The sequence below is a fragment of the Amblyomma maculatum genome, chromosome 4 (genome assembly GCF_055883805.1).
Source record: "Amblyomma maculatum isolate TAMU_Amacu chromosome 4, ASM5588380v1, whole genome shotgun sequence".
Classification (NCBI taxonomy): domain Eukaryota; kingdom Metazoa; phylum Arthropoda; class Arachnida; order Ixodida; family Ixodidae; genus Amblyomma; species Amblyomma maculatum.
In genome coordinates, this window is record NC_139347.1 from 89,685,999 (window position 1) to 89,974,356 (window position 288,358).

The 288,358-nt window shown below is 46.0% G+C and overlaps 5 protein-coding genes and 1 pseudogene across 6 annotated transcripts in view; 3 read left to right on the forward strand and 3 right to left on the reverse strand.

The window, feature by feature from the left end:
* Positions 1-37,310: 37,310 nt before the first annotated feature.
* On the reverse strand, positions 37,311-165,163 carry Nup98-96 (nuclear pore complex protein Nup98-96). 2 transcript variants are annotated; one of them, XM_084602149.1, is made up of 36 exons: positions 164,774-165,163; positions 163,878-163,919; positions 156,606-156,761; positions 154,451-154,681; positions 151,471-151,625; positions 147,939-148,116; positions 146,384-146,556; positions 123,165-123,278; positions 119,678-119,855; positions 115,656-115,760; positions 111,511-111,574; positions 109,936-110,050; positions 108,000-108,137; positions 104,962-105,179; positions 92,361-92,441; positions 90,832-91,157; positions 89,892-90,031; positions 88,541-88,654; positions 87,795-87,953; positions 81,137-81,293; positions 79,701-79,847; positions 73,850-73,966; positions 72,619-73,071; positions 68,428-68,561; positions 67,696-67,840; positions 64,345-64,446; positions 61,373-61,485; positions 60,363-60,542; positions 57,400-57,542; positions 56,677-56,740; positions 53,606-53,814; positions 49,628-49,928; positions 48,106-48,229; positions 43,830-43,963; positions 40,536-40,633; positions 37,311-38,367 (listed from the first exon to the last, which is right to left on the reverse strand). In XM_084602149.1, exons 1-36 carry the CDS (start codon positions 164,820-164,822, stop codon positions 38,160-38,162), a joined length of 5,565 nt encoding a protein of 1,854 aa, XP_084458275.1. In that variant the 5' UTR covers positions 164,823-165,163; the 3' UTR covers positions 37,311-38,159. The 2 variants fall into 2 exon arrangements, with proteins under 2 accessions (XP_084458275.1, XP_084458274.1); XM_084602148.1 differs by having other exon boundaries at positions 115,656-115,895.
* LOC146191621 (uncharacterized) lies at positions 95,190-96,622 on the forward strand. The gene is made up of 2 exons (XM_084602150.1): positions 95,190-95,328; positions 96,310-96,622. The coding sequence occupies exons 1-2, from the start codon at positions 95,190-95,192 to the stop codon at positions 96,483-96,485; spliced, it is 315 nt and encodes a 104-aa protein (XP_084458276.1). The 3' UTR covers positions 96,486-96,622.
* Positions 165,164-165,644: 481 nt separating the features above from the next.
* On the forward strand, positions 165,645-171,787 carry LOC146191622 (uncharacterized; annotated as a pseudogene).
* Positions 171,788-186,817: 15,030 nt separating this feature from the next.
* LOC146191623 (uncharacterized) lies at positions 186,818-200,871 on the forward strand. Its single transcript, XM_084599973.1, has 5 exons — positions 186,818-187,480; positions 190,402-190,463; positions 193,283-193,387; positions 197,756-197,830; positions 200,611-200,871. The coding sequence occupies exons 1-5, from the start codon at positions 187,195-187,197 to the stop codon at positions 200,638-200,640; spliced, it is 558 nt and encodes a 185-aa protein (XP_084456099.1). The 5' UTR covers positions 186,818-187,194; the 3' UTR covers positions 200,641-200,871.
* A 3,204-nt stretch (positions 200,872-204,075) lies between these two features.
* Positions 204,076-210,555, reverse strand: LOC146191624 (FRAS1-related extracellular matrix protein 2-like). Its single transcript, XM_084602147.1, has 7 exons — positions 210,376-210,555; positions 210,144-210,248; positions 209,862-209,989; positions 208,765-209,029; positions 207,647-207,834; positions 207,311-207,463; positions 204,076-206,024 (listed from the first exon to the last, which is right to left on the reverse strand). Exons 1-7 carry the CDS (start codon positions 210,536-210,538, stop codon positions 205,533-205,535), a joined length of 1,494 nt encoding a protein of 497 aa, XP_084458273.1. The 5' UTR covers positions 210,539-210,555; the 3' UTR covers positions 204,076-205,532.
* A 5,677-nt stretch (positions 210,556-216,232) lies between these two features.
* The window catches only part of LOC146191625 (FRAS1-related extracellular matrix protein 2-like), a 166,131-nt gene continuing 94,005 nt past the window's right edge, over positions 216,233-288,358 (reverse strand). The window contains exons 3-19 of the mRNA XM_084600354.1: positions 248,663-248,809; positions 247,252-247,482; positions 246,412-246,537; positions 244,613-244,861; positions 242,318-242,467; positions 240,747-240,956; positions 239,868-240,065; positions 238,570-238,734; positions 237,748-237,930; positions 235,247-235,377; positions 234,131-234,283; positions 233,029-233,224; positions 229,542-229,706; positions 221,589-221,877; positions 218,116-218,224; positions 216,497-216,668; positions 216,233-216,390 (exon numbers count right to left, since the gene is read on the reverse strand). Coding sequence (XP_084456480.1) covers positions 216,233-216,390; positions 216,497-216,668; positions 218,116-218,224; positions 221,589-221,877; positions 229,542-229,706; positions 233,029-233,224; positions 234,131-234,283; positions 235,247-235,377; positions 237,748-237,930; positions 238,570-238,734; positions 239,868-240,065; positions 240,747-240,956; positions 242,318-242,467; positions 244,613-244,861; positions 246,412-246,537; positions 247,252-247,482; positions 248,663-248,809 — 3,032 coding nt within the window. The remainder of the gene's footprint in view (positions 216,391-216,496; positions 216,669-218,115; positions 218,225-221,588; positions 221,878-229,541; positions 229,707-233,028; positions 233,225-234,130; positions 234,284-235,246; positions 235,378-237,747; positions 237,931-238,569; positions 238,735-239,867; positions 240,066-240,746; positions 240,957-242,317; positions 242,468-244,612; positions 244,862-246,411; positions 246,538-247,251; positions 247,483-248,662; positions 248,810-288,358) is intronic.

Consider the following 288,358-nt stretch of genomic DNA (forward strand, 5'->3'; position numbering starts at 1 on the left):
GAGTGACATTCGCGGACCTCTTCAGCCGCGCGCTAAGAGTAGCGGGTCGTGATCCCCTCCTGATCGTGGGCGACTTTAACGCTCCCAGTCAGCTGTGGGGGTATCGCAAGGAGGAGTCGCGCGCACGTAAGTTGGCGGAACTTGCGTCCACGTTGGGCCTCACCCTCCACACTGACCCGGTCTGCTCAACACGGTTAGGAAACTCCGTGACACGGGATACGTGTCCGGACTTAACCTTCACTCGCAACATAAGACACACAGACTGGCTCACAACCGAGGAAACCCTCGATAGTGACCACTGCATCCTTAACATTACAATACACACACGCCCGCTCAAACGTCCCACAACACAAGCCCGTATCCCAGATTGGACGAAATTCAGGCAAAATTTTGACTCACTCGATAACACACCTATTTCCGAGCAGGACTACTCAGCATGGTCCCAACAGCTGCTGACACACATTCGCTCGCATGAAACACAGATCCAGCTCTCAGAGGCGGTTACGGACGTGGATAACCACCTCCTACGCCTCTGGGAAGCCTGTCGCAGCCTCGTCAGCCGTTGGTGACGCCAGAAACACAACAGAAAGCTTAAAGCTCGAATTGCCGAGCTCACCCAGTAAGCGGCTGAGTACGCGGTCCATCTCGCCGACTCCAACTGGGTGGATAGATGCAACACGGCCGCGCGACAAATGTCTAGCCGCAACACATGGCGCCTCTTTCGAGCCCTCATCGACCCAACCCAAACACAAACCGAAACACAGAAACATTTGCAGAGAGCCATGCATGCTTTCTCTGGCAACACGACTCAACTGGCACAGAAACTCCGGGACCAGTATCTGTGTACAGCCCAAGACCCTCGTGGATCATCATACTCTTATGCAGGCAGAGAGAACACAGAGCTGGATCAACTTTTACAGCTCCATGATCTGCGGGCGGCTCTTGCAAAAATGAAATGGAGCACTGCCCCGGGAAGGGATAAGGTCACCGTCAAGCTTTTGACGAACCTGCCCGACTCGGCATACTACATCAATGCGATTTGGCGCGGAAACACCCCCCTGCCAAGCGACTGGAAAATGGCTCTGGTAACCTTTATTCCTAAATCAGGGAAACCAATTGACACAGATAACCTCGGTCCCATCTCTCTCACCTCCTGTGTGGGCAAACTAATGGAGACAATGGTGCGGGACCGGCTATCTGAATATCTTGAACAAAAACATGTATTCGCAGGCACCATGTTCGGATTCCGCCCACACAGATCCGCTCAAGATGTCCTCCTGCAACTCAATCGGGAAGTCCTTGACCCACTCGAATGCCCCCATAATGACCGGGTAGTACTCGCCTTAGATCTCAAAGGGGCATTTGATAATGTAACACACGAGATTATACTCACCCACCTAAGCCAGACCGACTGTGGTCTCAACACATTCCAATACATCAAGCAATTTCTCACGGATCGTCAATCCTACATTCGCATCCAAGATAATGAGCATGGTCCTTACCTACTCGGCACGCGGGGAACCCCCAAGGCGCAGTACTTTCCCCGCTCCTCTTCAATTTGGCTATGATGAACCTGCCTGCCCAGCTCGATGGTGTCACTGATGTGCAGCACGCCCTGTATGCCGATGACATCACCCTGTGGGCCACGCATGGCAGTATCGGGGACATTGAAACCAGCCTGCAAACAGCGGCGACGATAGTAGACCGCTACGCCCGCCGCTGTGGTCTTCAGTGTTCCCCACAAAAATCAGAATTTGTGCACTTCCGCCCCTCGCGAAAGTGCCCAACTCAAATCACTCTTTCTTTAGACAGTGGTCCCATACACGAAGCTGACGAGATACGGGTACTCGGACTCTACATACACAAACACAGACGGTCAGACACTACATTGGCCAAACTCCGTAAGGTGGGGGACCAGGTGGGCCGCATGATCCGCCGGGTTTCAAACAAACGCGGGGGGTTGCGAAGTAAGGATGCCTTGCGGCTGGCAAACGCCTTCGTGACCAGTCGGATTCTATATTCGACATCTTATCTCCACCTACGGAAACAAGAGGAGGATGCCCTTGAGGTTATCCTTCGCAAAATTGTCAAGCGTGCCCTGGACCTCCCCATCACTACTTCAAACAGCCGTCTTATGGCCCTTGGGGTGGTGAATACTTTCCGAGAGCTCCGGGAGGCCCACCTTACAAATCAGTACACGCGTTTGTCGCAAACGGAGTCGGGTCGCCGCCTTCTTGCTCGACTCCATATCCAACACACCACACTCATGGAAGACAGGTTTCGCATCCCAGAATTGTGGAGACGCGCCCTCTGCGTGCGACCTCTGCCAGCGAATATCTCACACGAAGATCATAATGGTCGGCGCCTGGCACGAGCGGAAGCCCTAGCCCGACATTATGGCAACAAAACAGGTGTATACTACGTGGACGCCTCCGGCCCTCACCACGGGGGATGGTACACGGCCGCTGTAGTTCACAACAGCAAAACGGTTAACGGTTTCACCTTCAGAGCCCACAGTACAACACACGAGGAAGAGGTGGCGATTGCTCTCGCGGCCTCTCATTCCGACTCAAAATACATAATTAGCGACTCGCGAGGAGCCTGTCGGAACGTCAGACAAGGCTGGACTCCCTTACTAGCCTATAAAATTTACTTAAATTGCATACGGGATACGGACCCCGCACACCGTTACCTTATATGGGCCCCTGCTCATCAGGGTTTGGCAGGAAACGAGGCAGCAGACGCAGCCGCCCGCGCGCTCTCTCACCGGGCTGTTTTCTCCTCCCTACCTGATCAGGAACCCGGTTTTAATCCGGCCTACACCTTCAAAGATATCACAACGTACTATCAAAATTGTCATCGCCTTTACCCCAGCCCATGTAAAGGTCTCAAAAAGGCGGATGAGCGGCTCCTTCTCCCCTTTTTCACCAATACATTGCTGTGCCCGGCAGCCCTAAAACATTTTGACCCCTCCTTTAGTGGCAGCTGCCCACACTGTGGAGCGGTGTCTTCTGACATCTATCACATGGTGTGGGCCTGCCCCTCCAACCCGGCTATTCCCCCCATCCCCAACCCAACCCGGGAGAACTGGGAGGCGGTCCTGCTCGGCTGCCACGACTTACAGGCCCAACAAGCCTTAGTCGAACGCGCCCGAGCGGCGGCAACCGCCACTGCGGTCCCCAACTAGGGACCTCCACCTAGTGCTTGTAAGGACCGGTCCCTTATGGGCCGATCCAAACATCCTTGTGTAAATAAATGTTCTTACCACCACCACCCAGCTTGTCGGTGGTTCTGATTGCCACATTGTGGCCGGCCTCGCATTGAAGTTGAGGATAACCGCGTTGTACACATCGATAATCCCTCGGTGCTTTCGCCTGATGGCAGTCAGCAAAGATGATCGTGGGACGACAACTGTCGCCATTGATGATTGCCACTTGTGGCATGAGATCCAGCAGGAGTGGTTCTAGCGCAAAATCAAAACCCGTAAAAAGCTGGGCTCAAATTTTGCATTACAGAGTATCGTAATCGTCGATGCACATTTTGGCACACAAATACGCCGGAAAAAGTAAGTATATTTCCGTTGCCAATAATACGCTCTGACTGCATCTTGAAGCCTAGTTGCTGAATATTAGGCAAAGCCAAAACAAAAAACAATAACTTTCTACCCTTAGCTTCCTCTATCTTCATCCGTCTCACTCAACTCCCAAGTTGCCGTTAAATATGTGTTGGTGCAATTAAAGAATTGAGTGCTTAAAAGTATATGAAGACATGCACCAGAATGAAACGTTGATACTGCTCCTTTTTTTTTAATGCAAAAATAGAAATAGATCGTTCCGGCATAGCGTTCACCAAAGACCTACGCGTCACCAGCGAGATCGTTCCGGCATCGCGTTCACCAAGGACCTACGCGTCACCAGCGTGCTGCTCCGAATTCAGTGCTTCAAAGGACATGAAGTCGTGCGCCAAAATGAGGCATTGATACTGCGCCTATTTTTGCTGCTGTAATGAAAATAGATCGCTTCGGCATAGGAACTACGCTTCACCATCGTCTTCTCCACCTCTTTCATCATATTTTTGCGAGATTACGGACCTTTAACGACGCATTATGCATACGCGGAAATCAAGGTGTGGCACCCTAATTTCCTCGGGTGCGGTTGGGTTCAGATTCAAGCCTATCGGGTTCGGCTCCGGGTTCGGCTTGGAAACGACATTCAGTTCTTCTTCAAACCGGTTCGAGTCCTTCTCCAAAGGGGACTGGCCATCCATGCCCAGCGAGCAACAAAACTCAGCAGTGCCCTGGAATAGGGACGCCAACCCTGTGATACGGAGCCACGCCATCGACGCAAAGGAGATGGAGGAACTCTGTCGGCAATATCTCTAAAGTACAGCAATAAAGTTTATCCTATCCTATCCTATCCTATCCTATCCTATCCTATCCTATCCTATCCTATCCTATCCTGTCGAACAGGTTCGAACGGGTTCGGGACAAAATATTTGAACCAGGATTACTTCTATGGTTAATCCCTTTGGTTATCCTTCTATTTCGCGCATTGTCTACATACAAACTAAAAATGAAAAAAAAAAAGTCGCTTTATGCAAGATTATAAATTTAGCACGTGTGCCGAAGCTTCAAAGACAATTTTTTTTTTCTTACATGTATGCAGGGGTGGAAGCAGGCTCGAGAATAAGCCGCTCAGCTAGCAGTAATAAGGCCATTCTAACTTTGGAACAGCTTTCGAGCAATAAAACCAGAATTTTGAAGCACTCGAATTATGTTTCGGAGCATGTTTGTAGGCTCACAGGCTTTTAATAGTGGCAATTTTCGCTTCCTGACATACAGAAAACCCAATATGATCACTTTTTATAACACATTCATGATTTGCTGAATAGGTATACGCATCTTAACTGAACAACGATTCGAAACATACAAGCAACAAATTGAATGCTTGCTTCTGCTGTTCATAACTGAACATCAACTTTAGCTTAAAAACTTTTGACTATCTCGACTTGATAGATTCAGAGGTGGAGTATGCCACTGTGATGCACTCAAACACAGCCACTAGTTTGGAGTTAACATCGATGAGCAGCCCATTTTTAGTCTCTACCTTGTACATATTCTATCCAATCTGATGCCTGTGCTAACAAATTCCTGGGCACTGAGCAGTGATGCCTTCAGAAAGGCTTGGTAGCCCTCAAGTGTAGCCTTCTCCTTCCTCAGTTTTTTTTACGTCACAGCCTTTTGCCAGCGGCTCGAACGTTTTCACTTGAGTGACGCTTGAACTTCCTATGAACACGTTAACGATAGTGGTACATAAATGGCATCGCCTTCATCGCCGTTCAAGCAAGCTTTTGTCTGCAATACGCAGGTAACTGGCATAGGCATGACAGCCTCGGTGGTGAAGTATCTGCTTGATTTCACAGCATAACCATTAGAACAACTCGCGTAGTTCTTTACAGCCGGACAAGTTTTTAACGGCTCGTGGTAGCTTGCGGTGCCTGCTTCGCTCGCTACTCTCGATTCCCTTACCCCAAAATATTCAGGCGAAAGTCTTTAATGGCTCCTGCTGTCGTGGACAAAATGTGTCCCGCTTTTGCGACGGCTCTGATTGGCCGAGGCGGGATTACGTCATAAAGGTCTTGGCCAATCACAGAGCACCACCAGATGGAGATGGCAAAGATGGAGGAACTCTGTCGGCAATATCTCTAAAGTACAGCAATAAAGGTTATCCTATCCTAACCTATCCCATCCTATCCTATCCTATCCTATCCTATCCTATCCTATCCTATCCTATCCTGTCGAACAGGTTCAAACGGGTTCGGGACAAAATATTTGAACCAGGATGACTTTGGAGGTCAACAGCACTTCTGCAAATAGCTGCCCCTGGATGAGACCCGTATCATGCTATTAAATTGGTAATCTAAAGCTGGAACGTCAAAGCGACGTGATCCGCGCCAGCCGGAAACTCCAAGGTGCCAACCAGGTGCACTTTTTCTCTGCTCAAGGCCAGGTGTTGCAAAGTAATGAGTTTGAGAGGGTCTTTTTTAGGCACCTATTGTGTCGATCAGCATAAATAATCTTATCACACAGAGAAGGTGCCTTGTAAATAATAAAAAAATTTTAAACATACCTAAATGATTTATAAGAGTTCGAACCGAAACTCGCAGGACCAAAGAGTAGTAGACGCAAAATAGACTGTTGAATTGGGTTGAATTCTCTTTGGCCAGCGTTCCATTTCTTGGGGTCAATAAAGACGAAAAGCTGATTGTGCACGCATATATACACAAACTCTGCGTTTTTGAAGCACTGTCACGCGTGCAACTGGCATTCCACTTAATGGGATTTTATTCACCATCATCATCATCATCATCAGTTTGATTATACCCACTGCAGGGCGAAGGCCTCTCCCATATTTCTCCACTTAACCCGGTTCTGTGCTAGCTGCATCCACTTGACCCCTGCGAACTTAATCTCATCCGCCCACCTAACTTTCTGCCGCCCCCTGCTACGCTTTCCTTCCCTTGGAATCCAGTTTGTTACCCTCAGCGACCATCCGTTATCCTCTCTTCGCACTACATGTCCTGCCCATGCCCATTTCTTCTTTTTAATTTCCACTAGAATGTCGGTAACTTGAGTTATCTCTCTGACCCACTCTGCACGCTTCCTATCTCTTAATGTTACCCCTACCATTTTTCGTTCCATAGCCCTCTGGGTTGTCCTCAACTGAAGTAGAACTCTTGGTTAGCCTCCATGTTTCAGCCCCATAGGTCAATACACGCAAGATGCAACTGTTGTATACTTTCCTCTTGAGTGATACCGGTAAGCTGCTAGTCATAATCTGCGAGTGTTTGCCAAATGCGCTCCATCCCAATCTTATTCTTCTTGTTATTTCCTTTTTATGGTCCGGATCTGCGGTTACTACCTGTCCTAAGTAGACATATTCGCCTACTACTTCCAGTATTTCGCTACCTAATGTAAACTGCTGTTTCTTCCCGAGGCTGTTGAACATTACCTTAGTCTTCTGCATATTGATTTTCAGGCCTACCTTTCTACTTTTCCTGTCTAGGTCATCAATCATTATTTGCAGTTCATCCCCCGAGTTGCTTAGCAAGGCAATGTCATCAGCAAATCGCCGATTACTGAGGTATTCTCCATCTACCCTTATCCCTAACTGCTCCCATTCCAAGTCTCTGAATACTTCATCTAAACAAGCTGTGAATAGTACTGGGGAGATTGTGCCTCCTTGCCTAACACCTTTCTTTATGGGAATTTTGTTACTTTCTTTTTGCAGAACTATGGTTGCTGTGCAGCCACTATGTATATCTTCCAGCACTTTCACGTACGGCTCGTCTACCCCCTGATTTCTCAATGCCTGCATCACCGCCGAGGTTTCAATTGAGTCAAATGCTTTTTCGTAATCAATGAATGCCATGTATAAGGGCTGGTTATATTCCGAGCATTTTTCCATCACCTGATTGATGGTATGGATATGATCGATAGTAGAGTACCGTTTCCGAAACTCTGCTTGATCCTTTGCTTGATTGCAGTCTAAGGTTGTCCTGATTCTATTAGCGATTACCTTAATAAATACCTTATACGTAACAGACAGTAAGCTGATTGGTCCGTAACTTTTAAGGTCCTTAGAGTCCCCTTTTTTATGAATGAGGATAATGTTTGCATTCTTCCATGGTTCCGGTACCGTCGATGACACCAGGCACTGCGTATACAGGGTGGCCAGTTTTTCTAGCACGATATCCCCCCCGTCCTTCAGCAAATCTGTAGTTATCTGATCCTCTCCAGCTGATTTCCCCCTTTTCATTGTTTCTAATGCTTTCTTGACCTCGTCCTTCATCACTGGTGGAATGTCTGACTGTTTTTCCTACCGCCAATCTCATTACGGTCTTGACTACTTTGGCTACTGTAGAGATCTGTATAGAACTCCTCGGCTACTTTGACTATCTTGTCCATATTAGTGGTGACGTTGCCCGCCTTGTCCCTTATCGCATACATCTGGTTTTTGCCTATGCCGAATTTCTTCTTTACCGCTTTAAGGCTTCCCCCGTTCTTTACAGCATGCTCAATTTTCTCCATGTTATACTTCCTTATATCGGCCACCTTGCTCTTATTGATTAGCTTTGATATCTCGGCCAATTCGATCTGGTCTGTTGGATTGGAAGCTTTCATAATCTGGCGTTTCTTAATCAAATATTTCGTCTCCTTACACAGCTTACCGGTATTCTCTTTAACTATCCTACCGCCTACTTCTACCGCGCACTCCGTAATGATATCTCTGAAATTATTGTTCCTTGCCTCTAGGGTAATGTCGCCATCCTCAGTTAGAGCTGAATACCTATTCTGTAGCGAGATCCTGAACACTTCTGCCCTCCCCCTCACCGCTAAATCGTTGATGGGTTTCTTTCTTACTAATCTGTTGCGTTCCTTCTTCAGATTTAGGCTAATTTGGGACCTCACCATCCTGTGGTCACTGCATCGCACTTTCCCGATTACCTCTACATCTTTCATAATGGCGGGGGTTGAACATATTATGAAGTCGATTTCATTTTTAGTCTCTCCGTTAGGACTTTTCCATGTCCATTTCCGGTTCTTCCGTTTGCTGAAGAAGGTATTCATGATTCGTAAGTTATTGCGCTCTGCAAACTCAACTAGTAACTCCCCCTTGCTATTCCTAGAACCAATGCCATGGTCACCTACTGCCTTGTCTCCTGCCTGCTTTTTCCCTACCTTGGCATTGAAGTCGCCCATTAGTACAGTATACTGCGTTTTTACTTTTCGCATTGCCGATTCTACATCTTCATAGAAGCTTTCAACTGCCTGGTCATCAGAACTACATGTAGGTTCATAGGCATGTACAACCTTCAGTTTATACCGCTTATTAAGCCTAATTACGATGCCTGCAACCCTCTCATTAATACTGTAGAATTCATCTATATTGCCCGCTATATACTTATTGACAAGGAAACCTACTCCTAGTTGTCGCCTCTCTGGTAAACCTCGATAACACAGTACATGCCCATCCTTCAGTACAGTATATGCCTCATTCGGCCTCCGAACCTCACTAAGCCCTATGACATCCCATTTCATGCCCTCTAGTTCCTCTAACAGCACTGCTAAACTAGCTTCACTAGCTAGGGTTCTAGCATTAAACGTTGCCAGGGTTTTATTAGCATCACTTAACCTTTCGTAATGCTGCGTAAATCTTTTTAAATGTAAGGTGATACTGCGTAAAGTGAAATAATGAAGTGCTAGAGCAATTTCAAATTTCTTCCGTGTGACTGAAAGGACATCACAGGTGTAAACAAATAATTATGCGAATTTCAGGGAGTGACGGTGGCGACATGCTAGAGGAACTGATTGCCAAGCTGTATAGGGCGCGATTTATGATTCCCAGCACAGCGGAGACACTAAAAATGCTAAAACGGCGCTATTTAATAACAGAAGAGTATACTAAAGATCCCAGAGTTGTTGGCAAGTGAGTTCCGATCGTAACAAATCCTCAGTGAGCTGATTAGGAAATGTTCAAAATATAAGCAGTCCCTTACTCATCCTACCGCACTTCTCACACCGCACCCTCTTCAAACTTCCGGTGGGAGAGGGGAGAGGGAGTTGCTCTTCGGAGCTAAGACCTTATTAAACCACTGCCAATGAATGCGTTGCAGACGAAGACCAGCCCACTCCTAAAATGTTGGCTATTGAACTGATGTTCTCCCTCAAAGGTCCTCCACTTATACTTTGTCTTTTAACTATGAAGTATATCCCATTTCCCTGCCAATTCTATTTAACATGGATGACAGTACTATCACAGTACTAAATTGAGGGAGTAATTTTAAGCGCCCACCCAAGCGCAGCCGTGCGGTTACGAAGGAAAGCTATACAGTTCACACACACACACACACACACACACGCACACACACACAAAATGCGCGTCAAGGAATGTGGGTTAGATAAGTTCAAATGACTGACACAGACACGTGGCGGAATGTGGGTTAGATAAGTTCAAATGACTGACACAGACAGGACTATCACAGTACTAAATTGAGGGAGTAATTTTAAGCGCCCACCCAAGCGCAGCCGAGCGGTTACGAAGGAAAGCTATGCAGTTCACACACACACACACACACACACACACACACACACACACACACAAAAAAAAAATTTGGAGGACGCTTAAGCTTCGCCTTCAAGAGTGGAACGCGATAGCGTTATTGCACCTCGTTCGCACCGCCCACTCATTCGCTCGGTATGCTCTTGAGTCCCGAAGGGGAGAAGCGGGTGAGCGAAGATAGCGATCTAAAGAAAGGAAAGACGCTTGATTCTACAATCCGTGAGGGTGCACGGTGAAACGTCAGGGGCGAGTGGCGCGCCACGTGTCGGGGCAGCGCCGCACATTGCGAGGAGGGGTTCTTCTGTTTGCCGCAAGATGGCTCTGCATGTGCGCAGAGCGCAGAAGAAATGTAGCGGGAACGTACTTCGCTACTCGTGTAACTGCGACTTCTGTAAGTAACATGCTCATAATTACCGATATACACGGCAGTATAACGTTCTACGGCACGTTTCTAAGGCAACACCGCATTCACTAGAAGCGCTTTTGTACCGCTTTCAAGCATCGAACTCGTGGCTGAGTGGTAGCGTCTCCGTCTCACATTCCGGAGACCCTGGTTCGATTCCATCCCAGCCCATCTTGGGAAGTTGCTTTTTATTTGTGAAGTGCATGCCGGGATTTATCGCTCACGGCCAACGACGCCGACGACACCGGCTTTTCTGCGACACGAGCTCCTTAACGCTACCGCGTTAAAATGCGCGTCAAGGAATGTGGGTTAGATAAGTTCAAATGACTGACACAGACACGTGGCGGAATGTGGGTTAGATAAGTTCAAATGACTGACACAGACAGGCGGTGGTCCGTGAAGTATAGACCTGGATATTTCTTATCGGAGCTTGAACCCGGGACGACCACCTGTCCGCTTGAGTGCAGGATGGACGCCATCCAGGGAAGCCTAAAGACGGTGGAATCCGCTCACCCGTATTAGCCTGGTTTTCCTTGGCCTGCTGTATATGACCTTAGCTGAACATGACCCTCCTCCATATGCCTGCTTATGTTATGCGAGCTAACGCGCAAGGTTGCTTTCGCGACTCCAATAGCTTCCATATCTCTTCTAATAGACCGTACTCTAGCAAAAGCGTCCGAGTGCTATGCGATGTCAGTGCACGCCAAAGATCCGCAGGTGGTCGAATGTATTCCGGATCCCTCCGCTAAGTCACATAATCTTTGACTTCCACCTTCCTCCCTTCACTCACGGCGCGGTACAGGTGTCCACAAAAAAGTGTGAAAATTACTGCGCCTTTTCTTTCCTATAAACCAATTTAAATTTTATATCGAAATTTGTGCGCACTTCTGCAGGTGTTTTAGCTGAGGTAAAGAACTTGAGAGACACGCTTTCATGCATATATGTTGAATTTGTGTCTACACTGACCCTCATAACCATCCTTCAATTGGCGCTAAACCTTCTCCCAGTTCTTGACTGCTACAATGAAGGCGTTTTCATGACAGCCCCGCCGGGGTGGTGCAGTGGTAAGACGCCCGACTACTGTGCCGGACTACCCGGGTTCGAACCCGACCTCGGCGGCTGCGTTTCGATGGAGGCGAAACGAAGAGGCGTCCGTGCGCTGTGCGATGTCAGCGCACGTTTGATCCCCAGGTGGTCGAAATTACTCCGTAGCCCTCCACTACGGATCCTCTTTCTCTCTTTCCAACTTCACTCCCACCTTCCTCCCTTCCCTTACGGCGCGGTTGAGGTGTCCACAGAAAACAAGTGAGACAGTTACCACGCCTTTCCCTTCCTATAAATCAATCAATCATGACACCTGCGAGCGGCGCATGGGTGACTTGGCGCGTTTCTCTTCCGTGCAAACCTAATTAGCCGCGGACAATTTGTGCACTCTCTACTCGGCTTAGTAGGCATTTGGAGGTTTCAAACTCGCTCCCTCATACCTTCATTGATTTTCGTTCCCGCGTATCTGCACAGGACCTTTTCCTCATACTTCAGCACACTTTGTTCGCCTGTGGTAGCTCTCAGCTTCCCGCCCTGCTCACAGTCGATGTCCGCAAGGCATTCGATTGCGTCTCCCATGATATATATTCTTGCCTGCCTTACCAGCACCGGCTGCGGCTCCCGCATGTAAACTACATTCGAGCTTTTCTTTCTAATCGCGAGGCCCGTTTCCGAGAATTGAACTTCACTTCTACACCCCATCGTCTCACCCGCGCTACCCCGCAGGGTGCCGTTCTTTCACCCACCCTTTTTAATATCGCCATGGCTCATCTCGCGGTTGTTATCGTCCATTCCCGATCTTCAGCACTTTTGTTTACGTCGACGACATCGCACTGTGGTGCTCGCGCTGATCTCCTGGTCACGTTCATGACATCATTCAGCAGGGATTATCATTTCTTGGTTTCTTGACCATGCATGCCTGTCTCCCGCGCCCAAGAAGTCAGAACTCCTACTTTTGACTCACTCTGCTTATGAACGAGCTCACAACTCACTGATCTTCCTTGCCTTGGGTGGCTCCCCAATCCCCCAAGTTTCTCAATGTCGCGTTCTTGGCATGCCTTTGCATGCCACCAAAAATGTCCGGGCTCTCCGTGCGGCTGTTGCTACCTGTCAGTCTGTCACCCATTTACTTCGTCGAGTTTTGAGACGGTCCTCTGGCCTGAGGGAAGCTCACGCCTGTCGACTGGCTCACACACTGGCTTTTAACAAATTCCTTTACTTTGTACCATATCTTTCATTCACCCAGAGCCAGCTAGACACACTTGCAACAGCTCTTCACGGCCTTTATAAGCTGCTCTTTGTCTTCCCATAACCACTTCCACCGATAAGCTTTATGCCACCGGGCTTTTTCGCAGCCTCCTTCCCCTTCACCGTGACAGACAGATAGCTCACCTCTCCGACACAGTTCATGGACGCTGGCTTCTCAACCAGGCTAACATTTCCCTCATCCAGTCAGTCCCTCTGCCAACACCTTCCCCTCCAGAGGCCACTAACCTCCGTATACTTCCTCTTCCAGCCAATATGTCGCCGGTCCTGTATGCTGGCCGCCGACATGCTGCTGCCTCTCCTCATAGTCCACCTTTTCGCTTACACGGATGCCTCTTATGTGGCTCCTCGCAGGTTCGGAAGCCAGGTCCTCTTTCATCCTCGTCTATCTACCCTTGTCACACACACTAGCGGCCCATTTCTCCACCCTCCGGATATTATCTCGCTTGAGATCCTCTCCATCATTCATGCAATTCAGTTTCCATTGTCTCCCACTTGTGCCTCGGAACATTATATACACTGACTCCCAGGCTGCTATCCGTGCCATCAAATCTAAAGGTCTAACACATCATCTGTCCACGGAGCTCAAGGCAGCACTTGTTGCGCTGCAGCCCTGCCCTGTCTTCCTCCGATGGATCCCTGGACACTCGGGGATTGACGGCAATGAACTGGCGAACCAACTCGCCCCGTGAAACTCGTGTCCTATGTACCACCTCCACCTGGAATGCACCACCTTCAGGCCTGCAATCCATGTGACCTGCCAACTCCCGCATACCAGAGGCGCGCTCGTGATTCTTCGCTGACAACGCCTACCCTCCTCCTCCGCTTTCCAGAGGAGCTATGGTCGAACGGGCTCGGCACTGCGAAGTCACATGGCGGGATCCCGACCGACGGATGTGTGGAATTATTCGAAGCGAAGTGAGCTATGTGTCTTGATGAAAGCATTGAAAACTTGCGTCAACTATGTGGGTACGTCTCGGTTCGCTGCACTGCACAAAGAAATGTGACTTTCGGACGAAAGTATTTTTTTCGTGAAGTTAAGGCTTATGTCATACGAAATTGTTGCGGAAGCACGTAGGCCTACCTGTTTCGTGCCTGCAGTGTATTATCCCATTGGGCTAGAGTGCTGGCAAATGCGATGCATTTGACGACTAACGTGTGGGCGTAGAGCGGTGTGCAAGACACTCCGTCCCGTTCAGCATTGGCCATGCTTACTCATCTAGCTTCGCTCATCGAAATGTATACGTACCTATACAAGCAGAAATTCAAATGCTGTAGTTATGGGCAGCGGGGCAGCCCTGCGTCAGCCTTCAAAATCCTCTTTAAACGGCAGACTTGCGGCCAGGATCGAGTCGTGCATGAAGTCCTTGCTTTTGATATGAGCTGAACAATCTGTGCGGTGCTTCATTGGCTTATCGCGTTTTTTTGCCAACACCCACGCTTCCTGAGCCTCCTGTTCTTGGGAAACTAATGCAGCCTTACTCCGGGTACGGCGCGGGTGTTTGGGCACCCGACGACTGCAGAGCGGCTCGGCATGGTTCTCGCATTTAGGTATACTCAGTATCAATGCAAACAGACGAAATCCGGACAGCCACAGAGTCAAATTTCCTTTCTTTTACTTGCCGCCTGCATTCACTGATTGCGATCGGCGTACCATCGTTGTCTGCTAGTCAGTTCTCCGCGCCCGGTTCTACGTCATACGCGCTCTGCTACATAGCTCTTAAAAGGGTCACTCTATGCGAAACGTCCCAGGCCCCAAAAGCGGCCATCATGTAAGCGAGTCGACTTTCGAAGTTTTCGCGAACACACAAAAGCTGCTTGCAGTTAAATATTTTTAAATCAGGTGTGGAAGCAGATACAATGACAAACAAATTATATTTTATATCATCGCATATGGGTGGTCAATTTAACTTAATAACTGCCCATATAAGGCTTTTCAGCATTTTCTTGGTTCAATAAAGAAGCAAAAAATTGTGCGTTTTCAGTATTTTTGATCGCGAAATTCTTTCAAGTTTCAGTAACAAAACATTTTTTCCTGGTTCACCGGTTGGTGGATTTGACGTCAAAAATAATCTAAGCTTTCTTTAAGAAGTACTTTGTGGAAAAATCAGACCCGAATTTGGCAAAAAGCGATACTTTTGTTAAATTGAGATTTAAACATAAAGGCCCCCGAGAGAAAAATGCATGGCATAGCTCATTAAACACACAAGTTTATCAGCACACAATCCAGAACTTTTTGCTACAGAATATTTTTTGTCCGACGCGAGAAAAAAAAAAGTTTTCAAGCTCGCAATCGTGTCCCTGCTCGGCACTGCCGAACTGCGCTTTCACTACCTACGCGCCACAGATCAGTTTGGGAGTGCCTATAAACTCTCGATCCAATATATATGGGTGATTGATATTTTCTGAGCGAAATATGGCAGTAAAATGACCATCTACGCCATTTCCGTGTCTTTTATTATTTTTTTTACAGTGTAATAACATTTTAATAATATACATTTGTGTGAAGAAAGCAGACCGTGAACATTTTAGATCTCCGCCCAGACGGGAGATTTATCCGACACGAGGACATCCTGCATGGCGCTGATTCATTGTTTTGTGCATGAAACAGCTGAGCTTGTTCAAAAACACCTAGACTAGGTACTACAAGGCCTGTGCAAGCTTATGTGACGTCATCGTAGTGAGATCATACTGAAAGTCGGCTTCACCCTACGCGGTTGCGTTTTTTTTTATTATTATTCAATGCTGCTCTTGAGCTACCTCTTGAACTTTTAGTGCTAGCGATGAAGAGGGTTGTACTTGTGTTACCTGCGTTATCTAATATTGCCAGTCTTTTGAAGTATATGAGAAGTTTGACAAAATCCACCGGGCATTTATTTCAATGGCAGAAATGAAGTTGCGAGGAAATTTTCACCTTCATTCAGAGTTACTTGAATAAACATTAAGACAGGCACAAAATTCATCTGAGAGCACATTTACTGTTAGATGGATAGATAAAGCTAAGAATGGAAGGCAGAGATATTACTCAGAACGGTGACCTTGACGACACTCGGTGTAGCTTGTCGTGAATACGAGGTAGCTTTCACGGAAGTGCTGGTCACAAAGCTGTAACGTAAATATAAAGGAAAGCTGCTTAAGCTGGGAGCAGCGATTGCCATGTGTATATTAGCGCAGCGAGCAGCTAACTCGGCTTTAAACCAGTCATTTACTACGGCAACTACGATCACTTGGCCACTAGCGAAATAAAATTGTTTCCATAAAAAAATATTTTAGGTTGCAAAACAATTTTGTTCCGCACTCAAAACAGGCCGAATGCTACTCGATTATCAGTAGCAGTGCTGTCCAAATTGTGTGCTCGATATGGGCACGCATACGCTTCAATATACTGTGCTAAATCAAATAGTGGTGAATAGTAACACGAGTATTAGGAAGCAAACAAGAACGCTTTCTTACCACAGTGCACTTCATCGGTAACACGTTTTTCCACTTGTCCACGCTGCATTCTGAGCCGAGTCGGACGGAAGCTTGTACACAATTGCGCTTTGGATCCATCGGCATGTTAGAGCGAAAGTTTAGCGCACAAAACCATCCAGACATTGTATACCTTGCTCGCAAGCGCCTATGCAGCACAGATTAGGAACACAGCAAACACAGGCTGAAAACACCAACACAGGCCGAGTCGTTTCAGGTCGCTAGCTTGCGTAAGCTTGCGCTCGGCGCTGCCGATCTATCTATAGATCTCACCGTCGTGACGTAGGACTAATGTAAAGGGGGACTTGCGCTGACCTTCTCTTAGTCTAGGGGGTGTTGGCTCGTTACGGGTCACATACAAGAGTCTGAATCTCGCCACTAATCGTCAACCGTAGCACACCTTTTCGAGGCGAACTATGCTCACGTCATGCTCCATCAGCATCAGCTTTACTCTGGCACGCACATCATCAGTATAACCCATGGAGCAAGAAACTATTTAGGAGGTGAAACTCCCGTCAGCGCGAGCGAGCGCGGGCGACCAGATAAGGTCACAATTATAGCGCCGACAGCACGGAGCATGACGCGGCCGTATGCGGTGGCGGCGGCATGCGGCGCGTCGTAGAAGCCGCTGCGACAAAAAAAAAATGGCGGTGGCTTAGCTTGGTTAAGCCTGGTAATTGCGAAAGCAATAGCTATGGATACGCCTATAGGTTCAGCTGGTGGTGTAGCTGGTTGTGGTGCTTGTGGTTATGCTTATGGTTATGCAGTGGTTCACTTTGGCCACGGCATATGGTTCAACTATTGTTTATTGCTGGGTGCTACCTGGTTATTCTATGTATAACTAGTAGCGAGGCAAGGAGTGCCGTAGCTGCAATGGTTGTGGGTGAGGTTAAGGCAGAATGTACAACTGCCGCTCCGGCACCGGCTGCAACGACATTCTTTACGCCAGCAGAAATGAAAGCATCCCTGGAGACTGCGTTGGTTCCACCTGCCGCTAGGCCACCTTCTATAGTATCCAACGTTGCACCCCCGGCGGTAGCTGCGGTAGGAGCGGGAGTTAGACCATAGAGAAAGAGATTGGTAAAGAGCGGACACTCCCATAGGGCCCAGCGGCCCATTTGACTGTAGTGCACCAAGCGGCCGGCGGCAACTACTTCCGGTCTTGCTGAAAGGCGCGCGATTTGAATGCTAGCTATGCGCTGCGCCCTTCCCAGCCCTTTTGGCGCATTATTTTGGTTTTAAATGTTCTGCTAGTGTTTCTATTTATTTTCAGCATGCATAACAGGAAAAATAGATTCCCAGTTCTCCAAACTGGCCATCAACGCAGCTGCGCCACAGCCTTTGCAAAACAGTATTGCAGAAAAGATGCCAATTGCTTTGTGAAATTAATTTATTTTGCTGCATACAAAACACAAGAGATGCAACAGATGTAGACGGATGCATATACAATACTTGACACACATTAGGCGATGTGCACAATACAGAAAAATAAAAATACACCAGATGAGAAACAGCACTTACGTAGTGACAAAAAATAGCATAACTGATTTCCGAATCATTGCAGTGATATGTAACAAAACAGGCATTATACATAAACTACACAGTCCCAGTCGCGGCTACCTTAGCAAGGGTAACTTGTATTGTCCAGGGCAGAGAGGAGTACTGACGCTTGAGGGAAGGCCACACCATTCACTCGTCGCATCTGCCGTGCTTCGGCTGCAGTCCGTGGGGCCATGCAGTGCTGTTGGAAAAGGAATGAACATCATGCAGAAGGTTGCAATGAAATGGAAGGCCATTGCACCGCGCAAACATCTGCGCATGTGGTTGGGTACTGAAAACTTGGTGAGCAGCAGTTATGGCCCAGAACAGAAAAGCTGTCATTCGTAAAATTGAAAAAAAAAAAAAAAAAAGCTACTCTTGCAACGTAGAGGTGAGGAAATGCAGGCTAACCGAACCTATCTGAAAATGCATTTCTACAGAGCGTGAAATAACAGCCACTAAACTAGCAATATTCCTCAAGAGCACTGAACAGCTGAAGCCAGCATGCCGCATAAGAAAACATTTTTCACTTTAACTTTGTCCCGTTAAATGTACGCGACACCACGCAAAACTAGCCGTTCGCAAAACCTCACGCCATGTCGCACGTCATCGCGGCAGGCGAGCCATATTGGCGAGCGCCTTGTCATGCCTGTTGGCTGCCCTTCACGTGCGACTTTGTGAAGCGCAGACCGCCGTACTAAGCTAAACTGCCTGAAATACTGCGTAGTTTGACAAGAAAGTCAAGAATGAAACGTTTCTCACTTTACCGTTGCTCTGCTAAACGCGACACTTAGCAAAACTAGCCGTTCGGCAAACTGCGTCAGCATGGCCGCACCGGCCGGCGAACACGCCATTTTGGCGCAACGGCGTGCCTTGGTGCCTTCACATGCCACTTTGTCAGGCGTGACGAGCTAAACTGTTCGAAATGAAGCTGCTTCCCGGGAACACAACATATTGCACCTCGCCGTGGTTGGGAACCGCCAGAGTTACGGCGTAACGAACTGCGCCTGAACAGCCGGCGCGCCTGTTGACGAGCTGCGAAACTTATTGGCACCCGGCCGGCATGGTCAGCGTAAACTGCTTGATATGCAGCGTAGTTAAGCAAAAAATGTTGCTCACCTTGCCGTTGTTTCCAACCGCTGTCGTTCCGCGAAGCAGCCCACGAGAGGTCTGTGCCGCACAAGCGCGGCGAGGCACGAGCACAAACCACTCCCTTCGACAACTTGACGTCTGCTCCGGCGGGCTACCGCTGCAGCGAGTGCCCGTCGCGCGCGCGTCCGCGCATGCGCACGTTGGTGCCGCCATCCATCAATCGGCGGCAGCGCAAAAAGTCGCGCGTCATTTCCTGGGGCCAGTTTTCGCCGAGTGACCGCTCTTTACCAATCTCTTTCTCTATGGTTAGACCGCGGTTGATAGCTACCGCCTCGCGAGTTGACGGCACGAGTTGGGACTGGGGGCCTTGTTTTTGCGGCAGATGGGATGACGTCACTCCGGCTGTAGTGCTCCCTCACGGAGGGAGCGGGAATTAGGCCGCGTTTGGCACGGCCGGTCTCGTATGCGGGGGAGAGCGCGCGCGCTCTCTCCCTCGAGACCGGCCGTGCGTTTGGTAGCTACCGCCTCGCGAGTTGAGGGCGCGAGTTGGGGCCCCTGTTTTTGCGCAGCTGTGCTTGGCGGCGCGCCAAAGGTCACGCTAAAGGTCAATGGTAGCTACCGCCTCGCTACGCGAAGGGCCGAAAAGTGAAAGTAGTGTTGCTTTCGCAATAAAAGAAACCTAGACTGGTTGCTTTGCCAACCAAAACGGCGGTAATTTCTTTCCACGCCGACAGGCGCTCGCTGCCAGCACGATAGTGGCGCCGCGGGCTTGTGACCTTTTCTGGTCGCCGCAAACAGCGTAGTTTCCACTCCTGAATGTTTCTTGCTCCGTGGTCTAACCACACTTAGCAGTTTTCGCAAGTAATCATGCACGAAACGGAAAATTCAAATGTTGAACAGATGAGGGGATGTGGAAATAAAAAGCAGAGAAGACGAATGTAGAGAAATTTCCTGTTTGCAAGTTAACCCGGTAATCCTTCTATACGTGTCCGTGGGCCCGTTCAAGTATTCATTTCCCTCTGCTGTGAGACAGGAGAAACGAAATGATCACATGATTCTCCTGCCTCTGCAAAGTTGACTAATTGACACAGAATAGGCGTCAAACCGAAGTTTTTTGGTTTTTTTTCGCATTCCTGACCACCCCGAGACCAAAAATGAGTGTCAAACTGTGGAAGTGCATCGTTCAAGATGGATTTTTGTTGGCCTCAACTGATTGAGAAAATGTTGCCTTGGGAAAGAGCTGAAGTAAACATACGTCCCAAGAGAAGGTCGGCGCTACACAGGTGTTATGCAGTGAAAGCACAGTTCGGAAGTGCCGACCAGTGACACTGGTTACGTACTTCAAAAATATATTTCTCGCGTAAGACAAAATTTACTCAAACAAAAAATGTGGATTGCGGGCTAAAATGTGTATGTGCTTAATGAGCTATTTCATGTATTTTTGTCTCGAGGGATATATGCTTAATTTAGGTCTCAATTTAATAAAAACATCAATTTTTGCAAACATTGGGAGCGATTATCCTAAAAAGCACTTTAAAAAAAGTTTAATTTAGGCGTAAACTTTACCGACAGATGAACGGTGAAAACATTTATTGGGATTAAACCATGAACGACATTTATGATAAAAGTGCTGAAAACGCACAATTATTTGCTTCTTATTGAACCAAGAAAACGCAGGAAGTGCTTATATGTATTATATAGGCGCTAATAAAGTTAAATGAAAGACCAACCCATCTGTGATAATATAAAACAGAATCTGGTATGTTATCTGCTTTCGCAGTTGATTTAAAAATATTTAAATGCAAGCACTTTTTGCGTCTTCGCGAAAAATTCGAAAGACGCTTACATGAGAATCTTTTTTTTTTCTTTTTTGCAAAATTAATTTGGCAAAACAGTATTCCCACAATCGACAGTTACCCCAATTTTTCTCGAGAGAATCGCTGATGGTTGCTTTGGGAGCATGGGACATTTCGCGTGAAAGACCCAGACCTCCGATATCTCTGCTACATCTTTTCATACAAGACAGAAATTAGTCACGACAGCTTTCATAATGTATCGAAAAGGTTTTCAGCCATTCTGAGTGAGGTAAAATTTCGTTTCAGCTGGCCTTTAAGTAAAACCTTATTCATTAGTCTTTACGTTTCAGCCCCATAGGTGCATGAGTACAGATTCAACTCTTATGTACCTTCCTCTCGAGCGATAAAGGTAAGCTGCTAGTCATAGTCAGCGAGTGCTTGCCAAATGCGCTCCATTCCAATCTAATTCTCCTAGCTATTTCAATTTCATGGCCCGGCTCTGTGGTTAGTACCTGTCCTAACTGTAAGTAGATATGTTCGCCTACGACTTACAGTGCTTCACTACCAATTGTAAGCTGCTGTTCCTATCCAAGGCTTTTGAGCATTACCATAGTCTTGTGTATATTAATTTTAGACCTACCTTTCTGATTTTCCTGTCGGAGCCATTAAATCATTCTATGCAATTCGTCACCTCAGTTACTTAGCAAGACAATGGCATCAGCGAATCGTAGACTACGAGGATATCCTCCATCAACCCTGATCCCTAACTGCTCCCATTCCATGTCTGTGAATACTTCTACTAATCAAGCTCTGAACAGCACTGGGGAGGTGTCTCCTTGCCTAACACCTTTCTTTATTGGAATTTTATTACTGTCTTTATGCAGAACTGTGGTTGCTGAGCAGCAACTATAGATATCTTCCAGTATTTTCACATATGGCTCACCTACATTCTGATTTCGCAATTCCTGAATGACTGATGATATTTCGGTTGAGTCAATGAATGCTATATTCCGAGCATTTTTATATCAATTGGTTGGTAGTATAGATATGATCGATGGTGGAGTGCCCTTTCCGAAAACGTGTTTGATCCTTTGGTTGATTTAAGCCCAGGTTGCCCTGATCCTAATAGCGATTACCTTAGCAAACACCTCGTACGTAACGAATAGTAAGCTAGATTGGTCGGCAATTTTTTAACTCCTTAGCGGGCGCTCATGAATTAATATAATGTTAGCGTTCTTCCAAGCTTCCGGCACCGTCGATGTCATGAGGCATTGCGAATACAGGGTGGCCAGCTTTTTCAACACAGTATCCCCACCATACTTCAACAAATATGTTGTCACTTGATCTTCCCCAGCTTATTCTCCCTTTTTCATAGCTTCTAAAGCTTTCTTAACCTCGCCCTTTGTTAGTGGTGAATCGTCTGATACCTAGCTCTTCACTACTGCCAATCTTATATTTGTCCTTACTACTCGACTACTGTATAGACCAGTATTGAACTCCTGAGCTACTTTGATTACCATGTAGATATTCGTAATGACATTGCCCGCCTTATTCCTCAGTGCACACCTGATTTTTGCCTATGCCCAATTTCCTCTTCACCGCTTTCAAGCTGAGACCGTTAGAGTATGCTTGATTTTTTTCACGGTAAACTTCCTTATGTCGAACCCTTTGCACCTATTGATTAGCTTTGATATCTCTGCCAGCTTTATCCTGTTGTTGGGTTGGAGACTTACAATTTGGTGTTCCTTGTCGAAATCTTTCGTCTCTGATAGTTTACCAATATGTTAACTATCCTACCGCCTACTTTTACCGCGCACTCAGTAATGATGTCCCTGAAATTATTGTTCGTTGCTTTTACACTAAGGTAGGATTCCTTGGTTAGCTACATCTATTCTGCAGCGAGTTGCTGAATTCTTCTACGTGCTCGATCCCTTACCGCTATATAGTTCTTTGACGTACTTCTTCCTAATTAATTTGTTCCGTTCTGTCTTCAAATTTATAATTAATTCGAGACCTTACCATCGTATAGTAACTGCATCGAACTTTTCCGTTTGCCTCTACATCCTGCATAATTCCAAGGTTAGAATAACGTATGCAGTAATTTCATTCTTAGTCTCCCTTTAGGCTTTTATTGCCTACTTCCGGTTCTTCCGCTTGCCGAGGAAGGCATATGATTCGTAAATTATTGCATTTTGAGGACTAATAACTTCGTTTCTATTCCTAGAGTCAATGCCACAGTCACCTAGTGCCTGGTCTCCAGCCTGCTTGTTGCCTGCCTTGGCATTGAAGTCACACATCAGTACAGTATAGTGGGTTTTTACTTTCCCCATTGCTGATTCTAAATTAGTAGATGCTTTCGACTGTCACCATAAACGTACATGTAGGCCCGCCTCTAGAACCTTCAGTTTATACAGCTTAATAAGCTTAATTATGATGCCCGCCACTCCCTCATTAATGCTATAGAATTCATCGGTTATGAGCTATATGCTTATTGACAAGGAGCCTTACTCCTGGTTCTCGTATCTCCGGTAAATATAGAAAACATACATCATGCCAGCCCTTTAGTACAGTATGTGCCTCATTTGACCTCCTAACCTCATACGCCCTATGATATCCCATTTCATGACCGCTAGTTCCTGGAACAGCACCGATAAACTAGCCTCGCTATAGCTACGCTTAAACGTTGCCAGGGTCAATTTCATATGGCGTCCTGTCCGGAGCCAGAGGTTCTTAAAATCCTCCACAGCGTCGGTATGATCGTAGCCGTGGTCAGTTGCTTCGCAGCCGGTGGGAACCGAGAGTCGGAGGTTTTAATGCGTAAGTATTGTATGGCTATGTTTGCGGTTTCGTGTAATCACGAGCTTGTCCGCATGATTACGTTCGAACGAATGAGTCTATAAGAAAAAGAATAGTTGCATCGGAGCAACGTAAAATCTCGTATGGAAAATCAGAAGGTGCATGTGGGTTAATCAGTTAATTAATCAGAGCCGATTAAGTCAGTCAGACGTCGAAATAGCAGCGAGGTGTAATGTCGACGTCCAAAGGGGGTCACGTACGTGGTAATCGACTTCCGGTAACGTAAGCATAACTCCGGTGTCGGGAAATTTGAAATGTTTGAACGTGATCGAACGAGCGGGAAAAGGCATGATTCGCGTGCACAAATGGGCGGGAGAAGGACAACAGAACATCGTTATTTTATTCAAGTCCGCGGGGGGGACTCTCAGTCCAGGACCCCGTACAAATGGGTGGGGAATGGTTTGAAGGTGTGTAAAGAGAGGTAATCAACCAACTGCAGTCTGAAAAAAAAAAATGGCAGTGGCTTAGCTTGGTTAAGCCTGGTGATTGCGAAAGCAATAGCTATGGCTACGCCTGGGTTCAGCTGGTGGTGTAGCTGGTTGTGGTGCTTGTGGTTATGCTTATGGTTATGCAGTGATTCACTCTGGCCACGGCATATGGTTCAACTATTGTTTATTGCGGGGTGCTACCTGGTTGTTCTATGTATAACTAGTAGCGAGGCAAGGAGTGCCGTGGCTGCAACGATATATTTGGTTGTGGGGTACAACTGCTGCTCCGGCACCGGCTGCAACGGCATTCTTTACGCCAGCAGAAATGAAAGCATCCCTGGAGACTGCGTTGGTTCCACCTGCCGCTAGGCTACCTCCTATAGTATCCAACGTTGCACCCCCGGCGGTAGCTGCGGTAGGAGCGGAAGTTAGGCCACGGTTATTAGCCACCGCCTCGCGAGTTGACGGCGCGAGTTGGGGGCCTTGTTTTTGCGGCAGATGGGATGACGTCACTTCGGCTGTAGCGCTCCCTCACGAAGGGAGCGGGAGTTAGGCCGCGTTTGGTAGTTACCGCTTCGCGAGTTGACGGCGCGAGTTGGGGCCCGTTTTTGCGCAGCTGTGCTTGGCGGCGCGCCAAAAGTCACGCTAAAGGTCAATGGTAGCTACCGCCTCGCTACGCGAAGGGCCGAAAAGTGAAAGTAGTGTTGCTTTCGCAATAACATTCCGAGAGCAGTGCACAAATGCGAAAGCCTGAGCGTTGCTGCTGCACACAGTACACCACGGGCCCCTTGTCGAACATAACCAGCGTTTCGTTGAACGCATCAAAATTCACCGCCGTTCTACAAATGGTTTACAGGAAAGGAAAGGCGCAGTACCTATCACTCGCGGACAACACAGCAACGCTCGATCAGGCTAACGCATTCTCCAGCGCAGATTCTGCAGTGATCTCGGAAAATTTATTGAGTATTTATAGGAGGTTGTGGCTAATTACTGCACCAGGGTGGCAAAATCCTGTTCTGGAGATGCATCAATACCAGCTAGGTCGCAATCCCATCAACAAGCGAATTTTTTTTAACCTGTGAATAATTGCGCGGCCCCGAAATTTTTTTTTTATTTCGCTAACTTGTCATAAGGCATACTGTAGAAAACCTTGTAAATCGTTTTCTGTCAGAAACTGGAGAAGGCTTTTCCTGTTTGCCGCTTGGAGAAATCCTCCTTCCTCGTCGCCGAGAGTCCCACTTCCTGGAAAAACCGTGTCTTTGACGCCCTCGTCCCTGCACAAGTCCACAGCAGATGGCGAACGTCCACCTCTGCAGCCGGTGTAGAACATTTCGGGCATGTGATCGGTAATATGCCTTGAGAGTCCCATCGGCATGTGACCGACGGGGTAAGGGCCGCCCCAGCTCTTATGCTTCTAAGGGACACCTCCCCCAGTCTAGTTAAGTTATGAGGGAGGGGGTAAGTGCACGGCGGGATGAGGGCACTTGTACTTTTCCGCAAAGGATGATAGGATGGAGACAATGGAGCGGGCATCAAGAGGTAGCTAGGTGGAGGGTGCATTAGTGTTTGGAATTTGGTGTGTAAGGCACCGGAATTTGAACCACGATCCTGTTACATACAAGGCGGATGTCCTATCTTCACGTACGCGTGTCCCTTCACACACGTGTGCCGTTTATGTACGCGTGTCGTCTGTTTTCAAAACATGTAATGGATCTACGTTTCTTCCCGCTGCTTTTTGAGATGGTGTTGTCATCAACGGTCTACGTGATTATTTCGATTCGTTCATGATCACAAAGCAGAACGCGGGCGCACACGGAAAGAGTTCTTCAGCACGTTTTTCGAATAAAACAAATTCGCGGTGCACAGTTTCCGCCTCCAAAAACAGTACAGTAACTGAATAACAAACGCAAGTTGATATGGCTGTCCAACACGACGATCACTGCAGACATACGAGCGATCCTCACAAAGCGTGCTCAGCCGCGGTCGTCCGATTGGTTGGTTGGTTGCACAACTTTTATTTCCATCGGAAATGGGCGTCCTCTTCCCCGCCCCCGGCACGCGTGCCGGGGAAGACGGGGAGTCATGCGCCCGCGAATTAGAGGCTGGCAGGTAGCCCTTGGCTTGTTGCGGCCTCTTCCGCCAGATGGTCAGTGCGGTGCTGGATCGCAGGGTCCGCACTTCGCAGCAGGGTATCCCAGGCTTCTCTACTTGTTATATTTTTTCCTATCCCTGGATATTGTGGGCACTCCCAAATTGTGTGGTCGAGGGTCCCTCTTACTCCACAGTGTTTGCACAGATCATCATTGTCTCTAAGGTCTGGTAGCGCTTGAAACGCCCAGACCGGGTTCATGAAGGTATTAGTTTGTAGCCGCCTCGACGCGACAGCTTCTCTGTTATTTAGTCTAACATATGGCGGGGTACCAGTCAACGTCCCAATTTATAATGGTCGACCATTTCTCCGTAATTTTGCAGACGCTCGTCGTATGCCCAGTGCTCGGGGGGCTCGACGGCTACCCGGAAGTGAAGAGCTCGGGCTAGCTCGTGAGCCGCCTCGTTACCAGGGACGGCAGCGTGAGCGGGTGTCCAAATTAACCGAATTTTTCTATTAAGCGTTCTTTGGGTGAGGATTTTGGCTACCTCCGGCTACCTCGAGGTCGGAGAGATATCGACATTTTCGATAACGACGCAAACTCGGAATACGGGCCCTGCTCCTTTTTAAGCACATAATGCTGTAGAAAAAGTAGGCACTTGTTGAAGTCTTGAAATGCGCAAAAGGGACGTTTCTTGGCATCTGCCGTGCATCCTGCACATACATGACGTTAGATAAAGGCGCCGTATCTTCTTTCATTGCATGCGCGTAGCAGATCTGGTGCTCATTTGTTTTTATACTTACCTCTGCAGCGAATATGTTACGGACTGGGTGTCTTCGGCGAAATCTAAGATAAGCAGCAGCCATTTCGTGGGAAATTCAAAATCGAACGAAGAAGGGCACCCATCCTACGACACAAGTATTTTCCCCTCAGTCTACAAAAGAGTGCAATTCCTCCAAAGCATGGAATAGCACAAGGCGGACATCGTACAAACGAGCAGAGACCGCAGCGCGGTGTCGTACACTGCGAGACATTCCAACGCAAAAATGGTTTGGAAAAAAAAAAAAAAAAACGTGCTAGACATAGAGCCGCGTTCACACACGAAACTCTTGCTGGAATCACAATAATGAAACAAACTTGTACCCAGGATCACTCCCACCCCCCCCCCCCCCATCTTTACATCCACGGGCTACGTTCGGTGGCCCGGCGGATGACTGACTAATCGCGGGATTAAAAAAAGAAGGTAATAGTAGTAGTAGTAGTAGTAGTAGCAGTTGAAGACTTTATTGAGGCGCAACACTTAGGCGCCTAATACATCGATGGCCTGCTGAATGAGCAGAGAGAGAGAGAGAGAACTTTATTTCAAAAAGAAAACGAAAAGAAAAAAAAAGGGGGGGGGGGGGGCGGCAGTGAGTGGAGTCTTCATTTCAAGACCCCAGTGGCCTGGGCTGCCGCTCTTGCCTGAGTTGCCAGCCTACGCTGGATCTCTAGATCAGAGCATTGCAGAGTGGCCTCCCACTGCGCCTCCGAATGGTGCATGTTTATGTGTGGAGGTTTGGGGCCTGTGCACCCCCATGTGACATGGTAGGCGGTGGGCTGGTCATTGCACCAAGGGCATATGTCTGTGTAGTGTTCTGGGAACATTATGCTGTATTGATGTAGGTTGAGGTAAGTGTTGGTTTGAAGCTGTCTCCATTCCCGCATTTCTTGTGCATTTAGACCCTTGTGTGGAGGGGGATAAATCCTACGTTGTTCCCGTAGGTACTTAAGTCGCGCGCCGTAAATTGCTGGGACAGGAATGCTGGTTGTGAGATCGGGATTAGTGGCCGCTCGGTTTGTGTGACCTCGAGCTAGCCTATCCGCGACCTCATTACCTTCCAATCCAGAGTGCCCCGGAACCCAAGTAATCTGATGTTTGAGCTGTGAGGTTGTAGCCAATGGGTCAGTTGTGAAGCGAGATAATTTTTTAGGTATTCTGCCTGCAAGGAGGAGCCGACACGCCGCTTGTGAGTCGGTGATTACGTGTAGCTCTCGATTGGTCGCGTCTCCGTAGGTAATGGCCAGTACGATCGCCGCCACTTCCGCTTCTGTGATAGTACAGTGCGGGACGGACATGCTGGAGACTTCTGTGTACGAAGAGCCCACCACCACGGCTGCTGCTGCGTTCGGTGTATGCTCGTATAGAGCGGCATCCACATAGACAGTTTTCGGACTGCGTTCCACTGCACGTTTAAGATAATTCACTCGGGCGTGTCTTCTGCCTTCGTTGTGGACTGGAGACATGTTCTTTGGGAGCAAGGACACATATACTCTTGCCCGGTACGGAACAGGAATGTTAGTCGTTGCCTGTATAGCTTGTACGTCCGAAGGATGGCCAACGCGCTCGAGAATGAGCCGGCTGCAGTCTCAGTTGACAGAAGGCGTTCCCTTTGGGACAGGAGGTCAGCCTCTTGAATTTCTTCAAATGTGTTGTGCAGTCCAAGAGCTTCCAATTTGACGTTGGAGGTGCATGGTGGGAGGCCTAACGCGTTCCTGTAAGCTGCACGTATAATTGCGTTTACTTTGTTGAGATCTCTTCGGAGCAGGGTGAGGTAGGGTAGTCCACAGGAGAGGCGACTGATGACCAGCGCCTGCACCAGACGGATCGTGTCTTCTTCCCGCATGCCTTTTCTGTTTCTGGCCACCCGGCGGATCATTTTAGAGATCTGCTGTGTTGTATTCTTGAGGAGGTGGAGCACGTGGTCTACTTTTCTATCGCTTTGGAGCCAGAGACCCAGGATTCGTATGAGTGGCACTTCCCGGATTGGGACCCCAAGCAGGAGGATGCTAAGATTGCCTGGTGATGTATAGTGGTACCCACATATATACAGATGACTTCAGATTTATCTGGGGAGCATTGGAGCCCGCATCGAAAGGCCTCTGTTTCCACGCAGGTTGCGGCTGCTTGAAGTGTTCCTTCTTTCTGGCCTAGAGAGCCGGTGGTTGTCCAGATCGTAATGTCATCAGCATACATGGGTGTATCCAATGTTCGGAACCTGTTGCAGAGCCCTTGCAATTCTAATCATGGCGATGTTGAAGAGGAGCGGGGAGATGACCGATCCCTGTGGCGTGCCCTTGTTTGGCATGTCGTGAAGATCCGATCTGATGTCACCCATTCCTATCGTTGCCGTTCGATAGGACAAAAAATTCTTGACATATCGGAAGGTGCGTTCTCCGCAGTTTAGGTTACTGAGCTCGGATAGGATTGCCTCGTGAGACACGTTATCAAACGCGCCTTTTAGATCTAGCGCCATAATGAGGTGCTCGCCTCCTCTCGGAATGTTAGAAAGTACCTCCTCCTTGAGGAGAAGAAAAGCGTCTTGAGTGGACAGGCCCGATCTGAAGCCGATCATGGAGGGATGGAAGAGGCCGTTATCTTCTATGTAGTGTTGAAGTCGCGTCTGGATGACTCGCTCGTAGAGCTTGCCCAGGCACGAGGTGAGTGATATGGGTCGTAGCGTTTCGACCGCCGGCTTCTTGCCCGGTTTTGGAATTACGATTATCTCCGAGCGCTTCCACTCAGAGGGAGTTTCATTCTTCTCCCACAGCGAGTCGTTCAAATACTTGGTGAGGTCGCTGATTTGTGCCTTGCTGAAATTGCGGATCATGGCGTTGCTGATCTTGTCCGTTCCCGCCGCCGTGTTGCGGGTGCATGATCGAACTGCAGCATGCACCTCGGCTTCAGAAATGGGAGCATCGAGTGCCGGATTTTCCTCGCCCTGGTAGGTCAAAGAGCAAGGAGGAGCTGGGCTGGTGCCGATATATTTGTCCTTAAGAGCTTGAAGCAGCGTGGCGTCGTCCCCTGAAAAAAGGTGAGCAATACGCTTCAGGGTCCGTGTAGATGCGGATTTTGATTTAGAGGGGTCAATCAGGTTCCGCAGGATTGTCCAAGTACGGGACGTTCCCAGCGTTCCTCTCAATGACTCGCAAAATTGTTGCCAATTTTGTTGTGCTAGGTTGGTGGCGTATGTCTGGGCTTCCTCCGTGAGCTGCGCAATCCGCAGACGGAGAAGTCTATTTAGGCGCTGTCTTTTCCATCGCCTCACAAGGCGGCTGCGCTTCTGCCATAGCTTGAGAAGATGGAGGTCTACCTCTGGGGCTTCCAGTGTGCGCTGTATTATTTCGGTGGCTTGCTTGTGTGCTTGTGTGCTTGTCTGATGTCTTCGCTCCAGTCCTGTATGGACTGAATTGGACCTGATGGGACGTATGCGTTGCGGAATTTGGGCCAATCGGTGATGTGGGCAGCGCCCAAATCCCTCCGGATTTTGGTAGATGATACGGATACGCTTAGTATGCAGTGGTCACTTCCCAGGGTTTCTTCTAGGTTCGTCCATGTAGCCTCAGCAACGTTCTTGATCAGGGTGAGGTCCGGGCAGGAGTCACGGGAGACGCTGTTCTTCACCCTCAGCACCAAGCCAGGGAGGGGGTGGGAAAGAATACCGATTGCAATGCAACCGGACATAAAAATAGGCAGTGGGAAAGGTTAGCATAAGGGGAAGGACAGTTGGGGCATGATGGACCACGACGGAATTTATAGAGATATAGCCGCGTGCAGGGGTTATGAGTGTATTCAGCTGTATGTGCCGAAGAATATGAGCTCCCCGAACAGAGAGATTAGGATGAGGGTTGGGGTAGAGCTTGCGGTCTAAGCACTGATGGCGGCGCGAAGAGGCAGTCTCGACCCGCCCTTCAAGGATCTTGGCCGGGGGAAGAACGGTGCCCGGTTACGAGTTTCACGGGCGAACTGCTTCGCCACTCATTGCCGTCAATCCCCGAGTGTCCAGGGATCCATCGGAAGAAGACGGGGCAGGGCTGCAGCGCACCAAGTGCAGCCTCGAGCTCCGTGGACAGATGATGTGTTAGAAAAAAGGTAAGCTGCAACTCTCCTGCATCCTGTCCCTTTTCTATCCGCCGTCCGCAGCTCGAGTGCTTAAGATTAGATAACAATTGCCTCGACCGGTAACATTACTTTACTTCCTCTTTGATTATTTTTAACCAACCACCACCACTAAGAACTCGCTTCAGTTACATAATGATGAAGGAACCGAGTATGTTCCGAAACGTCGTATGTTTTTCTTCCTTTTTTTGCCGTTCCTATCACACTGTAGAATGTAGCGATAACCAGGGCCGGTTGTTAGATTGCATAAAGCTAGCAGCGCAACAGTCAGCATGCTAAAAGCCGGCAGATAAATATATTTCTTACCTTTAATTTGATGGTTTTTCGATGACGCACTGATGCTTGCCTGCGCAACGCACCGGGCTGTTACTTGGACCTTATCACACGAAATTATCTCCTTCACATTGTGTACACGGCCTGTTTCAAAAAGCTTCCTTTCGCACCTCGAATTTTTCAACCCCATTAACAGCTCCGAATCCAGCCTCTACAATCAGCGGCACACTGCTAGCAGATGACATCCCTGCGGAGACGCGCATGGAGCTTTCATGTCAGGTACGAAGAACCAGCCGCGGGGGGGGGGGGGGGGGGGGGGGGGAAGGGAAGGGGGCGCTGAACGCAGCCTCTACGCTGGCAGCGCCTAGTGGGTGCGGGGTGCCTATAAAGATCCGTGACTGGAGCAGACGAATCTGCGCATTCCACAGTTACATGCGTGCGTAAAAATGCTTCTGAATCCTTGCAGCCCAAATTTCACATACTAATGGCATTTTGATTTGTTATACCAAACTTGTTTGGGGTAGTTGCCCGATTCGATTAGAAGTAGAATGTTAGCATCTTATGTGGCGGCAACGAAGCAAAAGCTGCTGTTACAGCGATGACACCGGTATAGTGCTCTAGAATAACACCGGTGTCGCCCCATCGCTGCATTGCGGGCTCAACATTATTTTTTGAGATAAAGAACTCTTCAAATTCACTGCAGTTTTGGCCAAACTAAGTTTCGTTTGTTCTTATTGATAAAGAAGTTTATAAAGCTCTTCAAACCTTACCCAAAACAATTCTGCCGTCTACATTTCTTCACCAAATCTGTATGTTCTATTTCCTCTAAACAGCATGAAATGGCGCCACAGGTGCCATCGCTGAAACAGCGGCCTTTGCTTCACAGCCGAGACGGATGATGCGAACATCCGATTCTTCTGAAAGAATAAGGCAAGCATCCCAAAGAAATTTGGTATAAAAAATGTTCTGACCACCAGATGCTGTTTCAGCGCAAAATTTGAGCTACAAGGATTGGCGGTTTTGCTGAGAGAAGCACAACACGCTGTATTTATGGGTCTCTGCTAAGTAACTTTATTGCAAACGCAAGTCAATCACCCTGAAGTGTTTGTCAAGCCCTCCTTTCAAAGCTTTGACTGCCGCAAACATGACGGCTGCGCACTGCATGTGTATGGCTGGAAACGGTGAAGCATTGCCAGGTACGTTGCCGCGCTGCCCTTTTACATGGAGCATGGAGTGCAAATACGTGAAGGATAGTCGTGCGTGGATTGTGGCAACATGCAGCTGGCTGCCAGGGCACATCCGGAAGATTTCAACCCAGCCGATTGTTGACACAGATTTGCAATCTTCCGTGATACCCGCACTGTCGAGCCGCGTCAGACACGCGATGTTGCATCTCGGAGAGTTGTTTCGTTCGGCCGGGGTCGTTCGTGTCTACTTTCGGAACCTTAAAAAGACCACAGGTCCTTTGCGCAGCTATTCAGCTTCCGCTGCTTGCCCTGTGTATGGCTATATTAAAGTCTACGACAACGCAATAACTTATAGCTGAGGATTCCTCTGCTTGTGGAACCGCACGACAGCACTTGATACGTACGTTCGCCCTGTTCTTTCGGTGAACACAAAAATGGCTGACTGTCCCATAATTATCTATAATGCACCACACACGGCACGTCAGTGAATACCCCCTATACTTCACAGTGTTAGTTGCGGCCCGTTTTGCAGGTGCAGTATAACAAGTTCTAGTATTGGTCAATGCCAAAAGTTCTAAGGGAGTAATTACTGACATCCACCCAAGCGGATCATGAGTAATTTTCCTTTAACTACGAAGTCTCCGAGAAAGCTGTATAGCTTTCCTTTGTAGCCGTATGGCTGCGCTTGGGTGGATGTCACTGAGTAATTGCTCCCTTATTAGAAATCTACTCCACCTTGGGGGATTCCGCTAAATATTTGACCAACACCATTCCCACTTCGAGTTATAGATCAATTCGTTCTCGCCCTACAATCTGATGAACTAGCCGTCCTGGTTAGCTCAGTCGGTAGTGCGACTTCCCCGGAAAGGCGGTGGTGCCGGGTGCGATCCCCGGATCAGGACGAATTTTTCTTTAACCACAAAGTTTCCGAGAGAGCTGTATAGACAAGCGTCATGTTTGTAAACAAAGGTGGCGCTGCGATCGGTAGCGACATGGGGTGTAGGCAAAAACGCAGCGTGCCTACACAGAGCCAAGCGACGCTGCCTTCGAAACCAGTTCGCGCGTGCGAATATTCTGAAGCGTAAGCTTCGCTTGTGCGTAGAAATAGTTTTGTTTATGCCTGGAGAGTAGTTCAGCACTTTATCAGCCGATTACTTCCGGAATTACCTGGCGAAGAGCGCTGAATTGGCTTTCTTCTCCATGGCTTCAGCAGCGCGCGGCTACGGTGGGCGACTGTAGTGATTAAGTTAAATGAAAACTAGAAAGCGCAATGTAGTATATGAAAAACTAACAGCCAACATTGTTCAAATCCTGTGCCTACTCCTAGCGCATGCAAAGACGACGAATGAATGACTGGAGTGTGTTTTTCATATGACAACTCTTAATTGGCTTTCTGATGCTCACCTTCGCTCTAAAGAACAATATATTACCGACAACTATAGTGAACTAGAAATCATATTTCTAGCTCACTGTACCGGCAACTTAAGTCAGAATTTCACTAAATAAGAACTCAATCTTTAAGTTCTTTGTAACATATTCGCCTTTAGTGCGCGCTGCCAATGTTTTATCCTGCTCGATAAAAAGACGTTTGACGTCTGTTTCATCGTACATACGTAGCCCCGGTCATTCAAAGGTTAATATATACATGAAGGCCCGTAAGAATGTTCTATTTTTTATTTTTACGGGGGGGTCTTTAGGAGAGGTGCACGAACGGAAATGCAACATTCTCCACGATCGCTTGCAGCGAACTTTGCAAGATCTATTAAGCTTCTTTTTTTAATATACTTTGAAACTGTTTATTCAAAAGTGCGTCCTCTTATCTGCTTATTTTGCACCCCACATTGCCGATTACTCTCTGGGACATTAAATTGCATGTACCATATATTCCATACATAAATATATCCTGCTTGATCAGAGCTACATTGTACGTGGATATTTAATTCGTTCGTCAAAATCTTAATGACCTTAAGAAAGCAAGTTTTGAGAAATGACGCTGCGTGACTTTGCCCGGATCCTAACAATGTTTACTTGCTTTCTATAGGGTCGATGATGAAGTCACATCGTTGAAATGCGCGAAAGTGATATAAGAGAAAAGCTGCTTCACAAGTTCAGGTCTGTTTCGGCAATATCGCGCTGGAGTGACCGGTCAAACTAACAGCAGTTACCTTCGCAGCAACTTCTGTGTCCTATTCTGTACGAATATGGGCACAAGTGAATGGAACTCACAGGGCGGGCGGCGTCTTAACTTGATATATTATATAGAACAAAACGTGCACGAGCTGCAGTCATTTGCTATTGCGCTATTCATCGTGCGGCCGAAAAGCAGTAACGACAATTGAGAGTTGCAAACGAACTGATGGAGTTTCAGTGCAGAATTGTGCAACGCACGTTAGCCGCGAAGGTAATCAGTCTACTTGTCGCGCTCAACGCTGCTGCCCATAGCTCTCATATTTGTCCGACCGCAAGAACATGTGAAAACAGGTTCTATTTTCCTTTTTGTGCCTCGTGGCGAAACCACCTACACCACAGCTTGCAGGAATATTGGGAATTATGCCCGAAAACACAGCAAGCGCCGCGCATCCAATGCAGACAACCCGAGCTTTTGCCTACACCACGAAAGTCACTGCTGTCGCCAGCGCCGCCGCATCTCCACTGACGTCATGGGCTGACGCTTGTCTATAGCTTTCCTTTGTAGCCGTATGGCTGCACTTGGGTGGATGTCACCGAGTAATTGCTCCCTTTTTAGAAATCTACTCCACCTTGGGGGATTCCGCTAAATATTTGACCAACACCATTCCCACTTCGAGTTATAGATCAATTCGTTCTCGCCCTACAATCTGATGAACTAGCCGTCCTGGTTAACTCAGTCGGTAGAGCGACTTCCCCGGAAAGGCGGTGGTGCTGGGTTCGATCCCCGGATCAGGACAAATTTTTCTTTAACCACAAAGTTTTTGAGAAAGCTGTATAGCTTTCCTTTGTAGCCGTATGGCTGCACTACGGTGGATGGCTGTGGTTGGCTATGGTGGATGTCACTCAGTAATTACTCCCTCATTAGAAATTTACTCCACCTTGGGGGATTCCCCTAAATATTTGACCATGCCAAAAGTTCTGTGCATTTGCCTTAGCACCGAACATCGAAAACGCCGTTTGCCATCTTTGGCAGAACAGGGATGAATGCCCCTTTCCGAAGATGAACACATACCACTTTGCAGGTTAGCTGCAGCCATTTCAGACCTTGGAGGAACTGCAAGCTCAGCCACATGTGTGCAGCAGGTGTAAAAAAGATTTGTATGTCCCGCGGCCGGGCTTTCGCGAAAAAGACAATAGCCAATGGCGCGAAGTCAACAACATAAAGCGGAAAACTGATACCCAACAGCTTGGATTAGCTTCACATGGCATATTGAAAGCCAAATTTTGTGTATTGCAGGCAACACTGGCAACAACCTTCACAGGTAGGGGAGCCGTGCTCGAACTTAAATAAAGAAACAGTAAAAATTTATTAAATGTATGTGAAACAATATTTTCACCATATTTAGTGCAAAATGGTTGTACAAGTTCTGGTTTGGCTATTGTAGTTTAATGTCCCAAAACATTTCTGGCCATGAAGGATGCCGTAGTGGAGGGTTTCGGGAATTCAGACCACCTGGGGTTTCTTAATGTGCGCTCACATGCCACGCCTTGCTGTTCGCTTCCATCGAAAAGTGGTTGCTGTGTCCCAAGATTTGATCCCGCACCTGCATTCAGTGCTCTAACTCCTCAGCCAATAGCATTGATGGCATTGTGGTGTCGTGCCTTAAGGCCGCCACTCCCGAGTCCTGTCACCACCTAGTGGCGAAAAGTGTTTCAGAGCAAAACTCCCGGTTAACCACATCACCTCCGAGGCAGGCGATAAAGTCCTCAGGTGGGTAAAAGCAGGGGCCAACAGAGGAGGCCGAGGTGACAATGAGCGCTGTAGGCCGGCTGTCATCCCTTACACTCACAAGCTCTCTTGTTATCAAGAGCCTGGCTAAGCGGTATGACATTAGGGTTGTGTTTTCAGCACCGAACAAACTGGGCCCAATTTGCCCTAAAGAGCTGTTGGGCTAGCGCAAGAAAACATGAGGCACCCTTCACCGCTTGCAAGAAAGTTGTTGTGTACAAACTGCCGCTGTCATGCGGTAAGATGCACATCCGCCAAACAGGGCGCTGTTTAAATGCGAGGCTCTTGGAGCATTGTAATTTAACCAGAAGTGATTCGGGAGAGAATCCACCTGCACACTGCCGTGTGTAATTGCTTGCTCGTTTTCAAGAACCAATGTTCTTTTCTGGAATCACGACAGTGTCGCCCGAGAAACTATGGAAGCTTTTTTATATTAGAAAATATGCTGACTGGTGCGTTAGGGCTCCTTCTTATTTCTCTGGTAGATAGGGGTTCTATTACTTGGACTCCACTCCTGACTAGCTATCTTTGCCATGCACGTGCTTGCTTTCACATAGATGTGACCTATGCAGATGGCTACCTTATTTGTTCATTTTCTGCATTAAACTCCAGTTGCGAGTCAGCGCCCGTAACATGTCCTTCTTGTTCTATTGTCTGTGCCTCAGTGTGTGCTGTTTTTTCACCATGAAGCTTCCCAGTTTTTCTAGAAGGATCCCCGAGTTGCCGACCATTCAGTGGCTGAAGTGTAGCATTCTTCCATGCATTTTTCAGAAAATTCTCAGTTAACAAATTTTGGTTTTATCATATTATAATTTCTTTCCTGCTCACTATATTAAAGCACTCTACCTAACAACCATTCAGTGCTCCAACACCTTTCAAACAGTCACCATTTGTTCTGAACGCTGTTTTTATTAAAATTCTTGCACAAGCTTTGTACACAACAGAGAGTCATTGCAACCAGCATGCTAAAACACAATGCATTTCGAATTGATGCAGTCTGTTGCCTAAACGCGCTCTCAAGTGTCTCAGAAATATGGTTTTAAATATGTTCTCAATGTAACAATCCTCATTCCGCTATCTTACACTCTTAGCCTAACAGCCCACAAATGTGAATCTGTAAAGATGGCATCTCCCTCAAAAAGTTGATGCATTGAATTAAATGAGCAAGCACTTACATGTAACATGGTATTAAAATCCCCACTCAGACCAAGTAAATCTGTAAAAAAATATCACAAACTGAACAATTCTCATGCACACTTTTAAAAAAATATGGTCAAGAAAAAGGGTAAGATATCGAAAGCATGAACAAACACTACGCTCTTGGACAGGAAAAGCAATGAAAATGATACAGCTTCCCCTCTGTTTCTCAACAAATTGTGAAATATGACACTGGCCCAGAATAAAGCCTAAACATTTACAAAAACGCCAAGTCCTTGCATGCCATCCAAAAGGCTTCAGGTTAACATGGCTTGATCAGGCTAACACGATTTGGTACATGTATTTCTCATGTTGCTGGGGAAGCACAATGGTACAATAAAACTTGGATAACACAAAGCTACAGAACTTACAAAAGAAGTCTTGCTGGAGACAATCAGCTGGTAAGATCAGTCAGCAATATATCTGACAGTCTGGCAAGTTACATGGTACTGAAACACAGCATCATCTTGCCAGACAAAATACAGATGCATTACAAAATATAATTCAGCATATTCATGCAAAATTGGTGGTAGGTTGAGACTCAGCTTGAAGCATCGCCCAGAATGGAATTTTGCATGAATGTGCGAGCAAGCAACTCAAAATCTCCAATCGAGTAGTCGTCAGGCATCGACAGCAGTTCAATGTTGCGGCACGCCGAATGTGCTACGCTGTCTAGGGCACCTGACTCAGCACTAGTGATGAGCTGTAGGACCAAAGATGTCTTCTTGGCTATCTCAGCCTGGCAAAGCCTGCATATTCAATACCAACAAGATGTATCACTTTTATGTCACATGTTCCTTGGTTCAGGACCCATAAATGCTCTCTAATTAAGCAAAAGATGCACAATAATCGTTAGTATGTAAAAAGTGACATTCAAATTTCGAACTTTAGTTTTTAAACACTACAGATAATGTCACTTGTTATAATTTCAATGCCTATAAATTCTCAAGAGGAAAAAACAGCTACAGCATGTACTGTTTCATCATGGTGATTGTGGACAAACCCTCTGCAGGGGGCTGCTGCAGCAACCAATGTAACCATCTCTCTCCCTCCCTCTCATAAAAAAAAACAACGCACAATAGAAAAAATTGAGGACTATTATAGTTCTGCCCTTAAGGGTACAACGTTAATGGCCACCATCTGCAGCTCTTCTTGCAGATCCTCGTTCGCGTACATGCCCTTTGCTAACAGTTTATATACTGATTAGTGTAATGGATATGTGCTTCTCTTATCTCACACATATTCATTACTGATACACACGCTCATTAGTACGCTGCCGCAAGTACCACATTACCTGAAAGACCGCCCGACACGGATTAAAGCCTCAATTTAAAAGGCCCATGAAAAGCTATTTTAATAAAATTATAAAACGTGCACAAGCTATAGGCATCCCATTAGTACTCTCCAGAACGAAAAATTTTTTACTCTAGCTTCATTGGCGGTGAACATATGGAACAAATCGCGACGCCATGCCCTGCTCCGCCCAACAGCCCCGCTCACGTCAGTGGGGAGGTTTGCGCATGGATATGTGCCGCCCTAATCGACTGCAAGCGGTCACCGGCAGCACTTTTAAAAATCATTTGTATATTATCGGCTCCATGCAAAGCTTTCAAATTTGACTCGATTACTCACAAAAACCACCTCTATGGATTGCATGCATTATGATTTTACCTTAATCAGGGGCCCTTTAACCAAGCAGTGTGAACATTCCTGCGTGGCCTAGGAGAAGCATGTCTGACTTGGCATCTGAGGACCCCGACACTCACTCCACCATCTCACCTCAAGGTGCCTCCCAGAGGCATGCTCCTCTTTTCGCTCGTGATATTGATGAAAACAGTGACGTTGAATCTCATTAAATCAAGATTTTTTTGCATATAGATGGCATGCTCTATCGTGAAGCTGGGGCAAAGTGCTTCCTTGTGTTGGATGGCCATGCTATTTTATCCACAACATAGAGGTGGAAGCAGGTTTCAAAATCTTGGTGCAGCTCATGCAGCAGAAATAATGCCAATTTGGAGTTGCTTTCGAGCAATAAAACGAGAACTTTGGAAATGTCAAATGCCATATTGGTGGCTTTCCGCCAGCAGGGGAAGGCCACACGCCATGCAACACGTAACAAATATCAGCAGGGATACACAAAAGGGCTTCATGCAGTGCTGGTCGAAGGTTTCAAAAAACCCTGCTATGACACAAATAATAGATGGGATGGTGCAAAGAATAAGGAAGGCTGCCATCATATGGTAGCAAGTGGAGTCCGGTTGCTGCCCACATGTTGCAAGTACAGTTAAACCTAGATGTAACAAATTCAAATGCAGTGAATTCTTGAATGTTACATACATGTTCTCGATTCCCTAATGTCATTCACAATAAAATGTGTGCATTTGTGGATTCCATGAAACGAAGGTATTGTGGCATTTCATCTTCATACTATGATGGACTAAAAGATTGAGCTGACAGTGACGCAGGGCAGAGCAACTTCTCGATCATTTTGAGAAAACTCATTTTCGGAAAGTTTGTACCTTCAAGCACCTGTCATGAAGTTAACGCTGCATTTGATTGGGAAATGTGATAAAATCGGTTTTCAAAACATCATGAAAGCCACAAAATGTCCCGAAGGCCAAAACTTTTTCGAACTTCCCACGCACACCACGCACACCACGAGTAAACCAGCTGCCGCCATCACCGGCATCTTGGGCCCGTTTTGAAGCCAGTTTCTTTGTGCATATCTCATAATAGCATTGCTCCATTAGAACTGTCGCCCTTGCTGGCTTTCCAAGGGAAACTACCGGGTTGCTAATTGGGTCGCAGGGCACGCGTTTCAAGCCCTAAATGTCAACTGAACTAGACATCTGCTATCACTGCATAAATTACACTCGGGAGGGAAAAAAATTATGCAAATGAAACGTAAGGGTCTGACCTGTCTCTCGGTGTCTTGCAGGTGAGGCAGGATACTGTGCCACAGAGAGAGAGAACGGCTGGTCGGATGACTTCCAGGTCATATGCACTAAGGTCTCCCTGCAAAAGAAGTGCACATTAGTCCACCTAGTCCAGCACTAGAGCTGGTGAAGCTGCAAGGAAGTCTCGCAATAGAAAAGTGCAGTTCTGTGAGGTTCCCCTCCTTGCAAGCTGGACTATTGCCTTGGTTTTCCATTGCCAGATGTGGTCAACATGCAACTGACTCCAAGCCATTGGAAGCATGCACACTAGTGGCATTTACATGGACTCTAAAGGAGCAGGTTGAGTTGTCAGGTCAAAAACCGGCTACAGGGTTCATGTAAACACTTTCGGGTCAGGTCGAGTCAAGTCAACTCCAACGCAGGGGTGGGTTGACTCGACCCTGCCGCAGGAAGCATGTAACAAGGCCGAGTTGAGTCGGGACACAGTGGTAGAGGGGAAGAGTACGGAAAATGCTAGCGATGCGTGAGGGGAAAAAAAGTGGAACCCGGTGCCGTCTGCTAGTTCTCTGCCTTGATGCGAGGCGCCTCCGTAATCAATGTTTGTTGGGCCGGGTTCATGCAAACTCAGTAGGTAGAATCCACTCAACTAGAACCCCTTTAGAGTAAAGTCACTTGGACTGGCGAAACTATTTACTACATCAGGGTCTTTGCTACATCAGTTGTTCATGATGACATGGCCACTTACAAAACATGCCTTGTTGCTTTATGAAAAAAAAAAAAAAAAAAAAAACAACACTGAAATACCTTCTATCCCTCTCTCGTCACCTCTGTGCAGTCTTTTTTCGTCGTCACATTTCTTTGTTTACACCTTGTGGAAGTACCATTTTAGCATGAATGCAACATGGCTACGAATACAGCTGAGTTTGACTTGATGCCCTGCATGAATACTAATGCCTTGCATGAACACAGCATTGTCTTCCACTGCATTCGTCATTTAAGAGGCAATAAATGAGAAATGCGCGTGATAGTCAAGCGTTATCAAGCGCTATTGGAAGTTGACACACACACACACGCACACACACACACACACACACGCACACACACACACACACACACACACACACACACATATATAATTGTAACATTTATTCTAAATTAGTGGGACAGGGATCAAGACACTGGTCTTGATCAAAGGGGATCACGAAATAGTTTGATATATTGATAATTCGATATACAGAAATCGGCTTGAGATGCCGCTTGTGATTGTGAAAAATGATACCGCATTATTCACGTAATCAACCCATTTGCATAATGAACTCACCCTCTACTTTTGTCCCCGAGAATTTGAAAAAAAAAAAAAAAAGGGTTAAAGCCGGTTCACATGTAAGCGATTGAACCAACAGAGCAAACAATTTCCAACTTGTTGGAACTACGTGGCTCGAGCCACCCCAACAGCTCAAAACAGGTTTTTGCGTCGCCGTGGCAAAAATCGTGAGCGTTTCCATTTGCGTATGAAGCAGCCAGTCGGTAGCGCAACCCTCTGTTTTGGCCGCTGCATCCACAGCTCATTTATTGGTAACAGACTGTGCCGACCGCTCTGCACAGTGTGCCGGCTCTGCCGTAGTACAGCCGTATAGTAGTACGTGCCGGCGGCATCAACGTGGTGTACTGTCATCCAGGATGCTATTCGCACTGTAATTTGAACCCGCAGTGTCGTCATCGGGCAGCGTGGTTGAAGTTCCTTGCATATCTAACAAGTCTGGCACTAGCTGTACTGCAGGTCCTGACGGCACGCCCTGATTTTTTTTTCCATGCTCGTTTCTTATGGCTTCTAAAGGCTCGCTCGTTGCGTGTTCGATTACATCTACTGTTTTCCGGTATCTCAATCGCAAAAGAAAAATTCTCACAAAGTGGTGCGTCAAGGAACACGAGTGCAAAGATGCGCACGAAGCGGCGGCCACGGCTGCGAATATGTAAAACAAAAAGCAAAAATAACACGCCGGTCACAGCAGCCAATGGCAGACACCAAGTGAGAGCCAATCAGAGACCATAAACAGCCTATGGAAAACCGGTGCGAGCAGCCACTCCATTTCAGCAACGCCATTTTGAGATAGCGCAAATTGTGTACAAAGAAAACAGCTTCAAATCAAGCCCAAGATGGTGGGATAGCCGGCTGCAATGCACGTGGCGTGCGCGGGAATTTCGAACGAATTTCCTCTTTTTGAAGGGTATTTCATGGCTGCCGTGTTGATTTGAAAGCAGATTTTATCGCATTTCCTGACCGAATTCAGCGTTAATAATTTGAGTGCAGGTGCTCGAAAGTATAAACGGTCCGAAAATGAGTTTCTCTCAAAATCGATTTTATGACCATTTTCGATCTTCTAAGAGCAGTGTCTCCTCTTAACGTCGAAACCAAAGCATAGCATCGCTAATAAAGACGAGGCAAACAAGATAAGGAATGCTATGACTTGGTTATAAGTTATGTTCGGTCTCCCATACCCCCTGTAGCATTTGGCTATTTCACATGTTTTCGGAATGATCCGTCAAGTTTTTACTGCCCACATGGCACCCACAGCAGGTGTGATGGTTGACGGAAGGGGTGCTGCTCCCATCATAACATTAGTGGTGCTAGTTGGAATGACAGTGCTTTCAGGAGTATCGATAGTTGATGGGAAAACAGACACCACTTGCGCATTTCTAAGCTTTGCTTGACCAGCTACTAGCATGACCAGTGCTTTAACACATTTGGCGCTCGTTCACAGCAACGTTCAAGAGGGCCTGTCATTCTTCACGCTGAAGAAATAGACAACAGCAAGGCAGGCCACAAGTTCAATGTTTCGGAACGAGTGAGGCAAAATTTTCAGCTGTGACGGTAAGCGAAGAGGTTTCCGCAGGCTGAAGTTGGGACATTTTCCAGACCTGGAGACAAAGCATGCGGTGTATATCACTGAACCACTGTACGAAGTGACAGTCCCTGCCAGTGATGTGTGCCGTGGTCATGGAACAAGCGTGTCTTTGCTGCAGAAGCTGGTATACCTAGGACAGTGGTGGCAACCAATGGCAGCACTAGTGAACGCGATGGCACAAGCATGAATGAGTAGTCCAGCGGCCAATAAATTTTGTTGTGAAATGTGCATTGAGGCGTGCCCTTGTTTGTTTTCCTGCCATGCTATATTGGGGCAGGGGCCGGGGGGAAAGGGAGGTCGATTTAAAATTGTGTTAATACGGTATGCGTCTTTTCAAAACAAGATAAACACTTCCAAAAACACCAAAACCTTATGCTAAGACACGAATGTTGAGGCAGTAATACTGACCTGTGTGGCCTTCCTGATGGTGTCGCATACACCGAGGAAGTCATGAAACACCTTTCCACCGATGTTCCAATTCTGGACATCCCCACAGTTTTTAGCAAGGGGTTGCAAAAGTTTTGCCAGTTCATCGAGCTTATCTGCAGATAGAAACAAAGCAACAGCAAGCAGCGGAATCCATCAATCTGAGCCCATAGCCTCCTGTAACAAGCAGCAAGCATATGAATACAACTCAACAACTCACGAGAAAACAACTCAACAAGGGATGTGCATACCATATGTATCAAATGTTTGGTTGCGAAGCAAATGCGAATAATATTGCCACTTCGTTTTAATTTTAAATGTATGAACAGCCATGTTTCAGGTGTTCATTAGATAAAATTAATGCAATGATAACAGCTTTCATCACAGTCATTGCAAGCTTTGCTGTAGACAGTGATGCTGCAGCTTTTTCTTCAATGCCCTACAAAGAAAAGCTGAAACTTGTTTAATTCTTAAGTTAGCTTAAATTAAGAGGGGTCACTGTGCAAGTAAATATGGTACATATTCACACACCCTTAACCTCAACACATGCAGCAATAAAATACATACCATGACTATCTATAGCAATGACTAGAATATAAAATTGTTTTGCTGCAGTAAGGAGTGCAAGGGGGCAGTCAGCAAGATTTTTGTGAAAATCCACACAGTTACATTTCTTGAATGTACAGAGTGAATCAATTGAATCAAGAAATGTCGTGTTATAGAAAGAAGTAGTCCCAGAGCTGCTATTGTCGACCGGCTTGAGAGAAAACTTGTAGATCAGAATCAATCAAAGATGCTCTACATGTGGTGATGAATGGTGCAGTTGTTTGAAATCATGCCCCTTATGCGCATGGTTTGCTCTTAAATGAACCCTGAAATGATTTTGGGTAGCTTGGTTAATGGGGTTCAACATCCCAAAGTGACTTGGGCTACAGAGGGCTCCAGAAATTTAGACCACTTGAGGTTCTTTTAAGTGCGCTGACATCACCTCTTGCCTCTTCCATTGCCTCTAGTATCACAATGCAGCCATGACTAGGATAGAACTTGGGATCCTCAGCTCAGTAGTCGAGCACCCTAACCCTTCAGCCAGCCAGTGGGGGCTGAAATGATTCTTGCTGTCATCTCTTAAAGCAACAGTTCTGTACATGTAATCTTTGTGAGAATCTAAGCCAAATTTACAAGTTCTGTGTGGAATCTTCAATTTACAAAAGTTTTCAAGACTGCTGCTCACAACTGATTACAGTCGACGACAGATTTTTCAGACTCTCAACGAACCACGAAAATGTCCAAAAAGTCGGGCAGCCCGAAAAAACAAATGTGCACCAAAAGAGCTCAATTTATTGCCTATTATTCACTTTGAGGCCGAAAAAAGTCATGAATGTTTTTCTGCACCACGCTCCGTTTCCGTGCTAACAGGTCCACCTGAATTTCGCTTGCATCAGCTCAGCTTGCATCGGCTGCGCTGCTGCAGGTGAGTCATCATCGTCCTCGCTCTCAGACTCCACAAGCACTTGGCGAATAATTCCTGTATCTATGAGCCCAGAGCACAGTTCCAACTGGTGGTCCACGTCTGCGAACTTTGAAAACGAAACGGCCGATGGAATTTCGACACCAGCAGTGCGAAGGTCGTGAATGAACTGCTCACTGCCTGACAACTGCTCGACGACGCTCTCCTCATCCAAGGCAGCCGACTCGTCATTCAGCACAAATCCCGCGTCGCGGAAGCAATTGCACAGTGTTGTGGGTGCTACAGACTTCTACGCATCGGCGATGGTACTAAGTGCTCCAAGCAAATCGACAGAGTAGGTTTTCCCACTGTCGAGGCACACCACAACCACCAAACACTGAATCACAACACAGACTCCGTTGAGTGCCTTCGCGCTGTCGCGTTGCACGAAAAAAAAACAACAAATCTTATAAAATCCGGAAACAGAACTGAAGCCGATCCAATAAAATGCGAGCCACAGTAGCGACAGAACGTATTCTCGCATCAGCATGACCACGGCTAGGCCAACAAGGCAAACACACAGAGGCACAGGCAGTAGAAACGATCAAAAAAAAAAAAAAAAAAAAAAAAGCACTTCGGCAGCGACCTTGTCCCGGAAACGGAAGCTGCTAGGCAAATATTATAGCCTCGATCCAGCGTGTTTAGCTAAGGAGCGGCACGCAAGGCTGGCACCGGTTTCGAGGCTATCGAAGGAAAAAGTAAACAAACAAGATGGCGGCGACACCGCTCAAAATGTGTGGCAGTTGGCCCGGCCGACGCTTGGAATGTCCGAAAAATCGAATAGCCCTCCTTAGAGTGTCCGAAATTTTGAGCAGCGTAATACATTGACTTTATAAGGTATGTCCTGGAGCCGGGAAAAAGTCCAAATAATAAAGCATGTCCGAAAAATTGGGTGCCCGAAAAACCGGTCGTCGACTGTAAGGTGAAACCTCATTGGGCTTCGCCAGCTGCTCTTCTCTCACTTCCAGAAAGCGAGCCTTCCAACTGGGCGACCTGCTTCTATTTTCTTGCTTTTTCCTGGAACGCGGGTGTGTATGAGCTGAGAGGAGAAAGGAGGAGAGCCATTTCTAACGCTGATATGTTAATGTTAAAAAGTGAACTTAAAAGTTTTGTGCTGTAGTGACCAGTGATAAAGTGCAGACAGCTCGTGCACTTTTCCTAACCTCAGTGCTAAATATTGTATCATGGTCCTAACGCATCCTGGAGACTTCTGTCCCCAATAAAGGGCGAAGCCCTTGCACTCGCGTCATTTCTCTTCAGAGTTGCCCACAAATCTTCCCCCGGCTTTAGTGTCATATTAAGCCGCACAATATGCTCAGTACTTCCACAATGTTAACACGGATGTTGTGATATTACCCCTAAAGCTCAGTACTCGTGAATGGTACTACAGTCAAACCTGGATATATCAACTCGAACGGGATATCAAAATAGTTCGATATATTGATAATTTGATATACAGAAATCAGCTTGAGATGTCGCTTGTGGTCATGAAAACTGATACCGTATTTGTCGCGTAATCAACCCCCTCACATAATGAACCCACCCTCCACTTTTGTTCCCAAGAATCTTAAAAAAAAAAAAAAAAAAAAAAAAAAAAAAAAAAAAAAAAACATTGGTGGCACATCCCTCGTTTCTGGCGTCTCGTCCACAGCTCATTTATTGGCAACGCGTCATGACGCTGCACGGCGATAACATCACAGCGTGTTTATCGTTTGACTATACTTTTGATAGCTCCTACAGTGGCGGGGAGCGAACTTGGCAGAGTGCCCGTGATGGCTTCATTGCACAAGCCTGGTCGCCATGCTTGGGGCGGGCGTAGTCCACTGCCCCAAAATCACTAAAAAGCGTGATAGCTGCAAATGCCGTTAGAAGCGAACAGTGCTAAAAGCCGGTGGCATATCGCAGCTGACTGTGTGCGTTCGTTGATTCATAGATGCAAGAATGGACAACTCACAAAAAAAAAAACCCAGCGTGCAGCGTCCGCAGTTGCCGTATCTTACGAACGTTCAGTACGACACAAGACGCCGCCGCGCGCAGAGGGTTCACCACACACACTGGAGGAAGCGTCGGACGTTATGTCTGCCACGGGCTGAGCTGGCTAGTCTGCGCATGCGTAGTGCGTGCTGCTGCGAGCGAAGAGAGCGGAAGGAGAGAGAAAGCTCGGCGGAAGAATGGGCCACCTTTGCGCTTTGCTCTATCGCATTTTCCCCTTTCCCGAACCCTACGGCTGCATTTACTGGTTCCCTCTCGTTCCTTTACGCATATGGCTTGCAAATGTCACATGCTGGCGTGCGGCAAACGATCACCACACATGAGTGCGCCTTTGGGGAAAGGCCGTGGCGCTGCCCTGTTCCCTCTCATTCCTTCTGCGCGTGGCTTGAAGCCGCCGTGCGGCAAACGACCGAGGGTGATGCGATCGTCTATGGGGAAGGCGCTTCGAGTGGGTGGTGCGGAGTTTGATATATAGAACGACCGGTGAAATTGAGTTCGATATACAACGCAGCTTTTCTATACTTTTCCCTGGGATTTTCAAGGAGATATTTCGCGAGTTCAATATAACCGAAATTCGAATTATCCGGGTTCAATATATCCGGATTCGACTATAAGAAGTGACAAGCTGACAGGTGGACTCCAGCACAAGGCCAGAAACGGAGCATCCTAGCACTGCTCAGTACATTGCAGAATTCGTCTTAGCTAAGTCTGCATCAATGACACTCAACTGTAATCCAAGGAAAAAAGCGTGCATCATACCGTCAATAATGGCGTCGGTGGCGAGGTGATGGACAATGGTGTCATGAGCTTCGTTCCACAGCTCGCCCTTCAAAAGGAAGTCTGCTCTGTCACTGAAGTTCCCCTCTGCACTAGCACGAATGGCCTGCATTAAGTGATAGAAAGACTGATCACTGCATGTTACTGCAATAAGCGTATCACACAGCTACTATGAGATGAAGCAATAACCACCAAGGTGAGATCTAAATGCAAAAGTTGTCCTTCCATCCGTAACGTGGACGCTTGGGAGAGCAATGTACATGTAGCACAACTTCATGTCTCTTTGCTTAAAACCTGAGTTAATAATTTCCTCAGTACTAGTGAGTAATGCTTAGCCGGTCATCATTTACTCGTGCAAAGTAGAAATTTGGCCAAAACAAGTGTCTCTGGCAAAACTGCAGAATGCCACATGGCTCTTGTTTTCCACAAAAACTAGCAATAACAAGAACTCCTGCAGCTCGTTGAGGCATATTGGCACATCTTGGGACAAAAGAATGCAATTGTATCAAAAGGCACAAGTGGCATACTTAAGGGTAAAAACAACTTACGACAGTCCAGATGGAAAAAGTGGACATTTTTTTGAAGTGTAGTGTATGTTATAGAACTGAGTCGCACGGCTGATGTTACAGGTCTGCATCACAAGACTACTATTTTTTGTAACCCAAGAACTTTTAACACAGAAAAGTGCACATTACATGCAAAGTGTTCTCATAACAGCAAGGCATTACTACCAACCTGAAGCCATAAATGTATTTTTGTGTTTACTTGTGTTATTTGCTTGTAAAATACTCACAGTATACATACATTTTCCCATACAGAAGAAAAGAACCACATCAACTTTTTATGTTCATGAAAAGAGGCGCGCCTCTGTGCCAACAATGACAAATTTAATTGTGAAGCATATCTGTACATCACACTCAACACTTATCCACTTCTGCTTCTGTGCTGTTTTGTGGTAGCCAACACAATATTCCTCACCTATCAGAACCTAAAAATTGCATTCTTAAGCTGCAAGTAAGAAAAAAAAAATTGCAGGTTAGACAAATATGCCTTGAAGCCAGCCCGCACAACTGTACCTCGTACAGCGCAGCCCACATGAGGATTACTGTGGCATAAATTCGCTTTCGCGCCTTTAGCTGTTTGCTAATAAGTGTGCTCAGCGTCAGCAAGGCTGCAATACTTTAGAAGGCATCGAACACAGCAGCGGCCAAGTGGCAATGGAGTTTAGATTCCTGCTTTGGCCAGTGTGCTGTCGCTGTTCTACACATGCTGAGTGTAGCCTGTCAAACGCCAGCATGGGGTAAGACCGCGAAATGACATTCGTAATGTAGCATTGTGGAAGCTACTATAGTTCCAACCTATAACAGTCGTTTGTACTGCATTAAACAAAAATGGCTCGTGAAATAGTAGAAGCTGGGAAAACACAGCACCTGGGAGCATAATCAGGGTTCTACTGTATTCAATCGACCGAGACAAAGAGTGGGGAAACAAATAAAACCCTGACCTTGGCCTTGTAGACCCAGGCTCGGGGCACATGTAACCGGTTGCAGACAAAGCTCTCGTCCTCTGTCAGAGCTGTCTCGGGGTCGGAGCCCTCACGTGAACCTGAGGCATGTCGTGTGAGCAGCTCGGTCACAGCCTTGCGACGACCCTCCGTGTCTTCCAGGTGTAGCAGCGCGAACACTGCCCAGGGCCAGAGGCCCCATGACTCAAGTTGCGCAGCAAAGCCTGTGTGGAGGGTCTCGGCTGCCGTCTGTGACAGGTGTCCAAAGCCAAAGGCCTGCACAAGCTTGTGAAGAAGCCAGCTGGAAAAAAGAATTGCCTATGTCTAAACTGCTGTCCAGGGTATCTACCAAGTTTATGCTTACAAATTCTCTGAGTTTTTTAGGTTTTCCCTGTGTGCATTTGTAAAGTTCCCCGAGTGACACAGTATTTTTTTGTGCTAAAACGGGCTGACACAATGACGTCTGATGTCATCACTCTCAACTAAGCATGTTAAAAAATAACAATATAATCTGTTTTGAATGGTAAGGAGTAGCGTTTATTTCATTTAAAAGCAAAACAGAAGGCAGACGCATTAAATAGCAAATCGACTACCTAAAAAAAAAAAAATACTATAACCAACTGCAAATCAAATCGAGCATTTTCCAATACAGTAGCCGATCAATTTTTCGGAGTCTAATAATTTGCACTTGAGTGATATTTCATTTCATTCATTCAGGACTTCATTCAGGAACCGACACGTACCCTTTGGAACATGTACATTTTCTCAACCGATATTTTGAACTCTAGTGTCCAAAAGCTAGAATTTTCGAACCAAATTTGGCACCGGAGATACTGTGAAGATCATTTTTTTGGCCGAAGTCTCGTTTTTGCGGCATAATGCAGACGCGAGTGGGCATCATCATCGTAAACAACCGCAGCCGTGAAAGCTAGGCGAAGCAGTTATTCGGATGGACTAGCTTGGCTCTCTGTTCATCGTTGCCATTTGAGGTGGTGCCAATAAAGGAACGCTTGTCGTCGTCATCGCGGCAGCTTACAACGAGCATGCAGTTGGACTGAAAATGGAAGCACCAAGCTTCGACGCTGCTGTCGCTGGTCGTGGGAAAAACGATTTCGTTCCGCTTGCTTTTTTTTTCCCGCGAGATTCACTACCCTTAGCCATGGAATAGCATGGCGCGGCATCTGCATTCGTTCGAGGCATGAGCATGACCTGCAGCTGCGTCACAATATGTCGTGAAACGGCACGGACATGACGAATGCATGACTGGCCAAGATATTCTAACTGGAGTGTTATAATGGTTAGAGCCTAGCACTTTGGCACAATCCGCTTCTGCGGGGCGCTGCTGCGCATGCGGTGACTACCTTGAGTGTGAGTTGCATGCTTCCTGACGACCGCTTCCTCGTATCGGATTATGCAGCAATGCCAGCGCGAGAGCATGGACGGCACGCTGAAACTGATTACAGTAGCATATCATGAGCTATAACTTCCTCTTATCGACATATAGACGAAACATGGGGAGCAGCGAAGTTGGTGATTGATAAAGCTGTTTTTTTTAAGAAAAGTGATCTTATTTTTTTCAAGTTCACGATAAAGCGCGAAACTATATCCCCTTTCCCCAAAGCTGCACCGTCTGCATCGCGTACGTACACCCCCGGCGGCAGAAATGAACGCTTCCATCAAAGCGATGAGCAAGGAGGAAGAGTTCATTTGGGACTTGTAGTGCTCCCATTGCAAATCGGAAACGTCGCAAATTCTCGTAACGTGTCCTGCCCCCTTGTGGGAGCTGTGTACTGCAGAAAACGAGAAAACAAGGAGAAGTGGTGGCCGCTGAACAGCCCATATGCGATCCATAGGGAGCGTGTGCTCTGCTGCTGGCCAAAGGGCCGGAGAAGTGTCCGCCAGCAGCACAGCGCATTTCGCTGTCTTGCTGGGATGGTACACTTGACAGCACAACATGAGGGTCAGCACTCGGTGAGGAGAGCAAGTATAATGCCGTACTGTACAACCCGTGTAATGCAAGTTCATTTTTATCGAGAGTTTAGCTGCTTTCAAATAGAACTGCAACAAATTTTACCTGATATAAGCACAAATTCCAGAGTTCTCAGAGTTTTTCCAGATTATCCTAATTTCCTGAGAATTCCGTTTTCCCTGTTTTCCCTGTTGGTGACACCCTGGCTGTCCCAAGACTGCCTCAAAGAATGCAGGCTGCTTGGCTTTTCATAGCTAGCTGATCACTGCGATCTGGTGCGATGCAAGTGAAACTAAGAAGCACCGATTTCAACAGCAGTGCTGTATTCCAATTGGTAGCGAAACACCTTGACCTCCTCGTAGCCTTGATGAGGTTGAGAATACTGTGAAGGCCCATTAATAACTTCAATAACCTAAATTTCCGGATGACTATGACTGTGTAGGCAACTTGCAGATACAACGCCACACCGAAAAGAGCGCCGCTTGTAGAGGCACGAGCATCCCGCCAGCGACGCCCGTAGGCAACTCGAACACTGTTTTCAGTGTACCTCACAATTTTTCTCATGTGCTTTGGTCATTATAGGTCTGCGTTCAAATAACGAAAACTGGTGTGTAGTGTTGCACAACATCCAGCACGGGAACACTTCAGGAACTAAAATTTATTCTTTTTTATTCAGTCTTGTCACAATGCACCCTGATTATGTCGTGGATAGATAGATAGATGGATTTATTGACAGGAAAAGCAGAGAGGTTGGCCGGAATAATTCAAATCTGGCCTGCTACTCTGCAGTGGGGAAGGGGAGAAGAAAGAAGATCATGATGGGTGACGATGTGGGAGAAGGCATATGAAATATATATATAGGCACAGTAGCTTGCCTCACAAGCGTGAGTCAAGCATATTCCCAAGGGGAGCAAGGGTAGTAAAACCTTGTTGATACGTTTTTTAAAAAATGCAGGAAAAAAAATGGAATATCTGCAAAAACGTACGATCTAAACCGCCTGATTTTAATAAAATTTACTGCTAAATGAGGTACAAAGGCATAAAAAAAATGAGACTTCCGCTCCATAAAAGTGCAGATTAGAGATTACAGACAGCTCCTTCCTTACCTCTTGCAGAATTCAGTCCGTATTTGCGTTGTCTTAACGCAGAAGAGATTTTGTGACAAATCCAGTTCATAGAAGGAAATGATGAGCTGGGATTGCTTCCGTGATTGTTTCCGAGTGCTTTACCCCCTTATACCAAGGACATGTGAAGACGTCCCAGTGGCTTACAGCCGCCGCATTTTTGCGCAAGCTGCGTCCACCAAACCTGGCCCATGCAAGCAAATAGCTGTAGTTATCAAATGGTTTACCCTTATGCCCCTAAGGCACTGCAAGGAAGCCACCAGGTTTCTCCTCATCAAGCCATGCTTCCGCAAAAACGTGCACCCTGTTGGCTTTCTTTGATGCTTCGCCCCTTTGCACTTAGGCACTGCAGGAAACTGTGGCGGGTGAGCGCCATTGATAAACTTTTCATGTCACGAGCGCTCGTTACTACATGTTCGGTCGATCACTAAACGTATTATAAGACCACAATTCGTTGAAATTTAGAACATAGTAACTGAGAAATCGTGTTATCCGGGAACGTATTAACCATTGGGACTGCGGTGGCATTGTGTGTTTCCCTAACTTCCATCCACGTGGTTCTTCCACTGTGACGTGACTGTGCACTTGTCCAGCGCTGTTCGCATGTTGTGCGGTGAAGCCTCCTTACACACAACACAGGCTAGCACTTGTGAGGAGGCATCGCTACCACTGCGTTACATCTCTTTATGCTACATCTATCATTTTCTTTTTCACAGCTCGCTGCATCGCCGACAGATCAATCACGAGCCTCTTCATCATCTTCCAAATTTTTGCCCCATAGACGAACATTGGTAAACTGCTAATCGCGAGCACGAAGCTGTGTGTATGAAACACTCCTGATGCACAAGTCAGCAGCCAGGCAGCATTTGCAAAGGAGGGGGTTACCTGATCCTGAAGTCCAGCTGGGAAGGCACGGAGGAAACTGGAGCCAGCAGCCTGTCCAGCCGCTGAGACCGATCACAGTACAGCCTAAGCAGCAGGTAGCACGTGTCCAAGGGGGTCTCGGGGTCCAGTGCATATGGATCATCACCTCCGTCGTCCTCATAGCAGGGCGGGTATGGCGGTCGGGCATAGGGACGCAGAGGCCTGTCACTCTGCCCATACGTGGCCAATAGGAAAGAATGAGGAAATGGGAAGCACCAGGTGGATTTATCTCAGCTGTTACGTGTCGTGCTCAATGGAAACAATACAAGCAATGTTGCATGCTGATTCATGGTGCTACATTTCTCCCTGAACACATGAGAAATGGTAAGAAGATTTTCATCAATGCACAGTCGGCTCAAAATTGGTTAGAGAAATTAAATTTTCGATCTCTTCTTTTTCGCAATCCTGAGATCTTTCCGCAGCTTGGCTCCAAATTTTGGTTAAACAATGCCACCTAATCAGTGCGTTATAGTGCTGCAAAGAGGCGAATCAGCACGCGTGGCTCTTCAAATTGAGATCAAATCGTGCTGAACTTTGATCACCTGCAGTTAAAGATACACGCTCCGCAGGCATAGTATATGTCTAGTTAAAAAAATATAATAGTTATTCCCATATTTTAGTTGGTGACCATGGACAAGCCCATGGTACGAAAAACAAGTAAACAAACCATGCAAAATATGTACAGTAAAAGCTCGTTAATTCAAATTCCACGGGGCCGCTAGGCCAGTTCGAATTAACCATAATTCGAACTAATGAAAGTGAGCAAAAATGAAGGCGTTTGATGCCCGGAGGGCACGAAAAACATTTATTTAGCAAAAAAAGTCTGTTATCATCTTCTGCTTCTTCTCTCTGAGGGCTACCGTACTCACTCGGTCTTCTAGCATGCGAATGCGACGCAGGGAGTCTTCTTCCCCCTCTGATTATGTCTGTCTCTAAAGCGGTGAAACCATCCTTCGGAGGCGACAAAATCTTCCACATTCAAGCGCAGGGCGAAATCGGCCGCCTTCGCCATGATAATTGGGCCGCTCAGTGGAATGTCAGCGCTTCTCATTTCTTTCACCCACGTGATCACAGCGGTCTCAATTTCCGGATACTTGGCTAACCGAAGCCTTTTTCTGTTGCTGGCGAAATCTTCGGCTTCATAGGCATCCTCGATGGCCTTCCTATTTCGGACGTACGTCGACAACGTGCTTGGTGGAATCCCGTGCTTTTTCGCGATTTCCACTTTGCTGGCCTTCCGTTCATCCACCTCGCGTAAAATAGCCACTTTCTCCTTCATCGTCTTGGCACAGTATTTCCCACGCGAACACATCTCGCGGACACAAGCTCACAACAAGCGGCGTGCAAAACGAGGGCTCACGAAATGCAACACGAAACCGTGGTCGATAACACTAAAACGTCGTTCCTCGAAGAAGTCGCGGCAGGAAAGACTGTTTAGTACTTGTTCCAGCACCCTAGCGGCGCCCCGATGGTTGTGTCATCTATCTTTCTGCCGTGAAAGCTTCCAACGATGGTTTTTAACAGCGCCGCTTGGCGGCGCGCAGTTCGAATTATGGGTGGCGGCGCCAATTTTTGAGTGAATTAACGAGCTGTTACGCGCATAGACTTCTATGCACTGCGGACCGGACCACGATGACTATTTCGAATTATCCAAAATTTCGAATTAACGAGTTGTGAATTAACGAGCTTTCACTGTATTGCTATTGGTCTCCCAATGCACGTGGTCAAAGTGACAACTTTGGGTGGCCGGCGGAGTCAACTACTTCAGGCCTGACATCATTTTGAGGTCTTGCTATTAGGCCTAGTCGGCCTGGGGCAGTTCCCTCAACACAGTTATTAGCAAAAAAGAAAGTGAAAGGCAGAGCAAAAAAGAAGTGAAAGGTAGGTGCAGCAAGAATGCTGCATCACCACATCCTGTTATGAGTGATGAAGCGTGAGCGTCATAGTCTAATGTATATATTGACGGTCGCACTGGACTTGTTCGTGATAAGCGAGTGTTCGTCTTAAGTGGGCTCGACTGTACCTGAATAAATTTTTGAGGGCAAGGCAAGCCCATGTATTCAAAATATTATGTCTGAAATTTGTCATAATTTGATTAATCAACATAGGTCTAATTGATAACAAAAAATCCAGTGCTATGCTATTTTTCAGCAAGAAAATTAAGAAAACAGGCTTTGTCTTGCCCTGAGGAACCTATCTAGGAATCAGCATGACAAATTGCACAATGCCAGTGCCTTTCGCAATTTTTCCAGGCCTGATATAAAGGACCTATTCGAACCAATGTGATATGCTTCTGTAACTTGAGAACTAGCATGCACAATTCTATGAAACCTGGTGGTTTTTCATTTGTTAATGTCATGAGCCTGTCCTGAGAATTTCATCATGATAACTTGAGAAACAAAAAAGTTATTGTTCTCTCAACCTTTGAGAGCAGTTTTCTCAGAATCAATTTTTTGCATGGTGTGGCTGCTAAGGAAAGTCATATCTCAAGAACCGCTTATTCATGAGGTTTTTTTTGTTACATCTTTAAGTAAATTTCTGAGGGCAAGACAATTCGGGTTTTTTTCAAAATATTTCATGTGTAATTAGGGGCAGTCAATTAAAATATTGTCAGGTGTAAATTTTAACACTAAATTTGGGGCTGTACTAAAATTTTTCAGAGAGAAAATTTGGAAAAGGAAATTGTCTTGCCCTGGGGAAACTATCTAGGAATGACCATAAAAAATTTCACACTGCTAGCACATTTTGCGAATTCTCCAGGCCTGCCCCTAGGGACCTATGTAAACTACCTCGATATACTCCTCTAACTTGAAAACCGCCATGAAACTTGGTAGTTTTTCAAATGTGTGTACTATGAGCATACCCTAAAAATTTCATTCATTTCATTTCTCAAGAAATAAAAAAGTTTATGCTCAAGGGTAGCCTCCCCCCTTAAGCAGCCCAAGGATCCAAGTTTTCCTATTCGCGTGGCACTGCAAACAAACTTCTAAGCATGGGCCTGCAAAACACAATCCTTTTCAAATTATCCTTACCTCAAAAGCAGCTTTATATGCAACCACAGCGTCAGTGATGCTGCCAGTTGGCGAACAGTGGTACCTGCAACAAAGAAGTCCGAGAACAACAAAATGACCTCAAACATGAGGAAGCAGACTGGAAGACAAAGATGTTTTATTTGCACTTTGAAGTAGGGTCTCATTTTAAAACTTCTTTTATTATTGTTATTTTTCTTGCTTTGCTATGAAAGCAATCTGCTAAGTGCAAGTTCGAAAGGAGCAAGGTCACAGCCAACGCAGTACATCCATCCTGAGGAAACCATATTTCTTTCCGATTCTTCATGCACTATTACCGGGAGCAGCTCGTTGGCAGAGCAGGAAATAAGGATGAAGTTTGTGGGAGAGAAAAAGAAAAAAGAAGAAGAAAGAAAAAAGAAGTTGCAACATCATACAGGGAATACCTGTCAACCATATTGGAAAAGTTGTGTGCACAGCTAAACTGGGCCTACAGTAACCATGGTAACAGCATACACAGCAAGCTTTCTTCTTCACAGAGAAGACATGAACCCAAAATAGATAATGTCATGGTTTCCGAACTGTGTAAAAATGCATAATCAAAGGCCAGAGCAAGGGTAAAGTTAAATGGCACTTACGAGACGGAATAATCTCTGTCGTTTTCACTGCACTCCGCTGGGCTAACTTTATACATTTGTCAGTGCAAGTGTGCAAGGTGGTACACAAGCAAAAGTGTGTGGCACTCACCAGAGGTGCAGCGCCAGTGCCCTCTTCCAGTCGAGGCCAGCACAGCAATTAACAGTCAGGTTATGGTCGGACGTGGGCCACACCATTAGTCCAGACAGCAAGGCGTACACCCGAATCCTTTCTGGCTTCATGTACCGGTCATGCTGCGTTGAACAATACAACAAATTGCACTATATTCTCCAAGAAGCCCCACAGCTATCACAGTCTATCCTTCACCCAAGGGGAGGAAAGTACGGTTGTACAACTACCCGAATGTTTCAAATACTGAAGTAAATAATGATATGCACAAAACTTTAGTATCTTTAAAAACTGTTAAAGTTTGAGCATGTGGAAAAATAAGAAAAACGATCCCTTTGTGAAGAAGGCCTGCCCAACAGTGTGCGCAAAGTGAAGCACTGAAGGAAATCAGGAAAAAACGTCGCTCCTACTTCAGTTTCACCTCAGATCCAGACATCCATAGTGCAGCTGTTCATCAGATAAAATTACTGTGATGCAAACAGTTTCTGAAAGTTTTTCAGCCCTATCAATAAGCTGAGCTTTCAGCTCATTCAAATTTTTTCTAGTTCCATGACGGCTGAATTAACGAGAGTTTACTGTATTCAGCAGCAATAAGACAGCTCCACCTGGTTTCATGCAGGTCCTTCCTGTAACAAAAAACTGGTATAAGAAATTCTGTATAATATTTATATTGGATTTTTCAGCGCAGTATACACTTCTGTTAAATTCTAGTTTAATTTTATTTGCAAATATCATGTCAACTGTGAAATAAACAAGATGGACAGTGTTTGCTATTTTTCAATTTTTGATTTCTTTTTTTACTCTTCAGGTATTCGATTAGATATTTGAAGGCATATTTTTTCCCATATTCTTATGTGATTTGTATATTGGCCCCATGCTAATTAGGAGGCAAAGCCAAAATGTGAAAAAGCGAACTGCACTGCACCTTTCGTAGGAGGGCTCGACTAAGAAGATAAAAAATATAAGAATACAGAACCACAATCCTGGCCTAGGCAAGCACTTGTAGGCAGTGGCTGCAAAGTTAACGATATGATACGATTGACACTCTTTAACAACTTAAATTAAATGATTACTGTTGGTTACTGCAGGCATCTGTATGAGAAAGTTGGGACCCTGGAGTGCTCCGCTACGAGCACATAGGCTTTTCATCAAAGAGAACCGCCATTATATTGCCACAGCGGCCCACCTTCGTGTGCTTCACTGCTACCATTTCACATGTCAGAATGACACACTTTGCTTCGTCAGCAACTCATGTATTACTGGCTTGAGAGTTACAGACAAAAAACTGACAAAAGCAAACTTTAAAGCAATTTCTACCTTGCCCTTTTTTTCAATAGATTCAATGAATTCTGCAAACCAACTTTTTGCTTTTGAACTTAATTCAACTGGTCATTTCCATTTCTGCTTTTGCGGCTGTAAACTATCTGCTTCATTTCGAAAGCATTCACACAAAATATCTACTTGGTTCGTATACACTTTTCACTAAATGTAGGCATATTCCTGGGAGTTTCTTCTTGCCGTCCCAAGCATAAAACAGCTGATGCAAGCGTGCAATTTGAGTACAAACATGCATCATTAAACTACAGTATAATTTTGTCAATTCAAAATGCCTGTGACTAAGAAATATTCAAAATGGCGATATATGGTGTTTAACTTTACTGTCTGCGCCTATTCACATCGATAACCCGCTATCGATTATTTCATTATTAGAATTTTCCCGCTATCGAAGTGCTCCTTGACAAGCGGCGGCATCCAGTGAGAAATACAAAAACCCTTTTTCCAATTTCGCTTTTGGTTTTGTTTTTTCCGTTGTGCCGCGCCCCTGCAGCTGGTCTCCGGATTCAGGTGATTAGAGCTCCTTGTTTACATCATGATGTTGCCACCAAGCTGCCGCTGCTCGGAAACGGTGCATTTCCACGGAAATCGACGCATCTAAGAGCTCATTTTTGGACGTGGACATCAGTAGTGATGATTCTGAAGATGACATCAGCTCTTCAGACTTCAGCACCGACATCAAAACTCCGCCAAACCAACCCGGGTCGTCAACAGCCATGCTCCGATAAGTTTCGCTTCCGCCCCCCGAAAAGTTCCCCTTTTGCTGCGTGTTGATCGGAAGAGATCAGTGTTTTGAAGGTCACAACTATTACCTGCAGGGTGTCGAGATCTTTCGGGTGGGATTACTTGCTGCCGCCAGCGCACAGAATCGTGTTTTCCACTAGAAGAAAGCCAGGGGTCGACCTCAACGTAGTCACCCTCGACTACTGTTTTCTTTTCCAACTCTCCAAATATGTACTGTATACAGAAAGCTAGAATTTGCTAGAATGTTACACTGGACTGTTTTAAAAGGGTTCATGTTGAAATTTTTTATTGTTTTAATTGTGTGAAGAACCTGATGTTCTTGTGCGTTTTTTTTTTTACCTAAAAATTTTTCTGATAAAGGTTTTTTTTTTATTTACTAACGCAATAAAAATGTTATTTGTGACTAATACCATTGTGAAGTTGGGAATTGAAGAGAATTTCCTCTTCTACAATGATACCATACACACCTGTACCAAGCAAGTTTAAAAAAAAAAGTTTTGATGACACCACCCAAAAACCACTACTTTTCCCATGGACAGGAAAGTGTCAAGGTCTCGAAGAAACTTGGCTGTGAGGGATGCCATAATAAAGGGCTTTAGATTAATTTTGACTCCCCCGGAATCCTTAACATGCACCAATATCATATAACACCGTGCTTCACTTTCATTGAAATTCTTTTGCTGCAGCCAGGTTTGAACCCGGGTACTACATACAGCTCAGTGGTCGACTGCAACCTAACAACCAATCACCATAGCGGGTCGCAAATTACAAGTTTATTAGCTGGGAGAAAAAATAACAGGCAAAAATATAAAAAGAAACAGAAAAAAAAACTTTAATCTTGCAGTTGCGTTCATCATCTCACAAACCTTGAACTTCTTCCAGTGGTCGAGCTGCTTCTGCAGCATGGCCCTGGAGACTGGGTTAGAGCCCCCTTGAGAAAGCAGCAGGCCTAAACGGAAGTCACGTGACCGCTGGGCCACAGCACACGCCCTGGCAATATCGTGGCCACTCAGGTAAGCCAGCATCACCTGCAGCTCCTTGTCATTCTGTCCAAAGAGCACAGCTTGATTACTCGCAAGGAAGTGACCACCTCTTTCCCTTCACAAACATAAAGTGCCTCCAGCACTCGGAGGCTTAACCATGCAAGGCGCTTTCTCAAGCTTTTCCAGTTTACGGGTGTATTGTGTTTCTAGGACCTCCCTTGATATGTACTGTTAGAAATTTAAAAAAAATGACTCTGAAATAATTTTAAAGCCGCACAAAAACCGAATTCTTAAACCGTAAAATTGTAACTGCTGAGGCTCCTTGGAGTGACGTCATCTGTGACATCACGGGTTGGTTCGCCATGCTGCGCAGGTCCCTCGATGTCAGAAGAGTTTGCCGAAATGACTGAAAGAGCACAGAGCAGTTTTCCAGAGACCAGTGAGCCTTCAGGAAATGATTCCTTAAACAATTCTGAGCGGATGAGCCGCCCCCTACATGCACAACTCACAGATGCAACAGCCAGCGAGGTTGCATGATGAGCCATGTTGCCTGAAAGCTAGATGCAATGTGTTCAACTCAGAGATGTATGTATTCATCATTTCGTGTAAATGTATTTTTTATATGACCGTAGCAACAAAAGATAAAGGGGTACTCATGCTTACAGCTGCTACTGCTGCCTTCAAGCAGTTGCAGAAGCCATAACTGATGCACCTGCTACACTATCTGACAACGGTAACGCAAGCCTATCGACGAGACGGCATCAGCTGCTCTACCTTTCTTGTAGCCTATATGGGCGGGAAAAAAGAACAGTGGCAACCATGCAGCATCAAAGCACACCGCCACTGCCTTCATCCTCAGGTGGTTCGTACTGGGTAATTTGACGCCAGCTCACCTCCCTTTGAAGCTCTGCAATCTCTTCCTCGATGATTGGCTTTGTAGTGTCAACGAGCCAGTCTGACAGCGCTTCTTTGCGAGCCTTTGCATAGGCGTAACTGTTGATGTCATCTGCCAAAAACAGGACCCCAGCATAAGTGTTAAGGAATGCGACAGAAAGAAAGAGTATAAGCTGTGGCTTGTGAAAAGAATAAAGAAGATGGCAGTTTAGTATTTTATCACGTCCTACAGGGATCGAAATTATTAGTTTTGGTGCTTATCGAGGGTGTACAAATATCCAAAACTGTAGGCGGAACTTAAAATTCTACATAATGATCTAGTGGCCAAGAATAAGAGTGTTTCACTTTTAGAAACAGCAGCACCACTTTTCCCACTTAAGGGGGGACGAGGGTCTTAAAACTAACTTTTTTAGTTATGGCTAGAATCTCACGAAACTTTGCACACAGATGTGGTTTTCTCTCCTGATTTCAAAAATGTAATTATAATTGAGCTGGTGGTATTAGATCAAAAGTTATCTAACAAAGTCCAGAGCATAATTAGTTAATTTCTTACGCAGCTTTAATGAACTTTCTCATTGCATTTCGTTGATTTTAATTACATAGATTGATAGCCAAAGTCTTCCCATACCCGATGACATCCTTCGTTTTCCTCAAAAAGGCATGTCATTCTCACATACTATGGTGAGAGTAAAAGGCTGCATTATTTGAAACGAACTCATTAAGCTAATCTCAAATTGACATTTATCCATTGCCTAAACTAAAAAACTAAAAATGTCATCGGGTACTTCATTTCTCTCTGAAGAAAACGGTACCAAAGTTATTTGTGTGAACTAAAAAGAAGTTATCAAAACCCTGCGTAAGACTGTAGAGATCGACCAAAAATATGAAACTGAGAAAACGGCATTTGAAGTTTGACCACATATTATAACTTGAACAATCAGTAGCCTCACTGTGATATTTCTCACCAAAAATGTCATGCTCTTCCCATTTCCAAAACTGTCTTTGGATTTTGATTATGTCAAATAAAACTAAAACTATCACCATTACCCATGGCCAAGGTAGTGTATGCCATTAGGAAATCAGCAAAATTTTTTGACATGCAATAATATTTTAATGGCAATTTGAAAAAATATCGATAGAGTGATGTAAGTGTTGGATCACTCCCTGATCTTTTCAATATGACTGCAGTGGTGCTAAATTTGTCATTGTCACTCAGCGACAATGTACAGAAAAAGCACAGTAAGGCTGAGTGCAGTGTCCAGAAACAGCACTGAGAAAAACGTATTTGCATTTTGAGACAACCTTTAACTTTTGCTACACTGCAGCTATGGTAATATAAATGGAATCGTTGTGAGGCTTTGTTCTTTATGAGGAAGGCTATACACTAAACATATAACAGTACCCTCCCCAAATACTGGTAAAAGCTTGCCACAAAGTCTAAATATACCGCCACTAGAACCAGCGGGAGAAGCATTATTTACAACTTCATATGCCTGTGGCAGTGCCCTTCAAGGCAAACAGATACTCAAAATTACGATAAAACGGTCTTGCAATATTAATAAACCTGCACAAAGTTTAAGGCTAAAGCACCAGCGGCATACTGGAATGACCTAATAAATTGGCTAATGTTGCAGAATGAAACTTTGCTACTTTGCTGTACAGCGCATGCAGGGCCGCACGCGGAGTCCCTTGCTGGAGCTAAAGCTCGAACTTTCACACCCCTTGAGCGCAGCGACGCAATTACTTAGACAATCTGGAAAAAAAAAAAGAAAAAAAAAAAAAAAGAAACCGTCCGCGGAAAATGAACGCGGGCAACGGCGCGATGTCAGGCTCGCCTGTCGTCTGAAGCGACGCGATAAAAAAGCAACGAAGTGGTAGCGTCGGTGAGGACCATGAGTATCAGCTGAACAGTTCAATCTATCGATGCTATCTATCGATGCCTCTGAACCGCTCGCAAACGATTATACGCCGTCGGACGTGCTGCAGCTAGGTCGAGAACACGCCGCGCGACCCTGGCAGCGCGCCGCCGCAGTCGTTCTTCGACGCGCACTCGCTAGGCGCTTCCGTTTTCAATACACTCCTGATACGGCTAAGTCTACCGAGCTACGTTTAAAGACCAGCACCGGCTGCTGGAACGACTGATAACGATCGCGAAAGCGCATCATAAACGAGCGAAGCAGCAGCCGCGACAAAGAACGTTACAAAAAAAAAAAAAAAAAAATGGCGTCAGTCGCGCTGGCCAATGGGAAGCGCGAGACGAGGGGCTCGCTTCGCGAGCGCGCGCTCCAGCCAATCAGCGGACCGGAAACGGCTTTCGGAAAACCCGTGACGGTGGTCGTTCTGTTTGAACGACGTCATTTGGAGATGTCGCAAAATGCGCACAAAGAAACAAGCTTCAAAACAAGTCCAAGAGGGCGGCGGCCAGACGGCTGCTTCACCCGCGGCGCGCGCGGGAAGTTCGAACAATTTTCACCCCTTTTTTGGCCATTTCGAGGCTCCCGTGGCGTTTTAAAAGTCGATTTTACCGTATTTCCCGATCGAATTCAGTGTTGATATTTTGAAGGCTAGTGCTCAAAGGTACAGACATTCCGAAAATGCATTTTTCTCAAAATCAATTTTTCGGCCCTTTTTGACCAGTTTAAGACCCGCGTCCCCCCTTAATGGTAAAACTTCCTCCACCTCTGCTCCCTTTGCAACAGATTGCCGTGTATGGCAGAGTGTGGGAGTGGAGGGCCAAAGAAAGCAGTCCTTGCTTCCATTGAGCATGACACTGTAAAATATGGGAGAATGAAACGAGACTAATCGATCGCAACTAGAAACCAAACTCATAGAGGACACTGCTACACTTCTTCCACCACAACTGCACCAATTTTCGGCCAAGCTTAATACTATCGAAAATGCTTTACACAATGAATTCATCATTACACACCAGCGCCCGACACGGAATACCCAGTGTGGTGTTGACACTCACCATTATCAGGGTCGCAGCCGGGCGCACGGCCCCACAGCGCAATGCAAAGACCCAGGATGACATGAAACTGCCGCATCATTGCCCAGTCAACATGGCCTGGTCCTGAACAGCAAAGGAAAAAAATTATGATCTGAACTGCCCGATTCTGACGAATGTAACTGTCAGATGAGCTCCGAAGGCACTCTCAACATTTTTTCTCACAAAATTATAGTCCACCTTTGCGTTGCCTTTCGTGCAGAAGTGATTTAGTAACACATCTAGTACACTGACAACAATGGCGAACCAAGATCACTTCCTCATTGCTTCTTGATGCTTCACCTCTTTACACTGTTGCACTGTGGAAAAGCCATCGCAATAGCCGACTGTCACCCCTACCTTGCAGCAATGCTCTTCACGCTGCGTTCCCCAGGACCAGCAAGTTCGTCAGCAATGAGAAGCATGATTGTCAGCAATGAAATTAAGCGCATGGTTTTAGTTATCAACTGTTTCACCCCCATGCCCCTAAGGCACAGCGAAAAAGCTGGTGCATTCCACTTCATGTCGTGACTGTCATTGGTGCTTCGCCCCTTTGCACCGATGCATTGCAGAGAAGTCAGCAGAGAGGGTGAGCGCCGCTGCTGTTTAGCACTTCATGTTTGCACGCGCCCAGGTTTGTCCCACTTGAATTTCGAATGTAGTAGGCAGGAAACCGCGTTATCGGGAACATATCGGGAGAAAAGCAGTGTAACTAAAGGGGACATTTTTGCTGCCATGGTTCTGAGTGTATGAACTAGAAATGTGACAAGGTTCTACAGTATATACCAATTTACAGGCAGGTGTAAGTTTATCACCTCATAAAAGAGGTGTAAATACAGTCAAACCCGGTTATAACGAACAGCGTGACTTTCCGAGATTTGTTCGATATATCAAATATTTCTTTATAGCCGAACCCGCTTTTAGCGAATTTCAGCACCTAGTTCGCTATACAGGATATCGCGAAGTCGGCAAAAACGTGCTAATAAAAGTAATGCCACGGCACTCACCATGCATAATCTGCTCCAAAAGCAATTTATTCAGCAATCTGCATTCACTTGCAAAAGGCGGTTATTTTAGATTGCACAGAGCGCCTAGCAACATCAACTTGAATTGCATTTTCAAGACGTGATAAAATGTCAACCAACTCAAGTCCGTTTCCTTTTATGTCGGCACAGTAGCGGCCACAGCACATCTGTTGCAGAAAGTGCTTCAGCAAAAGTAGGGCGAGGGCGGTCGTCTTCCGGCGGTGGCTCATCGTCTTCCATGTTTTCGGGCGCCAGCACATCAGCAACGATTTCTGAATCCAGCGGGCTTGCCGTCACGGCTACCTCATTATCCACCGCCACAAAATCTTCCAAGCAGACTTCTTTTGGCACCGCGTCATGAACGCGGGCAAGTTCTTCCCAAAGAGTGGCCAACTCTTCATCGTCTTCAGCTGCACTCGCGGCGCTGGTAGCTTCGGCATCCGTCTGGCAGAGTCCGGCATGCCGAAAACAGTTCTTGACTGTGTCGCGTGTGACGTCTTGCCAGGCGCGGTTCATCATCTGGATTGTGCCTAACAGGTTTATCTGCACATCTTCATTCATCCGCAGTTTCACGAGGAGTCGTTCAACTATGCGCTTTCTGTATCCTTGCTTGAATGCACGTATAATCCCCTGATCTAGAGGCTGCAACACTGCAGTCGCGTTTGGCGGCAGAAAACAGAGTTCAATGTTCCTGAGTGAGATGCCACAATGGTGGGCCGAACAGTTGTCCAGCAGCAAGCAAATCTTGCGTCCGCTCAGCGCAAGCTCATCGTCCCAGTCACGCAGCCACAACTCGAACAATGCCCTGGTCATCCAGGCTTTGCTGTTGGAGAGGTACGTGACCGGCAGCGAAGCACATCCCCGAAGGCACATTTGCGACTTGAACTTCCCAATGACAAGTGGGCCCAACTTAGATAAGCCGTCCATGTTCGCCATAAGAAGTACAGTCACACGTGCTTTGTTAAGTTTGCCGCCATGGCACTTCTCATTTTTAAGTGCCAGGGTTCTACTAGGCAGCATCTGCCAGAACAAGGCGGTCTCATCCGTGTTAAATATGTCGCACGGCTTGTACTTCTTTTTTACTTCATTCCAAACGTCATCTATCCATTTGTTGGCACTGTCCATGTCAACTGCCTGCCTCTCTCCAGCAACCACCTTTCCTGTTATGGCATAGCGGTCCTTAAATCTCTGCAGCCATCCACTGCCCCCCACAAATCCTTCAACATTCAAAACGCAGGCGAAATCTCTTGTCTTTTGTTGCAGCATGGGGCCACTGACAGGAAGATTCCGTGCACGCACATCCACGAACCATGCATACAAGGATTTTAGTTCGTCGTAGGCTGGCTTCCGGATGCGTCGGCCGTCAGCATTCAGTCGTACGCGAGCATTTTCCCGAATGGCAGCTTTGTTTTTGAGTATCGTGCTCAGCGTGCTCTTCACGATCCCGTAGTGCGCAGCGACATCCGATTTTTTTTCTCCACGCTCGACACGGAGAAGAATCTCCACTTTGTCGCAAAGCGGCAGACCTTGCCGCTTCTTCGTCGTCATTCTGAAGCACCGAACGCACGAACACCGCAGGTACTACGCTTGTTCGGATTCTTGAGCGCACTTGTACACCACAGCAACACACGACGCGACGACAAAGAAAGTATGGAAGAGATCGTAGAGCACACATGCACAGCAACACACGCGACGACAAAGAAAGTATGGAGGATAAAAAAAAGGAGGAGTGCGGTTGATAGGCTCTCCTCTCCCGCGTCCTGAAACCAGCTCTGTCCGGTTTCTCTTCGTTCACGATTGGCCTGGAGCAGCAAGCACGTAGCTTGATCATGTGGTAAGCAGTTGCCGATAGGAGCACACCCTCAAAAAACTTGGCATTGAGGAGAAAGAGATCGGGGGAGGCTGCGCCGAGGCAGCAGAGAAGGGCTGAGGGGCTGCTCGGCGTAGCTCGGCTGGTACGGCGCTTGCCCTTTCTCAATTCGTGCTCTCCAAAGCAATCCCTCGCCCCTGAGGAGACAGTTGAATGCGCTGAATACCCCTTTCCTCCCATTTCCAACAAGAATCGCTTCTCTCTCCAGAGCAATTCATCGCGGTGACGCTGGCCGGCCAGCCGGCCAGCCTGGCTTCCGGTGCGCCCGCGCACGTGGGTGTTCATCAGTCACATGCACTCAAGTTCGCTATAACCAATGTACAGTTCGTTATAGAAATTACATTTGTCATGAATAATTCTAAGACAGCTTCGAGTGTTCGATATAAAGGATAATTCGCTCTAGCCGGGTTCTTTATAAACGGGTTTGACTGTAGAGCTCACCCATTTCGGACAGCAGTCTTGTAACCAGGGCATCCTGGCTGTGAAGGCAGTCGACACCAGGACTTGGAACAAAGATGGGGCTGCCTCCTTCCAGCGTGCGGTGTGAATGCTTGAGCTGCACTTCCAGCATGGCTGCCACATTCTTCTGTAAGAGGCATTAGCGGGAGCACCATCTCAGTACATTTAGAGCAAAAGTCCCCAGAAAAACTACAGAGATGACATTGATGGGCACAATTATGAGAGCAGGAACAACCTCCAAGCCTATGGGGTATTTTCAAGTCAGCATCCACATTTAGAAATGTCGGGATGTAAAAAAAACTTGTCTATTTCTTTAGCCAGGTGAAAATTGAGGTCAAGAAATATTTTGTTGTTTTCTTCTCGCATTCAAGCGAATCCCAGCACATCTAAATATCAATCAATGACTGTACTCCTACATCTGAGACATATTCCATTGACAGTTTTTGAACACAGTGACCGAACCTCCCAACCACTTCAGTCATTGCTTGATTGAGCTCCACTCTGCCAAATGCTACAGATGCTCAGTTTATAGAAGAACCACTTAATTAATGAGCTAGTGGCCCCAGGTACAGGGCCTAGGTTAAGAAGACAGTTTCCTCAAAACACAGATTTGATGAAGTTGATAAAGGTGTACAGCTTCAATTCATAGCAGTTTGGCTATGCTTGGATGAGTGTTAACTGGCAAGCAATAGTTTTTTTTTAAATCGCAATCACCTTTTGAACGTCGTCTGGCTTGAGCAGTTCAGGACCAACGGCCACCCTTTCCACAGAGACAGCAAACGTAGCTGACGCCTTTGGATAACGCTGACCGGCGAACAGGCCCAGCTGACCGACTGGCTCCATTGGTTCTGTGAAATTTGACAAAATAAAGCACCTGCAGCTGAAAAATACAAAACCTTGTGGCAAATGAGTAACCAATGTTAATTGCTTGGAACAAGAACAGCGCTCGGGAAGACTCTCCTGGGCGAGCCTCGGAAAAGGCACTGGCAGGACTAAGACACACTAGTGATGGCACATGAAAATGACTGTACCTCGAAGCATGACAGACAAGCTTACACAGCTTCCAATGCATTACAGGAGGCAACAGTAGCCTCGGCAAGACTGAGAACATTAACAACCACAGGTTTAATACATCTTCATCACATGGACAACCAAAGGCACACGGACAAAATAATGTCCTAATAAACAGCTGCACGTCGAGACTAAAAATAATAGCGCTAAGAACTGACAAACACGAGAGAGAACGATGAAGTATGAACAGTCTCAAACAGTATGCCCCGTCTAGCCCAAATTAAGCTGCACGTCGCAAGTGCGGTAATTTTGCTGTCAAATGCGTTGGAGGTGAAGGTGGCCATACAAAACTTTTAATGCCCAAGGAGACAACCTTTAAACCCTACAAGAAAGTCATGATCACAGATGAAAGCAAATGACAAAAAAAAGAAAACCTAAACAGGTGACAATGCTGAAGAACATTTAAATTACAGTGAATCCTTGTTATGGCATGTTTGTTTTGATACAGTTAAAATTCACAATATTAAATTTCGTCAGGAACATGCACGAGAGCAGTGCACTTTAGTCCAGGAAGGAACGGGCACACGGGCAATTCTTCCTAAAGAAGAGGGGGCAGCTTTTCCAAAGCTTAAGCTCTCTGTCTTGAAGGCACTTGTGGCAATTCGACAAATTGCAAAAAAAAAAAAAAAAAAAAAAAAAGTAGATTGCATGCCAAGCGTTAGCTAGGGTGGTTTACCTGCATCGCAGCTAGGTAGTGCAAAAGATGCTACATCACAGCAAAAGCTATTGCCATTTTCACCACCCCCATGTCAGCCAACGTAACTTGTGTGCACGGCGGTTGCCACAACAAGGATACAACCACCTGCGCCGCTGCTTTCCAGACACCATCGACTGGTGCAAGAGGCACAAAATTTCACTGGGCTTTGATCCGCAAAAGAAATCAGGATGTTAGCTTATATCATTTTTTCGCAGCAACTACAAATTATAGACTTTAGCTTATAACTTACCCCACACATTAAATAAATTTCAAAACACCACTGACTATAAAAGAAGGGAACTACGAAATTACTTATGTACTGTAATATCATTCTCATTAGTTATCTGTTTGTTTGCTTTCTTTGTTTACCTTTGCATCCAACTTTAAAGTGTCCATTTCATTTTAAAAATATAGTTGCTTGCATACGTTTTCTGTGTAATTAGAGATTTCTTATCTTGCGTAGTTTACCACAGCCTCGTTTTGTGCTTTGCATTTTCATAGTTTATGACATTATCCCCAGTGTTGACTGTTAGTTTATGTAATTAGTTGTTGCATGGCGCAGCCATGCCTTTTGATGGTTCCCTGGACCCTGTCATGCTGCGTGAGCAGCTTTTATCCAGGAAGCTATGCAAAAATGTCGGGTAAATAAACTGAATTAAATTCAAATGCTGCTAATCTCCACCCACCTCTCACCCCTATGGACGAGAGAACAAATGACCAGCTTCACATTATCCATGTGCTCCTGTGCTACATCGCCACTACATGAGATATTATTGGTTAGACGCTTGTTCGTGTAGTGTAATTATACTACACACAAGATTGAAGTTTTTACGATGCATGAGTACAAGAAAATGTTGGCATTTGTTTACCTCCTAGTTTTGCTCTGTTTTTATAAGCTGCAAATTAACGAGGGTTGGCTTCATGTCAAGCATTATCAGTTGTACATCTGTACATGATTTGTTCTAAAGAAACTCGATTGGTCAGAAGGCTCACTACACTGTGCCATGCTTACCATAAGCAGCAAATTACAATATTCTCCCCACCCTGATATCAATTAGGAAGAAAGAACAAAGAAAGAAAATTGTGCTCTAAAGGGGTAGGCTCGCACCAAATTTTTCATAGTGCATTTCTGCTTTGCATATACAGTAAAAGCTCATTAATTCGAACTTCACGGGACCGGGAAAAATGTTCGAATTATCCGATGTTCGAATTATCGAATGGCCTCGAAAAAACTGGCCAAAACCGTCTGTACTACGGTAAATGTACCGTATTTAGTCGCGTAACGAACTCTCTCGCATAATGAACCCACCCAGCCCCGATTTGTGCCTACGAATCTGAAAGAAAAAAAAAATAATAATAAAGGCGCCAGTCGTTAGCGCGTCCCTCTGTTTCGCGCCTTCACGGTCCACAACGCATTTCTTGGCAGTGCGTCAAGATGCTGCGCGGCGATAACGGCGTGTTTATCTTTTGACTTTAGCTCCCGCAGGGAGGGAAGCGAACTTGGCAAAGTGCCAGCGCTTATCCGGTTGTGCAAGCCTCCTTTTCAGTACGTTCGCTTTATCATGCTATGAGGACTTGGGCGGGCGCCCCGTCTACTGCCACTCTAATCATCGGAGCGAACGGTGCTAAAAGCTGGCGTCATGATCGCGGCTGACTCGCGTGCTTCCGTTGACGACTGATGGGTGGAAGGATGGATGGCTATCGCAAAAAAAAAAAAAAGTTTAACCCATAGTGCCCGTCCGAGATCATAGCCTTTTATGGGCATTGGCTGGGACCGCGCCGACAGTACTTATCCCTATTTCCAAATTAACAGGGTTGGAATTAACGAGTATTTAGTTGCGAGCTACGGAGGTTGCGCAGAAGCGAGAGCAGGCAGCTGCCGCCGCGCGGCCATGCACTGACCTTGCCGCGGCCGCGTCCCCTCCCTTCAACGCCGCCGGCCGCCACGCCGGTCATGGCGCCATTTAAGTTTTACCCACACTTCCATGGTTTTACTTGATTCCTTATTCTGTCCCCGTTTTGGACGTGCGCAGCCTCTAATTATGCCTGCGGATCACGGAGGTGTTTCTTTACCCCCCCCCCCCCTTTTTTTTTTTTTTGCCGCGTGATGTGCGCCAAGCCGCCCAGACGCGGCGGCGCGTAGTTCGAATTATCCGTAGCAAAACCGACCCGCGTTCGAATTAACGGGCTTTTTTATACACAGATCTCTATGGAGCTTGGCCGGACCAAGTAGTGTAGTTCGAATTATCCGAAAATTCGAATTACCGAGGTTCGAATTAACGAGCTTTCACTGTATATGCAAAATATTATTTAACATACATCACGGTGCAAAATTGGGTTATGTTCAGTAAAAGATTTGTTATCTCTTCTGCTACACACTCTCGGTTTGGTTCCAGGTTGATGAACAATTATTGCGACGTCACAAGTGATGATCATGAGACCCCGTGAGCTCCCTCCCGAAAACTGCAATATAACAGCATTTTGTCCAGTCGCTCTCATTCTGGCTTCTAAAGAAGCTTTACGAAGTGTTTCCCTCAATGAAAGTACAAAGCAGCGAATATACTGAGCTTTTGTATGCTTCATATGATTTCATGCTAGCTTGTGACGTCAGGACCTTCATTTAGCAACCTGAAACCGAAACTGGAATAGAGAATTAAATAATTTCAATTAGAAATTAATCATTGTGTTGGCGAATTCAATGTGGTGAGCCATGTTTACTAATTTCCTACACACAATTCAATGGCAAAACTGAACTAGTAAAAACTTTTTCTGCATCTTTTCGGCAACTCCAGACACGTCTCGAGCATGTAAAGTTTCTGATCAAAATATATCCTGTAGTGTCTCCTCTCTTTATTATTACGAAACGTTTTTTTTTCTTTTAATCTCACAGCAGCAATTACAGCAGACTAAAACTCTGTTTTCTCAGTTTTAAGGCCACAGGCATCGCATGACACAATATCGCAAACATTTCAAAAACTCTTGCGTGCATAACGAACAGCTGAATTACCAAAGCGAAAATGCCTCGGTTAATGCGTCTCAGGCGATAAGGCTGAAAATATCCACTCAGAAAGTAGGCAGCTTGTACGAACAATATTCAAGGCCAGCCATTGAAAAAAAAAAAAACAGAAAAAGCGCACCATCTTCTGGAGCAGTGTTGAAGGCCTTGCCCAGGTGAACCAAAGTCCACCGTGGCCCCCAGCCACACCGGAAACGGTAGCCGGCTGCACAGGAGGCGTCCGCCAGCATGTGCTGGTACTCGTAGAACAGGGACTGAGCCAAGGGCACAGGCTCAATGTCTATGGGGACTACCATGGATTCCGCCAGTGGGCGACTCGGGGCCACTGCTGACGACATCTCTGTAGCATAGTGCGGAGGGGAGTGGAAGGCAGACACGCTGCCATCCGCCAGACGGTCACCAAGCATAGGCAGCGCAGATGTCCCAGTTACACCCCCGGTTCGCCGGACTGCACTGGCAACGTCCATTGTTGGTGGTGTAGCGCCAAACAGGATGTGGGAGGGGGGATACTCGGATAAGGCCCGGCCCACTGCAGTGGGCTGGCGATGAGGCGCCCCAGAGGGTGTATGTACGGCTGCAATGCACACAGGGAAGAATTTCACTTATATATATGGAAGGAAGGAAGCAACACACAAGGCAAATGCAACACCAAGTTCCATCCGAAAGATCGTTTGAAAAAAATTGCGTGTGATCATTAAAAAATAAAGGATAGTCGAATACAGACAGCAATATGCAATATCCGTGTTCAACTACAAAAAAATCCCCAAAATATATTGCCATTCTTGGTTTGGTGTGGCTTATGGGGCTTACGTCCCAAAGCAACTCAGGCTATGAGAGGTGCCCTAGTTAAGGGCTCCGAAAATTTCGACCACCTAGGGTTCTTTAATGCGCACTAACATCGCACAGTACATGAGTGCCTTGCTTTTCGCCGCCATCGAAAAATGGCCACCAAGGCAGGGATTCAATTCCACAACTTTGGGCACAGCAGTAGAGTGCCCTACCACTGGAGCCATTACCATTCTCTTTCCAGATGCACATACAATACAGGAATATGAAAAACAGCACTCAATATTTACAGGTTATAGTAGATCATCTATGGCTACTAAAAATGGCGCACCAGCAGAGAATGCTCCATTTTAGAAAACGTGCAATAACCCCCCTCTCTTTCAGCTACATACTTCCACTGTCCTACAACCAGCTTTACAACATATATGAGTTTCTAACATCTACAGAGACTTGGGTTATCCCAGAGCACAGCATGAGCACTTCCAAACAGCTCCTACACAATGGGTCACTGAATGCACAGCAAACATACCGCCTACTCAAACGTAGATGCAAAAAGGGTGAGCTACCTTTGGAATGTGCAGATGCGGACAGCCTGGCATCATCCCTGCGAAAGGCTTGGGGACTCTGGTATGAACCGCTGCTCACCAGAGCTCTCTTAAGACGAGGGTGAGTGCAGGCCATTTCTGTGTTCGTGGGAAGGGCAGAATGAGTGACATGTTACAGCCCACCAAATAGTGGACGCTACTCATTCACCCCTTCACTAAAGGGAGGGACAGAGTCCTGCCCTCTACGCAGTACTTTCACACGAGGTTATTGTCGTCACCGTCTGCACACTGAAGCAAGCAGGCAGACATGACCAAAGAGCCACAGTAAACCCTTGCCAATTACAACATACAGGGCTGGAAAAAGAAAACATGCAAGTTATTCTAAGTTTGAATCACTGAAAAAAACTCCCAGAAAACTGCATCATGGCACGTTTATTTGGCAGAAAACTCTGCAATGTTTGCCTGCTAGGAGCCAAACTGCACAGCAATGTCAGTTCTGTGATGCACTTCATACGCAGTCAGGGGCTCGAAGCAAGAGTGCTCAAAAGTGAAGCAGCGCCGCCTCCCAGTGACAAGTGTGCTCCTTCCACACAGGTGGCAAACAGCACGTGACGCACATTTTCAGCACAGAGGAAGAACACAAGGACCAAGCGGGCAGAAGCAAGGGAAGCGTACAGTGGTGCCGGAAGAGTGTGACGGCTTCTACAAAGGAAAAGAAAAGAGTAGCGACGTGGCAATGAGCATCCAAAAAGCCATGCGGTTAGGCTCAGTTTGCCAGCTGATGCGTATGGCCCACTTTCATTAATGCTGAGCTGGTTGCAAGCTGGTGGCAAAACTATGCAGTCAGACTGCTGTGGCCTAGCAATGGGCACACTCCTACAATTTTCATGTGTGCTGTTGTGCAGCAACAATGCACGATACAATTCAGGCTTGAGGATGGATATTTTTGCGATTGCTTGTCATGCCGGTTATGCTTAGCTATGGCACCACACTTCAGTAAGTTTTCCAAATCAACCACTGCAAGCTCAGCAGTGCCAAAATAAAGAACCCTCGCTACCATAATATTTCATGATATTGGCCGAGACTGTGCCAGCAGTTCAATTGTCTGAATTTTTAAGATAAGGGAGTCGAAGCAATAAAGTTTTATTACGCTGCTCGTGAGGGCATTATAAGAATAACAAGGCAAATCTCTGTTATGTGGCCAATACAAGCAGCAACTGCGGATTGGCTGTGAGAGCAGCCCAGTGGAAAGGGGTATGCAACTAAAGTAATTTTTGGGCTCGAAGCCACTCCAAAGCAAATAACAATTTATCTCAAATGATTTCACGATGGCAGTTCGCGTGTAGTGTCAATGCTTTCGCAACCATTTATTTTTATTATGTCTTGGGCCACGTAAACACACAAAGAGACGGAAGGCAGCAATGTCCTGATCCAGAGCTAATGTTTTCTTCTGAATGTTCTAAACGCAAACACATAGAGGCACTTAACTCCCAGTTGCACTGTAATAACTCGATTTTGGCTGATTTAGAGTACAGTAAAACCCCGCTATAGTAAACCCAGATATAGTAAAAACTCGGATATAGTAAAGTGAAACTGAAGTCACAGTTCATCTTCCTAGACAACTGTACATTTTCTCCTCTTTATAGCAAAGATATTTTTGGTAAAAATCGGTTATAGTGAAGTGTGCCTGGCCATGGCGACGACTCCCACAATATGACACCGCCACCCGCGCACTACCTCGAATCGCGAGGAAAATAATTTTTTTTTGTATTTCAAAACAAAAATAACACTCGAGTGTCTTTTTAAGTTGCTTTACCACCAGGCTTAGCAGCATTCAGGAGAAGCCTACTTTACAAAGGCCTTGGAGCCGTGAGGGAAAGCATGCAGCACGTAGGAAAAAAACAAAAAATAAAGCTGTCTACAAACACGGAAAGGAGGCAGCGGTCCGTTCAGAAAATAAAGGAGAGTAAAAGTGTACTAAGAAATAGGGAAGCGGAAGAAATGGGCGAACATTCCCAGCACTGTGCAGCACAAAGCACGAGGTAGCAGAGGCAAGAAGTGGAGGTGCCGCATGTGCGGTCTTGCAGCACTTGACTGCCACGCGCATTTATCATTTACAGTGGACGCGCGCTAAACGAAACCCGCATAAACGAAAACACCTCTTAAATGAAACAATTTCAAAAAAAAGTTATTGGTTTCATACACAATCTGTGCAGAGTCGCGCTCGACAATCGAAACCCCATTCTGCTTGCAACTCGGATAAACGAAACCGAAACTGTGCATGAGTCGTCTTTGTTGATGTCGATATCCAGAATCCAAACCAATCCAGTACCTTGCACGCCTTGTTTTTTGTTGTGTGGGCGCCATTTTGCTCTGTTCCGTGACTGTGTTTCGTGACTTCTTTCTGGCGTGTAGTATGGAAGAAGCTGCTAGAAAGCGTCCCCATAATGCGTTGTCATTAAAAGCCAAAATGAAAATTCTTGGTGATGTGAAGTATGTCAAGGAGTCGAAAACTGCTTGCGCGAAAAGGCATGGCATCCCAAAGTGCACGCTTTCAAAGATTGTGAAGGACCGTGACAAGATTGAAAAAGCATACAACAGCAGCGCTTTCGCCCCCGATAGGAAAAGGATGCGTCTGGCCGAGCATGAGGACCTCGAGAAGGCACTTTTCCTGTGGTTTAAGCGTGCTCGAAGTTCTAATCTTCCAATCTTCCAGTATTTTGGAGGAGAAGGCAAGAAACATTGCACTGCAGATGGAAATTGAAGACTTCAAATTCAGCGATGGCTGGTTAAGCCGTTTCAAGAAGCGCCACGGCCTTGTTTTCCACACAATAGCAGGTGAAAGTGCCATGGTAGAGATGTTTGCTCTGACTGGCAGCAGCAAAAGCTTCAAGACCTACTTGCAATTTACGAGCCGAGTGACGTCTTCAACGTGGACGAAATGGCGCTTTTTTATAAGCTTCTGCCTAACAAGACTCTCAGCTTTAAAGGTGAGAGGTGTACGGGGGGTAAGCACAGTAAGGACTGTGTCACTGTTCTTATGGGAGCGAACATGGACGGGTCCGAGAAGTTGAAGCTTCTCGTTATCGGGAAAGCAAAGAAACCGCGAGTTTTTAAGGGTGTCAAAAATCTGCCGGTTTTATATGAAGCGAATACCAAGGCCTGGATGACGCAGGCCATTTTTGAAACCTGGCTGCGGCAGAGGGACGCAGAGTTTACTAGAAAAGGCAGAAAGGTCGTGTGTTTTGTTGACAACTGCCCCGCGCATGGTGAAGTGCGAGACCTGACTTCAATTCACCTGGAATTCCTTCCCGCAAACACGACAGCCGCACTCCAGCCTATGAACCAGGGCGTGATTCGTAATGTTAAAGTTGGTTGGTTGGTTGGTTTGTGGGGTTTAACGTCCCAAAGCAACTCAGGCTATGAGAGACGCCGTAGTGGAGGACTCCGGAAATTTCGACCACCTGGGGTTCTTTAACGTGCACTGACATCGCACAGCACACGGACGCCTTGCTTTTCGCCTCCACCGAAAAGCTGCCGCCGAGGCCGGGATTCGATCCCGCGTCCTTGGGAACAGTAGTCGAGCGTCGTAACCACTGCGCCACCCCGGCGGGTTGTAATGTTAAAGTGTTCTTCCGTTGCCATGTCCCGAAAAGGATGGTGCTGTGTTTGGACAGCGACAAATAGTACACCGTAGACCTCCTCTCTGCCATCCACATTTTGGCTCACTCGTGGGATGAAGTTACGGCAACAACAATTCAACGTTGCTTTCATTATGCGGGCTTTTCCAAAGCAGTGGCCGCTGACCAAGAAGAACCTGATGAAGTTGCTGAAGCACAAGCTGTTTTTAGTGTACTGGCTCCCAAGTGTGGCACTGTGACCATGGATGATTATGGAGCTATTGATGATGATGCTGTCACCTGCCGTGAGGACACCTTGACTGACATATTGAAGGAAGTTGACGAAGCTAACGATAATGACAGTGAAGAGGAGACCGAACATCATAACGATCAAAGCTCTCCAGTGTCGACTAATGAGGCTAGCCAAGCAGTTCAAGTACTCCAGCAGTACTTTGAGCGAGAGGGCTGCTTGGAGCACACGTGCAGCCTAGCTAAGATGAATGCCTATTTAGTGAAGCAGCGGCATGCCAACCTGAACAAACTATGTTGCACAGTTTCTTTGGGGGTCACAACCCTTAAACGAAACTGCCAATAAATGAAACAGATTTCTTTGTCCCCGTCGAGTTTTGATTAAAGGGAGTCCACTGTATTGCCCTTTAAAAGACAGAAACAGTAAAAAGTGACACCATGTTCATGCAAGACTTTGATTTTCACATGAAATCAAACTTGGTTGTATCTGTAGCCACAGTGTCCTCATGCTTAAGAGGTACTTCCACTAGATGTAAAACATTTCTGTAACAAAAAAAAAATTGCACAAGAGATGATAAGAGAGAGATGGAAGCTATTTCAGAGTGTTTTTTTTTCATTAAGCAACAAGACGTGTTCAGTAAGTGGCCATTTAACTACCAGACAGCATCTTCAGGATCATGTCATCACCAACAACTAATATAGTAAAGATTTTTGATGGTCCCAGTGACTTTACTATAAAGGGGTTCTATTGTATCTACAGCAGATAGACTGTTAGCCAGTCTGCTGAAAAGTACAAGCGAAATAAAAATTGATTAGAAATAATATGGCTGAGTAAAATGTTACCTTGAGATAAAGTGAATGAGTTTCCTTAGAATTTACAGAGCATAGTAGTGCACTAAGAGCACAAACAACAAAGAAAAGATAAACGTATAATAAATAGTTCAAGATAACTACATCTCCTCAACTGGGAGCATACCCACGTTAATGCTTTTCCTGTGCTTCTGCATACTGATTTTTCTTCACTTTGACGGTAAGAATATTTGGATATTAAGGATGCTTTCTCAACTCCATGAGATTCATATCGCCGAGATTCTACTGTACAAGCTGTCATGAAGAAGCAAAAGCTGGTTCTTTGGTTTGCCACTATTGACAGAAACCTCTGAGCAGCTCTAAAGGGTGGATGTAGGGGCTTCCCTTCGTTTTCAACCCGGCCAGAGGGTCTTGGGGCTGTGGAAGGAGGGAGGTTTTTCAAGCAGTCCGAAAACTCATCTACAGCTCTATGGGCTAGCTGGTTACTTTCATTGGAACTGAAATGCGTACAGCTGTTCCATACAAAGTAACTCAATGGGTTATGTTCCAATCATCGTAAAATATTTACATAGGGCGTTTCCAGGCATAGATTTGCTGGCCATGGCTTCAAGGCTTAGTTGTTGGCAAGGCACAATCAGCACTCAGGAACACTCGCAACAAGAAAGTAACAAAATATTCAATTATCATCTCCATTACCCTGATATAGAGAGGTGCTTCTAGTTTTAGGGCTTACTTTCACAAGTCTTGGCCACCATTGATGTCTCACAGAAACTTTGGTTTGAATTAACTTCAATTAACCTATTATAATTCATTAAATATTAAAGATATAAAGTATTAACAAACACCTACTAGCAGATCACTACTGCAGTCTTTATATGCAAGCACCCCCCCCCCCCCCCCGCTACTTCAACTCTAATAAGCTTTACCGTTCGGGACCGGTTAACTCTATGCTCTGATAAACATTTTAGGATTAAAACAATGCAGGTATCCCAGCTTGGATTTTAATTGCCTAAACTAATGGGCCACACTGTGGTAAATTGATTTGGCAATGAACCAGGTTCAATGGCTTATCGCACAGTCTTCGTTTTCACTCTTACAGCAAATGGCATGCACTCCTCTTGCTGCAATCAAGAAGCAAAGGTGCAACCATGACAAGGACTGCGAAAGAGCTCCCAAATAGCGACCGTGCTCACCGTGATCTTCCTCGTCGTCTTCCTCCCTGTCCTGGGTAAAGAAAGAGGCCTTCATGCTCTGTACAGCCTCGGGGCTCACGCCTAGTGCTTCGGCCAGCTGCTGAGTGACCGGAACCCCTGGCTTGTAGGCGGCACCGGACCCAGGAGCTGGGTTCACATCAATGCTCAAGTCAGGTTGCGCCACCATGCAATGTTTGCCGCCCCCATAAGTCACCACAATCGCTATGCTAAAAGATAGCAAGCAACAAAAAAAAAAAAATGCTCCCATCTGCGCAGCACAATTCAACCCAGCTATTAAGATTTTCACAGGAGCGCAGCAGCCAAACATATTTTAAACAAAGTCGTAGTGGTAAAGTGGACATCGGTCCATTTCAATCTAAGTGCGCGAAACATTGTATACTTTTGACTGTTGCTATTTTTCCTTTCTTTTAATTTCCTATGACTGCAGCACATTTCTCTGGAGTTGACAAGGCTTTGTGACTCTTGTGATTGTCATCGATGCCCTTTAGGCTATAGGAAACAAGAGGAAATGGCAGAAAAAAAAGCCTTGGAGTCAATCCATGCAACTGCGTTTTATAGTGTGCTATCCATATGCTGACGCAACATTGTACTTTTCTTTTTTTTCAACATAGCCAGTGTTTTCCCTCTTATGACTTATTCACCAGCTCATCAACATTTGTAGAAAATTTAAATACCCTCCTATGCACTTAAAATATAGATGTGGCATTGTTACTCTACTTTTCAGTTTTTTTTCTGCCAATTGCACTCCTCATTCAGTATCCGCAGGAGGAGTATTAAAAAAAATAAAGTGGAGAGAAATTGTTTGTTTTGCTATAGCAATGACTGGCTGAGTCTAGTTATTCAGCTAGGACAAGCTACATCAAATGTCAATATAATTACGGGGTCTCTTAGATGTCTCTCAAGAGGAGACTGGCAAAAGCCTACCCTTCATCTCCTATAATTTACCTCCCACCGTTAGTCTCTTGTCAGCATTAGTTGCAGTGCCACATATAATTGGTTTACAGGAAAGGAAAGGCGCAGTATCTATCACACTTTCTCCGGCAAGTGTGCGCTTGTATGGTACACCATCGCTCCTGTCAGGTGGCGTTCCTTGGTGCGCGTTCAAGGGTGGCATTGCAGATGGCAGGGACGCATCCTGCCTCGGCCATTCAGAACGGCGAAAAAGCGGGACCCACTTTGTCCACGACAGCATGAGCCATTAAAATGGCCACTGACCATGCAGGCCAGTGCAAGGTGCCGTTTGCGGCATATCATGCAGGAACATTCCCTGCTGTCGTGACGCAACAGCAAGGGTTTGAACACCATGCGATTCTGTTGAAGCTATAGTGGTGTACAGAAGAACCACGTAGTAGGCGGGGTACAGCAGCACTCAGGAGCATAATAGCTAATCTTAATCTTTTCACTGCCATACTCACGGAAAATGTCTTCACTGCTGTGCCTGTCACCTGCACCAGAAGATGACGGTTCAACGTCCTCCATCTCGTCATCGTCAGAGCCATAGCCAGCCGAGATCTCAGACTCCATGCAGGCAGCATAAGAGGAGGAGGAGGGTGCACCAATGGGGAGAGGCTTCTGTAAAGCAAACCAAAAACAAGTCAATGGCAACAGCACAGTGGCCACGTAAAAAATGGTGTGCAATCCATTCTTTAATGAAAAGCTGCCGTGCCTCACCTCCTGGAAGCCCATCACTAATGTCTAACAGTACACACGTGAGATAATTTCTTAAAAAGGCTAGCCCTGCTACTTACACAGTAAGTATTGTGGCGTTTTTGAGACACCACAGTAGGGCATCAATTAAAGGAACAACCCAGTTGGTTGGCCAATTCTCTGAGTTCGCATGTGTGCTGTGTGCTCATACCTCCATGGGCAAAAATTTTCGTTACAGTGAGCGAATACTGAAATTTCGAATACGAACGAAATACAAACCTCCAAGTATTGAATACTGCATTAGGAAAGGGAATAAAAAATAAAGGACACCAATTACTGTTTGTTATTTAGTTCAGAATTGCACATGGCCCAGTAAAATCTCGTCAATTCGGAAATTCAAACTAGAAGCACAGTCTTAGGTAGCGCCCATGTAAGTCTAAGGCATTAGACGCTCATTAATTCGAACGAGAGATCACGTCGAGGTATTACCCATGCAACCAGCAATAACCCAAATATAATTCTGCGAACCTGAACTGCATAAAACAGAGATGTCCGTGCACTTTCTGCATGCTATGGCAGGTACGAAGACTAAGCACCCCATTTTCAAAATTACAGTAGAAACCCTTTATAGTAAAGTCACTGGGACTAGCAAAAATCTCTACTATACCAGAGTCTACAGTGAAATCTCGTTACTACGAACACCACATTAACGAACTTTTCAAATTAACGAATTTTTTAAGAATCCCCGGCAGATTTGCCATGTTTTCAATGTAAAACTATTTCAGAATTATGAATTTCAAAATAGAGTATATTTCAGAATAACGAACATATTTTATTTCTTGTTCGATAATTTTGGAACATCAGTATTACGAATTTGGCTAAAATTAACAGCACCGCAGCTTGCAACTCTCGCGTGAAACGAAACAGAAACCGCCGTTTGTGTGTTTGGTCCGTGGGCTGTAGCTATCATCATCAGGACATCTAGGACCAGCTCCTAGCGCCACCATGAAGCTATGGTTTATTACACAGTAGCCAGCAGGCCTAGCTGCCTGCGTTTTTTTTCTTCCTGTGTTGTGTGCCGTACGCGACTCGGTCGTTCGTGCGTTCGCGCGTGCGGGACGGTATATATTTTTTTTTTTTTTTGCCGCTGATTATCTTATTGCGAAGTTTGTGCGAGATTGGCGATGATATTAGCCAGCGAAGTGCCAAGAAGATATGAACGCAGCTGCTTTCACTGCAAGAAATCGACGCAGGGAAAAAGCGATTCGGCCTCTACAGACAGCTAGCATTGCCCCGTCGACTGCCACGATCATTATAAAAGACCGAGACAAGATTTTCAAAGTTCAGGGAGCATTGAAGATGGAGTCATAAAAAACTCCGATGTGTTTTTTATTTTATTTTTTTTTGCACATGGACAAAGTCTGTACTTTCATCGCTCGGAGCAATCACGCACGCGATGAGGTGTTCCGAAAAGCGGAAGGTGTATGTGCTGTAGTGGTGTAATTTAGTGCGCGGTCGTGTTTGCTGCACGCGGCAGAAGAAAATAATGAATTTCTTCAAATAAATCAGCTTTGGAGTTAGTGCAACCTTTTCACTTGAGGTTTTGCTTGTCTACACACGTGCCTACTGCCAAGGTACGTCATTTTCATACCTAGGTTTGACCACTGGCTTATAATCGCAGATTTTTCATTACAACGATATTTCAAAATAACGAATGATTTTTCGCGGTCCCGCGGGATTCGTTATATCGAGATTTGACTGTATACTATCAGTGGTTTGTGATAACATGGTCCCGAAGTTGCTGTTCGGTAACTAAATGGCTACCTACTGAAAATGTCTTGTAGCTTAATTAAAGAATGCACTCTCAAATACCTATGAATACAACAGTATTCATGTGGTTTTCACCTATGGCTACTAATTTATAAGTAATTTTTTTTTTCTCTCCAGTTCAGGTTTCAGTTCAGACGTCACAATTAAGTCAAGGTCATGCAAGGCATGAAAAAACAGCAATGTAATCACTGCCTCTTCGCTTCTGATTCCTGTGTATGAACAAGGCTGGCTTTAGTGTTGTAGTGAATTCAAAACAAACGAGAAACGGTTATATCGCTGTTTATTTTTCATCCTTCGCGTGACCTAGATTTGACTTTGACGTCACGGCCATCGCTTGGCTGCTGACACCGAAATTGAAACAGGTGAGAAAAGAAATTTGATTATAAATTACTCAGCGGTCGTAGGCAAATATCACATGGTGATCTGTGTAATGTCTATGCATCATTAAAAAGGATAAAATTAAAACCCCAAAATTAGGTGTCTGTACTCCTTTAAAATCATACCATCCCACACTGCGATTAGGCACACTCACTGACAGCGCGCCGGGGTGGCGCAGTGGTTACGGCGCTCGACTACTGTTCCCAAGGACGCGGGATCGAATCCCGGCTTCGGCGGCAGCTTTTCGATGGAGGCGAAAAGCAAGGCGCCCGTGTGCTGTGCGATGTCAGTGCACGTTAAAGAACCCCAGGTGGTCGAAATTTCCGGAGTCCTCCACTACGGCGTCTCTCATAGCCTAAGTCGCTTTGGGACGTTAAACCCCACAAACCAACCAACCAACCACTCACTGACAAGTCACACCGTTTTGGATGCTGCTTGGCTCATCACTGCTCTCCTATTTTTATTCTGAGATGGTCTCATTGTTCCACTGCCTACGCATGCATAGCCCTCATGCTACCACATGCAGGTCATGTGCAATAAGGGAGTAATTACTCATTGACATCCACCCAAGTGCTGATGGACATCCACCCAAACAGCCGACCAACACGATTCCCACTTCGAGTTATTGATCAATTCGCTCTCGCCCTGACATCTGTTGTGCTGACCGTCCTGGTTATCTCAGCTGGTAAAGCGACTGCGCTGGAAAGGAGGTGGTCCCGGGTTCGATCCCCGGATCAGGACGAATTTTTCGTTAACTACGAAGTTTCTGGGAGAGCTGTATAGCTTTCCTTTGCAGCCATATGGATGCGCTTGGGTGGATATCAATGAGTAATTACTCCTTTATTACAAATCTACTCCACCTTCGGGGATGTCCCTAAATATTCGACCGGGTCACGTGCAGTTTCCTTGCACTGCGCGCTTCACCACGATGCTTTACGCAGCCTATGCAGTGAAGCATCCTCAAAATGCAATGGGCCTGTTTTGCGAAGCCTGAGGAGGCATCATTGCAACTGCACCACACTGCAAAGAGGATGACAAACCTTTGCGGCTTTGGAGCATTTCTTCCATTACCGACAGCATGCACAAAGCACAAACACTTGCACTTGACAACCCCCCCCCCCTAAAAAAAAAAAAACAGTTGTTCTCCCTTGGGTTTCATTTCAAATGCAAACATCTATCATACAGCAAGGTGTTCATTAGATAAAATTACTGTGATGTAAACAGTTTTTAGTACTTTTTAAGGCCATCTGATAATTTGAATGTTTTTTCTGATCCCTTAATGATCAAATTATTGAGCGCTTGCAGTATCTGAACAGTTTACAAGATTCAACAGTGTTCAAATTTAGAAAACTGCAAATATAAATTTTTCTAGCCAAATACCAATCAAGTAACAAGCATATTCAGTTCTTATTCGAAATTTTGAATACTTGCACATCCCTAGTGAAAACACTTTCTTTAGAATGATGCATCACTAATAAAAACATGTTAATTAAAAAAGAAAGAAACAAATAAAACAGAATTCCTCAAGGACATTACACCATTTAGAAGCTTAGGCTCATTAAGCAGGCTAACATTTTTCTTATCGCCAAATCCAAGAGAAGATAACTCGAAGGATTCCAGCCACTTGCATGAATTTCAACAATGTTCCAGGTTATGCTAGTCATCGTTTGCAGCTTTAACTAGATGTTTCTTAGCTGCCTTTAAATTCAGTGTTAACGGGTATGATAGGTATTCATACTTCGACGACTGACGAGCACGCTCCTGCTGTTATCACTGCCATCGACTTGCTTTGTTCTTTGCGGGCGCGAGCCAGTTAAATAAAGAGCTAATTTAAACATGACACCAGTCTCATCGTTCGCTGCTTCCAGCATTGTCCCGACTATGTGACATTATGTGTTCAGTTTAATATGAGCACGCGCATTACAAAAGTTTCTGCAATTATAATCTTTTTTCAGCTTTTGAACAAAAGGATTTCATGAGTGCTTCCCAATACAGTAGTGTAAGACCAAGATACTATTTCACGTGATCATATTTTCTTTTTCAATCTCTGTGCCATGAAGCATATACAGTGAGGACCACTTACAGCATAACCACTTATAGTGCGGGACCAGTTAAAATGCGGTTTTTGCCGGCTGCTGGTCTGCCACGCATAGGACTCAATGTAAAGTCATATCGCCTATTATGTGGGTGTGCGAAATACCGGGTATAGTAGTTTTAAAATTCATTCGGCGACAGCACGGACCAACAAGTGGGCTTTCCTTGCAAGCACAAGAAAACACTCATGATTGTGTCTTTGCTCAATTTTGGTTGTGCAACGGCAGCACCACACCTCTCACGTGACGGCAAGCCATGACATGTCAGGGCACCACTGGAACAGACGCTCAGCTAGCTTCCTGTGACATGCGCCAATCGATTTGCATGAGCCGGTATTTTCGTGATGAAAGAACGGTCCCCGCTGAAGCAAAACGGAGGTAAAAGTCGCGGGCTACCACAACGGGGCACTAAACGAGTAAACAAGGAGTCCTCTGTCAGCCACACTGGAAGGGTTGTTTTCTGACCAAGGTCTTGTTTTGTGCGAACGAAAACAGCTACGTGATGTTTTAGCATACCATGTGCAACGCAACTACTACAGAGGTTAGCGCGACCACCTTTGTGGAACAGTTCTGCGGCGGCGGTCGTGACAATTTTCACGGTCGCGCTGTACGCGGAATACTCAAACTAATCTAAGCGTGCAGCAGACTTAATGAGTCACTTTCGTTCACAGATTAATCAAGCGTCTTTGAAAGGGAACCTACAAATCTGACATGTATTTTGACCTGAGAAAAAAAAAATTTATATAGGTTTTATTTTATAGTGCTGATTGTTGCGGATCCAGTGACCTACATTATAAGCCGTCTATGCTGTACAGTTAAACCTGGCTATAACGAAATTGTAAAATGCCCGCGATTTTTCGTTACATCCAGGTTTTCGTTACATGCAGCTTTCGCATGAAGACCCCCCAAGAACAATGTAGAACAAAAACCAGATCAAGAATTGATGTAAAGGAAACAACCTTGAAAGTGTGTACAGTAAATCAGAATTATTCGAAGTCATATAGAAGCAGTGAAATGCGATCGCTCCGAGAGCTCGGCGTGACTGCGGTGGCAGCCTTCACCTCCTCTGCGGCTCGCGTGACGCATCTAACGACGAAGGAGCGGGAAAAGGAGGTGGAGGAGGAATCTGTCTGGGGGAGAACGGTGGTGGGAGAGCGTGCGGCTTTCCCACCACCGTTCCCCCAGGAAACCGACTCAGCCTCGCGTCACCAGTGCGCTCCACTGTTCCCGCTACCCTGCGCGGGAGCCCGCGAGCAACTGCGTGGCAGCGATGGATGCCCCGCGTCTTTTTTCTGTTATTTTTGGTCGCTTTTAACCATAAACTACTGCAGTGCCATGTTCCAACAGCAAAAGCAGCGGAGACTGCTGCGTCTGCCAAGAAGATGCGAAGTCGGCGCTGAAACGCAAAGCGCTGTATCAACTGTGGTCGCTCGATGCTATAGTAGGCGTTCCTCTCACTTCAGTTCGTGTTTCATCATCCTGAAACCTGCGGCGTTGTGCCAAATTTCCAATAACTCGGCACTAGTTAAGAGACAATCGGTGCCTCGAGTTCGTTATATCAAGGTCAACCACCGTCACATGTTCATTACATAAAGTTTTCAAATACATGCCCTTCAATAGGGGCGGCGTTGGGGAATTGAAAAACTTCGTAATATCGAAGAATTCGCTACATGGAAGTTCATTACATAGAGGTTTAACTGTATATGAAATTCAGTGACAGTCCCTTAACAGTGCATGTGATACTTTGTGTCCTGTTTGAACTTAGTTTCATACCCCAAGTCTTGCACCATGCATAAACTGATTCCAGAGAATATCTCAGCTGAACTTATCTAACTTTTTTACTTTCCTGCACAAGAGACAATCATTTGCAAAAAGGCAAAGTTGAACTGATGAAGGGACACAGAAATGGGTATCTCAGATATATTTGTATATTGTAAACAAAAGAGCTGTGAAAACTGATCCTGGCGGTATGCCCGAATATAAAAATCAGGAGTTTGTGAATGCTATTTACATGTTGTAACACACTGTTTTCTATTCTCCGGAAAACTAAGTTACCTACAGCACGAGCTGTGTATAACGGTAGCACAAAGCCTTCAAAAAGTCAAGAACTTCTGGACAAACACACCTGGCCAGCTTTATCTGCGGCACCTTCAGGAAGAGGCTTGATGGTGGCTGCCTGTTGCGGCAACTTTGCGACAGCAGTTGGTGCTGCAGCAGTCTGCACAGCAGCCTCATCGACTTCGTTGTCAGATTCGTCCAAGCCATACTTGGAGAAGTGTTTCACCTGAAAGCAGAATAATCAGTGGACCAACAGTGCAAGCGGACATGTTCACTGAGCCCAAGTCACAAATACATCAACACCATCTGATAAGAGGCAGGTCGATCAAGTTGCTGCTTCAGAGCCTCAAACGCTGTCCATCACATCCTACAGGTTTGAGGAGCGTACTTAACACAACCAAGCCGATGTATGGCGAACAAAATGATGTACATGTGATCAACACTCAAGATGAAGTTTCCACAACAGAAAATCAATAGTGACACAATGGGACGAAGCAGGGGATGCCATTGCTTAATCGCAGACACAAAACCCACGCCACAAGCAGGTGGAAAAGGCTGTCTATCTAATCTCAGTTAGGTCATCATGCAGTAAGGCCGAGTACGTACTCAAAATTGCGAAAATATTCACACTTGCTGCATGAGTAAGAACAGTTTCGCGTTTGAACGCCTAAATCCACAAATTCGAGAATGATTCGACACTGCATGAAAATAAACTGAGACAATATCAAAAAGAGCAGCACATTTCCATTTTAAACTTGAATGATTAGAGCAGCCTGGAAAGCAATGATGTCAAACTTGGTATGTCTCCCCTACCTCAAAGACCCAAGAGCCAGTTTCCGGCCTGTACTCCAGAAAACGTCCTCCAATTTTGGCAGTATTTCTCTCTAGCTTCTCTTGATAGCCAAGCAGCTTGAGCTTTTCTGGGTCCTGCAACAAAAACAAAAGAAATGAGAAAATAGTAGCTGCAAAGGCAATAATTATCAGCATAGAGCTGTTTTCCTAAACTTGCTAAACTTGGTGCTTCCTGATTTTTATTGTTCTAGTTGAGTACTTAAGGGAGGACAAAGCAATTAAATCTATTTTCATTATTTAAGCATGAAATGCAACCCAATTCAGCACCAATTCTTAATGTCTTATGCAGATTTCAGAAGTTTTTTGCTTAATTAAGCTCCCTGATATATTAACTGAGTAACCATAATAAACACCGTTATAAAGTCGTTAATAAAAGAACTGCGGAACAGAGGACGAGGACATAGAAAAGGGAGATGAACAACATGAGCACTAGCTTCCAACAATTCTTATTTTTCACAAGCAGAGAAAGTGAAACAGTTTGATATATCAATAATTTGATATACGAAAGAATAGAAAAACGAGTAAGATTTCCGGGGACCTACAAGCGTGACATGGTGCATCAACGCTGTAAACAAGCTTTCTGCTGTGACATGCCGCTCGCTGGCACACCAGCTGCATACTGCAAACTCATTTGCTTCAAATAAAGTTTTTCTGATCTGATCTGTTGGGTGTTGTTGTTTAATACATCAAATGTTGTGTTTATGGGACTTCTATACACACGTGCTTGTAGTTGCTTACTTATGCATGGCATTTTTAAGGGGAGTCTCGATATCTGCAATAATTTGATGCATCTGAATTTTGCACATATGAGATCGATCTCATTCACTAGTTTTACACTTAGCAGAGTTCTTTAGTTGCTTTACATTAGAGGTATCTCATTAACACACTTTGACTGGGGCTTCCGCAGCAGCATTCCAAAGAGACTTGGCTACCTACTGCATCTTGGTTCATATTCTTCTGCCCACCAATTCAGTGCCACATCTCAGAACCTTTTCCCATCGTAGCTTTGGGTGACTTCGGGGTAGCCTGGTTTTGAGCTCCACTGCAATTTGTTTACGTTTGCCCCTAAAGGCTTGTGACATGCTGAATCTCCGAGCGCTTCACACTCAATTTGAAAGTAATTTCTTCAAGGGCACTGTGAATTCCCACTGTGAAGTGAATATAATCGACGAACTACTTCGAAAGGAATCGGAAATGCAGAATGTTCACTTTCACTAAAAACACAACTCTGTTATTCTACGTACCAAACAAAATATAGATTCTTCAATACCAAATGCCTTACAGAGCAGAAGGATAACCAACGACATTTTACCTGGATTGGCTCACGAGTGGTCTTGTTAATTGGCCACACCTTATCCAGCGTGACCTGTGCCTTGCGGTTGAGACCCTCCCCGACAGGGGGCTTGTCATCATCGTCAGGGTACACAGTGATTTCCATGCGACGGAAGTGTACTGCAGACAGGAAAAGCAATCCAGCATGTGGCCCATGCCCAAATATAACTACACTAGGCTCAAAAATGCAACAGCCAAAGTTGAAGGACATGTACTGGTACAACTCAGCCCGACTACAACAAAATTCACAGGAAACATAAAAAACCCTGATAAAGCAGAAATTTTGTTTGCTCTTAGAATGACTAATTCATTTTTATGAGAGATAGTCGGTCTCATAAGCAGTACTATAATGCAACACACTGTACTTCATCAAGGCTGTCATGCCCAAAGTAACAGCTAGAAAATGCTATATTTGATTACAGGTCCAGGCCCATCATGGCTTCCTCCCATCTAATTTGACATGCCATGCACTTTCAGTAACCTCCAAATTACTTCTTTAATCAAGCTCCCCTGGCTTTGTCCCTCTTACCCTTTTCTCAACCAATAATAATTCATCCCTGCCACCTTTATGGGGAGAAATCCATGTATCCCTATTTAGGCCCTACCATTCAGAGCTCTGCAAGCAGAGATTTCAGCCAAGATATTAAAAAGAGAAGACATTTAGAAACAAAAACACCGATCCTTCATGCATGATCAATGCATAACCACATGAGCAGCATTTTTTTTTTTTTTTGCCCTTATCCGAAAAAGGTATTCTAGAAATGTGCACAGAGTGTGTTATTACCTCTTTAGAAAGAAGAGGACAGCAGCAGCGGAATTTTCAACCAATAGCTAAAGTGAGCCATGGTTTGCACCCTGGCACACAGATTTCGCTAAGGGCGAGGCGTTTGAATTTTTTATGGCTAAGCACGCAGACTCGCCTATTTCATCCAGATTCAGGCCAGCGACATTCATGCGGCCCGGGAAGCAGACGTTGCCATAACCCTCCCGCGCCACAGCAAAGTTCTCCACGAAGCAGCGGCCCTCTGCGTCTACCATCGACGCCAGCTCATCCATCGACGGGACGGTGAAGTACTCTGGTCGAGTGAGCACAATGCCCGCTGGGTGTGGGGGCTTCAAGGGGTCAGGTGACGGGTCAGCCTGAGAGGAGTCATCTGCAGCTGAACCCGAATTCGACAGGTAGCGAAGCCTGTTGGCCCGGACTCCCACAAGGGATGACACTGTGTCATCTAAGCTCTGCAAGTTGCTGTAAAAAAGGACAATATCCACCACCACCGAAGGGCATGAGTACACTACAGGACTCAAGTGCTCAAGCCCGAACGATAGATACAGTCGAACCCAGATATATCGAACCCACATAATTCAAATTTTGGTTACATCAAACTCGCGGAATATTCCCTTGAAAATCCCACGTAAAAGTATAGGAAAGCTGCGTCATATATCGAACTCCGCACCACGCATCGGAAGGTGCGTGGTGCAAGGACGATCACCATTGGGCGATGCGCAGCGCTACGACTTGCCCATGCATGTTTCTTGCAATATTAGACTGTACGGCGTGATGATCAACACACCCTTCAGGCAGATCTTAACAGTGTATTAAACTGGTGCAATAATTGGTTGACGTTCCTTAATCCTACTAAATGCAAGCTCGAGCCTTTCTCTCGTCGTTGTAACCCTTATTGCTTTTATTACTCTGTTTCTAATACACTGATTGAGCTAACAGAATCATACAAATATCTGGGAATCACAGTCTCTCCTGATCTGTCATGAAGGGCTTATAGCATCATTTCAGCAGAAAATAGAACACCAAGTTTCCTTAAGCGTCACCTCCATCTTGCCCCACCTCAGCTGCTCGCATACAAATCACTGGCAAGAACGAAATTAGAATATTTATCTACCATCTGGAACCCACATCAAGCATATCTAATCACTGCATTAGAATCTATTTAAAATCGAGCCGTCCGGTTCATTCATTCCTCATACTCGTATGACACCAGTGTTGAAACTTTGAAAGTGAAATCCAGATTACCACTCCTCTCATTTCGTCGCCGCATCGCTATCCTCGCTCTTTTTCACAAGAATTTTTTATTCTTCTCTGAATCAAGCACCATACATCACAGCCGCAGCACGCACATCTCACCGCACCAGTCACCCACTGCAAGTTGCAGGCACACCATCGCACACTACTACTTTTCCTGCTTCGCTCTTTTCTTGAACAGCTTAAGACTAGAATGGCCTTCCCTATGACATTGTCATCATCGCTTTGCCATCCGTTTTTCAAGCGCATGTAACACATCGTCTTCAATGTTAAATAATCATTGCTGTTTTTTCATGTTTTCAAGTGTATTCCCACCCCTTATGTAACACCCCCTGAAAAGGGGGCCTTTAATGAATAAAGCTGATCTGAACTGAACTGAGGGTCAAGCAGAAACTTCACAGCATTACATACCTCATAGGTTTTTCCGTCTGTGCACTTGATATGGTAAAGCTGGGTTCGTTGCGAGGAGGGGGTTGATCATTCCCAAGTGCACTGGAAAGAATGAGGTCAACAAGTAGGTAAACACAAATGACTTCAAAGAAACCTTTACAGACATATGAGTACAGCCAACAAATGTTTGGTCGCGTGTTAACAATTTTGTAATGATGTGTAAGACACCAATACATGTATCACCATATGGTATTCACCCACAACTGCTAAGTAACTTATAACTGTATTTCTTTGTTTGCATGATTTTGTCTTTACCAACTATAGTCAAATACAATTCAAGTCTGCAATAAACAACACACACATGACCTGCATTACAATCAGTTACAAATAGTCTGCTGTTACAGACTTTTCTGGTTTCAATAAAAAGCTAACAATGAGACCAAACTAAAGGTATAAGAATTTGATGCCTCTGACTTGTTGGTATAATCAAATAAAGCTCACACTGTTCACTGCTCTGTGGAGTGATACACGTGCCGCATACCCCTGCCCATAGTTAGCAACTGCTCTGCACTTCTGCATAAGAGTGGATGTTCTGTCTGATGTTATTAGCCTTTTCCATGAGCTGCCTCATATCTCTGAAACACAAATGCGAATTTTTTTATACGTTAAAAAGACTGCGGTATGGACATGACATAGAACACCTGGGGTCTTTTTATGAGGTTAGCGGTAATAATGTTCAACCCTTTTTCTACAAACTCTGCGGTTAAGATGACCTGAAAGCAATGTCATTCAGTTTCTAGAGCCAATCTGCGTGCAATTTCAGAATTTGTATGCATGTGAGACATCCAGTCAGCTCACGATGTATAAAATTTTTAAGGCACGCTGCCACAATACATACCATCACAATCACAAAAAATTTGTATAATTTTAATGACAACTCAAGGAATCTCCACCAGATATGCTTAGACAATGCAAGAAAATGTAACTTTAAGAGCAAAAACATGAAAACCTAATTACCATTAGCTATGACAATGCAATAGCATAAGAACTTTTAACGAGCTGCCATGTGCAATGACATAACAAATTTACAAGATTCTAATGTGCACCCATTTTTCAAACTATGGAAACAAAAAAAAAAATGTGATGCCTTTGATAGTATTGCATGCATATTTTCATGCTTCGATAAGAAAATGAATCTTACACACTTGAAAAAACCAGCTTTTATTGCAACTGACCTAATGCCACAATGAAGCGAACGGAGACAGCGCCTTAATCACCCTTTGGTTGGTGCCAGTTTGCCTACAAAGTGGCAGCCTACGCCTTTTTACACAGTTTCATGTTCAAGCCCTTGCTAGCTTTTAACTCCGCTCACTTAGGAATTCTGCCTTGCCCCAGCTGCATCCTGCAATAACAAGCACAAGTTTCAGGAACACCAAACAGATGTGAGGCCACCCGACTGCCACTTGCCTCCACACACAATATCAGCTTATTTTTGAAGGATTGGCTTTTCTTTGCGTGTTCCTTAGTTTCACGCCACTGGGTACGCTCGATTTCCAGTCCCAGGTATTCCCGGACTACTTACTGACAGGTGTCTGGCGTTCGACTTTCCTCGGGCTGCACCCACTAGTACAGTTCCTGGGCAATCGGTCATATTGGGTTATACTCCAACGCATTATGAGTACTTTTTGTGTTCCTGCAGATGACATCGTGCGTTAAACAATGACGCAAGCTCTATAGCTGGTCTCTTAGCAGCTACAAGACATTTGAATCTTGCATCTTCCCTTTCTTGTCTTGAATTTCCCTACACACGGCAATGTCCACAGCCTCGAGCACTGATTGTTTGTTCTTGGTGTTGAGAAGTAGTTTACCTGTTTTGTGATCTTTTCATCGCACAGGCATTAAAGTGTCGCAAACGAACTGCTGTGTGCTGGAGCAGCTAACGCTCCTTCTAATGCTTTTGCCAACGCTTTCATCTCTTTCGAGCGCAGTGAGCAGGGCCCTCGTAAGAGCGTTGCGAGCAGCAACGGCAAGCAAACCCTAGCAAACTGAGTTACCCTATGTAAAACGCTTCGCATTCAGGCATATTGCACTCCGTTTGCAAAAAGCACAGATTGATTCGTACATTTGTTATCCATCCTAACAAAATACACATGCGCTAAAAAATAACTGTGCGCGGCACCACTGCGAAAGAACTGAGCCGTCGTGACCGATGGTTGGCATCATCCGCAGAGGCAATGGGGGAGGAAGCTTGCGAGGTCATGTGACCATTACGTTACTTCCAGTCGAAGCAGAAGCAGAGACCAGTCAGTAAGTAGTCCGGGACTGGATAATCGAATGTACCCCTTGTAAGCACCTGTAGCGCACACCTTGGCAAAGCGGCAAGGTGCTCTGCTTCGATGGGAGCTCTGGTAAACCTGGTACCAAGGCAGTGTGTCACTGTGCACCATAGACAGGAGTGCTGGCAGCAGTTGTGCCCTATGCACAAGCCACTTTGATGTTCTACTCTAACCCTGCCAACCGTGGTAAGTTGGAGCTGGCTCTATTGTGGTACAGCTGCTGATGTCTCCGCACGCCGCCTTTTTGCCGCAATGGGGCCTTAAGGCCCGTTCACACTTGCGACTAGCAGCGGTCGCGCGACCGTTTTGGTCGAAAAGCGACAGTCGCAAATGGTCGCATCGGTCGAAAAGCGACTGCCGCGGGCCGATCGGGCACTGCTCGAATTTTCAGTCGCGCGACTACTAGTCGAAAACCATTCCACCAATCAGCGAGGTCCCGGAAGTAGGTCATGCTTGCGCTAATCCGGTTGTCATCGCCGGCGGCAAATTGGAAATTGGCGGGAAGACGAGAAAGATGGAGTACTCGGTTGAGCATCTTCTTAATGCAGTTAAGGAATACCCGCTTATCTTCAATAAACGGCACCCGGAGTTTAAAGCCAGGGAGAAGAAAGATATGGCCTGGGAGGAGATCGGCAAGTTATTCGGGCTATCCGGTAAGTACCACGAACTTTTGAGAAATGGGTTTTTCACTCAGGCGCAACATTCTGGAGAACGGAAAGAATTCAACTGCTCGTTAAGCTTTATATTGACACTATGGTGATTGGCACAATCTATTCGTAGTCGGCGTTCTCCTGGAAGCACGAGAGCGCGGCATGCGCACGGGCTCGCCTGAAAAAGCTGAAGTGTCTGGCAAGCGGCTGCTACCAACGTTCGCTGTCGTCGCCCAGCAGCTCTCCTACTCCCAACTGTGCCTGACGTGCTGAACCAGGTGAACCTGAGGCAGGTGGCGTTGATAGCGCTCAAATAGTTTTTCCAGGGGCTTTATCAATAAGGTGTCATCATTAGCGGATGTCGGTAGCGAGTGCTTGCCAGACACCTCAACTTTTTCAGGCGAGCCGGCGCGCATGCCGCGTTCTCGTATTTCCAGGAGAACGACGATGACGAATGGACGGTGTCAATACTTCAAACAACCTTTCATTTCATATTTCATTTATTTTCCTTTTTGTTTCCTTTCCTCTATCCCTCCAATCACATTCTTTTTTTTTTTTTATTACGTGAAAGCACTTCAAAAAATTTCTTTGCAACATGTTATTTGGACAACAGCAACAGCATGAATGCTTTTGCAGGCGTCTACCCACACGAGCTCGTGTGTAAATATAAACGGTGCTCCTTTATATATATATATATATCTCTTGATGCTCGTGTTTGTCTAGAGAAGCCGGGATATATGTCTTGGTAATAAACCGATCTTTTTTTGTGGCGCCAGCACGTATTGCGCAACCGAGTTTTAAGCAAGCATGCACACATATTATTCTAATTAGTCTAATGTTTAAAAAAATTCGTTTTGAGAAAATCTCACAAATTTGCGCAAAACATAGCTATCAGGTAAAACAGGCTGAACACACAGCATTCTTTGCAGCAAGGTTATTTTGCCTCGTGCAAGCTTTCATGGACAACCTTTTCTCCTCCTACAGGGATCCAAGTAGAAAAAAAATTTAAAAACCTGAAGGACATATACATGAGGAAAAAACAATTAATTCAGGAAAAACAGAAGAGTGGCGCTGGGGCTGCCGATATACCCACCATCAAATGGCCCCATTTTGAGGCCATGGTTGAACTCATGGAGGATGCACCGCAGCCCGAACTGTGAGTTTAACATGCCAGCATTGTGCGAGCTATGCCCTGACCATAATAATGGATACAGTTTCATGAATGTATGCGGGAAAAAAAAAGTATTGTGTTTATTGAGTTTAACAATATAGAAGTTTATTAAATGAACAGCATGAAGGCCCCGTAGGGATTCAATAACAGTGTAATAGTACCAGTATCATCATGGGGAGGCTAGTTAGGTGCAATCAAACTGTGCACTCAGTGCTTTTAGTTCTATGCTTGCTGCATATTAGTACTGCTAATAACTGTGCCCTGCACAGTAAAAATGTTTCCGCTGAGATAGTCACAGGTGTCTCCTCAGGTCTCAATTGCTATTGACCGTATTTTACTGCTAACCGTGGTCGAATAAGGAGATTTACACAAAAATTGTGTGCAGTTAGACATAATTATTTTCTCTCATCATTAATCTGCTTTATCCAGGGGCACTTTTATGCATGGGTACAATAAGCTTAAACATACATGCATATATTTTTTTTTCAGCATCCTCTGCAGTGCAGATGGTGACACGAGGTAAGAAACCATGCATCACCACAATAATCTGCTGCTTTACACAAATGTGTACTTTACAAGTAGCAACACTCATTGATTAAAAAAGTGAATCTGTCCCATCCTGTTGAGAGAAACTAGTTTCTTTGGGCAGGTGCGTGTAATACATGTGCTTTTGTCTTGTTTTCAGCGTCACCTATAGAGTTGAAGAGGGCGGTGAAAAGTGAGTGAATATTTAAGGTACAACCTCATGCAACTGAGTCAGGCTAGGAAACTCGTGCACTGGTAGAGCACTTCACAAACTGCTATCGACCATCGAACAATCAAACACCCTCATACCACTATAATTGGCCCAGGTCCTATGACCTCAGTGGAAAAATCAGGCAGCACCAACACCAAGAAACATGAACTCTGAACAGAATGCGGGAAAGAGGCAAGCCTGGGTTAAGGAAGGCACAGAAATTGGACTGTGACAAAAATCCAGATGTCATTTACACAGAAGCTAAAAGCTGCCCAGACAGATCTAAAACTGTGAGTATAGCGGCCACAAACAAATACAATACAAGGCACCATACACACTTGCTCAAGCAAGATGGCACAAGAGGCAGCTATTGAATTCGCCAACCACTGAGTCTGTCTCTAGTCATAGTAGGAGGATGTCACCACTATGAATACCATCACAATAAAATGCTGTCAATACACACAAGCAACACCATCCCCCACCCCACTCCGCCTCCCACCGCAGACAAAACAAAGCAGATATTGCAGCCTGGCACCAGCTTCATACATGCACTCTTTTTACATATATACAAGTACCTGCTACACCTCAAGGGCATATTGCAGGGGTACAATTGGAGGAATACATATGCCTTATATGAACATGTGACAAACAAACCAAAATAGTTAAGAATAGGAAAATGACAGAGTATGCAACAGTGATAAGCTGTCTCGACAGCAACGATCTTTGAGGTGTTGCAGTACACAAATTTACAACAAACATGGTAAATGGAGAGGGTATACTATAACATGAAGCACAATGCCGGCCGAAAGAGATGAACAAATAGAATGAAGAACCGCTCAATCCCCACCTTAATAACCACAACGAGCAGCAACGAAATGCAGTGAACATTGTAGTGAGTTTGACAGTTTGTTCTCTGAACACAGTTACTGTCACCATACATTGTTATGAGGCGCACCGCATGAGAAAAACACAGGAAGAGTTAGGGCTGATGTAGTTTTTGTTGTGGCATTGCAGTTCCATGGCACTGCAGATATTCAGTGAGGCATCGTCGCACTCCGATGCAGGGGGAGAGGCCTGCGGACAAGAGTAAGGAAAAGTTCAAATATTCTGGCATATTACTACTATTTCAAAGCTAGGTTCGTTTTTCATATAGGTTGCATGTAGCGTAAGTGTCCTTGTTATAATGAACTTGCAGATACATTCCAGAAGAGACTGAAATGGCAGCACCACCGGCGGCAGCACCTGAAGCACCACCTGCAAAACGGTATGTGTGTGGCTGCCCAGTCAAATTAGCTGAACAGATGGCAGAAGATAAATCCTTTTATTTGATGCTGCAAACTCTGCAATTCATTACAGGGCACGGGTGTCACAAAAAAAAAAAGGAAGAAATTCTAAGTGAGTATTTCCAATCTTTGTTCGTTGCATCACATTTTCGAACAACTGAATGTCAAAATAATGTGTAAGGGTAAAAGCGAGTTGGTTTTACCACTTATATGCCTGTGCTTTGTCTGTGCAGACTTTCTTGCTTGGTCAGCTTTGTGCTAAATTTACCTTGAGTGTTCAACCAACTGCCTAACAGTGTGCACTAATGTGAAATGCCTGGTTTGCAGAAATGCAGGAGAGGGCAGCAGCCAGGAAGTGATTGTTGAGGCATGCATGGACCACCTTGCGCAAATCAGAGAGCACCGGATGGAAAAAAAAAAAGATTCTATTTCATTTTTTTGCTTGCGCCTTGAAGCCCGATTGCGCAATTTGCCTGTGCACATAGGCCAAGATCTCATGCACCAGATTGAAACCACAGTATATGAGGCTGAAGTAGCAGTCCGAGACCCTTATTTTTGAATAGGCTGTCTAGTCCAGGGGCCATGTTACGTACCGCTCTCAATACAAAACCAGTCTAAAATCATGCACAATGCCTCACTTAGTTGGTCGGTCCTGTCTGCTGGTCAGGATGACCAAAAGAAGCAGAGAATTGCAACCATTTTAGACTGGTTTTGCATTGAAAGCAGTGCCTAAGCTGGTCCCATATTGTGTTTTCTACTGTTTGTAGCATGTGATAAGAATATCCAAGACCTATTCCTATTCAATTTTTATATTCTAGGAGATCATTTGATACTTTGAAATAGGCAATATGAAGGAGCACTGAACAAGGGTAAATGGGGTACGCCTCAATTTGCAAGTCAACTCAACGTTTCGACAAGTGGACTTGTCTTCGCCTGGGCCCTGACGAAGACAAGTCCACTTGTCGAAACGTTGGCTCGACCTGCGAACAGAGGCGTACCCCATTTACCATTGTTCAGTGCTCCTTCATACCGTGTAAACCATATTCTTCCTCTCGTTCTACCTGAAATATGCAAGTGATATAGAGTACAAATGGCTTTTTCCTTATACAAACTGTGTGCAATCTACGACTGATCATCAGTACCTGTGTTACTACCTCCTTATTAACAGAGTATCTCATTGCATTTGTAATTACTTATAATTGCTATGAAGTGCAAATTACCTTCAGTCATAACTTGTGTTACTATTTCATCAATAATAGCTCATCCACTGCATTTATAACATGGTATTTAATACTGCATGTCCTGTTCACGTTTAAGGCATCTTTTTTTCTGGTAGACATTGTTTCTATTCCATTTTTATATTTGAAGAAATTATGTGATACTTTGAAATATGCAAGTGATATAGTGTACAAATGGCTTATTGCTTATGCAAATTTTGTGCAATCTATGACATCGTCAGTGCCTGTGCTGCTACCTCTTTATTAACTTAATATCTCAATGCATTTCTGATTGCTTATGACGGCTATAGAGTGTAAATTTTCTTATCTTGTCACAACTTGCGTTATTACTGAATCAATAATAGGTTATCCATTCCATTTAACCTGGTATTCAATACTGCATATCTTGTTCACGTTTAAGGCATCTTTTTTTCTGGTAGACATTGTTTCTATTCCATTTTTATATTTCAAGAAATTGTGATACTTTGAAATATGCAAGTGATATAGTGTACAAATGGCTTATTACTTATGCAACTTTTGTGCAATCTATGACATCGTCAGTACCTGTGCTACTACCTCTTTATTAACTTAATATCTCATTGCATTTCTGTTTGCTTATGACTGCTATAGAGCGTAAATTTTCTAATCTTGGCACAATTTGCGTTATTACTGCATCAATAATAGGTTATCCATTGCATTTAACCTGGTATTTAATACTGCATATCCTGTTCACGTTTAAGGCATCTTTTTTTTCTGGTAGACATTGTTCCTATTTCATTTTTATACTTGATGACATTGTGCAATACTTTCAAATATGCAAGTGATATAGTGTACAAATGGCTTATTACTTATGCAACTTTTGTGCAATCTATGACATCGTCAGTACCTGTGCTACTACCTCTTTATTAACTTAATATCTCATTGCATTTCTGTTTGCTTATGACTGCTATAGAGTGTAAATTTTCTAATCTTGGCACAATTTGCGTTATTACTGCATCAATAATAGGTTATCCATTGCATTTAACCTGGTATTTAATACTGCATATCCTGTTCACGTTTAAGGCATCTTTTTTTTCTGGTAGACATTGTTCCTATTTCATTTTTATACTTGATGACATTGTGCAATACTTTCAAATATGCAAACAGCAAACAAATATAGGGAAAACAGGTGGCTCATTATGAGACATGAAAGAAGCCAACAGCTACTTGACACCAAGGAAACCATAAGGGATTTTTATTTTTGATAAGTGAAATAATAATGAAATCGTACAGGTCATTGTTTTTAAAGTAAAAGAAAAATCTACATGCAGCTCATGGGATCTGAACCCACAACTTCCGAATCTCACGTCCAGTTCTCTACCACTGACTTATGGCAATGGCTGTTCATTTTTTTACTTTCTTAGGTATTTCGGTTGCACGTCCTTGAGGGAATTCTACTTATACAAACTTCTGTGCAATCCCTGACCTGTCATCGTTTATGTTACTAGCCTGTTATTTATAGATGCTTTTACTGCACTTGTGTAAGTATTGTTGAAAAGACTTCATGATTTACGTTGCTGAACATGCAAGAGAACATATCTTGCAAGTTCTCTTGGTATAAAATAAACTTCACCAGTATTTGAACCCACCTTTTTCTACTCTCGATTGCCAGTGATCATTGCACGTTGCCATGGCACCTCACCAGCTGTGACGAAGTAGTGCGTAAGGTGGTCACGCACTTTCTTTGCATACCTGTAAAGCAATTGCACTGTCAAGTTTTATTCCATTACCAATATAAGTCACCTGACTGCATGTCACATAAAGCCAAAGTGTTAATATTCTGGGACTGTACACGACTGCAGAGGACTATACACCATTACACCATTACAGAGAAGGTTTCTGAAACGGGTTCTCCTCAACCTTTCAGTGTACTGTGTTCTTACTTTTTTCCTTTTCCATTTTTTGAAAGACATTAGGGCCAATTAAGAGTTTAGTAGATCTATAATTGTGATTATCCACACCATTTACTTCATGTAGCATACAGGCAAGTATGTTCCTGTTTCGGTGGTGTATACATTGCACAGATCAGTACAAATAGTTGAGGAATTACAAACCACATACCGCGTGGCATTAGAGCCTGTGAGTCGCTGTGTAGCGAACACGGAGCTGGCGGCATCATCTCTCCAGCTCCCAGGCAAGAGATGCCCTTCCCAGTCTTCAGCGTCGGCAGAGCCTGGCGGACAGTAAATGGAGGAGGATTCTGCGGACTCTTTAAGCAGGTAGTTGTGCAGCACAATGCAAGCACCAACGTACCTGTTGATGTTAATAGCCTTCGCCTTAAAGGGTCGGCGCAGAATCCTCCACCGCTGTGCCAGGATGCCAAACGCGTTTTCTATGATGCGGCGTGCCCGGCTCAGCCGATAATTAAATACACGCCGCTCATAGCCAGATGACCCAGACTGGGATGCAGTTTCGTGCAAGGCTGAAGACAAGAACATGACATATAAATCAGAAAAACATTGTGCAATTCTTATTTGCATGCAGTCCACTATAATACCTAGCATCCTACTAAACTTCTCAGAAAGCATGGCCCTGAGCCTCTGGTGAAGCTAGAAAGTTTCAAGCACAAAGCAGAGTACTGTCTCAGGCTCATATTGCTCAATGTATAAAAATTAAAACTACAAGTGCGTTGGTACTCGTGCTACTACATGCATGTGAAAGGCATTTCAGTAATGCAATTTCTATCCGCTTTATAATAGCATGTTTATTTGCCGATATCACCAAACCAAACACCGTCTAAGTAGGTGAAGAAAATATGGTGCAAAGATAGATTTGCAGCATTGCACAATAGTTTTTATGCTTTACACTGGCACTGTTCTGCTTTCTTGTAGTCGTAACATATGACAAACGTTCACACCAGAAAGACAATGCCCGGAGAAGCAAAAAAAAAAAAAATTAGGATTAGGATTATGGCACATGCAGATAACAATGATAGAAAAAGTGCTGTATCATTGGCAGGAACAAAGAGTGAAGTCAAATATAGAAGTCCTCTACCTCTTCTTGGATATGGCCTCATCATAAATTCCTTCAACGGGAAAGCCTCGTCCCCAACAAAGAAGTAAGGCAGTGGGCCCTCGGTGCCAATAGGTGCTGCCGCTGGGAAGCCCCACTCGCCCCGAGAAACTTTGCTCTTTAACGTTGATGCGGCAAAAATTCCTCCGTCTGACTCGCTTCCACTGTGTCCCATTTCGACATACAGGAACCTGCACAAAAAAATGTACATAGTTTCAAATTTAGCGCACACAGAGCAGCAGTGGATGCGTCTGTGATAACTGTAGATTTAGTTTCAACCGGTAAGTGGATTTTACAATAATATTATGTTTGCGCTTGTGTAGTGCTTAATTTTGAGCATGAAGTGAAGTTCAAAAGCTTGCATGAACTGTTGCCCTTTGCACAGTATCAAGATCGACCAAGTGCCTTATATTCACACTATTTGATGGTTTGCAACCATGAAAGCTTGTGATGGTTCTTCAGGTTATTAAACCAGTGTTATTTAGCTGATGCTGCCAAAATTGTCATAGAATACAAAAGAAAGCGTAGCAGGGGGCAGCAGAAAGTCAGATGGGTGGACAAGGTTAAGAACTTTCAGGGGTCAAGTGGATGCAGCTAACACATGACCGGGCTAATTGGAGGAATATGGGAGAGGCCTTCGCCCTGCAGTGGGTATAGTCTGGCTGATGATGACGACAGTCTTACCTATAATGGGCATCACAGACAGCAAGAAGAGATTTGCTGAAAAAGCCTTTGTAGTTGTAATCTGCGCTGCCAGAGTTCGGTGGGCACTCGATGGTGATGTGCTTTCCGTCGATAGCACCGACACAGTGTGGCATTTGCCATCTTTCTTCGAAGTCTGCTGCAATCTGCAGGATAAGTTTCAATGGTGTACTTCTATAAGTCAAACTGAATTACATTGGTCACTACTAACACATTATTCCTGTGAAGCATTGCGGAAAAGCCATGTGCACTAACAATCTGTGTCATTAGAGCAGAGCAGCAAGAAATTTGGCTAAAAGATAAAGTTTACCTACCTTTAGCCATCCGTCTGCTACTTGTGGATGGGTGACATAGAGCGGTTTGAGAATATCCCAAAGTGCCTGGCAGACTGTTGCCACCAAGCAGCTTGCTGTTGATCTTCCGATTAAGAAATTATACGACAATTCCCTCAGGCTCTGACCTGTGGCCAGGAACCTGCAAAAGGAATAAAAAAAAAAAGAAAAGCTGAACATCTACATATATTAACTGTGATGTTCACTTGTACACCAAAGATATGATCCTCGTATATAACCTCTCCGCAAGAATTACATTAAATTGTCCATACAGAAAAATATGCTCATTCGTTGCTATATGCAGCATGAGCTGTTGAAATAAAATTCAGCCAGCATTCAGTTATGACATGGTCATAACTAAAGTACCAGCTGTTACTATAGAATGTAATAGTAAATATTTGACTGATATGTGAAAATTTTCCATTTTTAGAACAACGCGGCTTACCTGAGGGTCATTGCCAAGCGGTCTGGTGCTGATATCGCACTCCTGAACCTGGTATCCTGCACAGTGATTGCGCTTTGTACCAAGTTCAGGAGTGTGTCAAAGGTCCGCGGTGGCATACGGAGGAATCTGCGAAGTGCAAAAAAAAAAGAAAGAAAGAAAGAGGTTTCGCGCGCACTTAATAAATTGGAACTTGGGCTTGAAATGAAAACTTACTCTCTGAAATACTCCTCGTCATGAGCCCTTAGCTCCGGTAGAAGGCGGCTTGCGTGCCCGGCCACCTCTCGCGATCGTAGGCACGGACGGACCCACCACCGACGCCGCCGTCGTTGTTTCTGCGCCGAGCGCGCTGCAACTGCTCGCGCGGCCGCAGCGCACATCAAAACGGCGACGACGTCCTCCTCCTCTTCACTTGAATATTCAAGCATGATGCTTTACGGGCAAAATTGAAAGTATGCTGGACGAGTGCAAGGGTGGCACAAGCGTTTCGCGTCGAAGCAGACGGAAAAAGCGCGCGAACGGCGTCGTTCCCGGTGGTTCTCGTTCGGAACGAGAACAGAACGAGAAGGCGACAGTCGCAAGTGTGAACACCGGTAGTGGCGAGCTCCTCTCCTCTGGTCGCGCGACTGGTAGTCGCGCGACCGCATCTAGTCGCAAGTGTGAATAGACCTTTAATGGTACTGCAAAACAGAATGCACTTACCTGTCCTTGACAGGAATGGTCAGAGGGGCCCGAGAAGAGGGTGATTGAGTGATGGGTGTGGAAGCTCGGTTCAAGGACGGCGATGCCAAAAAGTTGGAGGCATTGAGGTTCTCTGAAGTGTCCTTGGAGTCGATTTTCAGAGCCTTAATGTTCTTTCGTGGAGTGAATGGCTCGAAGCTGTCCTCTTCATCCTCCAGCCCTTCAAACAACAAGGCTGCCTGGAGACACAAGCCAGAAACACTACATAATCAGGCGAGAAAATTCTTGAAAGATGTATCGCTAAAGTGTTAAGATATGCTAACAAATGGGCAGATGAGTCATACTGCAGCTAACCTTGGATGTAATTCCTGCTCTACGATAATCCCCAAACATAACTGCCAATAAAAATATCCCAATCATAACACAGCAGCGGACTTCCCTCCAGAGCTGTCGCGGGAATTCTAGGCAGTTCCATTTCACCTTCCAGCTAGATGCGCACTAAAATTAAAGGTATGCAACGAGGCATTTCACATTTCACCAAAATTGGACTTTCTCAGGCTTGTCCAATATGCCTGGCTGTGATGCTGTGCTGAAAGCTGTAGGTACCAGCCTGGTGTATTGCCTCCGGTGCTCAGCCAGTTACGTACTGCAATGCTGCTGAACCTTACTGTATGTACAAGTACACATAACTAGAGGTGGGGGTTCGAGATCACATGAAATTGAAACAAATAACATACACGGTGTTTCACGTAACATAAACCAAGGATTTAAAAACAAGTGAAGCTTGCAGCTGGAGGAAACCAATGACATATTGTTTCTCGCCATGTAGTGTTCATCGGAGTATTTTCTACATACCGCTCAATTAGCTAATTAACTAAGGCTAATTATTAAAGTCTTTATTATTCACTTTAGGGCAAAGGGCACTTCATTAAGTTGCAGAGGGGGTTAGGATACAACCGACACAGTTTTTTCTATTAACATACATCCTACGTGATCATATTTTCCAGCTTTTAAAGAAAGCCCACGAGATAAGTGAGTGCAAGTCAGCGGTTGAATGCAAGTGAATGGCTGAGTGGATATGAGTGTGTTTGAAAAGTTGTGCAAGTGGACGTGAGGGAGAAAAAGTGAGTGGATGCGAGTGAACGTGGGTGGCTGTGGATTATTGTAAATGGGTGCATGTTCTTGTGAGTGGCTGTGGGTTATTGTGAGTGGATGAATGTATTGCACATAGTGTTGGATAACCGAAGTGAGCTGAATGTGTCGCGTTTGGTTTATGGTGCTTAATGTTTCAAACGGATTCAGACTATGGGGACACCATAGTGGAGGGCTCCAGACTTTCTCTACCACTTGGGGTTCTCTTTAACAACCTCACACAGTACACAGGGGCCTTGTGATCCACCTCTATTGAAACATAGCTGACGTAGCCAGGATGGAGCTGGCGGCGGCTTGTGACCTGGAAACGTTAGGGCGACTGAGCATATCGTATTTACACGATTGTGAGTCGACCTTCTTTTTTTTTTAAATTGAAAATCCAAAGCAGGGGAGTCGACTTACAATTGAAACGAAAGCATGGCACTGCCAATAAGAGGAGGACAAACGATGTATCAGAGATGCTACGGCAAGTTTGTTTCCTTTATGGCTCTAAGAAGAAATATTTTTCACTTTACTTTTACTGTGCGCGCTGCGTGCACCGAGCCTATAGGAGTGTTGATAATTGATGGAACAGCCGCTTTTTGCACGTCGGACACGTCGGGTCATGTGACGCGGCAGCACTTCTGGGAAATGCTGAAGGTTGAGACGGAAGAGCCGTCATTCGTCCTGTAGTGCTGCGTGGAGTTGGCGTGAACGTTCGACTGTGGCCGGCCACAGTCTGCAGTCCCCATCAATGCTTGTTAAGCAGATAAGGAGCCAACAAAAGGTATAGCCAAATCCACATCCATAGCATTCTCCACACCATTGGTCTCATACATGGTTCAGCCAACAGTTGTTGGGCCTTTTGTCAGGTGCTGTTTCAACACCCAATCAACCCAGTTTGCACTGCTGGCTTGCTTCGTTTTGGTGCCATGAATGTGACTCGGCCGACGCTTTTTACAACCTCACGCCGACGGGACGCGTGCGAAGGCCCGATATTCCACTGCTCTACCAGTAGATCGTGAACATGTGGAAAGTGGTACCAGCCAACTTGGTGCATAAGAGCTTCAAAAAATGTGCTATCAGTAACGGCTTGTATGGTTCCAAGGACGACTACGTCTATGACAGTTGCGATGAAGCCTCGGATGGTAACAGTGAGGGTGGCGACGAATGAGAATCGGATAACCAGTGACCTTGTGGCGGTCGTTCTAAAAATGGAATGATCACCGAATGTGCTGTTGAATCTTTCTAGTATTCTTTTTTTTTTTTCATGGAGTTCAAAGAAGGGTGCGGGCTATATGCAGGTTATACATGAGTAAATATGGTAGTTGCGAGTGTGAGTGGATCTGAGTGCAAGCGGTGCGAGTAGTAGTGTGCAGGTGGGAATGAGTGGGTTTGGGTGGGCTTCAGCGTGACTGGTCATGAGAATGAGTGAGCCACTTCTCATGATGCCAATTTCTGGCTGCATCCACACAAAACTAGCTATTTTTTCAGTAAAAAGTGCTAAGGCAGCCAAAACGTTTGCTTCTCCTATCAGCTCACAAGTCTTGTGGTGAAATTCGTTGTAAATAACAGTAACAGTGAGAAAAGTGATTAAAATACAATGTGATATGCACTCTGAAGCCAATGAACAAAAGATAAAAACTTACACTGTATTCGCATAAACATAGTACTTTCCCTCATAACTTACAAAAATAACCTACCTATTAAATCTGATTGCTGGGCTACTTGGTGCATGTGAATAACCTACCTATGTTGGCATAAATTTTTTTTACCCATGAAAGGAAATAAATGCTAATGCAACTGAAACTACATAGGATGATGATGTACAGAGAGAAAGAGTGAGACAAGGGTAAGCTGAGATCTGTTCTAAAGTGTTTTTAAGATAACGCTACAGAGAGGCACTTCGAGGCGAATTTGGCACTGACCTTGCCAATCTGAGCCTCAACAGGCTTTGGCCGCAGCTTGTGTGCTGGCAAGGGAGACACCTTGTAGTGGGATGCTAAGAGTGCCTGCTGAGCAGCTGGGTTGGTTGGCTTCAGCAGCTCCTCTCGTTTGTGTGTTTCCTGGAAGGGTACAACACGGCAGTGTTAATGACTCCCATCTGTGGCTTCTCATGCAGGTCCTTGGGCACGTACATGCACTCTGCCACTTGCTTAATCACTAATCCTTTAAATTGTGCTTCTATCAGCATACACATACTCATTAGCATACGGTCAAAGATAAAACTTTACATGAAAGGCCACCAGACACAGGTATAAAGCCCCACTTTAACCAAGCTGCACAAACGTGCCGCTGTGGCTTAGTGGCAGTGTCTCACTTGGGATTGGTTTGCTTTATAAGGTTCGACGTAGCAATGTGACTCAGGCTACGAGGGATGCTGCAGTAGAGGGCTCCATAAGTTTCGACCACCTGGGGTTCTTAAAGTGTACGACATCGCACAGCACACGGGCGCCTTGCTTTCCGCCTCCACCAAAAAGTGGCTGCCGCGGCCAAGCTTTGATCCCGCGTCCTTTCACCCGAGATGCAATGGTCGTGGAAGGCCGGATTCCAAACTGACCTTACCATCTTAAAGAAAAAGCTCGAGCGTGCTAGCTCAGCCAAGTGTCATATGGCCTTATGATGTCACAGAATATGACAATCAGTCAGTGCATGGTGATATCATGTGCTAACTAGCGGAACCTCGATTATACAACCGTCAGGGATACGCATAAAAACATTGCATGATCGAAAATCTTGCAAAGCTGATGCATTCGCATTATACATGCACCTGCAACTCTTGCTGCCAAAAATTTATGATTCTTTCCCCCTACGTACACGGGGGGGTAAAAAGTTCTCAGGCCACAGGGTCTGCTTCTGAGCAGTATAGTCAGGCAGCTACGACGGCCCCAAATCTCAAAATACATGTGGAGGGTAGAAGAAGCATTATTCTAACCTCTGAGATCATTTATAGCTTTAAGGATCTCACGTGTCAGAATATGCTGACCAGAAGCAAAACCTACGGCCTGGGAACTTTTGACACCCCCCCCCCCCGTACATTTTTAAAGCGCCCTTATTTTTATACTGCGGCAGTTAACGCATTTACTCGCATATTTTGCGCCTTTATTTAATTCGAATTAAGGTTCCGAACGGGGTTCACAAATTATGCAATTTCGCCAACTTGTCGATTCCTGAACTCGTACCATCCACTGGCCAAAAAAAAAGTTGGCTCTGAAAACGTTAAGTGAATGTCAATGTGCATCGTCACATAAACAGGGAATGCATAATCAGGTTTCCACTAAGCCACGTGCCAGAGCTATGCCAGTGATTTTTCCTTCCTGTCAACGCTCGATTTTCTTGAGAACGGGGCCTTTAAGGTGGCGGCACACGTTAAGCCTTCATCTATGAAAAGCTATTTAATAAGATTATTAAATACACACGAGCAATAGGCATCCCATCAATCGTCTTCACAACCCAAAAATTTTTAAGCTAGCTTCCTTAGTACAGAACATATGGGGGATCGAAAATAATGCTCCTCCTCTCCCCCTCAACTCAGCCCACGCAAAAAAAGAAGAGAACAAGTCACAATGCCGCCCCACCAAGCCCCGTCCACCTCTACAAATTTCTCGCATTAGAATTTTATCGTGAGTAGCATTTCATGGGGCCCTTAAAGCATAAATTGCACCTGTAGATATTTGCGGTTGCAGTGACAATTAGAAACAAAAAATGCATTCACTGTTGATAACCTTCCATTTACAAACTAGACACTGTCAGCATGCATCTCCATATTATGCCTCAATCTACAGGGGCGGTGTTTCGAATTGTCTACTGAAAACAAGAGCGCATGCACGTCAAACCATCTGTGCCAGGTGGCCACTAGCGTACCTTGAGGATATTCCTGAAGAGTGGGTTGTCTCCGTACGGGTTCATCGACAAGTACTGGAGCAGCTGCTGCGTCTGCTGCTGCTGTGCCTGGTTTGCTGCAGCATTGGGATCCATGCTACAGGAAAGAGAAAAACATGTCACCAGGGCAAGTGTGGGGATATCTAAAAGTAGAAACGTGCAATACCAAAACCCTTTGCTTACTGCCAACAGACACTAGTTCCCTGCTGCGGTGCAGAGGCCTCATTTTGAACAAGCCGCACGCCTCGAAACAAAACAAAATGGCCAATTTTGTCAAAATGATCAACTTTTCTACTTTCTTTTTTTTCGCTGCATCCTTTGGATATACCTCTCTCCTCACAAGAAAATCATACCTACATCTATAAAGCTGGCAAATAGAATTTTTCGTATCTGTGGCTGTCAAAAACTGCGAGTTACTCACACTTATGTGGGCAGCTGTGTATCACAGTTCCTACTCGTTTTCCCACAACAAAGCACCACCATCTTAGTATCCCCATAAAGAGGTGACGTTAGAGGACCAAACCGTCTGTTGGCTGCAATGCAGCCTTTCTCTGTCCAAAAGTAAAACCACACAAGGGGATAAACAATGAGATTGAGGGAAGAAACTTTAGGGCAGATCTTCAGATTTTGCTTCTGCAATTCTACAAAAATGATAAAAGAATGATTGTTTACTGCATGTGAATGCCAACATATTAAAAAGTGATATAGGCAAGTTTGTCAATTTTTCTATGTGCATGTGCAACAGGTTTGAAATTCATTTTGATAGCAAGGTCTTGCATATACCTTGTATATACCGGCTGTAATTTTTCTTTAACTGTTCACAGATCGTTATCTTAAATCCTACGAGAGAAACGTCGTTGCGGTCTGTGCAGGTGGATTGTACAGCAAGGCTGACATATGTACATGACTGAGCTCAGTGACTAAATGATTATGAAATTAACTATAACCTACTTTTGTACTTTTGACATTAAAACACACATATGAAGAAATTGAAGGCCATCAATATAAAAGTCTAGTCCCGTTTTTAGATCCTCTATATCGGCAATGCAGATCGAAATAGTTAACGTCAAATATATGCCTTCTTTTTAGCTTGGAAAATAGGCTTCTTGCAATGCACATTTCTAAAATGGCGTTGCTTGCATTTCTAATACAGCAAATATAGAAGCCATTTGTCTATTTTATGCCACAAAAGCAAACGCAATTTCCCCGACATTACTACGCCTAGCGACTGCATTTTAAAAACATGCATTGTACAAAGCCGACTACGTTAAATTTTTGAAATCCATTGCCGATAAAAAAAATTTAAAAACCGAACCCAACTCCTACGTTGACAGCCTTAAAGATTTCAATACAATGTAGCCTCTTAAAATCAAAACTACAGAAGTGCATTAATTAATCATGCCCTGCCGCACAATCCACCTGCACAGACTGTACCACCATATCTCTGGTAGGGTTTTAAATAACGATCCGTAAACGGCTAAAAAAAAACACCCGGTATATGCATGCTTGAACATGAGTACTGGGCATTTAAAAAAGAAAGGGGATGGGTTCACCTACCCTCCTAGTGTTGGCACAGCACTGCCAAACATGGAGCCAGTACCAAGTCCAGGCTGTCCAAAACCTGAGAAAGATAGCATGCAAGCTACATAAGGCTTCAGCAGAACAGGTGATGCTGTGAAACAAGGTGGCTAAGTATAGTGCTTATTGCACAAAGAATACAGGTCCTGTTGACACTGCTACTGACTACTGTTACTTTCTATCAGTTTAAATCTAAACACACAATCTATGCTTCAAGAGAGATAAACTAGATTACCTTATCAAACTGCAGTAAAACCTTGTTAATTCGAACTCGACTTATTCGAAATCCCGTGTAATTCGAAGGTTTTCAATGGTCCCAACATTTTCTATGAAAATTTTGCTGGATAAATTGAACAGTCAGCGCGCTTGAACTCAGTTAATTCGTCAGTTTTGACTGTGTCCTCAGTGATCTGTACTATGCGGCACGCGTCTCGGAGGCTAGAATCAGTTTTCAGAGATGCCGCTAGGTGCCACTAGCACCACTAAGTCTTTCCGCGTTTCCATTGTTCCTTTGTCTACCATTTGCGTTGCAGTCGTCGCACGGTCCGGTCTCGTCGTCTTCACCGAATTTAAACATGTTCTGTGCCCTGAGTGGACGTGTATGTGCTGTGCTCTTCCTTTCCGACCACATGCGCGGAGTTTCTGAGATGAAAATGCCCAAGTATAAAGCCTTGACTCTATGCTAAAAGGTGTGCCTGATTGCAGAGGCAAAAAATGAACGAGGTCCAAAACGCAGCTGGCAGAAAAACACAACGTGCCTCTATCAACCCTTTTGACTATCTTGAAAAACGAAGCGAAGGTTCTTAAAGCTTACGGAAAGACTAATTGGGTGAAACGGACAAGAATTCGTTTTCCCAACCCATTTTCCAATAAAAAACAATATGATAGTTTTTACAAAAAAAAAAAAATCTGAAACCTACAGAAAACGGTCATTTTTTTTTTTCTTTCAGTACGATGTTCTTTTGAGTTTAAGCAATTCTTGCAAGCAAGGGTGCACAAAATTTGAAAATTTCGAATATGAAACAAATATGAACAGGTGTTCTGTATGCAAAAATTTTAGAAGAACCTTATATACTTAACTTCCTAACAAGGGCATCAACATCTGCCTATACAGAAGCATTAGGGCGTGACATCATGGAGATGCGGTGGCACTAGTATCAATAATAACTTTTGTCACGAAAGGAAACGCCAGGACCGTTTGCGCTACTTAGCGTCCTTTTGCTTGGAGCCCGAAGGGTGTGCAATATTTCTCCCAAGCCCTTTCAAACATGCACCTTACAATGCAAAAAAAAAAAAATCCCAGGGGGGGCACTTCATTACATGTGGCAACATGAAAGTACTTGTCTCCTGGGCATGCAGTGGCGTAACACTATTACTATGGTAACACCTGGCATGATGCAGTGGCGCCATCTACACTGAGCTGTTACGATGTCAGACACTGTAACCATAACTATGACTGACTGACTTGATTAACTATGACTAATCAAATCGCAATTATGATTTATTATCAGTGTCTAATTTCTTTATTACCAATCTCTGGATGACTGACAGATGCGAAGGTCCTTTTTTGATCACACAAAGTACAATGTAAGAAAGCTCTTCACATTAAAAGCAACTCAAAAATGCGAAGCAGACAACTCAATTCCTTTTATTTTTTCACTTGCTCCCACATCAATAATGCCTAGTATAATTTGAATGATGTTGCACTTCCTGAAATATGTGTACTTTGCTCAGATAAAACCTCTGATCAATGAAACATTTTATGAATCCCCTTAAAGTTCCATCATAAGGAGTTCATAGGGTATGTACATTTGATTCATATTCGAAATTTCGAATATTTGCGCATCTCTACTGTTTTACAACCATGACATGTACCTCATCACAAATTACTATAAAAAATGCTGTAAATTCCTTCTATAAAACTTGTTAAATTAATAATACACAAATAATAATGGAAACTATCTATTATTCCTTTGACATACTTCTACACACCTGTTGCTTCTTGCATTTTTTGGGGTATGTGATGTGTAAACTTAACTACACACGTTACATTACCTTCCTCAATCTTACAATACCTGCAGGAACATCAGGGTACAACAGTAGGTGGGGGGAAGAAGCAAACGTCACAGAACAATGAACATCTCACTAGTATCAAACCTTCAGCTGATGATCATTTCAAATAGAAAAGCAACGCAGTTTAAGGTAATTTAAGGTACTACTCATTCTTGTTTGACTATCATAAATGCTAAAGGAGAGTTAAGGGGCCCCCAAAAGGGTACTTGCTCCATATTCTAGTTGAAGAAATCCATAGACGTGGTCTTTGTGAGTATTCGAGCTGAACTGAAAAGCTTTGCGCGGAGCCGATAATTTACAAATAATATTTAAGAAGTGCTGCTGGCAACCCCTCGAAACCAATTAGGTTGACACAATCCTCCCATATGACGCAAACCTTCCGTGTGACGTTATTGGAGCTTGCTGGGTGTGCCCACTCATTCGACACTCCAAAGTGACGTGGGCAGAACAGAGCGAGAACAGAGCTTGCTTTCTTCGTATTTTTTTATTCCGCACTGGCATGCTTTAGAGGGAGGAGAGGAGGAGCGTCATTTGCGGTCACCAATACTTTCTGTATTAGTGACGCTAGCTTACAAATTTCAGCGTTGAGGAGAGACTGATGGGATACCTGTTAGCCATGCGTTGTTCTAGTTTTAGCAAATAGCTTTTCATGGGCCCTATAAGTCTTAGATAGTTTAAGCATTCGTTTAAAGGGAACCAGGCACGTTGCCAAGTGCAGTGATCTATGGCACGTGAGGTGCACTGGTCATCAGATGGCTGAACAATAAACTTTTGTAGGTTTTGGCTCCGGAGTTTATTTCCTGAGAGACTGGGCTAAGTGAGAACCCATATGCAGTTCTATTCCTGAGCATACGTAGTAACCCCTTCCGACAAATTATTAAAAGAAAATGCAGCTTACAAAATACCTTCATTTAATATCAGGTGAGTGCATGCAACCATGCAAAAGGGCAGAACATTGAAACAAATAAAATTTAAGGGCATGCATATACTCGAATAATCGAATACAAATCTATTCAATTCACAAAGAGAACCATTCTTTCACATGTTGTCAAAGTTAATTGACACATTCTATTTCTTTTTTTAACTAAGGGAAAAAAAGAATGTACTTTCCGGAAAAACGCATTATCCAAACCACCTGATTGTTTAAAAATAATTAACTGATGAATGAGGTACATAGGGATATACTGACACTTTTACCTTTAGAACTCCCATCGGAATAAACCACAGGCCAACCAATGTTTGCTTTTACTTTGTTTTATCTGATAATCCACTATATTCGTGTTCGCCATGACAAGGCTTGACAGTATTGATATTATTGAACATGTAAAATAATTGAAATAAAGCAACAACATAAATTATCCACAGCAAGCTGAAGCAGCCACAGTCTCATACCAAACTGCCAGTTCAACACGAATGCATTAAAGTAGAGGCTCCTGACATTTTTGTTCTCTAGGAGCCCCAGCGGTTGTCCAAAGAGCCTTATTTGTCTTGGCTTTCATTTCTACCTTCTAAAATAAAGAAGAAAAAAAAGTATACAGACATGTGGTCTTTCAGAGAATGCCTATATTCAAAGCTGTGGCTCTGATGTTTAACGGCTGATAACAAGGTCACATGTTTGATCCTGGCCAGGGCAGCAGCATTTCAATGAAGCAAAAATGCAAGTGCTTCGCCATGCGCTGAAGTTGCACAGTGAAGGTTCTATAATAATTCAGGGTCCCTTACGACTCATGACTTGCTTTATGACCATTATACCTCACAATTTTCCCTAAATTCAACTATAATAACTGGCTGTACAGTGAAACTGTCTGCCGTAGAAATTACAGTAAGGCTGGTCTCAAAATAAAATGGGGCAAGGAAATGTGGGTGCAAGGGCATGCATAAATAAAGCTGCTCGTGAAACCCAGAAAGCACTCCAACAAACTGAAGTGGTCCATGTAACCCTGTCCTAAAACACCTGCACTGAAGCACAAAAACAAAACTCAACAATAGTGCGTTCCCCTGCCTTCCACCTGCTGCTTTTGAATAGCTCGAACTTAGTCCGATAAACGTACCTCCAAAAGGCGTGGTGGTCGTCGTGCCACCGAAGTTGAAGCCAGTAGGCTTTGCCGCTGTGCTTGCCCCAAACAATCCCCCAGTGGCAGTGGTCCCGAGTGTGCCTGCAGTGCCAAAGGCGGGAGTGGTTCCGAAACTGGTGCTGCCAAAGGCAGGCGTGGTGCCCGTGCCGAAAGAAGGCGTTGTCTTTGGAGCACCAAACAGACCACCCGTAGTCGAGCCCGCTGTGCTGAACCCTCCTGAAATTGAAAGCCCGTTCTCAGCCTTTGCATGCACTGTTTTTGCCCATACCTCGTCACGAATGCCACGAATGTGGGAGTTGGCAACAGCACTTGGTCCAGGGTGCCCATGTCAACTTTTCACCCTATATTCTTTTCCATCCCTCAACAGCTACACAGTGCAAACACTACTTAGTAATGCGATGAACTCGGTTCTGCATGTGTCTCCATTCTATAACAAGGAAGTTAAACTACGTAATAAAATATTTCAGCGCCAGGCTCAACTTAAGGGGGGACCCAGGTGTTTGCAGCCGAAAATCGGTCAGAAAATCGGATTTTCAATCTTCTCGTTTTCGAGATTCTGAGATCTTTCCGCAGCTATTTCTGAAGTTTCGTTAAAAAATATCGCCTAATTTGCATGTTACAACGTTCCAAAGACGAGAATCTGCGTGTGTGGCCCTTTAAACTGAGGTCAAATTGCGCCGAATTTCGATCTCCCGCAGTTCGAGAAATGCGCGATCCGCAGGCATAATCTTTGTGTCGTTCGAAAGATCGCGATTCAGGCCATTCCTATATCTCGGTTGGTGACCATGAGTGAGCCCACCGAAGCGGAAAACAAAGGAACAAAATTGCGTGAAACACGCCCTGCTATTGGACTCCCACCGCACGTGAGCAAAATGGCGAGCTTTGGTTGGCTGGCGGCGGTTGGCTGGCGGTCCGTCGCCATTTTGAAAAGGTCTCTCCTTTAGGCCTAGTCGGCCTAGCGCCGTTCCCTCATCATAACCACAATGTGAAATGCGCAATATTGAGATTCACGCTTCGTTATTAGCTTAAAGAAAAGTAGCGAGAGGAGATAAATGCGCCAGGGACGCTGCATAGCCGCATCTGGTTATCTGCAATCAATGACGAAGTGCCGACACTCCGCGTCGAGTCCGCGATGGCCTGATAACGGCGTAGCATAGCCGGTCGTGCTCAGTGCGATAGCGAGGAGCGGCACGATCTGCCGCGTACAGAGTCGTGAGGGTGCGGATGAGCAAGTGCAGCTTTCAACGCCGGGATAGATCGCCCTGTGAGGCAGTGCCGCGACCAGCCGCAGCGGCAGTCGCGAAGCAGAGTCCCGAGACACGCAGAACATAGAGAAGATTGCGCGGAATCCCAAATCTTGTCGAAATAAACTTTCTTCTGAATGCTACGCGGTGCAAGACGAGCAACGGTCGCTTATCACTAGTTGCAGGCCGACTGCGTTTACTGCATGAACGTGAGAATGGCGATCGCGCGCCAGAACTTGGCACCAACTTTTGCGGAGGTCACGATGCAAACGCACTCGTCTTGGTGGCGGCCTCCAGACCATGCATTCCGCGCATGCAGCCGGAAATTTCATTCTTTGAGGGCGAATTATATCGATGGTAAATGATGCATTGACATCGCAAGCTAGTCAGAACCCACTTTAATGAGTTACTGTTAGCTTTGGTGCTTCAAAAATTTATCAACACGTTTTTCCTCAATTTCTCAAAATCAAAATATTGAAGACGGTACATGATTGGAGGTGCGATATCTCTGGTTCTACTTATAATATTGCTATAATTCTTTTTGCACCAGAAAGGTAAACTCATGTATAGTGCAAAAATATAAATGAATTTGTGGTATTTAATGAGGAAAGTTTTTAAACATTGCATGTTTTCTGGAGTGTCAAGGTGGCTTTTTGGTCTCTGAACTTTGACAAGCTATAACTTTGGTTAAAATGGAACCAGGACATTCAATCTTGATTTTTGCATTCATTGTGTGTTCTAAATTGATTTAATACGTCAGTTTTTATCATAACTCCTGTAGTTTTACTGACAGCTCACCTCCGAACAAAGAACATAAAGTGCTCAATATCTTCAGAACTAAATGGTTTACATAAAATTATTGTGCATATTTGAAATCAGCACAAAACTCTGCATAAATGGTGCAACTTTCATCAAAATCTACCAGTAAATATAAAATACTGTTTTAAGACCAGGGTCTCCCCTTAACACTGAATAAAGCATTCCGCATCAGAACGACTGGGATAAGATCAAATTATCGAGGCTAAATTCTAGAAGGACAACACGGACAGCAATCAAGCAAAACAGAAAAAGCTTGTTAATTTGAAAATCGAGATTCGAATAGCCGGCCTGTACAGCTAACGCCAGTGCAAGTCTATGGCACTGGGCACTTGCTAATTCGGATGCTACATGTCTCACACGATTTAATTAGAACAGCTTTTTGAAGAGAGCCTTTATACAGGTATAAAGCACAGTAAGCGATATCCAAAGCAGCCCTACTATAGCCTGAACTGCATGCTGCAAAGTTGCCCACACATCTCTGACACGTACACAATGGCAGTGGCGTGAGAAGGATAGACGGCCCAAGTCCGATGTTTCGGCTTCATTTTGCTAAGCTTCGCACCAGTAGCAGCTACAGTGCCCGACAAATTTCTCAGACTCCAATTTTTCAGACTTGCACAATATTTCGGACTTCATTTGGAAACAGTCACACATTCCACAGGAAAATGTACATATCCAGGACCAATATTTTTACTCTATGAAGTCCAAAAAGCTCAACTTTTAGGACCAAAATAGGTGCCAGCAACTACTGTGGAGTTTGTTTTTCAGTCAAAAGCTTGTTTTTATTTTTTTTTTTTTTTTTGCAACAATACAGATGCGAGTAGCATCACAGTCACAAAAAACTAGTTCTACACAGATGTAAAAGGCGCCATTTTGGATTTAAACGGACTCATGCAGATGGACTAGTTTGGCTATTTGTTCATCGTCACCATTGGAGGTGGTGGCACTAACGGTATGCTTTTCATTGTCATCAAGGTGGTTGACAAGCAGTGCATGATCACAATGAAAATGGGATGGTGCAATACCCACAGCGACTTCGATGATGGCGCCACCCATAGGGCAGCCGGGGGGTGAAGGTTGCATTCGGAGGCACTCGTTCCACTCGCTGTCTTGCCATGAGCTCTATCATGAAGTGCTCACGCCATCGTTATTAATGGAAACGAATATTATTGCTTCGCATGGCGCGTGCATTCATGCCACATCATACTGTCTCATGAGGTGAAGCGGTGCGAACATGATGAAAGCATGACTCTGGATAATACTGTGCGACTAAAGACGATTAAAGACTTATTGCACAACACGATCCTTTGACACATGGCACCGCTGAGCGACCCCCATATGTTTTTGGCAGTGAGCAGACGCAGTTTGCCAGAAGCAGATCGCACTAAGCTATAACTCTCTATAATCGGCTCAGAAACGAAATGTGGTGTTCAGTGAAATTCGTATTTTCTTTTAAGGTCGCAAATGTTTTGACTGTGATTATTCGCACCATTTTCCGTGTTCCGCTGAGCCAGAAACATCGGTCAGCAATTGATCTAGCCTCACATTAGCCAGCCAGCTGAGCCGGCTGTAAATCAATTAAGGGTGCCAAATGGCGCCTCTATTGCACTTCTCTAGATTCTATCCACGTGGTTTAGTGCACCGAAAATACTCCACCGCCACCATGTTGCACCACAAATGATGATGAGGAGGCCCTTTTTATTTTGGAGGTGCTCTGTTTCGATGCTGCCGACAATGTGCCCCGCATAAATCCCTGATGGAATTCTGGAGAGCTGTCACCGCCACGTTGTTCTCACCTCAAAGACAAACCACCATCGCGAAGACTTTTACGCTCCCTTAAAGTCAAAATTAATGAGCTTCTGCTGTAGTTGACTCCATTTCAAAAACTGTCTCAACATTTTAGACACGCAAGTGCAGCACGCAAGCGTCACTCACCAAAGCCAGAGGTGTTGGTGGTCCCGAAGGCTGGCGTGCTCCCCCCAAAGTTGAATGCTGGCTGCTTATTGCCGCCAAACAGCGAAGTTCCAGTGTTGGTCGTGTTGCCAAACCCAAAGGAGCCCTGTGCTGTAGTAGTGGCCGCACCAAATGTTGGCCGCACGCCAAAACCACTTGGCTGCAAATGAGAGGAACTGTGATGATGCATCACTAATACCACAGACTCGAGGCTATTTCTTAATTCATGTCAAAACCCTCTATAGTTAAGTTACTTGGACTGGCAAAAATCTTTGCCATATCATGGTCTTTACAATATCGGCTGTCTGTGACGACATGGTAAGATGTTGGCTGGTAGTTATAAATAGCTGCATACCTAGCTTGTCTTGTTAGTTTGTAAATGATGCATGACGCACTTCAAAACATCTTCCATCCTTCTCCTATTATCTCTTTTATGAGATTTTTTGTTATCAGATTCTATGTTGATACACCTTGTGGAAGTACCGCTTTAGCATGAATACAACAAGGGTTCTATTTCATGTGAAAACCAAAGCTTTGCATAAACATGGCATTGTTTTCTGCTGTTTCTGTCATTTAAAAAGCAATAGTGGATAAATGCGTGCGATACAGTTAAGAGTGGCAAAATCGCACCACCCTTCATATGTCTTGTTCTCACTGCTACCTTGTTCTTCACGCCGCCCAGTGAACTTTCGGCCATATTTCCTCTCCCCTACTTCTCGCTGCACTTTTACTCCCTATCACTTTCTCAACGAACTGTGCCGCCTTCTTTTCATGTTTGTAGACAGCTTTAGTATTTTTTTTTTATGCACTACATGATTTGCTTTACAGTTCCAAGGCTCTAGTAAATCTGGTTTCTTCTCAAAGCTGATAAGCCTGGTTGTAAAGCCATCTCAAGAAATAGTATCGTTAGTTACCTTTCATAAAAAAACAAACAAACAAAAAAAAAAACAGCCTCATGACCTTGGATAGCATGTGTGCCACAATGTCATTTCCTGGGAAGTATGCTGCTGCGACCAGGCACACTTTACTATAACCAGCTTTTTTACTTAAAATATCTTCACTATAAATAAACAATGCACTCGTCTGTGGATCTTTAATTATGCTTAAAATGTGTGGGTTGCATATTGCTGCTCACTATTTCTCGTGCACAGAACACGAATAGCAACCACAGAGTCTGCAATGTGCAAGCAACGCTTAGCGCTAGAGGATAGGTGGTGGCTTACCTTTCCAACCACACATCCACCACTGCCTACTTCTCAAGCCTCAAGTTTGCTATGCCCGGGGACAACTTTTTGTGACAGATGTAGCCAGTCAGGCCGTTTCAAACATTGCTTTTAGTTTGATTTGAGGATAGCGCCACATCGTTTTAACGACTACTCCTCTTTTCTCTCGTGCATCCACTTGCTATCTCTGCTCGAGTATACTGAACCACTGAGTTTTGAGAATGCTTCACTGCATTTCAGTCCACATGGTGAAGCATCCTAAAAATGCAGCCGGGCAGTTTATAACAAGGCACCACTGCTACTGCATCGCTCTGCAAAAAGGGCCGCCAGTGGTGGCAATTGCGATTTTAGAGAAATTCTTCAACACTTCCATCAGTGTGCACAAAACAAAGCACTTGACAAATCTGTGCAAAATTATCTCTGTCACTTAACTTCCATCTCAAATGTTTAAATAATAATATTTTAGGTGTTCATTTAATAAAGCTGCTGTGATGCAAACTGTTGTCAGCAGTTTTTCAGGGCCATTCGATAATTTGAATACTTTTTCCAAAGGTCATTACTGTATTTGCAATCTGGCTGCCGCTTTCTTCTTTTACTTAATTTCATTATTGTTTATGCTTCTGAAAAAATGCATTTTCCTTTTAGTGCAATATTTCTACAAGTACAGCGTCTACTTGTATGGCCCATTTATACTTCTGATAAGACCGTTTTTCATCATGGAGTGACGCAATTGAACGTCCTGCAACTGGGCAAGGCCAACATAAACCACGCACACTCTAGCGTTGGTAAGTTTTTGATATAGAAAGCCAACAAATGCTTTAGTCATACCGTGCGCTGGAGATAAGTCTGAAAAGCAAGGCTGCACAACCATCTGTGCTGTTATTCCTTTTTTTTCTCTGGAGAGGCTGCTGCTGTGCTGTCATTCGATTTATTTGGTTTATGCTATCGCTAATTTCCCCCCTCCCCCTCCAAATTCACCCAGTCCTCAAATGTCCGCCTCTCAAAATTTTCTGGGCAGAGCCACCCTATCGTTTATTGACTGTGTACCACACATGGCTTCTCTAATATTACTGACACTGAACTTGCATACTTGCCTTATCTAGCGCCTAGAAAGATTACAAGTGACTGTGTGTGATCAATGGCTACTCTACAGATGTCAATCCCTCCAATACACAACCCCACCCAGGCTTACTGAACACAGTGATTGAAACCAACCCAGCTGTCACTGAGATTTGCATTATCACAAAAGCACATTCTTTTTGATTCGAAAGCACTGAAAAATTCTGCTGCCAACCATTGTTTTTGTTTCTATAAAATGCCTTTAAAGGCATTTTTTAAAGAAAGAAGCTCAGCCACCCAAAATGTAACGCTTTCACATTCAAACAATTATTTTGAAGCGAAAGCTTCACTATGCCAAATAGTTCGAGCCGTCGGGTATGCACGGTTTTCACCTTGAGGGAGATTTAGAGGTGAAATTTCTGCATTGGTGCATAATCCGTAGGCCACCAAGTGGCCCGTGACCACTATCAGGCTCAGGAGATTTAGAGGTCAAGCTTCTGTGTTAAGCCTGGTGGTCGCCATGTGACTTTGGGACATATTCACGTAGGCCACCAAGTGGACCGTGACCTCTGTCAAAGTCGTGACGTCAGTGTGACATAGAAGCAGAGGGCGCTAGAGGGGCAATACATGTCTCCTGCCTAGGTTGCAAGACTGCGCGAGATGGAGGACGAACAGCCTACTACAATAGCGCGTCGGAACGCGAAGAAGGCACATCAGAATGAGGCCTTGAAAAGGCGGTGTGCTGAAGAGGCCGATGAAGAATGGGCTTTACGTCTGGAAAAATGCACAATGTGTTTAATCCAAGCTTGGCAATGAGCGTAGCTATGCGCAGTAGTTAGTAAAAGTGGTATACAACACTCCGCCGGTAGCAAACCTCAGGAAAACTGCATTGCAACGCCATTTAGCAACAGCCATCTGGAATCGAAACAACATTGGCGATTCCCATATTATCGACATGCATGCATGTCGCTGTTCCTATATTTGTCGCTGTCGTTAGATGGCAATTCAATGCAGTTTTCCCGTGTTCAGTCACCAGCAGAGTGTTGTATACCACTTTTGCTTACGACTGTACATGAAGCTTTCACTTCCCTCTAGGGTTAACCCAAGTTAAACCACCAGCAAATTTTTTTCTACTTGATACTGCAAGGAGTTGTAAACTGTAGCAACAAAACAACTCATAAACATACCTGCGTCGTAGCCCCGAATGTGCCCCCAAAGCCAGTGCCAAAACCAGTAGATGGCTGAGTGGTGGCAGTCGTGCTCCCGAAGAGGCCTGTCCCAGCTGGTTGCCCAAATATGGACTGCAAGAAAAGCCACTGCACAGTTACCCTGATGGAACATGCCACAATATAGTAAATCTCAGCTAATTAGAACTTCTGCGGTCCTATTTGTGTAAATTTGAACAGATAATTCGAAATGGCAGTCTGGTACTATGCAGGATCCCAATTTCGCCACAGAACAATGAAGCAAAGCTTCAAAGCGATGCCCATTCAAATGTGCCATAGCATCCCAGCACCCCCAACTGTCAGCTTCATTCCAGCCCCAGCAGCAGTAATGCATGACCTGCAAAGCGACCATTCTCGCTTCATAACCCTCGGAGGTTGACTGCACCCAACACCAGCCAGCACCATGGGGGGCCACGAGAAATTTGAGAAAAACGTTTTTTTCAGAAATGGGACTTCTTGAAATCTAGAGCTTTCTCTAGAAGTCTGTGAATTTTCAAATCTCCAGAGTTAATATTTCCACTGTCATACGAGTAGAAAATGTAGATCTGTGCTCAATCTGGACCAATTTTGAAGCAAGAACTGTGCTATTTCTGTGACGCGCAGCTGTCATTCTCCAGTGATCGCAGCCATCTTGGTCTAATTCGAAAGAACAGCTTTTTGTTTTCAATTTCATGCTGTCACTGAGCGTTTAAGTCAACTGCTGGTTAAGAAGTAAAAAAGATATTATGGGACATTCTGTTAATCTGCTGCTGAAGTTTGTGTTGTAATTTCTGCTAATCTTTCAACTGAGCTTTGTGATAAACGCTCTGCAGGTAAGAGTTGATTTGGTTCAGGGGGTATAGCATTCCAAAGCAAGCCAGGCTGTGAGAGATGACATAGTGGAGGGCTCCAGAAATTTAGCCACCTGGGGTTCTTTAACGTGCACTGACATCACACAGCACACAGGTGTCTTGCTTTTCGCGACCAGGATTTGATCACGCATCCTTAGGTACAGCAGTCAAGTGCCCTAACCATTGCACCATCGTAGCAGGGCACTGTGCTGTTGGAAATTGGTAAAGAATTCCCTGATGATCTGGTGCTGACCTCTCAGCAAAACTTTCTGCTCGCCTGGTGTTGCACGTCGTAATGAACTATCTGCTCATCCGCTGTCGAACTTTCACTCGGTCTAACTGTCAGACTTCATACTGATGATTTATTGAACTTTTTGGATCTTTTATTCACAATCTACGACATCCAACTTTCCCATTAGACGCTTGAATCAGTGAACACATCTCTTTCATATCCATCATATCATTGTCCACTCGATTCACCGCACATGTCTGCATACTATACCCAGGAGCTGTAAGCGGGCGCTCGGTATCCAAACACACATGCATCACCATATGATATATAAAGCAGCATGAGGCATAGAGAACCTGCGCTGAAGTTTTCTGCGTACCGCCAGCGCCGCCTAGTGGCCGTCGCGCCACTATCTTGGTAAGGCGGCTGAGATCCCCGCGACTGAAGGCACTAAAGAGCGGCTAATTTGTCACGAAACCAAAGGCCCGCTGTTGCGTTTAGAAGCGCTCGGTTACAATAAAAAGGCTGCTCTGTGTTCTATTCGACCGCAGTCGTACAAAACACAGCAGCAGAAAACTCAGCTGGATTCAGGAGACTAGATGTGTACGGAGGATTGCTGAGCTTCTCGTTTGAGTGCTACTTGTTACGCTTCATAACGTGGATTCGCCTGTCATAGCGTACCTGTATATTCAATTTTATCATTTGCGCAATCTGATGAGAACGTTTTGAGAAGCGCGCCTTTTAAAGCAGGTGAGAGCTTGGGGTTCCCGCGTGAACATCGAATCGTTGCGCATTGCTCGTGCACTTGAGTGGGGCCATTACAAGATGGACGGCAACTCTAAGTCAACAAAGGGCAAAAGTGGCATCCTGGTGTGCATATTGCGATGATCTATAGATGAACAACCGAGAGAGTTAACCACCAAATCGAATATGCAGTATTTTCTCGGAAGTGCAGCAGAGTCTGGTAATGCCATAACCAGCATGCTTTCAGACTTCTTCCTGATTTAAACTATCGCAAATCCATAGTGACCCTTCAACAATTTCCCAATGGGTCAGTGTGTGAGCCGTGCTTGTAAACAACTCCACAATTAGAGAATTAACTTATTCGTTGTTTGCTTCGAATAAAAGATGTATTGCTTCAGGAGCACAGAAAGCTCTTTTTGCGTTTAAGTTTGATATTTTAGTTTGGTGAAAGACGTATCACTGAAAACATTAGCGCAATATTTGTTTTAGCACACGTAAAAAACTATAGATAGATATTCTTTATGTTCAATCCAGAACAACTTGCCTATTGTAAATATAATACTGTACGATCTAGCTGCTTCACGATGAATGATTGTTCTATGCCACGTATGCTGCTAACTCACCATGACTGCTCGAGCCTTTTATTTAGGCACTAAATAGTTTAGATACGCCGATCACTAGACGCAGTCGGCACATGGGGTGGTTGGAGGAGTTGGGGGGGCGGAGGGATACGTCAATGTATAATCACACACATCTCATCGTTATGTGGTGCCTGCTGCAATTTTCATTCTTTGCAAGGAACAAAGCATAGCAGCTTTGTTGTTTCAAGTTCGCAAATGATTTGTTTTTTGTATTAACCATCACCGATACTAACCCCATCCTTCGATGCTGTTCATTTTTGGCTCTTAAGATAGAGAGCACGGGTTTAGACTAAGGAGATTTAAGGTATAGCAACTCTCCCCTGTGCTCTCACATTGTAGGGCACCGATAATTTCCGCCCAACATTTATCAACTGAACAATTGTGGCCACTTAGCTATTTACAGTCCTAGCAGTGTGAGCCTCTTAGACCTATACTTTGCAGCGGATCTCGGTGTTATTCGCTTCAAAGAATGAACAAAATACACTTAAACACATCAACTGCTAGTCGTTCGCTGTCCTAAACAGGCAAGTGTCGAAACGTGACTGTAGGCCTTTGTTTCTCTACAGATGCGTTCAACAGCATCACCTTAAATAACGGTGCAGTATATATTTCGCGACACACGAGGCACTTTTTTGTTCGACAAATTTTCTCATCATGAAGCTGTTGAATCATTACTGTTCCTCAAAAGAGCAGTAGGTAAGTACAGTGAAATTTCGTTACTACGAACACCACATTAACGAATTTTTCAAATTAACAAATTTTTTAAGAATCCCCGGCAGATTTGCTTTGTTTTCAATGTAAAAATATTTCAGAATTACGTATTTCAAAATAGCGCATATTTCATAATAACAAACATATTTTATTTCTTCTTCTATAACTTTGGAACATCAGTATTATGAATTCAGCTAAAATTAACACCGCCACAGCTTGCAACTCTCGCGTGAAACAAACCACCATTTCTGTGTGTATGGTCCGTGGGCTGCAGCTATCATCATCAGCACACCTAGTACCAGCTCCTAGCGCCACCATGAAGCTATGGTTTGTTACGCAGTAGCCAGCAGGCCTAGCTGCCTGCGTTTTTTTTCTTCCTGTGTTGTGTGCCGTACGCGGGTCGGTCGTTTGTGTGTTCGCACGTGCGGGACGGCTTTTTTTGTTTCGCCGCAGATTATCTTATTGCGAAGTTTGTGCAAGATTGGCGATGATATTAGCTAGCGAAGTGTCAGGAAGATATGAACGCAGCTGCTTTCACTGCAAGAAATCGACGCAGGGAAGAAGCGATTATGGCCTCTACAGACAGCCAGCATTGCCCCGACTGCCGCAATCATTTTGAAAGACCAAGACAAGATTTTTTTCAAACTTCAGGGAGCATTGAATATAAGGTCATAGCGAACTCTGATGGTATTTTTTTTTTGCACATGGACAAAGTTCGTACTTTGATTGCTCGGCGCAATCACGCATGCGATAAGGTGTTCCGGAAAGTGAATGGTGTATGTGCTGTAGTGCTGTAATGCAGTGCGCGGTCATGTTTGCTGCACGCGACAGAAGAAAATAATTGATTTCAAATAAATCAACTTTGGAGTTCACTTGAGGCTTTGCTTGTCTATATACGTGCCTACTGCCAAGGTATGTCATTATCATACCTAGGTTTGACCACTGGCTTATAATCGCAGATTTTTCATTACAACGATATTTCAAAATAATGAATAATTTTTTGCGGTCCCGCGGGATTCATTATATCGAGATTTGACTGTACTGCACGCATTCACTGTGCTTAATGCGCACAGTATTCCCAAATCCTACCAAATGTTAATATAGCAGAGAGGTCGTTTCATTTGGCTGCAATATATTTACCCTCCACTAGTGATGCTTCAACGCAGGTGAGTCTTTTTTGCTAGAAAGTGCGCATGTAATTCACAGTGAAGGGTTGCTCCACTTTGCAAGCGCCCCATAGCAAGAAAAAGAAAAAAAAGAAAGACTGAAATCACGAGAACCGTTTCAAACCTGCATGTAGCGAAGTTATGGCTTCGATAATGCAGAGGCGGCGCGGCTCGTAGCTAAGCTGGCAGGCAGCCTAGGAGGTCAGTTGCGCCTTTAACTGAAATGCTTTTTTGACACTTTCCCGAGATTCGGGCATCAGAATATATGAAAGTTGTAGCTCACGAAATAGTTTCGAGCTACCATAAAGTTATGACGTAACCTACTATTAAATTTGAGCCAATTTTCAGGCTCCTCCTCACAGCATTACAGCATTGTGGTGAAACTAGACAATGACATCATTATGGGTGAGATTTAGAGTTTCAACATCTGCGAGCCACCCGTTGCTGCCAAACGACGCCTTGCGACCTTTACCTTCGTTGGCGTTGGTCTTCTTCCTCAGAGCAAACATTTCCGCGTTGGAAATGCATCATCTCTAGAGATGACGTCATCACTGGTGTCCCCACTTGTCACCGTGTACTACGAAGAAGCCTGAATACCGAAATAGATTTATTTAGCAATTACATCGTGAATTTAAATGCTAGAACAAAACAGCTCGGCATGAATCAACCTTAGCCTTCACACATTCGACTCCTTTAATTTATTTTAATTCTAAAATCTTTTCAGTTTCCCATTAAGTCAATTAAAAAGGAAACTCCAAGTTCTTCAGAACATTAAATCTGCGATAAAACCATTATGCACGAAATAGAAAGCTCACAATCCGCCGATGGGCACAGCCACAGCACGACAAGCGGCGTGCTCAGTCTTGCTATAGACAAGCGTCAGCTTGTGACGTCAGTGGAGATGCGGTGGCGCTGGCGACAGCAGTGACTTTCGTGGTGAAGGCAAAAGCCCGAATCGTCTGCATTGGATGCGCGGTGCTTGCTATGTTTTCGGGCATAATTCCCGATATTTCTGCAAGCTGTGGTGCGGTTGATTGCGCCACGAGGCACAAAAAACAAAATGGCACTTGTTTTAACATGTTTCTTGCGGTGGTCAGATAAAGATGAGAGTGAAGGGCAGCGGCGTTGAGCGCGACAAGTAGACTTCAGTGACGAATTACTTTCGCGGCTAACGTGCATCGCACTTCTGCACTGCAACTAGATGAGTTCGTTTGCAACCCTTAATTGTCGTGTGACTTTTTGGCGACACGACGAAGAGCGCAATAACAATAAATGCCTGCAGCTCGAGCCCGTTTTGATATACTATCAAGTCATAAGGAGTTTAGACTCGATATTTCGTGTGCGTATGATCCCGCAGGGAAGCTTCACTAGTTCCATTCACCTGCAGTATTGCCCGTGCATGTACACAGAAAAAGACACAAAAGCTGCTGCGAAGGTAATTGCAATTATCTCGAGCGGTCACTCCAGTGCGATATTGCCGATTAACAGGCCCGCAGACTTAATTGTAAAGTAGCTTTTCTTTGTTTTTAACTTCACGAGTTTCGAGTGACTCTTCATCACCAGTCTATAGTAACACTGTTATGATCTGGGCAGTCCCGCAGCGTTATTTCTCATAGTCTTAAATTTTCTTTTTGAAGGTCATTAAGATCCTGACGAACGTACGAATCAAATATCCACGTACAACCTAGCTCTGGTCGAGCAGGATATTTAAGTATATATGGTACATGGAGTTTAATGTCCCAAACTGGAATTGGCTATGAGGGGTGTAAAATAAGCATAATAGATGACGCACATTCGAATAAATTTCCAAATATATTCAAAAACATCAGCAGAGCGCGCAAATTACGCGGCAAGCGATCGTGGAGAACATTAATTTACATCTGCACTCATGCGCCTCTCCTAGAGAGCAAAGAGAAAAAAATGAGAGCATTAATTCTCACAGGCCTTCATGTATATATTAACCTGTGAATGACCTTGGCTATGTATGTAAGATGAGACAGATGTCAAACGTCTTTTTTATCGAGCAGGCGAAAACAAGTTGGCAGCGCACTATGCAAACATGTTACAATTACTAAAAGATTGAGTTCTTATTAAATATGAAATTCTATGAGTTAGCGGTAAAGTGAGCTAAAAATGTAATTTCTAGTTCACTATATAAGTCGAACCCAGATATATCGAACCCGGATATATCGAATTTTGGTTATATCGAACTCACGGAATATCCCCTTGAAAATCCCATGTAAAAGTATAGGAAAGCAGCGTCATATATCGAACTCAATTTCACCGGTCGTTCGATATATCGAACTTCGTGCCACGCACTGGAAAGTGTGCCTTCGCCAAAGACGATCGCATCACCCTTGGCCGTTTGCCGCGTGCCGTTTTCAAGCCACGTGCGGAAGGAACGAGAGGGGACAGTTCGGCGACGGCTGGTCTGGGCAGCGCTGCACCCATTCCCCAAAGGCGCGCGCATCTGCAGTTATCGTTTTCCGCGCGCCAACACATGACGTTGCTAGCCATGTGGGTGGGTGTGCCCATCCTTTTGCCAAGCCATCTCTCTCCTTCAGCACGCGCTACGCATGCGCCAAGCCAGCTCAACCCGTTTTCAGACAGGCGTGGACGCTTTCTCTAGCGTGTGTTGCGAACGCCTCTGCGCGCGCAGCGGCTGAGTCATCCTTTCTTATCGTTGTGCTGTTCGGACGTTAAGAAGCGGCAGGTTTTTTTTTTTTTTTTTTTTTTTTTTTTGCGGGAGTCGTTTATTCTTGCATGTATGAGTCAACGAAAGCACGCGGTCAGCTGCTGCGATCATGACGCCCGCCCCAAGCGCGGCGTGATAAATCGAACCAGGCTTGTTACGTGCAATCAAGCCATCACGGGCACTCTGCCAAGTTTGCTCCTCGCCACCGCAGGAGCTATAAAAAGATAAACGCGCCCTGGCGTTATCGCTGCGCAGCATCTTGGCACGCTTGGCACGCTGCCAAGCAATGAGCTGTGGATGAGACGACCGAAACGGAGTGCCGCGCGCCATCGACATGCAAGCGAAAACGCTCGCGATTTCTGCCGCGGCAACACAGAAACCTAGTTTAGAGCTGCCGCGGTGGCTCGAGCAGCAAGAGGGAGTTTGAAATTTTTCGCTCTGTCGCTGCCGCTCGTCCCTGAGATCGCTCAATCGCTTGCATGTGAGCGAGCTGGCCTTAACGCTTTTTTTTTTTTTCAAATTCTCCGTGCAAAAGTGCAGGGTGGGTTCATCATACGAGTGGGTTGCTTATGCGACAAATACGGTATCGTTTTTTGGCATCGTAAGTGCCGTCACAAGTCGATTTTTGTATATCGAATTATCGATATATCGAACTATTTCGCGATCCCCTTCGAGTTCGATATATCCGGGTTAAGACTGTATATAGTTGCCGATAATATTGTTCCTTACGTGAAAGTGCTTGAAGCAGCTAGAAAGGCATTTGAAAACACTTGCAGTTATTCACATCGTTGTCCTCCTTGCATGCGCTAGGAATAGGCCTGTGAGTTGAGCAATGTTGACTATTAGTCTTCCTTGTGCATTGCGCTTTCTCATTTTAATTTAACTTAATCACTCACTGCAGTCGCCTACGCACCGTAGCCGCACACTTTTGAGGCCACGGATAAAGAAGCCAATGCAGTGCTCTTCGCCAGGTAATTCCAGAAGAAATTGGCTGATAACGTGCTGAAATACTCTCCAGGCATAAACCAAACTATTTCTATGCAGGAGCAAGGCTTACGCTTTAGAATATTCGCACGCGCGAACTGATTTCGAAGGCAACGTCGCTTGGCGCAGTATAGGCATGCTGCACTTTTGCCAACACCCCATGTCGCTGCCGATCGCAGCGCCACATTTGTTTACAAATATGATGCTTGTCTATACACTTCATTTTGACACCAGACGGCGCTGGGTGTCTGATTTTAAGCACGCCCCCTGGGCAGCACAGGCTCCCTATACTGTACCGTTCATAAAGATTCTCATTTGTGAAATGTCAAATCAATACATGTGCCTCTATTAGTGGTTACCATTGTCTATTAGTAGTTGCATGCCATTAGAGCCGCATGTTGCTCTCGTCTGGCTGCCACTGCAGCTTCATTAATAGCCACTTCCTTCCGATGGCAGTCACGACAAGCGACATTTTAAGCTTCTCTGGTCTTTTTCTCGGTCGTTCCCGCCTACGACTAGGGCCAGGTGTGTTGTCATTCATAGCAATTCAGAATGAGGCTCTGCGCCTGTGCAGCAATTTGTACAAGTACCTCATTTCACAGCATACATCCCAAACTCGCAGCCAATATGAAGGCGAACCTAAACAAAGTTTTGCGAAACTGAAAAGGTACAAAACTATCTCACGTCATGCTCCAATTTTCTGTACCTCATGACACGGCATCGAAACAGAGATTTAAAGCATTTGCCTTGAAAGTGCCGAAAAGAAGTCTCAACGTGCGTAGCTATTCGCTAGTTGCTGCATGTGACTGAACCCTGTCACCCAATTGGCTGACGTGCTTCCCGTCGTATGCTGGGCGTGGCAGTGCACAGACAGTGTCAAGCTGCACGTGGAAGCAGTCTCGCCATTGCAATTCATAACGATGTTGACGGCGAAGTTCTGCAACGCGCAAAGATTCATGAAGATAAAAAAATCATTCATTGACAACATGAAGTGCGCCGCAGATATACCGCTGCTGCATCGATTCGGGAAGTTCTGACTGGGCTAGAACTAACAGTGGTATCGGTCGTAGAAACTGGGACAGTGGTTGGATTCGTCACGACACACCGAGATGGATGCATTACGGAGGAAAATGCAAAACAAACTGCAGGTACAAAGTGCAAGGCAGCATTTTTGGCTGAATCAAGGATGCCATAGCAAGAATGCGACCGTCACTGTTTACAATCGGTGATATGAACATTGACTAGTACGGCATTAAGTACGGCCTGGCTGTCAAATGGCACTGTCTTGCGCGAGCTATGGTGACATTTATTTGTGTCACGTGTGATTAGCAAACAGGAGCTGAATCCTCAAAATAGTTCACTTTGAACGCGTTCACTCTGCCATGACGTCAGTTTGACATAGGCATGGGGGAGAGGGGGGGACACGAACTGTGGGAGGACGAGGGGGCAGACAACAGCAAACCGGCTTTGATGGAGGGTTCCATCTCGGTTTCTTATATTTTTAAGGGGCCATACGCTACCTTGAGCATGTATTTAAGCTCCAATTGAATAAATTTGGCTACAGTATTGCAAATCTATTTATTAGAGCTTATAAAATAAACATGCAATTTATTTTGGACCGGTTTCAACATTTCTCGCAGTGTGCAGAGTAGTTTCCACTCCCTTGTGTGCATGCTTGTCTGCGTTGGACTAAGGTGCGCTTTTAGTTCTTCGACAGCCTGAAGTGCCGCCGGAAAGCATCGTCAGGCTTGTCGAAAGGATTATTATGTCGCCGTGACCGCCGAAGTCGCCGGTCACATTCACTGAGCACCACAAACAACAGAGGGGCGATGGCAGGGACCGGCACATTTCTCGTGCTGAAGTGAACGCCACTTCCGCAGTTCCGCACATAGCAACCAAACGAGTTCGCTTTAAGTTGAGTGATATGTCTTGTGATGTCTACAAAATCAGTGGTCCCACCTCCGTGATTTTCACTGCCAGTAATGGAGACACATGGCCAATGGAGCGAGGCGGAGAGAAAAAGCGAAAACATTTTAAAGCAAACTCTTTTGTGGATTCGGCCCCAGATAATGAAGCCGTTCGTTAACATTTTTGCACGTGGTACAGTCAATGAAAAATCGCCATGCTGCGCTAAATCATATTGTTATGTGATGACAAGCAAAGAAGACTGCACAACATGGCGACAGGATGAACGATGATTTAATGTCGGGCCTAGCGCGAAGGCTCCTCTTGCGCCACTGCCGATCTTCTTCGCAACATTTCCCGGGGCCACTGAGCGATTGTCCCAATCGTTTCATTGAAGTCGATGGTGACGTGATAGTGTAGATGTTCAAGAAAAGGTAGAAGAGAATGATGCGCTTGCCACCACGACGACGATGAACACGATGATGCTTGGGTGATCCGCCTCCCCTGGAGCTGTTCAACCATCCGCCACCAGAGTCCATGGGACTGATGGCTCGAGGTCGCGACAAGCTGCTGGCCGAGGGTTGCATGTACATGTCCAGTTCCTTTGGGTCCTTCGGGTCTTTCGGGTCCTTCGTCTCGGGTCTGGTTGGTCTGTCCTCCTTGTCTTCAGATCCGGGCTGGGGGTTGGGCAGTGGATCCACAATGGTCCGATAACGACGTAGCCGGTGGTGCTCGGCACCACAGACAGGAGAGCGAACAATTTACTCGAGGTGATTCCTGCCGCGTACGAGCACCGTAATCATGACGATGCACATGAAAAAGTCATACCTAAGCAGTTTTCATAGATGCGACAGGTCAAACACTCAAAAAAGTTAGCGGCGCGGCGACAGCGGCAGTCGCAAAACGGCATCACACACGGCATGCGGAGTCGCAAACCTTGCAGAAATAAATTTCCATCCGAGTTGCAGGGGCAATTATCTCAACGGTAAACAGCGTATTCAAACCAAAAACCAGTCATAACTCATTTTATCGACTTGCTGTTAGCCTTGGTAATTAAAAATATGCAAAACATTTTTCGCCAATTTCTCAAAATTGAATTTTGGACAGTCACCATTTTGGAGTGATATCTCGGCTTCTGTAACAGTTAATGCTACAATTCTTCTTCCTTTTTTTTTTGCCAGAAAGATAAACTCAAGTTCTGCAGCAACACTGCTTTTTTGCTAAAATTATCAAAATAAACCTTTTTGCCCCAATTGCCAAAATGAGCTTTTTCTTTGGCAAGTTTGACAAGCAATAACTTTCTTCCAAATCAGCCTAGAGTGCTCATTTATGCTTTGCTGCTGTGCTTTGTGATTCTAGACCATAAATTGAAACCATAAATTAAAAAAAAAGTGATTCTAAAAGAGAGTAATCTTTTTTTTTTTTCTCGTTTTCTCAAAACACCCATTCTTGACTTGTTGCTCATTTGCGGAAGTGATACCTCTGCCTTTAAAGGAGGTAGAACCATAATTGTTGTTGCGGCATGTAGCTAAAAGTGAAAAGCACACAATTTTCAGAACAGATTTTGCAATTTACATTTCAAAAGTTTTTCAGTTTTGCTTCAGATCAGACAGCAGGGCACCCACATTTGGAACAGTGAACATTGAACTGCTGTAAAATCGCTAATATTTGTTATACTATAAAAAAGTGCTCCTAGCATTGCATTCTTTATGCTTTCTACAGTGAAATCTCGTTACTATGAACACCACATTAACAAACTTTTCAAATTAACAAATTTTTTTAAGAATCCCCGCCAGATTTGCCATGTTTTCAATGTAAAACTATTTCAGAATTACGAATTTCAAAATAGCGTATATTTCAGAATAACGAACGTATTTTATTTCTTGTTCTATAATTTTGGAACATCAGTATTACGAATTTGGCTAAAATTAACAGCACCGCAGCTTGCAACTCTCGCGTGAAACGAAACAGAAACCGCCGTTTCTGTGTGTATGGTCCGTGGGCTGTAGCTATCAGCATCAAGACATCTAGGACCAGCTCCTAGCGCCACCATGAAGCTATGGTTTATTACGCAGTAGCCAGCAGGCCTAGCTGCCTGTGTTTTTTTTTTTCTTCCTGTGTTGTGTGCCGTACGCGACTCGGTCGTTCGTGCGTTCGCGCGTGCGGGACGGTATTTTTTTTTTTTTTTGCCGCTGATTATCTTATTGCGAAGTTTGTGCGAGATTGGCGATGATATTAGCCAGCGAAGTGCCAAGAAGATATGAACGCAGCTGCTTTCACTGCAAGAAATCGACGCAGGGAAAATGCGATTCGGCCTCTACAGACAGCTAGCATTGCCCCATCGACTGCCGCGATCATTATGAAAGACTGAGACAAGATTCTCAAAGCTCAGGGAGCATTGAAGATGGGGTCATAAAAAACTCCGATTTTTTTTTTTTTGCACATGGACAAAGTCGGTACTTTCATTGCTCGGTGCAATCACGCACGCGATGAGGTGTTCCGGAAAGCGGAAAGTGTATGTGCTGTAGCGGTGTAATGTAGTGCGCGGTCGTGTTTGCTGCACGCGGCAGACGAAAATAATGAATTTCTTCAAATAAATCAGCTTTGGAGTTAGTGCAACCTTTTCACTTGAGGTTTTGCTTGTCTACACATGTGCCTACTGCCAAGGTACGTCACTTTCATACCTAGGTTTGGCATAATCGCAGATTTTTCATTACAACGATATTTCAAAATAACGAATGATTTTTCGCGGTCCCGCGGGATTCGTTATATCGAGATTTGACTTTAGTACCTTACAAAGTATCCATGTTAACTTTTTGTAACGCAGTTATTTTTTCATTGTTTCCGCAAATTATGAACAATTTCATTTACCTTTTGAACTACTAGGCCAATTTAAAAAATGATTACATATTTGAAATCAGTACAATAAACTGAATCCGAGTACCATGTTTTATCCAGTTTGGTGAAAAATTAAGAAAAATAGCTTTAAGACCCATATCCCTCTTTAATAATTGCAAGTTTTTGTTTCTGACATACAAAAAAATACCCAATTTGATTCCTTTCTATACAACGTTCAACACATTGCTGACTACACCTGCACCTCTGACAAGACAAGACAAACAGCCAAAATGTGTATAGATATTTAAATAACACAACTGACCCGTGGAACAATTTGGAAACGACTACTAGCAAACCAAATGTTTGCTTTTACACGTCATAACTGAACTAGGTCTAACTTTTTTGACATGATCGATTGAATCTTGGAGCCTATCCCTTTGACGTGCTCAAGCACCACCCCTAGCTTGGAGTTCACATCAATGACCGGCACATTTCCACTCTTTGTGAATTTCCTTTTTGATCTTATGCCTATGCTGAAAAATTCCAGGGCACTGGTCAGTAGTACCTTCAGGAAAGATGGACTGCACTTAAGTGTAGCCTTAAGTATATACTTAAGTATAGCGTTCTGCGAGTGGCTCCTGTTTTTCACCTGAGCAACACTGACACTTCCTTAATTTAAACGCATTGACAACAGGACCTGTGTGGCTTTCCAACACTGATGAGAATATGTCTAGTGAACGGCTCCTTTGTGGTGTCATCCCCTTATCATTCAAGCATGTTTTTGTCTAACGTAGGCTTGACAGGCTTGGTACTAACAAAGGGGCGTGATGGCGAAGTACCCGCTTGGTTTCACAGCTGTATCTTAGAACAAGTAAAGTTGTTCTGTGCTGTCAGTCACTAACTTTCCTAATGGCTCGATGTATCCGTCAAGACTGCTTCACTCACTTCTCTCACCACCGACAACTCAAAAGGCTTGAAGAAGGTGCTATGTCAGAAGCACAAAACAATTTTGCGTAATTATTTCCCTCCAATCACTTGTGACTTTTTTTTAAATTCCCCTGCAAATTTGTTATGCTCTATACTTTTCTAGTTTATGAAACTTTTAAATGTATCAAGCTGGCCGCGAGGTGCATTAAACTGCCACCATTATGCTCCCTTTGTTTCAACTAAAGCTGCCCCTAGAGCGCGTACATGGAGCTAGTGTGTGCTTGTTCACATTAGTTTTCACTACAACTATGTTGACCGTTTTAGTGTCCTCAGTGCTGATTATGAAGGGTTGTGCATGTCAAATAGAAAATTCTTGTTAATTGTGGTGCATCGTCCGCTGCAGGGACGTGTTGAGACATTTTTGAATTACTTAGAAGAAATATTTCAATCTGTGAAAGATAGCAATTATCATGTACTAGTTGGCAGTTATTTCAATCCAGGAGGTGTCAGACTGAACTAATGAATTCTTCGTCCTTCTTGAATCCTATCTACTGACTAATGTAATGAATGTGCCCGTATAACACCTACATCTGCTAGAGTTCTTGATTCTCTAATAATGATTATGGCAACTCAAGTTCTGCCCAGTGGTGTCTTGAACTATGCAATAAGAGACCGTCTCCCCGTGCAGCAGCTTCCGGTTAAAAGGACAGAACACTGACCAGAATATGTAATGAGATTATGGTCGGAATGATGATCCTGGCTGGTATAATATAGACCGAGTTCTGCAAAATCAAAGAAACAATGACCATCCGTCATATGATTTCCAATGAAGACAAATTATTTCAGATTTTTCCTAATTCAAGATCCAGGTGATTTCTCAGTCTTCAAAGCATTCCCTTAAGTGGCTTCGGCCTTGAGAGCGGAGGATAGTTGGAGCACTGAGTCTCGTCCCTTCCTCCCTTGCGTTTATGCTGGTGCACTGCTTTTTTCCTAGAATGTCATACCAACTCGCCCATCAGTCTACGCTGTTACTACAACAGATCAGATCAAGGTTAAGAGTGGGCCAAGCTTAATCCACTACTTCACAGATCTTCAAATAAAACACCCGAAGACCTTGCAATTGATGAATTTCAGTATTGCGCGCTGAGTTAGCGGATAATTTTATTAAAAATTTACTGCATTAGTTGACAGTACATATAATCATAGTGCCTCCCAATATACTTTAATAACTATGTGTGCGACTTTACTGTCGTATTGCCTACAAGCAATGGAGCACTACTGACCGGCTTTCATAATTTGAAAAAGAGCAAGAGTAAATATGCCTTTAGCCTAAACTACAGCTGGCTATCCACATACTAGATAGGATACCTTCAATTCTAAAACATATATATAACCTGTCATTGAACTCCGGAGTCTCAGTCAGCGATGAAAAAAGCTAAAATGATCGTTATTCCTAAAAATGGTCCTAAATATGTGCTCAGCAATTACAGGCTGCTATTGATCCATTCATCTTCTCCAAAGGGCTGGAGAAGATATTTCTCATTCGCCTCAACAGATTTTTTCAAAAGCATAATATCCTATCAATTAAGCAGCTTGGCTTTAGAGAAAACATCAAAGGAAACAGTGCTACTTAAACACAAGGAGGTGATATTAAATAACACTGAAACTAGAGTAATTTGACCACTGGCATATTTGTAGATTATTCAAAAGCTTACAAAAACTTAATCTCCTTTCTAGCTGCTTGACTGACTGCACGCAATCGGTTCATCTATGAACTTACCGCTCGCAATAGTAAATCTATAAGTCGAAGGGTCCCTCAGTGAAGCATATTCGTGCCCTTAGTGTTTAACGTCTGCATAAATGATTTCAGGGGGGACCCGGGTCTTTGCGGCCAAAAATAGGTCACAAAATCGGATTTTCGATCTTCTCGTTTTCACGATTCTGAGATCTTCCCGCAGCTACCTCCGAAGTTTTGTTTAAAAATATCACCTAATTTGCACGTGACAGCGTTCAAAAGACGAGAATCTACGCATGTGGAACTTTAAACTGAGGTCAAATTGTGCCGAATTTCAATCGCCCGCAGTTCGAGAAATATGCGAGCTGGGGGGATTTCTTAGTGGCGTTCAAAAGATCGCGATTCAGGTCATTCCTATATTTCGGTTGGCGACCATGAGCAAGCCCTACAAAGCGGAAAACAAAGGAACCAAATAGTGTGAAACATGCGCTGCTATTGGTCTCCCATCGTTTGTGAGCAAAATGGCGAGCTTTGGTCGGCTAGCAGCGTCGACTGCTCACGGTCCGGCACCATTTTGAGAAGGTCTCTCCGTTAGGCCTAGTCTGCTCAGAGCCGTTCCGTCTTAGCCACAACGAGAAATGCGCAATATTTAGAGTCGCACTTCGTCATTAGCCTAAAAAAAAGTAGCGAGAAGAGATAATTGCGCCGGGGACTCTGCATCACTGCATCTGGTTATCTGCAATCAATGACGAAGCGCCGACGCTCCGCAGAGTCGGCGATGGCCTGATAACAGCACAGCATAGCCGGTCATGTTCAGCGCGACAGCGAGGAGCGGCACGACCTGCCGCGTACGGAATCGTGATGATGCAGATAAGCAAGTGCAGCTTTCAACGCTGGAATAGATCGCCTAAAGGGCTTTCGATCGCCCTGTGAGTCAGTGCCATGACCGGCCGCAGCGGCAGTCAAGCAGCGTCCCGCGACACATGGAACATAGAGAAAAATATTGCGCGGAATCCCAAATCCTGTCGAAATAAACTTGCTTCTGATTGCTACGCGGTGCATGACGAGCAATGGTCGCTTATCACTAGTTGCAGGCCAACTGCGTTTACTGCATGAACGTGAGAATGGCGATCGTGAGCCAGAACTTGGCACCAACTTTTGCGGTCATGATGCAAACGCACTCGTCTTGGCGGCCTCCAGACCATGCATTCCGTGCATGCAGCCGGAAATTTCATTCTTTGAGGGCAAATTATATAGATTGTAATTGATGCATTGAGATCGCAAGCTAGTCAGAACCCACTTTAATGAGTTACAGTTAGCTTTGGTGCCTCAAACATTTGTCAACACGTTTTTCTTCAATTTCTCAAAATCAAAATATTGATGACGGTACGTGTTTGGAGGTACGATATCTCTGGTTCTACGTATGATATTGCTATAATTGCTTTTGCACCAGAAAGGTAAACTTAATGAGGAAAGGTTTTAAAAATTGCATGTTTTCTGGAGTGCCCAGGTGTCTTTTTGGTCTCTGAACTTTGACAAGCTTTAACTTTGGCTAAAATGGGACCAGCACATGAAATCTTGAATTTTGCATTTTTTTGTGTTCTAAATTGATTTGATAGGTCAATTTTCATTGTAACTCCTGTAGTTTTACTGACAGCTCACCTCCAAACAAAGAACATAAAGTGCTCGATATCTTCAAGACTAAATGGCTTACAGAAAATTTGTGCATATTTGAAATTAGCACAAAAAGCTGCATAAATGGTGCAACTTTCATCAAAATCTACCAGTAAATGAAAAATATTGTCTGAAGACCAGGGTCCCCCTTAATAAATACAGTCGAACCCGGTTATATCGAAGCCGGATATATCGAATTTTGGTTATATCGAACTCACGAAATATCCCCTCGAAAATCCCATGTAAAAGTATAGGAAAGCCGCGTCATATCGAACTCAATTTCACCGGTCGTTCGATATATCGAACTTCGTGCCACGCACTGGAAAGTGTGCCTTCCCCAAAGACTATCGCATCACCCTTGGCCGTTTGCCACGTGACGTTTTCAAGCCACGCGCGGAAGGAATGAGAGGGGACAATTCGGCGACGGCTGGTCTGGGCAGCGCTGCGCCCAAAGGCGCGCGCATCTGCAGTTGTCGTTTCCTGCGCGCCAGCACATGACGTTTGCAAGCCATGTGCGTGGGTGTGCCCATTCTTTTGTCGAGCTATCTCTCCTTCAGCACGCGCAACGCATGCGCCAAGCCAGCTGAGCCCGTTTTCAGACAGACATCGGACGGTTTATCCAGCGTGTGTTGCGAACCCTCTGCGTGTGGCGGCGCGGCGGCTGACGTGGCTATGGCGCCTGCGGATGTTAAGAAGCGGCAGCTCTCTCTTTTTTTTTTTGCGAGAGTCATCCTTTCTTATCGTTGTGCTGTACGCGCGGCGTAGCGTAAGATATGGCGGCTGCGGACGTTTAAAAGCGGCAGGTTGCTTTTTTTTTTTTTTGCGGGGATGTTTTTTTTTATCGTTTATCTTTGCATGTATGAATCAGCGAAAGCACGTGGTCAGCTGCTGCGATCATAACGCCCGCCCCAAGCGCGGCGTGATAAATCGAACCAGGCTTGTGCAATCAAGCCATCACGGGCACTCTGCCAAGTTTGCTCCCCGCCACCGCAGGAGCTATCAAAAGATAAACGCGCACCTTGACGTTATCGCCGCGCAGCATCTTGGCATGCTGCCAATGAGCTGTGGATGAGACGACCGAAACGGACTGACGCGCCATCGACATGCAAGCGAAAATGCTCGCGATTTCTGCCACCGCGGCGACACAGAAACCTTGTTTTGAGCTGCCGCGGTGCTCGAGCGGCGAGAGGGACGCAGTTCCAACAAGTTTGAAAATTTTCGCTCTGTCGCTGCCGCTCGTCGCTGAGATAGCTCAGTCGCTTGCATGTGAGCGAGCTGACCTTAACGCATTTTTTTTTTTTTTCAAATTTTCGGGTGCAAAAGTGGAGGGTGGGTTCATTATGCGAGTGGGTTGATTACGCGACAAATACGGCATCGTTTTTTCGCATCGTAAGTGCTGTCACAAGCCGATTTCTGTATATCGAATTATCGATATATCGAACTATTTCGCGATCCCCTTCGAGTTCGATATATCCGGGTTCGACTGTATAGACAATTAGGTGGGTTACGTCATTTCTGTCAATGACACAAGCATATTTATTTCAGGGACAAATGCGGGTTATTTAATCAGAATAGGAAATGATGTACTGACTAAACTGCATGCATGGTTCAGAAAAAAATGCGTCTGTGATTAACAGACAAATGTAAAGCTGTGATATCAAGAGCGAACAGTATGCACTTCCTTACCGATCTCACCACAACCCTTGGTAGAAACACGATAACAATAGAGAGCACTGCAATATGTTAGGTGTCTGCTTTAACGAATTCATGCTATGCTATAGAACAACACAGTGGACCTTTTATCCACTAAACTAACTCGTGTTTTAAAAGTAGTTATTAAAAAAATTTCAACATATGTTACCAACTAAAACTAAGGTGTTAGAATATATTACTCCCTCTTTGCATCGCATATCAACTATGGCCACTTGGTGTGGAGAAATACAGCAACTAGTAAAACCTCATTACAAGAGACACTCAAGGGACCCGAAAAACATGTCTCTTGTAACCAAAAATTCTAAAATCACTGTGTTGATCAGTTTACTGCACATCAGTATATAAATGCATTCACACGCATTAACAGGAAATTGTTCAGGAAAGCTTAAAGAAGCTATTCATACTCATCATCATCATCATCAGCCTGATTATACCCACTGCAGGGCGAAGGCCTCTCCCATATTTCTCCACTTAACCCGGTTCTGTGCTAGCTGCATCCACTTGACCCCTGCGAACTTCTTAATCTCATCCGCCCACCTAACTTTCTGCCTCCCCCTGCTACGCTTTCCTTCCCTTGGAATCCAGTTTGTTACCCTCAGCGACCATCGGTTATCCTCTCTTCGCACTATATGTCCTGCCCATGTCCATTTCTTCTTCTTAATTTCCACTAGAATGTCATTAACTTGAGTTATTTCTCTGACCCACTCTGCACGCTTTCTATCTCTTAACGTTACCCCTACCATTTTTCGTTCCATAGCCCTCTGGGTTGTCCTCAACTTAAGTAGAACTCTCTTGGTTAGCCTCCACGTTTCAGCCCCATAGGTGAGTACAGGCAAGATGCAACTGTTGTACACTTTCCTCTTGAGCGATACCGGTAAGCCGCTAGTCATAATCTGCGAGTGCTTGCCAAATGCGCTCCATCCCAATCTTATTCTTCTTGATATTTCCTTTTCATGGTCTGGATCTGCGGTTACTACCTGTCCTAAGTAGACATATTCGCCTACTATTTCCAGTATTTCGCTACCTAATGTAAACTGCTGTTCCTTCCCGAGGCTGTTGAACATTACCTTAGTCTTCTGCATATTGATTTTCAAGCCTACCATTCTACTTTTTCTGTCTAGGTCATCAATCATTATTTGCAGTTCATCCCCCGAGTTGCTTAGCAAGGCAATGTCATCAGCAAATCGCAGATTACTGAGGTATTCTCCATCTACCCTTATCCCTAACTGCTCCCATTCCAAGTCTCTGAATACTTCCTCTAAACAAGCTGTGAATAGTACTGGGGAGATTGTGTCTCCTTGCCTAACACCTTTCTTTATGGGAATTTTATTGCTTTCTTTATGTAGAACTATGGTTGCTGTGCAGCCACTATATATATCTTCCAGCACTTTCACGTACGGCTCGTCTACCCCCTGATTTCGCAATGCCTGCATCACCGCCAAGGTTTCAACTGAGTCAAATGCTTTTTCGTAATCAATGAATGCTATGTATAAGGGCTGGTTATATTCCGAGCATTTTTCTATCACCTGATTGATGGTATGGATATGATCGATAGTAGAGTACCGTTTCCGAAACCCTGCTTGATCCTTTGCTTGATTGCAGTCTAAGGTTGTCCTGATTCTATTGGCGATTACCTTAGTAAATACCTTATACGTAACAGACAGTAAGCTGATTGGTCTGTAATTTTTAAGGTCCTTAGAGTCCCCTTTCTTGTGAATGAGGATAATGTTTGCATTCTTCCATGCTTCCGGTACCGTCGATGACACCAGGCACTGCGTATACAGGGTGGCCAGTTTTTCTAGCACGATATCCCCCCCGTCCTTCAGCAAATCTGTAGTTATCTGATCCTCTCCAGCTGATTTCCCCCTTTTCATAGATTCTAGTGCTTTCTTGATCTCGTCCTTCGTCACTGGTGGAACGTCTGACTGTTTTTCCCTATCGCCAATCTCACTACGGTCCTGACTACTTTGGCTACTGTAGAGATCTGTATAGAACTCCTCGGCTACTTTGACTATCTTGTCCATATTAGTGATGACGTTGCCCGCCTTGTCCCTTATCGCATACATCTGGTTTTTGCCTATGCCCAATTTCTTCTTTACCGCTTTAAGGCTTCCCCCGTTCTTTACAGCATGCTCAATTTTCTCCATGTTATACTTCCTTATATCGGCCACCTTGCGCTTATTGATTAGCTTTGATATCTCGGCCAATTCGATCTGGTCTGTTGGATTGGAAGCTTTCATACTCTGCCGTTTCTTAATCAAATCTTTCGTCTCCTTAGACAGCTTACCGGTATCCTCTTTAACTATCCTACCGCCTACTTCTACTGCGCACTCAGTAATGATATCTCTGAAATTATTGTTCATTGCCTCTAGGGTAATGTCGCCATAATAATTCATACTAATATGTATTTTTGTGAGTGCAGAGTGTATTCCTTCCCAAATTTTGGAGGTAAAGCACTTCACTTAGCAAGCCTTCCTGTTGCTCTAATACCTTTGAAGCACTCTTACATGCTCATCACCCTCAGATGCTTACAGGCTCATCAGCCTCAGATGATTCACAAAGAGAAAGACATCAGAATTCTGACCTTTCATCTTGTGATCAAATTTTAACAGTGAGGAGTTAAAAATGCTGGATGCCATTCATGCATTTTGATTTGCTTCGTAGGTAACAGTAATGCGATGCCGTTTTGACTTTCCAATCATGGGGAAGCACTCCTCAGTTCCTGACATACACAACAAAAAGGACACTGATATGGAACAGAATTTAGCTAAGGGAATCTGAAGTGCATCATGTACGATTTGGTACGTTCCAGATGCATTGCATGAGCACGCCTGGGTTGTGCCTCTTCTAAATAGTGAAGAATTTACTCCACGGACCTGAAAAAGTTGTCCTTAGTAACCGAGTGTCTCTTGTAACCATGTCTCTTGTATGCAATGTTGTTAACATGGCAGACATAGGAAAACCAACCAAACCATTTTCAAATGTCTCTTATAACTGAGTGTCTCTTGTAACAGTGTCTCTTGTAACGAGATTTAACTTATTTGTAAATATAAACTTCTAAGATTGCAGAAGGCTGCATTGAGAGTCATAATGATGTTGTACATCACATGTTAGCTGCCACTTTTCAACGTATCATACCATTAAAGTTAACAAAATATACGAATTTCACATTCTTAAGTCCTATAAAGTTCAGGTCAAACAAAACAATATGTTGCTTCGAGATTTCGCTAACTTGCATGAAAATCCTGCCAATCACCCAACATGATGCTGTGAACACTGGCACATTCCTCAACCATGCACAAGTTATGGATTTCAAACCCTTAGTTATGCTTTGCCCTACAAATTAAATAATTCTGAAGTTATGCAACAAAATATAACATTTTTTTTATCCATTAAGGAACTTTTTTTCAGATGCACTTTTGTATCGCTGTGCGAGTGCCATTTTACAGAGCACTAATATAATGAACGCCTTGTATTGTTGTTGTTGTATTTAAGTACATTTATTGTCACCGCACTGTACCGCTTTTGGCTACTTTTCCTGTCCTACTGTAAACATTTGCTAATTAATTAGTGTAAACTGTGCCTTCTCCCCCTGCAATGCCAAGCATAAAGGGGATATGGAAGCTTTGTCAAGCTGCTCTTGAGCAACTTTTACTCCCATACACCTCAAACATGCATGAAAGCATAGAAGCACGCTCATTTGAAACAAATTTAATTGAATTCACGCTGGTAGTCGCTCCCTCGCACAAGTTGTGTAGCACGAGAGCAATTTCCGATGATCTCAGGGTGTCTGTGCGCGCTGCGGAATCCAAAACTACATGGCCATGAGGATTTGCAGCAAGCCATTTGTGCTGCATTAGAGGGTGAAAGGCAGGGTGGAGCGCCGGTTTGGCTTTTGATCTGTGTTATAATTGTAACATATTTATAATCTATTGCTCTAAGTTGTGCGCCTTCAGCGAAGCCATCCTGTGAGAAACAACGAAGTGGAGCAGAGGGAAAGGGGGGAGTATGCCCACACGCTCTTGTAAAAAAAAAAAAGAAAAAAAAAAGAAATTTACCAGACCTACATTTCTTTTGCTGCATCATTAAAAACCCAGTCATACTGAAAATTTCTCGCTCTCCCTATGACTTCGAATCATGTTTTACTGCACTTTCAAAGAAAGGTAAACCCTTTTAGTGAAACTAATTGGTCTCTTTGTTGACAGAATGTACGAATCTACGTACACCGGCCAACTTCAATCTTGACGTCGCATTGAGTTCCATTCCGCACATCAAACGTGGCATGAACATGAGTTTAATACACACAATGCTCATCCACACTTATAAACTACCCCTTAAAGGAGTCAATTCTAAACAGCAGCAAGTGATCAAGTACAGCATGCCAATACCTTCTGCTGTGGCTGGCCGAACACTGAAGTGCCAGTAGTTCCAAAGCCAGTGCTGGTCCCAAATGCTGATGTAGATGCTGGCGTTGTCATGCCAAAGCCAGTTGGTTTACCAAACACATTCTGGCTCTGCGTTGTCTGTCCGAACAGCGAACCACCAGTGGGTGCAAACCCGCCTGAAAAAGTTAACGCATCAAGAACATATTGAGGTAAGCTCCAATATAAGCCCAGTGAAAAGTTTAAGCAAGAAGAAAAAGGCTAACTGTTAATGACAACAGGAAAAAAGAAAAAAATGACAGGATTCGGGGAAAAGAAAAAAAAATACAAAAAACCTGCAGGTTCGGTGTTGCGTGTATTTCCTTTTGCGAAGCATCTATTTCACAGACAAACGACGAAAAACGGAACAATAAACACATCTAATAGAAACAAGCACGGAGTCCTTGGCATCACAGGTGAAATCAACAAATTCTGGCAGTGCCGTACCTGAGGCCGAGATAAAATGCATTAAACAGGGGGGTGCAAATACTGAAAACTTCACATAGAAATCAAATATGTTAGTTATTCTATTCTAAAAACTCTAAAAACTATTCCTGAAAAATTACCAAATACACCAAAATTTTCAAATTCATCGCAATTTTACCGCACTGTGCATTTCACCCCCATACTTGATGGACTGCAGTGCAGTGTCTTCAAAACGCAATGGGGCTAATTTTGAAGAGGGACGTTCCCATTTTAGAAGACTGCCTTCCCGACCCTGTGCTCGAAAGGAAGCTCTTGAAGAAACCAGTAAAAATGTTCTCACTAGGGTTTCATATAAAATGTAGATAACCATCGTGCAGGACTTCATATAATATTAGTGTGATGCAAACGATTTTCAGAAGTTTCTTCGGGCCCGTTCGATGAGTCGAGCTTTCGGCTAATTCGGACATCTTTTCTTTCCTTTGAGGACCAAATTAATGAAAGTTTACTGCATTTAGCAGCAAGATAACAGTTCCACATAGGTTCATGCAGGTCCTTCCTGCACAAAAGATGGGCACATGGAATCCTAAGTAATCCTGCACTAAATTTTTCAGTAGGGTATACACTTCTGTGCAATTCTAGTTTAATTTTAATTGCAAATACTATATGAATTCTGAAATAAACAAGACGAAAAATCCATGCTAATCTATAATTTTCTGTTTCTTTTTTTCATTGACCGGACCATTCAATATTTAATTTCATATTTGAAAGCATTTTTTCCCCCATATTTGCATTCGTTTCATATTGTAAAATTTCAATATTTGCAGCCCCCCTAGCATTAAAACAACACAATGTTGTTTAAGCTTCGTGACAAGAGGGAGACAGCTAGTGATACACGTTCACCATGAAAGTTAAAGGGGCTAGGAAGGAAAAGCTACCCGCAAGTGTCATGCCAAGTGTTTCCCTTTCACTGCCCCGTCGTCTTTGTGCTCATGTTGTTGAAGCGACAGCTTGCAGTGCCAGTTATGGCCCGCAACTGGGAGCACTGAAAGAATCCTGGCCACCCCTGAAAAAAACGATCTTCCAAAGTGGCACCTACTCGTGGTGGATGTGCCGAAGAGAGGCTTGTTTTGTGCGGCCCCAAAGTTGAAGGCAGACTGCTGCTGTGTGGCCGGGGTGCTAAAGATGGAGCCCGCTTGGGTGGTCGCGCTGAAACCCACCAGGCCCGCTTGGCCTCCTCCCTTGCGATTGGCAGCGTAGTCTTCGAGGCGTAGTTCCTGCGACATGCAAATTTCGCAGGGCCGAGCGTTGGTCAAGTGGCCCACCAATGAAAGCAGTCTAAAATTTCTTACGGCACAGGCAACTAAACAACACATTCAGACCAACTACTGTTCACTGCTAGGTTCCGAAATAATTCGATAAGTGCTATCTGACAATACAGTTGAATCCCGCTATAACGAAATTCACGGTGCACGAAAAAAAATTCGTTCTCGTGGAACTTCGTTATCGCAAAAATTTGACGTGAAACGCAGAAAGAATTGCCCAAGCAGCAGCAAAGGCGTTTAATGCCAAAAATCTGTAAGCTTGGTTTGCTTACGCTTCACGGCGAGCAACGCCGTCACGCGATTTTCGCACTCGGTCAGCAAACCCATTGCAACATCGTCGTCTCGGACAGCAACGAAATTCCTGATGACATCAAAAGCGTCCATCACCTGTACGGCGGTTGCCGCAGCCGGCGCTTCCTGTACGTCGTCGTCTTCTTCATCGGAAGAGTCCTTATCATTCCGGGCAGCTTTTATGATCTGCTCATCACTCACATCTTCGTGAACAACAACACAAGCGTCAGCGCCGATGTATTTATTCGTCGAGCTCGAGATTAGGCGGCACGGTTCCTATTTCTCCCAGCGTTTTCCAGGCGGCCGCGATCCCCGGAGCCGGTGACGCCTCTTCGTCGTCATCTGTAACGCCTGGTGTTAGGCCAGCAGAGTGTACGGGTCGACCTTCGGCAAATCCGGCGTGCCTGAAACAGTTCACAATTACTGAGCGCCCCAGTGTGCTCCAGGCAGCAGACATAATCTGCAGTGCCACGTACAAGTCCACCTTCGTGTCTCGGCCGGTTTCAGTGTTAAAAAGCAGCCGCTGAATTAACCTCCCGCGGTAAGCGCGCTTCAGGCTAAGAATCACGCCCTGATCGAGAGGCTGTAAGACAGACGTGCAATTGGGAGGGAAAAACCTCAGCTCCGTGTTAGTGAGCTTGACTTCGTCGGAGTGATGCGCTGAACAATTGTCCAAAAGCAAACAAACTTTACGGCCCTGCCGCTTCATGTCGCGGTCGAATGCCATCATCCACTCGGTGAAAATAGCGCGGGTCATCCATGACTTGTTGTTCGCCTTGTACTGCACAGGTAGGCTACGAGTTCCCTTAAAACAGCGCGGCTTGGCACTTTTGCCTATGACTAACGGCGGACGCTTGTCCGAGCCATCCATGTTTGTGCAAAGCAGCACTGTGATGCGTTTTTTGCTGTGTTTGCCGCCGTGACAGCGCTGCCCCTTGAAGTCGAGCGTCCTAGCCGGCAACATCTCGTAGACTAGCCCGGTCTCGTCGGCGTTGTAAATGTCTGCAGGCGCGAAGTTGCTTAAAATTCCGGCCATGTTACTCGCCTTCCAAGCAGCTGCTCCGTCCACGTCTGCTGACATTGACTCGCCGCACAACACTTTTCCAACGATGTTATGGCGGGCCTTGAAACGGTTTAGCCAGCCAATGCTGGCTTTAAAATCATCAATGCCAAGTAGGCATGCATAGTTCAAGGCTTTCTGCTGGACGATGCTTCCGGACAGGGGGACGTTGCTGGCTCGTGCTTCCACAAACCACGCATGCACTGCTTTGTCCAACTCTTCATGGAGGGGCCGCGTCACCTTTTTGTGCTTCGAGGATGTGCCTGAAGCAAGTGCCATTCTCACGCTGTCCTTATTGCCTAGAATCGTTGACAGCGAACTTGCAGGAATTCCAAAGTCTTCAGCAATTGCCGCTTTCTTCCTTCCGCTTTCTGCTTGGGCGATTATTTGAGCTTTTTGCTCAAGGGAAAGAGTTTTGCGTTTTTTCACTTGCGTTGCCATCGTGTCCTGCGGATGAAAACTCGTCGTTGTCGAAGAGAAAGGCAGCGAGTGAACAACGCGACCACGACACAAAGCCAAAATGGCGGAACTGCAATCACGTGATTTCATGCTTAATGTGGCTCTGGATTTGACTTGGACTTCTCGCCAATAAAACTAGTTTCGGTTTCGATTTTGAACGCGAAAATTTCGTTGAAGCGGAAACGCTCTGCAAAAATGGTTCGTTGTGCAGAGAAATTTAGGCCATTAATTCTTATAGGATACTCGCGGGGAATAAAAAATTATTCGTTGTCGCGGAAATTTCGTTGTGGCGGTATTCGTTGTGGCGGGATTCAACTGTAACACTGTTCTGCTTTCATAGATCTACTAGGACCATTCTGCTAGTAATGTCTACATTACAAACCCCCCAAAGAGAGGCTGTGGCAATTAGAACTACTTTCGTTACTTCAGCAAAAAGATGTCACCAAACTGGATACTGATATGTAACCTTTTAAGCCGATTTCAGAACTGCTGCTTCTTCCAAGCAAGTTGGTACAGTTTCTAATTACAATTAATACCCTCGCAATTTCCCTTCCAAGGACTAAATAAGTGGGAGAAAGTGCCCAAGTTTCTTTTATGTCAGCATAGTCATAAAGCTCTGTTGCGAGTAATAAAGCTATTTATTTTAAATGCTCAGTCCTCACAGCAATAGTTAAAATACAACATGTATATTTACATAAAACAAGCTTATAACAAAAACAAAAACTGTCACATGCGTAAAATTGAAAAATTAAAAAAAAAAAAACTTACAACTTTTCATCACGAGAAAGATGAATTACGCAAGGGTTACAGAAAGTAAATAAATTGAGAAATTGAAATTTTGACCAAACTGGCCATTACATTCGTAGTGTCCCCTCTCCAGTGCACACAGTACTCTTTGATCAGACTTACTTCTTGTTCGATTCACCCTTCTTTTTTATAACGCCCTAGCAGATATTTAATGTCCTTCAGTGAAACAAGAATTATTTTTATCTTTTAGTATCAACTGTCAGCTTACTCAAACAATGTGAAATCAGCATCAATACACAAAATCGTGGTCTCCCACAACCACTCCACTGATATAGCGATCAAGGAGCCACGACTAGAGAACTTACAGAAGTGTCTCTCGGCCTAGACCACAATAAAAAGCATGCACTACAGTTCATGAGCAGTGTCAAAGTTCATGAGCAGTGTCAAGTGCAGAGTGAAAGTTACCTGCTATTTTAGGTCACTGAGAAAAGAATGGAAGTCTAATGATCATCACCCTTCTTAAACTGTGTGCAAAGGAGTAGCACGTCCTCTCTCTCACTTTTATTTCCTTTTCTTTTTGTTTCTGCTTATGCCCTGTGCCACATGATCAATAGTTAAGAGCGGAATGTGGTTTTTCTCAAGTAAAAGCAGTTCACGTTTGCCTAGCTACCCCATCACCCAGACGACCCACCAATTCTCCGTCTAGATAATCACACGCAAGCTATAAAATGTAAATACAACTGCAGTACCTCTAAACTCTTGTTCTCATACTCCTTCATGCAGGTGATGCACTGATGTGATGTGCTGATGGTATTTGAGACGCCATTCTTCATCATTGTGTCGGTGCCCGTCGGTGGCTTGAACTTTATTGTGGTCCCGGTGGTGACCGAACCTGTTCCAAATGCTGCAAAAACAAAATGAGCAGATGCATAAAAAAACATTATTTCCATGCCTCCTCTGATGCTTGCCTGAGCTAAGGTACAACACAGAAATAAGACAGGCAGCAGTAGCAGCAGCTCAGGTGTGCCAAAATACATTTGACAGGCTCGATTTTGATACACAAATGCCGAGCAGATGTCTGACATTCAGCTTTTTGCTGTACTTTCTTTGCTGTACTCAACACTTTGTATTTGGCCTCCCAGAAGCTAATGCTATTTCTGATGTCTTTAAGGGGAGACATGGGTCTTAGAACGGCCAAAATTGGTCAAAAAATCGATTTTGAGAAAAGCCCATTTTTCGAAGGTTTAACCATTCGAGCACCTGCACTCAAATTATTAACTCTGAATTCGGTCATGAAATGCGATAAAATCGGTTTTCAAAACATCACAGCAGCCACAAAATTCTTGTTCGAAATTACCGCGCGCGCCGCGGGTGTCGGACCTCTAGTTCCCTCAAGAAACCGTTTTCATCTGCAGTTGAAGATTCTTCCCAAAATTTTCTGCAGTCAGAGTCAAAACTTCAAATGCGATTTTCTCAACTTCATATTTTTTGCCAACATGACTACGGAACTTTTCATTATGTTCTTGTGGCAAAATTTTAATAAGTCTTACACCATTGCACTCAGGAAGAATTGCACTATGGAGCTATGCTATTTTTACTTTGCTAGGTTGAACATACCAAATTTGAGGGAGATTAATGTCAGCCAATTATATTTAGAAGTTATGGGGCATCGGCATAATTGGACATTTTTATATGATAACGCTCCTCGGTGACAATATAAATAGCATAGCTCCACATGGCAGGTCTTTGGCTACAGCTACATTTTAATCAGTATTTAATAATATTGAGGGAAAGTGTCTTAATGACTCGTAAGAAATTACCTAATTAGGCATTAGTTATGTTTCTGTAGTATGAGAACTAATTGAGATATAGTGAAACAAATTATATTTTTGAAGTCAGCAGGAAGAAATACATACACATCGAATTTCATTGCAATATCTCTAATAAAAAAAAAATTTGTTTTAAGACTAGTGTCTCCCCTTAAGTTATCTTGCTCGTGTTTCATTAGGCATCACTATACACTCAACCACCAACCTACTATCACTATACACTCAATCAGCTCCACAAAAAGCATGTTGAAATGATGGAAGCAGCATGCTCGTTTGACTTGATGCTGGGTAGCCAATGAACCTCCTGCGTTGGTTTCTGGTGTCGTCTGCGCATCACGTGACTCAGCAGACTCAACAGGAGCACGCACATCTATGCCACGAAATGACTGGCATGTAGACACCACGGCTGACTGGCAAGGTGCGCACTACGCCCTTATTTCAATTCTGGTGCTGCCAATGTTGCATTTAAGAACCCGAGTTGTGTAAACATACCGAACACACACATTATGAGTCCACTCTACAGGGTTGATACACTTTGTGCGCCTAGGTGGCACGAAAATATTAATTTTCTCGCACATTGCCAACCTCTGTTATAACATACACCCAAACTTCGAACCTCGCAAAATATTAGTCGAACCTCGCCCCAATAAAACTAATATGACACGCAGAAAATATCATTGAAGTGGGAATTCTGTTGTGGCGAAATCTGACTGCGCACTTCACAAACATCATTTATTCCCAAAAGAAGTTTCTTTGTTTGCCTCTGTCCTTTGGATGTTAGCGCCATGGTGTGGTGCTCGCACTCAGTGAACAGCTGCATCGCGACGTCTTTGTTGTGGCGGCCAATGAAATTGCGAATAATGTCGAATGCATTCATCACATCCAGTGTAAAAGGCGGGGCCAATGCATCTTGTACATCATTCTCATTGTCCGACGACACGTCGTTATGGTGAATTGGGCAAACGCTTAGCTTATAAAAAACGCCAGCCATTGATTCAGTAAACTTATAACCCGAGCGTACAAGGAGGGAAGGGTCCTCCACATCTGCAGAATGTGCCATAACTCAAGTAGCATTCTGCAAGGGTTGTGACATGATCTCCAGCACAACAGCTCCGTCAATGTCTCCCATGCATCACAGAACTCTGCAACTGTACTTCAGTCACTGATTTGTCCCATAGCAGCTTTGTACTGCTTCATCCTTCCCATAAAATTCTTCCGTTTCCACAATGTACGATGCCTGCCACTCAAAGCATGAAATTTGGTACACCACATCTAGGGGGCCTTTTTTAAGAACAATGATCTTTCGGGTGGGGCAGGAGGCATGTGATGGTGGCAGTCGGCTGGTGCAAGGTTATGTTTGATGTTTTCACCATAAACAACGAAATGCTAATCTATATTTCATTAAAGTGAAGGTGACAATAAATGGCTTTGTACCTTATTTACCAGTCACATTTTTCAAAATCGGGAGGTTTAGATTATACACATTTGAAAAAAATATGCCTTTCCGCATAAAAAAAAAAGGGCTATCTACTACAAGGTTTTACTCTAGAAATCAATATTGCTGTTTGCACACAAAAGTAAACAAGCAGCGAAGTTTGTCACTTTTGGGGCCAATTTTCCATAGACAAATAATTTCTTTGAAGTTTATCAGTTTTTCAGTCTGTCTGATAATTCAGACTATTTTTCAGATCTCGCTGAGCCTGAAAAATCGGTAGGCAACTGTAGTATAAAAAGTGCAAAATGCATCTGGATATGGTTTGCTGTTCCACGGATGCTGGCAGCAGCATACAAGTGGTTCTGCACTGCAAGGGATGTTCGAGAGACTTGGCAGTGAAGCTACTACCCTTACATATTATTTGGCCCCATACATCCAGCATGCGAAGGAGCAAGCTTATCTCACCCGAAGTCCCAAACAGCGAAGTTCCCGCCGTTGGTGTCTGACCGAAGAGGCTTGTACTCTGCGGTTGACCAAACAGGCTAGTCCCTGCAGCCGGAGTGGTTGATGAAAAAGATCCGAATTGCGGCCTCGGCTGTCCGAAGGATGATGGCGTCCCGAAGATGCCTGAAGTGGCCGCGGGCTGCTGGTTCATTGTGCCAAACATGGATGTGCTGGTTGCTGGCGCTCCGAAGCCTGTAATGATGGTCCCTCAGATGTTTACCATGGAAATCAAAACACACTCCATTTGTGGTATACTTCATTCATGCAGCCTTTGGTGACCCATTAGTGGTGTGCCGTTTATTTTGTGAGACAACCAGGAGCAAGTGGTTTATTTATTTATTTAGCCATAGTGCAAGACAATGCTTTGATCCTAACAGGAGGGCATTACAACAAAACGAATGAACAGTATAAAGCAACTATACAACAAAACCACAAAAATTGACACAATTTCAGCTCTGGTCATCTTAACAAAAAAAAAAAACCAAATTCGTAACACAGTGCAGCTCAAGGCTCCTTCCAGTTCTTTTAGGAACTTATCTGACTCAAAAATAATTGGTGGCAGTTCATTCCAGTCCTTCAATGTTTCAGGAAAACACCGTTTCTATAAGTGTTTGCTTTTGCGAAAATTGGAACTAGCGTGTGTTGTGTAATATGCACTGTTCTTCTAGTAGTAGCTTGACGAACGCAACTCTGAAGGTTTAGCAGAATTTCTCCTCACAGAAATTTATGAAGTAATAGAATAGACTCATTTTTCACAGTGTTTCTAACCTTGGAATTCATGTTCTTGCATATACAGAAAAGGAAAACCTAATCTTCTGTATTTGCCATGTATGTATCTCACTACCTTTCTCTGAATATGCTCGTTTTTCCACGCCCATATCTACTTGCCTATTGGTCGAGGCATCGTACACATCAGTCCCCCCCCAACTTTGGGGACCAGATATCTTGAACTGTGCATAGACTGACTAAGGGAAGCTCAGAGCCACCAACATGCAATCAAGACCACCAGCACAGTGTGTCACTTCGAAGAGGCCTTACTTTTGAAATGCTGTGCTGGTTGCAATATCCCGTGTGTGGCGAAATCATTAAAAGGCCAGGTTGACCTCTATGCAGCTAAGTATGCTACCTGTATCCATATGGAAGAAGGGACTAAGTGGCTGCCTGTGGCACAGGGCCAGGTAAATTGGAGAGATAAGAGAGAGGCCTTTGCCATGCAGTGGGTGCAGTCAGGATGACGCCTGTTTATGGTGCCTGTTAGATTTCGTGCAAAATAAATCACGCTTATGCTTAGTTTCCAAATCCCTTCCTCTCCTAGGTGATGGATACTGCTCAAAATCAGTCAAACTGTAGTGGCCACTCCTCTACTGGCCTCGATCTACATGAGGTGCTAAAAGGTTACTGTAAAAACCCGCGCATTTCGTGCACAATGCGGATTATCGAAAAAGGCAGTAGCACAGGCCCCTGCTCACATTCTTTATCAGCTTGTTCACTGAATCCATGGCCAAATGTCAGCTGCATCACGGCACGATACTATGACGCAGTGTATAGGGCTGCATTTCCATGAGTGCCGTGTGACTGTGGCCGCTCTCGAAAAGGCTACCAATGAATATTGTGCAAAATTTACCACTACCACGCACGCGCTTTTGCCGCGAGCTGGCGATTGACCATATGAGAAAAGTGCAGATTCACTGACGTGAAAAGCGCAACAGTGCACATGTCAACCTAGTGAATGCTGTTTATAAATGTGGTCACTTTTCAACATGAGTTACGGGGAGCAGGAGCGCCCATCATTTTTGTAAATTCGTTCTGTCTTTGAATGTGAGCGTGTGATATAACTCAAATCAAACAACGGATTCTACTTACAAATTATTTTAAATTTCCAAATATTTCTTCTCCTTTATCTTAAGTGACTCGCATATTGGCAAGCAGTCCACAGCTGATATGTGAAAGTGGCGGCTTCAGTTTTGGATTTTATCGCACCAAAGATTGGCGACGACCTGTAGGTGCAGGTGTAATGCAAAAGTGAGCAACTACTCGAAGTTGTAGCAGCATGCATGCTTTGCCCTTCGGTGCAGTTTGGCACGTTTGGTGCAGCACATCCCACACTGGTCCTTACCAAAGCCAGGGGTGGTGGAAGTTGCAGGCTGGCCAAATGTTGTGCCTGTACTGCCAAATAGGCTCCCAGGCTGCTGAGTGGTGCTCCCAAAGAGGCCACTACTTGAGCTTGGGGCAGAGGTGGCACCAAATGCCGAGCTTCCGAAAGCACTGGAAGCTGCAATACACAGAGGCGTGGAACGGGATTACCTACAGGTGACATTAACGCATGCTGCAGGCCTCTGCAAGTTCTCACTGTTGTATGTAATGAAGCCCATCTATGTTACAGCTGGCTCCCTCTTTAATACCTGAAAGGACTAGAAAGTGTGTCTGTCTTATAAGAAGTTTGTTTCAACACAGGTGCTCCAACAAAAATGGTATGTGAGCACGGCAGGTATGCCCCCAATCGCACATTCATTGATTTGTAATTCTTTAAAGCCTCAAGTCAATAAGCAGATGCATTAAGCACACACCCACCTTTTAGTCAATCAGAGGAGACGCGCAGTGCGTGATGCTAACATCTGAACATGCTGCAACTCCATGCAGGCACAAGCACAGGCGCAATAGTTCCTGCCTTTTCTACCTAAAAGCTAGTGCATGTAATTTGCCTTTTGCCCAATGCACTGCATCGGCAGTCATTTACAGTCATATGGGACACCAATTAAATCGCCGAACATTATGCAGCTTATCCAGGAATTCCATCTTAATGGCAGACTACTGCAATAAAATTTCAAACAAGTGAATTTCAATCACAAGAAATCTCAATAGTACGAATGCAGAACTCAAGCTGTGATTACCTTTTTTTTACAGAAGCAGATCGCACAGAAAAGTGCCATAGTTAAGGATTCGAAGGAAACTTGTCCGACGAGAGAAATTCAGCATATTTGAAAGCGATGGCCCACCTTGTTTCATCTTCATTGCAAACAAACCACCCTCAGCAGCGCCGAAATGTCAATATTTTTGTTTTTCTTTTCCTCTGTTACTTCGTCATGTGCTGTTTGTTTCTTTCAAACATGCAGAGAAGTGCAATGTTTACCTTACCTTCTGATACTAGCTTTTTCAAAATTGCTCCATCACTATACCGAAGATATATAATGCTTTAGCATTATGAACTCTTTTTCAACTGCGTGGCTTAGTTTTTGGCATCTAGTTTTTTCATTCCAGGAAAGTTTTAGGTCCGTTCAATTCATCTCAACTACGTGAACTGGTTCATGCAGTGCTGCAATTTGCAATTTGTTTCAGCGATGCAACATGGTGTTTATGCACCACGCCGTTCGTTTCAAAAAGTGCATACGTCACACAGGTCGATCTCAGCAAAACTGTGCACCTCCTCAGCGGTCAGTGCCGAAATGGTGCAGCTGCAGCCGCCGCAAGAAAGCAGACGACAGCTAGTGCGACAATGGCTTGAGTATTATGATAAACAGTGAAGCAACCCTAGTTATTCCTTTCGTGAGAATGGTGCCCGCGTACGCCAAAGAAACGACGATGCATACTTCAAACCATGTCTAACAAGTAAGCACGTGTATGCGTTATGATTCATGCTGAGTTCAATCGTGATCGAAGTTGTTTGCGCTTCATGCCAGCTGCCGCATGGAGCACATGCATCAAGGCTGGTTCGTGTCAACGCTTCATTGCGATATGCTATTTGAAAATTGATCTTATTTGGCCTGTTGCCGCCGGTTGATGTGAGTGGCAAGTATATTTCACAGCTAGCCGACCGCATGAACGCGGTCAGCTTTTATACATATATCCATTGCATATTCATGAATAAATGAATCCTATTATAGCCTGTGTATATGCCACTTAGATCAACAGCGCTAATCATCCCAAACATGAATATTTTCAAACAGCACATCGCATTAAGCATGTGTTGTGCAAATGTACCTTTTGCAGCAGCTGGCGATCGAAGCGCACATGGTCATGATTGAAGTATATAATCAGCATGCATCGCGCCGCATGCATGTGTGTACTTCTTGTGAGTACGCGTAGCCAATTCCTTGGCGAACTCTATCGTGTTCTTGTTGACAAGTGCAATAATTACCATTGAGTCTTTTCGCCATTTATTACAACGCACAGGCCAAAAAGCATCACGGCTGGATAATGGCAAAACTTTGTTGTCATGTGCTACTTGAAAATTCATCACGTTAACTGGTGCACATAGCCGACCGCAGCTTGTTGGCGGCGCCAAGGCTAGCAGGCGGCCGGCCTGCACTCTACCATTCGTTTGAAAGCAGCTGGTGCCGACGCTGCACCTGAACTGCTGGAACTGGTACTGCACGCTTGTGGCTTGCAGAACTGGGGCAGAGAGTGCAGCTGAATCAAACAGACCTTTTGTATCCTATGTGACATTAAATTAAGTGATGCAATGGCTGCAGCTCCAAATCAGTTGATACCAGCCTGTAACTTCCACAAAACGAACACCTTGGCATTGTTCTGCAAAAGTAACTTTAACATGTTGAAGCACGCCAAAAGTGTTCAGTAACTTCCATAAAGTGAACATAGGAACCAGAGAACAATGACGATGACATACTGTCGCGATCACAACATTCCGCGACATGATAGCGCGTGGAAAAGCTGCGTTCCATGCCACGTAACAAAACGCATCAACTCTCTCGTCTATCACAAGTAGTGCTGTTATCTTCCCTCTTATTCTGCACATGCATGCCATGCACAGATAGAAACTGGCCTCAGATGCTGCTCTGATAGCCCACGCACCGAATAAATAACTAGGCGTCTGTGCCAGCTACTGACATCACTGTCAGTGCAGTTTCGCGGACATTTGAACGTTCCTCCCCCAGGTTCAGCTCAATCCTCCGGTTCTATCGAGGCAACCCTACCAATTCCACTCATAACTTATGCGGACATTACAAAGTATTTGCACCTCTGCACGAGGGCACTCCCGGGACCCGCCAAAGGTCTCGACAGATCTGAGGAGTGCCACCTTAGACTGCTCCAAACCTGGTGTTTTCTAAATACCGCCATACTAAAACACATGGACCAGACATTGACGGGTAGGTGCGAATTCTGCGGCCAGCAAAATACAAAAATAAAAGCTATAAAACAGCCAAAACTAGGGAGGGCTGGGAGGCGGCCCTGTCCAGCTCGGACCTGGAGGCCCAGCGTGTCCTGGTCCAGAGAGCTCGGGCAGCGGCGGCGGCCAATGGCGTCCCGGTATAGGGTCTGCCACTCAGCTCCACAACAAAACGCACCTCCCTTCCCAGATCATATCATCGTAAATAAATGTTTTCTCCTCCTCCTCCTTGCAATATGTTCAACTTCTATCCGCTTTTACTTGCCAGTCTTTTACTTTTCTTGGCAAGACCTACCGCTTACATCCCATTTCTTTCTGCTTCTCGCATGACTGTTGGCTGCACTGACATGCTGCACATTACTCAACATTTTTTCGTATGAGATCAGCATAGACATACAGCGTGCTCTTGTTTCACCAAGCAGCCACAATCAGTAAGAACCACCAAGTCAATGCCAACTTTTTCAACAAAGCAGACAACAAAGCAACAAAGCAAACAAAGCAGAAGCAGAGCAATAGTTTTTACTTCATGTTCAAAATAATTTGCATATCCCCTCTGTTTATTTTCCTTAGCCCGCCAGGCATCTTTGTGATCAGAGAAGTTTACTATCTTGACATTTGATGTCCTGTTACCATTTAGTGTTTCGACAGTGAAAATTGACAGCCATTACTGTGAAGAGCTCAAAAGTGAGCATAAAAACGAAAAATGTGCAATTACATGCGCCCTCCCAATCCACGAAAATTGCTGCCCCATGAGAGGCGGTATGCGGTCTCCTTCGGCTATAATGGCTGGCACAGACGCTCAACATGAGGTGTCTTGGAGCACAAGCTATCCAAGCAACACCTGATGCTAGTAGGAACTGGCAAGCTGGCTCAAGATAGCAATGAAGATACAAAAGTGCCTGTGACAGGCGAGAGAGCGAGAGTTTAGAGTTAGATGCATGAAACGCAGGTTTTCCGCACAGTCCCACGTACCGCAATATATTGTGATCATGACAGTTAAGGCTGAACAGGTTGAAAATTTGCACGCTGTGCTCACAATGTCCATCTTTGGTCACTTCTAGCAGTGCAGTTCCTCAAGTCATCACCACATTTACACGCAATTAGTCAATAGGTACTAATTTGGTTGGCCCCATACCTTAAAGAAGTGGGAAATAAAAATACTTAGACATTACAGCTCGATAAATGAAAGCCCCGAGCCTCCAACATAAAAATTAGGCAACCTGCACAGTAAACCCCAAACTGCTGTGGCAGCATAATGAGGAGCTCATCAGTGCAAAACGCAAACAGCACATCACGCATTGCACAATGATGCTTCATTCTAAGGCAAGGCCAACAGACAATGTGAAATGTATATGCCTTCATTTTGTTCTGTCGATTTTTGGGAGACATTCTCAGAGTCTGCAGTGTCACTCATGTCCAGGGTTCTCCCCACAATGGGTGGCAGCGGTTTTGCCGACTACCTACCTCTCCAACCACCAGGCCACCTCTCGGATTTGAAGTATGCTGTGCCTAGGAACAACTTTTTGTGCCAGATGCAGCCATTCACACCATGTCAGACACTGCTGCGTGTCACTGATCTCTTAGTTTTATTTCGGGATGATGTGTGTAGTTCTAATGACTACTTATATTCTTCTCTCTTGCAACCATGTGCTTCCTCCGTTACAGTTTGCTAAACCAGTGTGGGCTAAGATGCTTCACCGCAAAGACAGAAACCTATGCGGTGAAGCATCCTCAAAACACAATGGGGCCATTTATTATGAGACACCACTGCTACCGTGTTGCATTGCAGAAAGCGCTGGCCGTAGTGCAATTGCAATTTTGGAGAAATTCTTCAGCACTCATAACAGTGTGCACAAAACAAAGCACTTGACGAATCTGAGAAAAATTGCCGCTTAGCCTTCATCTCAAACCCATACACACACACACATCTAGGGTTGTTCATTTTAGGGTAAAACCAGATTTTACCCAGTTTCTGGAACAATTGCGCCCACAAAACTTGTTGAAAGCTCATATGAAAGCACCAAAGCAGAAGCTATTCGAGCGATAATTTCTGATAGAGGTTTTTTATGCGAAAGCAGTCTTATTGAAAGATGCACTCGAGCCACTTTTAGATACCCAGAAAACGCTTGAAAGCGGAAAACCTCTGATGCTAAGCTTCGATCACCTCGTAAATGTCAAGCTACAGGAGATTGTCAACGAGTTTTCCACAATGATCGTTAAAAGTAATCGAGCAAAACATGTTTCATCTGTGCTACCTAAGAGCAGTGCCACATTAGTAAAATCTTGAGTTTTATGCAAAAATCTCCCGAAAATAGTCTACACTCTGAAACCGAACGTCTCAGACAAAGAAGAAAACCAGTTGGCAATGTAGAAACTGGGTGCCTTACTCGATCCATTCCAGAAGCGGCTGCTGAGTCAGTCGTTTGATGACTACCGACCTCTATTTCCGTGATGGGCGATGTACGCTCGCTTCGTGGTGAGCTTAACCAGTACTTGCTGGAAGCAAGCCCCACAAATGAAAGTGTTGAAGTGATAGACTATTGGAACAATGCAACTGTTTGCTACCCCAGGCTAGCAAATGCAGCGTTGACATTGTTGTGTCCAGCTAATGGAAGGTACCTCCAGAGACCAGACAGGTCTTGGATGGAAACTGAAATGTTTGACATTGTTGTGTCCAGCTAATGGAAGGTACCTCCAGAGACCAGACAGGTCTCGGATGGAAACTGAAATGTTGCGCATGCAGATGATTATGTATGTTAATAAGGGCGTGTAAAACGTCGATGACCAGCTCACGTGAATAAAATGTGTCTTGTCCAAAAACTGACCATTGCACATTACTGAGAGTGATAATTATGACAGAAACAATACTTTCCTTAAAGCAACCCAAAACATAACCGTAATCGTTACCAACTATAGTTAGGAAAAATTGAATAAATTATTAGCTTGTAAATTTAACCCGACAAAACCCGAATTTTGGAATGTTTCCACGAAAAAACCGGTTTCTAATCTATTATCAAGTCGGAAAAATAATAGACAATTTTTACTCCCGAATTAAAAAAAATATAAAACCCGAAAAACTAATAACCCTACTCACACTTCAGGTGTTCATTAGATAAAATTACAGCGACATAAACTGTTTTTGGCACCTGTTTAGGGCTGCAAGTCGAAGTAACGAAATTTTACTGCATTCATAATGTGGCCACCACTTTTCTCTTTTACCTGATTTCATTATGGTTTGTTTCTGAAAAGCTGTATTTCTGTTTTAATGCATATTAACACTATCACAGTGCCTACTTGCCTGGCCCATTCACACTTTCAAAATTATCCGTTTTAACCATAGTGAAATGGCTCTGAACATCCCTCACCCGAAAAAAAGACAGACATAAACCTCATGCACTCTAGCACTAGCGGGGTGGTGACATGTGGACAAAGCCAACAAATGATTTCGAGTCACGCCATGTGCTGGAGATGGGTTCAGAAAAAAAAAAAGCTGTAGAGCCACTAATGCTGTCATTTTCCTCCAAGAGGACATTTGGATTTTACCCCTCCTCCTCCCCCCTCCCTCAGTCCTTAAATGTTCCCCTCTCAAAATTTTCTGGGGAGAATTCCACTCATGCCGCATGGTAATGGAAGTTCTCTGTGAATACACCTTGTACTCCTATTTCACATAAAAAGGCACTGTCGCTGCTTACCCCTACATCTGAATATTTTTTTCAGCAACACTGAACTCGAATGCTCTGCTGCTCAATTTTTCAGAGCTTAGGACCAGTTCCGATTTTACGATGAGGCCTCTAAAGCATGTGGTAAGCACCTTGATGGTGTTGTGGGCACTATGCTAATCGCCGTATTAGTCTTTCCGAAAAATCTTTTGACAGCTATCTTGAAAGAAAGAGGGGCGGAGGAAGCATTGAATTTTTGCCTAATAACAAAGCTGACGACTACCATATTTGGTGCACACTCAAAGTCAGCCAGAATGCAGAACTTCCTGCACTAACAGAAATGGTGAATGCTTCCCACTGCCATTTCAACATTGTCAGCCGGATTTGCCGTCCCCTTAGCCCCGATACCTGTATTGATCAGCCACCCAAGTTGTGTGGGCGCAAGTAAGAGTACACGGACTTAGCCCAATCAAGAATTAAGGAATCAGAATTCTTAACAATAAACATTCAGCTACAGAGGCAACTGAAATATTTTAGCTATAATAACATTCAATGTTCATTTAAATAAGACATGGGAAAAGCATGCACAGGTGCGGAAACATACTTTGTCCAAATGGTGTTGGCTGTGTAGTTCCGAAAGTACTTCCTACAAGAAAAAAAAAAAAAAAAAAAGACAAGCACACCTAAATAACAAAACTATTTTATCCGTCAAGACACAGCACTCACTCCACAAGCATTAAAAATGAAAATAAAGCCCTTTCTCAATTCGAAAGAAATACCGAAGTCTGAAATGCTTTGTGGTTTAGATAGTGACGGCACCTAATTTATTACACTCATGCCTACCCTATGCCCACAAAATAAATTAGGTAGTACTATGCTTATACATGATCCTGTCAGTAGTACTATGAAACAGTCTAAGGTTAGGAGCGTTTCAGAATCCGGGCCTTAAGGTGTTCAATGTGTAAGTAGGTTTAAACCACTATGCGCTTCACTAACTTTTGGTCAGCCTTCCTCTTGGCTAGACTGCGGAAACAAAGAAAAATGCAACCTTTGAAGGGCCTTGTTTTGCCTAGTTTCTATCAGAGTTGTTCTGTATTGGGCATTTTAATCGAGTAATAGTTTACTTCACTGCCAGCACTTACGCATGCAAACTATCAGGTATACACAGATAACACGTATTCCTGAACATCTCATTTGGCTTGAAGAAGTCGTGAAAGCTCCCCAAATTACGATGCGGGTCCATTCGAAACAAACAGCAGAATATGTTTCAACGGCCAACAATAGCACATACGGGGACATCATTCTGGGGCTGCGCAAAATACCCTACAAGCGTAAGGTGACGGCTTCCATCAACATGCTGTTTACAAGCGCCAACAAGCCAGCCACACAAGTCTAGAAGCATGTGCCTACCACTCAATAGCTTCTACTCCATTGTCACAGAAAGCATTCTCGTTTCAGTAAACAGAGCAATGAAGGTGGTAAACAAGTTGCGCCACTTACCGGTACCGAACCCAGTGCTCGTTCCAAAAGGATTTTGACTCCCGAACATCGTGGCCTCAGCGAGTTGCGATGCTTATGCCTACGGCCCACTATTAATAGTCGCGTTTAGTTTCCGCATACGCTCTGCTGCATGCGAATTTTTTCGCCGTGCATGTGCATGACAAGATGTCCTCTCAACTAGGCACGTACTACAGACAGATACGCGCTGTGGAACAACAGTGGAATACAAAAAGTTACCGACCGCTTCCAGGCGCAAACATATATATTTCAAACGACAAAGTAAGCACGAAACAGAGCATTAGACAATTTAAAGAGGCTAGAAGTCATTTACGACATTCGAGATGAGAGGCATCGAAGATGCAAATGAAAAAAATTCACGCGCATGCGCAGTACCAAGGTTGCTTAGCGGAATCTGTGTTTACGCCTTAGAAGCAAACAGGGCAGATTGAAGGCAGACGCTGAAATTAAGGCGCCAAAAGTTGACTTTTTTACTGTGCCAGATTTAGCTTACGTGTACGGGCATGATGGGTGTGCGTGTATGGGTTTTGGCCGGGACAACTAATGAAATAGGTTGCTACAAACCACCGTGCTACTACAAAAAAAATGTAAAAATGATTGGCTCATAGAGCATCATCATCATTACCACCATGCTTGAGCGGACGCGAGTGCGCTTTGTTTACAAAACATTTTCATCGGCTATCATTGGCAGCATTCATGTGCTTGCGTTTTGCGTAACTAGCTTGTGCTTTCATATTGACGCTCTTGGGCGCGCTAAAATGCCTTGTGTTTCTCCGTGCTTTGACGTGTTTGGGCATGGTTTGGGCACGGCCGCTCAATGGAGGCAATGCTCCGTTGCCCAAACCACGGCCGCTCAATGGAGGCGCCTCCATTGAGCGGCCGTGGTTTGGGCAACGGAGCGTTGCATCGAACACAACCTGCGTTCCGACGGAGTCAAGCCACGCCGAGTGCCTACTGACGCTCCTATGAATTCCCCATCTGATTGGGGACCTCAAATTTATCATCCTACACATTTAGCCTCAATGCATCTTTTCATACCATTCTCCTGGACAGACATCACCTGTGAGTGTTTTCCGCGCCTGTTTATCTCCGATCTGCCACCCCGAAACTTTCGTTTTCTGCCATTTCGCCCCCTCTCCGTTTTCCCCGTCGCCAACTGTGCAGCGCTGTTAGCTGCCAAAAATTCTACCTGCCCGCTTCGCACGAGGAGCTGTCACAAGGCCAACAGCTTCTGCAGTCGTCTACTGGCACTGCGGCCCTCGCTCAGCATGATCAGCATTCCGCGTGTCAAACCCCAGGCTGGGTCACGCCGACGCAGGAACCGCTTAAACGTCATCCTATTCACGGCCTAGAAGCAAGCGCTGGGCCTTCCATTGTATGCAGCTACCTCCCGACTGCTTGGCATGAGCGTTCATAACACCATCCAAGAGCACATTGAAGCTCACCTGAGCTTGCAACGCGAGCAACTTGCACAGCTAGGCATGGGCATTCGTAACACCATCCAAGAGCACATTGAAGCTCACCTGAGCTCGCAATGCGAGCGACTTGCACAGACCTAGTTCACCTCGAGCGTGCACTGAGAGTAGACGTGTTTCCATCGGCTCCGGTGCCTCTCCCTGCAAACCGCGATCCACCGCTACAAGCGGGGCTGAAATTCTCAGAAAAACGTCTGCCTCAACCCGCGCTGCTGCAGCTTCGGCCTCCTCCGCCCAGCGGCTGACGCCGTGTCCGATCCCGCACCTCGCTGCCTGCCCAGTTTTGCGATACATTCGTGCATCCGGATGTATCGCAGGAATACATCCGTGCATCCGGCTACAAGGTCCTCTATGCTCGACGCATGGGATCTTCGAACATGGCGATGATAATTTCCTCTGGCTGCCGTGTCCCTTGTTTCATCTACCTCTACAGCGGCGAAATTCGCTGCTCCCCTTTCAAGTCCCTACGGGAAGTGTGCACACTCTGCCACCAGGAAGGCTATTGCCATGAAATATGCCCTGGGTCCAAAACCCCACTCCACCCCATATACGGCCAAACGAATGCCCCAATAGTACATCCCTGCCAACTTCGCTGCGCCTTGTGCTATGCTGGGCACAAGACTGGGAACCCTACTTGCCCTCGCTGCTACGCTACACTGCGCCCTCGACGTCCGGCTCTGCGAGGACCACCCAACGAGCAACGCACACAGCTTACTGTCTCTACCCCACAGCCGTTCTTCCTCCAACTCCAGCTCCATGCCACAGCGGGGGGGAGCGTCGCTCCCGCTGGACATCTCAGCAGGACAGTAATGAGAGTTCACGCCCATCATCCCGACCTTGCTCTACCTTCCTGCGTTAGGCGGATTTGGCAGCAGCTCCTCCGCCCCAGCCGCAGCATCTTCAAATCCCCCCAAACTCCCTTCATGGCCCCACAACCCGCCCAGACCGAAATTCAGCAGCTACGCATAGAGATCGCCGACCTCCGGCGACAATGTCACTGCGGCAACATCAGCCCCCACCCGCTTCAGTCGCCCCTCCGGTCCACCCAATGGTGCCTATTGACCCCTCCATCAAGAAAGCCATCCGGGCACTCGCCACTGGTCAGCAGGAACAAGCTGCTGTTGGCCAGCTGACTCAGCTGTTCGCGACCATGCAGGCATCGCTCCAATTCTTCTAAGAGAAAGTCTTCCTGCTCAAGGCATCCACCCCACCCGCAGCAAGACGTGAGAGCAAAACCCACGGTTCAGTCAGTATACAGTACTGCCCCAACAGACTATGTCGGTGCTCTTGCCTCCGCTCTTGTGGTCCCCAACTCTAATATACCCACATGGCGGCTCTACCCCGTAACTCCTCTTGTCCAGACCACCGACCAGAAAACAAGCCCCTGGTGGTCTGGCAGTGAAATTGCTGCAGATATTGCCACAGACGCTCGTCCCTGCCACAGTTTGTGACCTCAGTTCCATCCACACCGGCCATCATCGCCCTCAGGAATCTGGCTGTTTGCCTACCCTCCCAGGATATGTGTGCTGCATGCCATCGGAGACTAGCCGCTGTGCAGTGCTTGTGTCGAAGCATCTTGTGCCGGTGACTCATGCCGTCGATGGCACCATCACCGACCATATTCTGGAACTGCTACCGCCGTCTAGACAGACCCCGAGCGTTTCTGTGCTCACAGTATACAGCCCTCCTGGTTCCCGCACTGAATCTTTCTGTTACCTCTTTGAACAAGCCTGTCGTCTTGCACGCCGCTCTCTTCTGATAGTTGTCAGTGACTTGACACAGCCCATCCCGCATGAGATTACACTCGGCCCAGAGCCAAAGGTGTGCAAGTCCACACTTTAGTCCAATCGCCCGACTTCTCCTTACTGACCCTTTGTCACCTACTCGCCTTGATAACTCTGTCACCCGCAATACCTCTCCGGACCTTACTTTACTGCTCCATGTACCGCACCATGACTGGTAGAACCTCCTTGAGATGATTGCTAGTGACCACTGCATCATTAAAACTACGATCCACATAGCTCCGCTCCACGCCTCGCTTCGGAAAACACGCTTAGTCGATTGGCCTGCCTTTAATACCGCTCGAACGAAATCATCTCCTCCTCCCCCCCCCCCCGTCGGACTCCATCGCTGATAGGAAACTCTGGGTCTGCGCCCTCCATTCTGATGCTGATCGCTACGAAAAGACCCTCCACCTCACAACCCAACACCCGGACGCCGATTCTTATCTGGTCTTTCTGTGGGAGGTATGCAGGGGCCTCGTGCACCGTTGGCGCCGCCAATGCCGTAACCGACACCTTAAGCAACATATCGCCAGCCTTAAGGCCCCGCTTTATGAGCCGATCAGTGGTGCTCCTGCGCGCACAAACATACGTTTGAGTCAATCTGCGCATGCGTGAGGCATCAGGCGTGCGCAACAAATATCTGTCCATGTCAGATATTTCCGCAGCACTCGCGCTGGTGCCGGAAGAGGCTCGCGGGTATTGGCTGGCTTGCACCAATTAGAGGATACATTTCTCGCCACTTCCCGAGCTGCCTTTCGTGCTGTTTCTGCGATCACTGCTTTTTTTCTTTTTTGACATCGGTGCTGTATGCAAGGATGCGTACACAGATCGATAATGAAAGGCTGATCGCCGCAGTGGAGCGGCGGCATTCGCTGTGGCTCGCTAGCCACAGACAACATAAAAACAAGAACATAAAAGAAGCTCTGCCGGGAGCACCGTGTGCAGGTAAGCACATTGTTTACGGCTAGCATTGAATACGTGAAATGTGCTTAAATATCCTCGCATTGCAATCATGCAGTCAGCATCGAGCGCGTTCAAAAATGGTGGTAATCGCTGTGGGCAAGTTTCACCACCTCTTCAACTGCGACAAGAACGAGCGGAAAAACGGCGTCTGTGCAGAGGAAGCTTCAAAGATTATGTGGCCATATTACGAGCAACTCCTGTTCTTGAGGGACACCATGAACAGCAGGCCGTAAGTTCATTGCTGCCCTCTTTGTTGTTGTAATTAACTTTTCTAGGAGGGGAACACATGTAGTGCTATGATTTTACCATGGCGGCGAGCGTGGGCACCACTATAATGGTGAGACACGCTTGCAAGGTATATATGTACTAAAAGGCAATTACACATGAAGTTACACATGAAGTATTGTCAATTTATCTGTGCGTACTAAGGATGTCTGCACATGTTTTATGTGAACAAGCTTCAGCTGAGCTAGCTATTGCACCCGGTTATGAATTCAAAAGAGAGCGTGTCTAACTAACAGCTGCCACTGGAAATCGAGCCTATTTCATGCTCAGCAAGCAGAATTTCAAGCTGCTGAGCCATGATGTGTATGAAAATCAAGTACCTTAAACGTTCAGGTGCTGTTTTAAATGTATTTATTTCATTTTACGTTGTTACATAAAGAAAAGAACATTATACAATATTAGCAGCAGACAGACGCAAAAATGCATCAAAACAATATTAGCAGGTGAATCAGAAAAATTATGTTGTTAATTGAGCAAGAAAAAAAACGAATTGGTAGAGGTAAGCTTAGCGCATCATTAAGCGTGGGCTGAAGGGCATTTTGAAAGGCATGGAGCGAAAAAAAGCTTCGATTTAGGCCAATAAGCGCAGGCGGCACGCTTTGCTCTCTATCCCTGCTATTTCGTTACTCTTTGACCTACAAGGCATGCATAATAAGAGGGTAATTGCTCATAAGCATCCAGAGACGTAGGAATCAAGGGGAGGGGGTAGATCTCCTCGAAGCTTCTGATGTGGAGGCTCCTCCCCCTCTTCTCCCACCTGACTCCCTACCTTATTTACATCGGGGTTTTTTTTTTTCGTTTTTTTTTTTGCGAGTAGCTAATTTCATAAAGCCTGAAGTCAGTGTGACCATATTGTCAATTTAACTGTGCATACTAAAAATGTCTGCACGTTTTACGTAACCAAGCTTCAGCTGAGCCACCTATTGCATCCGGTTATGAATTTGAAGGAGTGCATGTCTAACAGCTGCTGCTGGAAATCAAGTCTATTTTATGCTCAGCAAGCAAAATTCCAAGCTTCTGAGCCATGATGTGTATGAAAATGGAGTACTTTAAACATTCAGGTGCTGTTTTAAATTTATTTCATTTTACATTGATACATAAAGAAAAGAACAATATTATACAATATTAGCAGCAAACAGACACAAAATGCATCAAAACATTATTACCAGGTGAACAGACGTAATGAATAAGAAAAATTATTATGCTGTTAATTGAGCAAGAAAGAAAACGAATTGGTAGAGCTAAGCTTATATAGCGCATTATTAAGCATGGGCTGAGGGGCATTTGAAAAGGCGTGGAGCGAAAGAAAGCTGACTTGGAAATGAAGGCTTCTTTCGGGGCTCCCAAGTGTTCAGATAACCAGAATAATACTAGCTTTGTACTGAAACATCCTTCCCATGATATGCATTTGAAAGGCCTTGTGAACATGTTGAGCCAAACAAACATACTCAAAATATGTTGTGTGGAGGGCATGAGTTCAAAGAATGTGATGGGTAGCAATTCAGAACAAAACACAAACAGTCATGCCTGTATAACTTGCATTCAAAATAACAAAAACAAAGCTGCATTAACTGAAATATAAATGCATTCAGCTTCACTTGCCTATACACACCAAATGCAAAGTCATCACAGTGAAATACTGTCAATGAACGGGGCTAAACAACACAGCATTGCATGATTTTGAGTCGTGATATATAACTGAGGAGGATGCTGACTTTTGAGGTACAAAGGTAGGGAAAGGTCTTGCTACAGTATTTGGCAAAAATGTATATAGAGCTGCACAAGATAAACATGAGAAAAAGTGAGTATATATATTGTATATGCACTTTTATATGCAGGCCTTCAGGCAACTACAAAGCACAAGCCAGCCAGCCAGATGCCAGCCATTCGCAGTCCGGCCAACCACAGGGCAGCCAATCACAGAGCAGCCAACCTCAAAGCAGGCAACCAGGACTAAGCTGCGTCCTAGGCCCAGAGGCCAGCTGTGCAGACGATTCTGTGCAAGACGTCGTAGAGTTGCAGGAGTGGGGATTTGACTGCTCGTCGCAGGCCTCACCCCTGCACGTCTTGCCAGTGGAAACAGTCGCCTGCTCCGAGTGAGTCGATGTCGTCGGCGCAGCCATCCTTCGACTCGGTGCCTCCAGAGACAGCATCAGAGGTGCCACCGCATATGCCTTTACAGGGCAAGAAGAAGAAAAAAAAAACAACCAAGTGGTGAGGATACCACTATATCCGAACATCTCGAGAAGCTGACGGATGCACTCCACACGTGTGACGCACTCGATAAGCGGGATCACTTTTGCCCTTCCTTTGCGAAATATTAGAAGAAAGTGCCGGAGCAGCGGCAGATTGGACTGAGGATTAAGTTGCTTCAAGTGTTTGAGCAGTATAACATTGTCTAGATGGTTTAGAAGAACGTCAATTTGGGCTAGATGGTGCATACTGTTTATTTGCATTGTATCATTTTCATGTTCTACAATAAACTGAAATGTTGCACTCAAATTTTGTCACATTAATGCTGCTGAAATTGAATTTGGTCTTCATCGGCTTGGTTATGTACCCTGACACACATCAAGATTCAAAAGTACACATATCTCGTTTTCAGCCCCCTCCCGCCCCCCCGCCTCACAGAAATAGAATTTCTCACATGCAGCACAAAGGCAGTGCTATCAACTGCTCAAGCATGCTAGGGGTAAATCATATAAATAACATCAAATCAGCCTTTATTTCAACGGAAAGAAAGGCGTAGGACATTAGAAAAAAAAAGTTCCAATGAGCTTGAGGAGTACACTGTATTGGGCAAGTTGGAAGTAGTTCATATTGAACAGGTCACTTGATGCTAGCCCTCGTTCTCTCCCGTGTTTTTTCACATTAAAAATTATTTTCCTCTTCCTTCGACCATGTATTCAAACAAACCTGACCAGTTTTAACTTCCCTGTCCTTGCAAAATTAGTGCAATGCTAACAAGTTTCGGTGCCAAGCCTAACAGTGGCGAGGCCCGCGTCGACCTCGGCTATGGCGGCTTTATACCAGTCACCGGATACGACCCGGAGACCCTACGGATCGTAAGCATGGATACGGCTCAGACCGAGACACCTTTACCAAATGAGGAAGAATACCTCGAGAATATGGTCCGCGTCTGGCGCGGAAGGAAGGACGCGACGGTGACATCGAGCAGCGCCGGTATGGGTGCGACCGCTCATTCCGAGCATATACGCAGGTTGGGTATGTTCTGCGCACAGCCTCGAAGCGCGCCAAGCAACTCCGGTGGCGGCCGCAGGACACGACACGCATCGCCATGTATATCCAGGCATAGCAGAGCTAAGCCATCGTTAATTTTTTCATAGGGGATATTCCAAACATGCTTTGCGAAGGTGCAAGCAACCAGAGGATATCACGTTTGCGTCTGTAAGTGCATTTTAACTAGTTTGTCGTCATTCGAAGCTCACCGACGTGACATGCTACAATATGCCTACTTCGCCCGGTGAGGCGTCAGCCGGCGAGCTGCTGCTACCGCCGTCCACGACCGGCTCAACGATGACGAGCGAAGTGGCGGTGGAGGGAACCAACACCTTTCCTAGGGAACTAGGCAAAGAAGAATGGGTCATGAGGCTGAAGAAGCGAGCCTAAAGAATCGAGAACGAAGAACGTCATCATGGAGACCAATATGGAGCCGAAGACGCGGCCGCAGCGAACGCCACCACTGTTGCAAAGACCGTTGCAAAAAGACTGTTGCAAAGCCTGCGGGCGGAAACTCGCTGAACGTTCAATATAGCCTCATACCTGGCACGCCTTCCCGCGACCGGATGGAAAGTAGTTCTGCGGAGCAAAGAAAGTTACTATGTTGAAGAGCACAAGCGCGAGCACAAGTGTCGCTATCTCCCCGACCTCAAGTTATCCGATTGGTGGAAACGCCGGAAATGTCAGTGACATCCGGTTCCGGCGTTTCCTCCAATCGGATGGCTCGAGGTCAGGGAGACAGCGACGCTTTCGATAAGTGTGCAAACTCGGAACACGGCCCAAGGACAGACTGGCTGTAAACGTCAAGAGAAGAACAATTACCTTCCACTCGACTGGCTACGAAAAGGCCAGGAAGGGGAAAATGGAAACATTTAAGACCGGAGGAAGGAACGTGGTGTGGACTCCTACATAAACGCACCAAAAAGTTGTGGCAAGTGAGTCATCCATAGAATCGATGAGGAATACTCAAACAGGTATGTACTAGGACTGAACATTAACGGATTCAGCCCACTGGTCATGCATGCACGATGAATATGGGGAAGACCAAATCTTTGCTAATACCTTCGCACCACGTACATCGTTAAGAAGCGTCAATGGGAAGCCAAACAAGAGCCCGAGGAAGTAAAGCAACGGGACCGAAGGAGCAGCCGCTCTAAGGATAGATAAAGCAGCACAATAAGGGACCGGCCAGCGTCCTTCTCCCGGCTACAAACTGGACAGCAACAGCAACGCAAAGATTCAGCTGCAAAAGTGAGCTGGTCAGCTAAAATTTCCCAGGACTTCGACAAAGTTAAAGAACTCAAAGAGCTCATTGAAGAATGGGCAGAGCAGATTAAGACTGAGTATACTAAGAAGCAAGAAGAGCGGATACAGCTAAGAAACCCGTGGGAGGCAAACTGGAACAGGCACAGGCAACGGAGTCTACACAGGTGGACTAGGATAAAGAAGCAGAGGTGTTGAAGGTTGAAAACCCCCTACTTAAAATAAACGAACCAGAGACAGATCTCGCGACCAAATCCGAACTAAACGGCAAACAGAAACAAGACATAAAAAAAAACTACTGAACGGAATGGTAATGCAATTCATGAAACAAGTGACAGAAATAATCAGAAGAATTTTAAAAGCGAGACACTGCTCTTAGGGCGGATTTAGAGAGAGGACTGATGGATATGCGCGGAATTCCAGCGATAAGAAATGGCTTGGCCAAACAACAGTAATACTATCTGGCAATGGAACTGCAAGTGCTTTCTGCATAAACGAGGTGTTTTACAATCGTTCCTTGCAAACGGAGACAAACCGAATATTATAGCCTTACAAGAATGCGGGATAATGCTAAGCTGTTCGGTTGCAAACCATACCCGGGCCGAGGGGAGAAAACGCAGGTTGCCACCCCTGTCAAGCGAAACTTTACCACACTGCAGCTCGAGACAGGACACATCCATTTAGATCACGCACTAATTGAAATGATATCGCGAAAACGGAAGGAGAAAAGCCTGTATCTCTTAAAGTATGCAGCCGAAAGTTTAAGAAGCCGAAATCATTTCTCCGTTTCTCTCTGAAACAGAGAAATGATTTCGGCTTAGAGAGGGCATTCGCAAAAACGAAATAGATCGCGGGAAAAAGGCCCGTTGAGCATTGTAGAGACTTTACGCGCGTCACACCACATGGGCGAACAAACTTACGCCGCCAAGATAAAAAAACTCTAGGACATCATTCTACAGAATGATCCAATATAAATCACGGCCAGGTGGTGTAACACAGGGGAGTACCTAGGCAGCGAACTCCCCCCACCCGAACACCCTATTCAGTTAATATGGGTGCCCGCTCACACGGGTCACCCAGGCAACGAAGCAGCTCACTCTTTTGCTCGAGGATACGTCAGCCGAGCAGGGACTGCCACTGCCTGGGGAGATGCTCGCGAGCACATGGTATCCCATCACGAAATCTCTCTCCATTACCGTGATCAACGAACCATCTACCCTCAAAATAACGGCTTGAGGGGCTAGTTGGTGCTGCATAATATCCAGAAACGTGGCGCAACAAACACAAGCGAAGAGACGCAACACACCCTCCTCCTCATAAACCTCTGACTAAGCTACAACAGGTGACGTGGCGCCAGCTTCAGTCCCGTACATTCCCATCCCCTGCTTTCTTAGCTTTGATCCATCCAAGACTGTTCTCGCCGCAGTGCACCCTGTGTGGGGCACCTAAAGCTGATTTTGAACACATCATGATCAAATGCTCGGAATTCCACCCTCCAGCCACTTGGCAACTCTCCGACCTCGAGCGATGGGAGGCTGCGGTGTCCAGCTCTGACCGGGCCATTCAAAAGCGGCTGACGGACTGGGCTTTAGGTGTCGCTGGGAAGCACCAGCTTCCGGCCACAACACGCAGCCAAGAGCCGACCCGTCATTAGGATGCAATCACTTACGGCTCCCAACATTGCATAAAGTTTTTCACCACCACCAGCTCACAATTATTGAGAGCGTGAGCTGGACCGCCTGCGCCAAAACCGAAAAAGGTCCCAGCGGTAAATTGGAACCTATTCAAGCAGAACCTTCATGCCGAAGACGAAATCATGGACATAGAATTTTTTGGGCACAGACATTATCGCGGCAGTTAAAGAAGCCACCGAAGAGATGGAAGCAGTCGAAACGCAACAAGTGGACAAGCGCATGATAGCTCTATGACGCAAGAAAGGGGAGAGGAACAAGAACACATGCAAGCTCCTGGCCAATTAGAATAAAGATATTGAGGAGCACGCACTGTACTTAACTGTAGCTGGATACAAGTCAAGAAAAAAGCAGCAAACAACCCTCAACGGACCCCCTCCGGCCAGTGGCATCGCACCAAATGTGTGATGTCGCTGCACACACGAAAAAAAAAAAAAGTGTTCTTCCGCTCTCACTGGCTCGCGGACTTGGTTGTCGCGTCCGTCCGCCGGGGCAGGCGCTGGTCGGTGTCATCAGTGGTATCACCTCGTGGGGCTCCATGGCGGAAAAGAGATGCAATGAAGCGCTGAAGAACGAAGCGGTTTCGTGAAAACTCGACAGTGCTCGAATTCACCATCAGAATTCATCGTTTTACCTGTTGTACTCGACTATCAATCGAATTGAGTAAATGTATTGTAGGATGGGGGTTGATTAGAGGTACTGGGACGCGATCTAGAAGCCCGCCAGGAACAGTCCACATACGAGTAGGTCCAGAGCACACATCGAGATCGATGTTGTTGCGTGATCTTTTGAAGTTATTTGAGGGTTAGAGTAAAGGAAACAAAAAGGGAAATAAATGAAATATAAAATGAAAAGTGGTAACAAACACGGGAGATTGACACTGTAATTGTAGAACAAGTGATGTTTAAATATTTAGCAAGGCAAACGATTTGATTCCAGTAAAACATTTTACATGGCGGTGAAAACAGACCTGTGACTGTGTCTAAGGATGGTGGTGCCAAATGATAACAATATCGGGCTACTTAAACTGAGGCCAAGCTGTTGCAATGGCCTTTCCATCAACTGTCTTCTCAACGTAGTGAAGCGGCGGCAAAACAATAAAAAGTGATCTAATGATTCTTGTTCACCGCAAAATACGCAGACTGGAGAAAGTGCCAAACCAGACCTGTAAAGACAGAAATTTTAAGGTGGGTTACGGCATCGCAGCCTTGTTAGAAAAATCTCAAGTTTCCGTGAATGACTGGCGACAGCGCACGGAAGCTTCTTCTTCATCTTCAAACGTACATCTTCTTTACAAGGGCCCCCGGTGAGAAGAGGAGCCACCGTGGCTGCTATACGGCGTAGGCAAAATGGCAGGACCGTAATATTGTTCAAGGCGCTGGACGTGGACAGTTTCGCTGCCGCTTCGATGGAGATTAGGTGAGGGCGTCAGGGGTTCCACAATGTAATTTACATGAGAGATGCGCTGCAGGACACGATATGGGCCGTGGTACTTGTAAATAAATTTTGAAGAAAGTCCGGGACTACCCGATGTAATCCAGAGCCATACAAGATTGCCAGAAGGGAATTGCGGTGTCGTCTGATGGTTGTCGCGACTGGATTTCTGGTGGGACTGGGTTTCAGTTGTGTGAGACCGGGCAATTTGGCGGAACTCCTCTGCGTGTCGGGCAGCTTCAGAAGCAGCGGTATACTCAGATTCGTCTGGTTGGTACGGAAGAATGGTGTCTAGTGGAGCAGAAGGGTGACGGCTGTAAAGAAGATAGAACGCGGAGAGAAACCGATAGTTGACTGTGTAGCAGTATTGTATGTGTACGTCACAGATTCCAGTCAGAGAGGCGGACAAGTACTTAGAAAACACGTCATCAAGGGTACGGTTGAAGCGTTCGGCGAGTCCGTTAGTTTGCGGATGATAGGCGGTAGAGGTTCGATGAAGTATGTGACACTTGTTCAGTGGAGCTTTAACAACGTCAGATAAAAAGACGCATCCTCTGTCACTGAGTAGTTCACGAGGTGTTCTGTGGCGTAGGACGAATCACTGCAAAATGACGCTGTGGAAGATGGAAGGACAGCGGTTTCTGCATATCTCGTCAAGTGGCCATGATTGGTGGCGACGATGGGCCAATGATTTCTAGCGGCAGTGTACGGGAGCGGGCCGTATAAATCCATACCGACGCGTACTTTTTCTGGAAATCACGAAGTATTTAGGAACTATTTGCCAGCACGGACTCGCTCGAAGAAACCACGTTCCAAGTGCTACTCGTAGGTGCAAAGCGGTCGGCCGTGACGTCATGGCATAGCTCGGCAGCTATTGTTTAGAGGGGGGATCCTTTGATAGCTGGATGCCGCTCTTTATTGCGAAAGCAATACCACGCCATGTCTAACCGCTCGTCGCGTGGTCCGGGGCCCATGGACCCCCCTGCTCCTCGACCTCCTCGATCAGCCTGCCATGACATTTGAAACCACGTTACCCCTATGCCAAGGGCAGAAGCTGCCAATTCGGGTCGCTTAATTCTTTCATATGGCAGGGTTGATATCAGAATCAGTCTGCCAGATCCGTTTGCATTCTCGTTACCCCTACGACAAGGTTAAAGCGTGACTTTATATGTGGGTTGGTAACTTACGCTCTCGCGTCATACCCTAAAAGGTGAGCTTAAGTGTCCCCAATAATGTAGCATTTAACGGCATGATAGGGGAATATTGCAGCAGACAAAAGAAGCTTCCGCCGTTGTTATCGCAATTCAGCTAGGGTTAACCAGAGTTAAACCACAATAATTTTTGTTTTCTTTTGCTGGTGCAAGTCAGCTCAATAAAGAGTTCATTTTAGCGCAATTCCACTCACCTCATTTGCTGCCTTCGGCATTGTCACGACCGCATGGCATTTGTTGGAAGGGCTGAATCGCCCCCCTCCCCCCCCCCCCCCCCACACACACACACACAACTTCCATGTATGGCCTGATGAGGACGCGGAAAAATGGCTTGACCTCTTCGATCGTGTGACGAAATTCAACGCCTGAAACGACGCTGCAAAGTTGAGGCAAGTCTACTTTGCTCTGCAAGGTTCTGCCCGAATCTGGTTCGAAAAAATGAGACTTCATTGAAGGATTGACAGACATTCACGACGGAGCTTTTAAGTGCTTTTAAAAGTGTCATCCGAAAAAAAAAAAAAGATCCCAGACCCTTATTTAATTAAGATCTCCCGAATGAGTCTGTCCCAGGGATACGGGATCGAATCGCGGCCTCGGCGGCCGCTTTTCGATGGCGGTGAACAGCAAGGCGCCCATGTGCAGTGCGATGTCAGTGAACGTTAAAGAACCCCAGGTGGTCGAAATTTCCAGAGTCCTCCACTACGGCGTCTCTCATAGCCTGAGTTGCTTTGGGACGTTAAACCCCACAAACCAAATCAAACCAAACCAAACCAAACCGAATGAGTTTGTCCTGGCTTACGTCGATGGGATGAAGCATCTATTCCACCACGCCGTTCTTTCGAAGTTGCAAAAATAGTATTACTCAGATAGGAAATTTAGCTTTGAATGCGTAAGCTTTCAAGAACATTCATTTGACCAATTAAAGATCACTATTTGGAACCTGGGTTTCGATCGCACTACTACTGCGAAGCCATAGAATCATTTTTAATTCAAAAGTTTTATTGCACAAAAACTAAGTTGCCTATCCGAGTAAGACTATTTCTGCAACTTCGAAATATAGGTGACTGGCATCCAATTATTACTTGTTCAAAGGAATGTTTCACACATGACCAAAAGAGAGCCTTGTGTCATGGCTTCTTTGGTGTTCATGCTGCTCACGTTATTTACTTCAGCATGGCCATAGTTTTCTTTTTTATTGTTACGACCAAGCATCCGCAATTGCGCGCTCTATTGTTCGCCTGTGGGCATGGATAAGTTTTGTGAATATGTGGTGATGGTCCAATGGCTCTAAGTGAGCCTGATTCCAGGAATCCTGTTTTGTAAGCATGTTTTGCTTTGTGGACAACCTGCAAATGCCAAATTGACCCTGTCAAGAGAACGTCTGGAAAAACACAAAGAAACGTCCCCCTGCGGGAAATAGCAGGAAGTGCTTTCTTTCTTTTGTTCACCCTTCCAGTCGAGAAGTGCTATCCTCCAGTGATGAATGCCTCCTATCCAAAGGAGACGACAGAGTGACATGTCCGCTGACGTGCAGGACAAGAAAGGAGCATGACTCATACGGCCATTAAGTGATTTCCCGGGAATGCAGGAAAGATTTGCAATTGTCGAAAAGGGACCATGTTGGGAGCCCTATGCGGCGCCACGTGCACTCGGGTTTCTGAGAAGTAAAACCCCTTGTCAGAACCAGCCTGTGGTTTCTTTGCTGAAGAATAGAAATGTACCTCCTCTCCTCGCCGTTCCCAAGCTTTTCCCGCCAACAAGTGATCACGCCCAACGAATGAATGCCGGACCAGTCAGTGCTTCAGACCATCAGTGCAGTGATGTGTTCGATTGGATGCCGATACCTGAGGGGCGTGCCCTGGATTTGGTTGGTCAGCATCTTCAGAGAGGGGCTGGACATAGGGGGTTTTTAAGGACGCTGCAGAGCACGAAATGTCGCTCTGAGCCCTGGGTAAACGGCTCATCCAGTCGCTTCTCGCTATGAACTCTTGACGCTTGCCATTTTGCTGATGTACCCTTCTTTTTCGTGTAAATAATCTTGTAAATAAGTTTCTCAAAGTGCCATTAAACCTGCTTGTACATATTCCACCAACTTCGAAGATTCAATCCTACTTAAACCCCGAGTCTCTGCACGCTACCAAGTGAAGGCCGGGTCGACGTAGCCCCAGCGTCACGACAACTGGTGATCAGCGGTGGGATCTGAATCTACAAGCACAACGACTGGTGCCCAGCGTTGGGATCTGAATCTACAAGCCACAACATCTGGTGATTGGAGGTGGATCTGAAGCTACAAGCCACAACACCTTGTGATCGGAGGTGGCATCTCAAGCAACAAGCAGGAGCAACAATCGGCCAACAAGAGGGCAGCTCGGAACATCGATCGCATGTGTGGGTGAGTGCTTGGCTTTTCTTCTGATGTGGACCAGGTTCTAGAACAGGGTTAGATTTTAGAACTGGTAAAGAGAGTGTGGAAACGCCTTTAGGTTTGGTAGTTTGCACAGTTGTTTTGGAAGTAGCCGACACTCGGAGCGATCATGGACCTACAAAAGCTGCAGAAACCGGAACTGTTGCAATTGTGTGAGGAATTGGGAATTGATACAAGTGGTTTGGCACGAAAACCCTTGATTATAAAAGCAATCACTGATTTGGGAGCCGATGATGAGGAGCTCAGTGAAGCATGGAACCTCATCGGACAAAAAAAGGAGGAACAGCTCAGACAGCAGAAAGAGCGTAAACTTGAGAGGGAAAAAGAGGAAAAGAAGCGTGAAATTGAGAGAGAAGCAAAAAGGCAGAAGCTAGAAATTGAGCTCCGGAAATTAGAACTAGAGTTGAGCAAGAGGTCGGGCGATTGTCCCCAGCTAGCGGTACCTCTTCTCAACAAGGAGACAGATTTCAAGATGTCAAAGTACATGCAGCCATATGTGATATCAGGGGATATCGGTCTGTATCTGGTTAACTTTGAGCGAACCTGCGAAAAACTGTCCTTCCAGCGAGACACGTGGTCTCAGAGATTATTGACGGTTCTGCCCTGCGAGGCAGCAGAGGTTGTCGCGCGGCTTAGCAAGGAGGACGCGGACAACTACGAGAAGGTCAAGGCTTGCCTTCTGAGAAAGTATAGGCTTAGCGCCGAGGCGTTCAGACAACGTTTTCGGAATGCTACTAAGTCCAGGGACGAGAGTTACCCTGAATTCCTGTACAATCTAAGAGTTAATTTGGGCGAGTGGCTAAAGAGCACTGATTCCTACAGTGATAGGGACGCTGTAGTCGAGCGAATTCTTTTGGAGCAGTTTTATAACTGCCTCCCAGAAAAAGAAAGAAATTGGTTACAGGACCGAGGCGAAATTAAGTCGGCAACTGAAGCTGCCGAACTCATTGAGGAGTACGCTTCGCGTCGACAATTCAGCAACCCAGCAGTGGATAGGCCCCGCAATCCCAAGTTCAGTGTGAATAACCGTCAGAAAAGGCACTTTGCTAGATTTGCAAACGAAGAAAGGAAGGCTTCTTCAGGCAAACGTCCTAGAAAGGACGGCAGTGAGAAAAGTGGGGAAGTGACCAACGCGCAGAACACAAAGAAAAAGCTTGAGGCTAGGAAGCCGCTCACATGCTTTAGGTGTAATGAGCAGGGTCACATTGCCGTCAACTGCCGGAAAGAAAAGATTGCTTTCTCGTATGTCAGTGACTGCGATGAAAATATGCAGCTTTTAGAACCCTACCTGCATGACCTAGTAGTCAACGGGAAGCCTTGCAAGGTACTGCGCGATTCGGCCGCAACGATGGATGTTGTCCATCCGGCGTATGTGTCGCCTTCCGACTATACAGGACAGTGTGCATGGATCCGCCAGGTAGCGGAGGAACAGAGTGTGTGCTTGACAATCGCGAACGTGGTCATCGAGGGCCCTTTCGGCAAGTTAACAACCGAGGCTGCCGTTTCAGGAAAGCTTCCTAAGTGCTATCCGTATTTGTTCTCCAACAAATCGGACATGCTACTGCGAAAGAGGGGCATCCTTTTCGGAGACAGAGTTGTGCAAGCCCTAACACGTTCAAAGGCGCGAGAACTAGCTACACTGCTCATTCCAGAAGAATCCACAGCGGAGGAAACGGCAGTTAAAACAGTGGTAGATGCGGAAGATAGCAGGTCGGAAAACTTTGAGAGCGAGGCATCTCAGATAAGTCAACTTGAAAGTGAGCTTGATGAGACGCGGAATGAGGACGTTCTTGAGAGTGACCTCTTGCCGCCAGTGTCTAGTAATCTCACGAGACTTTTAAGTGGAACCCGAGAGGACTTAGCTATGGAGCCAGCCGTGGTAAATCTAACGTTAAACCTTCCCGAGGAGATGGGGGACAACTTGATTTGCCTCAGCGGAAAAGGAAGCAACGCTCAGGAGCTTCTCAGAAAGACGGAGCAGAGAGGAGAACTAAAGAAATCCCAGCTGTCCAATCTGGGCGAAATAATAACAGAGTTTGAGGCCTGCTTCGTGGACAGGCCAGGCAGAACTGATTTGACTGAGCACGATATTGAGCTGACTTCAGACGTGCCAGTGCGATCAAGGTGCTACCGATTCTCTCCAAGACAAAGAGAAATTCTGGATAGGGAAGTAACTCGCATGCTGGAATTAGGAGTAATAAAACCCTCGGAAAGCGATTATGCTTCGCCTATGATCTTAGTAGAAGCTCCAGGTAAAGACCCTAGGCCTGTGGTAGACTACCGAAAGCTAAATTCTCTCACCAGGGATCAAGTGTATCCTATTCCGAATATTGAGGAGAGAGTAGAACAGGTCAGTAGAGCGGCATATGTGACTACGCTGGACCTTACTCGAGGATACTGGCAAGTACCGCTCACTGAACGCGCCAGCAGATACGCGGCTTTCGTCACTCCGACGGGCAGCTACCAGCCAACAATGATGAGTTTCGGGCTCAAAAATGCTCCATTTTGTTCTTCCCGACTCATGGATAGGGTTTTAAAGGGGTGTGAAACATTCGCGGTGCCTTATTTAGACGACATTGCGGTTTTTTCCGACTCATGGGCGGACCATATGGTACATCTAAGAGCTGTACTGAGCCTTTTGCGTCAAGCTGGACTAACCGTAAAGGCCGAGAAATGTTGCCTGGCAAGGGCGACCGTGGACTACTTGGGTCACAATGTAGGTCAAGGTTTCAGGAAACCCAGCGAGATTAAGATTTCTGCGGTAGCAGACTACCCGCGGCCGAGCACGAAGACGGAAATTCGAGCATTCCTGGGTCTGACTGGGTACTACAATCACTACATCCCTAACTATTCAGCTTTGGCTAGCCCTCTGACCGACGCTCTCCGCAAGACAGAACCGACAAATGTAGTCTGGGACGAACAAAAGGAAGCCTCCTTCGTAAACCTGAAGGCTGTGCTGATTAGCCGTCCGGTATTGCGAGCTCCAGACTATGACCGAGAATTCACGGTCCAGTGTGATGCCAGTGATCGAGGGTTAGGTGCTGTTCTCTGCCAGAGAGATGACGACGGTAATGAGCACCCCGTGCTCTACTTGAGCAGAAAACTGAGTTCTAGAGAGAGGGCTTATTGCGCGTCAGAGAAAGAGTGCGCTTGCATTGTATGGGCCATTCAAAAATTGCAGTGCTATCTTGGAGGGGCCAAATTCACCGTAGAGACGGACCATTGTCCCCTGGCTTGGCTGCAAACTGCGACATCGAAGAACAGTCGCCTTCTTAGGTGGAGCTTGATTTTACAGCAGTACAATTTTGAAATAAGATACAAAAAGGGGAAGTTAAATGGGAATGCGGACGCGCTTAGCCGCTCTTTCTAAGCGGTCCGAGATGTTCCTCACCATGTATCCAAATTGATAATCAGGTTTTTTTTTTTTTTCGTGCGCTTGTATATGTGTGACTATGTAAAGCAGCACGTTTGGTTTTCTAGGAATACGTGGGTCCTGAACGTCTTGAGAGTGGGCTTTTCTCGAACAACAATGGCAGTTTTCTTTTAACCTGGTCTCTTCAGACGGGAGCCGAGTGCTTGCTTCGACATGTGGTTGAGTTTCAGACAGCTCGAGCAATTTGGCCTACAACAATCAAGACAACGCGACAAGCAACAGCGAGCTTCAAGCGTTCACGTGCAGGCCATTAAGTCGTCTCTTCATGCAGCAGCTGGGACTGCTGCCCTCCGAGTCTCTTCTGGCGGAGGAGGAGGCTGTTACGACCAAGCATCCGCAATTGCGCGCTCTATTGTTCGCCTGTGGGCATGGATAAGTTTTGTGAATATGTGGTGATGGTCCAATGGCTCTAAGTGAGCCTGATTCCAGGAATCCTGTTTTGTAAGCATGTTTTGCTTTGTGGACAACCTGCAAATGCCAAATTGACCCTGTCAAGAGAACGTCTGGAAAAACACAAAGAAACGTCCCCCTGCGGGAAATAGCAGGAAGTGCTTTCTTTCTTTTGTTCACCCTTCCAGTCGAGAAGTGCTATCCTCCAGTGATGAATGCCTCCTATCCAAAGGAGACGACAGAGTGACATGTCCGCTGACGTGCAGGACAAGAAAGGAGCATGACTCATACGGCCATTAAGTGATTTCCCGGGAATGCAGGAAAGATTTGCAATTGTCGAAAAGGGACCATGTTGGGAGCCCTATGCGGCGCCACGTGCACTCGGGTTTCTGAGAAGTAAAACCCCTTGTCAGAACCAGCCTGTGGTTTCTTTGCTGAAGAATAGAAATGTACCTCCTCTCCTCGCCGTTCCCAAGCTTTTCCCGCCAACAAGTGATCACGCCCAACGAATGAATGCCGGACCAGTCAGTGCTTCAGACCATCAGTGCAGTGATGTGTTCGATTGGATGCCGATACCTGAGGGGCGTGCCCTGGATTTGGTTGGTCAGCATCTTCAGAGAGGGGCTGGACATAGGGGGTTTTTAAGGACGCTGCAGAGCACGAAATGTCGCTCTGAGCCCTGGGTAAACGGCTCATCCAGTCGCTTCTCGCTATGAACTCTTGACGCTTGCCATTTTGCTGATGTACCCTTCTTTTTCGTGTAAATAATCTTGTAAATAAGTTTCTCAAAGTGCCATTAAACCTGCTTGTACATATTCCACCAACTTCGAAGATTCAATCCTACTTAAACCCCGAGTCTCTGCACGCTACCAAGTGAAGGCCGGGTCGACGTAGCCCCAGCGTCACGACATTTATCATGTTTACATAATGTCACTCCATCATTTTCTGCAGTTTAGCTGTTTGCTTAAGTAAAGTTTTTGGTTCGGATGTTGATGGGTGACTGGATGGTGGAGCAAGCCAGTAAGTTGGTGGAGCAACTTGGTAAACAACCGGAGAACTTTATACAAAAGAATAAGAGGTACAAGAGTTATATTCACAAAGGAAAACTAGCCGTGGTCGGCCGCGCCGACCGCTAAACAGAGCGACAAGGGACTCCGCTCCCCGCAGTCGAGCTGGCGCCTCTTGCCCCAGCTCCAATGCAACCACTAGCTACTCCCGGCGCTCGCCAGCGCGAGCGTCCTAACGCAAGGAGTAGCTCCAGCAAAAGACCCCCGGGCGCAGTCCCGCGCTCCTGAGATGAGCCGGGAGCATGCCCCTTTCCACAAGTAAAAAAAAATAAAAAATAAAAACACATTTACTACAAACTGACTCCTCGGCAACCTTCGCAAAGCGCACCAGATGCACGCTACACATCGCAGTGCAGCGCGACAAAAGCCTGACCCCCCTTCGCGGGTTTTATGGCCTCCGGCCGCTCCCACTCGCGCGACGGCAAAGCGGGAGACCGCGCTAATGAGGTCCGAGGAGAGGCAAAAGGGACGCTTCTCCCATCTCCAATAGCAAAGTGAAAATACACTCAGATGGGGGTCCGAAGGAAGCGCTCGCATTTTAGAGCTAATGCTCTCCTTCTAGGAACTAGAACGCGACACGCAGTTCAACACTAGGCAACCCAGCTGAGAAATTCTCCCAAAACACAAGTACAGATATACATTAACACATACACGAGGGTCTGGTATAGAAACTTACAGAGACAACCCAACAACCACTGAGGCCGAGCAGAGCACGGGCCTTACAGCTTACTATTTCGATGAGTGGTGGTGATGCACTTTATCATGCGCGTAGACTTCGTAGGATTGTCGATAATGTAGAGTCGCCACGTGTCGTTATTTTCTTGTTATTTTAAATCAGTCATAATCTGCATCATTACGCATGTGTGAATGGATGAGTGTTACGTATTTTATTCTTTGGCTTATTATTAGATACTCACCGTTATCAGTATAGTGATACTGATAGACCTAGCGTATAAATATAGGACACTGCCTGTAACCTAATTTCTTCCGACGGAGGCCAGTCCCGCGGCCGAAACGTCAGTAAATTCTTCCTCTGTTCACCACGTCTGATTCTTCGAAAGTGTTCTTAACCAAGCAAAAAGAATCTATTTTTCCTATGTATATTTTCTCTCTCTCTCTTTCTCTCTCTCTCTCTCTCTCTCTCTCTCTCTCTATATATATATATATATATATATATATATATATATATATATATATATATATATATATATATATATATATATATTCCTTCCCTCTTCACAAGCAGGCGTTGCACAACCAACTTGCGCTGCCCGCAAGCGCGGGTGTGTAGAGGTCGCCGGCTTTATCGCCCGGCGTCGCGGCAGCCGCGAGGGGGTTGCTGCGTCAGATAGTTGTCCCCCAGAACGCGCAGAGGCAGCGGAGACAGCTTTGGCGGCGGCTGGAGACACCACCGAGCAATTACCCCGCCGTGCTTTGACATGCAGAGGATAGTCGGCTGCGGCTTAGATTGACTGCCGGGGCGATGAAGCGTCAAGCAACCACGACTGTCATAAGGTCTGATCAGGCGACCTCATCTCGACGCCCGCCCTCGCCACCTGAATGTGTGCTGCGTGGAGCCGGGCAGTGGTGAGAGAATAACTGGAGAGGAGGTGAGATTGCTGCTGGCACGCGGAGAAGTAGGAAAGGACATTGCTGGCGGCTTGGAAGGGAGTTTCGCGGATAGCGCACGTACAGGCGTTTGTGTTGCATCCTTTGCACCTCGCACACACACTCTAGGAGGCATGTGCTCGAACGGCGGGCGGAAAGCCATGCGCGCGCTTCTGCTTTCCGTGGTTTTGCTGGCGTGTGCAGTGCCGCCTCCAGCATCTGAGGCGGCCAGCCTGACGGACCGTATCTTCGCCGGTTTCCTGAGTTTTGGCAGGGGCTTCTCCAACGTCACCCAGGGCCTCGTTGTGCGGGTGCGCGGGCTGGTCAGTCGGCCCGGGACGTCATCGGCCTCTTCACCGTCCGTCGGTGGAGGCAAGGGCGATGCCATCAGAGACATCGACATCTTCGCGAGCGTGTGCAGTTGAGTGCGGGGTGGTTTACTTATCTTTTTTTTTTTTCGCTTGCGCTACAAGTGCCTCAAAAAGCACGGAGTGAATCACTTCGACTGAAGTGAAAGCAGAGAGCGCATATTTTTCTTATTACTTCATAGTAGTTTCTTTTCAGAGTAACCGTGCGTAGTGAAATATGTATAATCAGAGAAGGGCCGAGAGTGTTTTAATAGCGTCCACTGCTTCGCCGTAGCCTTAAGCTTGTACCGAAGTGTAGTAAGCGCACTCCTACAGTTGCAGGCGTTATGAAGGCATGTAGTGATCACTCACGCGGCCCGAGATGACGAAGTTGAGTGCACTGAGGGTTATAGGGAGCTACGTACACTATTCAGCTAGCAGCGATTCCCGGAGTGCACGAGTTCTTTCTAACTTGTCAATGAGCACTGATATCGTTCTTTAAAATAAGCATGGTGATATATCTCTTTACAGTTTCCGTGGAAGTAAGGACAGTTTGACCTCCTGAATTCCAGCTAGGAGATCCTTGTCATAACTGAAGACACTAAAGAGGTGTTCGAATTGCCATGCGCCCAAGGCCCTTGTGTGCGTTCTCTTATTAGTACCCTACACGTACAAAAAAAAAATGTCAGGGAAGTCTGACTGGAAGCTAGATGGCACGAGATTTACGAAGTATTCAGGCGCGGACACAGAGGACAAAGTACAGCCGGATGGAACCGCCGCTAAAATTTCAAATAACTCTTTTAATTAAGTGATTATTGTTCGTATAAACGAAACTGGAACTACATGCCCATCACGCGAAGGCATTCGCATGATATCCACCACTGACGCTCCCTTGGACAGCCTGTGGATGTTTAGGACGTTAACAGGACATCCAGTGGAGTTATGCTCTTACTGTGTTGTGTGCTGCATTGTTTTACGCGCAAGTTGTAGTGCTGTCAGTGCGACGATAAGCCGCTGTTTGTGCGTTTTCAGGATGCCCGCTAGACCCGTACAAAGAAATACAATGAACATGGCCAAAAAGCCCAAAGCCTGGGGTTTGGATCTAACGGCGCGTCGCGAACAGCTTCCCTGACCACTGGCTGCAGAATCGCAATATATGCTATCGGAGCAACCGACCATCCCGCATGTTTATCTGCTGTACTCTTACACTATGCAATACATGTCGTCTTCATCAGCATCCATCTATGCGCATGCAACGGATCCAGAATACATCGCTATCAATTACCCTCTTAAGGAGCGTTAAGTGCTCCCCAAATTTATTAGTGTACCACCATTGAGTTCAGTATTTGCCATGAAGCGTAAAATTGAAAGCCTTCGAATAAAATTGAAAACCCTCGAGCCGAAAGGGAAATGAAATGATACTTAGTAACTGCACTACAAATGGACTACCTTATTTAGCTAAATCGGCTGAAATGTTTTAACACTGGCAATAATTTGTCACCCAGAACACTGCCTGCTCTACCTGCGGCTTTTGTTTCGTTTACTCAGTCAAACATGGTGTCCTGATTAAGATTATATAAAAGAAATGTATGCATTACAAAGATTTCATGGCATCGACAACGTTTGCTGTGGATGAAAAGAGTAGGAAAGAAGGCTTCTGGTTAGGCAACACCGTGAAGCAAGAAGACGTTTTTATTATTATATTTTTTTAACGCGGTGAGTATTGCCTCAAGACGCGAAAGAAAATAGCTACGCTTGCGAGAACAGGTTTGCGTAATGGTGCCGATTACTGATCGACGATGTCCCAATGCGCACGCAATGTCAGGTGCTCCATGTGCAGTCGAGTTGGAGATACGATACTGACAGATGCCGAGTCTCGTTTAGGCGAAATTTGGGAATGACAATGAGGGTCTCTTAAACTGCGCTTTCAAGGGAATGAACGTGGAGACTCTTGAACAGCGTTTTTAACGGTATGCCGGGAGAGCGTTAACCGCTTCCGTCCGTGAATGCCCTGGCTGATTCTCGTTCGCATACCAGCCCTTTGAAACTCGCTAAATCACCGATTCCTTAACTTGTGTCTGTATTACCTCATACATACTCTATCCTGCAGTTATAAGATACCATATTATGTGAGAGACCATACATAATCTAGGTATATAAGTCACAGCTTTGACCAGTACAGACATGCCTGCATGACCTAGGGGCAGCATGTCTGAATCGAAATGCAAGGACCCTGTAGTGCACTATTCCCTTCACTCTCCAATATGAAAGAAGGCAGAGTTGGCAGCTCCTGCAAAATTGACTTTGTCACGTGGTCGCATGGCGTCTCGCAACCGCGTGCCCGGTCATGTCGACTTTCCTATACTATCACCTGACAGAACCATGCCTCTGAACCATGACTTGCCGCTCACAAAGCCGATGCCGACAACACCGATGCCGGAATTTCTGAAGAATAGGGCTTTTAACACTATCGTATCAAATGGCCCCCTGTATAAGTCAAGGTCAAAAGTCTATCAGGCTTCTTTCCCCCTTTAAACACGTCATCTGTACTTTGAAAGCCAAGAACTGCGCTAGGATCGAACTCTCCGTAAAAAGTAAAGGATGGAGAATGGGTCTCCAAGTCCAAAAAGGAATTGGTTATGATGACAGCAGGAACAAAAAAAAAAAAAAGACTAAAGTTTTCGGGATCATTTCGTTACAATCGGAGTCGCCGTTGTAGTCAGTGGTCACTGAAATGAAGATGACTGCGTGATGCATAATATTGTTACGTGGCGACACGCAAGAAGACGACACAATATGGCGACATGATGATTGATGATTTAATGGCTGGTCTAGCGCGAGGGCTCCTCTCCCACCACTGCCGATCCTCTTCTTCGCAACAATATGATGATAGACTCGAGCAAGCTTGATATTTTCACTGAAATAAAAGATACAGCCAGTGTTGGCTATGCTCGGCGTGCGGTGCAGACAGTAAAAGTTCTTTTCTTTTTTCAGGCCTCAGCAGCTCGAATCGGAGGCTCCTGATCAAATGCCTTGATGAAAACAACGAAAACCTGGTGAGTGTGTCATGCTAAGAGACGACAATTGGAAAAATAAACGTAGCTGCCATTTCCTAATTTATCGCAAGGAGCTTGAATCGAAAGGAGAGAAAAATAAATGCTCCTACGCATGGCACCATGCATGTCTGTGAGTTGAATGTTTATCTTTGTGCACAAGGAAAATATCTTATTCATTGCAGATGGTCTATTATGTACATGAATGTGTCGCGTTCTCAGTATACCTTACAAATACGTGAGATAGGGCTTTACATGCACAAGGACGAAACATTCTTAAAACATTACAAGGGAGAAGCAAGAAACCTGACAGATTATTTTTTTTTTTTTTGCATCCTGTTGGGTTCCGCAATGCCTCATGGAATTCAGGTGTATTAAGGGGCGGAAGTCGTTATGACATGTTCTATCATAACAGCAAAGAAAATAAAAAAGCTAAAGTGCGGGCATAGAAAGGAATACTTATACATGATCAGCAGCCCAGTGTAGAGCGAGGTTTAGGCGAATACATTAGTTGATATCGAGCGACCTGGGCTTAAGAACAAATATTAGTAGAGACCAATGCAGGAGAATCCTCCCCCCCCCCCCCCCCCCTCCAAAAAAAATCTTATCGTGGCAGTAGAAGGTAAGGATGAATTCGGTGCAGCGTAGGGAAATTTCACCCACCAATCGCGTACAAAAGCAACCATTTGTAGACCATAACTGATAGCTGCACGCCACCGCAAATTTTATTCGTAGCATGCCACCGCCAATTTTATTCGTAAATTGTATTTTTATGGGTCTTGCTTACAATAAAAGAATGTCCACGACCACTCTATGCTGATAATTAAACAGGCAGAGATGCACGAACTGGCGTCCTTACTTTGTATGCGAGACCACGTGTACAAACAAAAAATGGAAAATCTGCAGAGCGGTTGTCGAATATGTTTTTTTTTTTTTGTGTGTGTGTGTGTGATTTTAAATATTGTGAGCACTGTGTGGCGCTTCATCTTCCACATGGCTGAACGTGCTGCTTCGCCTTCATCCTGCTCTCTCTTGTAAATACCCCATCGTCATCGCGGAGTGTGGTTGGCTGCAGTGTGCGACCAAGGCTTCAGGTCTCCAACAAAACCTGCGCACCGAAGTCCGACCTTCGCGTTACCTTACACTCGGCAATGAAACCAAAGGAAGTGGGATCAGGCTGCAGGCGTATTGACTGTAGTTCGTCAAGGCGTTGACAAGTCGATGTGATGGCGTCGATCGTGGTAGTGTTCTGCACGGCCAGTACTTGGGGGATCAGGCTTTATTGGAGACCTGAAGCCTTGGTCGCACACTGCAGCCAACCACACTCCGCGATGACGACGGGTATTTACAAGAGAGAGCAGGATGAAGACGAAGCAGCACGTTCAGCCATGTGGAAGATGAAGCGCCACACAGTGCTCACAATATTATTTTGCAATGGTTATCGACGCAGTCCTAAAGTACTTCGAATGTGCGCCTTTGTTAAACGACGCGATTACTTACAGGGATGGTCAGCAGTAAATGGAAGGCAGCGTTAGCGGAAAAACAATATTTAGATTACATTTATTACATGTGTGTTTGAATAGATATGTGCAAACGGATCGTCATTATAAAAACAATTTACATAGTTGCTCTCTGTTTAGTTACGACGCATGTACACTGTTGTACAGGATATATATATTAGCGATATCAAACGTTTTCAAGGCAACTGATTAAAAGTAGCATGTTCAAAGATTCACATTGAAAAACTTAAAACATATTTATTTCGACGTTTCGGTCGTAGCACGACCTTTCTCAAGAATCTGAGAAAGGTACACCGAAACGTCGAGATAAATAGTTTCAAGTTTTTCAATGTGACTCTTTAAACATTATATATATATATATATATATATATATATATATATATATATATATATATATATATATATATATATATATATATATATATATATATATATATATATATATATATATATATATATATATATACGACGACCTTGTAAACCTGCCCTTGCAATCTTTTCCACATCAGTTTCAGTAGAACAAGGTGATTGTCGAAGACGGCAACTTTCGCTCATACGAAGGATCTTTTTTCTTCGGCTGCAGAGCGACTACGTTCTTTTTGGACGAGCCCCTCGCGTTGATCCTTTCTCGAAACCCAGACACGTGCCTGGATCACGTAGACATGTGTTCACAGGTTTGAGGTGGTCACCAGTGCATGACGTTGTGCGCCTTGCGTGAGTCACAGGGAAAAAAGAATGCATTAAGCGGGCATAGCGAAGGTCGCGTATGCTATGCAGAGCTTCCGTTTTAGAACGAGCAAGACGCTTGTGCAGCGTGCATGGTGTATTCAGCGATGTAAACCGAACTCTGAAGAAGGCTGGCAGACAGACTAATGTAATCTCGCCCTAAGAGTATGCATATACCGATCGCGTGGCGTCGTGATGTAGGGTAGGTATTTAAAACAAAAATGCGAAAAAGCTCCCCAAAACGCCCGAACGGTTAGATTCGCCTCTACCTTCGGAAGAGCGTCGCATGCCTTCGGCATCTTAAACCGGAACGTGTAAACAGGAAAGGCATAGGCGCTAGGTGTATGCAGTTCATTCATAAATTCGAGCTTGCGAGGGTGGGCCTTCCGTTCAGTCGATGACTGTAGCTTGCAAAACGTCGGTGTACAACTAGCTCAAAAACACTCTGACGACGGTCTGTAACCGGGCTATCTTCACGCAGCATGGGGCAAATGAAACAGTAACAAAAAAAAAATAGCTTCGTGAGGATTGATGGGCTTTAAGGACGTACTCGTGACTTGTCCTGACTACGCGCAGCTGAAGCCCGACTGGCAGGATTGCATCGGGTCTGCGAAGATCGAAGTGCTGACTGTGGAGGACCTCTACCATTGGGCGTGCTCGAGGCTATCCTCGGCGGCGGAGGTATGTATTCCCGCAATCAACCCTTAATTAACATTTGTTTTTACGCTAGTAAGCAATTTACCGCGAAGTTTTCCTGTAGCAAGAAACTCTGCCAGGAATGACGACTTCTTTTTTTCCTGGTTTTTCGCTACTACAAAGAAAACAAAAGTATAGCAAGCAGGCCATACATACAAGCAAACAAACGGACCAGCAAACACACGTGGACAGGTGAACGAACTAATGGAGGTCGTACCGACGTCATGTTCTGCAGTATATAAGAAAAGTAGTAAATGTTCGAAAGTCTTAGGCTCAAAATCTAGCTGTCTCCAAATTCAGAGCTTTTAGTATGCAAGTATGCAGCGGCTCCTCAGCCATGGACCAAAGTACGCTGTGGAACCTAAGAAGACCACTCCGGATTTGCTAACAATGGTCAGGCAAGTCTCCAGGATTGCGCCCCAGGGTGAAGCCGAAAGATGTGTTGCGGAGGACATAGATGTGGTGACGCGTTCAGTGCCTGTGCGCCTCACGTGTTCCTCCGTCTTCGTCCTTGTCCGGCTACGCGCTGCAAAAACCATGGAAAACAAACTAGCCCGACAGCTTGTCCTCTTCAAGTTTATAAACGAAGTTGGCCATAGTCTGTGCGTGGAGAGTTATAGGGCATACCATAAAACGGGACAACTTGTGACACGATGACTAACCGCGGGCCGACCATACGCACCAAAATGCATTTTTAATCAAAGTGGAGTTTACGCAGGGATGGAGTTAACGCGGCAGACGCATGCATTCCGCTCTCATCATTTTTTAAACGAAACGAGGCAGTGATCCGTGTTGTGTGCATGCTTCCAAAGGCGATGTTGGCTTTTATGTTCCCGATATGTGCGTGTGCGTGCCCTTTTGGCCAGGACGCAGCCGCGTCGTTGGCTGCGACCGCTGCGACCCGAACAAATGGACATTTCGTCTCGAAATGAAAGTGAGCGGTACGAGTGCTGGAGAGAAAAAGAGGGAGAGAAAAGAATGAGGTAAGGGCGCGAATCGGGCAACACCGTCGAGGGCCGTATTTTCCGTGGCCAGCGAAATGCAAACACAGCGGCGGTTCCACTGGCGAGTGAGATCACCCGTAATAACAGTCTTTCTTCCGCTATGGCAATGAAGAGGGTTAGTTGGAGGAAGGCAGAGGGAGACTGCCTCTCAAGGCCCTTTTTTCTAGGCGGCCATGGTCAACAGAGAGCGACGACGCCTCCTTTACAATACGCCGCGAATGCAAGTTCCGTATGTAGGACGGCCGTTTCGGCTCCTAATTGCCTCCGGAGTCGGGCTCCGCACAGCGCTATAGAGATGATCGTTAGCGTACGAGAAAGGGAGGATGGGGCGGATGGTGTGGTCCGCGCAAATAGAAGCCTTTTGGCGTCGGCGCCGGAATAAGACAGCTTGTGACGTCCTTCCCATTCTCGTTGCGTAACAGGCAAGCGCTGCGGCAGTGCGCCAACCGACGGGGTTGTGTTGCTGCAGGGCACAAGGTCACGATCGCAGCGTGGCACCAACTTTTCGATATGGGTTGCGTTCTGTGACAGCAATGCGTGTGCCTCTGTATGACTAGCGCGCTTAGAGTGACCTATAGTCTGCTGCTGTCATAGGCATCACAGAGTCTCTGCAAGAACCAAGGTGATATTAACATTGAAGTCGACCCTTGTGTTCGTACACTGGATGTCACGCTCACGATGTAAGATACCACGGCCACTCAATAAAGGCGCCCTGCGATTCCTTCGAGCTGCCGCGGTGATACCAGGGCGAGTTCAGCTACGAAATGGCATGGCGTACAGGACATCTTTGTGGGGTTGGAGTGCATGTGCCTTACCGCATTTGCCGAGCCGCAAAGTTATGCAAGACATTGGAAGATCTTGTCGGTGATGCAAACGATTGGACCATTGTACTATTTAGCGAGTGTACTTGTGCAGAAGGCCTAAATCAGGGCAGCTGTGGAGATATCTATAGATTAAGTTCTTGTTGTTCTTAATTTAATATGAGCGCATACCTGTGTCGGCGACGGTTCTGACGCGTGAGTAGGAACAGCGAATTTGTGAGTGTTCCGTACTTTGCATTACAAAATGAAAATACTGTCTGCCTTATTGCAGCCGAACGTGCACTCTCAAGGCCAAATATTTGTTGAAAATGTGCAAGCAAACAATTACACGAGCGTGCCGAAGGAAACTCACCGCCGTAATGGTGCAGTGGTTAGGATACTGGACTGACGTGCCCAATGATGCGGGATAGAATGCCGCCCCCGGCGGCCGCTTTTCGATGGAGGCGAAAAGCATGGCACCCGTGTGCTGTGCGATGTCAGTGCACGTTAAAGAAGCCCAAGTGATCGAAATTTCCGAAGCCCTTCACTACGGCTTCTCTGATAGACTGAGTCGTTTTGGAATGGTAAACCCCATAAACTAAATTAAAGCTATAAGTAACCATCTACCCCCCCCCCCCCCCCTCCCCCTTCCTTTATGCGTCGGAGTAATATCTACGTCCCCATATTCACACAACGCTACAATACCGGCGTTTTCTGTGCGGAGCCTATGAGAGGGGTGCATTTCGCACTCCAGAACGAGGAACAGCTGTTCAGACAGCGTAACTATCACCCCTAGCAATGAGTCAAAGCTTCGGTTTGGTTTGTTTTGAAAGGTTTGTTGTCCCAAAATGACTCACGCTTAAAGGACGCTGCAGTGGAATAATTTAGACCACGGTTCCGTAACGTGCACTGACGGCACGAAGAGTAACGAGTGCCTTGGTTTTCACCTCCGTCGAAAAGCGGCCTCCGCAGCCAGGATTTGATCTCGCTTCCTCAGCAATACGTGCAGGAGCATTCATCTACAGGGGCCTCGGGCCACTTCCGCCCATCTGTGTTTAGGTGCTCATGCCAGCTGGACTGCTATTTAAATAATTTTGCATAGGACTCGGTAGCTGTTTACTGGAAAAATGACTTATTAAGGTTGCGTTACCGTCACGTGACCGTGAATTCGGGGCTGTGAATTCGGGAAATATGAAGATCGCGGTCGCGCGAGGTCTTAATATTGCGCTACGGCAACGCGAAGCCGCTACACAGTTGATTTTCTGCTGCCTGTCTTTGGCTAAGACCGGTAGTACCGCTTACCTAAACGCTTTTTGGCAACTAAGAATATCGCAACGGCCTCACGTACGGTAACATACGTGGCTTTGCGCACGTGCCCGATCGCATGCTACTATGAAATTGTGACCGCCACGTGACCCGAAGTTGACGGTCTAGAACGCACGTATTTTACTGGTTAAAGGTGTACTAAACAAATATCCAAGAATATTGCGAAAGCACCATAGTTGCATTCTTAAGACACGATTACACTAGTACAGACGCATAATTTGGGTTAGGTTTGAGCGGATGGCTATATTTTTGACGTTTTCTGAGCGGCCGCCACGTCTGAGGCAGCGCGGTCCCGACTGTGAGCCGGCGGGTGTGACGTCACAACTACCCTCAGCAACGTCATGGCTCAGCGATCCTTTCGCCGCCGCCCCCGCACCTGAAGTTGACTGTCAGTTCCCCCCGCGTCGCGGCGTGCACAATGCTGCGAAGTGTGGGATGCTGCATACGAGGGAGGTCGAGGGGGACGCGTACGGAGGGCGGGAGGGAGAAAAAAAAAAAAAAAACACGTCTGTCCGTGCGCTTTGTGAGTGCCACGGGGGAAATGAAAAATGAACAGGTGCGACCGCTCGCGATGGGGGTGGCTAGGAGGCATGAGGGAGGCAGGTAGTTGTGACGTGATATCCGATTTTGTCAGAGCTTTCACAGGAGCCCGCTAGGTGCGGCGATTTGAGAAATATTCATTAAAATACTTACTTTCCGCTCATTTCTGTTCATAAAGTGGATTGTTTTGGTCATTCCCAATGCGATAGCTACCACCTGCGCTGGAAATCTCGGCGGCAATTTTTTCATTCAGTATACCTTTAATGTTATGCAAGATGAGCTGGAGTGATGATCACGGGTACGTGCTTGGGGCTGGCGAGCCCGGCAGCTTTTAGATGGAGGCGAAAAGCAAGGCTTCCGTGTGCTGTGCGATGTCAGGGCACATTAAAAAACCACAGGTGGTCGGAATTTCCGGAGCTCTCCACTACGGCGTCCCTCATGGCCTGAGCCGCTTTGGGACGTCAAACATCACGAACTAAACCAAGCCTAATTACGCTTAGGTTGGCGTACTTAGCGGCACTTAGCACTTTCCGCAATCAAACCTAAGCATCAAAGTTTATGACTTAGTGGTCCTGAATTTTTAGTGTACAGATGCTTAAGCGTTATTGAGAGTATTTGATGGATAATAGTTATCCAGATTGTGTGACTTGTTTTCCTATGTTTGTTTTTTGTCAAATATGCAGCTTCAAGAATTCCGGAACACATCCCAGTGCTTGCTGGATGGTATCGAAAAAGCTGACGTTGCAGCAGGCATCAGAGTAAGTATTTAACATTTGCAATAACAGAACAAAAAAAAATATTATCTGCTCTGATAATATACCCAAGAATGTGGCGAAAATAGGTCCATAAGGTAGTACAATAAGAAGCTATGAACAGCATTCGCGGATACATTGCAGCCGCCTGATGAGTATCATACGATAATCGCAAGCTAGAATGGGAACCAAAGCAGTGGGTGGCAATCTTATTGGAGCGCTTACTCGTGTCTAATACAAAACAAGTGATCTAACATACTTCGAGCATACTGAGTTGTGGCGAGCATATCGTAGATTTGATGAAAACGAGTTGACGCCAAGATTAGAAAATGTTCTGTAAATTTGTGCTTTCCATTCACGATACTTTACGGCAGAGTGAGGGTTTTTAAGTCGAAGTCTTTATTGCCTCATCGTTGTCGTCAGCAAAAGTGTCACGCTTTTGCGGCGGCTCTGATTGGTCTAGACGGGATGACGTCATGGAGGTCTCGACCAATCACAGAGCCCCACCACAGTATGTGCGAATGCGTGCCTTATATGCTAATATGCCAATCAATGAGTAATTACTGATTAATGACCAATTAAGTATTTAATAATTACTAATCACTAATAATTGCCAAGCAACTACTAAAGCCAATTATTGACTAAATGATTGATTGTTAATGACTAGTTACTAATTAATGTTAAATAATTAATACCTACTACTACTTTGCTAATTCATACCGTGCACCCGGTAAAATCAACCACACAACAGTAAACGTAGAACAACTGCGAAGATACATGGAGCGCGACTTCGTCGCTGCCAAGCAGAATTCATTAAATAAATTCGCTCGCAGAATGTGAAAGAGTAGTCGCTCGCTTTACGCGTAGCAGCATTTATCTTTACATGCGCAACAGTCGCGTAGCAGAATACAGCACTAAGGTTTCGCGTTTCGTCACTTTAGTCGCCAAAGTGTCCTTGAATTTTCCAAATGTCGCAACACATTCCTCGGTGCAAAATCCAATAATTTAGCCCATACAGGAAGGAATGTCATTACTTGAATGTCGTGTAGGCAGAACAATGATGAACGACAACAGTAGACAAATTGACGTTAATAGGGTGTCGTTTTATCTTATCTTCGTCGCGTCTAGACTGAGAGAACTCAAACGCCGAAATGTAGTACAAACAGCCTCTTTCTTCACATTGCTCACAGGAAGACATGCAGCATAATGATTCCGCATAATTAAACTTGTGCCGCAATATATGCGCATCAAAAGCCGTCTCCTCCCTTGAGAACAACTATCCTAAATCACCCTCCACATCGGCTCGAGCATCAGTTTGTGAAGAACAGAGCAAACACAGGCAAAGCACACTAGGCAAGAAGACCGATGAACACAGTTTGCTTGTCTGTGCTTGCGCTGCTCTTCACAAGATGCTTCGCAAACTAGCCTTCTAAAACTTTCAGCCTGGTATCAAAATACAGCGCTCCTGTTAGCTGACTGTAGCGCCTCTTGTGGCGTTCACGTGAGCCTGCCCAAACTACTGTAAACATGACTGTGGCAAATAAATAAAAAGGTTCTTGAGAAAGACTCGTAAGCGGCACTTCCATACTCTATACCTTCAAAAATTGAGCGCAGGTCTTGCCCCGACTTTATTGAGCTGATTTCGCCACCGGTAAGATCCAAGAGCTCTAATTGATCGCACTTTGTGACATGACACGGCGCTACTGAGCGGGCTTTTAGAGAACTGTGGAGAGCGGATCGTGATATTTAACTTCGCACTAACGATAATGTCGCGCACTGTTCACCTTTAAGCGCATCCAGAAACTGCGTACTGCGCGCAGTTTTATTTACAGCATAAGTTACAACATACCCTTCTTTGGCTTTTCACATTTAAAGTTTTATGCTTGGGTAGGTAGGTTATAACGCAAGTGTGGGCTGTATAATATTCTTGTTTTAAAAATCGCTAAGTATAACATGCCATTCTCGACGAGATTAGCACTATTGCGAAATTATTGTGAAATCGGATTCTGACTTCGATAACATATATATATATATATATATATATATATATATATATATATATATATATATATATATATATATATATATATATATATATATATATATATATATATATATATATATATATATATATATATATATATATATATATATATATATATATATATATATATATACCTCCGTTCTATTTTAATCTATCCCGTTCTTTCTCTCTATTTTGTTCACCTCTTTGATTTCCTTTTCCTGTTCCGCACTGTCCCCTTCTTTCCGCCGCCCCTGTTCAGGTGCTTCTGGTGATTAGATACCAGATACAGGTTCTGGAAAACATAATTTTACTTCCTTTGTGATTATTTTACAATAAAATAACCACTGACTATCAGTACTACTTCCATAACTCATACGCGTAACTCAAGCGATACCATACAGTGGGGAAGTAGTTCAGCGTCGACAAAATATAACGATGCCAGCTTCGTTGCTAACCGCATATGATAAGGCGAAAAGATAGGGTATACTTTTTTTGCGTTTTAGTAAAGCGTCCAACCACAAAGACGCACGTGTAACTTATTATGCTTCGACTGTACACATTTGACCCTTGCGTGCTATGTATTGTGTGAGGACCATCTAGTAAAAAAAAAAATTCTCAATTTGGGTAGCCTGTGCTAACTATAGCTCAGAATAGCAGTATTGTTTACATGCTTGGATAAGAAGTGCCCTGAGCTAGTTTGGTGTCAACCATGTTGTATTCACCCCAGAGTTCAACACAATATCTTCGTTCTTTCTTGCAGGAATGCAAAGGCAGTTCGAGACCGTTTTAGCTCATCGAGAAGAGGCACAGTGAAAAAGCGCTCACTGAGAGTGGGGCTCTATGCCCACCACCATACTGGGACTCAACTTTGCGTCATTAATAGTGAATGTAAAGTGTGCTATACGTACGTACGCGTGCTCAAATGCTCGCGCGTATTTGTTAGAAGTGCACCTACCGTCAGAAGTGATACAGTCTGTTACAGACATGTAGAACAAAAATGCAATTAAAGCCGACGCGACACGGCAACATTCTACATGCTAGTTGGTGCCAGGTTACTTTTAGAAATGCGGTGCTGATTATTGGGTAAGCATTGGGCCGTTTCCTTTTTTCATGTCGTCTCAGTGACGTTTACATGGACTTGCCTACAAGGCAGGATGATTTCGTCTGAGCTGTTTTTTTTTTTTCATTAAGGAAGCACGCCACTGTTTTTAAGTTAGGCGATGTCCGTTAAAAATAATTCGGATAAACGCAATTGGACGTTACCACGCACCTTTCGGCTTAACTGCACCGCGAAAAAGGCTACGTTCTGTGGGCACGTTCAACGAATAATCGAAATGGGCGAAGTGCAGTATCTATACACCATGCATGCTTTTTAATAATCAAAGACTATCGGTCTTGTTCTCGTTGCAAAAACTGGCGGCTATGATCCGACTCTTCTAAAAGTGTGGAAAGTAACAATTGCCACAGGGATGTGTAAGACGTATACATGCCTATTTTGCCATGTATGACGCATCAGAGGTGAATAGCAAAATGCTAGCGTAGTAATTACGTTCTAACAAGATTGAAGAGGGTGGAAACCAAAATTTGTAAACTTATACGTCACCTATTGAGCAGTAAAAACGTTCAGCCATTTCTAGTTAGCCTGAACAAATTGCCCTTGGTTCTCACCGCGTTGGTGGCGGTGCAACGCGCCATTTGATTAACTGATTAAATCATAATGTACTGAGCTGGAAAACGAAAAGCGCTCAGCATGTGGAGTTCTTAGTCCTGGCTTCATATACTAATCAGCGCGTCGCCGCGGATTACTATAGGGGTTCCGTCCACATCGGCAATTTCGTCTGTGTCGCCCCGGCGCTGCAACTTTGAGCCTGTAGAGTTTGGCAAGCGGCCGCAACATCGGTCATTTCTACCGGAAATTCTACCCGGAAATTAGACGTCGGGGCGGAGATGGGAGAATGGTCGGCCACCGCCATACCATGCAGATGCGTGCGTTTCTCGTGCCCTTACGACCTCATAAAGCTAGTGAGGCCTATAAGTTATCAGGGCGTTAAAGGGAAGTTTAAATGTTTTTTCCAATTATTTTTAGGATTCGACGAAATTCAAAGATCCGATTGCATCAAGCTGCTAGATAAAGCATACTGAGTATCTTAGGCCGAGCTTGTAAAAGTATGACGTTATCGCCAATCAAATCAAAGGATATCTATGGTTTTCTTCTCGTTGCGTCCAAAAAAAAAAAAAGCGATGCCCACTGATAACATGCTTGTGCTGAGGCCAGACTTCCGCAGCGTTCGACCTCATGCTGCCATGCGTCGTTCGTGGCGCCGAGCAACGCTTCACGTTACCTGAGCTGGTCTTGTAGTCCCACCGTACAGGACGTCCTCATTGCTCCCCTAACGTCCTCATTGCTCCCATCACTCCCCTAAGGGCGGATGACCATCGTCATAACGAATCCCGAAGGCAAATTAGTCCACTGCGCATCAGTCCGCACATCCAACCCCACTCACGCAGAGGAGGCAGCCATTGCACTAGCACTGGCTACCAACCCAAACGCTATTGTACGCACCGACTCCCAAAATTCGTGCAGGAATATTACCAGCGGACTCATCCATCAATCATGTCTGACTATTAGCAAAACACCCTCCTAATCGAGCCTCAATCATATGGTTTCCGGGACACACGGAACACACAGGAAGGAATGACGCCGCCCACCGGCACGCCCCAGCTCTCTTACATCGGGATCCCCCCTTAGCCGATTAGGAAAAAGAGCATATCACACAGCCTATAATCACCTTTGCTGAACTCCTACAGGCCTACAGACAGGCCAGACAGACAGACATACCCCACACCTCACAAAACTATAGACAAGGCAGAAGAATACACCCTCCGCCGGCTACAAACAGACACTCTCGTTACACCATTTAAACGCCACCAATGGTACCCCTCACTTTACACACCAGAGTGCCCACACTGTGGAGAAATAGCAACGGCTTTTCACATGGTGTGAACATGCCAATTCAATCCCTTTATCGATAAACTTCCTAATCCCAATTTGGAGCAGTGGGAGGCTATCCTGCACAGCGAGGACCCCGACCAACAACGAGGACTGGTTCGCAGGGCCCACGCTGCGGCGCAGGCTACTGGGCTGCCGGAATAGGCGGGCCACCCACAACTCCGAGAACTCCCATGCACTCAATAAAGTTTTCTATCAATCAATCAATCAATCAATCAATCAATCAATCAATCAATCAATCAATCAATCAATCAATCAATCAATCAATCAATCAATCAATCAATCAATCAATCAATCAATCAATCAATCAATCGAGTAAATGTGATGCACGAGAAAGCTGCACGTGCATGGTGGCTGTGTCACACACGGACTCCACGGCAATCTCGAGCGTTCTGTCCATACCCGCCAAGGGAGAGTTGTGTATCCTTTACCCACACCTTGACCTCAACGAGAAGGGAACGAGCAGCTCGTTTTATTGCTCTCCCTTTCGGCAAAAAAAAAAAAAATAAAGCTAAGGAAATAACAAGCTCTTGAAAATACGTGCGCGTAAGAAGCGAATATTCGTTTAAACTGGAGAAAAAATTAGGAAATATTCTTCTCTAGGGAGTGCTGATTACAGTTCGAAACAGTTTCATATTCATTTTAGGCAGGTGATTCTTTTAGACAAAATAATGGAGGAGACAGTAACGTGCCATTAGTGATTCAAACCCACAGGTTAACATCCACAGGTCGTGTGCGGTGCTCACTCTGACAGATGAGTTATGGCCGGGGCACATTTTCTGTGTTCACCAGTGCTGCAGCAGCAGGCGTAAATTCGTGGAACGTCCTTTTACACGGGAAGACCGGCCGTATAGGATTGGATCCAGCATGAAAGACAACTGAGATAGAGCTGATTTACGTAGCCACGTATGCGATGAGGGCTGCAAGAACACGAACCTCCCTTTTGGGCGTCAGCTGATGAGGATGGGGAGAAGAGGGATTTGTTAAGTACGATATATGCATGAAAGAAAATATTATTCAGGACAAGCACAAGCTATGCGTGATTGCACTAACTCGCTATTTTAGGATAGTCAGTTATGGCGCGGCTCTTGTCACTCGGTGCCTTCCCATGAGTTAAAGTGAATCCATGATGCTGAAACTAAAACGTGAATCTCCCGGAGCGTAATACTTCATAGTAGACAAGAAAACTTTGTATTTCAGTGTAGACTTGCACGGTAATACCATCGTGTATTTCACATTTCAAAAATGAACAGGCAGTGCGCAGCAAACACAAACAACAGTTTTGGGATACAACTCGGGGGTGTGCATTCGCGTTCGCCGCGAATGACCACACACCTTGATGTCATCTATAAAGCACGCAATGAAACGCATGGAACACGCAGTCTGTCAAGAACAGATGACGTTGCACTTTGCAAAACTTTGTACAAAACGAGGTCCCGATCGGTGGTGACGAGATGACGTGAGGTATATGGTCACAAGCACGTTGTCCTTTTGGCACTCTTCATTCACTCGCGCACACACGCACATGTGAGGGGAGACGCAGCTTTGGGCAGAACGGTCTCTGGCACCGTCTGCAGCGTCTTGGTTATGGCACATGACCATTCGCTGCGGTGCTGGAAGCCTAGATCTTGAGACAGCAGCTGGTCCTCAGCCTGATACTTTTGGCTTCGTCGCGTGCAACAACGCTGCATGCAGTGTCTGTCAAGGTCATTGTTGGACAACGAATAACTTCATTACTACGGGTTTCAGTTTTTTATTGCTAGTTTGATTCTAGCATCTTGTCGAGATTACTGAAGAGAAAGTAAATGCACTGTAAGTTCCTCATTGTTCAAGGACACCTTAACCACTCCCCAAGTGAATCGGTGAGGTGGTGTGGGAGGAGGGGGGGGGGGGCAAAACATGGCGGAAAGCAATGAGGAATGGCATCTGCCACGCAAGGCGTTTCATGGGTTCTGAAAAGAACTTGGATTTCTTTTGTATATTGGTCCCGAATGCATTCGTGATTTTGTGGATTTTCACAGACACTGTTAGGGACAAATGTGGCAGTGCTCACGACTGCATCAAGCCACGGCTTTTGGCATATACCGACATCGGCAACAAGAGAAAAGCATGCCTCAAGCCCACATGTGAATATCTATGCTCAGCGGTCAAGGAAATCAGATTGAGAAGACTAGCTAGTCGCTGTGAGTGACACTTGGAGACATGACAGTAGCACTCGACATCACAGTCGTCGCAACTAACCTCTCGCGTCTTTTTTTTGTTTTTGTTGTTGGCAAGAGAAAAAAATGTAGACAGCAGGCAGAAATGGTGAACAAAGCGCATTTGTACAGGCAAGACGGTTGTCTCGAATGTCAAAACTGTTTGCATTAACATCGTTGAATTGCAACCGACGTTAGGAGGCGTTGATGTAAAGATTCATGGTAGGCACCTCCTGATGCATATAATCTACTTGCCTTCCCTAGCTTGTCGGCCTATGTTTTTCACACAACGGATTTCACAAATGCGAAAATGCTAACACACATAAGGCACATCTCTACACGCTGATATGTCATTTCAAAAGAGCACCGCGAGACCGTCCTGCGTCCAGTGCTCATTGCGGTAAGCATACCGCCTCAGGTATTCACAAAGAATCACCAACTCCGTCCCATCTCCGGAGTCCCGCGTGACCAGCACTACACTTCCGTCCCTGCGAACTCGGTGTTGGGCACATAACCGGAAGCACATACGCGGCTCTTTCCGGAACCGGAACAACACACTGTCACAGCGCGATCTCCCGCTGCCAGGCTCGCCGAGCTGCGTCGCTTGCGGCACACGACGACCGTGATGGCGATGCCCACAAGCAAGGCGGCCGCGAGAACGCTGCACACGACGAACCACGGCAGCTCATTGGCCGAGTCTTGTCCGCCGTCCGACCTGTAGGTCCACGTGCTCTGCAGTGCGTCCGAGAGCATGATCTGATGCATGTTGGTGCCCCGGCCGTTCTTGCCGATGCTCTCGGCCTCCACCAGCACCGAGCGTTGTGCCAGGTGGCGCAGGTTGCCTCCCTCTCCCGCCGGGAACAGTGCGTGACGCTTGCCGAACCGCCTGGCTGTGTGCACGGCGCCATTTTCTTTCGCCCGTAGCGTGTATATGCAATGGATGAACCAGAGGGTGCCTGAGGCGACCTGCAGAACGATCGTGTTTAGGGAGTCAAAAACGTGAAAACTTGGAGCTGTTAGTATATAGTGTCTTATTATGCTGAAACCCAGCAAAACAGCAAACGAATCGCTTAAAGACGCACCTTTGAATTGTTAGTGTTGATCATATCAGTAATATTTTACAGCGTAGTTCACAGCGACAGGAAGCTACTGGCGGGCATTCATTTTTGACGTCAATGACCAAAACAATATTTCATCGATGTCTTGAAGAGTACAACAGAAACTTGGTTCGGGCTAGTCGATGTACGCTTTTAGAAAGCAGCGCAAAAAGTTTAACGGACGACACATACGTGGCAATAGAGCAGTAGAGCGCCTGTCCCATCTACATCTGTGCCCTCCTTGTCCACTGTGGAAGGGTATGCTCGGCAGCTCTGCTAAAGTGATACAGAGCGACGTTTCCTGTACCGTATTCCTCCACTTTCACTGTCGCCTGCCCTGAGTGCATGGGACAGCTAACCAGAGGTTATGCCCTATAAAACTTCTAGCTTCTATTCTTCATGCTTTCTTTTCTTTTTTGATTTGCGCACAAATTCAAAAAAATGTCCTCTTTCACACAAACAAGCCGCTTAGCGTCCCACTGGCATAACTTGTGTCTGGCTGCCGTCTCCATTTTGTTTAGGGTTTAATGATCCTTGTTTACACGCTGCGATCATTCGTTCTCAATTTGGCCAGACGAGACAAAACGTGGTCATCAGATAAATAGTAGTTGAGAAGACCTTATGTCATCTTATTAACCACGTTTATGATTTGAAACACTCGCTATATTACCTGTAAATGCAACAGGGAGTCTAGACCCATCGTGGTGCTTGCACTCTTACGGGTGTGCTCCTTCGAAGCAGTGCGGCACTTTTAATGAAATTCGTGTTCAATCAATCGAACGCTTGCAGAAAGCGTCGTTCGTTGAACTATTTTGATCATCATAAGTGGTGCTAAGAATTGACAGAAGTACCCACACTACTCAACTATGGCTGCGTATGTTTAGTGTCCATGTACTTGACGACTAGAGTTATAATCAGATCACACAAGTTTTGTATTTACTTTGGCAAAGAAAAATTCTTTAATTAATTAATTATAAACGACAAAGTGCTGATTCCTCGATTTTAACTAATTTTCCTGTGTCAGCAGAAGTAATCTGTTGCTCACATCAAGTTCGGGACACCTCTCTTCCGGATTATAGCTTCACCTAATTACGTCCATGCCTTTCTCTACCGCTGAAGGGATGTAACCCAAGAGGATGAAAAAGTGGTGTCCACCTTGAAGAGCGGGTCGGCAAGGAAATGGAAGCCGTCGGTACCCGGGTCGTTCCACATGGTAGCCACTTCGTGGTCACCGTTATCCGATACTAGAGTGGCATTGAACAGAGTCCCGTGCAGTTGATCGGAGACGGTGCTAGGAGCCTCCTTGTCCTGCGCGGTTGTGGGAAAGAGGTGAACAGAGTAAGGACAATGGAATTATGATACTTTCGTTTCAGTTTTTTCTTTTTTTTTGTGCAAGGAAGCGTTACTCAGAGGAGAGTCAAACTATACATGGCTTACAGCCTATTCTCTAGGACTCTCACTCAAAAGGTCGAGGATTACAATGGCGCTTACGATGATCTTGATGACGTAACGCAGGTTGGCTGACTCCGCAATGCAGCCATAGTATTCCTGGTCAGGTTCGTAGCGCGGGATGTAGCCGTCGACTCCCGTGCAAAGGAAGCACTTCTCGATGAACAGCGCGAACGAGTGGCCCAGGCTCTGCAGTGGGCTCACCATTATCTTGCCATATATCTTGTCACCTACGGGTCAAAATAAAAACGAGAGATATGGCGCAAGAAAAATTACAGTGAGCTTCCGAGACGCTTTACACTACTCTGGTGTCAAGGCATGATGACTTTAGTCATATATAAGTTGAAATGATAACTGAGCTGTGAACAACTTAGCCTTCGTTATGCAGCAAGCCCAACTCCATGAACACGGGGGAAGGATCTGCGTGGTTCTTGGGCCCTTGAATAGCCTTTGAACTGTTCAGAACCTCTGCCAATCACGTGGAGACAATAAATACTAAAAAACATCGACTACCCTTCCAGTCCACCACAAAGTTTCGAACTTGAAGCGTCAGAGCTGTGACATATTTGTGCTAGTGCAGCAAGACCACACTGCAGCCGTGGCTTAGTGGTTAGGGCGCTCGTCTCAGCTGCGGGAGGTGGTTGGTTCGAAACACACCGCCGGACACCCACTGGTAAAACTGTGTACAAGAGTCCTCCGGCCTGGCGCCTGGCTTTCTTCGGGGGTAGAAGCTTGGGAGAAGCTCCGTAAACACCGCTGCGCCCCTCGCGGGCCAAAATCCAGTTTCGAAAGACCTCGCAGGCTACTTTAGGCAGGTCATCGTTGGCTTAGTTCTCAAATTGGACATCGAGATCTGTTGAGGTTGAATGGAACCGTGAGCCTATAGAAGTGGCTCTTATGGTGCACGATGTTGGGCTCTGAAGCCGCAGGCCCGCTTCTCAAGCCATGGGCCCTGGTAAGCCGAGCACCAGGCCGGACCATAGCTGGTGCCCATTTGATAAAACCGGTGGGTAACCGACCGGCAGTGGAAGTCGAACTGACTATCTACCGAAGCCGAGGGGGGTGCTCTGCCCGGTGCCACGGCTCCCCCGGCGATAACCGCCAGGTATGTAAACAAAGTACGCGCTATTCGCTAAGAACCACCTGTGGTTCCTGCTCACCAGGAACGAAGGAGACGTCCACGTCGTCTTCTGCGGCCTGCTGCTCTGGCCTGCGCAGCCACAGGTCTCGGCGCCGCGTGATGTGGAACTGAGTGTCCAGGGAGAAGCGCGTGGGCACCGGATCGCTCACTTGCTGGAACTGGATGGGCAGCTCGAAGGGTACCGGCTCCTGAGGCGTGCACCGCATCGGCTCCAAGAAGCGGGTGCCCTCGCGCACCGTGCACGGTACTAGATGTATGCGGTACGTTCCCGAGTAGTCCTTCACCTGCGACGCCGCGCCAGTCACCATGCACCCTTACCAAGGGCTTAATGCCTAAAGCTGCCAATATTCTTTCTGTAGAGCTTATAGCCACTTGTCTTTCCAAAAAAGTTTTCCCACCCTCACCGCACGGCCCGTCAAAGTCGAGACTGTGGAAACGTCAGTCGTTGTCACAGACTAACTGAAAAGCTATAAAAAAGAGAAAAGACAATTAATTGGCATCTCGATTTTCTTAAATATGAAGTAAACGGAAGCGGCACCCCTAGAGAAGGAAAGGAGGGTTTAATCGTAAAGGAAAACATATGGTATGACACGGGCTCATTTATGGATACATGTGCGGGGTAAAATGTGCTATGTAGTATGGTTGTTAGAAACCAAGCCGAAATATTGCTGCATAAAATGGATGTGCATTCAGTTATGCTCACACGGCGTTTCATGTGCGGACCCAGGTTTGAGAAAAATTGAATAGTGCGAAGAGAGTAAGAGCGGAAGCCTTGCCGTGCTCGTTTGCTTGATATCACGTCTTTGCCACTGCACAGACGTCCCACTCCAGCTTGCAATATGGCTCGTTACAAAGCTGCCGCTAAATTTCTTCGGTCATGGTTATTTATATCCTACATACTGTTCAATGCATCACCGTTGGTGGCTTGGAATGTGGACAGCCTCTGCTTTCAGTAGCTATGGGTTTTCAATCTCTGTTCACTTCAGGAAAGATCTCTAGGCAGCCACTATAATCATTTAGGCATATTCGTATCAGTCTAGATGTCCAGCTGGTTCAGAAAAGAATCAAAGATTGATGCAAGCAAGGAGCAGAAATCTATGCGAGGGCTTGACTTACAGCAACGTCCGAGATGAATTCCCACTCCTGCTGAGCTTCGTTGTACGTAGCGTCTCTCCGTATAAGTTTGAGTGTGAAAGTGATGTCGGGCTGCTCTTCAGACGTGACATAGGACATCTTCTTGAATTCTGAGACCATGTAAAGAAAAAAGAATGATTAAAATCGTTTACGCATTGAATCTTTGTGACAAGTGTACCCTTAAAAATAAAAAAAAATGTATAGGTTTCATCTATCTTTGCATTGAAGGTTATTTTCCCGAAATGAAGAACGGAGTAAATTTACCTCTGCTTTCGAGAATATACTGCCCATGAAATCCGGCCACCGTTCGAAACCGTACGACTAGCTGTCCGTGGTCGTTGATTCTCATCTGGGTCGGATATATGCTTCCTGGGGAGAGAGGAACAACAAGAAGTGGTCTCATTTATACCTTTGTGCAGTGTGTTAGCAAGGCACGGCAGGATTAACTAAAGCGAAGTAATGAAGCGTTGAAACGAACCCGGTCATGTGTACTGACCGTTAAGGTGAGAGTCTAGGTACGTGGAGATGCCGTGGTCCCAAAGGATGGCCGTGTTATAGACGAAGCTGATCTTGAGTTCGGTCACCATGTCGCTGTGTTGCCAGCCGCCTGTGGCAGCAGTCGAGTGAAGTACGTAGGACACGTACAGGGGTACCGACATGGATACGTACGACTGCACCAGGTTCAGCGCCTGCGCATTTGACATCAGTCAATCAGCATGCATGGTAATGTCTCGCTGAGTCTCAAGAAAAAAGAAACCGGCCCCTTTGAGCACATAGTAGCTGACCCTTTGTAAGCTGTGTTCCAAAGGGTGGAAGTGGCTTTGCCGGAATTTCGTTGTCGTTGCTGCTACTGCGTAAGCATGCTCGAATTTTAACTGAACACTAGTATATTATTCCGGCTCGAAAAACCACAGCATCGCGATACAAAATAATATTCACCGGTCATCTGTGCACCGGCTTAGCGGCATGACTGTTGTGACCCGTATCGAAGAGGATAAGCTGACTGGGAAGGGGAAAAATTGCACAAGAACTATAAACTAGACTATTTTCGCGAGAGCCTAAATCTCGCATTTTCCGTAAACCGCACCTACCTCGCAAAAGAATAGGTCCTGCGAGCAATTTTGCCTAAATGGCAGTGAGAATTAAAAGGAAAGACTGCCGATTTATTCATCTCCTCGCGAAAGCCGTTGTGGCCTTTTCGAGTCATATATTCTGTATGGGCGTCGTGCCGCTTTGTAGAAACATGTTACTCAACCCGGACTGTAGTGAAATTAATTCCAGACGCATTTAATTAATTAAAAAAGTTCTTTTTCAGAAATGATAGCTATTAGTGTGTTTCCTTATATACTGATGACGTTCTACCGTGTCCGGCGTCGCGAAAGTGGAACACCATCAAGCTGTGCGCCACTTTCAAGCGTGTTCAATTTCAGAAAGCTTGCTCACGTCTAGAGAAAAGGGTAGCACTCATGGTGAAGTCCATTTTGTTTAGCGCCCGTGAAACTTTGACACCACTTTTTGAGCTCGAGAAAAAAAAAATATATAGGGACACTTAGTCATCTTAAGAAAGGAATGTAGCAGCATTGGAGGCAACGTTGTTGCTATGAGGGTTCCTTTCATTGCATCCTGATGTGCTCGCTGTCGCTCTTCATTGTTTCCTTAAAAACACTTCTAGCAGGCTCTGGATCCAACCCACTCCCGCCGCTTTCGGCATCTGCAGACTTGCCCATGTCACATCATTTCATGACGTCACAAACATCAGTGACCAATCAGCGCTCGGCCATGTCACCTTAACCGCCACCTGCCGGAGTCCTTGCCAAGTCTGCCATGTAATGTAGAGTCGTGAGCAAAAGTTGTATACAACACTCGGCCGGTGGCGGAGCTCATGAAAACTGCATGGAGGAGGAGGAAAAACTTTATTTGCAGAAGAATTCGAGGCACGCAGGCCTCCTGGGTCTCCGCACGACCCCACTCACGATCTAAACGTTCATATTATGTTTATCCATGACGTATGCGGCCCGGCTGACGACGATCTTCTGCCTGGCCGGGTCCGCTGATCGCAGTGAGGTCTCCCAGTCCTCCCAGGTTCGGAGAGGCACCGGCCCGGCGGGGGGAGGAGACGCCGGGCAGGATAAAAGAATGTGGGTAAGAGTGGCCTTGGGGTGGGAGCACAAAGTGCATAGGGGGGATACCGGCTGAAATTTCGAAAGTAGAGCTGGTGTCGGTAGAGTTCGTGTCTGTAGACGACGCCAGATTGACTGTTCTCTGATAGTGAGGGATGGGTGGGGTGACGGATAGATGAGGCGCTCAGCGCGGGAGTTTGCGGTGAACTCAGCAAACGAGTGCATACGATCCTTCGAGAAATCCCCCATGAGGTCCGCCTGTGCCCGGTTTCTAGACCCTCGGGCTAAGGAGTCGGCAGCCTCGTTGCCGGGATTTCCCGAGTGCGCAGGCACCCAGATGAGCTCAATCCGTCGGGGGAGGTGGGAGGTGGGCATGTGCAGCAAGCGGTGCGCCGGAGGATGAACCCGGCCCCTGGCATAATTTAGAATGGCAGTTTTTGAATCACTGAGTATGTAACTGGCATCGGTGTATGCCAGAGCAATAGCTATAGCGGTCTCCTCGGCTTCTTCAGGGGTCGTGCCTGAAGGAAGCTCAATAGTTAAGGGGGAAATGTGGGGGTTGTGGACAACTGCAGTGGCTCCGCTCTCATCGCAGGCGGCATCTACCCAAACGGCATCGGGCTCATTCCCGTACCATTTGTGGAGCGCTGCCGCGCGCGCCTTCCTGCGACCTTGGTCATAGTGGGGGTGCATGTTCCGCGGTAATGGTTTGACATAGATTGAAGTGTAAATTTGGCTAGGGAGTGTTAATAGGGATGAATTGTTTGCAGGAATAGTGATGCCTAGCTTAGTGAGTATATGTCGCCCGGTAGTTGTAGCAGCTAATCTGAGGTATTGTGCTTGTAAATGGGCCTCTCGAAGTTCATGTATGGTATTATGGACTCCAAGTTCGAGTAGTCTCTCGTTACTAGTGCTTTTCGGTAATTTAAGTGCTGCCTTTGTTGCTTGCCGAATTAATGAGTCTATTTGGTGGACCTCACTGCATGATAGTTTGAGGTATGGTGTAGCATAAAGAATTCTGCTGAGGGTATAGGCGTGCACTACTCGAAGTGTGTCCGCCTCTCGAAGCCCATGTGCGCGTCCTGTCACCCTTTTTATGATTTGTGTGGTGTTTGCAACGGCCTTTTTGAGCCGCTTAATTGTGTCGATGTTCTTTCCATCCTGTTGCAGGTATAGTCCCAGAATGCGGATGGTATGAACCTGTGGTACTTGTCTTCCCTGAATTCGAATTTCTATGGGACTTTGGTAGGTCCGTCCTTTAGGGGGTATGATTAGTAATTCTGATTTTTCTGGGGAGCACTCTAATCCGATTGTTGCGGTAAGCTTGACTATCGTGTCTGCTGCTGTTTGTAGCGTGTCTTCGATTTCACCGTCTGATCCGTGTGTTGTCCAGAGTGTGATGTCATCGGCGTATATGGTGTGACCGAGGTGAGGGATTTTCTGTAGTTCTGCGGTTAAGGGGATAAGGGTAATGTTGAACAGAAACGGGGAAAGAACGGAGCCTTGCGGCGTCCCCACGTTGGCAAGCGTGTACGGTGAGGTGTGGAGATTGTCGATGTGAAGTGTGGCTGTCCTGTGCTGAAGGAAGGCTCTTATGTAGTTGTAAACCCTAGGACCAGTTTGAATGTTAGTGAGTGCCTGTAGGATTGCTGTGTGTTGTACATTATCAAACGCTTTTTTGAGATCTATTGCTAGTATCGCCTTAGTATGCGTTGGTATATGTGGGTCAAGCACTGCTGACGTTAGCTGCAGCATAGCGTCCTGCGTAGATAGACGGGGCCTGAAACCGAGCATTGAGTGCGGGTATTGGTCCGTGTCATCCATGTATGCAGTTAGCCGAGCTAGTATAACCTGTTCAAAGAGTTTTCCTAAGTTTGAGGTGAGCGATATTGGGCGCATATTCGCTGGGGAAATTGGCTTATTGGGTTTTGGTATGAGAATTACTTTCCCGTGTGTCCATTCTGCTGGGAGTGTCCCTTCTTCCCAGTGTTTGTTATAGAGGTCCGTTAGTTGCTCCAATGATTTATCATCTAGATTTCTTAGCGCCGCATTTGAAACCTGATCTTCGCCTGGCGTTGTGTTCTTGAGCTTGTGAAGTGCTGCCCGTATTTCTGACGTCGTTATTGCAGCATCTAATATATCATTTGGTCCTCCTGCATAGGAGGGAAGGGATTGTGGTTGACCCGGGGTGGTGTGCATATGCTTTAGAGTAGCTAGTAGGGCATCTGTGTCATCTCTGTGTTGATGGGTTAGTCTAGCTATTATGTTTCGTGTATATGTCTTGCTCTGGGTTGGGTCCAGAAGGTGCCGAAGTAGGTGCCATGCACGCTTTGTGGTGAGATTTCCTTTTAGCCCTTCACATATTTGTGTCCAATTCTGCTGAAACAATTGCGCTCCATAGTCTTCAATTTGGGTGGCCAGATCATTAATCTTCTGCTTAAGTTTGCGGTTGTGCTTCTGTGTGGCATACCGTTTATTTAAACTACGGTGGGCCTCAAGTAAATGCGCCATTCTGGCATCTAACGTTGGCACATCTTCGTTTGTATCAATGATCTGCGTATTATTTTCCTGGTCCTGAAGTAGTTGTCGCACCCATTGCCTTAATTCTATGTTGTCTTCAGCAGGGGTGTTTTGTCGTTGTTTTCGAAAATTTTCCCAGTTCACCAAACGATGCTTATATGTATTTGGCGTGCACTGTGGTCCCTCAAGGGTTAGGGCGATGATATAATGATCGCTGCCTAATGTGTGTCCGGTTCGTTCCCATTTCAGGTGCGGGATGTGTCTGCCGAGCGTGAGATCTGGGCTGGTATCCATAATACCAACTGTACCCTGTCTGGTGGGCATTTCAAAATCATTATGTACGGATAGCTGTGACTGCTGTATCTGATTGTACAGAACCTCTCCTCTGCTGTTTGTACGGCTGTATCCCCAATCAGCGTGTGCGCAGTTTAGGTCCCCCGCTATTAATAAAGGTGTTTTCTTGGCTTCCTTTGCTATTGTCCTAATTAGATTCGCGCAACGAGATGCGGGGCTACTAGGAGGGTTGTATATATTGGAGACTATTAATGATTCTTTAGTAACATCATTCGGTATAATTTCTACGGTAATGTGTGCTACCTCGTGTGTATAGTCGTGTATTGTGTGTCTGAGTGTGCGTCTGATGTAGGTTGTAACCACGGGCTTGTCCACGCTAGGTGCATGGTATGCTGTATATCCTGGTATGTTGAGTGCTATACGAGTTTCTTGTAGAAGTATAAGGTCTGGGGGTGACGAGTTGCTAGTAATGAGTTGCACTAGAGGATCCCGCTTTCGCTTAATGCTCCGGCAGTTCCAATGCCAGATTATTAGTGGGTTGTTGTTGCCCTTAAGAATTGGAGGATTAGCTGCCATCATGCTGCACTTGGGGTGCTACGGAGGGGGGTATTGGTGGTTGGATAGAGGGATAGCTTGGTGGGTGGATAGAGGGATGGCTTGGGAAGAGAGAAGTGGGGGATGGTTGGAGAGGGAGTGAGGATGAGCTGCCATCATGCTGCACTTGGGGTGCTACGGAGGGGGGTATTGGTGGTTGGATAGAGGGATGGCTTGGGAAGGAAGAAGTGGGGGATGGTTGGATGGGGAGTGTAGCCAATCTGGCGTCAACTACGTTCATTATGCGGGTAATTGCCCCCTCTACCATCGTTTCTACTTTAACAGTTAGATGGTCACAGAATGTGTTTAGCCGCGCCTCTAGCTGGGCCGTTAGGGTTTGGAATCGTTCTTCCATTTTTTGCTGGAAGAGTTCGAATTTTGCTTGAAATTTCGCCTCTAAGCGGGCTTCTAGTTCAGCTAGAGGATCGGTGTCGCTGTTTGACTCTATGCGTTTCTTTTTAGGCGGGGGAGTAGCAGGAGGGGATGGAGTTTGGGTGGTTAGGGGGGTGGTGGGAGGAGGAACATTTGAGTTGGTATCTGGGTGCAATGAAGGAGATAAGGTCGAGGATGAGTGGGAGAGGTGTTGCTGTAGGCGTCTTACCTCCTCCCTGAGCCGGGCCATCTCCTCCGCCTGACTGTCTGGAGTGCGGGCGACCCTTTCTGCCCACGTGATTCCCATGCGCTTCTCGTCAGTTGTGTCGTCTTGACGCGTCCGTCGTGAAGAGCGTTCTCTGGAAGCGCTTCCACTGAGGCGAGGCTGTCCAACGGAATCTCTGTGCCGGGGCCGTGTCACGCGTTGCTTTGCCTTGCACCATCCTGTTCCCGTTAAGTGTTCACCACCACACAGTATACACTGGGGGATGCAGAGTCCCTCATGGTCCGCTCCATGGTCGACGCCACATCTTGGGCATTTTGATTGCTTCGGATGCGGGCAAACATCGTAGCGATGACCCGGTTGCCGGCAGTTGGTGCAGCCCTCTGGCCTTGAACGGTATGGTGTACACAGGTGTACACCGCCAAAGTAAATTAGTTTCCGGGGAAGTGGGCCTTGTGCGAAAATCACTAGAATAGACTTAGTGCGTCCCATACGACGAGCGGCTACAATGTCCGCATCTGGGTTTCGTCTTTTGAGATCTTGAACGATTTCTTGGTCTGCTTCGTTCCAAAAGGCATTCGTAATGACGCCTCGGACAGCGTCCGATGCTGGCGCTATGTACGCAGTGACTGCGTACTCCTTGCAGGCGTGCGTTATAATCTTCACCTGCGCCAGTTGAAGTGCGGCCTCTTTGCTTGTTGTGGCCATCGTGCAAGTGTTGTTACTTGGATGGATGCGTAGCTGGACATGATCTCCCAGTGGTGTGTTGGCTGCTGCACAAATACTTCGGAGCAGTTGCTGTGGCTGCACTGTGGGGAGATATAACCCTCCTTGTGAGCGGAAGATGACCTTGTATGCTTGATGAGGTAGTGGCGCTACTTGTCTGTTGCGGCGTTCAACAATCCTTGTGGCGCGCAACTGCGTTCCGTTGGGTTTGTACGTCGGTCTCCACGCGGACGCTGACGACGACGCGGGTCCCGCGTTGTCTGCTTGGTTGCGTGATGTTTCTTTTTTTCTGGTAGGTACTGAGCACGTTAGTCCATTCTGAAGGATTAAAGTCTCCCTCTTTGAGGGTCTGACCCTCAACTTGCACTTGCATTGTGCACGGCGGTACGGTGGCAATCCAAAGCGCTAGGCTTAGCGCGGCGGCAGTGCCGCTTGAGTCGCTTTCGGACGGTTCTCGATATTTTGGCTGGAGCTAGGGGAACCAAAATTGGTGGGAGTAACCCACTCACCTTCTGCTCGTAGTGGTGCAGTTTCACGTCCGTACCTGGTCCCTTAATTCTGTAGCGAGCAAGGTTTCGCGGAGCCGTGCTGAGGTGCGTCCGCTCTTCTTGGCCCCCTAGCGGCCTCTCCCCGAAAACTGCATGCCAATTTCATGTAGCAACAGATATCTGGGATCGGAACAATAGTGGCACTGCCCCATTTTATCCACATGCCTGTGTCACTGTCGCTGTTTCGTGCGCTGTCGCTAGGCGGCATTTTTATGCATTTTCCCCGAGCTCTGTCACTGGCTGAGTGTTGTATAGCACTTTTGCTCACGACTGTACATCGTCACACACCTCGTAGACAAAGCAGTGGTCTGGTCATCCGACCTGTTTACCTGATTGCTGGGTTGGTTAAGAAGTTGATGACGTCATAAGATCACGTGACCTCTGTAGAGTGATCAGAAAATTTTATTACGGAGAACTCCAACGCTGTTGCAATAATAGGCCATTCAGAGTACACTTTGCAATGAATATTTACTTCTGCGCATGTCTCGCAGCACAGCCCGGGTACTTTCAGTCGAAACTTCGTGGCTGAAATTTTTTTCTGTGCATGCGCTGCAGCGTGTGAGTGCGGACGCCTTTCTTGGAGGACACTTTCTTTTAGTTTTATTATATAAGCATACGCATTCATGAGCACCACAGAATATTCAAGCTTTCTTAAGCGACTTTTCGCTTATATTAGAAACTCGTATACGTGAGGTTTATTCACCTTTGCAAGCAGCTTGAGTTCGTTCATGCGCGCGCGAATCAATAAATAAACTACAAGCATACTGTCAGGGCTCTTGTTGATAAGAATCCTGGCATATTGTCACTAAGCATACAGCAGGTAGGAAGCATACACTTGCCTGTCCATCATGATTAATGGAACCACCGCAATCGGAAACCAGCTCTGAAAGAGTGTAGTAGGCTGTCCAGTTCCACATGCAGGACTCAAGATCCAAGCTCTTGTAGAATCTGCGATGAGACAAAAAAACAAAAACGCAGCATTGTTCGAGAAAAGTACGAGCACTAGCAGGAGAAACACTCTGTGCAGTTGAATTTAAGGCTGAATTGGTTTCAATACTTATTGTGACCAGTTCCAAGAGAAGAGAATTGCATGGTTAAAGTAGCTAGATGTGTTTCAATATCTCTTCCAGGCTCTGCGAGGCTACAGGCGCGATTGGAACGTTGCAACTGCAAAGAAGTACAGTAAGAAAAGAAAAGAAAAAAACGTTGTATTGCGCCCTTTTCATTTCTTTGCAGAAAAAAACCTACCTTTCGCTATCCTAGGCTCCGATGCCTTATATGTCCTACCGATGAATGACATTCTCGTCTGCTATTTTCGCAAATTCTTTTTAATGTCACTGCCACCAGCAGGCTACAATACATAGCCTTCACGCGGATGTCATGCCGGGTGGAAGATACAGTGTCATTTCGCAGTAGAGAACGCTAGCATTTTTGTATCGTTATGCTGCTATGTGCAATATTTTACGTCATTTGAACTCTGCCCCTTATTAAATAAGGATGAGGACTCGTAGAGCGTACTCTGAACTCAACGGCTTTTTTGCATTTGCACCAGTTTCTCTTTTACATTCGTCAACACATGAGCGGATACTCATCGGTGATTGAGGTACGACTCAAATTTACAGGATGAACCAAGGAGCAATCTTTAAACTTGACTCCTGTAGGTGCGCTCTGCGATTGGTTCTTCGTGGTCGCGTAAATGACCCTTATGACGTCATCATTATGTCGACTAAGCAGGGGCAGGAGATTGCGCCTCTCAGTGCGGCAGGGTTTTCGAGTGACTATGTGCTATCGCGATAACGCGTCCCTTCGCTGCAGTCTTCAAGATTAGCGCTCACCAGTGTTGATCGAAGTACCACTAACGGAAATAGTAGGCACTGAAAAGTCGTTAAAATGTGAAGTACCCACTCTCAGATTGTCCTAAAAGCGCCGATTCGCGCTCTTTGATTTGACAGCACCGGGTTGTACTTGCGAGACAGAAATGAAATATCCGCATTTACGCTGATTTGCGTAAAGCCGGCATTCTCCCCGAGGTCCCAACTGAGGCCCCGTCTGCTTCTTCATTCTAGCACTTCTCCACTGCTACTGCCAGAAACGAAGTTCCTTTCATTCTCTGCCATTTTTAAATGCACACATTTCTTTCTAACCGAACATTGGTAAGTATGGATAAGTCCGTGTGTCCTGTCAACATATTTCTCACCAGCATCTATGCAGAGTTTTTTTTTAAATAGTAATTTCATTACTAATTAATTTTCTGAAAATCGAGTAAATGTTAATAAATCGCATAACCCGTGGACCCGTTGCAAAACGCTGAAAATCAGCTTCTCTGCGTATCAAAAACCGCTTCGCCATGGCCGCCAAAACCGTTCGGGGAGCTGAAACTCGATGCAAGGCTGGAGACATTTATTTTGACAGTAATTCCCCGTCAATTGCGTCCATGCCTCTACCTGCCTTTAATTGCAGTCGCGGTGATTAGGAGCGCCTCTGCAAAGTCATTGCTCCCCAGGTACCGTTCACGCTCTCTGCGTTGCAAATGCGAAATAATGTGTCTCCCTGTTATGGCGCACGGCATAAGGCTTTGTTTGGATTGGTTTGTAGGGTTTAATTCCCCAAAGCGACTCAGGCTATGAGAGATGCCTCCGGAAATTTCGACCATTTGGGGTTCTTTAACGTGCTATGACATCGCACAACACATGGACGCCACTCCGTTTCGCCTCCATGGAAACGCAGCCGCCTGCGGTCGGGTTTGAACCCAAGTTCTTCGGTACAGTAGTCGGGTGTCGTAACCACTGCGCCACCGCGGCGGGGCGGCATGACGCTTGGAATAGAAGTATTAAGCACTGCACCAAACTTCTTTTCCTACGAAGGGTCGCATCGCTATGGTAAAGGGGTTTCGTTATGCAGTGACGCTTACTAACGGTGTTTGGCAAAGGGTCTATTACTGCTCACGAAAAATGGCGACATTATATTGCAAATGCATTTAAAATATGTATTGCTCTATTTGCTTATGACTATGTTTCTGGCCAAAGGCCTTAAAAGAATATAAGATTTCTTTTCTTTTTCACCGCATTAACAAATGAGCTTCAAAGGAAGCCTTGATAATCTTGCCCGGGTTTGGACAGAGTGTTTCTGGTGCTGGTGCATGATCCCTCTGCTGATGCATATGAGGGCAACCAATTGTTGTACAGAAAACCTTTTTCAGCCTCTGGATACTACTCATTCGTGAAAACCACTGAATTTGCTCTTCATCCTGGGAAAAATTTAGTCGTTCGATGCACCATGTCCTTGCGCAATGTTGATGTTCAAGAATTGTCTCTGTCTGCATCACTCGAGTGCGCTCAATAGATTTCTTATTCAAAGTGTCGTTTTTATAGAGACAGCGGCACCCAGTGCGCCTGGCGCGTCAGTAACAGTAGAGTTTGAAAGTGATATATTTTCGGGACTGTCCACCACGCCCTTCAAGTCAAGGCAGCCTCGGTAACTCTCTTTGAAAGCAAAGGGGTTAAAATATGAAAACATCATGTTTTTTTCTTATATGAAACGCGCGAGCTATTATGTCTTCCTCCGACTAAACCTGGCCAGTATCCTCCTCCGCTACCTCTCCATTTCTTTATTTCCTGCCTGTATCTCGGGTCGGTAAAGGAATAAGACTGTGTAAATGGAACAAAGAACGAAGAAAACAGAAAGAAAGGCAGCCAGACACTCGCTGCTTTCACGGCGCTCAAGGCACAAATATGCGGCGAACCCAACGCCTTGGTGCCCAGCGGTGTGTGCAGCGCTCGAAGTCTTTGAAGAAGGTTATTTATTGATTCGGCGGTGCCAGAAATAATGGCAGCTCATGCTTGGCAATTCCTGCATTATACGTGTTTCCGACTGTGTCATCACGCCTCAATCGGGTACTGATGTGCTTTGGCCGACGTAACCTTGGGAGTGCCTCTGCGCGCCCTCCTGACTCGTCTAGAACTGTCATGAACGCCACCTGCCGCTTCGGCGTTACAAGCACAGCCTTGCATCTTACTGCTTGCTAGAAGCACATAACGCCTGCTTGTATGTCTGGCACCTGTACACCCACGGGAAACGACTAGACTATCGCCATGCTTCGGTCCATCTTTCCAGGTGCCCTACCCGGCATACAAGACACCAAAAATCTGCTGGCACAAAGAGCAGTTGCCCATTTTTAATAAAGTAATTTAGTACAATATAAAATTACTAAACCAAAAAAAGAAATGCATTACATTACAAACAACTGATACCTTGCCTTCTCACAAGCACAAAGCTGTTCCGATGAGGTAATGAGTCCTTGCACCCGGCTCACCTGAGTGTTGACTCGCCACGCATCGGCCCGCTGTATTGGTAGGGTTCGGCAGAGTCGGGCGAAAGGCGCTGGTCGACTGTGTTGTTGGTGACGAATCCGAGCTGGGTGAAGGCTTCCGAGGCGTCAACTAGGTTCGAACAGCGATGCAGCCCAACACGCAAGCTGCTTGGACTGAGCGCGAACTCCAGGTTGGACAAGGGACGAGTTGAGATGGCTGGCAGCAGGCCGTCCCGGTGCGGCACCAGTACCGTGATCTGGATGCGATTTGGAGCACGCGGGTCGGCCGTACCTGAACCGCGCAAAGCGGGAAAGGAGAGCGTATGTGATGAGAGTATAGGTTAGACGTCTGTGCGAGTATTGTTTGCATTACTGTTCGACGACGAAAGCCGAAGAAACTGCGAAAAGTAGAACCTTGTGATTTGAAGGACTGCAGTTTGAGGCCGAAACCGAATACAGTACAGAAAGTTCAGTTCTGGTTGGTGCTTGCATGACTAATACTGGTGGCCTGCGCAATTTTCTTCAACTTGGTTCTCTTTACCTTAGAAGGTGAGAATGCCTTCTAGTGAAGTAATGATAATTCATCTTCTTCGCTTTTGTTCTAGTATTTACAGCACAGCTGTTAATAGATCGCACCGACTAGATCTGCTAACGGTGGTGTATAGTACGGCTGGTCACGTGACCTTCACGCCGTGAGGTCACCACGAGCAAAGGGGAGGAAAAAGTGCAAATTTACAAATCACAAAATTGTAAATTATGAAAACTCGGCAGAGGCACTTGAAAACAGATTACGTGTGTGAATACAAGAACATATCATGGTCTCGCGGGTGAAATGTTTTTGAATAAATTTTTCGACATGTATTCAATTTTTCCTTCTCGTGTTGTATCCAATGTGTTTTTGCGTATTCCATGTAGATTGTTATGCTTCAAGTGGCATCTGGGAGCCGCATTCACTAAAATGTCGGTTTGAAGGAACGTCAATTTGGAGGTACATATGTTGTTATTGTGGATCCCCGTCGCGAGTTCGCTTCACCCTAATTAGCAAATGTATGCTGCATGCAACGGAAAATCCCATTAAAGCCTACAAAACTCCGCACGACTAATTGTTGTGTAACAGCTTTGATACTAATGTCCTGAAAATTGGCTTCACATAGGGGGCTGGTCTGTGGCGAGCGTATATAGACAGACGACCATATATGGGATTGTCTGAAATGGCGGTGACGTCAAGTGAATCGATCTGGATGCATCCAAATTCATGCATTGTAGTGTCACCACGCCGCCTGATAAGGTCATCATTCTTCTTGCTGTGCGGCTGTTGATTAGGCACTCTTCTATCCATCTCACGATCACTAACAATAATGCTGCCGGCATTTCTCGTAAGTGGACATATAATGATTTCGCTTTAAAATATGCTTAGCTGTCCTGGATAAACGCCTTATCGAGACGAACGATTGTTCAGAGACTCTTTTTTATTTCACCTTACTTGTTTACTTCTTTTTAATCACTGCGTATTGTCCGTACAAGTCCTTTTCACCCTTCCCCGTGGTTTAAGCGTACTGTCGTGACGCTGGGGCTACGTCGACCCGGCCTTCACTTGGTAGCGTGCAGAGACTCGGGGTTGAAGTAGGATTGAATCTTCGAAGTTGGTGAAATATGTACAAGCAGGTTTAATGGCACTTTGAGAAAACTTATTTACAATATTTACACGAAAAAGAAGGGTACATCAGCAAAATGGCAAGCGTTAAGAGTTCATAGCGAGAAGCGACTGGATGAGCCGTTTACCCAGGGCCCAGAGCGACATTTCGTGCTCTGCAGCGTCCTTAAAACCCCCTATGTCCAGCCCCTCTCTGTAGATGCTGACCAACCAAATCCAGGGCATGCCCCTCAGATATCGGCATCCAATCGAACACATCACTGCACTGATGGTCTGAAGCACTGACTGGTCCGGCATTCATTCGTTGGGCGTGATCACTTGTTGGCGGGAAAAGCTTGGGAACGGCGAGGAGAGGAGGTACATTTCTATTCTTCAGCAAAGAAACCACAGGCTGGTTCTGACAAGGGGTTTTACTTCTCAGAAACCCGAGTGCACGTGGCGCCGCATCCGCTCCCAGCATTGTCCGTTTTCGACAATTGCAAATCTTTCCTGCATTCCTGGGAAATCACTTAATGGCTGTATGCGTCATGCTCCTTTCTTGTCCTGCACGTCAGCGGACATGTCACTCTGTCGTCTCCTTTGAAAAGTAGACATTCCTCACTGGACGATAGCCCTTCTCGACTGGAAGGGTGAACAAAAGAAAGCACTTCCTGCTATTTCCCGCAGGGGGACGTTTCTTTGTGTTTTTCCAGACGTTCTCTTGACAGGGTCAATTTGGCATTTGCAGAGTGTCCACAAAGCAAAACATGCTTACAAAACAGGATTCCTGGAAACAGGCTCACTTAGAGCCATTGGACCATCACCACATATTCACAATACTTTTCCATGCCCACAGGCGAACAATAGAGCGCGCAAATGCGGATGCACGGTCGTAACAGCCTCCTCCCCCGCCAGAAGAGACTCGGAGGGCAGCAGCCGCAGCTGCTGCATGAAGAGACGACTTAATGGCCTGCACGTGAACGCTTGAAGCTCGCTGTTGCTTGTCGCGTTGTCTTGATTGTTGTAGGCCAAATTGCTCGAGCTGTCTGAAACTCAACCACATGTCCAAACAAGCACTCGGCTCCCGTCTGAAGAGACCAGGTTAAAAGAAAACTGCCATTGTTGTTCGAGAAAAGCCCACTCTCAAGACGTTCAGGACCCACGTATGCCTCGAAAACCAAACGTGCTGCTTTACATAGTCACATATATTCAAGCGCACGAAAAAAAAAAAAAAAAAAAAAAAAAAAAAAAAACCTGATTATCAATTTGGATACATGGTGAGGAACATCTCGGACCGCTTAGAAAGAGCGGCTAAGCGCGTCCGCATTCCCATTTAACTTCCCCTTTTTGTATCTTATTTCAAAATTGTACTGCTGTAAAATCAAGCTCCACCTAAGAAGGCGACTGTTCTTCGATGTCGCAGTTTGCAGCCAAGCCAGGGGACAATGGTCCGTCTCTACGGTGAATTTGGCCCCTCCAAGATAGCACTGCAATTTTTGAATGGCCCATACAATGCAAGCGCACTCTTTCTCTGACGCGCAATAAGCCCTCTCTCTAGAACTCAGTTTTCTGCTCAGGTAGAGCACGGGGTGCTCATTACCGTCGTCATCTCTCTGGCAGAGAACAGCACCTAGCCCTCGATCACTGGCATCACACTGGACCGTGAATTCTCGGCCATAGTCTGGAGCTCGCAATACCGGACGGCTAATCAGCACAGCCTTCAGGTTTACGAAGGAGGCTTCCTTTTGTTCGTCCCAGACTACATTTGTCGGTTCTGTCTTGCGGAGAGCGTCGGTCAGAGGGCTGGCCAAAGCTGAATAGTTAGGGATGTAGTGATTGTAGTACCCAGTCAGACCTAGGAATGCTCGAATTTCCGTCTTCGTGCTCGGCCGCGGATAGTCTGCTACCGCAGAAATCTTAATCTCGCTGGGTTTCCTGAAACCTTGACCTACATTGTGACCCAAGTAGTCCACGGTCGCCCTTGCCAGGCAACATTTCTCGGCCTTTACAGTTAGTCCAGCTTGACGCAAAAGGCTCAGTACAGCTCTTAGATGTACCATATGGTTCGCCCATGAGTCGGAAAAAACCGCAATGTCGTCTAAATAAGGCACCGCGAATGTTTCACACCCCTTTAAAACCCTATCCATGAGTCGTGAAAAACAAAATGGAGCATTTTTGAGCCCGAAACTCATCATTGTTGGCTGGTAGCTGCCCGTCGGAGTGACGAAAGCCGCGTATCTGCTGGCGCGTTCAGTGAGCGGTACTTGCCAGTATCCTCGAGTAAGGTCCAGCGTAGTCACATATGCCGCTCTACTGACCTGTTCTACTCTCTCCTCAATATTCGGAATAGGATACACTTGATCCCTGGTGAGAGAATTTAGCTTTCGGTAGTCTACCACAGGCCTAGGGTCTTTACCTGGAGCTTCTACTAAGATCATAGGCGAAGCATAATCGCTTTCCGAGGGTTTTGTTACTCCCAATTCCAGCATGCGAGTTACTTCCCTATCCAGAATTTCTCTTTGCCTTGGAGAAAATCGGTAGCACCTTGATCGCACTGGCACGTCTGAAGTCAGCTCAATATCGTGCTCAGTCAAATCAGTTCTGCCTGGCCTGTCCACGAAGCAGGCCTCAAACTCTGTTATTATCTCGCCCAGATCGGACAGCTGGGATTTCTTTAGTTCTCCTCTCTGCTCCGTCTTTTTGAGAAGCTCCTGAGCGTTGCTTCCTTTTCCGCTGAGGCAAATCAAGTTGTCCCCCATCTCCTCGGGAAGGTTTAACGTTAGATTTACCACGGCTTCCCTCTGCACATAAGGCTTCATAAGATTGCAATGATAAATGCGCACTTCTTTACGCCTACCGGGAATTTTCACTGCGTAGTTAGTGTTAGAAAGCTTTGCAACGACTTCAGCCGGTCCTTCCCACTGTACTTCGAGCTTATTCTTGGGATCATTGGCTTGCTCCATAGCTAAGTCCTCTCGGGTTCCACTTAGAAGTCTCGTGAGATTACTAGACACCGGCGGCAAGAGGTTACTCTCTAGAACGTCCTCATTCCGTGTCTTATCAAGCTCACTTTCTAGTTGACTTATCTGAGATGCCTCGCTCTCAAAGTTTTCTGACCGGCTATCTTCCGCATCGACCACTGTTTTAACTGCCGTTTCTTCCGCTGTGGATTTTTCTGGAATGAGCAGTGTAGCTAGTTCTCGCGCCTTTGAACGTGATAAGGCTTGCACAACTCTGTCTCCGAAAAGGATGCCCCTCTTTCGCAGCAGCATGTCCGATTTGTTGGAGAACAAATACGGATAGCACTTAGGAAGCTTTCCTGAAACGGCAGCCTCGGTTGTTAATTCGCCGAAAGGGCCCTCGATGACCACGTTCGCGATCGGCAAGCACACACTCTGTTCCTCAACTACCTGTCGGATCCATGCACACTGTCCTGTATAGTCGGAAGGCGATACATACGCCGGATGGACAACATCCATCGTTGCGGCCGAATCGCGCAGTACCTTGCAAGGCTTCCCGTTGACTACTAGGTCATGCAGGTAGGGTTCCAAAAGCTGCATATTTTCATCGCAGTCACTGACATACGAGAAAACAATCTTTTCTTTCCGGCAGTTGACGGCAATGTGACCCTGCTCATTACACCTAAAGCATGTGAGCGGCTTCCTAGCCTCAAGCTTTTTCTTTGTGTTCTGCGCGTTGGTCACTTCCCCACTTTTCTCACTGCCGTCCTTTCTAGGGAATTTGCCTGAAGAAACCTTCATTTCTTCGTTTCCAACTCTAGCAAAGTGCCTTTCCTGACGGTTTTTCACACTGAACTTGGGATTGCGGGGCCTATCCACTGCTGGGTTGCTGAATTGACGGCGCGAAGCATACTCCTCAATAAGTTCGGCAGCTTCAGTTGCCGACTTAATTTCGCCTCGGTCCTGTAACCAATTTCTTTCTTTTTCTGGGAGGCAGTTATAAAACTGCTCCAAAAGAATTCGCTCGACTACAGCGTCCCTATCACTGTAGGAATCAGTGCTCTTTAGCCACTCGCCCAAATTAACTCTTAAATTGTACAGGAATTCAGGGTAACTCTCGTCCCTGGACTTAGTAGCGTTCCGAAAACGTTGTCTGAACGCCTCGGCGCTAAGCCTATACTTTCTCAGAAGGCAAGTTTTGACCTTCTCGTAGTTGTCCGCGTCCTCCTTGCTCAGCCGCGCGACAACCTCCGCTGCCTCGCAGGGCAGAACCGTCAATAATCTCTGAGACCAAGTGTCTCGCTGGAAGGACAGTTTTTCGCAGGTTCGCTCAAAGTTAGCCAGATACAGACCGATATCCCCTGATATCACATATGGCTGCATGTACTTTGACATCTTGAAATCTGCCTCCTTGTTGAGAAGAGGTACCGCTAGCTGGGGACAATTGCCCGACCTCTTGCTCAACTCTAGTTCTAATTTCCGGAGCTCAATTTCTTGGTCCAGCTTTTTTGCTTCTCTTTCACGCTTCTTTTCCTCTTTTTCCCACTCACGTTCGCGCTCCCTTTCCTCTTTTTCCCTCTCAAGTTCACGCTCACGCCTCTTTTCCTCTTTTTCCCGCTCTTTCTGCTGTCTGAGCTGCTCCTTTTTTTGACCGATGAGGTTCCATGCTTCACTGAGCTCCTCATCATCGGTTCCCAGATCAGTGATTGCCTTTATAATCAAGGGTTTTCGTGCCAAACCACTTGTATCAATTCCCAATTCCTCACACAATTGCAACAGTTCCGGTTTCTGCAGCTTTTGTAGGTCCATGATCGCTCCGAGTGTCGGCTACTTCCAAAACAACAGTGCAAACTACCAAACCTAAAGGCGTTTCAACACTTTTTACCAGTTCTAAAATCTAACCCTGTTCTAGAACCTGGTCCACATCAGAAGAAAAGCCAAGCACTCACCCACACATGCGATCGATGTTCCGAGCTGCCCTCTTGTTGGCCGATTGTTGCTCCTGCTTGTTGCTTGAGATGCCACCTCCGATCACAAGATGTTGTGGCTTGTAGATTCTGATCCACCTCGAATCACCAGATGTTGTAGCTTGTAGATTCAGATCCCAACGCTGGTCACCAGTGTTGGGGCTTTATCCCACCGCTGCCACCAGTTGTCGTGACGCTGGGGCTACGTCGACCCGGCCTTCACTTGGTAGCGTGCAGAGACTCGGGGTTGAAGTAGGATTGAATCTTCGAAGTTGGTGAAATATGTACAAGCAGGTTTAATGGCACTTTGAGAAAACTTATTTACAATATTTACACGAAAAAGAAGGGTACATCAGCAAAATGGCAAGCGTTAAGAGTTCATAGCGAGAAGCGACTGGATGAGCCGTTTACCCAGGGCCCAGAGCGACATTTCGTGCTCTGCAGCGTCCTTAAAACCCCCTATGTCCAGCCCCTCTCTGTAGATGCTGACCAACCAAATCCAGGGCATGCCCCTCAGATATCGGCATCCAATCGAACACATCACTGCACTGATGGTCTGAAGCACTGACTGGTCCGGCATTCATTCGTTGGGCGTGATCACTTGTTGGCGGGAAAAGCTTGGGAACGGCGAGGAGAGGAGGTACATTTCTATTCTTCAGCAAAGAAACCACAGGCTGGTTCTGACAAGGGGTTTTACTTCTCAGAAACCCGAGTGCACGTGGCGCCGCATCCGCTCCCAGCATTGTCCGTTTTCGACAATTGCAAATCTTTCCTGCATTCCTGGGAAATCACTTAATGGCTGTATGCGTCATGCTCCTTTCTTGTCCTGCACGTCAGCGGACATGTCACTCTGTCGTCTCCTTTGAAAAGTAGACATTCCTCACTGGACGATAGCCCTTCTCGACTGGAAGGGTGAACAAAAGAAAGCACTTCCTGCTATTTCCCGCAGGGGGACGTTTCTTTGTGTTTTTCCAGACGTTCTCTTGACAGGGTCAATTTGGCATTTGCAGAGTGTCCACAAAGCAAAACATGCTTACAAAACAGGATTCCTGGAAACAGGCTCACTTAGAGCCATTGGACCATCACCACATATTCACAATACTTTTCCATGCCCACAGGCGAACAATAGAGCGCGCAAATGCGGATGCACGGTCGTAACAGTACCTGCTCTTTTTTAATTTTATCCTGTCGGCGAAGTTCTTTTCCGGCGTCCTTTAAGTGAGCACTGCCCCTTTCGAAACAAATATAGTGAGATGTTTGAAGCTCAAATAAATAAAACTAATTAGATAGCAAGAAATTATTATTAAAAACAAAAAGGTATCAGCGAAATCTTGGCTTTTCTCAGAGAGCCGCGTCGTGAGTGCCATGGAAAAGCACGCTAGTTCTCTCAACTTACCTGTGTATCGCAGCTTGGCAGTGAATGGCTCGGCCCCCACGTAGTCATCCTCCGGTGGCCTGCACAGGCCGGCGTCAGTAGCCACAGTGACTGGCGCACTGTGAACTTCGAGTCCCACGTCACCGTCACTGTTTACAGCTCGTGTGGCGCACTGCACCCGACTGCCTGCATGTGCGACGAAAGTGCCATTCAACAGTCGTGCCGATTACAACGCCCACGCCAACCGAACTACTAAGAAGGTTGCCATTTTTTGAATAGCTAGACTGTTCTTTACAAGAAGTGAAGGCAGCAATAGTAGGGCAATCGGTCACTCCTAATATTGACTGCAAGATCTCTTATGACGTGTGTAGGAAAACGCCTTCTTTTGCATGACAAAATGCTCCATTTGAAAGCTGTCTCGTCCCTCCTTCGCACTAGCCCATGGTTTACATTTATTTACTGTGAATCTTATTCTGCGATTTGGTGCAGTACGATTTCATAAAATTCGAGTAATTCACCACTTTTTACACCAACTTGGGTGGTAATAGCAACATGCATTTATTTTAACCTGTAAAGCTGTCTTTTCTGCGTTATGAGTGTTTGTAAGGTGAAGCCATAAAATATTTGACAGGGGGCGATGTTCAGTTGATAATTACTGTGCGCACGAGAATCGGGATTTTAATATGCTATTCCTTATTTATGAATAATTATTTTGTTATGATGTGTTAACTTATTTTTTACTTTATTATTGTGAAGTCATATTTATGTAGCTGCTGTTAAAAAATGAGAAAAAAAAACGCCAGGGTTGTTAACACGGTGATGAGTTCACTAGCCTGCTGCACAAGAAAGGGAAGAGACATACATTTCAAAAAAGGAAAGACAGGAATGTAGTAAAAATGAAAGTTTTGAGGCATGGAATTGCATCCGGAAATGTCACCACCTGTCGCGCTAACAGGGCTGACCCAGCAACAGCAGCCTGCATGGGAGCGCCCAAAAATTATTGCCCGAATTATTCTCTTTATTCTCGTGAGACTGTTTATTAACAACAACAACAACAACAACAACAACAACAACAACAACAACAACAACAACAACAACAACAACAACAACAACAACAACAACAACAACAACAACAACAACAACAACAACAACAACAACAACAACAACAACAACAACAACAACAAAAGTATGCAGGTTAGAAATAGTAGCCTGTCTCGTTTACAAGTGCTGTTTTTTGCATTATGTTAGTCAAATTATTGGAATTGTTATCACCGTGAAACAAAGACCTATTTTTACCAACATGCATGAATCGTGCGCCACCTGGACTTCCACGGGGACATAGTTACGACTTTATTGCAGGAGAGAGGCTGCTCTCATATTTTCAAGCTTTGGTTCGCACATCTCATTTCTTACTGGCACATTAGGATAGCCTGACAGCGCCCAATGACATCTGTGCGTTGAATGGGTCGGCACCATAGGACTAAGCGCAACGATGTCCATTCTATTCGGCTGGAACACGCAAAGGCGAGCATCGTTTTGCTGATGTAGTGCTTCGCATGAATTCCCGCTACATCACAAAGTGGCCGAAAATAAATAAAATAAATAATCAGTTCACAGGAAGAGAAATGCGCAGTATCTGTCACATTTGCTCTGCGGACACCTGAACCGCGCCGTAAGCGATGGGAGGAATATGAGAGTGAAAGTGGAAGGAGAGAAGAAGGAGCAGAAGCGCCGCTTTCATTTTGCTGAATCTCGATGCACGCGCATGAGTTTCTGGTCTTACCTACGGACACCACGTTCACGCGGGTTCATTTTAAGGCGACAGCCTTTCTTAGCTCATCGATTGGGAAGTGTCCGCAGGAAACGTCCTCGTGAACTGACTATTAAATATGTCTCTACCGGGAATAAAATCACTATTCGAGCGCGCAAACCACTACTCCACGCCGGGCTCGTAAAAAATCTCATAAATCTCTTTATCTAGCCTGATGATCATAGTATCAATGACAATGATGATACAGTCAGTGTAATTATAATTATGTTAGTAGCAATGATAATGAAGGTGCAGTTAGTGATAATGATAATTATGGCAGTAGCTATTATAATGACAGATTCTGACTAGCAGCTTACCGGTATAGCTAAAGAGGAAAGTATATAACACTTGTACTCACCTATGGGGCTGAAACGTGGAGGCTAATGAAGGGGGTGCTACTTAAGTTGAGGACAATGCAAAGGGCTATGGAACGACGAAAAACTGTAGGTGTAACTTTGAGAGATAGGAAGCGTGCAGAGTGGGTCAGAAAAATAACTTAAGTTACTGACATTCTAGTGGAAATCAAGAAGAAATGGGCATGGGCAGGACATGTAGTGCGAAGAGAAGATAACCGATGGTCGTTTAGGGTAACAAACTGGATTCCAAGGGAAGGAAAGCGTAGCAGGGGGCGGCAGAAAGTTAGGTGGGCGGATGATGTTAAGAAGCTCTCAAGGGCCAAGTGGATGCAGCTGGCACAGAACCGGGTTAATTGGGGGAATATGGGATATACCTTCGCCCTTCAGTGGGTATAGTCAGGCTGATGATGTTGGTGATGATGATGATGATGACGATGAGCTATGACAATGACAGTACATTTAGTTCATAATGATGATAGAGCCGAGAGCGATGATAGTGATAGCAGGGATGACAGGACTGAAGAAGTTAATGAAAACAGTCCTTTAAAGTGACTTTCACCATTTCAGCTCTTAAGAAGACTTAAGAACAGTACTGTAATTTTTTAATGTCGCTCTAGACCGGAGTCGCCCGCCGATCTTTCGGCTGCGTTTGTGCGAATTTTGAGCCATCAGTACACACAACTTCGAGCCCTAGCGATGTCCTTTTTGACCGCTTTTTTTTTTTTTTTTTAATATAGCTGGGTTTGATCATCAGTCTTTGTTTATCCTTTCTTCGGACGCGTACATAGACACCCTGTAACCAGCGGTAGTACAGCTAAGCGTTTGTTTACAGAAGCGATCAAGGTAACAAACTGAAAATATATGTCTCCCAACCTTCGTTTCAGGCTGAGAGAGATGGAAAATTAAGCAGGTTTGAGATCATGTGTAGACATCGTATTTTAGCTTTAACACGGTGCGATGACTCAGTGACTATGGGAATCGGTTGCATAGCGCCATTTTGCGCGCTCAGTCAGTGTCACAGTGGCCGAATTTTGTGGCAAGCGAAATTTAACACAACAAGCGAAATTATAACATAACAGGAACACCCGCTTTTTCAGATAAGATCAACAAAAAACTGCTGAGATGGCAAAAATTAATACGAAAGCCTTCCACTACCCCATGCTTTATTGCTCGTAGTATTTTATGCATCAGTTTTCATCATGTGCAGCGTAGCTAACTGAACATTATTCCTGCTTAACATTCTTTTATTTTATTTCTATTTCTTGGTCTACTGGCGCATAAGACTCTTCAGCCCTTAACGAGCAGCCTATATATCGCGTAAGCGTTCGTGACAGAAACTCACCTGCTGAAAAATAAATGCTGTCCAACGTGATGGACTTGACAGGAGCAAAGAAAGCCTTCGACTTTATGTCCCGCAAGCCAGACGAGTCGTCGGATGGGGCCACTTTCCAGTGAAACTCCGTGAGGCTGTCATTGATGCCTTCCTTGGCGCAGATCGGTCCAGTACGCAGATAATCCGGATGTTTTGGGTTGCAAGACTGTAACGCCAGAGGGTTTCAGATGGTTTCGCTATATGCTGTACTCAGAGCAACAATCAATAAACATGAAATCCTACCACTGCCCCACTCATGGCAGAAACAAACGCTAAGCATTCACGCAGGTGGGTGACTCTACTGAGCGAGTTTAGTAAAAATATATATGCTCAGAAGTAGCAAGAATATAGCTGTAACCGAGCTGTTACGAACCGCCCCCCCCCCCCTTTTTTTTTGAATAATTTTGAATAAGTAATTTTGAATTTTGAATAAGTAAGCGTAGCAGGGGGGCGGCAGAAAGTTAGGTGGGCGGATGAAATTAAGAAGTTCGCTGGGGTCAAGTGGATGCAGCTAGCACAGAACCGGGTTAAGTGGAGAAATATGGGAGAGGCCTTCGCCCTGCAGTGGGTATAATCAGGCTTATGATGATGATGATGATGATGATGATGAACGTAAGCAGCTAAAAGCATCCTTCGAGGATTAAAATTTTAAGGGAGTAAACATTTAGCTGCAGAGTAATTAAACCATGCCCAGAGTCCCTGGACGTGCAGCAACTAGCGCAATCTTTTGGCTGCCAGTTGCGAATACCCGGCGACACAATAGGGATATTTGAAACTTGTAAATTTTAGGAAACTACAGAGTCCCAAAGGATTCTGCGCGAACACGATGGTTATCATGGCCAACTCTTTCTCCTCACTGCAAACTCTGAAATACACGATGAAAGCAGTTATTTCTGACGGTCATGAAAAATCAACAAGATGGTCCGAACATTCGAAATTCCCGCGCTGATCTCGTGTGTTCAGCACCACGCAGCACATGGTGGCAACAGTGAAAATTATAAGCGTTCGTCCTGATTTACTCGGCTTGCACTTCGTAGGTTTAATGCCTATTTGCGTCCAATGCGGCGCTTACCGATATACAGCAGAGAGGGTATCCGTGGATAGGGTGCGATGAGGCTGCGTCCGCTTCGTCGTACTCGCGTAAGGACACCACAACCGGCTCGGAGGGAAAAGTGACAGCCGGCAGGAACCGCACGTCCTCTATGTACACGATCATTTTTGAGTCCTGCAGAGAAAACGAAGATGACACAAATTATAAGCTCGCAGGGTGCTTCACCACGTCCCAGGACCTACAACTTTTCTTATTGAATGTCCCCTTTACTTCTTGCTGAAAATTTATGTAGATGTTACAATGTGTAAAGAAATTTCGAAACAGTGCTCTCGACGACTGTATCTTGTTCATTATGTATCTATAATAAAAGTCTTCTAAATGACTAGCAGGGTACGTCGACTAAAAGACTAACACGGTTTTTTCGCTAGCAGAGGATCAAGCCATAGGTACATTTAAGGCATACATTTATCAGTAAGGAAACAGCTCCTCCTTGAAATAATGCTCCACGACATCAACGTAACAACGGTTGTCGCGCTTGACAGAGGCATCGACATAGATGACAGGCTTGATTTAATTTGTGAAAGCAGAACACAAAATATCGGCAACTTCACTGTTTCCTACCCTTTTTTGCGACTTTTCTGCGCCAGCTTCTTGCGCTGGGTCACTGATGTCACGTCTCACAATCTGGCTAAGCGGATAACACAAGTAGGCCTATTCGATATGAAAGAGTGACTTTCAATAGTCAGATTATATGAAAAAGAAATCCCGTTCATTACTTCGCCTTTTTTTATCTGCGTCTAAATCATTATGCCGTTTATAGGCACCATTCCTGGGATTTTTCACTTGAGGCACCTCATAAATATCAAGGTGCAATCACATCAAAATAAAATAAATTATAGAAAACGTGGAATACGATTATAAGTGCGCTGAGGAACACAGTTATTAATAATGACTCCCAGTTTCACAACCGCGTGCCAGTAACCAGCTTGAGAATAAAGCCTTGCTACTTGCCCGATGTACAGTAACCACAGAGGTGGCCGAAATAACCCACCTTGACGTCAGCTATGCGGTTGGCGTCTTCCTTCAGGTCTACTTGCCCGATGTACAGTAACCACAGAGGTGGCCGAAATAACCCACCTTGACGTCAGCTATGCGGTTGGCGTCTTCCTTCAGGTGGAGCGTGAATGCCTCCTTGTGCTCCTTGGCGTCGTCGTAGAGAATTTGCACCGTGAAAACTGTCTCGTTAAGATGCGGATGGAACGTGAGCTCTGCGAAGGAGAAACAATGCACAGCCTCAGAATCCGTGCCCAAGAATGGCTTTTTCCGCCCATGCCAAAAATATCAGCTCCCCCCCCCCCTCCCCTCCCCTCCCATCCCCCCCCCCCTCCTCCCCCCCGACGACGTTCTACGACGCTGAGAGACAAAGAGCGGCACTTCCATGGCCCAAAGGGCCTCAATCACGCCGCGAGAAAGCGTGAAAAGCGTACGTTTTGGGCGCAATGCTACCAGAACTCCCGCGGGAGAAGAACACCTGGAGATCCCATCCCTCCGGAAGCCCATTTCGTCACCCGAAGGGCTCTCAACCTATAATCTGCTCGGCAAAAAGCATGCAGCACTCTTTAAGCTACGTATCACATTGGGCAAGGAGCGGGTCATGATGCTGTTCGTGTTTAATTCAGCAAAGATCTCTCACATTGATAACAGATAACCACTCGAACGAAACTGCGCATAGACTGATAACAATACCCGATCGTAAATTATTGCCAAAAGGAGCCGATCAAGGAATGATGTGCCCTCTCGGTTTGAGAAAATCTGTTGTTCTGTTCCCTCTTACAAAAAAGCGAAATTTTGCACAAGGATAACCCCCCCCCCCCCCCCCTCCCTCCCTGCCATCGATGCCCAAATAATACTACTACTATATACTACTGCTCCCATCACCACTGCCATCATCATTGATGCTACTGCTGCGGTTAATAATATGGCCGCTGAAGACAGCTGATACGCGCGAAGAGTATGTTGAACTTAACCATCGATTAACTGGAACCAGTTTTGTGGATATGACTGTATGGGCTCAAAAATGGTGCACATTTTTAACGAGACAAAGAATAGTCAAAGAAGCGCTGCTTCCGCTACTGGGCCGATCCATCACGCGATGCTCGTGCAAAGTGAGGAACTCCCACTTTCCGCGAAGTGCAGACAACTCTTTCTCGCCCTACCTCAGCGACTTTGGACAGGCGTTAGCAGAAACGGAAACAGAGGCGCTCAATCGAGACGGGAGCCTGAGGGGACACGCCGTCTGGCCGAGAAAAATGATGGCGCCACCGACGCCGTCTCCAGCCGCGCAGCCATTGTGCGTATGCGCTTCTCTAGGCAGTCGCACGAATTGTCTCGCATTCTGCATTTCTCTTTCGTTTTTTTCAGAGTTATATTTCGTGTTTTTTTTTTCTTTTGTTCCGACATGTCTGGTCGACCGAAAACCCTTTTCAGTCGAAGGCGGTGCTCCTCAGGCGTTCGAGCGTTTAGAGGAAAATATAAAAATCTTGTTGCTAGGCGAATCGGTCACAGGCGACAAAAAAAGGAGCGGAGGCTTTTAAGACGGCGACAGACGAAGAGAAGGGGGCAGACGTCTTTCTCTCAGCGTGCCGCTTTGCTGCTCCGTCCTTGTCTGAGGTCCTCCGGCCTCTTCGTTTCGTTCTTCTCTGCCATCAGTCACGAGCGAGCGCAACAGCCAGCGATATTGAATTTTGTTTCTTGCATATGGTGTCCTGCTACAAGTAGATTTAGAATGTTTGTAAAACATACATCTGCAACTTACTTTGAACGGCGCGCTTTTTATCGAGAGCATCAATTATTTTATTGCGAAAGCAATACTACTCGCACTTTCAAGCCTTCGCGTGCCCCGGCCGCAGTTACGTCTTACCCACGTGACGCTGTGACGTCACACCCCACGTGACACACGGGCTGGCAGGAGCTGCCAACTTGGGCCTCTGGTTTCACATGGGACGGTTATGTCAGAATCAGCCTGCTAGGACCCTGGAATTCACGTTACCCCTATAGGCTACTAAGGCACACTTATATGGATTGTTTAAAGCGGAGCTTTATATGTGGGCTGAGGAAGAAGAAAAAGAGAAGAAGAAGAACGCTCGGTCACCCACAGCTAAGACTTTCCCTCAATATTTGGTTCAGCAGCGCTGAACCCTTGTAATTTTTGAACCAGCAGTGCTTGGCGGAGAACTACATGCACTAAAATGATTGTGCTTTTTCGATGGCTAACTAATATTCTAGCATTCGTGGTCAGTACAGCACCCAGTGCTTGCTGGCGGAGCAAAGAGTGTGAGGAGGCAGTACTCTATGGTGAGTGGAGATATTTGCCTGGTAATACACCAGGCAGCCAACTCCAGATATACCGCTACACAAGTGGCACACATTTCAGGTTGAAGTCTTATGTTTGTGAATGCCTTTCATGACATTCATGACATTGTTTTTTATGAAGGTCTTGCATGAGCGGTCAGTGAGGCGCAGCACACTGACCGCTCGGACTGAAGGTTCAAGTACATTAGTTCTTCTGAGAGATAGTCGCGAGACAGCTTGTGCACCCTACGTCAAGAAGTGCAAAAGCCCCTGTACAGAACACTTGCCTTGTGATAGCGGCTGGTAGTCCCGGTCTGCAGTGGCTGAGCCGTCTCGGCTGTACACTCGAACGACTGATGTGGCGCTGCAATCGCCTTGCCGCACCACGGACACAGCCAGGCTGACCACGTCGTCCGGGTTGCGGGGCTCTTTAACTGTGGTCCGCGTCTGCCGAAACCGAATCACGGGCTCTGCAAGAGGATTATAAGTGAAGCGGCTGCACTAGCTAATTTCCTCGCTCAATCAATTGAATGCATTGCCCAATTCCATTTCGATCACTCACTAGCTCTCCCGTTTTCTCACTCACTCGCTCTATAATTGAGTCTCTCACTCACTGTCACTCACTCACCCACCCACTGAGTCATTCGCTCACTCACTCATCTCAACCATCTACTTATCAACCCATCCATCCAGTCGCTAATTCCTCCACTCACCTCAGCTACCCCTCCACTCACTTATTCAACGTCTCACCTACTCATTCCCCACTCACTCACTCACTCACTCACTCACTCACTCACTCACTCACTCACTCACTCACTCACTCACTCACTCACTCACTCACTCACTCACTCACTCACTCACTCACTCACTCACTCACTCACTCACTCACTCACTCACTCACTCACTCACTCACTCACTCACTCACTCACTCACTCACTCAGCCCGTTCCTTATTTGTTCCGCCTAACTTACCTTGTTAAAGGTAAGTGTAGGAAAGTAACGCTGTATAAAAATACACATAAGGTTTCCTCAAATCTAGGCTAATTTATAGCAGGTGTGCACCCAGGGTTCGTGCGCATGCCGTCCTGACAATGCGGTCGGGAGACTCACGGTCGGACTCATCCCGGATACGGATCCTCGTGACGCTAGGCTCCCCCAGCAGCGCCATGCCTGCGGTGCTGCTCCTCTGGGCTCCTAGCACCAGGCGCAGCTCTTCGAAGCCTTCCTTGACGCTGTCGTCCTTAATCACCAGGGCGCACTTCTTCTGGCGCTCACCTGAACCACGCAACAGAGTGCGCGCGTTGCGAGTCAGGTAAATCACACCTGGATTCCTACATCCAAAGCGTCATGCACCTCTTATTTTCTCTACCTCTGTTTATTCAAATTTAAGAAACTCAGCAATATTACAGCCGCTTATCTGTCGAATCTATACTACTTTTCAACTCAATATATGCGTACTTGCAAGGCATTGCTCCATGGATGAATAGGGGTATGTAGGTTTTTTATTGCTAGTTTATTTTTTTCCTTCACGGAGCCAACAAGGATGACAATTCCCGTCCTTACGGCTCCCTGAAAACAAAAGAAGTGAAATTTATGTACACTCCCCTTCTCCTACCAATTTACAGCTGTGGCCTGGCACCGTTTGATTTTCGCTTTAAGTGTCGCGGATCCAAATTTGCTTCTTCAAGAAATGCACATACAAAAAAAAAAGAAAGAAACAAATACATGAGCTTCATTGGCGCCCTAAGGACGGAGCTGCATCAGAATCAATGTAGGACAGGGATGTAGAAACAGTGTTCCAGAATAAATATTTAGCGGTATTACTTTTCAATACTCCTCGTGCATTTCTGCTCCTCTAGGCTTATCAAATATGTGCAGATGTGGACAGAAAAGTACTAAAACTGCATCTCCAGTTTCCTGCCACAGGGTACTTGGAGCAAATTTTTCTCCTTTCATTTTGTTTTACTGAAAACAAAAAGTTTACTTGCTTTTTATGGTACAACGAAAAGAAATGCCGACGTACGAACTACGCATGTCGCTTGCTGCACGCATCTGTACCGCGCCAAAGTATTTTAACATGCTACTTTCAGCAGGCACGTTAACCGACGTGTTCATCGTCCACGAAGATGCACACCTTTAGATGCAAGGTCTTATTTGAGAGAGAGAGAAAAAAACGATTGAAATGGAAAAAACGATTGAAATGGGGGCATCGAGAATGATTAATATATCGAGGTGATTTTCATTGCTCAGTTAAGAAACGACGAAATTTCTTAATTCCATGAACTTGACAGCGCTACCATAGAACTACTGATGTATCCTAATTACCTTCTCAAGCTTTTCGTCTACACGCGAGGAAACAATGTCGAATGGTGGCTCTCACTGAACACTACAAGCAATATCCTTCTCACCCGGTTCAAAGACGATGAGGGAGTGGTCCGTGTTAGGTCTTTCCTCAAAGTCCAAGTCCACCTTGGCCGACCCCTGGCGTGTGTAGCAGCGAACAGACGACCTCTGGTTTGTGTCACCTGACCGCACCACCGGCACCAGTAGAGAGCCGGCGTCTTCGTCCACCACGTACTCCTCCTCGAGGAAGAACATCTTGGGTACTGCACGGTCGTCAGATAGAAACCGTACCTCTAAAGTAACCGGATGTGCGACGGGCTTAGAGACCAAATTGCGCATAGAAGTCGCTTCACTATAAGTGATAGTGTCGCTTCCTTGTAATTGCGATGCATCTGCTGCATATGCATCGACAATTTTCGGAACTAACTCAGCCAGTGAACTCTCCTTTCCGAGAGCCGAGAAAATGAACAACGAAAAGAAAGTTTCATGGCAACACCAATCGACCGAACTCAGGCGATGACTGTGGATCTGGCGGAGTGAGTTTTGGCACCTAGCAGAACCTCTAAAATATTCGTGCAACTGCTTTGTCTTCGCTTTCATGCGATCACAGCAACTAACATCGACACAGGTCTGGAGGAGCCCAAGCGTCGATCATAGAGTACGCATCACTGTAATCTCCTCGCTTGGGCCCAAGCAACTCAAACACATCGCAACCCGGACAACAGTAGGCGCTCTCAAAGCTCGTACATTGTACCCGGTCTTCGAAGTACCTCTTTTCTCCGCGAATATAGTTGATTAAAATGCCAATTTATAGGTTAACAAAGCCCATGCGAAGAAGCATGGACAAAGACCGCATATGCTCGCTTGAAGCTCGCGGAGTGGGATACAGCTGAGAGCAATGTTTATTGGCTCGGGATGAGCTCCCGCGAGTTCGAGCTTCTTACCGTCGGTCATGGTGTCGTTGATGGACACCTGGGCAATACTCGGGTCGCCAACCGTTCCGTTGACAGGCGACCGCAGCACCAGTTGGAACGTCTCTACGTACTCCAGGTCGGGCTGTCCGTAGTCGTCAAGCAAGACCACCTCGAAGGCCTGCGATGTCGAGCCGCTTGGGAAGCGAACCAGCGCGCCCACAGCAATGTAGTCACTGCCGGCTGTCGAGAGAGTATGATTATCATTAAAGAAAGCAAGAGAAAAAATAACAAGCGATTGATAAGTAATTATGGGATATGCCCTCAATACTAATGCAAAAATCGAAAAGTATCTCTTTTCCGTCTTCTGTATAGAGATACGTTCCACACATGTTTGTATACTAACAGCTCTGTAGGGGGTTAGCGGCTAATCTAATATCTAATGGGTTCCGCATAATCCTCATGGTGATAAAAGTCTGTTTATTTGTAGTACATACATCCGCAGAATCGTTAAGCTGCATTTACTTCTCCTATTTAGAACTTCTCTGAGCAGTTTTTGCAAGAAAAACCCCGCTACCTAAGCGATTACAGAAATATTTACAACAAACCGCACATTTAGGGAACGGATTATTTACTGATATTTCTGGCAGCCATTTGATAGATGTGGCCCCGGAGCAGTCTGGGTAAGAAGATAGCAGTCATAGTATGTCTACTGCATTTCTGAACAGACCATTTCAAAGCTTCAGGATAAATCATGCCGGGAGCTATATTATTAGGAAATGAAAGAACTTCCTCTTCTTAAAACGAGCTTTTGGGGCAAGTTGGCCACTTTGCTTTCACATAACTGCAGCGCGAAAAAAAGAAGACTAACAAGAAAAGGAAACACACACGACACGGACAATCGCTGCATTTTGCATTTTGCAGCTATTGTCCGTATCGTACATGCTTTCCTTTCTTGATGCTCGTATTTTCTTTACTTTTTTTTCTCTTACTCTTCTCTTTTTCTCTTACTCTTCTTCAGAGTATCGACCGGTTTCTTTCTGAGCTTTTTGTACGGAAGGCTGTTTTCTACGCTGGTATTAAAGTTAAAACATCTGGTAAAAGGGTCAGACATGCTGAACTGCCAGGTAAGACGCCCACTACTCAGGCGCTCATATTGATGTCTGTTCCGTGTTTATCTCAATTGCTCCCACTTGACAACAATTCAAAGCGAGTTTAATATCGCTGTATCGAGAGAAAACATTTTTAGGCTTCTTTTTTTTTTGTTTCTATCTCAAATGACATTGCTGATTTGTTCTGCTGCCATTATTACTACAACACTGTCATTGCCGATCCAGTTTCGAACATCTGGTCCTTAATCCACAACTTATTGCACACATTGTTGAATTTAAGATACACCTCTTTACCAAACTTTTTTTTTTTTTTTTAAAGCAAAGTTACAGTTTGTAAATTAAGCGGTATATCGGCTATAATAGAAGAACAAGAAGACACCATGGTTACAAAGCAAAGGCTAACGACAGCAACCCTATATTGTGCCACCGGAGAGCATTAAAAAAAAAAAAAAGATGGCTAGGGCACGTTCACGACCAGCTGGGAACACGCACCTTGAGCGCTGGGTGGAGACGACTGCTTCGAGCGCACCATCACGGATGAGGCGACGCTCAGGTCGGATCCATCTCGAAACACGGTCACCTCGAAGCTGCCCGCGCTTTCGTCCACTTCGTACATGGGCTTTTCGAAGTAGAAGTACGGGGCTGGAGGAGGCAACGGATGAGACGGTTGGGAAGCTGTTAAGCCTTGCAATAGTTAGCGAGAATCATTTGTGAATCATCAGTTTCTTGTCCGAAGAGATTTTCCCCAAGTCTGTGGAACTCCGAATGGGGATCCATCTCGAAACACGGCCACCTCGAAGCTGCCCGCGCTTTCGTCCACTTCGTACGTGGGCTTTTCGAAGTAGAAGTACGGGGCTGGAGGAGGCAACGGATGAGACGGTTGGGAAGCTGTTAAGCCTTGCAATAGTTAGCGAGAATCATTTGTGAATCATCAGTTTCTTGTCCGAAGAGATTTTCCCCAAGTTTGTGGAACTCCAAATGGTTCCGCTGTCTTCATGTGCTGCCAGACAGCGCCGTGAGAGCCGTTGATTACTGACGGTGAATGATACCCCGTTGCGTGCACGATATCTGTGTTCATCAAGAGTATGAATTGCTGCCACTGCACGCGTCGCCGCACGCGCAGGATGGTAGAGTTCGGTCCGGAGCTGTGAACAGCGAGAAAGTTGTCCCTCTTACCTGATGGTGAATTTCAGTCGGTGATTACGAATCCACGACAGAGCATCTTTTCTAGTGAGTCTAGATACCATACCGCCGATGTCCGATAAGAACGCATGCATCTTACTGTAACCACTGTTCGGCTTTGTGGAAAACTAAAACTAGCTCCAGGACGGCGACTGGAATTCATCATATCGTTTCAGAGCGCCCCTAGCGCATGCCCAGTGGTATCTCTGTTTCTTTCAGAGGAACTTGAACGCACTTCGCCACCCGACAGCACTCTGAAGTAATTCGGCGCGCTACACCAGTCGGTTGATGGCTAAAATGCGCGGAAAGCTTATGAGAAATAAACGATCATAGCTCGTTTGTTGCCGGTTTATCGAAATGATAAAAATGGAATGTGTGCATAGGATCGCCAACGATGAAGCGTGTTTGGTTAAAGGAGCGAAAACATACACGGACACAAGGCAGGTAACGGGACAGAGCACCACACACAACTGCATTATTGAAAGGCAAAAAACTCGAATAAATAGCCATCGTACACGCAAGGAACAAGATCATAATTCATAGCTAGTATGACTATTGAGCGTCACTGACGCACATGTTTGTTTCCTTTCTGATAAAAAGTGCCCAATTAATTTCTGCACATGTTTGCTTTCTTTTCCACAAAAGAAAAATGTCTCGATTAATTTCTTAGCGTTAGGAATCCGCGCACTAGAAAAACATGGCTCGCAAGAGCGTGACGTGCGAGACATTATATGTTTCGGTAAGATTAATAAATTTTGGCGGTGGGAGTTTTAACACGGCCTGTAGCATCGCTTATTATCTGCAAAGGGGGGGGGGGGGGGGGGGGGGGGGGGCGTCGGCTTCTTTAACGAGTTCCGTAGGCATGCACATATTAATAATAACAAGAGGAACCATGTTTAATCCTTACTATTTCATCCTACGTTGTGCGCCCTCCATTTTCTCACCATCCAAAACACGATACTGCAGACATACATGGACATTTTTGTGAGATAGGCTGGCGCAAACCGCTCAAAAATACAAGATCGAAGCTTAAGAAAAACAAAATAAAAGGTGGACACTTTAGCTCCTCCTCTGTGAGTATAACGCGATAGCGTATATTGACCTCTGTCTCTCATCGCAGTTCCTGGTTCTCGATCATTCGTGTTGTTACTCACTAATTATTAGCATTTTATTTCCCTTTATTATTCCACATATGGTCGTTAGCTTACAGCTCTCACATACCACTGCACGTTCCTACGACATGGTTAAAGCGGATATTTACATCTATGTCGGGTGGTCTTTCACATGCCACATTATGTGAAAGACCACCCGACATTGATGTTAATCGTGCATGCGTGGTCCAAGGGCAGCGTGTCGGGAACCAAGGAGGCTGGATCCCTATTTCACCCACCCATTTCAAAGGTGAAACTCGAGTCGGCAGAGCTTAGGCTGCCAGTTAGACCACGTCACGTGGTCGCATGACGTCACACAGTCCGACGATGCCACCTGACGAGGGCGTTCTCGCAATTTTTCGCTCATAACAGCGACGCCTGCTTTTATGGTGAACGGGCGTCCTTTAACGCTCTGTACCGTCAAAGATCGGGAAGGGAAATAGGCAGTGCTCACCATCTCTCGGATCAGCCTCGATGGTGACGAGCGCGGTACCGTTCTCCGCCACTCTGCCATTGTGCGGAGAGACGAGGCTGACGGTGAAGTTCTCGGGCCCCTCGTAGAGCGAGTCGTCGATGATGACGACGCGGCAGGTCATCTCCGCGTCGCCGGACCTGAAGCGCACGAGGCTGCTCGCGTCCGCCGGTCTCGCCACGTAGTCCGAGTACGACTCGAGCGGAGATGGAAGAGAACCTGACGCCGTCCCTGAAAGCAACGAGGAGCGTGGCAGGTTCTGTTTGTCCCAATCTAATAACAATAAGCACAGTGGTTTTTGAAGTAATTGGAGCGCACCCTTGTACAGTCAGGTCAGTGTGCCGCTCTACTTTTAACGACCATTAGGCCCATTTTCCGCATAACATTTATTACTTTATTTCTGCGTCAACTTGCTATGACCGATCAAGCATTTTTTATGCGCCTTTTAGACTCGAGCACTCCGCCGTATTTGCCATGACCAGAGTGAAATCGGATGTAGTATATTTCTTCTTGCAGCGCGTAGTTCAGAACTCGAGTTCATAGGAAGCGTAGGCGAAGCACGCTGAGAGAGCAAATGAGCGTGGCTGCAGGCGTCTTAGTAATAAAGCATTGACTCACTGATCATAGCTCAGACGAATGTGGCGTCAAAAGTTTGCTGAGAATTTCTTTGTCATTTCTTCTAAAATACTTGGCGCAACTTAGTACATCCTTTCCAAGCCCAATGAGACTCGCGGAGATGCATTGTACAACAGCATTGCAGTAACAACTATCACCTAATAGCTGTCATTAGCAACATTTCTGTAGGAAAAAGAAAGTGTCGTGAGGCCTAGCAGCTTAAGCATCCACTTTGTATCTGCCTCATAAGTGGGATGGGGTTCTCTCGTCTGAGTCGCCGGGAATTCATCGATTTTCCAATTAATAGCAGCATTTCTCCGGCCTGGTGATCGGCTGCTCTGCTGGCCTGGATTGCTCCCTGCACTTTTATCCTTCCCCTTTATTTCTTTATTCGAGGCAAAATGCACACGACGAGAACAAACACATTCTTTGGCCAATATCACCTTGTGCCATTAATAAAAACAAAACCTTTGTCATTAACATTATCCGACACGTGTGGGTACACTGAAGACCAGCAAACCTAGAGAGAGCATGACCAGTTAGTATCGCCCGTGGCATCAAGCCGATTTCTACCGCCGCTATTTCATTTTAAGCTTCAAAAGATAAAACCACAAATCGTAAGAGCCGTCGACTCATACTAGAAGAAAGAAAAAAAATTACAAGACACTTCATTGTGCGTTGAGAACGTCAGTCGGAAGTCCACTCGGCCTGGTTCTCCTCCTCTGTCACTGCTGCTCGCCGTGTACGTCGGGTCTGCTCACCCAGCTATACGCCCCTTCAGAGACATATGCTTCCGTGTTCGCGCTATCCGCTTGCAGGAATTTTCCGCTACTGTAGACACACGTTATTTTGATTCTGCTTTTATGCCATGTCGCATGGTCGCGTCACGTCACGCACACACACGATGACTGATCAGCGTTCGGCCACCTCACGCGGTTTCACGCCCCTGTCAATCAAAATTAGCGCTGAGTAATGTCACGTGATTGTGTGATGTCATAACCATGACCACCAATCAGCGCATTCATGATAATTATGACGGGCATTTAGCGACTAACCATGCCGGGTCTTTACCGTAACGGAACTGCAAACGGTATCGCATTGATATCTTCTTTGGCAATTAATGCGCGTTGCGGCCGTGAATCTGCGTGTGCTTGTGTGCTGCTCACCCGGTTGCGTGACGCACAATACGTTCGTGTCCATGGAGATATCGCCGCGTCTGGTTATGGTAAGCAGCACCTCTCCGCTGTCCTCGCTCACGGTCACGTTGGTCTCGGAGAACCGCATCGTCGGCTCTGCAAAGAAGGCACAGGAGTCCCGATTACATTTACCAGCTCTAGCTTATTCGCTTCAAACAACTGTCCCCATTGTTGTCGATATAATTTGAAATGTGATATTAACTTCGCTTCTCAGTAGGCATCTTATATCATTTTTTTTTCTGATACTGAATACTTGACGCTTTTTTTTCTCTGTAACTTTCTTGCATTGTGAATGTTTACTGATCTGCCTCATGAACAACGCGTTAATAAAGGTCGCATGGTGTCTGTACAGGGCTAGTTCCTTTCTCCCCCAAGATGTTCTGGTCCGCCTATCGAAAGTAAGATTAGACGCGTGTTTATTTATAGATAGACCCGAAAGAGCTCGAAAACTCGCTGACGAAGATGTAACTGTCGAGCGAGCATTTACAAAATTGCAAGCCCGATGCCTGCGCTTTTGATCAGCTGTTCACATAGGAAGAGCTGGTACTAGCTCGCCAACTCGTTTCTGGTAGTTCCGGGAAATAATTACAGCAGTACACCGACTCTCAGCAACGTCCCAACGGTATGCAATGCCAGAAGAAACCGGCAGCCCTCTTGAAGTTTAGGGCTGCTTACATTGACACGTGGCGGCTGTTACGTGGTTACTTTTCATTGGCCTCAATACTAGAATTGTGAGGAAGAGAGATAGAGAGAAAGAGCGAGCGAGCGAAAGAGAGAGAAAGAGGGGGGACGCCCTCCGCTATGGCGCACCGTCCTCGGCGTCGAGCAGTGTGACCACGGCTTTGTCGGGGAACTCTGTGGCGGCCATGAGCGCCTGTCCCAGGATGACAAGGAACTCTTCGTGTCGTTCGAAGGAGGCGTCGTCCAGAAGCCGCAGTCGCCAGGAGGCCTCGGCTTGGCCAGGGTTGAACTGCACCTGGCGGGCGTATGAGGCCGCAAAGTCCAGACCCTGGCGGGCACTCAGGTTCCGCGCGGAGATGCCTGGAACGAAGGACGAGACATAGAGTGAAGCGAAGGAGAAAAAAGCAAAAGACAAACACGTCAGTATGGACATAGTTAAGGGACACAGTGAAGACTTGAAATCGTCAAAAGTTAAGGTTAATCCCATTTCCTTGACTTGTTCTTACTTCCCTTTTTCGATTATTAGCCTTTTTATTTTATTTGTCTCCATATAATCACTTTTCCTCTTAACTAGCCCATGGGGACGAAAAATATCTATGAAAGGTGTAACATTAAAAAGAAAATGCGGATCAGTGGTATTATTTGATCAATTCGAAATTCTTGATGTTGTTCTCATCGAAAAACGTGTGTATTTTCACCGGACGTAACAGAAAGACAGCTGCCGTGGTCGTATAATGCTATGCACTTTATGACGTGACCAGGAACAAGGCAACGGAGGTAGAAGCAGGAGAGCAGCAATAGTAAACTGATGAGGAAAGCTTGCTGTGATAGGAATGCCACTGATGGTTTCAAAATTAACCTTTATTACTAACAAAACATTGAAAATCGGGGCCCTTCTGTGCGTGCAAATATGCTGACACAATTTTTCTGTGCTGTCAGCAGATCTCGATTTTAATAGCCCTTGAAAACAAGAGAAAACTCAGATTACCGAGATTAAAACCGTTCGATGAGAACATGCTGGGAATAGCGCTAACTGTCCACACTACTTCTTCGATCAGAAATTTACGTTGAACAATAATGTCGAGGCATGCCTTTCAAAACGCGCGCTCTATAATCCCCCCCCCCCCCCCCCCCCCCCCAACGTTTGTACTTAATAAGATTGTCGTTCATTATGAGATCGTTCATTCGGTATAGGTTTCCCAGGCACCAATATGCGTTGTCACACGCCACATCTGCCTGACTCGTCCTTTCATATTTTCCCCCCTTATTATTCGGTCTGCGATATCAAAAGAGACAGCAGGAAGCACACTGCAGTGAGCATACTGTAAACCGGAGAGACACAAGAAAGCACGAAGTGGCTTGAGTATAAAAGGGACATAATAGCGCACAAGGAAGACATGAAAAGCGAGTGCACACAGAAAAGCACTAACTCGTTCGTCTTGCCTTCCTTTGTGCACGATTTAAGTATGAATCACAAACATGACCAAACTTATTCTCTGATTTGTAGTGTGCAACTGTACGTTTGTGGCAACAGACGTACCGACGAAGGCTGTCTCTCCCAGGTATCCCCTCCTGCGCAGGGTGACCTCCAGGTGAGAGTCCGTCTCGTTGACCGTGTACCGCTCACGGGCCAATGATATCCACGACCAGCGAAGGTCGAACTTCTGGCCTCTCAGCTCGTTCTTACCTGCACAGTGGTTGAAGAAAATGGCGGGGGGAGGGGTAGAATCAGAATAAAATAAGGAGGGCAAACTTTCTGCACGTGAGTCAAGCACGTGCATAGATAATAATGTGAAAACATGACCTAAGGTTACGATTCAAGTTGCCTTTAATACAATGAAAAGAAACTCATGCAAACACGGTACGGTAATTTATCTCGTGAACTGTTTTCGTTTATACCTCTGTGTATAGCATTTTTAGAGAGTACACCAAATGTCCTCAGATGAGCGCAAAGCAGTTCTGAACGGAGCGGAGGGAAGAACTGTAGCAGTAGCGTTCACTGATTATATTTGAGGCATGCTAGGCTACGGAGAAACTGCGGTAAGAAGCAAGCATTATTGACGCTCCTATATAATTTATGTCAGTGTAAGCAAGATGGGTACTGCTACCTCCTGAGTGAAGTATTCAACCAGAAATACAAATATTTCTCTTTTCGTCCTCATCACCGAATATGTTAAAAACTGCAATTGTGAGACCTGTGTATAAGGATGGCAAGAAAGAAAACATTAAGAATTATAGACCTATTTCGATTTTAGCTATACGTTCCTAAATTATAGAAGCATTTTTGCTTGAGTGCATGACATTGTTTTTGAAAAAAAAAAAATCCGTTCTATCGGACCGACAATTTGGTTTCATTGAAGGCCAAGGCCGTGGAACGCTTCCTCTTCTCGAAGAATTTTCGGATGAATTGTATGAGTCTTTTGATCATAATCTATTCACCTGCTGCCTGATTTTAGATATGTGAAATCTTTCGATACTGTGAACCACAAAATATTGTTGTGAAAATTGCATCTACTCGGATTTAGGGGGCCCTTCTATGACCTCTTGAACAGTTATTTACATGATCGTTCTCAAGTCGTAGCTCTTGATATCAGCACAGGTGTTAGCAGCCGACAGTGTTTGAAAGCAGGAGTACCACAGGAGTCCATTATTTCATAATTTTCAATTTGGTTATTAATTACATCGCTTCTGTAATTTCTAACTATATGGTCTTTAAGTACGCTTGAGACACCGTTCTGCTAACAAAGCAAATTTCCTACAATAGATAGATAGATGGATTTATTAGAAGGAAACGACAGAGAGACTGGCCGGAATAATTTAAATCTGGCCTGCTACTCTGCACTGGGAAAGGGGAAGGAGAGAAGAAAGAAGATCATGATGGGTGACGATGTGGGAGAAGGCATATGAAGTACATATAGAGGCACAGTAGCTTGCTTTACAGGCTCGATTCAAGTCCATTTCCTACAAAACAGCCGTTTCTTTACTACAAGAAAATATTTGCAATGCAATGAACTTGTTTTCTTCGGATGATCTTTTGATACACCAACAGAAAACTAAGCTGATATGTTTTAAAAATCCCTTAAAGACATCACTGTTGAATGAATCTGTGACCCGAATTTGCGACTTTAGGTTGTCATTGTACTCCAGTGGAAAGTGTTCACTCCATAAAATATCTAGGTTTTATTTAAATAGCGATCTCTCATGGCACAGCTACATGGCACATATTTGTAGAAAATTACGAAGCACGGCGTGATTATTTTTTTGCAGTTAAATCTTTCCTTCCTTAAATAACACGCACTTACATACAGTGTTGTAAGGTATGACATCACCGTGTTCGCACATTGGTTTCAAAAATGACATGACCGCGTGAATTCTCTTTTGAAAAGCTGGTCGAATATTTAGGGGAATCCCCCAAGGTGGAGTAGATTTCTAATAAGGGAGTAATTACTCAGTGACATCCACCCAAGCGCTTTCTGTACAGCTTTCTCAGAAACTTCGTAGTTAAAGAAACATTCGTCCTGGACATACTTTCGAAAAGCATATAGAAAATCATTGCCTATGAACTTTCCTTTCCATATCTCGTAAACTTATTTAATTTCCATCGTTTTTCATCATTTGAATTCCTATATAAACAAACATGTAGTTGTTATCCGTCACTTTTAGAATCCTGCCATCAAGATTAAATCAGTCCCTACCAGATATTTTCGGAATTGTCAACGCTACACGGTGCCAAGATTATCAACGCGATATGGAAAAGCAAGGCGACCTGTATATGTCCCCACCGTTTTTAACAGTTTACCTGACCATGTATTTTGCGCCACCTCAAAAACAAAACTTGAAAGGCTGCTGTAATTTTTTAAAGACATCATCATTTCAAATATGGGTTTTCTGCAATATGCTTTCAGCGAATATTTTCGATGTGTGTTTAACTTTATGACAAATTTTGCCACCCCACTGTACGTCCGCCGTTGATGCCGGGCCTAGCCCTTTAAGCCTCCTGTTGGCTTTGACAGGCCCGAGTCTCTGTATGTTTGTTAATATGCTGTGGCAATAAACTATTATTATCACAGTGTACAGGTAGGCTGGCGTATTAATGTTTTTTAGACCTTTCTAGAGTCTCTGCGGCTTACATGCACTATAAAAAAAGAAATGTAGAAGGTGCAAAACGTGTAGAAACATATGTAGCTCTGACAGGCTGATGAGGTGCTGCAAGCGTCAGCCAACCCTGGTTTATCGCTGACGATACTGCATTTTATACACAAAGCATAAATGGTGGAAATTGACGTAAACGCGAGCTTGAGAGTTTTTTAGTGCTAGTCGCGCTGCCATTGTTGTGCAGATCCGGGCTCGGGAAGAACTACCACTCGTAGTTCGTTCTCTGCGTGCACTTTCACTAGCTTTAGCACGTGGCTGCTTTCATCACCTCTCTTAGCGTTAAACATCGCCGCACTGTCGGCGAAGGCACGCAGTCACTGCATGTTGTTCAAAACCTGGATCATCATTAGCAGCAACCGGACTATGCCCACTGCAGGACGAAGGCCTCTCCCAAATTCCTCCAATTTACCCGGTTCTGTGTGGCTGCATCCATTATACCTTTGCGAAATTCTTAACCTCATCCGCTCGTCTTTCTGCCACCCTCTGCTACGTTTTCCTTCCCTTGGAATCCAGGTGGTTACCATAGCGACCGTCGGTTATCCTCTCTAAGCACTACATGCCCTGCCCATGCCCATTTCTTGTTCTTGATTTCCACTAGAGTTATTTCTTTAGCCCACTCTGAGCGCTTCCTATCTCTTAATGTTACCCCTACCATTTTCCGTTCCATAGCCCTCTCTGTTGTCCTCAACCTAAGTAGAACCCTTTTCGTTAGCTTCCACATTTCAGCCCCATAGGTGAGTACAGGTAAGATGCAACTGTTATATACTTTCCTCTTTAGCGATACCGGTAAGCTGTTAGCGATAATCCGCGAATAATTGCCGAATGCTCTCTATCCCAATCTTATTCTTCTAATTATTTCTCTTTCATGGTCTTGATCTCTTGTTGCTACCTGTCCTAAGTGGACATATTTGCCTACCACTTCCAGTGCTTCGCTACCTGTTGTGAGCTGCTGTTCCTTCTCGAGGCTGTTGAACATTACCTTAGTCTTCTGCATATTGATTTTCAAGCCTTTCAGACTGAAACCTGGGTAATGCAGCAAATACAGCATCAAACGCCTTTCCGATCAAGCAGAAGATACTCAGCTGAAATCAGATGAGAAGCGGATTGGGCGGGAAATGGTTGAGCTCAGCAGAGAGTATGAAATTTTCCCTTGAGCTCGAGAAAGATAAACGCTTACTGCACATAGCCCTTCAGCAATCAAGAGAGCGAATGGGAAACACTGTATACACTGGAAGAGCGATACGTGGACTCCTCCCGTAAATAACATGTAGCCAGGAGAAAAGAGCAAGCGAATTCCGCTGCTCACTGAATAAAGTTTCAAAGAACAGAGATATCACATTTGCTCTATTCAGAGTAACTAAATGACTCAAGTTTTCAGTAGTTTTCACGAGCTCCGGACTGAAGTGCCTTCGACAAAATGGGAAGTGTATCACATATAAATCTCGTCATGTGAAAATGCGGGCAAAGCAACTTCGCGCATTCTTCCTTTATGCCTCAGCAATCGTATATATTGCCCTGGCCCAGCAGTTGAATACTGTTCAAAATCGATTTCCCTCCGTACATCGCTTTCTTGGTCTCGTTTAATCGATCAACGTAGCTGCGCGCATTTCATACTCGCGCTGATACTTAGTGGATAATGAAACTGACACAGTGTTCCGCTTGGTAACGCCGTCTGTAAAAGTATGTTATCGAGGCATAAACAAATATATTTCTAACGACAAGCGACGTGCACGCTTCGTAATATGTGCATACGCGATTTGGCTTAGCATTCAGCGTCGCTTGGCGCAGCGCAACCATGCTGACTTTTGCCCGCGCCCCGACTCACTGCCGACAGCAACGCCACCCTTGTTTACAAACATGACATTTGTGTCCAGTGACCTTGCATCATTGTACCTCAATGTTTGTGACTTAACTCTCTCTCAAACTAAGCCGTAACGCTGTTCGAATTGTACACGGCGTTTAATGTTCTGCTATGTCTCTAACAAGAGAGACAGCAGTATTTGTAAATAAATAAATAAATAAATAAATAAATAAATAAATAAATAAATAAATAAATAAATAAATAAATAAATAAATAAATAAATAAATAAATAAATAAATAAATAAATAAATAAATAAATAAATAAATAAATAAATAAATAAATAAATAAATAAATAATGCGCCAATGTGACGCACAGACCCTGCGGGACGCCGTGGCGAAGGGCTGTGAAAAAATGTGGGTTCCCTTAGATTCTTCACCATCTGGGAGGCACAGGGGGAATAAACTGTTTATTTCCCCTGCCGAGATTCTTGAACTTATTTTTATCGCAATAAATACAGTCACGTATAATTATGCGAAAGTGTAAATTTAAAAGCACTGTGGTAAGGAAGGCGAATAAAATAAAGGCACAATTTTTAGGCCGTCCAGCCGTCAACCGCCAAAAATACTAAGCTATTGCACACGGTTGGTTCTAAAGGGGTTCCCACTCCGTTTACATTTCCCTTCCGCCTTTACTGCACACAAGCACGCGACTTGAAGAGAGAGTAACATAGGTTGTTACTGCGGGCGGAGTAAGCCTTTCTTTGCTTTCTTTCGGGGTTATGCTGAGTTAGAAACTATAGTCTGTTATAGACGCATAACCGACACGCTAGAGCGAGTTTTTGGCCTGGCCCACACCGCGCGGTTCTCGAGCATGTGCAGAATTCTAAGAAGGAACGGGCAACAAGGCGGTGGCGTGCAGTAGAGCTAAACCACGAGTCCGCTTCAGCTGATGCCGGGCACGTGCTTAACTATGTCTTGCAGGAGGGCGAGGGAGTGCCTAACGCGCTGTAAAAGCACCCTATTAATACACGGACCCGAATAAACTGCACGACTGCATCAGTATTAGTAATCAGCGATGGATATAGTCTAACGCAGAAGACTCCTGCAGCCCCCAGTTCCGCACGTCGCTTGCCTAATATGCGCCACGCTTAATCTCCCGAGTTGCAATGACGTCGAGCTCGAGTCAATGCATCAGCTCCCCGCGACGAAAGCATTACCCGGTCAATACACAGAGAGAGCCAGTGAGAAACAAGAACACATAAAGCCATATATCTGGCGAGTCTACCGGGGCGGCAGTCTCGCGAGAATTCAGGCTGCCCAGAAGAACGTGCCGCGCTCTCTCGCAACTCCTCCGACAAGGCGCGGGTCGATGCGGCAAGTAATTCACGCAGTCTGTCTTCCAATAGTCAATCTTGTGTTTGAGCGAGCGCCTGTCGAATTGCCGCGCGAACTCCGGACGAGATTGCGTACGCCATAAGAGGCTGCCGCTTCGACAATGTTTGAGGCAGGCCGGCGCGGCGCGAAGACGGAAGCCGGCGGCGCACCAGGATGTAATTGTACGATCGAAAGGGGAGCAGGAGCAGCGGCAACAGCAGCTGCAAATGGCCTTCCGCCCTCGGCCTCACCGTCCATCCCGCACCTGCGGAGTCAAAGGAGGCCGCGCAGCCATTTGTCTGGACAGTGGCAGATCACAATGTGACTCCCCGCTGTCACACCCGGCGATTAATGAGCCGACGGTCTCGCGCTGCGCCCTTCGGCACGGCAGCCGCTTATGCTGGCTTCGGTTTCGCGGAATTGTGCCTCATACAGCGCCGCAAATACCGAACCGCAAATTGACTCTAAAGCGCGCGCCAGTTGATGTAACGTCGAAGCGTCTCTAATTCGACGGGTGGGCATCTGGTTTACTAAGACTCTCGCTCTGCGTGTGTGGGCGTATCCGCTTCTTCGAGAAGGGATATCCCCGAGAGTGGCAGCCGGGAGCAGGGAGTGCTACGCGATATGGCTTCTGGCGCCTCCGAAAGGGGCAACTAAATGCCACTCCTTTCCTACGTGGCCGTCTTGCTCAGACCCTATAGCTTCGATGTATAACCTTGCAAGCCACCTAATCTGAGGGATACGAACTGTGTTTTGCATATGTGGATTTTTCTTGCGTTTAACTCACTTCAGCTTGTTCCTCAGTTTCGCGCCCACACGGGCGGTGATATCCGCGACGCCGCCAGTAACGCATAATGCGACTACCACGAGTACGAAGCGCCAGCCACGGTTCGTCGTCCTCACTGATCGGCAGCGTCTGTCCGCACCAGTTGGTGGTTCACACCCGACGTGCCGTATAAAGCTCCCTCGTGTGCTCGTGATTTCTTCGCTGTCAGTAAATTGTTTCTCCAGAAATATCGTTGTTTTCAATGCCTCGGCTCTTACTAGCTCGTCCCTCTTGTTCCAGCACCGCCGGGATCGAATCTGTCAACAGCGCAGACACTGGTATTTAAACCAAGAGCCTGCATACCACTGGTGAGGCAGAGTGCTTATGTGTCGACGTGAGTGCAGGCCGTGGTGCTGCTGTCGGTTGGGACAGTATATGTATAAGCGACTTCTCGGACCTTGAAAATAACGGGACACGCCTTCCACTGCACTCGTTCAACCATCGGAAGGAAGCCTCAGCAGTTTGCGCTACACTACTGTGAAAAGCACCATGCTTCCAAGCCATAACTAAAGATAACACATTCACTTTACGCACTCGTAACCACCCCTGAGAGTTTTCATTCTCGTTGCAGAAGCGGAGCCAGGAACAGTGTAGCATATCGCATTCCGTTGTTCTTCATTAGCCGACCTTTTTCGCTTTACACGATATATTTTGTAACCGAATCAAATGTTCTTGTTGTGGGAACTCTTAGCGATCGTCAGTTCAACAGACTTAGTCTCGATCCTGAGCGAATAGTTAAAAACCAATATATTTGCACTTTCTCCATGCGCTCAATCACTAAACAATCGTCTTGTCAAGTTTCGAAATCACAGACCGGAGCAGTGGTGGGATCGCAATAAAATTGAATATATAAAAAAACATTCTCTCTGACTGTTTGTGGTGTGTTTGGGCTTAATTTTTTTTTTATATAGGCGTCACTTATGGAGCAGTATTTGTACTAGGAAATAGAAAGACTGCAAAGAAATGTTTTTGAATATGACTTAATTTAAACTCGAACAGAATGATTACCATCAGCCATCTTGTATACAACAACACAAGCCCATAGCCGCCTCAGGCTAAAGACCGAATAAGGCTATTAGGCAGCCTTTACAATGACAACCAATTATACAAAAGCTGAACACTGACAGCATAAGCCGTAAAGACGATTACACGACATATTGTTGCTTTTTTGTCTTCTTTCGTCCGAAAAGAAACCGGTGTGCAGAACTGGCGAGATTACCTGAGCGTTCAGTGACCGCCTTCAGTCGCGTAAGGTTACACTTTCAGATGAAAAATTCATGAGTCTTCTGTCAACCATTCACTCGTTTACAGGCGCACGCAGACTTCACGCCATTACCACCTGGTTAGGACCGTGCTCTCTAGAATTCGAGTGACGAATAGAGCTTCCAGGGCTGGACGCCGAGACTCATTGGCGTGCGTACTACACGTCACGCAACCAAGCGATGCTTCAGCTGCAAGCTTATCTATACGGCAGCTGCTCATCTATTGCCGGCGCCCTGCGCGCAAGACTCGGCAGCGGCGCAAAGAAAGCCGCGGACAGCGCTCGCATGAATTAAGAGGACAAAAACGCGGGACTACGCGTTCCGAGTGAGATTTATCGTTCAGCGAGGCAGGTGAAATGAATTAAATTTGCTCTTGAAAACATCACGGCATGTGAAAACAGGGCTGGCCCGCGCACGCACGCACGGACACACACGCACGCACGCACGCACGCACGCACACACACACACACACACACACACACACACACACACACACACACACACACACACACACACACACACACACACACACACACACACACACACACACACACACACACACACACACACACACACACACACACACACACACACACACACACACACACACACACACACACACACACACACACACACACACACACACACACACACACACACACACACACACACACACACACACACACACACACACACACACACACACACACACACACACACACACACACACACATACGCGCACGCACGCACGCACGAACTGGCCACCATTGGTCGGTGTCGCAAGCAAACTGGGAAGCGTCGGAATTGCTTAATATATTTTGGCGTGGCTCCCCGAGGCTCTGCCACACAGCTGTTCAATTCCAAACCGATGCAGGGGAGCCCTTTTCGGTATTCCAGTCATGCGTGTAAATGGATTTGCGCGCAAGTACAGAAATCCAGTTTTCTCAGCAGTTAAAGACGTATTGGAAAAACGCCATCACATCCAGAAAGAGCAGTACAACTTTCTTTTACAGATAATGACATTTAGATGGTAATTTCCTCAGTCTTCCTCGGATAGATAAACAAACGAGCGTTGTACACTTTCAACCCTAAGGGGAAAGGAACAGAACATGATCTCGAGCACAACTGGCTCTATGAACTGACATCAACTTTATTAATTTGAAGCGACTGACTAGATTACATCTGCGAAACGCGTAGGGAAAAATCAAGAATAAAATCTGTGGTGCGATTGATCGCGCAAGCAGAGGTGCCAATGTGTAAAAACACAGATTCTGACGCCGTCATTGACACGCTTATCATCGAAGGACGCTAATTGGCGAGCAGTGTATTTATTTATTGCAAAATGTCTTGCTCACAAAGCCTAGAACGAAACTGGCTAGTTTTTCCAGCTGGTGGGCTTCGCTCACGCAAGTTTTTGAATAGGGTCGAAGCTGCAACCGCGCACGATGTGTGCACAGGCCATCGCTTGGGAGGGCATCCGCGTAAGAGACCTTGACCGGCGACCGTACTAAAGGATGGATTCTACGATGCATCCTTTCAACGCAGCTGCCCTGTTCTCTGCGTCTTCGCCAAGTTCAGCTAGCGCCTGGCTGCTGCGATGGGCTCCCAGGCTCTAGCCCTGGCGGTGACGTTGGTGGGGCTTGTGGCGGAACACTGCGCCTTCTGCGGGAAGGTGAGTGACGATGTCCAGACTGCCTGTATAAATGAAGCCACGGCGAGTTCCGGGATAAGCGAGAAAGATAGAGCGAAGGCCCAGCAAATAATCCGGGAAGTCCACCAGGAGGTGGCCCAAATGTTCAAGGAGAAGGGAAGAGAAGCGATGAAGGAGTTCGAAGGCAGGGATATCTTGGCTGAGAAGGTGGACGCCGCGGAGGATATCGAGGACAAGGCGGTGACCAAGAATTTCTTGACTGCGCTCGGGAAGTGCATGTTGAACAAGACCGCCGTCCCGGGTTTTGCTAATTGCAAGAAGGCCAACGAAGTCAACAACCGCCGCCTCACATTAAAAGAGTTGAAGAAAATGATAACGACTGTGAAGAGCGTCCGCGTGCAGAGCGGAGGCACCATCCAGGAGGAGACCCTCCAGAAAAAGCTCTCGGAAGCCCTTGGAAGCGAGGAAAAGGCAAAAGTGGCCATGGAGGTGTGGAAGGCGGTCAGTGAGTGCTTGGCGGAGTATGCCAAGAAAAACGAGAAGAAAGAGTAAGTGAACATTGTGGAATGGAAGCAAAGGCTCGTAGAAACTACACTGCCTTCGAACATTTCGATCCCCCCCCCCCCCCCCCCCCCCACGTGGTTTGGGCACAGTCGTGGGACCCAAGTGGACAGATGCATTCGCACAGGCAGTGAGAGTATTTTTAAACCGTCAGCTATAAATGGCTCTCGGAACATGAGCACTTTATCAAACCTGGACAAGGTTCTAACTACAAACTGTGATGCAATTTATTTAAACTTAACCAATAAAGATGATCTTCGGTTTAGATGGAGCCATCATGGATTTCTAAGTTGTGCTTGTCATTATCATCAAGGCTACAATCATTTTTTCTCTAGCTTGTGCAAGACAGGTGATGTACTTGGTGTGATCGCTTCTTCATAAGGCCATGCTACTCACAGGATAGTTGGATACCTTCGCAGTAATAGTGACAAAAGGTAAGTGCGAGAGATGGCTGACGTATGCCACTTGGTGCGCTAAGCGCCTCCAACTTTTTTGAATGTGAAAAGATTAGTGGCAAGCCAAGACGATGGCCAGTCACGGATTACAGTTAACGCGCTCGAACCTTCTAGATGGGGCGTCCACTTCACAATTACCGGAAAGTAGTTGCAGTTTGCTGTCTACTTGTCCGGATGAAATATAGGAAAAGAATGTAAGGCAGCTTCAAGGCAAGCAGTGTACCGAGCGTCCGAGTTATTTTTGATGGTTTTAATACGCGTCGCGTGTTCTCTGTGCGACACAGCAATCCTCGGCGTCTCAAATGCAAAAAAGAAAAAAATCACACACGTAAAAAAGGCGCTTCTGTGCAGCCGTTATATTTGGGTAAACCTGCCTTAGAACTGCTTTCAACTTTTAATCCAGCCGAGTTTTCAGCTGTCCGTTGGGCTTTCGCGTTCCCACATTCCCTCTCATAAGATGGTGAATGCTTTTGGGACTAAATGAATAGAGCGAAACTCTGTCATCGGGGTTCTTGGCTACATGATACGGCTCACTTCACGCGATAACTTCCTCATACCCTTTGCGTACGTGGTCGACCGTTCAAAGCGAGAATTTCTATGGCGCATGCGCAGAAGGCATCTTTCGACCATTCCTTAAAGTGATTACCATTTTACGTGGCGCGTAATGTATCGAAGGGCAACAGTAGGCGATACCACGTTCCGTGCGTTTGCCGCGCCATATTGAAATATAAATTAAGATTTTGCATAAGCAAATCATGGCGCACACTTGATAACAGAGCTGTATTGCGTTATTGCAACAAAACAATAAAGATCCAACTGCAGTTGACTTGTAACCATCGGTAACGACAGGTGACCCATCTGACCGGTCTATAGAGGAGCTTTTGAATTGTGGGAGAACTTCGCAGGTGAAAGGTTCTCAACTGCGAAGACAAATGAAGTCAGCCGGTCATCAGAAAGATAAACAAACAAGCCTTGAGCACATACGAGGCGGCCTTCTTCCTACGCCTAGAACGTATTTTGTTCCACTCGTTTCACCCTCCAGCTTCGGAGCTCCGCGAGTGAGGAAAAAAAAAGAAGAAAAGAAACAGTAGTGAAGGCGAAAACGAAGCAAGACGGGAGAGGCGCTCGGTGGCAAACACTGGACCGCAGCACGCGAGGCCATCTGTAACGGTGTTGCTTTGACAAATGACACGTCACCTAAGTCGCTACCAGCGCCCGCGGCCGTAAAAAGCCGAACGCTACTCGACAGACGGCGGCTGCGCAGAACGAATGGGAGAAGAAGAAAACATGCGGTGGCTTGGCCCTGTCGGTCGCCCGAAGGCCAACACGCTGAGAGCGACCTGCATACAACCTGCAATGCTACAGAATACGTATCCAGCTAGAAAGGTCCGGCACGATAGCTTCCCCCCCCCCCCTTCTTTTTTTTTTAGGTTGTTGTCCTAGGAATGCGTGCCAGCTATCAACCTAACCATTGACATTCTTCGGTCCAGCGGCGTAAAAACCTTCGAAGTTTGAAGAGCTTTATAGCCGCGTCGACGGGTACACCACATACGTACGTGGCATTACTTAGAGGTACTATACATGCAGCTCTGTGCTGGCAACCGCTTCCCGGTCTGCCTCAGTATGTAAAGCTTTTTCCTGGAAAACATATGAACGTAGAATTTTTTGGGTAACAAACGTCCACGTACGAAAGAGACAGCGGGCACTTTATCTGACGTCGGAACTGAAACGAAGCATTCTGGCCCTTGAGCCAATCGTGGTGACATCCCAAGTCACAAAGCAGCCTGCGTCTGTATGCGGCGCCTGTTAGATCTCAGCGCTGAAAGCGTATTATTAGTTCCACAGGCCCCCCTACAGCGTAAACTTAGAGCCTATAGCCCACTCCTACCTGATTGACTTTCCCTTCCTATAAATCAATCAGGTAGAGCCTAGCCCACTCCTATACGCAGTAAAAATGTGGACGGCACTTCGCCGACAACTTTAGTGGCTTCGGCTTCCGTCTGCGGCCCCGTTTGCGGATTCTGGATCGCGTACGGCTGGCAGCTCCATACAACTCGTTTTCCTGGCCCAAATCAAGTATCTCCGTATTTAACGCTTTGCTAAAGTTATCAGGGAAACACTGCATAAAGCCCCGCTTTAATTAACCGAGCACTGCGAACGTGCCCAAGTTTCCTGAGGGTAGAGTGCTTAGCTCGGGTACAAGGGTCCCAGTGGGACTCTCTCATCGCCTTGTCACCTTCCAGCAAACACTTGCCAGAAGCCTCATGATTTTTTTTTTCGCTCACAGCTCCGACAACGCCCGATTTTCTGATGAAGTTTCGTGTCGAAATTCAAGCGTTTGGTCGTAATGGCGGCGTTTCGTTTTTTATTGCACAGCATGCCGTCGGCAAGCCAGAATGGGCGCTGCAATGGCAGCAATCACGCGTTATTGAATTAAGTTATTTAACTGCAAAATAGGAAAGACGACAGCACATTTTAGTGCGTTAGCACAAGTGTTGTCACCCCCCAAATAAGACTGTGTAGTGTGTCTCAAGCCGGCTAGACACGCAGAGAAATAAAACACACGTTGCCAAACTTCCATCGTCGCAACCTATCACACGTACCGAGTGCTTTGCTGCCACACTCTCGTGCTGTGCGTTGCGTTTTTTATCGGCCCACATTCTGAATACTCTTCGCTATCGCACTGACCTCGCAAGATGCGTTAAGACGGGCCTAAAGTTTTGTTAAGTGGTATCACAAAAATCCCCAATCACCGATTTCATCGATCTTTGCCTTAAACCTAACCTTGAAACTTTACTTTAGCATGCAGCCGAGAGCGTTATGAAACTCTACATGCTAGCGCGTATATGTCGCATTTGGCCAATTTAGCTCAGTCGGCAGAAGTGTGTGTGTGTGTGTGTGTGTGTGTGTGCGTGTGCGTGTGCGTGTGCGTGTGCGTGTGCGTGCGTGTGTGTGTGTGTGTGTGTGTGTGTGTGTGTGTGTGTGTGTGTGTGTGTGTGTGTGTGTGTGTGTGTGTGTGTGTGTGTGTGTGTGTGTGTGTGTGTGTGTGTGTGTGTGTGTGTGTGTGTGTGTGTGTGTGTGTGTGTGTGTGTGTGTGTGTGTGTGTGTGTGTGTGTGTGTGTGTGTGTGTGTGTGTGTGTGTGTGTGTGTGTGTGCGCGCGCCCGGCACGGACACGTGAGACAAAGTTCGGACGCCCAGGAACACGTTTGGAGTGCTTTGTATGGGTTTCAGCAATGCATTCAATGGTGCTACGATAAAAAATAGGGGGATATGGGACGCACGCGTCATCGATGGTCTCATCTGGGGAGCCACACCAAGGCCAAGCTGAGGCCAATATGATACATTATAGTGCTGCCCCACCTAAGAAAGACCGGGTAATCACTGTCTTCAACAAGGACCACTACCGATGTCCTTAAAATTAATCTTCAATGCTGTGCATCAAGGTAGACTCCAACTTGCTTATTGTTTTGAAGAACAGAAATAGGTGGATTGATTTCACACTCCATAATTACGATGGCTGGAAAAAAAGAATTGTCCCAAATGATGAACGTGAAGGGCATATGAATGTCAGACATCCAAGAACTCCTTCAAAACAGGCCAGTCGTTAAAGCATTTCAAAAGATGAAGCGAATGATCGCCCAGTGATTTTCCAGGCATATCCTGTTATCATTTGCGACCAATCCAACCACTACAAAAAAAAAAAAAAAAAGTTACGAGGGACTTTAGCGACTAAAGTAGTGAAATGCGAAAGCCTGAGTGCCGCATTCTGCTACGCAACTGGCACGAATTATTGATGAATTAGTCAGTAATTGGCTAATTAGTAATTAAGTAGGTAATTGATAAATAATTATGTCATTAATTATTCTCAGCTACTTAACCTTCAATTTGTAGCTGATTAATTAGTAATTCGTCATTGACTGACATATGGCCATAAAAGGCATGTATTCGCGCATACTGTGGTGGTGCTCTGTGATTGGTCGAGACCTCTATGACGTAATCCCCCCTCGGCCAATCAGAACGCCGCAAAAGCGGGACACATTTTTGTCCACGACAGCATGAGCCATTAAAGGCTTTCGGCTTGGTAGATGGTCTCTTAGATGTCTCTAGAATGGCGAAAGCGTATCCTTCCTCTCCGACCCATTTGCCTTTCTTCGTTTCCCTCATAGATAGAGTTAATACCACTAATGGTTTCCCTCTTATCGGCGTCCGTTGCAGTGCGACATATAACTATAATAGGTTTACAGGAAAGCAAAGGCGCAGCATCTGTCACACTTTCTCCGGCAAATGTGTTTGGGCGGTACACCATCGCTCCTATCACGTGGCGTTCCTTGGCGAGTGTTCAGGTGTGGGATTGCAGATGGCAGGAACGCTAGGCAAGAGCACATCTCGAGGAATCTCGTGGAATATGACAGAAAGCGCACAAATCTTGCGTACACCTCTCGCGCACGAGATTTTGTTCCATGAGCCTAGAAAGGCTTTCGCATTAATTAAATGGTTTCGAGAGCGCTGCAGAATCTGCAGTGGAGAAATGCGAAAGCCTGAGCGTTGCTGCTGCCCACGGTACATCGCGCGTCCCTTGTCAAACGCAATGAGCGTTCCGTTGAACGCATCAAAGTTCACCGACGCTCTATAGTTAGCTTACAGGAAAGGAAATGTGCAGTATTCGCCACTCGCGGAATCTCGCTGACGCGTCTCGCGGACAAATCCCGCCGACGCGAGATTTTCATCATAAGCCTAGAAAGGCTTTCGCCTCAATAATTAGTTAAGAGAATGGGGAAGGCGCAGTATATGTCACACTTGTTTCTGTGGGCACCTGAAGTCGTTTTGGGGTACTATCGAGTGTATACGCCGGCAACCGGATTTACGCGTAATGGGATTAGTAAAGGTTGGTTGGTTTGTGGGGTTTAACGTCCCAAAACGACTCAGGCTATGAGAGACGCCGTAGTGGAGGACTCCGGAAATTTCGACCACCTGGGGTTCTTTAAAAAGATCTCGCTTTAAAAACGATAATATATCTCGATTCGGCTAATAATTTGTAGCATCATCCCACGAGCTGGAGCATGAGTTGCTAAGCTGAAGGATTTCTGATGAACGATGATTGCCAGTAAAAAGGGGCAACAAGTGATGGACGCATTTGCAGACTGCAGCCAGCTTGCTGAGCAGCGCCAAACCACAACAGGTGAACAGTTGTGCTATATCCGCACCAATGATTTCTTTTTCTCATTGGACGCCATGGACAGGAAAAGAAGGAGCAACACGCTATCTCAAGGTGAGGCGGAGTCATCCACCGACTAAATGGGTTCCACGCTGCAAAGCGCAGGGCCAGCCAGCGCGTGCGATATGCTCGTGATTTGTTCTTGTCCAAGAGTGCTCCATCAAGCTATACGTTGCGCTCGAGTAAGCAAAGGAGCCACACCCGACGAAAGAAAAAAAAAAGAAGATTATTTCGGGCCCAGATACGCGCCCAGAAGGTCAGGTCGTTGAATTCGTTTTACCTCGAGAAAAAGACAAGAAATCGTGTCCACCTTCATTTGTGGAGACGCTATTGGCTTTGTTTGTCTCATCAAAATCGCCATGGAAGATATATCCCTCCTGGTTTTGGTGCAGTACCAAGTGCTCCAACAACAACATCTGCCCACTCGCGTGAGCCTTCTGCACACATTTGATTATTTTCCACGTGAGCTGTGAAATTGAACTTCTATACAATGCAATACCCAAATAGGATGCGCAGACCACTGATAAAGAGTCCATTAGGCGCAACAAGAACCCTTGTACCGGCCATTCCCATTCCTGTAAGTACCGGTAGGCAGGGGCTATACGGGTTGAAGATATACAGCATCGGCTGGCAAAGTTGATTTTAGACCCGCAGGTTATCATATCTCGCAAACTTGCTAAACAGATATCGTCGGTTTCTGCCATAAGAGAATGTGCCGTGGCCTAAACTTGTGCTTACGTAGTTAAGCTACCTTTTATAGCGTCTTAAGCAACCATAATCGCATTAATAATTTCGAGAGCTTCGAAGGCACAGTCATGCATTCCCCATAAAGTGGATAGCATGGGAAGACAAAAACCTCTGACATATTATAAGTTTACAGTGAAAAGAGAAAGAGTCAGAGGAGCTGGCGCGAGTACTTTGCGAGCAGCCGATTAAGAGGTGAAACGCAAACGCGTTCGTGAAAAAAAAAAAAAAGAAAGACCTGGATTTAGCAGCGGTCACTTGGACGCCGGGACAACAACAATCTGTTCTGACGCTGGCGCGAGGTCGACGCGTGGCGCAACGCCAGAGCGGAGCGTTGAACCCACGCTGCGCACGGTGCATATCGATCAACTTCGAACTCGCAGAGGAGAACCAATCGACCGCCGGGCGTTCGCGCGCATTAACTTTCGGCATGGCGTCGACCACCAACGCCCATTTGGCGAGTGTATGGAACACAGAAGCATGTGGGAGAGCCCGGCGCATAGGAGAACATTTCGGCGCCCTGCCGCAAAATGCGGCCGTTGAGTATGTAAGCACGTGACAGAACTAATGTTCTTGGATGGAATTTCTTTGCCCTCATGGAGTAAATACGGTACGGAGGGGGACTGCGTGGAACTAGAGCGTCCCCAGAATGGCCTGTCGCGTTATGTCGTCAATGAAAACTGGGCTTATATGGGACACAGAAGGGGGCTAGCGGCATTGAAGGACTACAGACACAGTATTTATTAAAAGAGAGAAATGACTCATGGGTTTCACGATGCGTGATGTGTTGATCCAGAGCAAGGTGCTTTTTTAAACTACAGACACATGAAACTTTCGAGGTTTTCAGGCGGAAGCCTTTATAGGCTCATGAGTGTGACAGGATAGGATTTGTGCGTCCACGGAGGTTGTCATACAGTCATTGTTGAGGTATTAATTGATTGAGGAAAAGAATTATTCTATAAGGTAGAGGGTGAAAATGTGTCTTTGTGCAAAATCTTATTGAAGTGCAGTAAATAGTTAATTAGAGCCAAAAAAAGTCAAGTAAAGTCAATTAGTCGCCAAAATAGCCAAGGAGTCGAGACGTCAAAACAGCGACGGACGTCGAAATTGTGCAAAACACGTCAGAAATAACGAAACAGAAAAAAGAACCAAAAAATAAAAACGTAGAAAGAGTAAAAAAGAAGAAAAAGAAGAAAAGCGGAAAAGGGAGCAAAAAAGATAAATAAAAGAAGTAAATGCGTGAAAAAGCGGCAATGACTGCAAAGAGTCACAGGAAAGGCTTTCGCCTTACCGTACTTATGAAAGATATAAGTGCATCCGAAGAAATCTTTAACCTTAAGAATTGTATTTAAAATCATGCGCTTGATATTTAGACAGTGATTGATTAAGCTTAAGAGCAGGAGCGCAGCCATATCATACAAGAACGCCGATGCCGCTGTTCGATCATAAGGAAGGTAGCCATTGAAGGTTGATCTTCCGGAAAAGGAAGAACCACCCTCGCGTACAAGTCACATTTTATTATTGCAGGTTCTTTTTTCTCCTTCAAAATTATTATGATTGTTATTCAACGTTAAATATTATCTTTATATATCTGCATTGTTTCATTTCTTTACAATCCCTCCTTGCGCCAATATTTTTACTGTAATTGTTCATGGAAATTCCCTTTCGTATGACACTACACATTGGCCAATCCCTAGCGGTGGGTACGTGGCACGTGCCACGTTTCAAGAGGCCAACAATAACAGGCAAGCAATGTCTGGTATTGAAGTTGTCGGTGACCATGGCTACGGAGAATGCTGACAAAATTAACGCCACGCTGCGGCAACGCTACGAACCAGTTTAGTAGTAGTTACATGAGTTGTGGGTTAAAGGTGGGGTTGATCGGGTCCTCAGTTCGGGACTCCGTTGGCTGATGCCCCTGCCCGAGCTCTCGCCAGCAAGGTCCTTTGTGCCGCAAGGTCGGAGCTGGACGGGGCTACCTCCCGATTCGCCCACGTTGGGTTTTCTTTGCGAGGTGTGGCTTGGTTTTCTTGACAAGCCCATACCATATGGCAAAGGTCTGCTTCCTGGCCGCAAAATGTGCATTCAGGGGACAAAGTACCCGGACTAATTTTCTGCAGTCTAGCTGGGCTGTTGTAGGACAATGTTTGTAAACACCTGAGGTGTCATTCCTCTGATTTATCGAGTTCTTTAGCAGGAGCTGTTTGTCTCGCTAAGCGGACGTGTTGCAGTATCTCGCAATATGTAGTGAGGGTCTGGGGTGGTGATGTGAGTGATGAGGGATCCCGGGAGAGGAATGCTCAGGCTGCGGCGTGTGCACACTCGTTTCCCTCTACCCCTCGATGACCAGGTACCCATATTAGTTCTATGTCTGAGGCCCGGTGTCTGGCTTGGGACATGATTTTACAGGCCAAGGGAGAAACCCGGCCTCGCATGTAGTTTATGCAGGCTGTTTAGGAGTCGGTGACTATGTATCTGATATCGGTACGTGTTACGGCTAATGCGATCACTGCCTCCTCCATTTGTGCGACGTCTGAATTTATACCCGTCTGCCGCGCTATCGTATGGCCCAGACCAGTGACGGCTGCTGTTGTGATGCCTTCGTAGGGTCCCACAGCATCCACAAGAAGGCACATTTGTCCTTGGAGTAGTTCTTACCCTCCATCATCCTGGTTCGTGCTTTGGGTCGTGCCTTGTGATATTCGGGATGCATATTGCGTAGTAGGGGCAGGTGTGGAGTTTGCCCCTCCAGTCATATGGTATGTCCTGTCTCTGCTGCGTGGTGCTGGGAAGGCTAATGCTGAGCTGTTGAAGTACTTGCCGCCCAGTGGGGGGACCAGAGAACCAGTTTAAGAAATGGTCCACCGTTCGCGGAATCCTTTGCTTCTTCTTTTGCGAGTGCTTCGTCGGCTGACTCAAATGTTTGTTCCATAGCTTTTCTATAGAACTATTGGCGATTTTCACACCATCGATACCACACTGGAGCCACGCCGCGATCTCTGTCGATAAAAGTCTCGGCAGATTTGCGCTGCGTGCTGCTGGTCTGTATAGCAAGAACTTTGGGATTTAATCCCGCGAGCGTGGTAAAGAAAGAGCTCGACCGCCGCAGGCGTATGGTTAAGAGCAGAACGGCAGAATAGGGTGCAACTGTTGGCCCGGCGGTCGCGGGCGGGAAGGGGAACCTGTGGTGACGGCGCAGCTTAATCAATACCGTGGCGCGCCCTTTATTGGTTTTGCTCGGTGGTCACGGGTGACAAATGATCACGTGGTCTGCCGCCATCTTGAACCATTCGGATGGTAAAACAAGAATTGTAGGAAGTAGTCAGAGCTAACGCTCTTAAAAATATTTCGGCAGCACAGTTTCGAGCACTTTGGTACGTCAACGATATGGAAAAACTAGGAGGTATCATTTCAACGCTTACCCATTGCAAATATTCGAAAGAGAAGGAAGCTTTTGGTGCACAAACTCAATCCAGTTTGGATGCCCGACTACTGTATACCTGAGTGCCAGGGTCGAGCCCAACCGGCGGTTGCTGCGTTTCGATTCCCTGTCACAAACTAGCCTCCAACTTTACTAGCAGTTACATGTTAAATGGGAAGCAAAATAGTATGACGTCACCATAATTGCTACATGAAGAACGACTGCGTCACAATTTAGATATGAAAAGGGGAAATCTGGCGCAACACGAAGGTCAATTAATGTTGCCGTATACGAGCAAATGGCGTGGCAGAGACGGCAAGGAGTAACCCTCCTACAAAGGATGCCTGTTGCGCATGCCGCCGTCTCACTCGCCGCTTTGATGGCTGGACAATGGCTATTGCGACGCCATTTTATGGGTACCATGGAGTGCTCACAACGAGGCCAGACTGATTTTTGTAGAATTGGGCTAATATAAGGCTTTAGCCTTAAAGCATCGAGGTATACCGGGGTAAATAACCTGCAAGGGGTAGGTTGGCATGCTAGATTTGACCAATAAGTTAACTTCACCCATTTCGCACCGATGATTGGGACTACGCCGCGACGTTCACGGCGCAACATACAAGTGGGTGAGCAGACTCGTCTCGGAGCACATTAGTGGCCCTTACAGAGCACACGAAGCGAAGGTTTGAAAGCAGGTAGCAAGCACTGCTTCCCTAAGGACATGTAGTGCGAAGAGACGATAACCGATGGTCGCTTAGGGTAACAAACTGGATTCCAAGGGAAGGAAAGCGTAGCAGGGGAAGGCAGAAAGTTAGGTGGGCGGATGAGGTTAAGAAGTTCGCAGGGGTCAAGTGGATGCAGCTAGCACAGAACAGGGTTAATTGGAGAATTATGGGAGAGGCCTTCGTTCTGCAGTGGGTATAGTCAGGCTGATGATGATGATAATGATGATGAGCTAGCACTGGGTTTTGTGGCCAGTGATTCTGCTCGCACGGCGGACGTTTGCAGACATCGGCCGACAATCTCCAGTTTACCATTGGTTTTTTTGCACAATGGACACAGCTAATATTAGACGTTCACCTTTGATGAAACAACGCTATTTAGTCCCTCAATCAAGGAAAGCTGTTATTACGCCCATGCTGATCATAGGCGGAATTGGAGCCCGTAAGGGCCCCATATAGTGGCTCTAATGCGGCGCCGCTTATACTCGTATTTAGCGAAAATTGCATATACAAGCGACTTCATCCAAGTACACTAGCTGAGGCTCATAGCGCTGTGTCCACAGTCCATCTCAACGGAATGTGTGCGGGAGGCGCGCGTTTTGCTTACGTACACGCGAGGGAAAACCATTGTTTGGCGCTACTCTATACAAATGGTGGTTGCTCCCCATAAAGGCTACATAAATTTTACAACAGAAAACTGGAGTTGTCGCTGCTTAGGGTAGAGCCGTTGTAGCAAAAGAAGTTACACACTCGAGAGTCGTGCTCATTTGTTCCTAAATTCACGCGTTAGCTATGCTAAATATGTACTAAATTATACACTAGTAATTATATTGTGTGCTATTACGCGAATAATTACTCCAGTGCCTAACCTCAACATATCGCCGTACAGGGTAACCAAGTGGGCGATATATATGTCCTCATACATCAACATCACATCTTGTAACACATCCCAGTGAACTCGCGTCATTGGGCCAGACGCATTGTGGGAATGAGATATACTGACGAAAAGATCACCGAAATTCCGGAAGGGCCAGTGGGGCATTTTCGCGCTGGTGTAAATAAGATGCAATATCCAACTCCGTAATAGAATAAAAAATAGATTCATCGTTCAATGGTGCCTGGGAGGAGGAGGAGAAAACGGGTAGGCGGGCTAGTTTAAAACAGCATTGATTTTACAAGGATGAAGCGTTTCTTCGCAAAAAAAGAAACACTTACTTGTCTAGCATTCTGTATTTGTTTTTTGTTTTTTTCAGCCAAATTCACCGCGTTACAATACTCGCACCAGTGCATAAACTTGCAGGATGTTCGCTGTCAGTAAACGTTGATCACATTGCTCATTAAGATTGGTTATTACGATTGGTCTTGAAGGAGGCATACGCTCCATTGTCTAATAATATTAATAATTGGTTCACAGGAAGGGAAAGGCGCAGTATCTGTCACACTTGTAGCTGTGAACACCTGAACCACGCCGTAAGGGAAGGGAGGAAGTTAGGCGTTAAGGTGGATACAGAGAAAGGGAGCCGTAGTGGAGGGCTACGGAGTAATTTCGACCACCTGGGGATCTTTAACATGCGTATGTAAGGAAATTTCTCATTCGCGAAAATTTTGGAGTGTAGATTCTCACCCGCTTTCTTCACCGAGCTGAAGTGCGTCATTTGTGATTATGTGACGTGGTTACGGTCAAGATGGGCTGCGCACGCCAGAGCAGCCGCGACGCTTCGAAGAATGCGACATATATTATCACGAAATTCGCGCCGCCCTGAGATCGACTGTTATAAAGATGCAAATACGATAGGCGCGTTGATGTAGCCCCACACATATTACGCCCAGCCAAGCAGATGATACGTCGCACTTTTTCTTCTTCCATCCCATGAAAACATTGGCACGAAGGCAGCCTCAGTGCAAAGCTCTCTGAATACCCCGAGTTCAAAAGAAGCGCCTAGTTCCATGGCTGCTCTTGAAGGTTATATCCCCTGTAAAGTAAAAGAGATCCGACAGCCGAGCCAGAAATATCAATGAACTCGGCTTCAAAGAAGCCCCATTCATTCCCGTTGCTATGCGCTACGACTCTGGCGCATACACACGCGGACGGATCAGCACACGTGTGGTGGCTACAGCCGGCGGTGTTCGACAGAAAGGGTCATAGGATCAAAGAAGCGACGCCGCGCGCCACGTGAACCACCCGCAGCTTGTTTATCGCACAACCACCGTACCACAGCGGAGTTTATTTCTCTTCAGCTCCGTGAATGGGTTCGGTGGCGCCACACCGTTGCGTGTTACCTGCTCCGCCTGGCGCACAGGGGTAGCCCAGCGAGAATTCGCACAGTGTGAACTCGCTTCAACACCACGCCGGCGGCGTGCGCACAGAGACGCGTTTTACAACAGCCCGCCACGGCAAGGCTGAGCCCCACACGTATACGTACACAGTGCGGGGGCCCACCTACAAAATACATGCGCTGCGCACGAACGGTCGCCGACGGGTTGTAAAAAGACGGAGAGCGTAAAAGCGATGTGAACTATGAGCGAAGGTGAGAACCGTGGCAAAGCGCATTTCCTTCGAGGCAGCTACGGAGCAGAGGCCTGCCGTCTTGAAGGTGATTTGTGCCAGGTGTAGGGGCTTTGCTTCAGACCTGGGAGCGCCACCGTGACGCTCTCATGAAAACGGCGTGTTTGACGCACCTTGTCTAAGCTTAGCTGTACAGACTGCCTTTTAAGGGCATCTAACTAGTAGAGTTCACCAAAACATGCAGTTTCTTTGAGACTGAAAATAGAATAAGCTTCATGTATCGTGCACTTCCTCAGCGCCTCGCAAATTGCTGGTGAGAAATAGGCCTTGAGAGCTACTCCTGGACTGCACCAGGCAAAGCAAGATGACTAACCACACCTAAACCCGTATGCAAAGTAAACAGGAAATAATCGATCTGTTTGCTCAATTTGTCCCTCCGAGTAAACGTATAGACAACAGCTGCTCGCTTAATCATGCGAGTCGACACGGAGCTCGCACCATTGGCAAAGATGCAAGAAAAAAAAAAGGGAGCGCAGGCTTCAAAGGTGGAAGCAGTCCGTGCCGCAGGTGTGAACATCGAGACTGCGCGCCTGCATCACTACTCCGCTGGCGCCGGACCAATAAAGAAACCGGAACCCGCAGCGGTACGGGGAAAAGAAAACGGAGGACAATAATTACCAGAGCCTTTTAGCACACTGTTGCGCACCCCTCTCCTCTCCCCTCGAACGTAGAGGAGGCCCCTTTCTCCGCCCACTGACGCCATTTATAAAACACCCTAGCTTCGAAAAACTGGGCAGCACAAACCACATGCCGCAACACCACGGGCGCGAACTGCTGGGCGGCGGCGGGTGCAAAGCGAACGGAAGGGTGAGTCGGCGTTCGCTTTTGCCGACTTGATTTACGATCCTGCGGGCCGAGTTCCCGCGAAGCCGGCAGGCCTAGCCGAGGCCTGTCGCTGGTCGCGAAAAAAGAACGCTCTCGCTTAGTGGTGCGGCACGCAAGCGACGTACGCAAGGCGAACGGGGGCGAAACAGAAGCGACACCACGGCTCACATTAGCGCGAGCGGCGTACGCACGGGACACTGATCCGGGCAGTGTTATGGGAGCGTGGCGAGCCGTGCTCTCAGTGTCCTATGGCTCAAAGAACCTGTGTAAACCCGTCCTCTTTGAAAACCCTAAGGGGGGAGGGGTGTCAGTGAAGTGACAGCTAAGGCTCCGGCTGTGAAAGGGCAAATCAATTCTGAAATATGAAAAAAAAAAATTATGTATTTTTCATAGTGATCTCGAATAGTTATATATTCGTTCGACACTTCAGTGCGGCCTGGGTTAATTCTCAAATAACACGAGCAAACTATTCTCAAAAGCTGCCTAAAGTCTTTGGATATTTGTTCAATTCTCGTTGGTGAACGTATCCATGCAGCCAATCAGATCCCACTTATTTGTAGTCATCCTTAAAAGATGCGTAGCTCCTGTAATGCTGCACAGTTATGACTATGCACACTGCATCACACAGGGAACAACGCAAGACAGCATCGCGCCGTTGATCCTCTCTCACACGCAGAGTCAGTGAACAGATCGCGCGCAACGACCCGAGATGCGAATAGATAACAGATGGGGACAGAAAGCGCGATTTGGCCCGAAGGAAGGGTGGGGCCAGCGTCAGACGAGTGAGACAGATTCCCAGACCGGTCGCGCAGTGTTACCAGCTCGGCTTCCAAGACATACATCTTGAGTCTGGGGTAACGGGTCGGCGATACACTGTATAACAGTGCGCCTGTGACGCTCTTTCAGAGCCGGGATTTCTTTCTGCTGTTCCGAGCAGTGTGCATGCGTTGCGGCAAGTTCGCAGCGGTCGCAGTGGCGTGCACAAAAAGAGGCAAAAAGGACACTAAAAATTAGGCTTCCCTTTCTGCGACCGCATTGCTGTCACGACGCTATAACAGACCTGTCGCCTGGGGCTGCGCTGCAGCGAAGTAATATTAATATCACCATCATCATAATCGGCCAGACAGCGTCTACTGCAAGGCAAATGGTTCACCTATATCTCCCCCTATTAACCCGGTCATGTGCCATTAATCGGGTCCGGTGCCAGTAATAATAACAACATCAGCGCGCTCAAAGTAGTACTTTCCTCATTACACCACAAAACGTCGGCTAATGAGCAACCCAAAGATCTTATCTGGCCAAAATCTAGGATGCGTCACCCCACCCTCTCCTCTCTCTCTCTTATGCAATAAAGCTTTTGCGCGAAAGTTTGCGCATGAAAGCTCCCGTAGGGCTTCCTGCGTAGAATGTTTCACTGTTCATTCAGGACTGAGTGGCACTGTGGCAGACACTGCTGCTCTGCGGATTCAACACTCCGCTTCAAAACGACGTGTCGAATTCTCCAGTCGTTTCCAGTGGGGAAAGTAGTGAAGGCGCGCGATGTGCTACGAAGCCCTCGGTCAAGCGGTTCGGGTTACTGACATAGCTAGCAACCTTGAGCGCGGCGCCGCCGAGAAGGCTATTCAGGCATGAGTTTTGACGACGCTTGTTTAACTTACTGCCGTTGCTTCAAAAAATATATGCAATTGTTTTTAGGCTGCTTTTGAAAAACATCTGTGCTTGCAATAATGACATCGGTTGAGAAAATAAATAGTCAAGGTGGAAATTAATTAAGCCCCGATCATATCACCGAAAAAAAAAAAAAGTTTCGGAAGCATATGTTCGTGCTTTGCACTGAACAAGCCACGGAAAAAGAGAGAGTGCCCCAGTGGCGCGCTGTCACAGACGCATACATGGCTAGGGGCCTCCGTCACGTGGTCAAAGCCATGCCCAATGCCGTAGGCAGTTCCGTCTGGAAAGCGCAGTTCCTCCTTTGGACTCAATGTGAAGCACCAAGACAGAGCATCACATCACATCACTTTATTTTCCTTAAAGACCCCTTGCGGGGTGTTACAGAGGCCGTACAGAGCAGGCCGTACGCCCACGAAAAAATAAAATAAAATGAAACGTGGAAATTCACACGCCTCAAGAGAGAGATGCGTAATGAGACTACCTTCACGCAGCGCCTCTCCTCCGCCAAGTGCACAGAGCGAATGGCCGTCTCATGTGGGTGTCCCCATAATGGCCACCGCGGGCACCCACTGAAAACGACCCTTGTAGGGCGTCAGTGTAATCAAAAGCTGCAATTAGGGGCGTGTCTACTTTCACGGATTTCTTGCGAGTCCAATTGCTCGCGGCCAGCGGGCGGTTCATTTGAACTGGGAATGTTGGCAACCCAAAATGATCATCATCCTCGCTCTTCATTTCTCCATTCGTATTTTCAATGCCATAAGATTCGCTCGACCTCAGAAGGGCTGCAGGCTTTAGAGATTTATTTGGGGAACAGCATGAAGCTGTCACTTATTTAAACGACGTAGCGAGGGCCACAGGTTGGAATGGTATAACGTCTCACTCGGATCGCTCGGCAAGTGTTTGTAGGGCGGTCATTAAGTCGTGGGGGAGTGTCCAGACTTGTCGGAACCTGCAATTTTGCGTCCGCACGATTAAGTGCCGAGACGCGGGCAGATAGCGACGCCCAAGCACCCTCTACACGCGAGCGGATGCCTGGGCGTATACCTTCTTCCTAACTTGGAATTTTAACACCGGCGCAGCACTTAGCGGCAATTATGATAGTCCTTATCTTTTCTCACGGCGCTCTTTATCTTTTCCACGACAGGCACCGACGCCAAGGTGTACTTCTGTGAGAACAGGTGCGCTATGGTATGGCGAAGTGAGGGGGAAAAATATCAAGGCAGAAAATCGTTGATGCTGCTCCAACTTCACCGGCAGTTCTTTGGATAGTAGGGACTATATGTCCGATATATTAGAGGGCGCGGCGAGAGCTTTGGAACCATGCATCTCAAGAATCTCTTCTTGTTCTTGATAAAGGCAGTGATTTGCATCAGCCACAGCGATACGGATTCAGCTACTGAGTGCGACCCAACAATCTAACAGAATTGCACGGCCACCAGCGCAATGCAACGACAGGCTTTCCTGCTGACGACACACCGGGTCTGCGCAGCTGGACGACGCGCTTGGACCGACATCGAGCGCCACCACTGTCAGAGCGTATAAAAAGGACTCAAGCGTGGCAGACGATCAGTGGGCGCGGCGAGAGCTTTGGAACCATGCATCTAAAGAATCCCTCTTTGTTCTTGATACAGGTGAGAGACTACCGCCAGGCTTCTGGCTATCGTATGTGACGATGTGTGCATAGAGAAGTATGTTTCTCTATGATGTGTGCCTTTTGCTCTTGCCGTACCTACGGCCGTTTATTGATGTGGTAAAAAATATATACCATTGTTTTGTTAACTTATTGGCTTCCTGCGGGGACGTTGAATTAAATCCAGGCCCCTCTACTGGAATCATGCTGCAAACAATTATGGATGACTTGCGAAAGCTTAAAGAAAGCGTGGCCACAACAAACCGACGCTTAGATGAAAGCATTGTTAGGTTAGCTTCCATTGACCGAGAAGTGGAGGATATTTCGACCACTGTTAGGACCTACACAGCCAAGGTGGACGGTCTACAGAAAACTGTTGACAGCCTACTGTTAAAAGTAGATGATCTCGAAACTCGAAGCCGGATGAACAATTTAATACTTTATGGTTTACCGAAACCAACGGAAGAACCGTCCCAATCTTTGGAACAAGTGGTTTCGAAAAAAATCTTTCAGGACATACTAAAAGTTTCAAACGTGTCAATGGAGCGCGCGTCCACAGAATAGGGAAGCCTAGGGACGGCAAATGTCGCCCAGTAATACTCAAGCTTTTGGACTACCGAGACAAATGAAAAATACTGAAAGTATGCAGCATAGCATATGCAGCAGTATAATTTCAAAAGACATTTAAATACAAAATTGAAAGCCAAATCTAGTCTTCGAACTAAACTGCGAAATGTGGCATAAAGCCGAAGCTTGTTTAGAGAATTATATAATACATGGAAAAGAAATAAATTTGTCGTCAAGATGCCAAAGGGCGAATTTTCATTCAAACCAACGGTGCACTAAGAAATTAAAAAGTCAAATTTTGTCACTTCTGGATGCTGGTGTTTTATTCTTATCTGGGATGTATGCTTACTGGATTTGCTAATTCGTTCAGGTTACGTAACATACGCTACTTGTCGTGCGAAAGGAATGGCAATGCAACGCTTGTCTGTGAAAGAGCTCTAGCAGTTTTGGTCCCTACATCTTGTAGGCAGTAGACAGAATAGTTACACTACTTTTACGGCGACAGGTAGCGTACGATATCACTTCTGGTTCTTATGCGCTCAGACTTCCGTTCCGTATAATAAAGCTTTCAATTCTTGCTATGTATAGCCAAGATTTCGTCTTTGTCTGCAAAAAAAAAAAAAAAAAAAATACAAAAAAAAAAGATTCTCGTTTCTTCGCACTGACTGAAACCCATCGCGGTATTATGAGAATTGCCATTTGCTGCTGCTATGCCGAAATACTAATCAGTAACTGTTTGTACTTTTTAATTTGAATGTGCATTGCCTAACGTTGGACCTAGACGGAAAGGAACTCAGCCTTTGTACTGCTGATTTAGTATCAGGGTGAGAAATAAAACACAGGGTGGCCGAAGCGTGCCGAAAGCCAATTCGTCAACTACTGCGTCATCTAAATAAATTGAAAATGCTCAGCACAACATGAGCGGCAAGCGAAAAGAAACGCGTGTTGCATCCCTGTCGTCTCCTTCCGAAGCTCTGATGTCCCCCTCCAAACAAAAATGCTCCGCAGTTAAGGTCCCTTGTGTTTAGTTTAATTTATGGAGTTTAACATCCCAAAGTGACTCCGGCTAAGAGATACGCCGTAGTAGAGGGCGCTGGAAATTTTGGCCACCCGGGGTTTTTTAAGTGCACTGACATCGCACTGCACACGGGCACTTTGCTTTTCGCCTCCAACGAAAAGCGGCCGCCGAGGCCGGGATTAAATCCCGCGTCCTTAGGCACAGTATAGTCGAGCGCCTTAAACCACGGCGGGGCTAAATACTTTATGAGCTTCAGCCTTCATTAAAAAAAAATGTTACTTAATGACCCTGTGGGGGTGGTTGCAATGGCACATGTACCATTTGTCAGTCACACATCGATATCTGTGGTGTGGAGTTGTATGGTTGAGTTGAGACACCGAGGGCTCTCGTTCAAGTGGTCTCTCTCTTTCTCTCGCCACTCTCTTCGTCTTCTTTACTCTTCCTCGCACAGCTCCCTTCATATGTCCGCCCAGGTGGGGACAGGTATCGCACCCATCCATTATTTCATTGTCTAGCACAACAAAGATTTTTGGGGCACCCGGCCACAGATGCTCGTTCACTTTTTCGTGTCACTGATTCCGATCGCTGACCCCCGCTTACTTCTTTTATGGCACACGCAGCTGCGTGGAAAGCTCGCATGCAAGGAAGGCCAAAAATGAAAGCAGAGATGTGCCACCAGAGAGCGATAGGAGACGAGATGTCTAGCTGTAAATTATGCGAGAGGACGGGAGTGGTGACGGTTGTAGTGAGAACAAGTGCAGGCCGAGTGCCAACGTTTACTTTGATAATGTGTAACAGGTGGCGCCGTCTAGTCAGGCGGGGAGATAGCAGACGAGATGTCTGCATCTTGAATGAGACGGATGTGACAGAAGACGAAAAATAGCGCGAAAAATAATGACAGTGCGCTGCTGTCGAGAGCCCCTGTTGCCTTAACTAAACTTGTGCCAGTACTGAAATCACGTGCATACAACACTGATTAAGCTAACCGCGCGCACAGTAGCTCGCAAGTGTTCCCAGGCCACTTTGCATGTGACAGGGAATGCAGCCAAAGCTGTGGCTCTCGCGTTGCACCGAGATAACAACTGTGTTTTACGACTGTCTAAGATCCCTAGGACGCCAAGAGCGCGAAATTACTTTCACATTACGACACGTCAAAGATCCGCAGTGCAGGGAAGCGCATGAAATCTCTTTTTCACACGCAGCTACTGGCTGAATGCCAACACGAGCACTTCCTTTCGGCGTTTCGAGTCTGCGTATTGCGACAGTAATATACGTAAACCCGACGAGTACAGGGTAAAGTTCCTATGAGGGCACCCCACCCATCTTCCAACCACAAAACTATCCAGGCTAGTTAATCAAGGGTAATCGCTGGATTGTGGTTGATGGCGGTGCTTATGGTGCACGGTATTGTGGCTGTACTCTTTGCAGCGGACGGAGAAAAATTTGCGCCGTAACTCGAAAGAAAATTACTAATAGTATAGATCGAAAGAGAGACAGAGGGAGAGAAGGAAAAAAAATTTTTACGCCGTCTAGTGAATGGTCCTGGCAGCTATCACAACGGGCGCTCGCGTGTACGATATTATATATATGGACATGGACGAAGGAAACAACTTAGGAGAGGCCCTTGCCATTCCCAATGCATTGGAGAAAGTGTGGCGGAAGTGACGTCAAAATTTACGGTTAGCCAAGTCGGGCCATTAACAACGGCGACGCTGCTGCTATAAAAACTCGGGCCACCCAGCAACAGCGTTGCTAAGGGCCCTAGGTACGTGAGCGTCGCGGAGAAAGAAAATGCGGAGGGTAAAGGAGGAGGAGAGACGTTGCAGCGTCCGGTCGCGGCGCGGTCGCACCGGCTTCAAAAAAATGACGTCAGGGCCTCTCCCAAGTTCTTGCCTTCCTCCATGTATAATGATATGTAAGTCATGAGGACGCTAGAAAAGCTATCTTGGCCCATAAGTGTCAGAATCTGACAGCGTCGCTTCAGTTCGGTAGCACGCATTACAATACACGCTAGTCTGACACTTCTACAAGCGCGGTCTCGGACCATCTAGAGTATTTTGTCGGAAATAGCACTTGCTTGTATGCGGTCGCGTAAGATATAGCGTATCGAATGAACAAAAGTGATTTCGATTAGCCATCTCCACGCTCTCCAGTGATATGCTACACTTCCTTTCCCGCGAGTCAAACGTTCTAAATAATGCCCCTGTGGTTTGATTGGTTCGGACCTATGGGGCATTCTTGGTGAGGAGGGGGATACCTGGTCACGACGTATACGTTGGCCAGTGGGATGGCATCACTTCTGGCGGCCAGGAGAAGGCGATAGGGGAAATTGGGAGATGGGAAGGGGGGGGGGGGGGGGGCACAAAGCGTTACCACTGCACAGCACATTTGTCGCGCAAGGCCACTTGTTTGTTCATCCATGTTTTGAGTCGGTATTAGAGTAACGGAGGAGGAAGCAGTTTGGCCATGATTTTACAGCACGCTTTCAGTACGAGCGTGCTTGAATCCCGCTAGTTTGTCACTGTGTGTAGCTAGATGTAAAAGAGATGAAGGATCATGGTCCCTTCACTGGCAATGTTTCCGGTAACTTCAACTCCGTAAGTGCCGAATAGAGAGGATTTGTGGCCCACTCGCTTAGTGAAAATGGTTGAGAATCGAGCCGGGACAGTCCTATTGGCATCATGCATCTCTCGATCTTTATTCGTTGTAGCCTCGGAACCAATACGATTTTCTAAACAAGAGTTCTAGCTTGAGTGGAGAAGAGGGTAAGGGGGGGGGGGGGGGTACGAATAGCAGCCGGAAGAACATATATTAAAGCAACCCCAGATGAATGTTTCCGCGTGACTGCATCTATTGAGTCAACATTCCAAAACAAACGTCGAAAACCCTGGCGCCCCCATATTTCGCTCCTCAGTCGAAGTTTGTCCTGGTTTACAATGAAACCACTCCGTAAACACAAGAAAGCCGGGGTGGGGCAACACACGCGTTTCGGTGCTCATTCTTAACACAATGGCCGCCGAGTTTTGGGGCAATGAATGCCGGGGCTGCGCGCTGGTGTGGATCAGCAGCCGGCATCTCCGAGCAGCTAACGAGTTTCGAAGCGGCCTCGAAACGGCTCATCCGCTTGTCTCGGCACGGGGGGCTAAATAAAGACCCGAGTCACGACGAGGCCTCGCACAACAGCAGCAATGGCACGCAGGGGTGGCGCACAGGGGGATTCGGAACGCACTGCAGAAGAGCCTTAGCAGCAGCGATGCTAAGAGGCTAATCAACGCCTCGAGAATGCGCGAACGCCATTAATAACGAGTCGTTTAGTGAGCAGGGGGCCCTCCTCGGAGAGAATGGGCCGCCGGAGGAAACACAAGCGCCGCAGGTGATGAAGAACGCGGTGTTAATGAGGGCGCACCTCCGCTTCCGCCGTGGTTCGCGTTTCTCTGCGGCCGCGGCGCCGACTGCTGGGAGACCGCACGACGTTCCCGGTACGCCGGCAGTTTTGTGCAGCACTGTTGTGTATGAAACCACGTTTTAATGCTGGAGCAGTTTTACCCTTCAAAGGCTAGAACTAGATCTCCGTCCGGTTTATAATCAACTATAGACGCCGTGTTCGACGACCCTTCCAAGATAGTGAGAGCAAACATCGGCACTGACGCAGGCGTAAAAGCTCCCATATATTTTTTTTTTTATCTGCACTATAGTAATTATACATTCATGCTCTAAAAACGGTTTGGTCTAGTTTATAGAGCTTAACGCCCCAAAGCGACTCTGGCTATAAGGGACGCTGTAGTAGAGTAGAGGGCTCCAGAAATTTCGACCACCTGGGGTTTTTAACGTGCACTGACATCGCACACTAACCGGAATCCTTGCTTGCTGCCTCCACCGAAAAGCGGCCGCCGCGGCTGGGATTTGATCCCGCGTTCTCTCGGCGCAGTAATTCGGGAGCCCTAACCACTGATTCAGCACGGTGAGTTCTTTAGAAAAAGCAACAACAATAATTTATAATTCCTTCGTGAGTGAAACGCTCCAAGAGCACTTCGCAGGAAAACCACGACATTAAAACTAGAAGTTTAGTAGCCCTCTTCTCTTCAGTACGCGCATTATGTGCTTTGGTGCGCACGAGCTGTCTGTCGTCAGTGCACTGCATGGGGCTCTACGGCATGTATGCTCTTCCAAATCTCCAGCCAATGAATTGCTGTTAGACTGCAAGGACTATGTAAACCCGGCAAAATGCTCAAAGCCTATCGCCGCTTATCTGTTTTTCTAAAAGTGGATTTTCTTTTGAAATCACAGGCGAAGATAACAATTGAAGGAGATGTATGATATAGAAGGTAAGTTGTTTAATACAAACTAAGACATAGTACGTGTTATTCGTAGGCATGGCAGTATACCTATAACGCTTTCTGTAGGGACTGTCAGCATTGAATTTCTCTCCTGGCGCCTACTAAATTATAACTGGTTAAAACAACTCCAAAGGAAAAGGAAATAGACCACAGTGCATCGCGCCATCTGTCGCCTCTAACATTACTTACGAAGACAACTCGAATAATTAATCTGCTTCGTCTGCCACAAAAAAAAAAAAAAAAGTTTTTATCTTGACGCGATAAGGCGGTATAAAACGAACTAAGCAGTATTCGCTTTAGCACAGGCCAGAAAAACTACTCCCAAAGCGAGATTTCTGCCCTTCCCAGGCAATCGCCGAGTTTCATTAAACGTGCCCAGCTATGCACCCCGAGCACAGAGGTGCTGCACGTAAGTAGCATAAGGCGGCACAACTCCCAGAGCACGCGCTATCGCGCGGCATCGCGCTTCACCTCAGGGCATCGCGGACTATTAAGCCGCGCTGCCAGTTCCGTGTATGCTGAGTAATGTTGGCAGTAATATATGGCCCGCTTGTTACGGGAAGTGATTTAACACCTCGCCAGCGCCGCCAAACGCCGCAAACCACCACCTATTTCCTTTCTTGGTTATGCACGCGCGATATCAAGTCGCGTTGGTGAGTATAGTTGAGCGAATCAAAGGGGACCCGGCGTAAGGCGAAATGGAACCCATTAATCGGCACCTTGTTTGCCCGGCACGTTTTTTAATACGCAGCTATGGGGTCTCCCCTACCTGTGTGCCTGCTATCGTGCGTAGTGCTTGGAGAAGCATAGCTGTGGCATTTTCCGTCGGCAACACATTAATAATGGCTTCGGGGAGCCCGACTGTCGCTAGCTGAGCGGTGTAAGTGTTAGATGTAATGAGGCCATTAGAACGGTGATGAGATGCCTCTGGCCGTGTTTGAACGGCGCGCTCGAGGTTGTTCGCAGCTCCTGGACCCCCCGCTGCGAAAAGAGTAGCACTCTGATCGGGCTGCGAAATGGCGCAGCTTATAAAGCGCGCTTCTTTGGTGTCATTGACACCGGGCGATCGGATGCTTCATTTACAATTACATTGCCGCGCCTATATATGTAGCTGTGATTTACTTCGGGTGCCAGTGCGATGTTCCTTGGGGAAACTTTCTCGCGGCCATTGCTTCGGATAGGTCTAAGTATCGAATCTTCTGATCGCGTACAGATGTTACAGGCTGTGTCAGTAAAAGAGAACATCGTGCAGAGCCTACGCAATACGATCAACTTGATTGAATTCAGTTTTCTATGCGCTGAGCGACGGTAGCAAGTTTTGAACAAGTGTCCAGCATCAACTCTGGAACATATTCGACCTCTTTGCCTGAGCTCAGCGAAAGAAGATAGCAGATTATTTGTAAAAAGAAGCCCACATCTGGTCACCGATAAGCTTATCGTTAAAAAGTACTCAAAGACAATTATTCGAGTAAAGCGGCCCACGGATGCAGGGCTCTTGCTCCGAAAGCTGCGCCAGAATACACGTTGACGATCATCCGGACTGTTAGCTGTCATATTCAAGTTGGGAGAGGAGGGGGGGGGGGGGGGGGTACGGCTTTTGCCGTTTGCCATGTCGAAGGAAGACGAAGCCAAGAGAAAGCCAAGATAAGGACTCATGAAGTTTCCAAAACGGAAAAATGAATTCCTAAGCGGATTATGATGACGGCGTACCTGTCGGCTTGGTGGAGATCGAACGAAAGAAAAGGCGACCTCCGGTTGCGACAAGCGAGTGGAGCAAAGTTTGAGCTCCAGTGAATGTCATTACTTCCTTGGTTTCCTCACATTCTGACTTACAACATTCTGACTTGCCCGTTCAACAAACGTTTAACGAACCAAGTTGTGAATACTGATAGATGCATATGCGTGCATACTGAGATGATGTCTGAGTTGTCCTTAAAGTCAGGACAGAGAGTTTAATCTAAGATAATGTAAGCAAATATTTAGATCGTATTTAAACGGGACCGTTTAGAATCGCAACAAAATATAGTTGTCTTTTCGCCGCTTTGCGCTTCCAATTGTGCAATTGAAATGAAAATGAATAATTTAGCATCTCTGGCTGACACCGATGCAAATTTCAGTGCATTCAATTTGCGCTTTTTTTTTTTTTTTTTTTTTTTTTTTACGTCTTTCACGATGAAACCATGCATGACCAGAGTTCGCGCCGAAATTGCGACGATACGGATGACGAAGAAAGATCAACGAGGCAAGTGGACCACCACAACGGAGTTAACCAAAAGTGACTGTCGGAGCCTCGTGCACTCGAAAAGATCGTTTTCCAGGCGGCACAAGCCACCACCCAAGATTGGAAATACGTTGCCAATGCACTGGGCCTACGTTGGGCCGGACATTGTAAACAAAAAGTCAATGTTGGGCTAATGCATTATGCTGTGTTACAGCTGGCTGCAAAAGAGAAGAAAAGAAAGACGATCCGACGGGATAAGGTTGTAGCGGAAAAGAAAAGTTATTACCGTTTCTGTTTGTTCCTGAGACTAATTGCACGACTTTTCACATTTCTTTCATGCGTAGCTTCCGCACAAGTTACATTTGAAATCAAGCCGGGCCCCGAGTCCTTGCTATTCAGTTACACAGTGAACGATACTTCTGGGGAGAAGCGTCTGGAGTATGTAGCTTCCCTTCCATAAATCATGCACAAGAACAGCACTCGTCACTCCACTGAAGTGCCACAGATTTCCGCTCTCGAGAACGGAGAGAGGAGGAAAGACAGGTGGAGAAAGAGGGTAAGTGGCGAACCAAAGGCCCTGGTTAACGTATGCACAAATGGCTCACAGACGAGAAGCAGAGGAATGGGAGGGGAAAAAAAATGACCCTGGTGGTCGTGAGAAAATCGGTGTCAGGCTTCACGGCACGCTTCGGGGCTCCATGCTGAAGGCTGCCTCTTAGCAGGCGGGAACGCTCCGCTGTAACCAAAGGGGTGATGATTCACACGCTCAAGCGCCGCGGTATCACTCGGCGCCTCGCAACGAAATGTATGCCCGATGCGACACGATCCGGCAAAGAGGAGAGAGGCGCCCCTCACGTGTCGGCTCGCTCGAAGGGCAGCAGCAGGGCTGGAAGATGAACGAGGGGCGACGCCGACATCAAAGAGATAGCAGAGGAAAGGAAAAAGAATAAATGTCTTGATGGTGTTCTCTGTAAAGTTTGAACAGCGGCGAGGAGGGTTGCGCCACTGGCGTAAAGTGGAGAAGGAGGAGAGTAAGGAATCGCGTTTTCTGGAGCGCCGCAGCAGACGACAGGCTGTGGGACAAGCGGAAACACTAATCCCCGACACGCTTTGAGAAGGCCCGCCTTCTTTGCGCGACCGACAGACGAGCGACCACGGTGACAGGCGACCCCTACAGCATACCCTGAAGCTACACTACTGACTTCATCCTCCCCTTCTCTCCTTACGGTTTCCAAATCTCCGCGACAACCGTCCGTCGCCTGGCGTGGGCGCGAAGATAGCCTCACTGCGATTCTGGCGCCTTGGCTCTTCTGCGGCTTCGTAAAGCAGTCTGTGTGGCCTACGTGCATTGCGCAAATGGTGCTGGGATGTCGGAGCAGTCCGCGAGGAGAAGTGGGCGCGCGATGTCGTGTGAGGTGTGACCCCTGGCCTCGTGTGTGTCTCGAGCAGACGAGGACGGATGCCACGCCACTGTCGTGTACAGACGCTGGACATAGAACAGATAGGGAACGCCACGGGTGAGGAGGGAGACGGGGGAGAGCTGTTCGCGACGTGTGACGCGCAGCAAGTAGTCTGGAGGGCAGCTTAGCCTCCCCCCCCCCCCCCCCCCCCCCCTTTGTTTGTGCACACCTTTTGCACGCTGAGCGCAGGGGCTACATACTCGCGACTCTCCTCAGGGCCTCGCGGATTGGCCTCACTCCTCCTGATTTGTCATTTGTCTTGCGCGGGGAATGCGCTGTCACTCTCGCACATATTTTCTTGTTTTTATGTACATATACATGTATCTATCTTGAGGCGAGAATGTGGCGGGGCTTTGAAGAGCTTCGCTATAGCGTACACTTGTGATAGGAGTCCGGAGCTGTGTGCTTAACGCGTCCGTTTATGGCCTCCCAATGTGGGGCTCGCGTTTGGCATTTAAGCGCACTGACGGTTTCACGAGGACGTACACGATGGTCGTATACGATAGCGCTGGGTGTTACTTACGCGTCCCGCTTTCAAGACGCTAAGGCTGGAATGGATCCACGCTGTTGGTTCATTTGTCTAGTTTATCTGTCCCAGTGCGCAGAGCGACTACGAAGGCATAGCAGTTAATTTTAGTCTCCTCTGAGTTCTGTTTGCTGAGCCTCTCGGGGCTGAAGAGACGCTAACGCAGTGGCACCAACAGCAAACGGTAGAGGCAGCCTAGCCTCACTCAGCGAAGTCAGCTTTGAAAGGCAAGAACAAAAAAAAAAAAACAATCACCAGCCAGTGATTGCTTGACGTCTGGTCAGCGGAAGGCCGATTGGTTATTTTTATGTTTTGATTCCTTGCCAACACATGCTGCGTGTCACTCAACTGTGCAGAAAAAAAAAGGTGCCGACCTTCTGACCACATCATAGACGTCGGCACAAGGACAGGATTCCACTCAGTTCGTTTACGAGTCGCTGACCTTTGAGGGGAAAACGATGGCACCGCCAAGAGTGGTTGTACAACTGGTCAGACAGTTTTACTTTGATGTGATTCACGCTGGACTCCAAGGATGCAAGTGAGAACGGTGCTCACACGTCGCTAACGGCAACGTAGTGTGGCAGCCCTCGCATCCTTCTTAGCTCTCAGTGAGCTCCATGGTGGCTTATAAACAACTTTTTCTTATATATATATATATATATATATATATATATATATATATATATATATATATATATATATATATATATATATATATATATATATATATATATATATAGATGTATAGGAAAGCATTGGGGATTGTACTTTGTCTTTTTTTTTTTAATTTTGACTTCATAATCACGTACGGAAAGATAAATAAACACAAAGTAGAAAGAAAAACAACGTACCGATGGTGCGGAACGAACCTTGAGAGTGTTCACCAGCGCCACCCTCAACTGAGGGTGGCGCTGGTGAACACTCTCAAGGTTCGTATACAGACAAGATTAATACCCAAGAAAGCAGCAGGGGGGCCAGCGGCCGATGTAGCTCAGTTAGAAGAGCACCGAACGCGTTATTCGGAGGTCGTGGGTTCGGTTCCCACCATCGGCACGTTGTTTTTCTTTCTACTTTGTGTTTATTTATCTTTCCGTACTTGATTAGGAAGTAAAAATTAAAAAAAAAAAGACAAAGTACAATCCCCAATGCTTTCCTTGGCCTCGCCGACTGTCGGCTTCTTTCCTTTATATATATATATATATATATATATATATATATATATATATATATATATATATATATATATATATATATATATATATACGCATGAGTAAAGATTTCGTTGTATAGTCGGTGCACTAGGCTGCTGCTGTTCCAGTTGTGTGGTAATAGTGTGGCGCAAAAAAACATCTGATTAAAACACGACAGGGGAAGCTTCAACATGCGACATCGAAATGCAGGTTCTGGTGAAGTGCAGTGGATGAAAAAAACAAAGAGCTCATGACGCGTATATATAAATTGGCATAGGTTCTTCTATATTTCTTGCTAGAGATGCTGTCGAACACTTTGACCATTTTGAGGCCTGCTCATGATCTCCCACAGAGCAGTTAGTTGGCGAGAGGTGCCGAAAATGGCTACACAGAAGGAAAGCAATAACACAGGAAGAGCTCACGTCTCTGCTGCGGGTCCTTCTGTACGCGGAAGATACGAGCCCGATGCACTAGCCCGGCTATATAAGGAAAACAACCGATTTTCTAACCTGCCGCATTTGGCCGCATATGTAAAAAGACGTAAAAAAAAATAAGAGAGAGAAGGAAGATTTTTCGGCCTTTTCTGGCGCTGAATCTTCGGTCGTGCGTTCGCTTGTAGCGAAAGTCAACAACGCGAAACCTCGGGTCCCGGTCGCGGTCTGTGCTCGGCGCATCAAAGCGGTCGCCTTTTAACGGGACGTGGGAATAGCGAAGGATCTTCCTTACGGACAGGGGTCGCCCATCTGGCCGCCCGTCGCTCGAGTTGCTCGGCGGGCCGTGGCGGAGGGGCACTGTTCACCGAGTGAACCCAAAATGGGAGTCGCCACGCTCTGCCGGTGGCGCGTGCTGGCAGGCTGGGCCGCGTGAAGCTTCGCGGAGTTCGGACTCGGATCCAGACGCCAGCGAGAGATTAACGAGGCCTCTACGAACGCCCGAAAGCGCGAGATGCGTAAACAGCGAGGCGAGCCAGTGAGTGAGTGCTCATATACTAGTATATATGATATTATGCGCTCAAATATCTAAAACAACCTAGCAG

Coding starts and splice junctions, on each gene's coding strand:
- LOC146191624 (XM_084602147.1), bottom strand. CDS start 210,538: ATGTCGGTACCCCTGTACGTGTCCTACGTACTTCACTCGACTGCTGCC. Junction 209,990..210,143: donor GTATATTCTCGAAAGCAGAG/GTAAATTTACTC, acceptor ACATGGTCTCAG/AATTCAAGAAGATGTCCTAT. Junction 209,030..209,861: donor AATTCATCTCGGACGTTGCT/GTAAGTCAAGCC, acceptor GCGGCGTCGCAG/GTGAAGGACTACTCGGGAAC.
- LOC146191623 (XM_084599973.1), top strand. CDS start 187,195: ATGTGCTCGAACGGCGGGCGGAAAGCCATGCGCGCGCTTCTGCTTTCC. Junction 193,388..197,755: donor GGCTATCCTCGGCGGCGGAG/GTATGTATTCCC, acceptor TCAAATATGCAG/CTTCAAGAATTCCGGAACAC. Junction 197,831..200,610: donor ACGTTGCAGCAGGCATCAGA/GTAAGTATTTAA, acceptor TCTTTCTTGCAG/GAATGCAAAGGCAGTTCGAG.
- Nup98-96 (XM_084602148.1), bottom strand. CDS start 164,822: ATGTTCGGGAGTCAAAATCCTTTTGGAACGAGCACTGGGTTCGGTACC. Junction 110,051..111,510: donor GCTGTGCCAACACTAGGAGG/GTAGGTGAACCC, acceptor TCTTTCCTGTAG/CATGGATCCCAATGCTGCAG. Junction 81,294..87,794: donor CCGCAGATAAAGCTGGCCAG/GTGTGTTTGTCC, acceptor TTTGCTTTACAG/AAGCCTCTCCCCATTGGTGC.
- LOC146191621 (XM_084602150.1), top strand. CDS start 95,190: ATGGAGTACTCGGTTGAGCATCTTCTTAATGCAGTTAAGGAATACCCG. Junction 95,329..96,309: donor CAAGTTATTCGGGCTATCCG/GTAAGTACCACG, acceptor CTCCTCCTACAG/GGATCCAAGTAGAAAAAAAA.